The sequence below is a fragment of the Chanodichthys erythropterus genome, chromosome 23 (genome assembly GCF_024489055.1).
Source record: "Chanodichthys erythropterus isolate Z2021 chromosome 23, ASM2448905v1, whole genome shotgun sequence".
NCBI classification, from domain to species: Eukaryota; Metazoa; Chordata; class Actinopteri; order Cypriniformes; family Xenocyprididae; genus Chanodichthys; species Chanodichthys erythropterus.
In genome coordinates, this window is record NC_090243.1 from 17,802,159 (window position 1) to 18,067,389 (window position 265,231).

At 36.3% G+C, this 265,231-nt stretch overlaps 18 protein-coding genes across 33 annotated transcripts; 11 read left to right on the top strand and 7 right to left on the bottom strand.

Moving 5' to 3' along the window:
* The first annotated feature begins 35,007 nt into the window (after window positions 1-35,007).
* On the top strand, window positions 35,008-57,937 carry si:ch211-183d21.1 (uncharacterized). The gene is made up of 13 exons (XM_067378201.1): window positions 35,008-35,214; window positions 38,447-39,310; window positions 42,449-42,629; window positions 42,711-42,850; window positions 43,004-43,251; window positions 44,281-44,583; window positions 46,140-46,422; window positions 49,481-49,661; window positions 49,765-49,898; window positions 53,000-53,077; window positions 53,168-53,317; window positions 53,441-53,537; window positions 55,026-57,937. The coding sequence occupies exons 2-13, from the start codon at window positions 38,467-38,469 to the stop codon at window positions 55,087-55,089; spliced, it is 2,703 nt and encodes a 900-aa protein (XP_067234302.1). The 5' UTR covers window positions 35,008-35,214; window positions 38,447-38,466; the 3' UTR covers window positions 55,090-57,937.
* Window positions 57,938-58,134: 197 nt separating this feature from the next.
* nlrc3 (NLR family, CARD domain containing 3) lies at window positions 58,135-72,544 on the top strand. Of its 2 annotated transcripts, XM_067378045.1 has the most exons (19): window positions 58,135-58,572; window positions 63,843-64,018; window positions 65,272-65,532; window positions 65,612-67,403; window positions 67,531-67,617; window positions 67,850-67,933; window positions 68,344-68,427; window positions 69,273-69,356; window positions 69,430-69,513; window positions 69,605-69,688; window positions 69,773-69,856; window positions 69,945-70,028; window positions 70,162-70,245; window positions 70,416-70,499; window positions 70,573-70,656; window positions 70,746-70,829; window positions 71,605-71,688; window positions 72,093-72,176; window positions 72,409-72,544. In XM_067378045.1, the coding sequence occupies exons 2-19, from the start codon at window positions 63,925-63,927 to the stop codon at window positions 72,497-72,499; spliced, it is 3,417 nt and encodes a 1,138-aa protein (XP_067234146.1). In that variant the 5' UTR covers window positions 58,135-58,572; window positions 63,843-63,924; the 3' UTR covers window positions 72,500-72,544. The 2 variants fall into 2 exon arrangements, with proteins under 2 accessions (XP_067234146.1, XP_067234145.1); XM_067378044.1 differs by lacking the exon at window positions 72,409-72,544 and having other exon boundaries at window positions 72,093-72,306.
* A 378-nt stretch (window positions 72,545-72,922) lies between these two features.
* Window positions 72,923-78,676, bottom strand: cluap1 (clusterin associated protein 1). Of its 3 annotated transcripts, none has more exons than XM_067378046.1 (13): window positions 78,621-78,676; window positions 78,178-78,238; window positions 77,878-77,989; window positions 77,623-77,707; window positions 77,269-77,448; window positions 77,000-77,179; window positions 75,717-75,850; window positions 75,450-75,591; window positions 74,977-75,049; window positions 74,791-74,901; window positions 74,634-74,686; window positions 74,064-74,123; window positions 72,923-73,119 (listed from the first exon to the last, which is right to left on the bottom strand). In XM_067378046.1, the coding sequence occupies exons 2-13, from the start codon at window positions 78,197-78,199 to the stop codon at window positions 72,931-72,933; spliced, it is 1,341 nt and encodes a 446-aa protein (XP_067234147.1). In that variant the 5' UTR covers window positions 78,200-78,238; window positions 78,621-78,676; the 3' UTR covers window positions 72,923-72,930. The 3 variants fall into 3 exon arrangements, with proteins under 3 accessions (XP_067234147.1, XP_067234148.1, XP_067234149.1); XM_067378047.1 differs by lacking the exon at window positions 78,621-78,676 and adding an exon at window positions 78,501-78,581; XM_067378048.1 differs by lacking the exon at window positions 74,064-74,123.
* Window positions 78,677-79,217: 541 nt separating this feature from the next.
* wdr90 (WD repeat domain 90) lies at window positions 79,218-97,895 on the top strand. The gene is made up of 42 exons (XM_067377594.1): window positions 79,218-79,463; window positions 80,167-80,261; window positions 80,383-80,559; window positions 80,681-80,819; window positions 80,920-81,090; window positions 81,229-81,355; window positions 81,958-82,025; window positions 82,108-82,229; window positions 82,331-82,546; window positions 82,734-82,799; window positions 82,957-83,025; window positions 83,428-83,538; window positions 84,545-84,690; window positions 84,769-84,826; window positions 84,909-85,027; window positions 85,238-85,399; window positions 85,511-85,641; window positions 86,129-86,245; window positions 86,332-86,567; window positions 86,686-86,828; window positions 87,095-87,225; window positions 87,415-87,545; window positions 88,173-88,334; window positions 88,411-88,539; window positions 88,621-88,751; window positions 88,862-88,896; window positions 90,008-90,130; window positions 90,200-90,438; window positions 90,579-90,681; window positions 90,825-90,946; window positions 91,084-91,240; window positions 91,323-91,516; window positions 91,618-91,786; window positions 91,898-92,027; window positions 92,700-92,868; window positions 93,001-93,123; window positions 93,679-93,859; window positions 93,944-94,074; window positions 96,771-96,914; window positions 97,065-97,184; window positions 97,269-97,353; window positions 97,440-97,895. The coding sequence occupies exons 1-42, from the start codon at window positions 79,451-79,453 to the stop codon at window positions 97,595-97,597; spliced, it is 5,553 nt and encodes a 1,850-aa protein (XP_067233695.1). The 5' UTR covers window positions 79,218-79,450; the 3' UTR covers window positions 97,598-97,895.
* A 659-nt stretch (window positions 97,896-98,554) lies between these two features.
* On the top strand, window positions 98,555-114,321 carry rhot2 (ras homolog family member T2). Its single transcript, XM_067377211.1, has 19 exons — window positions 98,555-98,702; window positions 101,774-101,832; window positions 101,911-101,992; window positions 102,068-102,111; window positions 102,464-102,517; window positions 102,612-102,664; window positions 102,743-102,851; window positions 103,582-103,683; window positions 103,768-103,866; window positions 106,014-106,122; window positions 106,221-106,341; window positions 106,421-106,505; window positions 106,599-106,744; window positions 108,206-108,306; window positions 108,397-108,527; window positions 110,708-110,788; window positions 110,864-110,986; window positions 111,668-111,867; window positions 112,760-114,321. The coding sequence occupies exons 1-19, from the start codon at window positions 98,666-98,668 to the stop codon at window positions 112,875-112,877; spliced, it is 1,854 nt and encodes a 617-aa protein (XP_067233312.1). The 5' UTR covers window positions 98,555-98,665; the 3' UTR covers window positions 112,878-114,321.
* A 3,343-nt stretch (window positions 114,322-117,664) lies between these two features.
* On the bottom strand, window positions 117,665-119,035 carry h1-0 (H1.0 linker histone). The gene is made up of 2 exons (XM_067377891.1): window positions 118,890-119,035; window positions 117,665-118,772 (listed from the first exon to the last, which is right to left on the bottom strand). The coding sequence occupies exon 2, from the start codon at window positions 118,762-118,764 to the stop codon at window positions 118,165-118,167; it is 600 nt and encodes a 199-aa protein (XP_067233992.1). The 5' UTR covers window positions 118,765-118,772; window positions 118,890-119,035; the 3' UTR covers window positions 117,665-118,164.
* Window positions 119,036-120,882: 1,847 nt separating this feature from the next.
* rhbdl1 (rhomboid, veinlet-like 1 (Drosophila)) lies at window positions 120,883-151,393 on the top strand. 4 transcript variants are annotated; one of them, XM_067378359.1, is made up of 9 exons: window positions 120,883-120,910; window positions 121,080-121,167; window positions 136,177-136,335; window positions 140,155-140,379; window positions 141,504-141,652; window positions 145,756-145,868; window positions 148,366-148,466; window positions 149,471-149,531; window positions 151,122-151,393. In XM_067378359.1, the coding sequence occupies exons 2-9, from the start codon at window positions 121,117-121,119 to the stop codon at window positions 151,391-151,393; spliced, it is 1,131 nt and encodes a 376-aa protein (XP_067234460.1). In that variant the 5' UTR covers window positions 120,883-120,910; window positions 121,080-121,116. The 4 variants fall into 4 exon arrangements, with proteins under 4 accessions (XP_067234460.1, XP_067234463.1, XP_067234461.1 ...); XM_067378362.1 differs by lacking the exon at window positions 140,155-140,379; XM_067378360.1 differs by lacking the exons at window positions 120,883-120,910; window positions 121,080-121,167 and adding an exon at window positions 124,905-125,229.
* Window positions 151,394-158,874: 7,481 nt separating this feature from the next.
* On the bottom strand, window positions 158,875-161,453 carry zgc:112496 (uncharacterized protein LOC541336 homolog). The gene is made up of 6 exons (XM_067378645.1): window positions 161,321-161,453; window positions 161,098-161,239; window positions 159,804-159,897; window positions 159,467-159,626; window positions 159,233-159,385; window positions 158,875-159,164 (listed from the first exon to the last, which is right to left on the bottom strand). The coding sequence occupies exons 2-6, from the start codon at window positions 161,235-161,237 to the stop codon at window positions 158,965-158,967; spliced, it is 747 nt and encodes a 248-aa protein (XP_067234746.1). The 5' UTR covers window positions 161,238-161,239; window positions 161,321-161,453; the 3' UTR covers window positions 158,875-158,964.
* A 28-nt stretch (window positions 161,454-161,481) lies between these two features.
* On the top strand, window positions 161,482-176,511 carry wdr24 (WD repeat domain 24). 4 transcript variants are annotated; one of them, XM_067377908.1, is made up of 14 exons: window positions 161,482-161,532; window positions 161,994-162,117; window positions 163,188-163,236; window positions 163,398-163,505; window positions 168,102-168,462; window positions 168,725-168,902; window positions 170,148-170,572; window positions 170,646-170,911; window positions 172,469-172,578; window positions 172,672-172,772; window positions 174,074-174,178; window positions 174,257-174,594; window positions 174,869-175,053; window positions 176,037-176,511. In XM_067377908.1, exons 4-14 carry the CDS (start codon window positions 163,404-163,406, stop codon window positions 176,203-176,205), a joined length of 2,340 nt encoding a protein of 779 aa, XP_067234009.1. In that variant the 5' UTR covers window positions 161,482-161,532; window positions 161,994-162,117; window positions 163,188-163,236; window positions 163,398-163,403; the 3' UTR covers window positions 176,206-176,511. The 4 variants fall into 4 exon arrangements, with proteins under 4 accessions (XP_067234009.1, XP_067234010.1, XP_067234011.1 ...); XM_067377909.1 differs by having other exon boundaries at window positions 174,260-174,594; XM_067377910.1 differs by having other exon boundaries at window positions 170,661-170,911.
* Window positions 176,512-180,206: 3,695 nt separating this feature from the next.
* anks3 (ankyrin repeat and sterile alpha motif domain containing 3) lies at window positions 180,207-190,584 on the bottom strand. Of its 3 annotated transcripts, none has more exons than XR_010893785.1 (16): window positions 190,480-190,584; window positions 189,945-190,141; window positions 188,054-188,252; window positions 187,819-187,940; window positions 186,907-186,988; window positions 186,445-186,562; window positions 186,226-186,363; window positions 184,164-184,289; window positions 183,959-184,071; window positions 183,736-183,876; window positions 183,508-183,632; window positions 182,915-183,056; window positions 182,024-182,271; window positions 181,345-181,404; window positions 181,175-181,270; window positions 180,207-180,711 (listed from the first exon to the last, which is right to left on the bottom strand). XR_010893785.1 is itself a non-coding variant. In XM_067378086.1 (16 exons), the coding sequence occupies exons 2-15, from the start codon at window positions 190,121-190,123 to the stop codon at window positions 181,188-181,190; spliced, it is 1,851 nt and encodes a 616-aa protein (XP_067234187.1). In that variant the 5' UTR covers window positions 190,124-190,141; window positions 190,480-190,584; the 3' UTR covers window positions 180,207-180,711; window positions 181,175-181,187. The 3 variants fall into 3 exon arrangements, 2 of the variants coding, with proteins under 2 accessions (XP_067234187.1, XP_067234188.1); XM_067378086.1 differs by having other exon boundaries at window positions 182,024-182,246; XM_067378087.1 differs by having other exon boundaries at window positions 182,024-182,246; window positions 189,945-190,129; window positions 190,480-190,567.
* Window positions 190,585-191,141: 557 nt separating this feature from the next.
* Window positions 191,142-195,804, bottom strand: c23h8orf33 (chromosome 23 C8orf33 homolog). 3 transcript variants are annotated; one of them, XM_067377378.1, is made up of 6 exons: window positions 195,612-195,804; window positions 195,181-195,247; window positions 194,807-195,021; window positions 193,033-193,123; window positions 192,525-192,671; window positions 191,142-191,548 (listed from the first exon to the last, which is right to left on the bottom strand). In XM_067377378.1, exons 2-6 carry the CDS (start codon window positions 195,203-195,205, stop codon window positions 191,325-191,327), a joined length of 702 nt encoding a protein of 233 aa, XP_067233479.1. In that variant the 5' UTR covers window positions 195,206-195,247; window positions 195,612-195,804; the 3' UTR covers window positions 191,142-191,324. The 3 variants fall into 3 exon arrangements, with proteins under 3 accessions (XP_067233479.1, XP_067233476.1, XP_067233477.1); XM_067377375.1 differs by having other exon boundaries at window positions 195,181-195,282; window positions 195,612-195,803; XM_067377376.1 differs by lacking the exon at window positions 195,612-195,804 and adding an exon at window positions 195,363-195,391.
* A 32-nt stretch (window positions 195,805-195,836) lies between these two features.
* Window positions 195,837-198,257, top strand: h3f3d (H3 histone, family 3D). Its single transcript, XM_067377379.1, has 4 exons — window positions 195,837-195,972; window positions 196,940-197,086; window positions 197,581-197,734; window positions 198,053-198,257. The coding sequence occupies exons 2-4, from the start codon at window positions 196,959-196,961 to the stop codon at window positions 198,179-198,181; spliced, it is 411 nt and encodes a 136-aa protein (XP_067233480.1). The 5' UTR covers window positions 195,837-195,972; window positions 196,940-196,958; the 3' UTR covers window positions 198,182-198,257.
* A 1,235-nt stretch (window positions 198,258-199,492) lies between these two features.
* uqcc4 (ubiquinol-cytochrome c reductase complex assembly factor 4) lies at window positions 199,493-200,553 on the bottom strand. The gene is made up of 2 exons (XM_067378566.1): window positions 200,422-200,553; window positions 199,493-200,132 (listed from the first exon to the last, which is right to left on the bottom strand). Exons 1-2 carry the CDS (start codon window positions 200,499-200,501, stop codon window positions 199,787-199,789), a joined length of 426 nt encoding a protein of 141 aa, XP_067234667.1. The 5' UTR covers window positions 200,502-200,553; the 3' UTR covers window positions 199,493-199,786.
* A 272-nt stretch (window positions 200,554-200,825) lies between these two features.
* On the top strand, window positions 200,826-212,451 carry LOC137013561 (uncharacterized protein C7orf50 homolog). Its single transcript, XM_067377402.1, has 9 exons — window positions 200,826-200,900; window positions 202,273-202,435; window positions 202,589-202,717; window positions 202,837-202,908; window positions 205,704-205,820; window positions 206,066-206,167; window positions 211,490-211,710; window positions 211,811-211,892; window positions 212,102-212,451. Exons 2-9 carry the CDS (start codon window positions 202,286-202,288, stop codon window positions 212,288-212,290), a joined length of 1,062 nt encoding a protein of 353 aa, XP_067233503.1. The 5' UTR covers window positions 200,826-200,900; window positions 202,273-202,285; the 3' UTR covers window positions 212,291-212,451.
* Window positions 206,666-211,469, bottom strand: LOC137013560 (G-protein coupled estrogen receptor 1-like). The gene has a single exon (XM_067377401.1). The coding sequence runs from the start codon at window positions 208,041-208,043 to the stop codon at window positions 206,889-206,891; it is 1,155 nt and encodes a 384-aa protein (XP_067233502.1). The 5' UTR covers window positions 208,044-211,469; the 3' UTR covers window positions 206,666-206,888.
* Window positions 212,452-213,679: 1,228 nt separating the features above from the next.
* Window positions 213,680-218,175, top strand: decr2 (2,4-dienoyl CoA reductase 2, peroxisomal). 3 transcript variants are annotated; one of them, XM_067378104.1, is made up of 10 exons: window positions 213,680-213,806; window positions 213,947-214,054; window positions 215,158-215,226; window positions 215,492-215,543; window positions 215,636-215,771; window positions 216,132-216,256; window positions 216,368-216,461; window positions 216,919-217,023; window positions 217,105-217,360; window positions 217,591-218,175. In XM_067378104.1, the coding sequence occupies exons 2-9, from the start codon at window positions 213,954-213,956 to the stop codon at window positions 217,323-217,325; spliced, it is 903 nt and encodes a 300-aa protein (XP_067234205.1). In that variant the 5' UTR covers window positions 213,680-213,806; window positions 213,947-213,953; the 3' UTR covers window positions 217,326-217,360; window positions 217,591-218,175. The 3 variants fall into 3 exon arrangements, with proteins under 3 accessions (XP_067234205.1, XP_067234204.1, XP_067234203.1); XM_067378103.1 differs by having other exon boundaries at window positions 217,105-217,345; XM_067378102.1 differs by having other exon boundaries at window positions 217,105-217,293.
* A 494-nt stretch (window positions 218,176-218,669) lies between these two features.
* On the top strand, window positions 218,670-252,535 carry rab11fip3 (RAB11 family interacting protein 3 (class II)). The gene is made up of 13 exons (XM_067377279.1): window positions 218,670-222,668; window positions 226,861-226,954; window positions 231,282-231,355; window positions 234,525-234,694; window positions 239,393-239,611; window positions 243,886-243,921; window positions 244,078-244,165; window positions 245,452-245,696; window positions 247,163-247,244; window positions 247,482-247,619; window positions 247,701-247,856; window positions 250,316-250,456; window positions 250,578-252,535. Exons 1-13 carry the CDS (start codon window positions 220,005-220,007, stop codon window positions 250,689-250,691), a joined length of 4,221 nt encoding a protein of 1,406 aa, XP_067233380.1. The 5' UTR covers window positions 218,670-220,004; the 3' UTR covers window positions 250,692-252,535.
* Window positions 252,536-254,341: 1,806 nt separating this feature from the next.
* On the top strand, window positions 254,342-263,513 carry telo2 (TEL2, telomere maintenance 2, homolog (S. cerevisiae)). Its single transcript, XM_067377841.1, has 20 exons — window positions 254,342-254,851; window positions 254,947-255,227; window positions 257,049-257,117; window positions 257,234-257,381; window positions 257,474-257,576; window positions 258,266-258,334; window positions 258,892-259,033; window positions 259,164-259,300; window positions 259,401-259,495; window positions 260,063-260,149; window positions 260,241-260,329; window positions 260,620-260,711; window positions 260,799-260,915; window positions 260,996-261,067; window positions 261,492-261,656; window positions 261,738-261,826; window positions 261,926-262,025; window positions 262,823-262,887; window positions 262,963-263,078; window positions 263,153-263,513. The coding sequence occupies exons 1-20, from the start codon at window positions 254,556-254,558 to the stop codon at window positions 263,263-263,265; spliced, it is 2,445 nt and encodes an 814-aa protein (XP_067233942.1). The 5' UTR covers window positions 254,342-254,555; the 3' UTR covers window positions 263,266-263,513.
* Window positions 263,514-265,231: the final 1,718 nt, after the last annotated feature.

Here is a 265,231-nt window from a genome sequence, read left to right on the forward strand (position 1 = left end):
CATGTCTTTCTTTCTTACGGAGCCCCTAAAGGGACATGGGAAGGAAAAAAATATTTCATCGCAAGTTTTGCGTTCCCCCGTGAAACTTTGCCTTCGCTCGAAAAACTTTCGTGTTTGCGAGCGAACGCAAAGTTTCTCGGGGGAACGCAAAACATTTGGAAAAGAACGCAAAAGCATCGAAATATACATTTTCCTCTAATCTCATATTTTTTTCTCTTCCCATATTATATCCCTTTAGGGGCTCTGTACTTTCTTGCGTGGAACACGAATGAAGAAATACTGCGCAATGCTCCATAACGGGTACTGTAGTTGTTAAGATCCTGAAATGACATCAAAGTACCATATTCTGAGTCCTCTATAGCCATATGATAGATTTATGTGAAGAAAAGTCATTGTTATCCAAAAATTTTATTGATGCATATTTTTGCTTCAAATATTGTGCATCTTCACTGTCAGAAAGAATGTGCAAAAATCATACCTTTAACTTGTCACTGAGGCAGTAGCTGTAAAGGTGTATATTAGTGCATATTACTTTTCTAAGGTACTAATATACCCCTTTTAGGAGTAGATAAGGTACAAAGATGTCCCTTTGAGGAAACTGCCCCAGTGACAAGCTGTTGTACCCCTAAAGGTATGATTTTTGCACACATTGCTCCTGGTCATTGACATCAAATTTGATGCATACTGTATTTGAATTCAATAATATTTGAGAGTTACTGCATGCAGGAAACACTTTCAACTCACATTTTAATCTGTTTCTTGCTCAAAGCTGATCAAAGTGTGGCTTTACCAGGCTTAGAATATAGTGTATAGACTTCTTTTGTAGTGCTTTTTTGTCCTTGAAGCCAGAGTTATTTTAGTATAATTGATATACTATTTTTGTTATATTTTGAATTTTATTTGAATTTTAGGGGGAGTTTTAATCATTTTTATTTTTTTTAAAAATTTGTCTATAGTTTTAGACTTTTAATTTTTAGTTTTAGATATTTCAGGACTTTAAACGAATATTGAGAAATGCAACTAGTTTTTTAAATATTTTATTTTAGTTTTGTCATTACTCTCGGATAGATTGGATATGGCAGTTTTAATGTATTTGGTCTTGGTGGAATAGATCTGCTACGTTGCTGCTGTTGCAGAGCAAGTACCTAGACTTGCTACTGCCAATGCATTCACAGACTTGTGAACATGTAAGACATGCTGCTGCTGCACATATAACATACATGAAATAACCCCCATAGCAGATCTATACAGGTTTCTGAAAGCGTGCTGCAGACTGCTAACAGCAACACTACCAGTATTTGAATGTTGATCCGCAGCTCATTGGTCTCTGATGCAACAGCAACCCAATCAGCTACAGTATGTAGATAGCGATGTGATCGCTACCAAATTGAGTTGAGTCTGCACCATCTAGAGTTTCATGACAGAACTAGGTATTTAATGTTTATTTTATTTCTATTAATGGTTTTAGTTTTAGTTAAGGATAATAACCCTGCTTGGAGCTTTTTAATGGAATCAATTATCTGGTAATGACATGATGGAGAGTGAATGATCTTGGGTGAACTAAACCTTTAATATAATGTGGCTTCTAGGGTTGCACGATTAATTGGAATAAAACCAAAATCACATATATTTCCTATTTTGTTAAATATTTTTATTTAGTAATAATAATAATAATAATAAAAAATATTATTTTATAGCCATTAAAATATAATTACAAAATTTTGGGCCAAATTGTGCAGCCCAAAAAAAAAAAAGCACTGCAAATTTGAAATTAAATTTCTTTACTCGAATTGTGCAGCCCTAGTGGCTTCCATATTTCTATAGGATCTTAAAGGGATAGTTCACACTAAAAATGTCCCGCTCGCACTTGACCATATAATGGCAGTGAATAGCGACCAGCATCAAGCTTTTAAAGATGATGCAAAAGTATCACAGAAGGATACCATGCAACACTTGCCAAATATTCCAAGTGTTCTGGGGTTATACGATAGGGTTTAGTAAAAAACAAACCAAAATTTAAAGGTGCCCTAGAATTAAAAATAGAATTTATCTTGGCATAGTTAAATAAAAGGGGGTTCAGTACATGGAAAAGACATACAGTGAGTCTCAAACTCAATTGTTTCCTCCTTCTTATATAAATCTCATTTGTTTAAAAGACCTCCGAAGAACAGGTGAATCTCAACATAACACCAACTGTTACGTAACAGTCGAGATCATTAATATGTATGCCCCCAATATTTGCATATGCCAGTCCATGTTCAAGGCATTACACAAGCCAGTATTAACGTCTGGATCTGAGCACAGCTGAATCATCAGACTAGGTAAGCAAGCAAGAACAATAGCAAAAAACGGCAGATGGAGCAATAATAACTGACATGATCCATGATAACATGATATTTTTAGTGATATTTGTAAATTGTCTTTCTAAATGTTTCGTTAGCATGTTGCTAATGTACTGTTAAATGTGGTTAAAGTTACCATTGTTTCTTACTGTATTCACGGAGACAAGACTGTCATTATTTTCATTTTTAAACACTTGCAGTCTGTATAATTCATAAACACTTCTTCATTCTTTATAAATCTCTCCAACAGTGTGTAATGTTAGCTTTAGCCACGGAGCACTATCAAACTCATTCAGAATCAAATGTAAACATCCAAATAAATACTATACTTACATGCTGCATGACGAACACTTAGTAAAGAACAATTTTGAGGGTTATATTAGCTGTGTGAACTTTGTTCATGCTGTTAAAGGCAAGCGCAAGCTCCGGGGGCGGGGAGCGTGAGCATTAAAGGGGCCGCAGCCTAAATCTGCGCATATTTAATGATGCACCAAAATAGGCAGTTAAAAAAATTAATTAAAAAAAATCTATGGGGTATTTTGAGCTGAAACTTCACAGACACATTCAGGGGACACTTAAGACTTATATTACATCTTTTAAAAAGACATTTTAAACACCTTTAATGTGTTATTTAATGAAAATCCTGACCTTGTCCGTTGTTCTTCTGTGCTCAGTTAATGAGACTCTATTAGTGCCGCAGTTCACTACGACTTGCCCAGAAATCAAGATTAATAATAACACAACATGAAATACAATCCATGTACTTTCTTCTCTTGGATTTATTAATCTGTTTTGTTCGTCACAACAAAAAGTTATCGTGTTCAAATCTGTGAACTGTCATTCTGACTGTTATCAGTCCAGAGATATTCAACTCCGTGAAGAAAGTACAAGGATACTTTTTTGGGATTTCTAGGCATTCTATTTCATGTTGCATATTTATTAATCTTGATTTCTCACAACATGTGTGCTTTTCTGGGCGAGTTAATGAATAGCGCCTCACGAAAGCGCACGTTGTGCAGTCCAGCACAGAAGACCAATGATCATGGTCAGGATTTTTGTTAAATAATACATTAGTTTTCATTTTGTTTTTCACTAAACCCTGTCGTTTACCCCCAGAACACTTGAAATATATGGCACGTGTCGCATAGGATCATTCTGTGATACTTTTGCATCTTCTTTAAAAACTTAATGCTGGTCGCCATTCACTACCATTATTTTGACTTTTTTTTTTTTTTATTCTCCTTTTGTGGACCATAAAAGAAAGAAAGGCATACAGCATTATAACAACAGCGGGGTGAGTAAACAATGACTTAATTTTCATTTTAGGGTGAACTATCACTTTAACTTTTCTATAGTGCACTGAACCTCAGCAAACAGGGAAGTTCACTGAAGATACTGAACGCCATCTTTTCTTTGTGGAGGCTAATCATCATGTGACTTTCAAACCAGCCTATGACAGAATCATACATGTGCACCAATAGAAGAATAAGATATATTTTATACTGGATTTTTTTAGTTCTAAGAGACAACTGGATGATCCACGATGACCCAGAGGCTGCCTAGATGAACTTCCCCATAGACACAGGACTTCTTAATCAGTCTTCAAAGCTTCCTCTGCGGAGTTTAAGAGTAAAGGCACAGTCTCCATGGATCACAGGGATTTTATTATGTCTCTTTGTATTTGATGTGCATTCAAACACCTTTCTATGAGATTTTTGAAGAAACGCATCAGGAGTAGTGATCATCTGAGACCCGTCTTCTGTGTTCTCGTATAATGGGTCAATTAGGTAAGCAAAACCTCAAGGGATCATTCAAGAACACGAGAGCATCTGCTCCCTAGAACATTGTGACTGTGTTTTGTCAGGTAGTGCTAATTTGTAGCTTCTTTTGTATCAGAGAACAAACGATCGATTAACTTCTACAGAGACTCTTTTTAGTCTTAAATTAAAGTGTATGTTTACATAGGATGCATTAGATATTGATTTAGGTGGTATAGAGCAGTTAATGTTAATGTTTGAGGTATTTTATCATCAAAAACAAACTCAAAAACAGATGAAAAGAATATGACACTTACTCTGAAGGAGTTCTCTGTTGTGGCTAGATTGAGATGGTAGCAATCATAAAACAGTTTAATGGTGATGGATTTTGCTCTTTTTTATAGGACTGTTTCCTGGTAATAAGGGTTCAAATGACCTTAGAATATCGACCTACAATAGTTGGTGTTTTTTATTTAAAAAAGAGTAAATCTATATATATAAAACTAGATGTTATTTAGCTGCTGTAAGGATTGTCATACAGTCGTAGATTGTTCTGAATGATAAACAGCTAATTAAACAGATTAAATGCACAGTAAATTGGCTCTACCTGTTTTTGTTGTTGTTGTTTTTTTGTTGTGCAATCAGTCACAGTTTAAAACTACACCAACACAACAGAAACATGGAAGTTCATGATTTAATAAATGCATCATGCATGGTTGCAAGTTAAAAATGATCATTTATTGATTTTATTAAAGCTTAAGTTGCAAACATAATTTTGATGGGTTGTGTTGACAATGTTGATCAAAACATGAACTTAATATTGTGCTTAATTTAAACAGAAAATTCTGCATTTTTGATTTGACATTAATGAAATTATCTTGATAACTGAAATTGGGCAGTGGATTTCTAGTTCCCAGCATGCTTTGTATAGGAGTGGATAAGGAGAGTAAATGTTGAAATTAAGTGTTGTGTGTTTTTTAGTAAATGGAAAGATCTGATAATTTAAAAGAGTTAACGTTACGTTACCATTGTACCAAATTAGTTGAAACAGCTTAATTTTTTGAGTAATCAACTTAAACTATTTAAATTCCTCTAACTCAATGTACTTTGTTGGTTGAACAATTTCATTAGAAGTTGTCAAAACTCAAAAAGACTGATGCAAACTGTTGCATTAACATTTTTTAAAGTATATCTAACTCTAAACAATATGCCTGTTGAAACTAAATAATGGCTTTACAAATAAAGATTGTTTAATTCAACCATTTATTCACTTCAGATAGCATAACATTAGGTTTTGAGGTTTAAGGTGGAAATTATTTATGGTATTATTATTTATTTTATTTTATGTTTTACCTGCATTGACTGTTATTTTTCCATCTGTATCCTTTAGTCCTAATGAAGTGATGTTGTAATGAACATCTGTCAAAAATAAGGAAGGTTGCATAAGGGTAGCAAATGGTTTTCTTAATAGGTTTTATTTTGTGGCTTTCTATTATGCAATATTACAGTAAACGTTGTGTAGTGTAGAATAAGTGTAACATTACAGGTAGATTATGTAAATGTTCTCAACACTGTAATTCACAATGTATTTTTACACATTTAGAGATATTGTAAACATATGCAACTTCATAGTGAGGTATTTACAGCATTTACACCATTACAGAAAGGTCATGTAAATAAATATTTAAACAATCAGAGTGAGGTAATGTGAATCTCTACAGTGTTACAGTAAGGTACTGTAAATATTTACAGTAATTTGGGGCTTTGATCCATTCAAATCAGTATTCTTTGATCATTATCATTCTACCAGCCAATCAACAAAACTAACAAAGACACAATTGTTCAGTGCATACTGTAGACATAAATACTTTAAACCGGATCAATAGCATCGTTCACCCGTCCCTTATTAACATTCCCTGACATTTCACCCTGTCTGTCTTGATATGTGCATGCATGTCTTTATCACTAAAGAAATGCACAGAAGTCTTTCATGCATATAGATGATCTTTTAAAGGTGGTTTGTGTGTAATCATCCGACAAGCGTCACACATCATTAAAGATGCGAGATATGTGGATAACTGACTCTTTTGCTCTCTCTCTGGCCTTTTCTCCCCGTTACTTAATTCAGCTTTTTATCCTACTTTGCTTTGCATCATCTTTCATTGCTTATGTGAAGGTCATTAAAACTAGGTCTCTCTCTCTCGTTTTGTGTGTGTGTGATTTAAAACACTAATGAGTTGTTTTAGAGAGTAAAAGAATAAATGCACAATTAGACTGAGTGGAACTAGAAAACTAAGTAGACAGTAGACGCTACCAGCAGTGTGTGTGTGTGTGTGTGTGTGTGTGTGTGTGTGTGTGTGTGTGTGTGATGCCGGTAATGCCTGGGAGCTCATTAAGTTGTGGTGATAAGGGGTGTTCAGATTCAGTCACAAGGGAGTTCAAGAGAAAAAAGAATGAGGAAGAAAAGTGAAGCGAATAAAAAGAGGACAAAATGCAGATAAGGGTATAGAGGACCTCGTTCCGAATCCTTCAAATATCCCTCACTAATGAAATGCATGCAAATGGGGAATAAAGCAGCAGGGAATTTTTCTTCTCTCTGGGGGGTTTTCTAGAACTAGTGAGAACAATTTTCCATGTATGTTTTGTCAGTTTAAACTATTTTGTCCTGAAGATGTCCATTGTAATCCAGAACATTTTTCTGTTCTAAAATAGGATTTATTTATATATTTAACAGTAAGCAATGTATAAAAACATAAATAAAAATAAAAATATAGAGGCATATTTCCAAAAAGAATAAATAAAAATATATGCATGATAAAGCATCAAATAGATTGCATAGTATGAGACATTTAAGCAAATATAAAGAATCAAGAAATTTGTTCTTGCGTATAAAATATTTATACTGCAAAATAAAAAAGTGAACACGTTTACCAGCATTTTTATTGAAAAGTGAAAAGAAAAAAACAAACATATAAGGGGTGTTTTCTATCATGACGTTGTAAAACTGTAGCTGAGAAGTCTGTATCTGTCTGTCCTGAACTCAGTGTGAATTCACAGTTTGGCATTTTAATTCCTTATTAAACTGCTGAATATGAAAGTTTAATGCTTGTATGAATCAGGTTAATCAAAGTCAAGGGCATACTGTCATTTCTCATTCAGTTCACCTGAGGAAACAATATTGATTGGTTGCAAATGATCTTTTGGTTCTTACACGTAAACATAAACAGACGTGCAACCTTTCTGTGACCTTTCTGAAGTTTTTCTTCTTTTGGTCTTCATCACTCACAGCTATATTTGAGTGGATAATTAACTTTTCAACCCAACACAGACATACACAACGACTCATTATGCAGCTTAATCAAAGTAATTAAAATTCTGCTGATGATTTCTGCTCAAGTTGAATCCACTAGAGACCAAAGCGACACACGCATGCACACAAACACACTCATGATAATGGGAAAGTTGTTTGCTTTAGAAGAAATAAACAATGAATTGATTGTTGGCACGTAATATAGCAAGAGTACAGAGCTATAAAATTAATGTTCAAAAACACTGGGTTAAAAACAACTCAATTTGGGTTGTTTTCATCCCAAGTGCTGGGTAAATATATCTCTGTATTAAAAAAATGTATTTAGCTACCACTTGTAGTACACTTGAACCCATAGTGTACTACAAGTGGTAACTAAATACATTTTTTAAATACAGAGATAGTACATTAAAAGCTCATTTTAGTTACACAGTTGAGTACACTTAGATGTTTTTAAGATTATCTCAAGAAGTACTAAAAAACAGTTTTTTTGTATATTAAGTACAAAATTAGTGTGTGAAAATACAGCACTTTAAGTACATTATGGATGTGTACTTTTTTCACCTGGAAGAATCTGGGTAACACAAAAACTACCCAAACACTGGGTTGTTACATCTTTCCAGGATCTGGGTAAAACAAAAACTACCCAAACACTGGGTTGTTACGTCTGTCCAGGATCTGGGTAACACGAAAACTACCCAAACACTGGGTTGTTACGTCTGACCCAGGAGCTGGTTAACACAAAAACTACTCAAACACTGGGTTGTTACGTTTGACCCAGGATCTGGGTAACACAAAAAGTACCCAAACACTGGGTTGTTACATCTGATCAGGATCTGGGTAACACGAAAACTACCCAAACACTGGGTTGTTACGTCTGACCCAGGAGCTGGTTAACACAAAAACTACCCAAACACTGGCTTGTTACGTTTGACCCAGGATCTGGGTAACACAAAAAGTACCCAAACACTGGGTTGTTACATCTGTCCAGGATCTGGATAACACAAAAACTACCCAAACACTGGGTTGTTATATCTGTCCAGGATCTGGGTAACACAAAAACTACCCAAACACTGGGTTGTTACATCTGTCCAGGATCTGGATAACACAAAAACTACCCAAACACTGGGTTGTTACATCTGTCCAGGATCTGGATAACACAAAAACTACCCAAACACTGGGTTGTTACATCTGTCCAGGATCTGGGTAACACAAAAACTACCCAAACACTGGGTTGTTACGTCTGTCCAGGATCTGGATAACACAAAAACTACCCAAACACTGGGTTGTTACATCTGTCCAGGATCTGGGTAACACAAAAACTACCCAAACACTGGGTTGTTACATCTGTCCAGGATCTGGATAACACAAAAACTACCCAAACACTGGGTTCTTACATCTGTCCAGGATCTGGGTAACACAAAAACTACCCAAACACTGGGTTGTTACATCTGTCCAGGATCTGGATAACACAAAAACTACCCAAACACTGGGTTGTTACATCTGTCCAGGATCTGGGTAACACAAAAACTACCCAAACACTGGGTTGTTACATCTGTCCAGGATCTGGATAACACAAAAACTACCCATCCACTGGGTTGTTACATCTTTCCAGGATCTGGGTAAAACAAAAACTACCCAAACACTGGGTTGTTACGTCTGACCCAGGAGCTGGTTAACACAAAAACTACTCATACACTGGGTTGTTACGTTTGACCCAGGATCTGGGTAACACAAAAAGTACCCAAACACTGGGTTGTTACATCTGATCAGGATCTGGGTAACACGAAAACTACCCAAACACTGGGTTGTTACGTCTGACCCAGGAGCTGGTTAACACAAAAACTACCCAAACACTGGGTTGTTACGTTTGACCCAGGATCTGGGTAACACAAAAAGTACCCAAACACTGGGTTGTTACATCTGTCCAGGATCTGGATAACACAAAAACTACCCAAACACTGGGTTGTTACATCTGTCCAGGATCTGGGTAACACAAAAACTACCCAAACACTGGGTTGTTACATCTGTCCAGGATCTGGATAACACAAAAACTACCCAAACACTGGGTTGTTACATCTGTCCAGGATCTGGATAACACAAAAACTACCCAAACACTGGGTTGTTACATCTGTCCAGGATCTGGATAACACAAAAACTACCCAAACACTGGGTTGTTACGTCTGTCCAGGATCTGGGTAACACAAAAACTACCCAAACACTGGGTTGTTACGTCTGATCAGGAGCTGGGTAACACGAAAACTACCCAAACACTGGGTTGTTACGTCTGACCAGGAGCTGGGTAACACGAAAACTACCTAAACACTGGGTTGTTACATCTGATCAGGATCTGGGTAACACGAAAACTACCCAAACACTGGGTTGTTACGTCTGACCCAGGAGCTGGTTAACACAAAAACTACCCAAACACTGGCTTGTTACGTTTGACCCAGGATCTGGGTAACACAAAAAGTACCCAAACACTGGGTTGTTACATCTGTCCAGGATCTGGATAACACAAAAACTACCCAAACACTGGGTTGTTACATCTGTCCAGGATCTGGGTAACACAAAAACTACCCAAACACTGGGTTGTTACATCTGTCCAGGATCTGGATAACACAAAAACTACCCAAACACTGGGTTGTTACATCTGTCCAGGATCTGGATAACACAAAAACTACCCAAACACTGGGTTGTTACATCTGTCCAGGATCTGGATAACACAAAAACTACCCAAACACTGGGTTGTTACATCTGTCCAGGATCTGGATAACACAAAAACTACCCAAACACTGGGTTGTTACATCTGTCCAGGATCTGGGTAACACAAAATCTACCCAAACACTGGGTTGTTACATCTGTCCAGGATCTGGATAACACAAAAACTACCCAAACACTGGGTTGTTACATCTTTCCAGGATCTGGGTAAAACAAAAACTACCCAAACACTGGGTTGTTACGTCTGACCCAGGAGCTGGTTAACACAAAAACTACTCAAACACTGGGTTGTTACGTTTGACCCAGGATCTGGGTAACACAAAAAGTACCCAAACACTGGGTTGTTACATCTGATCAGGATCTGGGTAACATGAAAACTACCCAAACACTGGGTTGTTACGTCTGACCCAGGAGCTGGTTAACACAAAAACTACCCAAACACTGGGTTGTTACGTTTGACCCAGGATCTGGGTAACACAAAAAGTACCCAAACACTGGGTTGTTACATCTGTCCAGGATCTGGATAACACAAAAACTACCCAAACACTGGGTTGTTACATCTGTCCAGGATCTGGGTAACACAAAAACTACCCAAACACTGGGTTGTTACATCTGTCCAGGATCTGGATAACACAAAAACTACCCAAACACTGGGTTGTTACATCTGTCCAGGATCTGGATAACACAAAAACTACCCAAACACTGGGTTGTTACATCTGTCCAGGATCTGGATAACACAAAAACTACCCAAACACTGGGTTGTTACGTCTGTCCAGGATCTGGGTAACACAAAAACTACCCAAACACTGGGTTGTTACGTCTGATCAGGAGCTGGGTAACACGAAAACTACCCAAACACTGGGTTGTTACGTCTGACCAGGAGCTGGGTAACACGAAAACTACCTAAACACTGGGTTGTTACGTCTGACCCAGGAGCTGGTTAACACAAAAACTACCCAAACACTGGGTTGTTACATCTGTCCAGGATCTGGATAACACAAAAACTACCCAAACACTGGGTTGTTACGTCTGTCCAGGATCTGGATAACACAAAAACTACCCAAACACTGGGTTGTTACGTCTGTCCAGGATCTGGGTAACACAAAAACTACCCAAACACTGGGTTGTTACGTCTGTCCAGGATCTGGGTAACACAAAAACTACCCAAACACTGGGTTGTTACGTCTGTCCAGGATCTGGGTAACACAAAAACTACCCAAACATTGGGTTGCTACATCTGTCCAGGATCTGGGTAACACAAAAACTACCCAAACACTGGGTTGTTATGTCTGATCAGGAGCTGGGTAACACGAAAACTACCCAAACACTGGGTTGTTACGTCTGACCCAGGAGCTGGTTAACACAAAAACTACCCAAACACTGGGTTGTTACATCTGTCCAGGATCTGGGTAAAACAAAAACTACCTAAACACTGGGTTGTTACGTTTGACCCAGGATCTGAGTAACAAAAAAAACTACCCAAACACTGGGTTGTTATGTCTGTCCAGGATCTGGGTAACACAAAAACTACCCAAACACTGGGTTGTTACGTCTGTCCAGGATCTGGGTAACACAAAAACTACCCAAACACTGGGTTGTTACGTCTGTCCAGGATCTGGGTAACACAAAAACTACCCAAACACTGGGTTGTTACGTCTGACCCAGGATCTGGGTAAAACAAAAACTACCCAAACACTGGGTTGTTACGTCTGACCCAGGATCTGGGTAACACAAAAACTACCCAAACACTGGGTTGTTACATGTGTCCAGGATCTGGGTAACACAAAAACTACCCAAACACTGGGTTGTTACGTCTGACCCAGGATCTGGGTAACACAAAAACTACCCAAACACTGGGTTGTTACATGTGTCCAGGATCTGGGTAAAACAAAAACTACCCAAACACTGGGTTGTTACGTCTGACCCAGGATCTGGGTAACACAAAAACTACCCAAACACTGGGTTGTTACGTCTGACCCAGGATCTGGGTAACACAAAAACTACCCAAATACTGGGTTGTTACATCTGACCCAGGAGCTGGGTAACACAAAAACTACTCAAACACTGGATTGTTACGTCTGACCCAGGAGCTGGTTAACACAAAAACTACCCAAACACTGGGTTGTTACGTCTGACCCAGGATCTGGGTAACATAAAAACTACCCAAACACTGGGTTGTTACATCTGACCAGGATCTGGGTAACGTAAAAACTACCCAAACACTGGGTTGTTACGTCTGACCCAGGAGCTGGTTAACACAAAAACTACCCAAACACTGGGTTGTTACATCTGTCCAGGATCTGGGTAACACAAACACTACCCAAACACTGGGTTGTTACGTCTGACCCAGGAGCTGGTTTACACAAAAACTACCCAAACACTGGGTTGTTACGTCTGTCCAGGATCTGGGTAACACAAACACTACCCAAACACTGGGTTGTTACGTCTGACCCAGGAGCTGGTTAACACAAAAACTACCCAAACACTGGGTTGTTACGTTTGACCCAGGATCTGGGTAACACAAACACTACCCAAACACTGGGTTGTTACGTCTGACCCAGGATCTGGGTAACACAAAAACTACCCAAACACTGGGTTGTTACATCTGACCCAGGATCTGGTAACACAAAAACTACCCAAACACTGGGTTGTTACGTCTGACCCAGGATCTGGGTAACATAAAAACTACCCAAACACTGGGTTGTTACATCTGACCAGGATCTGGGTAACGTAAAAACTACCCAAACACTGGGTTGTTACATCTGACCAGGATCTGGGTAACGTAAAAACTACCCAAACACTGGGTTGTTACGTCTGACCCAGGAGCTGGTTAACACAAAAACTACTCAAACACTGGGTTGTTACGTTTGACCCAGGATCTGGGTAACACAAAAAGTACCCAAACACTGGGTTGTTACATCTGATCAGGATCTGGGTAACATGAAAACTACCCAAACACTGGGTTGTTACGTCTGACCCAGGAGCTGGTTAACACAAAAACTACCCAAACACTGGGTTGTTACGTTTGACCCAGGATCTGGGTAACACAAAAAGTACCCAAACACTGGGTTGTTACATCTGTCCAGGATCTGGATAACACAAAAACTACCCAAACACTGGGTTGTTACATCTGTCCAGGATCTGGGTAACACAAAAACTACCCAAACACTGGGTTGTTACATCTGTCCAGGATCTGGATAACACAAAAACTACCCAAACACTGGGTTGTTACATCTGTCCAGGATCTGGATAACACAAAAACTACCCAAACACTGGGTTGTTACATCTGTCCAGGATCTGGATAACACAAAAACTACCCAAACACTGGGTTGTTACGTCTGTCCAGGATCTGGGTAACACAAAAACTACCCAAACACTGGGTTGTTACGTCTGATCAGGAGCTGGGTAACACGAAAACTACCCAAACACTGGGTTGTTACGTCTGACCAGGAGCTGGGTAACACGAAAACTACCTAAACACTGGGTTGTTACGTCTGACCCAGGAGCTGGTTAACACAAAAACTACCCAAACACTGGGTTGTTACATCTGTCCAGGATCTGGATAACACAAAAACTACCCAAACACTGGGTTGTTACGTCTGTCCAGGATCTGGATAACACAAAAACTACCCAAACACTGGGTTGTTACGTCTGTCCAGGATCTGGGTAACACAAAAACTACCCAAACACTGGGTTGTTACGTCTGTCCAGGATCTGGGTAACACAAAAACTACCCAAACACTGGGTTGTTACGTCTGTCCAGGATCTGGGTAACACAAAAACTACCCAAACATTGGGTTGCTACATCTGTCCAGGATCTGGGTAACACAAAAACTACCCAAACACTGGGTTGTTATGTCTGATCAGGAGCTGGGTAACACGAAAACTACCCAAACACTGGGTTGTTACGTCTGACCCAGGAGCTGGTTAACACAAAAACTACCCAAACACTGGGTTGTTACATCTGTCCAGGATCTGGGTAAAACAAAAACTACCTAAACACTGGGTTGTTACGTTTGACCCAGGATCTGTGTAACAAAAAAACTACCCAAACACTGGGTTGTTATGTCTGTCCAGGATCTGGGTAACACAAAAACTACCCAAACACTGGGTTGTTACGTCTGTCCAGGATCTGGGTAACACAAAAACTACCCAAACACTGGGTTGTTACGTCTGTCCAGGATCTGGGTAACACAAAAACTACCCAAACACTGGGTTGTTACGTCTGACCCAGGATCTGGGTAAAACAAAAACTACCCAAACACTGGGTTGTTACGTCTGACCCAGGATCTGGGTAACACAAAAACTACCCAAACACTGGGTTGTTACATGTGTCCAGGATCTGGGTAACACAAAAACTACCCAAACACTGGGTTGTTACGTCTGACCCAGGATCTGGGTAACACAAAAACTACCCAAACACTGGGTTGTTACATGTGTCCAGGATCTGGGTAAAACAAAAACTACCCAAACACTGGGTTGTTACGTCTGACCCAGGATCTGGGTAACACAAAAACTACCCAAACACTGGGTTGTTACGTCTGACCCAGGATCTGGGTAACACAAAAACTACCCAAATACTGGGTTGTTACATCTGACCCAGGAGCTGGGTAACACAAAAACTACTCAAACACTGGATTGTTACGTCTGACCCAGGAGCTGGTTAACACAAAAACTACCCAAACACTGGGTTGTTACGTCTGACCCAGGATCTGGGTAACATAAAAACTACCCAAACACTGGGTTGTTACATCTGACCAGGATCTGGGTAACGTAAAAACTACCCAAACACTGGGTTGTTACGTCTGACCCAGGAGCTGGTTAACACAAAAACTACCCAAACACTGGGTTGTTACATCTGTCCAGGATCTGGGTAACACAAACACTACCCAAACACTGGGTTGTTACGTCTGACCCAGGAGCTGGTTAACACAAAAACTACCCAAACACTGGGTTGTTACGTCTGTCCAGGATCTGGGTAACACAAACACTACCCAAACACTGGGTTGTTACGTCTGACCCAGGAGCTGGTTAACACAAAAACTACCCAAACACTGGGTTGTTACGTTTGACCCAGGATCTGGGTAACACAAACACTACCCAAACACTGGGTTGTTACGTCTGACCCAGGATCTGGGTAACACAAAAACTACCCAAACACTGGGTTGTTACATCTGACCCAGGATCTGGTAACACAAAAACTACCCAAACACTGGGTTGTTACGTCTGACCCAGGATCTGGGTAACATAAAAACTACCCAAACACTGGGTTGTTACATCTGACCAGGATCTGGGTAACGTAAAAACTACCCAAACACTGGGTTGTTACATCTGACCAGGATCTGGGTAACGTAAAAACTACCCAAACACTGGGTTGTTACGTCTGACCCAGGAGCTGGTTAACACAAAAACTACCCAAACACTGAAAAACAACCCAAAAAAAAAGACCCAAAAGGCTCAACCCAGGTCTTGGGTAGAACAAATAACCCAAGACTTTTAGTGTACACCATCTCAAGTACATTTGATCCTGGAGGAAAATTATGAGACATTTCTGAGCCCATATTGCGACCTTTGATTGCAAACTCTAAAAAATGCTGGGTTGTTTCAACCCAAATTTGGGTTGAAACAACCCATTATATATTATTATATTACAATATATTATTATATATATACATCACAGTGCAGTATTTTATCACCATGTTTTGTAAGTATGACAATTTGTGAACGGTTAGTTTAATGCAATAAAGCTGACATTTAATATACTCATTTTATTATATGCATACATACAGGCAACCACACACACAAAATCAGGGAGTGAGTCTGAGGCATTTCCATGGCAACAACTGCAGACAACTTCCAGTTTTGGTTCACAGATGCATTTAATAATAATCTCACTTTCCCGTATCTATTCCCTTGCAGATTTTCCCTCATGGTAGACTGAGCAATCCTGTTACTGTCACAGTGAACAGAACCTTTATACACTGCAGATCAAAACACCCTGAAACACAGGGAGAAATATTTCTGTATTTTTAGTTTTGGGTGTTTTCAAAGCATAACAGTTATTATTGCTCATAATATAAATGAGTAGAGAAGAGCTATAATATTTATAAGTGATTAGACGTACAATTTTCACATGGCGGACGATAAAAAAGCTTAAAATATCATTGAATAAGGGACATGAGACACATGTAAAGACAAGACTATAACTGAGCGACCAACCAGAACACCCTAGCAACCACAGAGCAATCCGTATGCCTAAAAATCTTGTTTACTTCTAGATAAAGGGAATAGTTTCGGCTGGCTGAAGAATGCGTAAGCGTTTGTGTGATAAACGTCTGACGGAGACCCTGAGCCAAGCACTTCTGCTTTCCTTTCCCCATTTCTTCTCTCTCTATTTCCTCTTATCTCTGCCTCACTTAGCTTCAGCATTGTTATTCTGCATCCTTTAAGAAACCGAAGCATGGCTATAGTTAGTGAGACCCCAAGGGATGAGAGAGAGAGAGAGAGAGACGGTGAGCACATTTGTTCTGCCTCCTCACACACACAGATTGTCTTTTTTCAAAAATTACATTTTATTAATCTGAAATTGTGTTCTGTCATCAAAGACCTTTTACTTTATCAGGAAACTCTTTTAAATGGCTCTGTATGTGTGGTTCCTAAGTAACGGGGGAAGGGGAAAAAAACAACAAAAAGAAGGAAATAACTGTTATTCGAGGCTGAAGCATCCTGTGTGCTTTAATGGACAGATAGTCTGAAAGTTATGGGATTCAACGTCTTATTTAAACCTGAAGTTTGAAAAAAAAAAATAAATACATGTTAAAATGTACACTGTAAAAAATGACCGTGATTTTAACAGTAAAAGACTGTAAAAATGCTGCGGTGAAAAACTGTCAATTGGTTTACAGAAAGTTTCCGTACTATATACGGTGAATAACTGTAATAGATCTAACGGTACATTTAATGTAATTTTATGGTAAAATACCGTTAAATTCACAGTTTTTGGAAGTGAAAAATAACAATTCATTGTAAAATTTACAGTGAAAAAACGTAAACTGACATTCCCACAATTCCCTGCGTGACACTTCACATTTGATATATTATTGTTGAAATAACTCTTTCTTCTTATTTTTTCTAATCAGTTATGTACATTAGGGTTTTATGTTACATCTAATGTTGTTAAATTAATGTTTATTGCATTTTTAAAATTTCATGCATGTTTCCATGATGGTGTTTAGTGATGAAACTGTGTGCACCTTCTATATGTTAGTGTTGTCCTCCTCAGATTGTGGAAAATCTGCTTGTGATGAACTTTGATTCATCATGTGACTCTCATCACCACTGTGTTTGGTGACTGTCAGTGTATTATAAAGATACAAAACAGATATTAGTACTTCATTAGGTTGGTAAATTAACATTATATCAGTTAATGAAATACCTTATTTTACCGTAAATTTAACAGATTTTTTTTTTACGTTGCTACTGTATTTTTTACGGTAAAGTTCTGGCAACCACAGCTGCCGTTTTTTACCATAAATTGTACTGTGTTTTTTTTTGTACAGTGTAACATTATAATAAATATTTTTGTAGGTGGCCAATCAAATGTAAGTATAGCTCAAACAGTCTTGCCAAAGTCATGGGTTTCAATTCCCAGAGAATGCATGAAGTGATAAAAAACTTACTGTTCAAAAACATTTTTTTTTTTTTTTTTTTAAAGAAATTAATATTTTTATTCAGGGACATCATGCACTTAGTTTTTTTGAGGGCGCACCAGTTTTCACTCTTTCACTCGTTTTCACTCTGTCTGCTTAGTTCCCATTTGCCTGTGTTCATATTAGTCTCCTTGGTTACTCATTAATTCCTTAATTTAGTGCACCTGTGTTCATCCAATTATCTTTGTTTGCTCTTAGTATTAATATGCCTGTGTTTCAGTTCTCATTTGTTACTTCTCATTAACGTATCTGGTTGCAACCAGACAATTAACGCATTTACTGTCGCTATTCCAGAATATTAGATCTATCAGTCCTGCATTGATTCAGTTTTTCACATTTTCTGTAGCTTATAGAAATAGCATATTTAAGCATATAAGCACTGACACCACGAGGCAAACTGCACATTATATCGTGAAGTCCTTCAAACAAGTGTCCTTCATAGTGTACACTGTGTTCAGTCAATCAGTAAAAGTCATTTTAACATAAGGTTACATACCAAGCTCATATACTTGTACTCATACACATGACGTAACTGACAGAATTTTCCATGCACAGGGACACCTGCGGCAGCAGCAGAAACAATGTCAGCCTCAGAGGTGTAGAAATACAAATACACATAAAAATTATTACTTTTTTCATTGGAGTAATAATAAAGAAGCTGTCCTACATTCATTAGTCTTATTGTGTTAATTAAATTAGTATAGGCATCGGTATAGGCGAGTACCAGAAAAAAAATATCGGTACTCGTATTCGGCTCTTAAAAAAATGGTTTTCCTAGTTACAAAATTATGTTTTGTAAAATTTTGGATGGATTCCCCCAACAGCCCACACATGAAAAATCGCATAGACTGTGTGACATACTTTAGTTTAAAAACTAAGAAATTCACCAAAAGAAGACTTTGGGGCACTATTCATTTTGTAGGCTACCTACAATATTCTAAGATTAGAGTAAACACTGAATAGTTGTGATGCATGACAAATGAGCATGTCCGTTAACGTCCTAAATATTTTTTTTTTGTCTTTTAGTGAAGACTAAAACACTGAAGACTGGAGTAATGATGCTGAAAATTCAGCTTTGGTCACAGGAATAAATTACATTTTAAAATATATTACAATAGAATACAATATTTCACAATATTACCATTTTTACTGTATTCTTAATCAAGTCTCGGTGAGCAGAAGAGACTTCTTTCAAAAACATTAAAAAAATCTTACTGACCGACCACAAACTATTGAATGGTGGCGTACCTTCAATGCAAAGCAAGTTGCTTTGGATAAAAGTATCTGCCAAATGCATAAATTACCAAATGGTACAGACAGTCAGGTGTTCTTGCTGCCACTGAAGCTCAAACATGATCATCAGGATTTGTCCAGTAAAGTATCTGTATCTGTAAACACACAAAATACTATAAGACATTCACGTTGATGTTTAACTTTTCACTCATTTATTCCTCAGAACTGAACCCCACTGTATATACATCTCAAATTAACACACACAAGCACAAATTTTGAGTTTTTTTCCCCCAAAAGTGGGTTACCCCAGATATTTGGGTTGTTTTTAGATTGCCCAACCCAAGAGTATGTTCTTCTTCTGAACACATGCTCACTTTATACATGACGTCACTTTATAATCAACACTGATAGTGACATGCAATCTGTGCCCTTCACTGGCTTAAATATGTTCCTGTGCTTCCTCGAAATATTATTTCTTTGCATAAATAACAACCATTAAGTCACATCATGTATACACTCTAAAAAATGCTGGGTTAAAAACAACCCAAGTTGGGTTGAAAATGGACAAACCCAGCAATTGGGTTGTTTTAACCCAGTGGTTGGGTTAAATGTTTGCCCAACGTGCTGGGTAGTTTTATTTAACTCAACTGTTGTATAAAAATTACTGTATTGCTTGCTTAAAATGAACCCAAAATATGCTGGAAATTAACATTTATTAATATGTTTAATAAATGAGCATTTATTAATAAGATAATAAATAATAAACAATAAACATTTATTAAATTGCCTAATAAATGTACACCTTTTGATTATTATTGTTGCCTCTAGTAATTATGTGTCTGATTTTTAATTTCTCACCTATTTTGGGTTCATTTTAAGCCAACCATATAGTCATTTTTAATCAGTAGTTGGGTTAAATAAAACTACCCAGCAGGTTGGGCAAACATTTAACCCAACCACTGGGTTAAAACAACCCAACTTGGGTTGTTTTTAACCAAGCATTTTTTAGAGTGTAGTAGTATATCAACACCATGTCATCATGAAGGTCTCTACATGGCATTTAATTCTGATTTTCATTGATTTTCAAGCAGTGGGTCTGTAAATGTGTTTGGTGTTCGGTGAGCGGGTGTCAATAACAGGTGGTCTGTGAGTCTAGAGCTTTTTTAAGTAATGCATGCATTGCGATCAATATTTTTGCTCTCAAGACGTCACGATTCACTGGCTATATTTCCACTTTAAAAGAAGTGCCTCGGTTAGGCTAAATCATTTTGTTCCTATAAACTGAAAAATGTTTACTTAAATGAACAGTTCACACCAAAACAACAATTCTGTCATCATTTACTCCTCACAAATCCTATATAATTATTTTGTCAGTGGCACATTCATGTTTGTGCACATTTAATGTCACCATGAAATCAAAAGTGACAACTGACAAGTATTTATTATAAATTATTTATCCATGCACAAAATTTTTTTTTTTCATGTGCCCTCATAATCTTTAATCAAAATAACTTCCTCTACCTCTTGCAGCAACACCTCTTCTCTTCTCTGATGACATGTTTACTGGTGCGAGGGCGGGGCCACCTGTCACTCACATGAGATAGACAAAATCAAGCTCCGCCCTTGTTCCAGAAGCTTTCATCAAGAAGTCTGACATCAACCACGGCAAATCCAGGACATTTATAGTGATTTTTTTGTTCAAAATGATGAACTCTTTCTGTGTTCTTTAAAAGGAAGACAAATGTGTTTAGAATGACATGAGGATGAGTAGATGACGACTTAAAATTACATTTGTAAAATAAATTCAACTGTACATTCTTATTTAATTTGCCAGGAGCATCTGAGATTTAAATATACAATCTATAATACTTTTTTCAAACATAATATGTAGGGTAAATAGAGGATATAGTATATATGCATTTCTTAGAACAGAAATTTTGTGCAGGTATGTCTTTTTTTTTTTTGCTAATCAACACTGTTTAGTTTGAATTGCTTCTGAAGTTGAAAATTAGCAATAGAGCCACACCTGACATACCCTTATTTCCTCTGCTCTACTTTTTTATTTCTCTCCCTCTCAGAAGTAAAATAGAACGAGTCTTCCCATGAGCCTTCTGGGCCAGACAGAAGATTTATTACCCGAGCTGGTATCTGAATGATGGATAGAGCAGTAAAGCCTGGTTATTTTAGATGGCAGGATGCCCAGAAGAGGAACAGGTGAACAGGTAAAGTGGCTCTGGCTGGCTGCATCCTGATAAATTTGCACTAGCTGCAAAAGATATAATTAAATCATATGGATTTGTTAATAGTCATCACAAAAAAGTCTGTTTATGTGTCCCAAACCATCATGGTGATGAGACTGCAGTCATGTTTGACTCCTAGTTTCCACGGTAACGTCAGCCCATGCTGCACCTGACCTACATATGTTTCGTATGAACACAAACACCCGAAGACCATCTGCTTACAGGACTGAACACACTGTCACACACTCATGTGTGTACGATACAGTCTCACAGTCTCTCCTTCTGACTAAAAATAGACACAACGACAAGCACATTAAATTTAGCTGTCTGCCCAGACATGTGCCAATTCTGGCACAAAAGCACTGCTTCATGTGTTTTACACAAAGAGAACAACTGTTCAGTTTTATTACATTTACAACCTATCTAGACTTTTATTTATAAAGACTTAGTCAAGTTAGCTTTTGTAAATATATTCATATTTATTTTAAAATATATTTAAAGTTTGATTTTTTAATTTAATATGAATATATTCTAGGTTAGCTTTTTATAATAAGGTATAAATTAGGTGTTTAAAATATATTATTGAAAATGAATATTTTAATGATAGCTTTTAATAATCTATAAATTATTTTTTATTTAATATCAATGTATTTTTAATATATTTAATATTTTTTATATATTATTATATTATTATTATTATTAATATTAATATATTCTAGGTTCGCTTTTAATATTAAGTTAGCTTTTCCATTTAATATTAAAAAAATGAAATAATATGGAATAATATATATTACAAAGATATTATTTAATATTAATTTAATTTGCATGATAGGATTAGCTTTTTGTATAATATCTATAAGTTGTCTGTTCATTTTTTTAATTAAAATTTTATATATATATATATATATATATATATATATATATATATATATATATATATATATATATATATATATATATATATATATATATATATATACAGCTATGGAAAAAATTAAGACCACTTAACATTGATTTCTGAACTTGGAGTGGTCTCTTAATTTTTTCCATAGCTGTATATATATATATATATATATATATATATATATATATATATATATATATATATATATATATATATATATATATATATATATATATATATATATATTAAAGTTATCTATTTATTTATTATTATATATTAATATTAATTTATATAATATTTTACAGTTTTATATTGTTAAATGTTTTTTTTTTTAATTAATTTTAAGTTTTATTGTCATTCTTTTTGTTTTCTTTAAAAATATGATCTGTGAAGCTGCCTTTTAGGTATATGAAAGGTGCTAAAGAGCTAAATAAATTATAACAAGATTACACAGTGCTCTAGAATACTTGTTTCTGATTGGTCAATTGCTATAGCGGTCAAATATCAGCTTTAGTTTGAAATTATATACTGTATATAATAACTGGTCAAAAAATCTTCAAAATAAGTTTTTTTTTAATGCTGTATTGTTGACCAATGGTTTTGAAACGCCACAGAGGTCAGTCAGGGATGCCTCCTATCTCCGAAGCTCTTCAATATCATCTTGCAGAGAATAATGATGTAAGCATGAGAACCACACAGGAACTGTCAGCGCTGATAAGACAAAACGGATGACAATCTGTCCCCAAAGTATTGCAGCACAAATAACCATCCAGAACCAGTGCCTGCACTCCCGGTGTCCCAGTTCAAATATCTTCGCGCTGAGGGATCCAAGCCAGAAATTATGGCCAGGATAGCCCAGACTACAACAGCACTTGTCTGAAGCTAAAATGGAGGGACAAAAACATCAAAGCTCAGACTTATGCATACTCAAGTTATCTCCATCTACCTGCATGCATGTGAAACTGACGGCTGTGCTTGAGAGGAAAATTTAGGCATTGGAAATGAGATGCTTTCAAAAGATTCTGGGCATCAGCTAAAAAGACCATGTGACCAATGAGGACATGTACACCATTATAGGCAGCATGCTGGGCCCTATGAAGAACTCCTGGCAACAGTCATAAGAAGGAAATTGCAGTGCTATGATGCAGTGAGTTCGGTTGAAGGTACAAGAAGGATATATATATTTTTTCTTTTTCATTTTTATGATATCTCAACCATTTCGCATGCATGCATGTACTGAAATACAACTACAGCTGCCTAGTTTACAGAGCGTTTCATGTGTGCGTGCATCACTGCAGCAGTCTGTTATGTGTTACACTTCAGTGATTCAAACATCCTGTCTGCCAGAGTGAGTCAACATCTCATTCACAAATAAATGAACAGATGCTTACATACACACGCTGAGAAACGAGCCAAACACATCCTGAAATACCCTCGGCGGATGCCTCAAAGCCTCTCCATTCAACATGACAACATGACAACACTTTCTTATAATCAGCCTGTCAAACACTCCCCAGGTTTCCTGAGCTTACCTGCAGATTCCATATGGAGAAATAATACTGAGGATTGGAGGAGAGAGAGATATTCCAGCCTAATTCCTCAAACGTAGATCAACAGCCCCATATGGGGCTGCCATCAGGTCTGAAACTGCCATCAAAACCGACTCTGAGAACGTGTGCTAGAGGAAAAGAGAGAACAAATATAAGAGTTAAATGGAGCTCAAACCAATAGTGATATGATCTGTAATCCGAGAAAGATGACAGGACAATAAGATGATTTAACACAGTTGGGTGAATGAAGCGGAAAAACTGGGCCACCTTTATTCTCTCTAAACCACCTTATACTTCCTCTACATCACATCTGATAACATCTCAATATCAGTGAGCAATGCTGCATTTTGTTTTCCCTTTTATTATATTTTTGCCTACCTTTGCACCAGCATGCACCATTGCATGCTGAAAACACCTCATGATACTAATTTTTGGCCTTCTTGATCATCCATACAAAATGTTGTACTGTAAATAAGTAAATATATAATAGAATAAAATGAAGTGATAATTCAAGAATAATTACATTTGTTTGTAATCTGAAATCCAACAGATGACAATGACATTTTTAGCACATTGTAAATGTTGACATATGTTTAAGTGTACAAAATCAGTGTTATTGTTTGTTCACTTTTATATGCAATAGAAAAAAAATAACTAAGCTAACAAAAAGAACATTTCTCTGATGTTCCCATTAAGTTATGAAAATGTTATTTCTGAATGTTCTCTGAAGGTTCAAAATTACAGAAGAGGATTAGGGCAATATTAAAAAAATAAAACCATCTCGAGATTAAACTTGTTAAATTTCGAGAAAAAAGTCGAGATAAAATGTTGAGAATAAACTTGTGAAATTACGAGAAAAAAGTCGTTAAATTACGAGAACAAATTTGTTAATTTAACGACTTTTTTTCCTCGTAATTTAATGACTTTATTCTCAACATTTTATCTCGACCTTTTTCTCGAAATTTAACAAAATTTTTCTCATAATTTAACGAATTTGTTCTCGTAATTTAACGAGTTTTTTCTCGTAATTTAATGAGTTTATTCTCAACATTTTATCTCGACTTTTTTCTCGAAATTTAACGAGTTTTTTCTCGTAATTTAACGAGTTTTTTCTCGTAATTTAACAAGTTTATTCTCGTAATTTAATGAGTTTATTCTCAACATTTTATTTCGACTTTTTTCTCGAAATTTAGCGAGTTTTTTCTCAAAATTTAACAACTTTAATCTCGAGATGGTTTTATTTTTTTATTATTGCTTGGCCCTAATCCTCTTCCGTACAAAATGTTGTAAAAATGTTTTTTTTTTTTTGTTATGCAATCGTTAAAGGGGTCCTTGATTATGATTTCACTTTTTTAACTTTAGTTAGTGTGTAATGTTGCTGTTTGAGCATAAACAACATCTGCAAAGTTATGACACTCAAAGTTCGATGCAAAGAGAGATATTTTCTTTTACAGAAATCGCTTTTTAAGGACTACAACAAATGGCTGCAGGGACTACAATGATCTTATTCCCGGGTTAGTGACATCACAAACCCCAAAATTTACATAAACCCCGCCCCCATGAACACGCAACAAAGGGGGTGAGGCCATGTTGAGCTGCTTTAGAGAAGAGGAAGAGTTGTTGTAGTAGAGTGTTGTTATCATGCCGTCATTTTACAACGGACTGCTTCACAAATGAGGGTCAACTCAACACTGGATTTGCACAAAAGATGAACATGATGGCACATGCTAGTGGATGAGTTGAATCAACTCCACAGCAACTACATGAATTTATCCACTAACCATTCAGAAACGTCCAGTTTCATTCTAAAAGTTGTAACTTCTTCCTGAGTCTCTCCATCAGTGTCAACTCCGGTTTGAACAATGTAAGGCTGAACACCGTTACTGACAATCCTCATTTTGGCTGCGTGAGATTCTCCAGCTTTGTTGTTGTTGAGCTGTTAAAGCTCCGCCCTCTTCTGGAAAGGGGGCCGGGAGCAGCAGCTCATTTGCATTTAAAGGGACACACACAAAAAGTGTTTCTGCTCACACCCAAATAAGGGCAAATTTTACAAGCATAACTTTGAGAGAACCTTGCCAGAATGTTCCCTGTTAGCTGGGTACTTTTAAAACAAATATAGTTTGAAATAATATGCATCCCAAACAACTAAAGATAACTTGTTTATTAAATGATGAACAGATTCAGCAGCTCTACTCCACTTTACAATAACAGTTTGGGTGGCAGTGATAATCACAGGTCACTTCAAATGCATCTGCTCAAAGACCTTAAAAAACCTCAGTGTAAAACACTGTACCACCAAAAACATGGGCTGTTTTTACTTGTGGCAGTGAGTAGGCTGGTTTGGGTGTGATGTGTCTGGCAAAAACAGCTTTTGGCAGTGTCTGTAGAACATGAGGAACCGGCAAGAGCGCAGAAATTATACATAGAACAAGGAAGTGATACATGTACAGACTGTCCAGAGAGACGCAGACAGAACTGAACTGAATTTAGGAAATCTCGTCTCTAGCATATCTGATTCAAATCATCAGCTAATTACTAGAGAGTCTGTGATCAGAAAAGGATGTGTTAAATAAGACACCAAAAATGTGCTGTGGGAGTGTTTAGAATAGCACACTACAAAACTACACTGTAAAACCGAACAGTGAAATTAATTAAATTAAATGAGTTTGTTTCACTCAAATAATAATGAAAGTTCTCTGTACTTAATAGAAAAAAGTTGCATGAACTCAAAATGTCATTGTAGTAAGCTAAACTTAATATGATTGAGTTGAGCAGCAGCAGATTTCTAATTCCCAGCATGCTTTGCGTCAGACCATATAAATAACTGTTGAAATTAAATGTTATTTTGTGTGTTTTTGCACAAGATTAACATATGGAGATATAAGTTAATGTTTAATGTTGTGTTATGTTGGGATTCAGGGGGGTTCTGTTATGTTAGTTTTGTAGGGTTACCACTGTGGTGAAGAGTAGAGCCTGTGGTTAGGTTGAGGATGAGCTGCAAAACATTTAAGACCACATATGTTGTTTGATTACAAATATGCAAGTATGTAATGTCTCTCTGATAGTTATAATAGCATGTGTTATTTGCTACGTAACATTTAACCAAGATCTGAATGTGATGTTTATGTAAATTAACGGTATGTAATTAACATTATGATTAGTTGGGAAAGGGATGCTGGTGACGGGATTGTTAGAGAGAGACACCTGTGCACCACACTGGCCTTGATCCGCTTCCATGGCTCTCAGCCCCGCCCCACTTGTCACAAAAATTTTAAGTTCTACCAACTTTTAAAAAAATGAGTTCGTTTACTTAAAACATTTGAGGAAACTTATTACCTCAAAACATTTGAGTTGTCAGACACAGACGAGGACACAGATGAAGTAAGTGCAACAGTGTTTATTAACAGAGGTTTCAGACACAGGTAAAGAATCTTGACACGTAGAACTGGTGAATGGTATAACAATGTAAACTTTCCTTGGCAGATGATGATGGTGACACAGATGATGACGGAGGACTCAGGACTGGAGATGAAGACGATGAAGACAACAGTAGGTACAATGTTCAGGTAAGACGAGGTCGAGTGACGTGTAGGGATCGGTGCAAGACCAGACAATGAGTGAATGGGACTGGCGTGCTTATATGTGGCTCTGGTGATGATGCACAGGTGTTCAGTATTCCGGTGATTGTGAACGAGTGGGCGTGGCGTAAGTGTCCGTGTCTGAAGGTGCAGGTTGTGTAGCCGTGACAGTACCCCCTCCTCCACGGGCGGCTCCTGACGGCTGGGAATGACGGCGGCGACGGGGTCTACCACGGCTTCGAGGAGCGGGACGGTCGGGATGTTCCTGGTGGAACTCGGTAAGTAGACTGGGGTCAAGGATATCCTGGCGGTTGACCCAGCATCGCTCCTCTGGGCCATAGTTCTCCCAGTCCACTAGGTATTCCAGTTGGGACCCACGTCGCCGCGAGTCAAGGATAGCTCTCACCCGGTAGATGTTGGTGTCTTCATCGATGGCAGGAGGAGGAGGTACGGCATCATCACCAGGCTCTGTGGAAGGAGGAGACAAAGGGTCAGTGAAGGGTTTGAGAAGAGAAACATGGAAGGATGGTGAGATGCGGTACTGTGCTGGGAGTTGGAGACGGTAGGTCACTTCATTCAGCTGCCTCTCGATGGTGAATGGTCCGATGTACCGGGGACTCAGCTTACGGCAAGGCAGCCGGAGGCGGATGTCCCGAGTGGAGAGCCAAACTTGTTGTCCTGGTTGATATTGAGGAGTGGGTCGTCGGCGGGCGTCAGCTTGCTCTTTGTGCCTCCGGACTGCCTGCTGGAGGTGCACGTGAGCGGAGTCCCAGACCCTCTCGCTCTGTCGGAACCAGTGATCTACCGCTGGGATCTCCGAGGGCTCACCCGACCATGGAAACAAGGGAGGTTGGTATCCTAACACACACTGGAACGGGGTGAGCCCTGTGGTGGACTGCTGGAGGGAATTCTGGGCGTATTCGGCCCAGGGCAGATACTGGCTCCAACAGTCCTGGTTACGGTGACAGTAGACTCTCAGGAACCTCCCGATTTCTTGGATTTTCCGCTCAGTCTGGCCGTTGGTCTGAGGGTGGTATCCTGACGAGAGGCTGACGGATACCCCTAGGAGGCGGAAGAATGCGGTCCAGACCCGGGAGATGAACTGTGGTCCGCGGTCAGAAACGATGTCTTCAGGTAAACCGAAGTGGCGGAAGACGTCGTGAAAGAGTGCCTCTGCCGTTTCGAAGGCCGTTGGTAGTCCCTTGAGAGGAATGAGCTTACAGGATTTCGAGAATCTATCCACCACAACGAGTATACAGGTGAATCCTTGAGAGGAAGGCAGATCTGTCATAAAGTCTATTCCAATGTGGGTCCAGGGTCGTTCTGGGATGGGCAGAGGCACAAGCTTTCCCTCAGGCAATCTCCTAGGGGTATCCGCGATGGCACAGACTGAGCAGCCCCTGATGTACCTGGAGATGTCCTGAGGCATGGATGGCCACCAATAATGTTGTTGAAGGAGCGAGAGGGTCCTTCTCCTGCCTGGGTGTCCAGAGCCCGGAGATGAGTGAGCTAAGTCCATGAGGGTGATACGGTGCTGAGGTGGTACGTATATCCTACCCTCTGGACCTCCCGGCGGAGCAGGTTGGAGGAGGTTCTCTTGTTGGATCTGTTGGTTGATGGTCCACTGGATTGGGCTTACGATCATGGCTGGAGGGAGGATAGGCTCTGGAGGTTCAGGATCGGGATCTGCTTGATGAAGACGAGATAGAGCATCGGCACGGTTGTTCTGATCTCCTGGACGGTAGGTGACTTTGAAGTTGAATCTGGTGAAGAATAAGGCCCATCGGGCTTGGCGATGGTTGAGTCTCTTTGCGTCTCGTAAATATTCAAGGTTGCGGTGGTCAGTGATAACTTCGAACGGTTCCTTTGCTCCCTCCAGCCAATGTCGCCACTGCTCCAATGCGAGCTTGATCGCCAGGAGCTCACGATTGCCAATGTCGTAATTCTGCTCCGCCGGGGATAGCTTCTTGGAATAGAAGGCGCATGGATGGAGTCGTGGAGGATCCCCCTGCTGCTGGGACAGTACCGCTCCGACCCCGGTGGAAGAGGCATCTACCTCGACGATGAACTGACGGTTTGGATCGGAATGGACCAGGATCGGAGCGGACTTGAAGGCGAGTTTTAACTGATGGAAGGCGTTCGTGGCCGTGGGGTTCCAGGACAGAGACTTGGGCCGGTTACGGAGAAGAGAGGTGAGTGGTGAACTGAGTATGCTGTAGTTGTTGATGAAACGGCGGTAGAAGTTAGCAAAGCCCAGGAATCTCTGAAGCTCCTTAATGGTGTTGGGTTGTTTCCAGTGAGTGATGGCTTCCACCTTCCCCTGGTCCATCTTCACACCATTGGAATTGATGACATATCCTAGGAACTGGACTGAGGAGGTGTGGAATTCACATTTTTCCCATTTAAGGTAGAGTTTGTGTTCACGGAGCTTCTGGAGGACGAGTTTGACATGGTTCACATGGTCTTCATTACGATGAGAGTAGATGAGGATGTCGTCGATGTATACAATGACGAACTTGTTCAGGTAATCTTGGAAAACTTCATTCATATAATTCTGGAACACAGACGGACTATTGGACAACCCATACGGCATCACCTGATATTCGTAATGCCCGGACGGGGTGATGAACGCTGTCTTCCACTCGTCCCCCTTCCGTATGCGAATCAGGTTGTATGCACTCCTCAAGTCCAGTTTTGAGAAAATGGTGGCTCCACGTAATTGTTCCAAGGCAGCTGGGACCAGAGGAAGGGGATAGCTGAACTTAACTGTCTGTGAATTGAGATGGCGATAGTCAATACACGACCGCAAGCCTCCGTCCTTCTTGGCCACGAAGAAGAAACTCGACGCGGCAGGGGAAGTCGATGGTCGTATGAATTCCTGCTGAAGAGCCTCTTGGACGTACTCCTCCATGGCCTTCTGCTCCGGGATGGACAAGGGGTATACTCTTCCTTTTGGTAACGTGGCCCCAGGCAGGAGGTCGATGGCGCAGTCCCATGGCCGATGAGGTGGAAGTTGAGTTGCCAACCGCTTACTGAAGACATCCTGGAACGCCCGATAAGCTGAGGGAATGGTTACTTGGACTTGGGTTTCTGGACTTTCAACTGAGGTAGATTGGATAAGTAGTGGTGGTTCTCTGGGTGAAGATGATGATTGAAGAACTTTTACAGGTAAGGTGATGCAGTGTTCATGGCAGTTCTTACCCCACTTGAGGATTTCACCAGTTGGCCAATGGATGTGAGGTTGGTGTTGGTTTAACCATGGGCGTCCCAGGATAATGTCAGCGGTTGACTCCTCCAGCACCATAAATGTGATGTCTTCCACATGCAAGTGACCGACGCGAAGGATGAGTGTGGGGGAGAAGTAACGGACATGACCTCGGCCCAGCGGCTTTCCCTGTATGGTCGTAATTTCCAGGTCGACGGGGCTGCGTTGACGTTTGGCATTCAGGAGATTGAGAGTTTGTTGGCTGATGAAGTTCCCCGCCGACCCGGAGTCGAGGAGGGCTTGTACTGAAACAGAAGATTGACCATGTCTTAGGTTCCCCCAGGTTTTAGTTAAGCGTGCTGTTTGAGGTGGTAATTGAATGGTACTCACCGCTGGACGAGGAGGTCGAACTGGACAGGTGGGTAGTTGATGTCCATCTCCCCCACAATACAAACACAACCTTAAGTTGATGCGGCGTTGTCGTTCTGAGGTGGTGAGATGGTATGTATCAACTTGCATGGGTTCAGGTGCTGGAGGGGCGACAGATGGTGAGACGGGCGGAGGATTTACAGAGGGAGCGGTGTGACTGCAAGCAGCGAGTCGTTGGGAAACCCGGATGGATTTTTGGATAAGATTCTCTAACCCCAGGGAATCTTCATATACCACGATCCATTGTTTAACTTCTTCACGTAATCCATGACGAAAAGCGGTGAGGAGAGCGGTTTCATTCCAGCCGCTTATATAAGCGAGGGTGCGGAAGCGCACGGCATATGAACTTAGAGTTTCATTCCTTTCTTGGCGAATGTTGAATAGCTGATCGTGAATGGATAAATCCGCTGTCTGCTGGCCGAAGACTTCCTTTAACTGGGAACAGAATGAGGATACAGAACCAAGGATCGCAGAATTTGCTTCCCATAATGATTGGGCCCATTGCAGGGCTTTACCTGATAATAGGTTAATGATGAACGCCACCCGGCTTCTTTCGGTGGTGAACAGATGAGCATTGGCTTCCAGGAAAAGAGAGCATTGTAGTAGGAACCCGCTGCAATCCTCCGCCGCGCCGCTGTATGTCGCTGGTTTGGCCATGGGACTCGCAGGGGCAGCTGAAGAAGTGAGCGGTGGAGTAGGTGTTGATGATGACGGTGTGGTGGTTGTGGTATTTTGAAGGAGTGAGGACCGTACAGCGTTGACCAGTTCCAGGAAGGGATCCGTGGTGCGGTCCCCGCCTGTGCCTGAAGAGCTCTGCATCAGGTCAGGTCTTCTGTCAGACACAGACGAGGACACAGATGAAGTAAGTGCAACAGTGTTTATTAACAGAGGTTTCAGACACAGGTGAAGACACAGGTAAAGAATCTTGACACGTAGAACTGGTGAATGGTATAACAATGTAAACTTTCCTTGGCAGATGATGATGGTGACACAGATGATGACGGAGGACTCAGGACTGGAGATGAAGACAACAGTAGGTACAATGTTCAGGTAAGACGAGGTCGAGTGACGTGTAGGGATCGGTGCAAGACCAGACAATGAGTGAATGGGACTGGTGTGCTTATATGTGGCTCTGGTGATGATGCACAGGTGTTCAGTATTCACAGGTGTGAACGAGTGGGCGTGGCGTAAGTGTCCGTGTCTGAAGGTGCAGGTTGTGTAGCCGTGACATGAGTATTCTGAACTTATTGGGTTTTACAGTGTACTAGTACTATTTCCCTAACATTTACAGCATGAATACCTGATTGACCTACTGTATTTTCCTAAGTGTGCTGTTTACTCCAATGCGGTCGACTTTTTAATCCTTCTGTTTTTCATATACACAATTAGACAAAATAACGCAATCCACTGAGGTCATATGACAACAGTTTGTCTACTGTTTGCATGCTTAGTTGCATGCATACTGCATCTCACATACTATTTTTCTAAATAGTAGGCAGTATATACTACAGTAAGTGCACAATAAGCAGTATACTAGGATGCCATTCCAAACATAGCTTGAAATGTTCAAAATCGCAGCTGTAGAAGTAGATTTATGCTGTGTCTCATTTCGAAGGCTGCATCCTTCAAAGGTCACTTTTGTCGGACGCTTATGTCATTGAGGTTGCCTCATTTCAGTAAGTAACCATTACATTTACAACAATATTTAAAGGGCTAGTTCACCCAAAAATGAAAATTCTGTCATTTATTACTCACCCTCATGTCGTTCCACACCCGTAAGACCTTTGTTAATTTTCGGAACACAAATTAAGATATTTTTGTTGAAATCCGATGGTTCAGTGAGGGCTGCATAGCCAGCAATGACATCTCCTCTCTCAAGATCCATTAATAAACATATTTAAATCACTTCATGTGAGTAGTACAGTGGTTCAATATTAATATTATAAAGCGACGAGAATATTTTTGGTGCGCCACAAAAACAAAATAACGACTTATTTAGTGATGGGCGATTTCAAAACACTGCTTCATGAAGCTTCAGAGCATAAATGAATCAGCATATCGAATCAGCAGTTCAGAGCGCCAAAGTCACGTGACTTCATCAGTTTGGCAGTTTGACACGCGATCCGAATCATGATTCGATACGCTGATTCATTATGCTCCGATGCTTCATGAAGCAGTGTTTTGAAATCGACCATCACTAAATATGTTTTTTTTTTTTTTTTGGCGCACCAAAAATATCCTCGTCGCTTTATGATATTAATATTGAACCACTGTACTCACATGAACTGATTTAAATATGTTTTTAGTACATTAATGGATCTTGAGAGAGGAAATGTCATTGCTGGCTATGGAGGCCTCACGGAGCTATTGTATTTCAACAAAAATATCTTAATTTGTGTTCCGAAGATGAACACAGGTCTTATGGGTGTGGAACGGCATGAGGGTGAGTAATAAATGACAGAATTTTCATTTTTGGATGAACTAACCCTTTAAGGAGACATCCTTGATGATGTATTCGGCCAACAAATGTGACCTCCAGAGGATGCAGCCTTTGAAATGAGACACAGCCATAGAACATTAAGTCATGCACGTTGCATTGTGATGTACAGTATTCCATGTACAGTGGGGTTCTATATAGAACTCTAGGGTTCTTGAATCAATTTTAAAGAACTCTTCATGCTCAAGAAGTTCTATTTAAGGGGGGATGTCTTAAATGATTGCATAATACTTTCATCTTTAAGAGGCTATTTCAATTTTTGTTTAGTGATAAAGTATGTTTATGAGCTGTTTAATTTGTAAAAATTAATAAAAATTAAAAATTATTTTAAACTAAATTTAAAAATTAAGGTTTTTTCCTGTTCTTTAAAGAATGTGCTTTATTGTGTGTACTACAAAATTTGGTATTCCACGCATTGGAAATTCAGCATACATACTATAACTAGATACTGAGGACAGCATACATACTATACTGCAGTAAGAATAGTATGCTTTTCTGAACACAGAAACAACGTACATTTAATATTGTGGAGACAGCGACCTCTGGTGTTGCAAGTGAGAATTAATGGGTATATATTTGACTATTTGAATCCTTGGAGATTTGAATTTTGAATTTAAATATTCTACCTTAAATTCAGAATGAATTATGGAACAGCGGTGTAAGCCAATAGATGTTTATGCCTTGCAATTCAGTATACAGCAGACTTATAATGTCCATAAAGCCCACTGGTCATATTTTGAAGTGATTCACTCTTAAAAATGGGTCAGGACTTAAAAATTAACATAACATCCTTGAGTCTGTTGTAAGCAACCTTTAATTTTTCATATTGACAAAATGTTGTATTGTGTTGATGTTCTGATAACCTCTTGTGATGATGTCCGTATGCCCCCTTATTTATTTTACTGATAATATTTGTAATCTTTAATTTGCAATAATAATAATAATAATAAAACTTACCATATGGAAGTGCACTGTATGCAAAGATAATGCACATCTTTTTCTTTTCTTATCACAGCCGCAAAGGAATTCTGGGGAGCAGAATTTAGTGATTTAATTAAGTGTCTGTATGATAAAGGTCAACAAAAATGCTGATTAGCTATCATTTCTAGACTGTGAAGATGAAGGAAATTACTCAAGAGCCACATTTGACCTTTAAACATATATCGGGACGTACGAATAACATGAAGAAATTGCAGTTTGGAGAACCGCAGAAATGACGCACGTATCCACCAAAAGTAGCAAAAAATAAATTATGTAGACATGAATGTTCACAATGCGACCTTTTCATAATAAAAAGAGTAAATCTGTTTCAATCTAAATCATTAGCTGAGGAAACATTGTTGTGTTTTTTTCTTGCCAAGTGTGCTCGTGCCATCATCTTTCTTTAAAATAAATGAGACTTGGTTTGATATTTTGCACCTAAGCAATTAGCCTACATTGGTTTTAAAGTAACTTATATGTCTGAACAGTTTTGGTGTATTTCAGAACCCAGGAAATGATGCATCCCCTGTGAAGCAATAAGTGTAGGAAAATCTTTGTTGCAGTGCACACAACGGACAGAGGCATCTTTCTGGGAACCAGGATTTATGTCTCCGGGAATGTGGGTGCACTCATCCAGATTCACCGCCCACACGCGCGTGGAAGTGACCGACCGGATCAAATCGGTTCCTCCACACAGCAAAAGTTGCTGAAACTTCACAAAACACTTTCAAACCCCGTTCTACCGAGCATCAGGCGTCACGGTAAGGCAAGCAACATTTAAACCACACGAGTTGCAATGCGCTTCTTCCCGCTGTAGTTGAACAGATCGAGTCTGCTGGGATTTTAACTTCGCAGTGTTGCGAAATCGAGTGTGTCTTTGTGATGGCGAACTAGCTAGCAACTTTTAAGAACTTTAAATGCATTATTTAATGCTCAGCAGCAACAAACAATGGACTCTGTGTAGATGTTGTGATACTTCTACTTAGATACTTTTGTCTTTATATTCTCCAGTTGCTTCTTCACTGGAGTGTGCAAAAAGTAACTGTCCATTATCATGGTGATCAATCCTTTGAATACATTGAATGCCGTCATGATAGTGCTGTATGTTTTGAATGGCTTATTAGCGCAGTATTCATTATCTTAAAGAGATAGTTCACCCCAAAATTACATTTCTGTTATTAATTACTCAGTCCCGTGTCGTCCTTTTTAATGGTATCTGAGCGATTTCTGTCCCTCCATTGACAGCTATGCAACTACCACTTTGACGCTTCAAAAAGTTCATAAAGAGATCGTAAAACTAATCTATATGAATTGAGCGTTTTAGTCCACATTTTCTGAAGGAACATGATTGCTTTATATGCTGAACAGATTGAATTTAGGCTTTTATTCACGTTTAAACCTTGATCAGCAAACATAAACAGAAGCTCAACCGAATGCGAGAATGAACTAAATTGGATCTTGCATTTCAAGCATACATGCTTTAGCTTCCGTTTACCATATCTGGGGTCCATTCTTTGTACCTCGCTTAATACATCAGAGATGATTTTGCAGATCCAGATCTTTTAATCGTGATAACTGAACTCTGGTTAATTTGGTTTTTCAAGCGAATTAAAATATCTAGATTAAATTATCTGCGATTACTAAGCGTTCATGTGTTCCTCGAAAAGGGCAGATGTATCGATACTTGAAACCACGATCAGATATGCAGCGATTGGCTGGCCGCTGGCGTCAAGATGGAAACGTCATATAATTAAAAAAAGACACCTGACAAAAAACTCAACAAATTTCTGCACCTTTTATAAGAAAACAGCCTAGCAAAAAAAAAAAAAAGAACAGAAAAATTATAATAGATAAATGAAATGTGCACTGTTTTTTTACATGGCTCATTATTTAGGCTATATTCACGATTTCCTATTTGTGCAGGCTTTACATTTTTATTTCAGTGTTGTAATTAGCAATTCATTTATTTTTCTTTAAAGCAGATTGTTACATGACAGCATTAATTAAGTTTCTTAAGGGTCAAGTTATCTGCATCTCCTGTGCTGCATCAAGCCACTCCCATAATAGCGGCACTCTTTATGAAATTTTTGAAGCATCGAAGTGTCAGTTGTATAGTGGACAGACAGAAATCACTCAAATTTCATCAAAAATATCTTCATTTGTGTTCCAAAGAATGAAAGTCTTATGGGTGTGGACGTGAGGGTGGGTAATTACAGGTGATAGAGAGGATTTTTTTAGTCGACTGAGAAACCAAAGACTGTTACTGAGTTTTTGAAATGAGCACATGCGTGCCCCCCCTCCTTCACAGCTCATTTCAAAGGAACGCCTCCCAAAACTCGTGCACGAGTATTGGAACACGAGTGTTTACCACTGGCATTCAGTGTCGTGTTTTTTGGATTCATTATGTCGGACTCACCGCAGGTAACTCATAATCTGCAGTTGTTACTCCTGTTTCCTGACAAAAACACTGCATGCGGCGCCTGTGGAGTGTGGAAAGTTACTGGAGCGCGCAGCCGCACACGTCTCTCACAACGAACATCACGGCAGTGATTGACAAGCCAGAGGGCCAATCGATTGGCTGATGTTTTTAAGGCCCTACCTCGTGCACAGATGATATATATTAATATTACTTTCAGTGCACCTAATAAATAGTCTTTCATCAGTTAGTAAAGACAGTTTCAAGTAATATTGCAAAAATGTATAAAACAAAACATCCTCTTTAGCACCTTTAATGACACAAATTTTCTTTTTTGGGTGAACTAACCCTTTAAAGACAGTATACAGTATGCAGTAATAAACATTTAGTGTGCTTAATTGCTGTTGCATGACCTGACAAACATGAATGATTAATTCAGCCACTCCTGTTGTAACACCTTGTAGCTGGTTGGTTTGGTTTATGGCCTAAAGGAAGACTTAAAAAAATCCCTACAAGAAAAATGAATGGGAAAATATTTCTACAACCAAGGCAGATGAAAATGTTGCAGATGGTCCCTCTCTAAATAGTGTTAAAGTTAATGAGATAATTAAGCAATTAATAAGGCTGTGACTGAAGTCAGTTGTAGTTCTTGTGTTTCTCTTTTCTTCAGTGATTCTGCTTGTTAACAGCAGGTGTTCATCACTAATGAACAACCATTATTTAATTAATTGTTTAATTATCTCATTAACTTTAACTCTGCTTCAGTGTTATTTTAACACTATTTAGAGAGGGACCATATGTACTCTGAGCAGAGTTGATTGAACTCTGGAGATTTTGCTGTGTATAGTCCTTAGAAATGTTTTATATGTTTCCTCTTTTTCAGCCCGGATTGCCCTTTACAGAGTTTCTCAAATGTTTATTGTTGTTTACTACTTGCATGCTATTTCACAAACCATTAAAAAGTGTATATAATGTACTCTGCAATCAATGTTGGTGAAATTAAGTTTTCTGAAAAGTTCAGAGCACTTGCTGCCTTGGTTGACATTTATAAGTGTTACAGGAGCCAGATTTGCTGCTTATTGGAGTCTGTGGTTAAGCTGGTGACTCCTCAGACAGAGACTATTGCGTAAGTGCTTGTGTTTTTTAGGTGCCAGAGTTCACAACAAACTAAAGTTCCTTTACAGCTACTATGAATATGCTACACTTAACAGTTCAACACCCCCAAATGTTGTCATTTATATACTTGTCTGTTCCATATGTAACATTGTCATATGACTTCAGAAGACCTGTATTGTTTAATGGTGCTTGTGCTGGTTTTGAGAGGAATGTTCTTTGTTATGATCTCTTGTGTCATGTCAAATGGATGCAGATAATGAAATATCTTTTTGAAGAGACTTTGGAATTGTTTTAATGTGTTTGTGTGTTTTGATGCATTCCAGTTCATTGGTTGTCCTTAAATTTGCCACTATCGCAACCATTGGAGAAGCAATGTGTCTAGATTTAGTAGAAACGAAACTTAAGATGTTTTGAAAGTGATTGCATTCATTTGGAATGAACCTTCTGTTTTCCTTCCCCAGGTCCAGTTGTTTATTATGATATGGTGAGAGTTTCTAACAGGGCAGCAGCCATGCGTGTGGAGCTAAGTTTGGTGTTTTTGGTCCTAATGTGTGTTTTTAAAGAGACAACCTCATGTTTAATAATCAGCGAGGTGAACTGTGACAATCCCAGACTGGACACTCAGGAATTTGTGGAGCTGTACCATGATGGCACGAATCCCACTTCTCTGGATGGATACACACTTGTGTTCTACAATGGCAAAGGAGACCTCGCCTACAGGGTCATCAATCTGAACGGACACCAGACAGATCAACGAGGCTTCTTCTTAGTTGGCTCCTCTGAACTGACTCCCAGTCCCACCATCGCTCTTCCACCCAACTCCGTTCAGAACGGGCCCGACGCCATCGCGCTCTACGGTCCCAACTGGGTCCCGGTTCCTGAAGGGGGACAAGTTTCAGGAGTGGGGTTGTTGGACGCAGTAGTATACACTTCTCGTAAATCCGCAGAAGGCGCCGATGGCCTCGCGTCAGTTCTGACTCCCGGCTCGGTTCCGTACATAGAGGATGAGGCGGCTCTGGAGGGAGATGAGTCCATTCAGCGCTGCTGGCAGTCGGACAACCTCTGGACGTTTTACACTGGCCCACCCACCCCTGCATGGGTCAATCATTGCCCACCGCCGACCCCTGCAAATGTATGGATTAACGAAGTCGACCTCGGCGGGCCGGACCGCAGAGGTTTTGTGGAACTTGATGTTGGCAAGACAACCGGATCATTTTCTTTGGTGCTTTATGATGTTACCACAGATCTGATTAGCTCGAGTGTGGAGTTCATCGCAAAACAGGCTGGAATGTTTACTGTATCTGTGAATACTTTAACTTTGGCAGGTACAGTTGATTTGATATTTACAGATAAACTTTTTTAAAGACACTTTTCCAAACTAGTGTAATTTAGTATTATTTATATACCGTTATAGTATTTGTTAATAGGCTCATTTTCCAACTCCCCCAGAGTTAAACAGTTGAGTTTTACCGTTTTCGAATCCATTCAGCCAATCTCCGGGTACCACTTTTAGCATAGCTTAGCATAGTTCATTGAATCTGATTAGACCGTTAGCATCTTGCTCAAAAATGACAAAAGAGTTTCAATATTTTTCCTATTTAAAGCTTGACTGTTCTGTAGTTACATTGTGTACTAAGTAGGGCTGTCAAACAATTAATCGCGATTAATCGCATACAAAATAAAAGTTTGCCTGATAGATGTGCAAGTACTGTAATTATTAATTTATATAGTTAAGAGAAATATCTTATTTATGAACAAAATATTTTTATTTATAATATAAATTATATAAAAATATAAATAAATACATATACTTGTAAATATTTCTCAAATATATACATGAATGTGTTTGTATTTATATATACATAATAATTACACACAGTACTCAAACTTTTATTTTGTATGCGATTAATCGCGATTAATCGTTTGACAGCCCTAGTACTAAGACCGACGGAAAATGAAAAGTTGCGATTTTCTAGGCCGTAATAATCAAGGAACGTAATAGTAAACGTAATATGCGTAATATCATTGCGCCTGCTGCACCCATGGTACAGCAGCAAAGTTCCTTGATTATTATGCCGGAATGAGAGTATAGTTCCTAGCCATATCGGCCTAGAAAATCGCAACTTCGTGACCCAGAGATCGGCTGAATGGATTCGAAAACGGTAAAACTCAACTGTTTAACTCTTGGGGAGTTGGAAAATTAGCCTATTTTCAAAAAAAGTGGAGTGTTCCTTTAAGATTTGGAATGGTATATTTTATCAAGCTCAGGCATTATCAGTTTTCATTTTAAGTTTTGTTTTAAATGTTAGTAATTTTATGCCATTTTTAATTATTTATTATTATTATTATTATTTATCATTTCATTTATTTTAACCCTTAAATGCATGACGCATGTTTCGCCAATCATTCTTACATATTCGGGTCTTTATCGACCCGGATCTATATCTAACACGGAAGGATCTCTACCTGTCGCGATAATGTAAAACTCCTCTGATATTAGAGTAACAATTACAGAAGAATAAAATAAAGCATATTTGTTACCTTTTGGAGCTTGAAAGGGCTCCGTTTGAGCAGATGTTTTATGCCATCATCACTGTCCTCGTCAGAGCTCATTTCCCAGTAAATTCAGTTTTATGTTTGAGGTCTTGAATATAAGCCTATTCATGATCTCAAACGTATTCTCAAAACGATATAATTTTCAACATCTTCAAAATCAATATTTCGATTGCTAACAGCTTCACCAGATTCATCCTGTAACAGTTACAGTCATATTTGATTGCGTTCAGTACTTGCTCTGCAGTAAATCGCTGAGCCATTTCATGTTTTTTTTATTTCGTTCTCTGCCTGAATGAGTCATCAATTCAGCATTGTGTATCAGACATTGCCACCTTGTGGAATAAAGGTGAATTGCACTTATTCCATCGTCTAAAATTGTGGAGAAAAAAATATACGTACACTCATACACACCTCGGGTCGTTAGCGACCCTATACAATTTTTACAAAAAATGAATACAAAAATAGGCATTCTTTTATAATTTTATGACTTTTTTTCTTGTTATATTCTTTATAATAAATTGATTGAGGAATACCAAGAAAGTTGATGTCTAACTTTAAAAATTAACGAGGAGGAGGGTAGTAAATGACGTCCCGGGTCATTAAAGACTTGAGGTATGCATTTACGGGTTAAAGTCCCCCCGTGGTGAAAATCAATTCTTTAATGTTATCAAAATGTCTATGTGGTGTTTTAATATGCTTTAAGACAAACTATGTGCAAATTCATATGTCAACACCATTTCTGAGAATTTTCTCTTTAATGTCTCTTTTTATCTAAAGAGTTTCAAAAACGTGGTTTGAAATCGCTGGTGTTTCTTATGTCACAAACTACCTTTTAACTAATCATGTCAACATGCCTGCGGGCTTTAGCATATCATTAACTATGACCACTCTGAAGCCATCCCGGTATATTTTTCTGTTGATATGAAAAATAGCAATAGTATAGCAAGTATACGATGTACATTACGATGTTATGATAAACTATTAGCTTTTCCACGCTGATGTTCTGAGTTGTTCAAAGCATTTGTAAAGTTTGTAAAAAGCGATACCATGTGTAGCGTTTACCTCAGTAAGTTGACCGTGTGGATCTCTGAGCTGAGTGGAGTGGAGGCGGGGCTAATTAGCATATTCATTGATCCGCGTAAATTAAGCAAGGGTGTAGAGTTGCATTCAAGCTATTTTAAGGCATGAAGAATTTTTTTTCACAGGAAAAAACTTTTAAATATGTAATTTTGGTGATCAAATATTAAGTTTTAAGGGATAAATAAATAACTGACTATAGGGGGACTTTTTTTTTTTTGTAATTTTAGTACTTCAGCTTTTATTTTACCTGATGCAACATTTCAAAGTTCTATTATATTTCACTTTATTTCATTTATTGAAAAAGTTTAACAATAACAGTACTATTTCAAACAATTTAGTGTTGTTTATTGTCTCATGTTGTTGGGTAAATCTCAGTAATGTCCAGATCACATATCACCTCTGATTCAAAAGGAAAAAAATTGAATTATATTTTGCATAAAGAGAATGAAACGCAGCCTATTTGTTAGATTTTTTAACTAATTTTAAAGGATGTGTTTTGCGTATCTAAATTCTCATTAATGTAATGTGATGGGGGAAGGGAAACAAAATGAATGAAAATAATCCTGATAAAATTATTATTTTCGTATTAAGCAGAATAGAGAAGCAAATACTTCAAACAATAATTATTATTATTTAAGTTTTCTCATTATAGTACGCTACTGAGCATGTAATTTTCAATGTCATGAAAATAAGGCATAATAATGGTCTTTAATGTATCTTTAATCAAAAAACGAATTTACTTTTTATCTTTCAATTTACTGATGAAACATGCATCTCACAAACACTTTCTTCCAACTAAATAAATTATGTAATATTTGACCTTTCAGTGCCACAAAGTGCAGCATTGGCGTTATATAAAGGCCCAGTGTCAGACTTCCCTAAGGACGGCCCCCTCAGCCACGAACAGCCAATCGATGCCTTTGTTTATGGTGACTCTTCACACATGCCCAGTGAGAACCTCACAGAGACACTCATACCCGGGAGAAAACCCTTCATACTCACAGAAAGGTGATCAGCACATGCGATACAATGCATTATTGTGCCGTTTGTGTATTATAGTATAGGTTTATCCATATTTGTATGCTGCAGTTTTCAGACAGCAGGTGTTCGTGCCAGTCGGTGTGGTGTTACAGAATGGACAAGAGATCCGGGACTGTTTGTAACAAGGCCCCGGAGTCCCGGAAAACCCAATGACTGCGTTTGGTTTCAGTCCTGCCCTCTTAACATCAGTAGGTCTTGATTTCATGTAGCAAAACAAAACCATATTTATTACAACTTTCTTTCTCTTCCATGTTAAATACACATTTTTAGGATTCCCCATGATGCACATTAATGAACTGTTTCCTGCTGCCATGTTTTTAAGTTCTGCCTTGTTGTTTCAGCCTCTTCTACGGCGGCAGGACCCAGCTATCCCGCCATTCATAGCGATATGGATTTCCTGCTTAATGAAATCAATACTGACTGTATAGGAGGAGCCGAGGATGAGGAGTTTATAGAGTTGTGGCATCCCTCTGGCTTCCGTATGTCGCTGGATTTCATCTGGCTGGTGATGATCAATGGACAGAATGGAATGGTGTACTATGAACTGGAGCTGAACGGATATTTCACAGATGATGACGGATACTTCCTGGTAAGCAGCTGCATACTTTGACACTTGCATTGTGGAACAATGAGTCATGGTCGAATTCCATTTAGTAGTATGTGTCTGCTATGAAATAATAGGCGTTTATGTACACTATCATTCAAAATATAGGGTCTTAAAGGGTCCTTGATTATGATTTCACATTTTTAACATTAGTTAGTGTGTAATGTTGCTGTTTGAACATAAACAACATCTGCAAAGATACAACACTCAAAGTTCAATGCAAAGGGAGAAAAGACTTTTCTGTTTAAGGACTACAACAAACGGCTGGTAGGGACTACAACCAGCTTCTTCCGGGGTTAGTGATATCACTAACCCTCAAATTTACATAAACTCCGCCCCCGTGAACACACAACAAAGGAAGTGAGGCCATGTTGGGCTGCTTTAGCGAAGAGGAAGAGTTGTTGTAGTAGAGTGTTGTTGTCATGCCGTCATTTTACGTCGGACTGCTTCACAAACGAGGGTCAACTCAACGCTGGATTTGCACAAAAGATGAACATGACGGCAAATGCTAGTGGATGAGTTGAATCAACTCCACATCAACTACATAAATTTATCCACTAACCGTTCAGAAACATCTAAAAGTTGTAACTTCTTCCTGAGTCTCTCCATCAGTGTCGACTCCGGTTTGAACAATGTAAGGCTGAACACCGTTACTGACAATCCTCATTTTGGCTGCGTGAGATTCTCCAGCTTGTGTTGGTGAGCTGTTGGTGAGCTGTTAAAGCTCCGCCCTCTTCTGGAAAGGGGGCGGGGAGCAGCAGCTCATTTGCATTTAAAGGGACACACACAAAAACGGCATGTTTTTGCTCACACCCAAATAGGGGCAAATTTGATAAGTTATAATAAATGATCTGTGGGGGATTTTGAGCTAAAACTTCACAAACACATTCTGGAGACACCAGAGACTTATATTACATCTTGTAAAAGGCATTATTGTACCCCTTTAAATTTTAGCTAGAATCAACAAACATAAAGTAACAGCTTTTAAAATCTTTCTAAAATCTGTTCTTCCAGATTGGCAGTTCTAAGGTCAGCCCTGACATTAGAATGCAACCGAACACTATTCAGAATGGACCAGATGCCATAGTGTTATATCGCAGCAAGTCTCCGCCCTCTCAGGAGGGTCAGAATATTCCCAGAAGCGGTTTGCTGGATGCAGTAGTTTACCGCACTCGTGGATCTGATAAAAAGGTTTCGGAGCTAACGGAAGCGCTGACACCAAGACAGCTCCCTCTGCTGGAGGACATCAACGCGCTACCCGGCGATGAGACCCTCACTCGATGTGGAACCAAGAGACTCGACCTCAATGCTTTCAGGGTGAGATCTAGTGTTTCTCTACATGTAAGCTTCATGATGAGTTCTCAGAGAAACTTACTTGATCTCATTTGTACCACTGTCTTGGTACTTCAGGCAGAATTTTAAATTCAAGTGCAAAGCGTTTAGTAGAAGTCATTCCCCTTAGAACTGCTGCATTTTATTTTATGATTTGTTTATTTAATTGTTTTTTTTTTATTTCACATTACTTTTACTTTTTTATTTCATTTACTTTATTTTTTTTTACTTTGTTACTTTTATTTATTTATTTTTTTTAATTTCATTACTTTACTTTTACTTTATTTTTTTTTTATTTTTTTTTCACTTTACTTTATTTCATTTGACCTAATTTTACTTTTACTTTATTTTATTTAACTTTACTTTGACTTTATTTAATTTCACTTTTACTTTTTCACTTTACTTTTACTTATTTTATTTTATTTAACTTTACTTTTTATTTTTTCACTTTACTTTTTTTAATTTTTATTTTACTTCACTTTAATTTATTTTGCTTGATTTTACTTGATTTTATTTCACTTTACTTTATTTTATTTAACATTACTTTACTTTTATTTTATTTCACTTTAATTTTATTAATACTATTTTATTTTAAAAATGTGTAAAGTGATAAAATAGCTTTTATTTTTTTATTTTTTAGGGCTGTCAAACGATTAATCGCGATTAATCGCATACAAAATAAAAGTTTGAGTTTGCCTAATATATGTGGGTGTACTGTGTGTAATTATTATGTATATATAAATACAAACACATTCATGTATATATTTGAGAAATATTTACAAGTATATGTATTTATTTATATTTGTATATAATTTATATTATAAATAAATACAAAATATTTTGTACATAAATAACATATGTCTCTTAAATATATACATTAATTTGTGTCTATTTATAGATACATAATAATTACACACAGTACACTCACATATATTATGCAAACTCAAGCTTTTATTTTGTATGCGATTAATCGCGATTAATCATTTGACAGCCCTAAATTTTTTTTTTTTTTTTAATGTATTAAATAAAAAAAAAGCCAAAAAATACATCATTTTATTAATTTATTAGTTTACAGAAAAGTTGTAGTAAAACAAACATACGGGTACAGTAAAGAGCAAAACAACTGCCAGGAAAAGAGAGAATTAATAATAATATTATTATTATTATTATTATTATTATTATTAATAATTTTCTTTTCCATTTTGAGTAAAAAATTAAGCATTTTTCCGGCAGTCTAATTATATAATAAAGTTGAAATGTTTAAATTGACAGGCGATAGAGGATGAGTGCATTGCAGTTTTTAATCTGCACATTTTACAAAATGTAGTTGGTCATCTAGGCACTGAATGGATGCATAGCATTTAATTACTGTGCACACAATACATTCCAAATGTATGTAGTATGTCATTCCAAACAGGAAGCTATGAATAGATGCCTAAGTAAGTAGCCTATCAGAATGTATTTTGCGATAACAACCAGATGACACTGCTGTTATAGGATTTGATGTGCTGGACCCGTATTAACCCTCCATGTGTCCACAGGTCGCTTCTCCCACACCAAGGAAGCAGAATAACTGTCCCCCGAAACCCACGATACCTCCACCTCCTGAGGGGTTTGTCATCAATGAACTTAGCTTGACAAACTGCACAGGAGTCCAATCAATGATATATTGTTTATTTGTGGAGCTGATTGGCCCTCCGCTGACTTCACTGAATGGATTTGTCGTGGTATTTTTTGGGGAAGACACTAAAGCAGTGAGTGTCCCGCTCACTGGCAGCACGAGAGAAAACGGGCTCTATGTCCTCGAGAATATCACTAGTGCAGGTGGGTGAGTTTGATTTGGAAATGTCTTCTTTGTCAGGCACATGTTTTGTACAAGTAGACTGATGTGTGCTGATATAAAGCCAAAGATCATTTCAACTTAGGCCACTGAAACGTATTTTTCCCATTCTTTTTCTCCATTGACATTTCTGCGAATTCTTCATTAAAGACTGAATAACAGCTCTGAGCTGAATCACAAAATATTACATACTTAGCGTTAACCCTCTGGAGTCTGAGGCTGATTTGGGGCCTGGAGAACTTTTGACATGCCCTGACATTTGTGCTTTTTTCAGTTGTTCATAAACATATTAATGGAAAAAGTGTCATTACACTGTATTCAGCACAAACTAGGCTACAATAATATGTGAGGAACATGTATGTACATGTTTGTGTTTTTGAAGGAATAACATTTATGCGTGGTTGTTGAAAAAACAAAAAACTTAAGTCACTGAAATAAGGCCAAAAAAAGTATAATAAATCGGTGTTCATAAGACTTTAGGGTATTGGAGGTTGTAGACTAGAGTTTTTGCTTCAAAATTATGTAAAAATTATGCTGCCTACTCCTTCATATAAAACAATATATTGATTTAGTTTTTGTAAGACACTTTTTGCCAAGAAACACAGTATGCAAGGAGGCGTGAATCACCACTGAAAATGGGCCATTCTCACCTGAGAAGACAAAAGAATTGGATAGTAATGAGCTGAAATGACTTGCATATTAATGAGGCATTTCAGTCAGGTAGGCTGTGAAAAAAAACCTTCTGTGATGTCTCAAGCTCATTATGATATATGAAACATACAGAAAAATATTATTACAATATAAAGTAATGGTTTTATATTATACTTTAAAATATAATGTATTTCTGTGATGCAAAGAGTCTGAATATAGGCTTTTAGTTTAAAAGCATGCACATTTGGAGAAATATTGGATTCTCATATGCTTATGTCAATTTTCTATACAGAGGAGTTATTTTTATTTAATATTCACTGTCATTACTATGAGCGCTGGTGTTTTCAATTCATCCTTGAAGTCGGAGGGCGCTCTGTGCATTTTAGTCCACAAATTCATCTAAAAGAAGAAGAGGCTATTCCATGAATGGAGTTTCCAATACATACAGCAGCAGGAGGGCGCTAAAGAAACAAAAACTCATCTAAACTTCATCTGTAGAAGACAAGTAAACAGGAAGTAACTGCATGTCTTCTAGAGATCGCTAACCATGACTTTTACATCCAGATAAACACTTTTCAAGACAATAAATACACGATTGAGATAATAAATGCATGTATTGACTGAATTAGCGTCTGAATAGCGCTGGCTCCGTGGGCGTGGCCGCATTAGCGGATAATGAGCTGAATCACGGATTTCTGACATGGCTCTCTTTTCATACAGATTACATAAACAAAGAAGGTTTGTTTTCGATTTGACTTACATGATTTAAAACCTGACATCTTAACGTTTTTTTAGACATAAGTGTAATTTTTTTGTCATTAGTATTCACTAAGTTACAGTTCATTTTCTGAGAACTATCAGATTGGAGTTCGTTCAGAGGGAGACGAGAAATCACGCATCATGTTAGTTTTCTTTATTTTACAAAAAGCACAAAATTCTGTTTTTACTCTGAGTGTACACAAATGAAAGAAGATATTCCACAGATTAAAATGGTGTATAACTCTTAATTGTATGTGCAACATTGACGGAGTATTTTGAGTCTCTTTCACACTGATAAGAAAAAAACCACGGTGGTATCGCCGGCGATACCGTCAGACCTCAGAGTGTTAAAAAGCTTATTTTTCGGTTATCTGGAAGTGACGCACGGTGACGCGCTGCCAAGATGGCGACGGCCGGCTCCACCCAAAATGCTCTTCAGAAACTACTTGTGACATCACGGACACTATATCCATGTTTTATCCAGTCTATGGGTAAAACACAGTGCTCATCACTGATACTTTCAAAGTGGAGGAGGGGCGGGACAAATACCACACCGACCAATCATCCTACTTGTACAACGACTGAACAACACTGGAGAAGTTAATATTGATGGTTACTACATTTTTATATTCAGTAATATTCATCAAAATGAGATGGGCTACTAGTAAAATGTTACTGCCATATTCCAAATCCAAAGCATCTCAGATGGAAAAAGGCTGCGCCTCCAAAGCACTCTCAAGCGCCACCATCTGGCCATTTTCAGAAGAGCGCCTGGCATTTTTTTCAGCTGGCTAAAAATGCTTTGGTGGATGCACTTTTTTTTCAAATATTTATTATTAGGCATATGACCTCTCTTTTGCATTTATGTAATATACTAGAGAAGGGAATCCAGAAGCGTTCCTGGACAAGTAATTTGAGCATCTGTAATTCATAGGTGGGGATTATGTTAATTTTAAATAAGCGTGCATGCGCACCCTATTTATCATGATTGGAAATCATTAATATACACACATTTAACTATCAAATCTGATGTTAACGAAGCATTTGTGAATCAGGAGGAGAGTTTTCGGGAAGGTCTAATTTAAGTGCAAATTACTCTATTTTCTGATTTTATTTACGAAAGTTTCATGAATCAATGAGGCCCAGTGATTGTATGTATAAAATGATATTTTAGTTTATTGTTAAATATTCTGTTATAAATAAAACAAGTGTTTTGGGAATGTAATCAGAACAACTCTGTTACATCTGCAGGATTGTGAGCAAAGCAATTTAATTCTGTTTTATCTTTTAAAGTCATTTTATCATTTTATTTAGATTTTTTTAATTGTATTCTATTTTATTTTGCATTTAATGTGTGCTATGTTTAGAATGGGATGCTAGTGTGCTACTGTGTCTTTATTTACTGGGAATTCGACTAATAAACATTATTTTTTTTGGTTTGTTTACAAAATTGAAGCATATCCTCAACCTCAAATAAAATAAACAAACAAATAAAATGTTCAGTGGAGAAAATGAATGGGATTGTTACTTCTGTCTGTTGTTCTCTATACACAACCAGTGATTATTAGACAGCAGAATAATTCCAGAAAGTAAAATGAATTTTTTTGCTCATGGATCTTTGTGTTTGTGCAGCTTACGGTTTGCCAGAGCTGGGTCAACTGGGTGCAGTGCTGTTGTCTTTTGAGCCATCAGGATCAGGTGTTTATGGGAACAACTCGCGCAAATTAGACTGGATAGTTTTATCCGACGACCCGGAATTAGAAAGAGCTCTCCAGCACAACGTAACACGCTTCCCAGAAGACCTACTGTTCGGGTTTGTTTGGGATCTTTTGTATTTGTATCCAGTCTATTATTGGAATCAGCCATTTTTGTACGCTGTTTTCATGCTATGTGTGCCTGTGTTTCTGTGCGATTAGTTCTTTCTCTCGATGTGCATCAGACGGGCCTGATCTCTGGATCTCATCCCAGCCCAGTCCAGGCCTCCAGAACCTCTGCCCGAGTCCCGCCTTCTCCAGCTCTGTGGATCTGTGCCTGCAGAGAAAATCAGGAAGTATGTTTTTTAAAAGGAATGGTTCATCCAAAAGAAATGACCCAGAAAACATTGGCATTTACTCACACTCATGTCATTCTAAGTGCTGTTTGCTCACTTTTTTCTGTGGAATACACCGGTTAAAGAGTTAGTTCCCCCAAAAATGAAAATTCTTTCATTAATTACTCACCCTCATGTCGTCCCACACCAGTAAGACCTTCATTCATATTCAGAAAACAAAATTAGATATTTTTGATAAAATCTGATGGCTCAGTGAGGCCTGCATTGACAGCAACTACTATAGTGGTTCAACCTTAAAGGTGCCATAGAATGGAAATTTGAATTTACCTCGGCACAGTTGAATAACAAGAGTTCAGTACATGGAAATGACATACAGTGAGTCTTAAACTCCATTGTTTCCTCCTTCATATATAAATCTCATTTGTTTAAAAGACCTCCGAAGAACAGGCGAATCTCAACATAACACCATCTGTTACGTAACAGTCGGGATCATTAATATGTACGCCCCCAATATTTGCATATGCCAGCCCATGTTCAAAGCATTATACAAGGGCAGCCAGTATTAACGTCTGGATCTGTGCACAGCTGAATCATCAGACTAGGTAAGCAAGCAAGAACAATAGCGAAAAATGGCAGATGGAGCAATAATGATCCATGATAGAATGATATTTTTAGTGATATTTGTAAATGTTTTGTTAGCATGTTGCTAATGTACTGTTAAATGTGGTTAAAGTTACCATTGTTTCTTACTGTATTCACGGAGACAAGAGCCGTCGCTATTTTCATTATTAAACACTTACAGTCTGTATAATTCATAAACACAACTTCATTCTTTATAAATCTCTCCAACAGTGTGTAATGTTAGCTTTAGCCACGGAGCACTATCAAACTCATTCAGAATCAAATGTAAACATCCAAATAAATACTATACTCACATGACCCAATGCATGCATGCAGTATGCATGTCGAACATCTTGATCCATTTTGAGGGTTATATTAGCTGTGTGAACTTTGTTTATGCTATATATTAGAGTTGAGAGCTCGGGGGCAGGGAGCGCGAAGATTTAAAGGGGTCGCAGCCTGAATCACCGCATATTTAATGATGGCCCAAAATAGGCAGTTAAAAAAATTAATAAAAAAAAATCTATGGGGTATTTTGAGCTGAAACTTCACAGACACATTCAGGGGACACCTTAGACTTGTATTACATCTTGTGAAAAAACGTTCGATGGCACATTTAATGTTATGAAGCGACAAGAATACTTTTTGTGCGCCAAAAAAACCCCCCAAACAAAATAACGACTTTATTTAACAATATCTAGTGATGTGCGATTTCAAAACACTGCTTCATGAAGCTTTACGAATCTTTTGTTTCGAATTAGTGGTTCGGATCACGTATCAAACTGCCACAGTCATGTGAACTATTGAACTTTTGAAACACTTACGACATAACGAAGCCTCGTTTACTGAAATCACGTGATTTTGGCACATCAAACCACTGATTCGAAACAAACGATTCGTACAGCTTCGAAGCTTCATGAAGCAGTGTTTTGTGATCGTTCATCACTAGATATTGTTGAATAAAGTCTTTATTTAGTTTTTTTGGCGCACAAAAAGTATTCTCATCACTTCATAACATTAAGGATGAACCACTGTAGTCACATGACCTGATTTAAATATGTCTTTAGTAGCTTTCTGGACATTGAAAGAGTTAAGTATCTTGCTGTGAATGCAGGCCTCACTGAGCCATCGGATTTTATCAAAAATATCTTAATTTGTGTTCCAAAGATGAATGAAGGTCTTACGACATGAGGGTGAGTAATTAATGACAGAATTTTCATTTTTGGGTGAACTTACCCTTTAAATCTGCTAAAATACTAAAAATATTCAGGTTCTGTTGAAAACCCGGAATGCATAACACATTTTTATAACATGACAGCATTGAACTCAAATTATCACACAGAAAAATGGGGAAGTTTAAAGTGTTAAAGATTTAAAGATCAAATGCCAGCATTTATGGAGCTTAAAATTTAAAGATTTTTTTCTAATGTTAGCCAGAAGCATCTATCTATTATTTTGGTTTGTGATGCTCTGAAATATCAGTTCGGTTGTTGAATTATGCGTGTCAAAATCCCACGGTGCATGCACAAACATGTTGAACACACCCAGAGAATAAAAACTGCTGGTATGACAGGTGACTCTGAGAACACGAAAGAGTTTAGATGTTTAGTTTGAGATGACTTATCCCTTATTGTCCTCCAAGAAAGTTAAAGTTTTCCCACGGCCCTTGAAAAACCGGAAACATTTCAAACGTTGATTTCTATGTCTGTAAAAGTCATCCAAAAAAATACATCAAGTCACATATTAATGGAAATTGTCAATGTTTTGGAAATTAATTAATAGAAATTAATATTCTGTTTAGAAATGATGCATTAAATTGATCAAAAGTGACAGTAGAGAAGACACATTTATTTTATAAATTTTATTTCAAATAAATGCTGTTCTGTTGAAATTTCTATTCATCAAAGATGAGAAAAAGTTAATAGATATTAATAATAAATGTTTTTTTTGAGCAGCAAATCAACATAGAATGATTTCTGAAGGATCATGTGACATTGAAGACTGGAATAATGATGCTGAAAATTCAGCTTTGCATCACAAGAATAAATTACATTTAAAATTATATTAAAATAGAAAACAGCTATTTTAAACTGTAATAATATTTCACAATATTACTGTTTTTTTCTGTATTTTTAATAAATAAATGCAGCCTTGGTGAGCAGAGGAGACTTCCAACCCCAAATTTGTAAATGGTAGTGTGTGTATTTTTCCTGCTATGCTCCGTTCTTTGTATTTCTTCAACTAGAAATCACTTTAAGTGTTTTAAGAAAATGCTCACCTGTTCATCACAAATGACTGGAAAAGTCATGGAAAAATCATGGAAATTAATTGGTCAGACAGTATGAAAACACTGAGGTTTTCAGTTCATATTAAAATTGACCTTTTCATTTAAAAAAGAAACATTTGATCTCTCATAATATGATCTGTTTTAAATTTAATATTTAGTTTCTCATTTCCTCTTCTTCATCTGTCTCTCTCAGATTGTGACCAGAAGGAATTTTCTAACTTGTTAGAGGATTTTTGTGAGTGTGGGATGATTGAAAGCTTGCATGTTAAAGGTAAGACACAATAAAACACATTCATGGTGTTAAAATGTATCTGAATTTACCTGATAATGACAGTTTTTTCCTGTCTTTACCCCATTTTAGGTGTGAATGTGTCCTGCGAGGCTGATAAATTGTACGCACAGGGGACTGTTCTTGCTATTTCTGACCAACAGAGGGCGCAAATCACTGAACAACTGAAGAACAACAAGAAGTTCTCGTGTCCAGCTGCACCAGAGCGACAGGTTCATGGAGGTACAGGACACACACACACATGACCACACGGATGTTAATGCCAGATAACTGCTAGATTTTGCTGTTATGGGAGTCCAGGGTTTATACTGGCCTAAAGAAGTAACCATCCATTTGTATATCCAGAGGGGTCATCGGTCGCACTGCAGGTCGGGCTTGTGATCACAGCGCTTCTGCTGTTCGCCCTGGGTGCTGCACTGTTTGTCTTCTTGTACAAAAAAAGGTGAGGACAGATCAGTTTGTGTGTATTTATATATATATATATATATATATATAAAATATACATACATATACACACACACACACACACACACACACACACACACATACATATATATATATATATATATATATATATATATATATATATATATATATATATACATGTATATATGTGTGTGTGTCTGTGTGTGTGTGTGTGTGTGTGTGTTTTGCATGAAGGTCTGTATAGTGATCGTTAAAAGGGGTGTCAATTGATTCATTTATAAAAAATAAATAAAGCCAATAAAAAACAGGCCAATTAAAATGTATTATAAATGTTATTAAAATGATTTGACAATTTAAATAATATTGATTTAAAGTAGTTTAATATTAAATATTTGTATTTGTGCCAAATAAAAATGAATTAATGTCAATATACTGTTTAAAACATTTAAAAGCGTATATTGATATTAATTCAATTTATTAATTGGTAACAATAAAAAAGTATTTCATATTTTAAAAAATAATAATTAAAAGTAGTTAATTTTTTTTTTATTATATATAATATAATCATATATAATTATTAAAATTTTGCATTATAGGCCAATTAATATATATTATAAATTTAAATGATATCAAAATAAAGCTTAAAAGTAGTTCAACTTTTAATTTTCAAGTATTCATTAATTTTTATTTATGGCAATTACTATATAATTACTATCAATATGCTGTTTAAAACATTTTAATTTATTAATTGGTATAAATAAAAAGTATTTGATATTTTTAAATAAAATAAAAAATTGAACAACTTTTGAATTTAAAAGTAGTTAAACTTTTTTAATTTAAACATACAATAATTTAATCATATATAATACATTTTTGAGTACTGATTAATTTTTACTCATTGCAATTAATACATTTCATTAATATCAAATGAATTTAAAAGCATTTATCTTTTTCTATTTTATTTTTAAATATTAAATCATCTTACCTATGCAAATTAATAAATATAATTCATATCAGTATACAATTTAAAAGTAGTATGACTTTAATTTTTAAATATTAAATATATTTTATTTATTCTGATTGATGCATTGAACTTGAAACTTTTCATTCAACTTTAATTTTTAATATTTATTAATTACATTAATTGACCATGTCTCACTTAACACAAAAAAATCCTTAAAAAACATATACTTTGAAAAATTCCATATTTAGGAATGATTTAAGATGATTAACACAGTAAAGCCACAACATTCTTTTAAGTACCTTGGAGTACCAAGATAAATACTATGGTACCCTAAATATGATAATCTAAATATGATAAGTACCAATTCATATGATAGGATATTGCCTTCTTTTGTAAGGATAAATTCATTTCCAGTTTTTGTTGTGTGATTGTCCCATTTGCTTACCTTCAGCATTTGAAAAAAAAAAAAAAGTGATATGATGTTAAAACATGTTTCACCTCATTATGTGTGCTTGTTTTTGTGTGGTGATGTTTTCGCAGGCGTCCTGCTGACTACCTCTCCATGCAGATGAGCGAACAGGCCGAGGCGCCACTCGAACTTTAGTGTGTTTTCGTGAGTGTGGATGAAGTTTTGTTTGCTGCTTGTTGTTGTTTTTTATAAAGATGAATGTCTTTTTACTATAGATGAATGCAGGCTCACAGTTTTATCAAAATCTCACATGCTTTGATTATGCAATGTTGATTTTCTCAAGATTTTATTAAAGTGTTCAGGATGTTTAATTTCTTCAGTTTTTTATCAAATGTTTCAAAAACATGCTTTTATTGAATTCAGGTGTATTTTTGATTGTGTATTTTTGATTTTATATTGTGAATTTGAAGTTCGGAAAAAAAGTCAGAATTACAAGAGAAAAAAACGTCAGAATTGCAAGATATAAATTTGCAATTGCAGAAAAAGTCAATTGTGAGGAAAAAACAAAGTCATAATTGTAAGGGGAAAAATCATAATGGGGGGGGAATTAAAAGGGAGCGGGAAAGTCAGAATTACGAGGAAAAAATGTCAGAATTGTGAGATATAAACTTGTAATTGCGGAAAAAGTCAATTGCGAGAAAAAAAATTTGAATTGCGAGGAAAAAACGTCAGAATTGTGAGATAACTTGTAATTGCGGAAAAAGTCATAATTACAAGGGAAAAACGTCATAATTGTGAGATATAAATTCGCAATTGCGGAAAAAGTCAGAATTGCGAGGAAAAAAGTCAGAATTGTAAGAAAAAAATTAGAATTGTGAGATAAAACTCGCAATTGCGGAAAAAGTCAGTTGCGAGGAAAAAAGTAAGAATTGCGAGGAAAAAAGTAGAATTGTGAGGAAAAACCTAAGAATTGTGAGTTAAAAACTCGTAATTGCAGAAAAAGTCAATTGTGAGGAAAAAACAAAGTCATAAGTGTGAGGGGGAGAGTCAGAATTATGAGGAAAAAACGTCAGAATTGTGAGATATAAATTCGCAATTGTGGAAAAAGTCAGAATTGCGAGAAAAAAAGTCTGAATTGTAAGAAAAATATTAGAATTGCGAGGAAAAAATGTTAGAATTGTGAGATATAAATTCGCAATTGCGAAATTATTGCAAGGAATTGTGAGGACAAAAATTCAGAATTGCGAGGGAAAAAAAGTCAGAATACGCAAATAAAGACGTCAGAATTGCGAGAAATAAACTAGCAATTGCGGAAAAAGTCAGAGTTGGGAAGAAAAAAAATTAGAATTGCGAGGAAAAAATGGCAGAATTGTGAGATATAAACTTGTAATTGCAGAAAAAGTCAGAATTGCGAGGAAAAAAGTCTGAATTGCAAGATATAAATTCGCAATTGCGAAATTATTGTGAGGGAAAAAAGTCAGAATACGCAAGGAAAGACGTCAGAATTGCGAGAAAATAAACTCGCAATTGTGGAAAAAGTCAGTTGTGAGGAAAAAAGTAAATTGCGAGGAAAAAACATCAGAATTGTGAGGATAAAACTCATAATTGCGGAAAAAGTCAATTGCAAGGAAAAAACAAAGTCATAATTGTAAGGGGGAAAGTCAGAATTGCGATAAATATACTCGCAATTGCGGAAAAAGTCAGAGTTGCGAGGAAAAAAGTCAGAATTGCGAGGAAAAAAACTTAGAATTGCAAGGAAAAAATGTCCGAATGAGATATAAACTCATAATTGCAAAAAAAGTCAGAATTGCGAGATATAAACTCACAATTGTGAGAAAGTCAGAATTGCAAGGATAAAAGAGAATTACAAGATATAAACTTGCAATTGTAAAAAGATTTGCAAGTTTACATCTCGCAATTCTGACTTTATAACTTGAAGTTGCGATTTATATCATGCAATTATGAGAAAAAAAGTCAGAATTGTGAGATAAAAAAGTTGCAGTTATCTTTTTCCTTTATTTTTTATTTTGTGGCGGAAACGAGCTTCCATAAGCATTTGACGCCGTGCCACTGCTAAAGTCCGGCCATTTGTGACTGCAAGTTTGTGTACGTGCCTAAAGAATTGTTCCTTCTTAATGAGTCGTTCTTCAAACGTTGTGTCTGTCTCATGTGTTTACATCTTTTCTTTTTATTGTTCTGCAAAGCGTTTTCAGTTGTTCTCAGGGTCATCAGATCAGTGTTTGTGCATATTTGACCACAGAAGCATTGTGTCGAACTAATGTGCCGTTACATTAAGACGGAGCAAAAACTGTCCAGCTTGTTACTTACAGTACACACTGTTCTCTCCGTCCATTTTCAGTCTCATTAGTTATATTGCCTGGTAATTAGATATCAGACTGTTCTTTCACATAAATCTCATTCTAGGACTGGCAGTGCTCATGGCACTAAATTTTAAGGCTCTTTTGAGGCCTAAACAGAGCAGAAAATACAGGAAATAAACGGTCAGTTAAGTATAATAATGATTACTAGTGTAGAATTGCAGTGTGTTCCATTATGTTGGTCTTTTTTTGCATTTTGCAGTGTCTACTCAAAACTAAAACTTTTACATTCTCACTAGTTCCTTGTTGGGCTTTTTTTTTTTTTTTGTAATTGATTTATTCTTTCATCATTGATTTTTTTTGATGATCAGTCTTGTGTACATTTGTCAGAGGAAATTTTTGTCAATGGAAACAATCACAATAAATGTCTTTTTGTTAATATCGGCTGTGCATGAAGTCATTGTCTCTTATAACACTTCAGATGTTTGGGGTTTGTAAGATTTTTAATTGTTTTTTTTTTTTGTTTTTTTTAAAGAAGTTTATTCTGCTCACCAATAAGGGTGTTTATTTGATTTAAAAATACAGTAGTATTGTGAAATATTATTACAATTTACAATAACTGTTTTCTATTGGAATATATTTGAAAATGTAATTTATTTCTGTGATGCAAAGCTGAATTTTCAGCATCATTACTCCAGTCTTCAGTGTCACATGATCTAAATAAAACCGTGTCAGGTTTGAATTGTCTCGCTGTCTGTCTTTTCTCTTCCTGTTCTTTAAACGACACTTCCTGTCCTGTCTGTATCGGATGCATCATCTTAAGTCACAATCCCCAATATACTTGCCTACATTGACTTTGCATAGTTTTTTTTCTGTTTTGCATAAGATTTTTTTTCTTTGACCTTAGTGTTTCTGTTATTAACTTCACACAGCTGTACTCATGTGTGAATGTGTGTTTTTGTTTCTGAACATTTGCACAGTCCAGTGCTTTATGTAGAGCAAGCGTGTGTGTGTGTGTGTATTTGTATGCGGTTTTGTGCACACAATGACAGCATGTCAGACGATGCTACACGTCAAAAGTGCATCTGTGGCCTGCTGCACAGGAAGAGAAGGAGGTGCGACAGGAAGGATAGAAAGAGAGGGAAAGAAAAAGACAGACGTTGCGTGACAGAGACACTCAAACAGAGAAAAGTGTCGAATGGAAGATGAAGATGAGGTCTGTGAGAAGTAGGGTAGAGATGAGCGGAGGTTAGCAGACGGCAGTGAAACTTTCTGTACTCAAAAACACTCCTGCTGCTGCTGTTGTTGTGTGTTTGGAGCCTCCAAATCTGAAGAACAACAAGACTGGACTGAATCAACAGTGAGTGTTCAGTTTCCTCAATGTAGCTGGCTGTCTGAATGTTGTGAATAACGATAACAGCATCTATCTGTCTTTCTGTCTGCCTATCATTCTATCTATCTGTCTGTCTGACTCATATATTTATATATATATTGGTTCCAAATTTGTATCAATTTTACGGGTAGTCCACTGTATGAAGAATTTTTGGGTATAATATGTCACATTTTACTTTATTTTGCTATCCTCACTCACATAAATGAACTATAGCGTCCTGCACCCACTAGTAAAAATATATCAAATATGTCTGCTTATTATCAGTATTCTATATTACAGTTTTTCTCTGTCGCTTTTTGGCTCAATTTGTCTCTCTCAAAACAACATGTTCAGGTCTCTGAACAATTAGAATTTTGAATTTCTTATTGATTTAAGCAAATTGCACGTGTTTTGGCACATGCATGCAAAAGCATTAGTACATTGTCTACAATTTGCACAATAACTAAATGCTCATGGCTTGTTGATCAAAACTGAATAGTGAAATTGTCAAACTCTTCACAACTTCTAAACATTCTTTCGTCGTCTGAGCCTTTGCGTGCTAAATGATCCGTTCAGTGATCAAAATCTATCAGACATGCATATACTGTATATTCCATAAATATCTGAATGGGATGTTTGTAATCTGCTGGCAAATGACTTGCCATTTTAATGAATAGGAATAACAATCTTACCAATCAACCAATCAAATTTGGAGGCATGCACTGTATATGGAGTTTGCTGACAGCACAATCACTAGCATTTGTAAATATGGAAGAGCGTCTAAACCCTAAACACTACGTAGTACTAAATTAATGAATTTGTGTTATTCAGTACATTTATTTTTGTAGAAATGTGTTACACGCAAACTAAAAATACACTGTTGCTTTTTTAGTGGAAGAGATATGTAATAAATGGTGGTGGTGGTGGTGTTAGAGGAAGACATGAGTGTGTAAAAATGATTCATAAATACTACAGTATTACAGTATTGACTTTTCCTAGTAAATCTTTCTTATACTGTTGAAATCTGTATATAAAAAGCTTAGTGTGATACACAAGCGCATTCAGCGCGACAAAACTGACATTCTTGTATATAGAAAGCAGTCAGGGTCAACAAAACAGTTGAACAAACATGAAATTTGTATATATAGCCTAACAAATATTTCCAGGGTGAAAAAACATCTAAAATTTTTAACCAGTGTGGCTCACACGATGACAAACACACTTTTTATTTTGGTTGCATTTGCCAATTTACTGACACAATAGCTAGGTTACAATAGCAAGTCCCTCTGTAGTCAACATTTTTTTCCTTTAAAGGTGCCATCAAACAAGATGGCACCTTGTTTTTTTAAAAGATGTAATATAAGTCTAAGGTGTCTCCTGAATGTGTCTGTGAAGTTTCAGCTCAAAATACCCCATAGATTTTTTTAAATTAATTTTTTAAACTGCCTATTTTGGGGCATAACTAGAAATGCGCTGATTCAGGGCTGCTGCCCCTTTAAATCGCGTGCTCCCCGCCCCCTCCCGAGCTCTCGACTCTATATACATTGCATAAACAAAGTTTACACAGCTAATATAACCCTCAAAATTGATAATGCATCGGATTATGTGAGTATTGTATTTATTTGGACGTTTACATTTGATTCTGAAAGAATTTGAGGCTGTGATCCGTGGCTAATGGCTAATGCTACACTGTTGGAGAAATTTATAAAGAATGAAGTTGTGTTTATGCATTATACAGACTGCAAGTGTTTAATAATGAAAATAACGACAGCTTTTGTCTCCGTGAATACAGTAAGAAACGATGGTAACTTTAACCACATTTAACAGTACATTAGCAACATGCTAACGAAACATTTAGAAAGACAGTTTACAAATATCACTGAAAATATCATGATATCATGGATCATGTCAGTTATTATTGCTCCATCTGACATTTTTCGCTATTGTTCTTGCTTGCTTACCTAGTCTGATGATTCAGCTGTGCACATCCAGACGTCCTGCCCTTGTCTAATGCCTCGATCATGGGCTGGCATATGCAAATATTGGGGGCGTACATATTAATGATCCCGACTGTTACGTAACAGTCTGTGTTATGTTGAGATTCGCCTGTTCTTCTGAGGACTTTTAAACAAATGAGATTTATATAAGAAGGAGGAAACAATGGAGTTTGAGACTCACTGTATGTCATTTCCATGTACTGAACTCTTGTTATGTAACTATGCCAAGATAAATTCAATTTTTAATTCTAGGGCACCTTTAAAACTCATCTTTGATCACCAAAATGACAGTTTTTTTTCCTCTGAAAAATATCTTCATGCCTTAAAATAGCTTGAATGTAACCCTACTCTCTTGCTTCATTTATTATACGCGGATCTATGAATATGCTAATTAGCCCCGCCTCCACTCACTCGCGCGAGATATCCACTCGGTCAACTTACTGAGGTAAACGCTGCACAATGGTATCGCTCTTTACAGCGTCGGACACATAATGGTAATTAATATGATTAGTCTTTTGCTTGACTTTGTTATCAAACTGTTAAAAATGTGTTGCTAATGCACGACTTCCTTGCTTCAGAGCGTCGTAGTTAATTACATGCTAAAGCCCGCCAGCACGTTGACGTGATTGGTTGCAAGGTAGTTTGTGAAGTAGTTTGTGATTTCAAACCTATATTTCAAACCATAGACTGTAAATAATATATATATATATATATATATATATATATATATATATATATATATATATATATATATTTTAAACTGTCGTTTTTCACTGCAGTTTTAAAGAGAAAATCGTCATCAATGGTGTTGGCTTATGAATTTGCACATGGTTTGTCTTAAATCATATTAAAAACACCACATTGACATATAAACAACATTAAATACCTGATTTTCGCCACAGGGGGACTTTAAATGTAGTTAATACATTTTGCAGACATGCAATAGAGCTCTAACATGGTAATTAATATTACTAATGTAAAATCAGTTTCTTTGTGCATTTTAAAGAATAATGCTGTTGTTTTAGGTACTGCCTGTGCACAACTCACCACCATGATTGTTATAGGGTATTCTGTGTGGTTTCTAGGCTATTTAGATGGTTGCTAGGGTCTCTAGATTTAAAAGTAACTGATATTTTAGACTGAGGAAGCTCTAATTACCATGGTGTATATTTGTAAGGGCCTGATGTGTGATCACTTACCTGTTATGTTACATGATTGGTGGATGCCATACCATCTGATTTCCTTGTTGGTTATTGTTAAATTTGAATTTTGCCCTTTGTTTGCATTGAATGAGTCTCTGTGCACCTGTAATCTCTCAGCCCTGATGAAGACCTGTGTGCTTAAAACACTTTGGCAAAATAAACAGGACTATTTTTTGCTGATTTGCTGGTATTTATTGTTCCAAAAATACTTTTGCTTTTTCCTTCCACACACTTTGTTGATTCTGTGAAGCTCCACCAGAACAGAATATTTGTAAGGGTTCAGCTAATACTAAAAACCCAACTGTGGGAAAAATTATTCTTGCTATATATTTTATTAGAATGTCACTAAGGAAGTTACATACTGATGTGAGAAGACGTTTAGGCCAGTTTACACTTTGAGTGAAAGTGTTACACGGACACAAACACTGCTCATCTGTAACTAACTGCGCATTTCATACATCTTAATGAACTGATTAAGACATTTATAATATTACAACCATTTCTATTTCTTTTGAACTTTGTATTCATAAATGTATCCTGAAAACAACAATGTATCTCAGTTTCCACAATAATATGAAGCAGCTCAACTGTTTTCAACATTGATAATAATCAGAAATGTTTCTTGAGCAGCAAATCAGCATATTAGAATGATTTCTGAAGGATCATGTGACACTGAAGACTGGAGTAATGATGCTGAAAATTCAGCTTTGATCACAGGAATAAATTACATTTCACAATATATTCAAATATAAAACAGTTATTATAAATTGAAATAATATTTCACAATATTACTGTTTTTACTGTATGACACCTTGAACATTTAATTCATTAATACAGTTTATTTACTATAATTAAAAAAATGGTAATAAAATATGACAAGATCAAGAGAGTTAAACTGTGTCAGAAAAAAATTAATCCTAATGATGTCAGATAACACTGAAGCAAAACATGGTCAGGTCAAAGTGTCTGAATAATTTTTGGTTCCAAAATTTGTATCAATTTCCACTGTATGAAGAATGTTTGGGTATAATATGTCACAGTTTATTTTGCTATCCTCACTTACATAAATGAACTATAGTGTCCTGCACCCACTAGTAAAAATATATCAAAAATATCAAAAATGTCTGAATAATTTTTGGTTTGACTGTATATATATATATACACACACACACACACACACATATAGATAGACACACATATATATACACATACATATATATATATATATATATATATATATATATATATATATATACACACACACACACATATATATATATATATATATTCTCCTTTAACTGGACTTAATTTCAAGGTCTGTTTAATAGGAAGCCACATTATTGATAGATATGACTGATGTATTTGATCATCACTTGCTTCTTCAAACTTGCTGCTAACTCTTCTAAATCTATAGGCTACTTGATCTCAATCGTGAGGTTTTCAGTTTGTTCTTCAGGGGTTTCGGCATGAACCTCAGCAGCTGCTGCAGAACGTCTGAAGCAAACGTTCTGCTGACTTCGCCGTTTCTTTCTGCTGTTGTGTGTCTGTCGTAGAAGGTCATGGTTACAGTTTCTACCTCACCTGAACTCCTGTTTGTGTATTTTTTGTTTTCTTATTTTGAGGTCACATGCTATGCAGATTGTTTTGTTAATAGAAATATATCTTATTGTGGCATACAATTTTCAGTTTTCTTAACTCTACGGGCTTCAAACCTGCGCCTCACATCTGTCTCGGACAGATGTCGTGCTGTAGCCATAGTAACACAGTGTTTTGTTGATGCATGTGGGTAATGAGGTTCAGACTTGGTTTCCACTGAACTGATATTTGCTGGAAATGAACACCCCTGTTACTTTATTGGTACTATAACATCACTCTAGTGTTAGAAATGACAAAATATACATCTAAGAAAATGTGATCAATGTCTGATCAATGTGTGAAATGTGTGATCAATGTTTGTGCAAATCTTGCATCCACAATGCCACACTGCTGACCGCATCCATCCGATCGTTGTGCGTTGTGTCTGTGTGCTGCTGATTTTTGCATGGTCTGTCTGTTACAGGGGAATGGATCCTACTGAATCACGCTGAGGGTCTGATTCCCACAAACACCTGGACACGCGTTCCTTTTAGCGCTCTGCTGGGATGGCTAGACATGACCATATCCCATGGCAGGAGTACTGCTACCTGGATCTGAAGTCCAATGCTCAAAAACAAGAGACTAGCAAAAGGATGGAAGGTAAAGATAGAGAGCCCACAATCATATCATATTTCATTTATATTCAACATTTTATATATAAATAGGTTTAGATATTAGCATAAATGTTTTTTATTGCATTTTTTGTTACATTCTTACAATCAGTATTTGATATTTATCACCAAATACTGTACAGTTTCTGTCTATATTTACCATTTAGATGACTTTTCCCATCATTTAGCACCAACTTGGAATAGATTATGGCAAAGACTCTTTTAAGAGTTAATTAGTTGCATTTTCTGCTTGTACACAAGCAACTTTAGCAGATCTGTGTGTCAAAAAAAAACTTTACTTTTTATGTAATATTTTTATATTTATCATATATTTGCATCTATAAATATATTTGTATTTAATATTTGTATCAATTTTTTATATATAATGAAGTAACATAAATTTATAATACTGACAATGTCTCAGTTATCAACCATTAATATTAAATATTAAAATATACATGTGCATAAAACATGTATTTTTGTTTTTAATGTTGTAATATTTTTATATATATGTATTTGTAAATATGTTTGTATTTATTATTTTTGATTAAAAAAGTAGTACAGATTTTAATACTGACAATTTTTTTTTGAATAAGCCATATCAGCTATAAATATTAAATATTAAAATGTATACATTTTAAAAAATATATATATTAAAATATTAACAATAAGGTGACAATTTGTTAACATTGCTTAACATAAACTAACATTGAAAAATACTTCTAAAACATTTATTAATCTTAGTTGTCAAATTTCAGCATTTACTAATGCACTATTAAAATCAAAAGTTATATCTATTAATATTATTTAATGAACTTGAGCTAATAATGAAGAGTTATATTTTTATTAACTAATGTTAAGATGAATAAATACTGTAACAAATGTATTGCTCTAATGCATTAACTAATGAGACCTTATTGTAAAGCTTAGTTGGGGACACTTGACATTTGACTTGACATTTGATATTCAACAGTGCTTTGATCTGCCTGCATTGACACTATCCTTTAAAAGCTGCTGTGCAGCCAAAATAATGTACCAGTTATCAATGTAGTGCTGCTTTGACACAATCTACATTGTAAAAAGTGCTATATAAATAAAGGTAACTTGACTTGACTAAAGTGTTACTGAACTAATTATCAGTGCTAAACAAAAAATCAGTATCTGTGCATCCCTATTTCTAAAAACGTATGCTACATGTTCTTTGTGTATGAATGTTTGTGTGTGTGTGTGTTTGTTCCTCAGATTCTGGGTGGTTACGCAGACACCAGGTGTTGTTGCAAAGGTTCTTATCCTCCTCCATTTTGGTAAATGTGGTCCATCACATGAGAAAATCAGACCTGCTCAGTGCACAGGAGGTGGGGCACATCCAGGAAATGGGGTCTTTGAAGGATAAAGTGCATGTATTGGTGGAGTTCCTGTCTGTCACTGATCCACATGGCGCCGCCCTTCAGGCTTATCTTCAAAGTTCACACCTGACTGAGTACAACCTTATAACCGTACATGGTATGCGTGATTTTATTTGTTATTTTAAAATACTTTTTCTATCCCTGAGTTCCTTACGTCTCCCTCTTTCTCTCCACAGACTCTGTCGTTCGACCACATAAAGACGCTCTCCTTCAGCGACTCAAAGATGATGACAATTCGTTCGCGCAAGCCGGCGGTAACTCGCACGGTTCCGCTTTTCTCCTTATAGAGAGTGTATCTGACCTACAGCAGCGAGAACACGACCTCGTACAGGTGTCAGTCAACAGAGGGGCGGGGCCTCTTCACGGTCGAGCACTGGGATTGGACAAGCTTATTGCGCCGTTGACGAGGGTTAGCACCGCCCCACGTGTGACACTGACAGTGGGCGTGGCTGGCAGCGGGAAGACCCGAATGGTCCACCGTTTCATCCGACTTTGGTGCAGCGGACAGATCTATCCAGAGCTGAGTCTTGCGATTCCCATTGCATGCTGGGAATTGAGCAGTTTCGATCGGTTATCGGTCGAGCGCTTGCTGCGGTTGTTCGTTCCCTATGATAACGTGGACGTAATTATCTCTAATGAGTCCTGCAAAGTATTGCTCATTTTGGATGGATTGGAAGAATTTCGCCAATCACTGGATTTCTCAGATGCCCCGCCCACTAGCGACCCTCGTCGCGAAATACCAGTGTCGGACCTCATTACGAATATTGTACGAGGTAACCTTTTGCCAGGGGCAACGCTCTGGCTTTTGTCAAGGCCTGGCATTGGGGCGAAAGTTCCGGCGGGATTGGTCGATCGTGTGACCGAAGCCCCGCCTTTTTCGCGAACGCAAATAAAGGATTATATTAATCATTGTATTACGAACACGTTAGATGAGTACTCATTATCGCAAGAGAGCTCATCGTCTCAAACGTACATGCCTGAGGATGTCTCCTCCCAAGTGTGGACTTACCTGAATTCTCAGAAACCGTTGCTTATTTTGTCTTCCGTCCCCGCGGTTTGCCACATTATCATAACTACGATGTCGCGCCTTTTAAAGCTGGAGTCGGATTCAACGCCCCTCCCCCGGACTCTAACAGAAGTCTACGCCCACTACTGTTGGCCACACCTCTCTGGATCAGACCCGGCCAGTGGCGGCATCAGGAAGTCGCTGAGCACTCTAGGTCGTCTTGCGTTTTATAGCCTCTTACGGCGACGGCATACATTCAGCGAGGCCGAATTGCGAACTTACGGTGTCGACGTACCACCTCAGGTCGGGACTCTCGGACACCGCATCCTCCAGCGCAAGCAAAGCTGGTCATCCGATAGCGTCGTGTGGCAGTTCACACACACGTCTGTGCAGGAATACCTGGGAGCTCTTTTTTACTACGTTTCGTCAAGGCGTGGGATGTTCGATCTGTTCTCCGAAAGTAGTGTTTCGTGGCCCCGAATCGGCTTCCACAGCCACTACCGCGCTGCGCTGCAGAAAACCAACCAATCGGACGCCGCCACGCAAGGCAACCTCGACCTCTTCATGCGCTTCCTGTCAGGGCTGCTGTCTCCGGCGGTCACCGCTTTGCTAGGTGGTCCTCTGGGCGTTTCCCGCGAGGAGCAGGTGAACCACCGCACCGCGGCGACGACTTTGCTTCAGAATACGGTGACGGGGACAGGAGGCGACGCCGTAAGCATGCGCAGCGTCACAATGGTGACGTGTTTGGCGGAGCTGCAACAAGGGGAGTGGCTACGCTCAGTAGAGGAGGATCTCATGAACTGCGGCCTGCGGGGAAAGCTGAAGGGCGGAGTTTGTTCTGTGCTAGCTTACTTGTTGCAAGTATCAGATGCATGTACAGAAGAAACGCAACTGTCGAATTGTCTAGACTCCTCCTCCCTGAAGAGGCTCCTCCCACAGCTGCTGTACTGCAGTAATCTGAGGTAAAGCATGTATGTTTATACATATATTCTTAGGTGTTTGTAAAGAAAAGCCCCTTAACACACTTTGAGTGTGGAATAAACTAATATTTTTCCACATCTTGTATGTACTTTTAACTATGGATTGCAGAATGGAAAACAATGAATTTAAGGAAGGCGCCATGGAGCTGTTGGGAAGTCTGCTGAGTGCTAAAGAGTGCCATATTCAGATACTCAGGTACCAGTGTTATTTTTTAGTATCATTAATTCACAATTATAGTTTTATGTTTACAGTTTCATTTTAGTTTATTTTGTTGTGTTTTTTTATTTTTATTTCAAGTAACAAAAAGTTTTTTTTAATGGTTTTAATTTTAGTTTTAGTTAGTGATAATAACCCTGTGAGGTACACACACACATAAATCCTATTACAGTCTTTAACGTGTTTAACTCACTTTCTCTCTCTTTTCTAGTCTGGCTGACAACTTAATCAGCAGTAAAGGAGTTAAACCACTCAGTCGGGCTCTACTCGTCAACCGAACCCTCACAGCCCTGGAGTCAGTAACTTTATTATGAAATATTACCTTTTTTGTATTTGTATATTGTATTTTTATACATTGTATTGTGTTTTTGGTAACACTTTATTTTAATGGTACCTTTTGAACATTCTGTTGACTATAAGTAACTTTGTAACTACATGTCAACTTATTCTAACTCTAACCCTACCAGTCTACTAATACTCTACTACTACTCTAATAAGAGTTAGTTGACATGTAGGTGCAATGTTACTTCTAGCCAACAGAATGTGTTAAAGGGACCATCAAAATAAAGTGAAACCATGTTTTCGATGTTGTATTTTGAGCTGGTCATTGAATATTATGTATGAATACTGTGCCCTTGATCCTTATAAGCTGAATCAACTGGGGAAATTAAGGGTGTTAAATAAGATAGATCTTGTTTCTTTTAGCCTCCGTGGCAACAACATCGGCGCCAAGGGAGCAAAGACGTTGTGCGAGGCACTAAAAATGAACCAGGTCCTCGTGTCAGTCAAGTGAGTTCTAATAAACCATTATAGAATTGTGACAGCTGTAATTTATAATATAATATAATATAATATAATATAATATAATATAATATAATATAATATAATATAATATAATATAATATAATATAATATAATATAATATGATATAATATAATATAATATAATATAATATAATATAATATAACTAGTGCTGTCAAATTGATTAATCACGATTAATCGCATCTAACATAAAAGTTTGTATATATGTGTGTGTGTATATGTATATATATATATATATATATATATATACTCACACATATTATAAATTTACATACTTTTAAGTTAAATGCAATTAATCACGATTAATCGATTTGACAGCACTAAATATATAATATAATTAGTGCTGTCAAATTGATTAATCATGATTAATCGCATCTAACATAAAAGTTTGAATATATGTGTGTGTGTATATGTGTATATATATACTCACACATATATATTTACATACTTTTAAGTTAAATGCGATTAGTCACAATTAATTGATTTGACAGCACTAAATATAATATAATATAATTAGTGCTGTCAAATTGATTATAAATAAATATAATTGTTACAGCTATATTTTTATATTATAATATTTATAATAAATAAAATTAATTTGTTCATATTATTTATAAAATAAAATACATTATTTTAAAATATATATATATGTTAGATATATATATATTTTAGATTTTTAAAAAATCTTAAAAAAATGTAATCTTAAACTTTAAGTCCTACAGTTTTTAATTTGTATATGCTTGTGTGCACATATGCGGGCATGTGTGTGTTTGTGACTGGATGTGTGTGCATGTGTGTGTTGATTCATGTAGTTTGCAGAGTAACCACATAGAGGATGAAGGTGCTCGTGCGCTGGCAGAGGTTCTTCAATCAAACCGAAAGCTCACCACATTGAAGTGAGTCTGTGTTTCAGTGTGTGTTTGTGTGCTTTAACAGAGCGTCATAAACACAAATCTTCATGCATTGCAGTCTTCAGAAGAACGGCATCGGACCAGAAGGTGTGAAAAAAATCGCAGACGCCCTCACAAAGAATCAAACTCTTCAGGATCTCAAGTAAGATTCTGCTCAAAGTCTGATTGAGTGATTGACAGATAGATGAAACTCTACATTGTGAATAATTCTGTGTGTGTGAATGTTTCTACAGTGTATCCAGCAATCATCTGGGTGATTTGGGAACCGTGGCTCTGGCTCAAGCGCTTATGGTCAACCACGTTCTCCACACGCTCAGGTAAAACACACTCAATCGGCAAGTTCCTTACAATCCACTGCAGACGCACCTTGCTGAATGAATGTGTCTCTCTTCCTGGTTTAGTCTTCAGAGTAACTCTGTGAGTGATAGAGGCATTAAAGCTCTCTCTCACGCTCTTCAGTCAAACCGAGGACTCAGCTGTCTGAAGTATGTCAATACAAGCCCATTTCAAACACCACAGTATTATGTTCTGGCTAAGATTTAATGCTATTTTTGTGTATATATTTGGTGGTAGTCTAAGGGAGAATTCAATAGGAGTTTCTGGTGCCAAAGACATCGCCAAAGCCTTAAAAGTCAACACTTGTCTTAAAGAGCTTGAGTAAGTACACACAAAATACATGTTTAATTATATATATATATATATATATATATATATATATATATATGTGTGTGTGTGTGTGTGTGTGTGTTAGCTCACTTCTTCTAATCATTTATCTGTGTTTGTGTTTAAGTCTGACCGCTAATCTTCTTCATGATGAGGGGGTGACGGCCATCGCTGAAGCCATGAGGGTCAACAGAGCGATCACCTCCTTACAGTGAGTTAAAGAAACTGAATTTAAGACAATAGAGACAAACTAATGAGAAGCTCAAAGATGAACTTTGTTACTGGCAGTCAGGAAATGATATAATCTAGATCAGGATGTGATGTCATCTGTGTTAGGATGTGAAGTCATGCTGTATGTGTGTGTGTGTGTGTGTGTTTCAGTCTCCAGTGGAACTTCATGAAGGCTGGAGCAGCTAAAGCTTTAGCACAGTCTCTCATGAGCAACACCTGCATCCAGCTGCTGGAGTAAGACTGTCTATTCTACATCCTCATGCATGTCTCAGGTTTATAGAGTGTATGATGAATGTTTTCCTCTCAGTCTGCAGGAGAACGCTCTCGGTGATAATGGCGTCATTGCTCTGGCCTGTGCTCTGAGGTCAAACTCTTCTCTCAGTGTGCTCTAGTGAGTCTCATTTCAGCTCTCTTCATATTTCATGGTTGTTTGGTAAAGCTTGTTGTGTCTGACGTTGTGTGTGTGTGTGTGTTTTGTAGTCTTCAGGGTGTATCAGCAGGTAAATCAGGGGCCGTTGCACTAGCCAACGCTCTGGTGGTCAATGAAACTCTTCATACACTAGAGTAAGTCTTCATTTTTACGTAAAAAAAATCCATCTATCCGTCCATCTGTCTGTTTATCTGTCTGTCCATCTATTTATTCATCTGTTTATCCATCCATCCATCCATCCATCGCTCCATTCATCTGTCAGTCCTTCCATCCATCCATCTGTCCATCCACCCATTGGTCCTTCCATCCATCCATCTGTACATCCATCCATCTATCCGTCAGTCCATCTATTCACCTGTCAGTCTTTCCATCCATCCAATCACCCATCCGTCGGTCCTTCCATCCATCCATCGGTCCTTCCATCCATCCATCCATCCATCCATCCTTCAATCCTTCCATCCATCCATCGGTCCTTTTATCCATCCATTCGTCCATTTGTCCATCTGTCGGACCTTCCATCCATCCGTCCATCCATTGGTCCTTCCATCCTTCCATTTGTTGGTCCATCCATCCGTTGGTCCATCCATCCAACCATCCATCATCTGTTGGTCCATCCATCCATCCATCCATCTATCTATAGTTCTGTTAGTCCATCTATCATCCATCCATCCGTCCTTCCATCTGTCTATCTATCTATTGTTCTGTTAGTCCATCCATCCATCCATCTATCCGTCCGTCCACTTGTCCATCCGTCGGTCCTTCCATCCATCTGTCCTTCCATCTATCCATCGGTCCTTCAATCCTTCCATCCATCCATCTATCCATCCATCTGTCTATCTATTGTTCTGTTAGTCCTTCCTTCCATCTATTTATCCATCTATTCATCCAATATTTTTGTTGTTGTTTTAGTCTGCGTGGCAACTCCATTGGGATGGAAGGAGCGAAGGCATTTTCCAGCGCTCTGAAGAACAACAGGAGTTTGAGAAGTCTGAAGTATGTCCACAGGATTCTTTGATCATTTATCTGAAATAGAAATCTTTTCTAACATTCTAAGTATTTTACTGACACTTCTGACCAATTTAATGCATCGTGCTGAATAAAAGTATTTCGTTAGCCTCATAGCATAATTGCCCAGATCATATTTCAAAGGCAGATATCACAATTTGGCCAAAAAATTACTTAGGCAATTATGCTATGAGGCTAACAATTTGTTTCTTAAACATTAAAACAAGTGCAAATAAATATTGGCACGTGAAATAAACTAGCATGTAAAAAAAAAAAATTTAATGCTGAAAATCTTAGCATGAGAAGATGCTTGTGAGTAACAAGAGTAGATTGTATTTCTACACCCAAACAGAACATGAACATTGAAATAGTGTATTTGCACGTGTTTGTAGTCTACAGGAGAATTCTCTGGGGATGGACGGAGCGATCTTCATCGCGACTGCGCTGAGAGGAAACCATCAGCTCACCTACATCAAGTCAGTCTGTGTGTCTGTCTGTTTGGGTTTATGTGTGAACCGCCATCTGTGTCTGAGAGGTTCAACCACAGGGTGTCACGATAGCATGGCACGTGTGATAGTATTTTGCAGTGTGTGAGGCTGTGAATCTGAAGACTGATCATTTATAATCTGCAGCGAATGGCACATTTCATGGCACGTGATTGTTCCTGTGCGAGATTTGGCTGTGATGTGTTATGTTTTTCTGTTTCAGTCTCCAGGGTAACGGCATCGGGGAATCGGGGGCAAAGGTCGTATCGGATGCCATCAAAGCTGGTGCACCAGATTGTGTGGTGGATATCTAGCACACACGTACAAATGAATATGTTAAAACAAAGATGTTTATGTAGTCTTATTCATGTAAATATTTTTGTATTAATAAGTTTATGTATTAAAGTTGTGTAATAATAAATGTTTATTTTATATAACAGTACTGACAGAGATGTTGCCTTAATAAAACACACAATACAACAATTTTGTTAAACTATCACTCAGATGAATCCAAATAACTGGCAATTGAACAGGCAGCTACACTTGAATACAAACATATTCATATATTGGAAATTAAATTTTGGTATTTACATATATTTACTTTTTCCATGTCATGTAAATTATCACATTCAGTTTGATGCAGCAATTTACATTGAACTGATTCATGAAAAGTTCAAATAAATTCAAGAAGTTCCACTGAACGTGTTTTTCCATGTTAGCGTAATAATGTCATTTAAGTTGTCTGTTAAAAATCATTATCACTCTCCTCAAGGATTTGTGGGTGCAGTGACCGCTTTGACCGTCCAGGTTTGGCAGAGGAGCCCTCCAGACTGTCATTATCTTCATCCAGATCCTCGTTTTCCTCTTCCTCTTCATCTTCGTCTTCCTCACCATCTTCATCATCATCGTCTACGTCAATCTCGCTATCCTCTGACTGCAAACCAAAGCACATTGTGAATTATAAAACAGAAGACGCACACACAGCGGTCAGTGGATGGTCACTGGAACGAGGCTCAATCAATATCCCTAATTCAGAATTATTAGAATTAGTAATTATAAGAACATCCAGGAGTTCACACTCACACACAAATATGCCAATTTTGTTATTAACTAAAAAAAATATCGATTTTGTTAATTTAAATAAAGCTATTTTTATAAAATATAAATATTAAATGAAAAACGTAAACTTTGACCAAAATATTAATAAATACTATAAAGGCCTAATATATAAATACTATAAAGAATGATATCTATAACAATAAATATATTGCCATCCACACCAGCGCACATCATTCTGTTTATAAGCACATGCTGCATTTTTGTCATCTGCCGCTTTAAATGCATGAGCTATATAAAAAAAAAAAGTATGAACGGGACACACTACGGTCTCGTGGACTTAACGGACATGCACACGCACATGTGGCAGCCATTGTTAGTCCAAAAGTGCATAGAAGTGTGCCATTTGGGATTCAGCCACGCAGAACTCCTCATTCTGAACAACTTTGCCTCTAAAACCGCCTCTGTCCACCTACTCGTTTGTTAAATATTGGAGATTTCAAAAACCAACTTTGGCGAACTAGTCCTAGGTGTCTGGCTCAACCTCGATAACTGTTTTTAGCTTTTAAAACTATATATTTTCTATGGTAAATTGCCTGTATTGGCTGCAAATGGTCCTTTCCATCTATGATTAAGTTGGTAACAGGCTTACTAATTAAAACATAATACCTTTTTACACATGTGCTTAAAGGCCTTAAAGCGATTGAACCCTGATAAATGCTGCTCGCAGATATATTTGTTATAGTTATCGTCCTTGTATATAAAAATCCACGTCCTAGTATATAAATAACACACACTCACACACACACACACACACACCACCTTTCTTCTCTTTTGCTTCCGGCTGCTGCCGGATAGACGAGTTCGTTCCTTTACGCTGGGCTTGAAGAACGAGTGCAGAGGAAGAGAAAGAGAGATGGAGTGAAAACAGAGTGAATGAAATGAGAGCTGGTGGCATATACAGTGAGAAAAGAAAATGAAAGAACGATCACTGTAGAGAAGTTGTGTAAGATCATGGAGGAAAAACAGGGAAATGGGAAGGAAATAGAAGAGCTTGACCACGATTGGCTAAATAATCTGACAAACTCGGAAGAATATAACAGAATAAATGAGGAAAAGTTGGTTCATTGTTGTTATTGTTAACTAAAACTACAAATACTAAAAATCATTTTCAATTAAAAACTTAGAAATGTTGCCTTGGCAACTAACTGAAATAAGTTGAAATTCTTTAATTACTAAACTAAATTAAAATTAAAACTAATAAAATAAATACAATAATAAAAGTAAAAAGTATAAAATAATTAAAAATATTAATAAATATTTTAAATAATGCTAAATAACATTGTTTCGGTCGGTATGATGTATTATGTATGTGAATGTGTGTGTTTTCACCTCTTCACTGTCTTCTCCCCTCATACTGCCAATGAATCGAGCGCCACCTCGACCTGCAGACATCAAAAACACACAAACACAAATCAAGTCCGATCAGATATATGTGTGAGTGGGGCAGCGGATTATGTGGGGCTCAATGCTGAAGTTCTTCCATCACCTGATATCTGGGCGTGTCGTGCGGGGTGCGCTCTGGGCTGCTGTCCGTCATCTATGTCGCTGTCAGATCCTTCATCCTCGGGTATGTCCACATCTGAGTCTTCATCTTTTGCTACAGAGGAAGAGAACCCGTGAGATCTCTGACAGAGCTCAAATGTGTGTGTGTGTTTGAGTGTGTGTGACCCACCTCCACTCCTCATGAGTCTCTTCTCCTCCTCTTTTAATTTGTTTTGTCTCATTTTCATTGTCATTTCTGCTTCCTGGAAGAAAAAGGCAAAATGATTCTTCAGGGAAACATCAACATAGACTAGTTAAAGTGAATTACTGAGGTGAATTTGGGTGAAATATAACAGGAAGTCTTTGGTCACATTCGACAGTCACATATGACATGTCCCCGGTCACATTCATATGTAAATTTCGTGAGCTTATTTTGTCCATTCAATTGAAATATCTTAATAAGCTCATAAATTTACCTGCTCATAGACCCTCCCTTCGAAGTAATCAGGACAGAAGTGGTTAAAAGTGGTCAAAAGAGACTGTTTAAAACACCAGGTGTAAACGGGAATGTGTCTTCCTTGTCTACTCGTGATCCGATCGACCAAAATGCATCTTAATACCAGGTGTAAACAGTGCCAGAGAGAAGATAAGATGCATTTGTACCTCGAAGCGTTCCTGCTCGGCTCTGTGATAGTCGTCTAGCTGCTGCTCCAGGAAGCTGAGGTTACGGAATTTCTCCACATACGTCTGGTACTGTTTCTGCAAGTCCTCCTCGATCTTCTCGTATTCATCCATAAAAGCTGGACTACATATTCAAACACAGTGTCAGAGAGTGTTTTAATGCATTTAAGTACTAAAATAACTAAAACCTAATAAAAATTTTATAAACATATTTTAAAAAACTAATAAAAATGACAAAAACAAGTTTACCGAACGCTCTGTAGAGTTTGCAAACGCTTCTGGTTTCTCTCCAGGTCCTGTTTCTTCTTCTCAATTTTGGCCTCCAGACTGGCCTCATCTGATGATACGTTATTGAGCAGATCCTTCGTCATTTGGATGCTCTCCTGAACACAGACAAACAAACACACATTCAGTACAGATGCCATTAAGACCCCAAAATAACACCACAATATTCTCCAAAGACGTTCTCCTGTTCTTTTGAGTGGTAAATAATTCAAGTGCGCTACTCACTGAATGCCCTAAAATCAGACTTTTCAAGAACTGACCTGAAAGAGAAAGTGATTTTGAGTTCTTGTAGCCCTCTAGAGACTTGCATAACAAACCTTTAAATAACATTTATGCAACATTTATGGATGATTTTCCTAGTACAGGCATTTTGAAATGATATAAAAATTAAAAAAAAAAAAATCTAAAGCATATAAAAATCAAGATGTAAAGTTTTATAATATTTGTTATTTAATTAATTCCCTCAACAACTGTCATTTTTATTTAAAGTCCAGAATTCCAACGTTCTTGGAAAACCTGGATATATGATGGAATTTTATGTGATTTCTGTTCATGGAAAAGCCATGGAAATTAATACAATTTTATAGGCATTTTCATAATTGTTATATGTCAAGCTGTAAAATATTTTATTGGGTACAAATTGTGATTTGCGACTAAAAAACAAACAAACGTAATCACAAATGAACAGAAAATTGGTGTCAAAGTGTAAACCCTGAAGAACTTTCAGTTATTGAAACTTCTGGAATTATTATTTATTTATAATTATTTTAATATATTGCTACTCCTAGTTTACAAATATAAAGCTTTGTCATTATAACCGAAGTACCACAAATATCTTGGAGGACCTGTGTATATTTGTAGCAATAGCCAACGATACATTGTGTGGGTCAAATTATCGATTTTTCTTTTTATGCCAAAAATCATTAGGATATTAAGTAAAGATCATGTTCCATGAAGATATTTTGTAAATTTCCTACAGTAAATATATCAAAAATGTATTTTTGTGAGTGGATATACATTGCAAAGGACTTCATTTGGACGACGTTAAAGGCTATTTTCTCAGTATTTAGATTTTTTTGCACCATCTTATTCCAGATTTTCAAATAGTAGTATCTCAAACCATAAATCAATGGAAAGCTTATTTATTATCTATTTCAAAATATTGACCCTTATGACTGGTTTTGTGGTCAAGAGTCACATATCATGAAAAACAGGACCTTGTGAACCTGTGAGGATCCGTGTTTTACCGTAACGTCTTTGACGGCCGCTCTCAAGGCTCTCTCTGTCTCAGTGACCTCCAGCGGTCGGGCTATTGCAGCCGTCCTGCTCTCTCTCAGGTCCTCTTCGTGCCCCAGCAGGTCAAACAGAGCTGCTCCCTTTGCTGTAATTTCAGATCCCAGCTGACGAGCCACCTTTAAATCAGCTATCTGCACACACACAAAAACAAAACATCCAAAAATACAATGCAAGTGATTGATTTTGATAAACTCTGCTCGTGTTAGAATTTATGAATTACCTTTGACCCCAGATCAAACTTGAACTTGCTGTTTTCGTCATTGTTCTGGTCACCACTGGCGTTCTCTTTGGTTTTCATGGCATTATAGAGGATGCTGGTGATTTTCAGCATCTCTTTCACAGCGTAACCATCTGCCTGATATAGACGCTTGAGATTCAGCTTCACATGAGCCTTGGTGGCCTAGAGAAACACACAGAGAACATGCAGTGAATTCAGCACTTACTGTACTTTGATAGCTCATGCCTACATCAGAAATAGGAAATAAGTCTACAAATACTGTGAAATATCACGTATTTTGTTAGAAAAAAGCCTAAGTGAGCAGATATGATGAGTATTAACAATAATATAGTTTACCATGAATTGGGCCACAGCTTTGATGAAAAACACCCTGTCTGACTCGGTCTCAACATCACTGGGAATTTCCATCTGAGGTTCATATCTAGGGGAATTAATGCATATAATTAATGAATATTTTTTATAACATTTAATATGACTTTAAACATAACTCAGATTTTTAAAATGCAGTTCTCTCAGCTATTTAACACATTTAGCTCTGAATTTAATTTAAACTTTCATGGTGTCTCTCTGCCAGTCTCTCACATGCATTACCTCTTGACGAGCCAGATGAGAATTTCAGCTACTAAAGGAAAGTTTGGAGATCTGAAGTTTTCCATGGAGATGAGACGAGGATAGCCGAGCGCTCGCATCATCTCTGTAAAATCTACATATCCAAATCATAACATAAATAATCAACAAATATTCATAATACACTCCTTTCAGGAATGCATCAGGGTAAGATTACTTTATACTGAAAGAGTATCTAATTACAAAACATCCCTTCAGTTCTGTTTTATGACCACAAACTGACACTTGTTTCTTATGCAAATATTACAGCAGAGGTTCTCTTACTTCTCAGATCTCTAAAAGACATGATTGCTGTCTTTTAATCCAGTTAACACAAGACTGAAACCTAGAAGACAAGAAGAAAAATGACACTAAAATCCACTTTCCACTTTAATTGTTAATGTACACATAGTTAAGACTTCAAATCTCATTTAAAGATTTTATATATATATATATATATATATATATATATATATATATATATATATATATATATATATATACATACATGAGAGATAATTTTTGAATAACTTGTTGTTGAGGGGAAAATATACTAATTTCAACAGGCAGATAACAGCAGTTAAGCTAGCTTTATAGTTGCGTTTTACCTTCCCTCTCAAATTCATGTCCAAATGCTGCCAATCGACAATTAAAACAAAACTGTTACCGTTTTAGTCATCAATTATGTCAAATAAGAGTAATAATTAGCATAAAAGCGGAATTCTTGCCTTTGCATAAGCGTCTGTTGCTGTGTTCGTCACTATGGCATCCAAACGGACCTATGGGAACCCAATAAGGACAAACTATTACAAACGGGAAACGCGTTTTCTGACGATGCTCATCTGAAAACTATTTTCAAAGTAGAAATCAAAGTAGAACCATTTACGTCTGATATATCATAATAATAATAATGATCTCAACAATTATCTGATGGAATGTACAATATAATCAATAACTAAGTTTAAATTTTTTTAAATGATTTTTTAGATTATAATATATAAAAATATACAAACAATATCTAGAAATGTACAATACAACTATTAATTCACAAAATTATAAATGTTAAAAAGCAAAAAATAGTTCTCTTTGCAGTATTATTTCATTTTTTTTTTTTCGTATGTTCTGTGACTTTTAGGGAAAAAGTACACAATTACGCCTACACATTTTGTATATGTACATTAAATTTTCCCATTATTATTAAAATATGCTTATAAATAAAATAAAAATATATTTAACGGTTTTGGGCATGATGACGTAAGCCTTACGTCATGCCGTTCGAACGCGTCGCGGCGGTCTCTGCAGCGCGAGCAGAGAGCGGTTCATCCGCAACAAAACAAACTCGCAGACCTGCTTTTTACAGTCTATGTGCAAAACCCTCATAACGTGTACAGAATCTAAAGTTAATATCTGTACGGCGATGAACTACGGTTCTGTGATGGCTAAAACCTTTCTGGATATGTAGGAAATGGAAGTGAATTGATTTTTTTTTCGTACTTTTGGAGCTAACTGTTACAGTTTGTTAGCTGTCAACAGGTGAATCAGATCTGTGAAGTAAACAATGTCTTCCAGAGGTAAGAATACATTACCCATTAAATCACTTCACTAACTGAGTAATGAGCACCTGAAATGGACCTGGACTGAGTTATTTTTTATTTAAAAGACGGAGGATACAGTATAGCACAATATACAGTACAGCAGAGCACAATAACCAATGCAATATAGTACAATTTGAAATATACAGTGCAGTAAAGTGCACATTATATACTATAGACCAGGGGTTTTTAATCCTTTAGATGCCATGGACACTCTAAAATAACCACCCTCATCCTAAAATTTTAAAACCAGCTATATTTTCATGTGTAAAGATCCAGTTTATATTGTAAAAATGTGTAAAATATGTGTAAAATATTATTAGGAAAATATTTTGTTAATATTTTTTCTACTCTCTGCATTACTGTACTGTTAGGATTTGGTACTTTATTATTATTATTATTATTATTATTATTATTTTAAAATATTTTATTAATTTATTATTTTAATTAATGCATTTATTTTATTAAAATTTATCTAATTTTAATCAATTTTTTCATTATTTATTTATTTATTTATTTATTTATTTAATTTTTTTAACACTGTTTTTCCCTCTAAACTTTTCAATGGAGCCCCTCGCATTCCCTTCTTGTGGTCCCCAGTTTGAAAACTCCCACTTACAATGCTTTTAACAGCACACTTGCAGTGTGAAGTGCAGCTAAATAAACTGAATCTCTTCATCAGCTCTGTGGCAGCAGCCGTATGTGAACATCTTCAAACACATGAAGATTGAAGAATGGAAGAAAGTCACCAAAGAGGGAGACGTCACCACATACATGGTAGGAGGTTTGTTCCTTTCTCGTAATACTATAACATGATGTTGTTGCTGCACAGGATTATCATTGGAATTCAATATATGTTGTTTGTATGTATTTGTAATGCTGTATTATTTATTGTTAGGACAAGAACCTGAAATGTTCTGTGTTCCGGATCCGTGGCTCCGTACCGGCCAATAACTACATCCTGCTTCCCAAAACCAGCAGCCAGTCTCTGGGTCTCACCGGTCGGTTCCTCTACCTGCTGTTCAGACCCAGCCCAAACAAACACTTCATCGTGCACCTGGACATCACTGTTGAGGTGAAAGTGCAGTTTTATATGCATAACTGTTTAATGATACTGACTTTCATGTTTTCAGTTTTAGTTTTATTAACAATAACTGTCCTGTATATAACTCTATGTTGCTTTGTTCATCATGCAGGAGGGTCAGGTGATCCGTGTCTCGTTCTCTAACATGTTCAAAGAGTTCAAGTCCACGGCGACATGGCTGCAGTTTCCTTTTCTGTGTGGAGCCGCACACGGTTCAGTGTATGAGAATACAGCCAGTACTGCTAAACGAGGTAGACCTTCATTGTTTTAATATCCTCTCACACTTGCCGGTTTTTATTATGTTTTCTACACGCAGCAAGCGTTTTTTTGGTGATAACTGATGCATTTCAGGTTTAGTGGGCCAAGCACCGCCGAGCACAAGGTGGACGTGCTTGACGATGGACCTCCGTTACGTGCTCTCGGTTTATCTAAACAGAACACACAGTCACCTTAAGAGCATCAAACTCTGTGCCAATATGTCCGTTAAAAACATCATCACCAGTGACCTGCTGTTTGACCCAGGTACATTTTGACTTTGTTCCTGTTACGGTTGCAGGTTGTTAATTGTATAAAATATAATGTCAATCTTGTGAAGGGTCTTGGAACAGTGCTGTGTAAATGAAATTTATTATTATTATGCAATGATCTTGTTTTTTGTAGGTCTGTCATTCTCTGAGTTCAGGCAATCTGGTGTGATGTTGCCAGATGGCACTGCCCCGATGCCCAGAGAAATGTGCTTCCCTGTGCCCAAAGGACAGAGCTGGCATAACTTATATGATTATATAAGGTGAGTGCCACTACTTTGAAAGTGCCCAGTTCTTGTTAAATGGACACCTTACTTAAAGAAATAGGTGGTCCATATAGTCATCGTTGATTATGAAAATGATACTATGTTTACATGCACATCAAATTCAATTTAAAGGATTAGTTAACTATCAAATGAAAATTAGCCCTAAGCTTTATTCACCCTCAATCCATCCTAGGTGTATATGACTTTCTTGTTTCTGACACAATCGTAGATATATTAATAAATATCCTGATGCATCCAAGCTTTATAATGGCATTATGCGTTAGCAAACGAGTATGAGCTGAAGAAAGTGTCTCCATTCACATCCATCCATCATAAACATACTCCATACGACTCTGGAAGGTTAATAAAGCAAAACTATATATTCAGGTTGCAGCCAATTATTGTGAATACAATGTTTATATGCATAAAATCATCTGTATATTCCTGAATCAGTGTTATTTTAGTATAACTGTTTACTATTATATTATAATATTTATTAATACTTTGAATTATCTTTTAATGTTAGTTTAAGTCTTAGTAATTTTGTGATGTGCTTTTGTAATTTTTATTATCAGCTTTTTCTTGTGTGTGATTGACAGATTTCCCTCAGATGGAACAAAGTTACCATTTGATTCCATACAGAAAGGATCCAGCAGTGCAGCTAAAAGTGAGTCTTCAGCATGCAAACATGCACAATCGCACACAACAATGTACATTTTATCTGATGAAACCATGTGGTCACTCTGCAGAAGTCTCGACTGAAAAGAGCCCTCAAAGAGAAGAGAGTCGCATCGTAAGCCTCAGTAAACCTGTTCAAGACAGAGTCTCCCTCATGCAGCAGATCACCACCCCCAAATCTGCACGAGTGTTTGTGTGTGAACTTCAGTTGACCTTCATTCCAGTGCAACTAATGTTGACATACGCAGGCCCTAATGGCTACTTTCTCCCTTTCTCTCCTTTCTCTCTGTGTAGAGCACTAAGCAGCGTTCGGTGATCCAGAAAACGAGTCTGCCCGAACTGATTTATACACCCTCTGGAGGCTCAGAGAGCCCGGGGTCACCAGGTCAAATGTCGCAGGCAGGTGAAGAGGTCACAGTAGTGTGTGCTGATGATGCTGGAGTACACGTATATGCCCGCTGCGAGGATGACGTCTACACCCACATCACAGACAGTGAGGAGGAAATCACAGTAAGTACTGTAGATCCAACAGTGACAAGCTAAGAAAACAACTGGGTCTTACTTTGAGTCAACATTAAATTTACTTTCATAATAAATGTTCCTGTGCACTTTCATCAATGCATGTTATTGTAAATTAAATACTTTCTTTTTAAAAGCAATAATAATGTGAATAAACCAATCTGAATGTTTTTCTTAGGTCATTAATGCAGCATCTCCTCGACCTGTCTCTCTGTCTTCTAAACAACCAGTGAAGCGGCCACAGGTTAACCGCTCATAAACACATTTATTTATCTCCAGGACAACACAGACTAACAGAGCATAAATGCATGCTGAAGATAAAGAGATTTACATTTTTAAAGGCTATGCATTGCTCTTTTTGTGTGCAATGGTCATTTGGAGGGTTTCTGTATATGTTTCAGAAGTTGTATCCTGACCCCATTCTGAAGCTGAACAGAATTATTGGCTTCGGAGGAGCTACAATGAGATGTGTGAGTGAAAATACACACACACACACACACTAGAGGTGTAAAAATGCATAATCTGGCAGTGAAAATTAAATGCATTGATTACAGAATTTAATAATTGTTTATAATTTCTTTAATAATAACCCTCTATTCTAGTAGGTTTATTCTAGCCAACTGAATGTGATTCTTTGAAGACACAGGAAATACACATCTATCTGACCTGAATCAATCTAGAACATTCTGCAATGACCTAGATAACTGCTAATCTTCACAGACAAATCCAAAACACAGTCCTTGAGTCTGTGAATGTGAAACCTAGTGTCTGCTACATATTTTTGAAAAGTGATTTCATGATTAATTGTTTCAGAATCATGAATATCATGTGGTACACTATATGTGCTTTCTTTCAAATTGTCCCTCTCTCAGGCTGTATGGAGCTCAGATGGGGAGGAAGTTGTGTATCCCTGTCATGCCATTATCATCAGCATGACTGTTTCCTCTGGACAACAGAGATTCTTCATCGGACACACAGATAAGGTCTTTCTCACTCACACACACTTAAATATTTTTTGTTACACTGATTTTATCATGGTTTAGTGGTGTTATGCATGATGTAAAGTCCCTTAATCATGGTACAAACACTGTAACCCACAGCTTTTGGAGTGGCTTATTGCGTTTATAAAAGTTACAATAGCAATATGATAAAAGACACCTATGATTAATATGATTAATAGTTTTAATATTTCTAATCTAATAAAAATTAAATTTAAAATGTAAAAAATAAGTTAAATTCATTAAATTGTATGCATATATTATTATTAATATTATTAATCATAATAATTAAGATAATAATGCATAACATTAGATTTTATTATACATGATATTATATAGTAATAATAGTATTAATGATACATACATAAATATATCACATGCAAAGAATATTTTATTTAATATAATTTAAATAACAAAGAATAATAATTATTATTATTATGCTAAGCAAGGTAGCAACTTGTCACATTAGTATAGAGTCTGATGTTCACAGTCAGGGCTTGACAATACTCATTTTCTACAGAATAGATACACAATACCAGCTGCGCTTTCTCCCTCTCTCATCTCTCCAACAGCGAGTTGACACACAAACCCGCCTCCCCTCACTCACTCTTTCATTTGCTCTGGATGAATATTGTTGGTGTTACAGGGTTTGAATTTTGGCATGGGATTGCGCGTATTGCGCATACTTTTACTCATTCCCACAGATTTTGTGCTCACACCCAAAGTGCGCCACATAAAGCTGCCTCTCAGTACTAAATTCAGTTATTTTTCGCTGCTTATTGCACTTAAATAGTCAAATGCACACAAAATAATGTCTTGAGTATTCACATAAACACAGTCAGTCATGTTTTAAGTGAATGTAAACAGTTGAGAAAGAAAATGCATGTGTAACAGTATAATGGATCTGTGCGTCAGGTCTTAAAGTGACAGCATTGACAGTTTGGTTAGCTGGCCTTGATTTTCCTGTCGATGTGTTCCTCTTAATTGTCAGGTCTCAGCTCTGGCGTTAAATGCCAGTTCTACTGTGTTGGCATCGGCTCAGATGGGCGCAAACAGTCTGATTCGTCTCTGGAGCTACAGCGGAGGAGTGTGTCAAACCATTATTCCCACACACACACATGCTCTGAATCTGCTAAGGTACACCAAACACACATATACAACACAATGGCAGCTGGATTTCTCAAGGTCCATCAGGTGATGTTGTTGTTGTTTTAGTTTCTCTCAGAGCGGAGGAGTGCTGTGTGGCGTAGGGAAAGACAGTCACAACAAAACTGTGAGTGTTTTGCATGTGAAGAACTATATTATTTGGAGAGTGTAGTGTATATTTATATTAATTATTTGATTTGCTTGTGTAGACGGTGATCCTTTGGAACACTCTGCGTGTGGCAGAAGGAGGTGTGGTTCCAGTCTTAGCTAAAGCACACACAGACGTGGACATCCAGATGATGAAGATAGCCTTCTTTGATGACACACGGTGTGCATACACACTTGTATTAAAATTACAGGCAATCTAAACCTGTTTGAGGTTTAATGTGGAGTAGGATTTTGTTTTGATGCAAATTCATGTACAATATGATCAATATCATTAACAGGGTTACTTGCTAATGTTATTAACCTCAATTCTACCTCTGTTTTTAATCATATTGGCAGATTATAAGTGTATATTTTGTGTTTGTTTGTGCAGTATGGTGTCGTGTGGTTTAGGTAACGTGCGACTGTGGCGTGTACGTGGTGGTTCTCTACGCTCTTGTCCTGTGGATCTTGGACAGTATCACAATCTGGAGTTTACTGACCTCGGCTTTGAGCAGGGACACACTCAGGACCGTCCTGTGGATGATCGCACGCTGTGAGACATGACAAATGACTAATAAACTATTTAAATAAGCGTAATTACTGTAGCATACAGACATTAATTGTCATTTGATCTTGATCTCATCATGTTTTGTGATTGGAGCAGGTTTGTCAGCAGTAGGAGTGGTCACATCCTAGAGATCGACTATGTTGCCGTGGGGATAAAAAACATAAGGAGGCTCCTCCCAGCTCAGGAAAGCCACGCCCACCAAAGGGAGAAACAGACCTTTAGCACAGGTGAACATTTTGTGAGCGACACAAGTCTGATTATGGCTCATATCTTTCCTGATTACGTTTCTACCCGTTTGTTTCTTTCCTCCTCAATGTTCTTGGGTCTTAAAAAACGTTATTTCATTCTGTTCTGTCTAATGGTTGGTCTTTTTAGACACCTCACATTTTGATTTGATCTGATTTAGAATGTTAAAAGGGAATTCAAAACAATTCTTAATTCATCCCAGTTCTTCTAAATTAAATTAAATTAAATTAAATTAAATTAAATTAAATTAAATTAAATTAAATTAAATTAAATTAAATTAAATTAAATTAAATTAAATTAAAAAAGAATTAAATTAAATAAAAAAAAATAAAATATTTAAAATATTTAAATTTAATTATTATTTAATTAGCAATTAATTTAATTACTTTTTATTTATTTAAATATATTTATTTATTTATGTATGTATTATTTGAATATATTGACTGTATTATAAATATGTGTTTTCAGGTGCCGGTATTGCAGTGAACAGCATCAGTGTGTGTGCTGAGTTCTGTGTGACCGGTTCAGAGGATGGATTCATGCGTCTGTGGCCTCTTGACTTCTCGTCAGTTTTTTTAGAGGCAGGTCCGTACTCCCGTCAATCACTCTCCCAATTATAATCTTGCTTACAACTAGCTCGATGAATTACTGAGATTTTGGTGTGTTTACAGAGCATGAGGGGCCTGTCAGTTTGGTGTGTGTGTCCTCAGACGGCTCGAGAGTTCTAGCGGCCACGACCGCAGGGAATCTTGGGTACCTAGATGTTGGTAGCCGTGGTTACCGTACGTTGATGAGGTCACACACAGGGAGTGTTTTGGGCTTCAGTGTGGATGGAGTTAGACGGCGTGTTACCACCTTGTCCAGAGACAGCACCGTACGGGTTTGGGACATGGACACCATGCAACAGGTGATTAATCATCAGTTTATCATTAAAGCTTTTGCATACTGTTGGCCATGCATAGACACCAGACATGCGCTGATATTACCTTGAAGCTAATATACTGGGCCTCTAATTCATCTTGCAGCTCTATGACTTTGTCTCTGATGATGATGAAAGTCCTTGTTCAGTTGCGTTCCATCCCAGCATGCCTCTCTTCGCCTGTGGATCGAGCTCTGGAACCGTCAGAGTGTTTGATATTCAAACGTCGAGCTTAATCGCCCAACACAGGTACATACACACACACCTGTGTAAAGTCGTTAGTTTTGTTTTGTTTTTGCACAAAAAAAGTATTCTTGTCGATTCATAACATTAAGGTTGAACCACTGTAGTCACATGGACTATTTTAACGATGTCTTTAGTACCTTTTTGGGTACTGTTAATTAAATCTGAAGATGAACGAAGGTCTTATGGGTGTGGAACGACATGAGGGTGAGTAATGAGAGAAATTTCATTTTTTGGTGAACTAACTCTTTAACGTGTGTGTGTGTTTGCAGGCAACACTCTGGATCAGTTGATTCTGTGATATATTCTCCCGATGGTCAGTGTCTGTTTAGTGCTGGCGCTCTTGGATACTTGGTATTCTACAACTCTTCTCAAAAGGACCATCATGTGGCCCGTGTTCTGGGTGAGTAAATGGTTGCTCTAACAGCACAATGTGTGATGTATGATGTGTGACAGTTCCTCTTCACAGCACATTCAGATGAACTCCGCTTTTTCTGTGTTTATTTGTAGACATGCTTTTCAGGAGAACTGAAATATCTGAAGAACTGTGTGAAAGTGGCATTCTGAATTATTGATATTTTTTCAATAATAGGTAATGTAGTTGCACGGGGTGTGAATCGTGGCCCGGATACGTTGGCCGTGAGCTCTGACAGCCGCTGTCTAGCGCTGGTCGGACCAACCGAATACATCGTCACAATTATGGAAGCACAGTCACTTAATGAGGTACATCAAAACCATAATGTTTGCCAGAGCTGTGATGCAGTGGATTTATGGACATGCTTGACATGTGAGAGCATTTGGATCACAACTTCTACGCTCCACTTTCTTAAAATGAAAATTAAAAAATGAATGAATAAATACGTTTTCAAAATTTCCATCAATTAAATCTCATTGAATCTGGGACATAATCAAAATCTCACATTTTTGTATTGTGTATTTGTATTGTTTATTTTTTTTCTTTAATTTACTGTTTCAAATGATGATTTATGATGTGATTTTAGTATTTATACGTTATTATATAATTTATTAATATTTTAAATTAGCTTTTTAGTCATAATTTTAATATTCGCTTAAATTTCAATAATTCTTTTAGGTGCTTTTGTCAGTCTTATTAGTTTTTTATTTTAATTTTTATTTAGCATGAAATTTTTTTTTATTTTTTTTTTTTTTTTAGTTTTAGTAATTTTATTATTTAAACTTACTTCAGTTTCTTATTTTTTAAATATTTTTCAGTTTGTTTTTCATCTAATATTTATATTTCAGTTAACAAATGCTATTTTTAATAGTTAACAATTACAACATCATGACATACTGTACATGTTAAATAGCATTTGTTTTTGTGTGTCACAGTTGCTCCGGGTTGATGTAAGCATTCTGGATGTAGAGAGCACAACGCTGGACTCTGCGCTGAATGTGTGTTTCTCCCCCACGTCACTGTCACACCTGCTCGTCACCACCTCAGCCAATAAGATCCTCTGGATTGACACACACACTGGACAACTGCTCAGACAGGTGAAAGACTGAAGGGTGAATACATTCTGAGAACATCAAGTATCACATATTAGAATCATTATTAATGTAATTACAGGTGTCTGAGGTGCATAAGAATCAGTGTGTGTCTCTGGCTGTCAGTGAAGATGGCCGTTATTTGCTGACGGCCGGTCAGAACTCTCTGAAGGTGTGGGATTATGACATGCAACTGGATGTCAATTCACAGGTATGTTTGTTTGAGTGCTGGATTTGATGATGTACAGAGTACAGACTTTAAATAAGATCACTGTATTCATTTCTCCTTCAGGTGTTCATCGGTCACTCTGAGCCCATCAGACAGGTGAGGTTCACGCCTGATCAGATGGGGGTGGTCACTGTAGGGGACGCCCTCTTCTTTTGGGATTTCCTGGCACCCCCGCAAGAGATTTCAGACGGCAGGTAAGACCTTTTTTTCATAATACTGTGCATGGTTTTAATACTGTACATTGTTTTAATTTCCTTTTTAGTTATTTGTTAGAAGTAACTAGGATTTTTTCTCTTCCTACCAGGTCTCAGGCTATAGAGGTCTCCCCTCATAAATCAGGTATGATAAGCTTATGTATGTGTATATATATATATATATATATATATATATATATATATATATATATATATATATATATATATATATATATATATATATATATGAAGAGTTTGGTTCCAAAACACGATAAACGCCATTTAAAAAAAAATGAATTTCCGCCAAAATCAGTATTGTATCTGGTCAGTATTGAAAAGTCATTTGTTAATTTTGCACAAAATGCGATACCCATCGTGTTATTCTGTAATGTTTTCTCCCTTTCTTTCCAAAACGCGACAAACGCCAGTCTCCTTTTTCTGCAGAACGCGATATATCCGCTCTCAACCAATCACAGCGCACCATTCCATGCACTGTAAACATTGAAGGCTTTGTAAAAAGCCATTTTTAATACCAATGTACTCGGCAAGTGTGTTTATTTAACCGTGCGGTGGCGCCAGATACTCTTTAATCGGTAATAACAAATAATTTATAACATTAACAATATGTCCCATTTAATTCATTTTGGGAGCGACGGCTGAATGTATTTTTAGTAAAATGTCTGTATATAAGATAAATATTGGCAAAGTTTAGACTCAACTTACTTTGTTGTGTATTTTCAATTTGAAAAATAACTTTTATATTCATGGATTAATTGCATTTTGAAAAAAAAAAGTCATGGATTTATTGCATTTTGGGAAAAAAAAAATAATACGTTTTTATATTAAACTTTTTAAAATCAAAATATAGATTTGATTTAATGTTTTTATAACCAAAAGATGCTATGTGAAAGTCTGAAACAGAAAATAGTGGTTTTCATCTTGCCACTTTCTTGGTAAAGAAAATGCCTTTTTACTCAAATTAATCAAAATGGAGTTATTGCGTTTTGGAACCAAACTCTTCATATATATATATATATATATATATATATATATATATATATATATATATATATATATATATATATATATATATATATATATATATATATATATATAATATAGCTTATGTGTACAATATCGGCAGCTTGATTCAAATTAATACTTAATACTAAGGCAGTTGGTTTATTGCTATTTTTTAAAGTTTTACTATTTAGGTTTAAGTGTATGATGATCCTTAATAAGCTCCTATTGTTCAGCACATAGTTGGGTGGAGCTAACTGGAGCTGAGCTGTCCAATGAGAGTCCCCGAGAGGCATTATTTCAGCCCTCCTCGCCACCTGTTATGAATTTTCTTCCCAGTGAGAGGAAGGACAGTGAAGGTATGTGTTCATGAGCATTTGTCCTCATTCATGTGTCAGTGTTACATCTCAGATGCTTTTCTCCTCTAGGTTTCCTGTGTGATTCTACAGCTGAACTGCAGTTCAGTCCCACAGCAGGCCACACCCACTCCCCTCCCCCTAAACACGCCTCCTTCCTGAGAGTGACAGAATGGGTGAAGAATGAGGACACGCCCACACTCCCAGCCAGTCAATCAAGGACGGAGAAAACACGAGATGGTCACACGCCAATCCGTCCAGACTGTTATAAACACTTCACTCCACGTTTTAAGACTTCTGTGCTAGATCAGGTGTATATTTTTGATCAATTATTCAATAATATGTTTATTGTTCATTTTTAACATTTAAACCAAAACACAATTCAAACTCTTTTGTATACTATCTCTTTTGTACCACTTTCTTTTCTCCACAACAATCATTTGCTTTTTAGACTGTAGTAGCTCCGCCCTCAGGACAGGCGGGGCTGAGTCTAAAGGCTGTGATTGGCTATAATGGCAATGGGCGTGGCAATATGGTCTGGAATCCAGACACAGGTAAATACTAACCAAGTATAACCTCTTTTATGATGTCTATCACATAAAATTCATGTGCACGTTAGTGGTGGTGCTTATGTGTGTCCTTTCTCAGTGTGTATGTACACACAATTTTAACTTCGCTACATCTTGTGTGTTTGCAGGTTTATTTGTGTACTCCTGTGGGTGTATTGTCGTCGTTGAGGATCTTCACACAGGCTCACAGAGACAGTGGTTCGGTCACACAGAGGAGATCTCAACGCTTGCCGTCACCCATGATGCACAGGTACCACACACACATGATTTAGTATATACTACAAATATATAAATCACACACTCTTCCTCTGTTTCCACCACTTGGTAATGATTGTTAGCAAAATTTAAGAGCCTCAGAATGAATCCTCTGTCTGATTTTCTCGGCAGATGGTTGCATCTGTGTCAGGGGGCGGAGCTTCACACAGCAGCCTCATCTGCATATGGAACGTGTCAGATGGTTCCTGTAGAAACCGCCTCTCCTATCACAAGGGGGCGGTGCAGAGCCTTACGTTTTCCAGGGATGACATGTACCTCCTCTCAATTGGTCAGTGTTTAATATTTTGCATTATAAATCTTGTGTCTTTATAATGAATAATTTGTATTGATGCAGTATGATATGCTCTTAGGTGATTTTTCGGAGCCGGTGGTGGCGCTGTGGAGCACTCGATCATTTGAGCTGCTCTGTACCGTTCAGATATCCGTCCCGCTGCATGATGCTTCCTTCTGCCCGTTTACTGCTAACGAGCTGACGCTCATCGGCAGCAGTGCTGTTGTTTTTACTCAAATACGAACACACGATAACAAAACTTCAGAACTTCAGGTACGTACAGACACAGTTTGCATGAAAAGAATCTTTCTGCAATGCATGCATACACAGTTGCAAAGAAGAAAGTTGATAAATCTGCTTTCCTTCTCCTGCAGGTGCAGAAAGTGGGCTTACCAGATGCAGTAGGGCAGGCAGAGGTGACATCTCTGTGCTATAACACTCGCCGTATCCTGTACACGGGCACAAACAGCGGCCACGTGTGTGTGTGGGACTGTAACACACAGCGCTGCTTTGTGACCTGGGAAGCAGATGGAGGAGAGATAGGTGTGTGTGTGTGAGGAATGTGTTGATCACATTTATGATTTGGGTCATTGAGAAACAGTATTATAACCAAGAATTAATCATAAATAAGTGTTTTTGTGTGCATTTGTGTAGGTGTGCTAGTTTGCCATGGGAATAAGCTGGTCACAGGGAGTAACACCAAAAAATTGAGACTGTGGTCTGTAGCTTCAATCCAGAATCTCAGTAACCCAAATAACAAGAGCAGGGCAGGACAGGATGATGGGTAAACATGCAAACACTCACTTTATCTCTTTCAACAATGCATTAGATTCATTGAAAGTTAAACTCTTTCTCTATATTCTGTTCAAAAGTTTGGGGTCTGTAAGATTTTTAAAATGTTTTTGAAAGAAGATTCATCAAAGCTGCATTTATTTGGTCAAAAATACAGTAAAATAGCAATATTGTTACATATTATTACAATTTATAATAACTGCTTTTTATTGTAATATATTTTAAAATTTAATTTACTCTGTGATCAAAGCTGAATTTTGAGCATCATTACTCCAGTCTTCAGTGTCACATGATCCTTCAGAAATCAATCTAATATACTGATTTGAAGCTCAAGAAACAATTATTATTATTATCAATGTTGAAAACAGTTTCTTCATGTTTTTGTGAAAATCATCTTTTGTAACATTATAAATGCCTTTATTGTCACATCTGATGAATTCAATGCGTCTTTGCTGAATAAAACTATTAATTTCTTAAAAAAAAAATCTTACTGACCCCCAATCTTTTAAATGGTAATGTATGTTACATATGGAAGCCATTTCCACCTCACTAGTGCAAAATGAAAATAATTGTGAGGTGAAGTTTAAACTGTGATGTAAAGTAGAAAAATGTTGTTACCTTCACTTTGTAAAAAACGATTAAGAGCTTGTTTTGAACCTTGAAGAGCTCAGGTGCAGCTTGAACAAGAACTGCTGTTGGACGGGACAGTGGTCAGTGCAGCGTTTGATGATGCCATGGACATGGGGATTGTGGGTACTACTGCAGGAACTTTGTGGTACATCAACTGGGCTGACAGCACCAGTATACGTCTGATCAGCGGTCATAAGAGCAAGGTACATTTTATCCCTGCCGATCTAATTAGGTCTAATTTTAGCTGTGAAGTTCATCCATAGCAAAACCTTCCAGAAACGAAGTTGAATCCGACACGATTCTAAAAGCAGCTGCTTCTACCCAAACTACCCCAGGTGAACGGTGTGGTTTGTAGTCCAGATGAGAAGCATTTTGTCACGTGTGGGCAGGACGGCAGTGTGAGAGTTTGGGCGCTGCAGAGCCACGAGCTGCTGGTGCAGTTTCAGGTGCTGAATCAGGTAAGAATAAACACACTAATGCTATACATGGGCAGGACGGCACAGTTTAAAGTTAATTTACAAAACACTTTAACAAACTTCTTGTTTGCTGAGGCAGATGCCTTGTGTCTGGGATGACAACAGTCCTTCATAGTAGCCAATCATCTGAGCACATTATTCGGTCACATGACTTTTTATTCATGTGACAGACATTAAATTGAATATTACAAAAGATTTATATTTCAAATAAATGCTGTTTTTTTTGTTTTTTTGTTTTTTTTTTACAAGAATCCTGCAATAAAACTCTTGGTTTCCAGGAAAATCTGAAGCAGCACAACTGTTTTCAACATTAATAACAATAAGAAATGTTTCATGAGCAGCAAATCATCATATTAGAATGATTTCTGAAGGATCATGTGACACTGAAGACTGGAGTAATGATGCTGAAAATACAGCTTTGATCACAGGAATAAATGACAACTTAAAAAAAAATATTACTGTAGAAAACAGCTCTTTTTCATTGCAGTTCGTTATTGTTTAATTGTGTTTGTGTGTGGTGATTTCTCTGTATTGCAGAGCTGTGAGTGTGTGTGTTGGACTCCTCCGAGGGGTGTGTTTGAGCCCAGCGGCCGCACGTGGGTCGCAGGCGGTTACAGCGACGGTACCGTGAGGATCTTCAATCTGGAGTCGGCCGAAATGGAGCTGAAACTACAACCTCAGCCTGTGTCTGTGTGTGCGTTGCAGTACTCACACTACGGTGAGAGAGAGAGTGTGAGACCCAGTTTTCTGTGTCTGATCGTCTGTGTGTTTGTTCACTATATGCATGTGTGTGTATGTGTAGGTCATGTGCTGTTGTCTGGTGGTCGTGATGGTCTCATTACCGTCAGCATTCCCGTCACTGGAGTCACTGTACGCACCATCAGTGACCACAAAGGGGCGCCTATAACTACAGTGCAGTGCACCAGCAAACAGGTTTGTGCATGTGTGTGTGTGTGTGTGTGTCCTTTATGGAGTCAAATTAATGCCTTAAAGTTTTGCACAAAAATAAAGTTTTGCAAAACACAAAAAAGAATTGAGCAATAAAAAAATGTTTTGCAAACAAAAATAAAGAATTGCAAAGGAAAAATAAAGTATTGAGCGGAAAAAATACGTTTTGCAAACAAAAATAATAAATTGCAAAATAAAATAAAGTAGTGCAAAAATAAAAATATAATCAATTACAAAAATCAATGACAGCTGTAATCCTATTTTATCTTTGCCACATATTTTTCATGCTCAAACCTACTAAATCATTTGCAACGCTCATTTTATTCTGCGTTTCAGTCAAGCGTGCGCTCACGACACCCGTTTTCTTTTGCGCTGCACTTTTCTGTGCGGATCTCTTTATGGCACTGGTTTGACGTGGGGGTGGAGTCAAGAAACGGGGGCACGCCCCCGCGAAATGCATTGAAGGGGAACGTAATCGGCGACAGGTGAAATAATTCTTTGACTTGGTGAAAAATAATGAATGGTTTGTTTTTGTTGGTTTGTTTAGCATATGTTGTCGCCGATTACGACCCCCTCCAATGCATTTCTTATAGTAATATGACCCGTTTCGCTCTGTCTCACTGCCTGTATCCACTTTTGTGCCCTTAAACATTCGTTTTTTGGGGTCGACAGCTTATAAAAACTTATTTCTGGGTTTTTTAGCTTGTTAGCTGTACACCTTGTCACACAACACCTTTTAGGCATTGTTCTGTTTTTTGTAATGTGTCAGAAAAGACAAGAAGGCAGCCTGGAGACGGTTGGATTGTTTTTCCCCCGGTGGGCGTGGTTTTCAGATTATAATAAATGCGCTCTGTCTCTATGCTTGCCTGCGTCTCAATGTGCATACTATCCATCCTAAATAGTATGTGACACTAGTACTATTCAATACTATTTAGGGCGGATAGGGTGGATAGTATGCACATTGGGATGCAGGACTTGATCTGTTCTGTTCCGATCTGCGTCTCCTGCCGATGACGTGTTTCGCGGAGGCGTGCCCCCGTTTCTTGACTCCACCCCCACGTCAAACCAGTGCCATAAAGAGAACCGCACAGAAAAGTGCAGCGCAAAAGAAAACCAGTATCGTGAGCGCACGCTTGACTGAAACGCAGAATAAAATGAGCGTTGCAAATGATTTAGTAGGTTTGAGCATGAAAAATATGTGGCAAAGATAAAATAGGATTACAGCTGTCATTGATTTTTGTAATTGATTATATTTTTATTTTTGCACTTCATTATTTTATTTTGCAATTTATTATTTTTGTTTGCAAAACTTATTTTTTTCTGCTCAATACTTTATTTTTCCTTTGCAATTCTTTATTTTTGTTTGCAAAACATTTTTTTATTGCTCAATTCTTTTTTTTGTTTTGCAAAACTTTATTTTTGTGCAAAACTTTAAGGCATTAATTTGACTCCATAGTCCTTGTTTTTCTGTTTTGTAAGGCAAATGACTCAACATTGTGTATGATGTGGAACTGTGGGCCATATTCAAAAAGTATTTGGACACTTAAATCACACTAAAAATTCATGAATTTTATTCAGACATTAAGATCTCAAACATGAAGAATAAAAGTGAATGTTAGTGAAGAGAAAAGATCCTGCAGCATTTGAGACACAAAGATACATCTATTCAATGACATTGTTACAATTTAAATGTTACTCAAGTGTCCAGATACTTATGTGTTTCAGAGTGACTTTGTTCTTTTACATGTGAGCAGCTCATATGGTATAACATCTGAAAATGAAAAAATGACAGCCACAAAAAGTATTGTACAGTTGTACTGAAAAATAAAGTAAAAACATATATAATAGTAAATTAATAAAATAAAAAATAATAAATTGATATTTTTTTATTTTACAGTGAAATATTACAATAGTAAAATGTATTTTTTAATGTAATATCTTCTATTATTTTCTAATGAAAATAAATTGTTGTTATTGCAATAATAATAATAATAATTATTATTATTATTATTATAATAACAAAATAACAATACTTTCTTCTTATTATTATAATTATTAAAAATAATAAGTTAATAATAATAAAAAATTAAAACATTAAAAAAAATATTTTTTGTAATATTTTTGTATTTTACAGTGAAATATTACGTTTTATTTAATATTTTCTATTATTTTCTAATAAAAATTATTATTATAAAATAACAATACTTTCTTCTTATTATTTTTATAGTTATTATGTTTTATTAAAGAAAATATTAAACAAAACAAGAAATTTTACCATTGAAATATTTCACTGTAAAATAAAATTATTTAAGAAAAAAATGATATAATAATTATAATGATTTGTATTATTCTAAATATAATTAGAATTTATTTTTTTCATTATTATTGATACTATTATTACTTTACTAATAATAATTATTATTATTATTAGTCATATTAATTTATAATCTCAAAATTTTGGGTCAAATTGTACAGCCCTACAAACTTGCCCAGCCAAATTTGTAGCTTTTTTAATCACATTTTTACAATTGCACAATTGCAAAAAATCACAATTCAATTTTTTTCTCAAATCATGCAACCCTACTGCTGAGTGATTTAATGTGTGTGTGTGTGTGTGTGTGTGTGTGTGTGTGTGTGTGTGTGTGTGTGTGTGTGTGCGCGCTAATATAAATGTCTAATAGTATAAGGAGTTTGGTCTGGAGGGAAATGAGCTCTGGTTGGCCGTGAGCGCAGACAGGCGTGTCAGCATCTGGGCTGCTGATTGGACGAAGGATAAATGTGAGCTGCTTGATTGGCTGACATTCCCAGCACCCAGCCCACCAGAGGTGATTGACACACTTCATTAAACATATAAATATGTCCTGAACTTGTTCATATATTATGTACTTTGTCTCATTGAGCTGCTCTGATCATTACTATTATGGTTGAAAAGTCTTAAGAAGTAACGTTTGATACAACTTTGTCTTTTTAATCAGGATGTTCTTGCATTACCACCCAGTCTGGCCGCGTTCAGCCCCAGTGAGAGAGGAGTGGTGGTTTACACCGGCTACGCTGTGGAAAAGGAGATCATCTTTTACTGTCTTTACAAAAAACAGGTACTCAAACACAGATGGACTGACATTAAATGACACATTTACTCACTCTCGGCCTCGGCTTAATGTGTATTTTTTGTTTTACAGGTTTTGAGGACGATCTCTCTGGCTGATTGGGCACTGTGTCTCAGTCTGTGTTCAACTGGAAGGCTGCTCGCTGTCGGATCAAACCGTTAGTGTGCCCGTGCCATCTTACAACATAACAGCAAAGTGTTTGAGAGCTATACAGTCATCTAACGGTGATCTCTTGTGTTTCAGAGCACGCCCTGAAGCTGATTCATACCTCCAGCGGTCGTTTTCAGGATTTCTCATCTCATAGTGACTCGGTTCAGGTGTGCAGCTTCAGCTGGTCTGGATCTCAGCTCTTCACTGCTGCTCATAATGAGCTCTTGCTGTGGTCTGTGCACGGCTTATAATGTTAGGAGAACACTAATGCTACTGTTGGATGTTCATCCGTGGGGTTTAATCATTTGATCCCTCACCGTTTGGATTGCAGTAGTCATATTTTGCTTTTCTGTTCAGTAGAAATGTTGATGTATTGATGTAGCAGAGCAGTTTTGCCATGTTTTGCATCCAGTTAACATGACTTGAACTTTTATTAATGGCAGTTTTTGTAATCTTTTCATTTTTTTTAAATCAATTTTAATATTTCTTATATTGTTTCAAAATATTTTGCTTGTTAGAAATACTCTGAAATTGTCATGCACTTTGTTCCTCAGAAATAAAATTCTTAAAAAATCTGAAATACTCATGTTTGCATTAAATAAAGCCATTGATACAAAGTTACAGTAAAACAGAACCTGATTTTAACACATAACTTTTATTATTATGTTCTTAACGAACATTATATAATTCTTCACAGACCTTTGGCTCATGTGAATTAAAATATGAATATAATATAGCTGTTTTTCAAGCGCTTTTTATTTATTTGAAAAATAAATTTTTAAATGAATAAGTTTTGAATATTTTAATATAATGCAGTATTTTATGAATTATTAATGTTTTAATTCTTTTAATTGAATTATAAATTATTTTCCATAAATCACTACCAATATGGACATATATATGTATGTGTGTGTGTATATTTGTATGTAGAAATACATACAAATATATATATACCTATATATATATATATATATATATATATATATATATATATATATAAGGTTTTTATTCTAATCCCTATTAAATTATTAATTCCGAGTCAACAAAGTTCAGTTAATATAATTAAATATTATTATAAGGTATGACACTGTATAATGTACTCAGAAATAATGATACTAAATAAGTTGAAGTAAAAAGATGGAGGAAACGCACAGTAGAGGGCGCTCCATTTGGGCTCCAACCGGAAGTCAGTAGCGGTGCCAGTTTCTTTGGCTGGAATGGGGCTAGTCAGAAACTAGCACTGAGCTTTGAATTGAATTTGAAGTTTTTGGGAAAGATAGACGCAGCTTGTTGGAGAGTTCAATAGAGAGTGGAGTGAAATGAAACGCGATGTCCGGATACTGCTGTTGGGGGAACGTAAGATGTTATTTTGTTTTTTAAATATCAAGGGAAGTAAATGTGACAGTTTAATGAAAGTTAGCATGATTAGAGAGCGCTAACCCTCAACCTTGAGCTGCTGCAGAAATGATCGGAAGTAAACACACTGCATTCTTGAATTATTACTTAATTTAGTGCTTTAATATTTGGTTTAATCTGTTGTTTGCCATCATGCAAAATAAAAACACACGATAATGAACTTTAATAACAAGTGAGCAAGTTGTTCACAGGCTAATGACAGTTCAGTCAAACTCTAGAAATTTAATTAGTCGCAATATATTGATTAATCAAACACCTACATATGTGTTTTATTTGGTAGATATTTGCATGTGATAGATATTCATATATATGCATGCATTTTGAAAAACTCCACATTAATGTATTGGGCTGTCTTGATTTGTTTTGAATAGTTTTGCTCATTTTTGTTATTAATTAAACCTCTTGATTTTAGTTAGAATGACTAAATCTGCTCATTAATTCTTCGGTGAGTGATTGATAATGTTGTTGACATGGTAACTATCAAGGTGTGGAGATCCTCCTGCACGTGTGACACAATGCACGTATTCCTAGAGAGACTTCAACCTGGATCATATGCTGGAGATTTACACTACCGGGTGTTTTTACAGTCAAAATTCTGCTCACCAAGGCTACATTTATTTGATCAGAAATACAGAAAAATATTGTGAAATATTATTAAAATTTAAAATAGCCGTTATCTGTTTTAATATATATATTAAAATATAATTTATTCCTGTGAATTTTCAGCATCATTACTCCAGTCTTCAGTGTCACATGATCCTTCAGAAATCATTCTAATATGATGATTTTTATTATTAATGCTGAAAACAAAATATTAAACAACAAAATATTTCAACATTGATAATAAGAAATGTGTGTGTGTGTGTGTGTGTGTGTGTATATATATATATATATATATATATATATATACACTCTAATATATATATATATATATATATATATATATATATATATATATATATATACTCTAATATATTCCGATTTTATTTTTTATTCTGTGTCAGAAACAAGCTTCCATAATGATACAGCCTATATATATATATATATATATATATAAGTGTCATTTATTTGCTTTATTTCAGCATTAGTGTTATATTTATTCCAGTCCTGCTTGGCTCAAATCATGTTTTTTTTAGTAGTATGTCTTATCTGACTTTATCAGCTTAAGGTGATCAAAAGTAGGAACAACTGGTTATGTTGGAGCATACGTGTGTAAAGGGATAGTTCACCCAAAAATTAAATTATCCCATGATTTACTCACCCTCAAGCCATCCTAGGCGTATATGTCTTTATTCTTTCAGTTGGAGTTATATTAAAACATATCCTGGCTCTTCCAAGCTTTATAATGGGAGTGAATGATGCTCGAGATTTTGAACTTGAAGCCCAAAAAAGCACATCATCATCATAAAAGTAATCCATACGACTCCAGGGGGTTAATAAAGGCCTTCTGAGGTGAAGCGATGGGTTTTTGTGAGAAAAATTTCCATATTTAAAACTTTAAAACTGGCTTCCAGCAACAGCTGTTCACGCTTAATCAGTGATTATTCAATTCAATTCAATTCACATTTATTTGTATAGCGCTTTTCACAATACATATCGTTTCAAAGCAGCTTTACAGAGAATGCAAGTCAGCATTACAATTTAAAGAATGCAGTTGGCTAATAATGTAATAATTTAGGCATTATAATAGATTACAGTTTATAAAGTTTTAAAAATGGAATAAAACCAATAACTTTGCTTCAGAAGGCCTTTATTAACCCACTGGATTCGTATTACTTTTGTTATAGATGGATGCACTTTTTGGAGCTTCAAAAACTCAAACACTATTCAATGCAATTACAAAGTGTCAGGATATTATTAAAGGGTTAGTTCACCCAAAATGAAAATAATGTCATTTATTACTCACCCTCATGCCGTTCCACACCCATAAGACCTTTGCTCATCTTCAGAACACAAATTAAGATATTTTTGATGAAATCCGATGGCTCAGTGAGGCCTGCATAGGGATCAATGACATTTCCTCTCTCAAGATCCATTAATGTACTAAAAACATTTAAATCAGTTCATGTGAGTTCAGTGGTTCAATATTAATATTATAAAGCGACAAGAATATTTTTGGTGCACCAAAAAAACTAAATAACAACTTATTTAGTGATGGCTGATTTCAAAACACAGATTCAGGAAGCTTTGGAGCGTTATGAATCTTTTGTGTTGAATCATGATTCAGATCGTGTGTCAAACCGCCAAACTGCTGAAATCACGTGACTTTGGCACTCCAAACCGCTGATTCATAACACTCCGAAGCTTCCTGAAGCAGTGTTTTGAAATCGGCCATCACTATATAAGTCTTTTTTTTTTTTGGCGCACCAAAAATATTCTCGTGGCTTTATAATATTAATATTGAACCACTGTACTCACATGAACTGATTTAAATATGTTTTTAGTACATTAATGGATCTTGAGAGAGGAAATGTCATTGCTGGCTATGGAGGCCTCACTGAACCATCGGATTTCAACAAAAATATCTTAATTTGTGTTCCGAAGATTAATGAAGGTCTTACGGGTGTGAAACGACATGAGGGTGAGTAATTAATGACAGAATTTTCATTTTTGGGTGAACTAACCCTTTAAATATACCTCCTATTGTGTTCATCTGAAAGAAGAAAGTCATATACACCTAGCATGGCTTGAGGGTGAGTAAATAATAATTTAAATTTTTGGGTGAACTATTCCTTAAAAAGCAACATTTATAAAGTTTGACAGTGGCTTCAATTTGAACTCAAAACATGTCGGATGTGCTGCCTGACTGATCCAGCACTGATGAAGGAGTGGAAAAACAATAGTATAAAACTGGAAATCAAACTAAAGTCACACTGATTTGCAAAGGAAATCACCGCACAAGAGCTTGCGATTGTGGTGTAGCAATAGATCATGTGACATTTCACAAATCTAGAGTTAAATGAGCATCTATTCTGGGAATAAATATTATTCCATCCTTTGTCATCCCACAGCCAAAGTGGGAAAGACCTCTCTCATCATGTCTCTGGTCGGAGAGGAGTTTCCTGAGCAGGTGAGTTTACCCATGAGCCTCTCTGGTAGTGTGTTTGACTGGTGCAGTAAGAGGAAGCTGATTTGTTTGTGCCGTCAGGTTCCTCTCCGGGCGGAGGAGATCACCATACCTGCTGACGTCACACCTGAGAAAGTGCCCACACATATAGTCGACTATTCAGGTGTGTGTGTGTGTGTGTTAGATGATACAATATTTGCCCTGTAGCATTTTACTAACACTCAGTGTCTCTCTACAGAAACTGAACAGTCTGATGAAGTGTTGAGGGAGGAAATCGTAAAGGTAAGATGTGTCCTAATTATGTTTGTGTGTTATTTTAAAATGTAATTTATTCCTGTGATCAAAGCTGAATTTTCAGCATCATTACTCCAGTCTTCAGTGTCACATGATCCTTCAGAAATTATGGAATAATGATGCTGAAAATTCAGCTTTGATCACAGAAATGAATTACATTTTAAAATATATTACAATAGAAAAAAGTTATTTTAAATTGTAATAATATTTCACAATATTACTGTTTTTACTGTATTTGTGACCAAATAAATTCAGCCTTGATGTGCAGAAAAAACATTTAAAAAATCTTAATTATTTCAAACTTATGACTGATATATATATGATTGTTTCTCATTTGTAGGCCAATGTCGTGTGTGTGGTTTATGATGTCACGCAAGAGGAAACCATTGACAAGGTTTTTTTTTTTCTCAGGGTGTCCTTTAACATTAACACTATATTTGTGTCTTTTATTTCCTCTGTACTGATTTTATCCTCGTCTTTTCTCTCAGATCAGGACTAAATGGATTCCGCTGGTCAATGGAGGCGCTGAGAAAGGAAGCAAGTATGTCTCTGATGCCCATGTAAACGCATCTACATTTTTTTGGACTTCCATGAAAAATGTCTCTTTTTGTTGCCGTAGGATTCCCATCATCCTCGTGGGCAACAAGTCTGACTTGCGCTCCGGGAGCTCCATGGAAACCATCTTGCCAATCATGAACCAGTTTTCGGAGATTGAGACCTGTGTAGAGGTTTGAACCACTGACCACTCAAAAAACTCAAACGAATCTTCAACACAAGCACAAAGACATGTTTCACACATATCGACACACACATGAATGTGTTAAAGGGTCGTTTATCACGCTTATTTTAGTGTAGTTTTCCCTGAAGTCAAGGTTTCCTGCATTAGAAAGTCATAATTAAGTTTTCCATGACCTCTCTCTGATACTGAGAACTAAACAAAGCTGTTTCTGCAGCTGTACCTTTTAAGAATTCTATATATGAATGACCTCTGCTGTGATTGGCTGACCTCGAGTATTTGGCTTGTCCTTCAGAATGTTGTTTGCCAAAACATTTATGAACAAGTCATTATTTTTAGAGTTTACTAGGCAACTGGAAAGGACATTTTGCTTTATGAATGTGAATGTTTGTCTACATTGAACTTTAATTTTCATATAATTTTTAGAGGCTGGAGTGCTGTAGCTATGGTTACCAGTCAACTAATGCACCAAAATCCCATTCCAACATATAATCTGCAGCATAGGGTATAGATTAGCATATGCAACCACAATCATGCATTCGAAGGGATAATTCACCCAAAAATTTAAATTCTGTCATCATTTACTCCCCTGTATACATTTTTTTTACACCAAAGAAGAATATTTTTAACCAAGCAGATCTCGCCCCCCATTGACTACCATAGTGGGAAAAAAATACAATATGCGATTATGTATGATTATGATAATGTATTTGTGTCCGTAGTGCTCAGCAAAGAATCTGAAGAATATTTCCGAGCTCTTCTATTACGCCCAGAAGGCCGTTCTACACCCGACTGCTCCGCTCTACGACCCCGAAGACAAACAGGTACACACATACTACTACATCCCTGCATGTTTTTCACCTTGTGAGTACGAATGGCATTATGACGGTTTGTGTGTGTTTGTGTAGCTGAAGCCGCAGTGTGTTCGAGCTCTGAGTCGAATCTTCAGCATCTCTGATCTGGATAATGATCATATTCTCAGTGACACTGAACTCAACTGCTTTCAGGTGAGCTGACAAACATGAATCAACATTCACAACTTCTCAAATGTGGCTCATTTTGGACTGAAATAGATTATGCTAGTGTTGTCAAAAGTACCGACTTCAGTACCAAGTCAGTATGGAAATTTTAAAAATGTGACACTTTGAGCGCTGTTGAGCAGATTCATAAACGCTTCTGATTGGTCATTATGTTCACATGCTCAACAGATATGTCTGTGATTAGCCACAATGGTCAATGCACAGGAGCATACGGAAGTGTTTGAAAGCAGGAGCGTTTTAAAGCAGCCGTCTATCAGCGGACTGGTCCGTCATTGATGTCTATTTACAACATTGATCATTGTATCCAATCACAGACGTATCTGATGAGCGCATGAACACAATGGCCAATCAGAGGTGTTTACAAATCCTCACATTTTTTTTAAATTCCGTACCGACGTCGGTACTTTTGACAACATTAGATTATGCAGCAGAAAATAATGTAAGGCAGGATTTTTATCCATCAGGATTTAAATCAAATATGTGAAGTTCCCTAAATATGTTTTCCCTCGCCTATCAGTCAGCAGAAAAGGTGTTTAAAAGGTACACAAAGTTATTAATTACGTGAAATATTATGAAAAATTATATTTTTTGATTAATATTATATATTTTTCTTTGCAATGATGAATTATGTGCAGTTGATTTGAGACATTAAGAATTTTAAATGTGTTAAAGACAACACTTAATAAAATAAATTTGTTTATTTCAGTGATATTTTAGTATTAATTATATACTGTTATAGTAAAAATTTTTGGATTAACTTTTATTTTTATATTTTTGGCTTTCATTTGAAATTTAGTTTACACTTTAGTAATATTATGTGCTTTTGTCATTTTTTTTTAAATGTCTATTTAGTTTTAATTTATTTTTCAGGTGTAGTTTTAGTAAATTTGGTACTTCAACTTATTTTTTCATTTAGTTGTATCAATTTGCATTTTTAAGTTTTCAAAGTTTTATTTTTCATCTAATATTCAGCTTTTATTTTATTTATATAACAAAAACAATATTTAATCATTTTAGTTAACAATAACACAATATGTGGGAAAAAAAAAAAATATATACATACAGTACAGTACAGTCCAAAAGTTTGGAACCACTAAGATTTTTAATGTTTTTAAAAGAAGTTTTATCTGCTCACCAAGGCTACATTTATTTAATTAAAAATACAGTAAAAACAGTAATATTGTGTAATATTATAACAATTTAAAATAACTGTTTTCTATTTGAATATATTTCACAAAGTAATTTATTCCTGTGATGCAAAGCTGAATTTTCAGCATCGTTACTCCAGTCTTCAGTGTCACATGATCCTTCAGAAATCATTCTAATATGCTGATCTGCTGCTCAAGAAACATTTAATGTGTACAATTGTACAAAATATTTGTGTACAATATTTTTTTTCAGGATTATTTGATGCATAGAAAGTTCAAAAGAACAGTGTTTATCTGAAATCTAATCTTTTGTAACATTATAAATGTCTTTACTGCCACTTTTGATTGATTTAATGCATCCTTGCTGAATAAAAGTATTGATTTCTTTCATTTCTTTTCAAAAATATAAAAATAAAAATTCTTACTGACCTCAAACTTTTGAACGGTAGTGTATAATGCTACAGAAGCTTTGTATTTCAGATAAATGCTGTTCTTTTGAACTTTCTATTCATCAAGGAATCCTGAAAAAAAAAAAACAACAACTGTTTTTTTAACATTGAAAATAATCATAAATGTTTATTGAGCAGCAAATCAGCATATTAGAATGATTTCTGAAGGATCATGTGACACTGAAGACTGGAGTAATGATGCTGAAAATTCAGCTTTGATCACAGGAATAAATTACTTTGTCAAATATATTTAAATAGTACACAGTTATTTTAAATTGTAATAATTTTTCACAATATTACTGTCTTTTACTGTATTTTTAATTAAATAAATGTAGCCTTGGTGAGCAGACGAAACTTCTTTTAAAAACATTAAAAATCTTAGTGGTTCCAAACTTTTGGACTGATATATATATATATATATATATAATTTTTTTTTTTTTTTTTTTTTGCTTTTTCAAACCACCTATGTAGGGTCACAGTGAGTTAATGGAAACCCAATGTTTGTGTGTGTGTGTAGAAATTGTGTTTCGGGAATCCACTGGCTCCTCAGGCTCTTGAAGACGTGAAAACAGTGGTGTGGAAGAACACCAGTGATGGAGTCCAGGACAACGGTCTCACACTCAACGGTAACACACATTACATGTTTATTCATAGTCCTAATGCACACACTCTTGTGTATCTTAATAATAATTTACACACTCTTGCTTTTGTGTGTTTTCCGTAGGTTTCCTGTTCTTGAACACTCTCTTTATCCAGAGAGGACGTCACGAGACCACCTGGACCATCCTGCGTAAATTCGGCTACGATGACACGTTGGAGTTGATGGACGACTACCTCTACCCACCGTACGTCTGTGCATGTGGAAGCTTGCGATTGCATGAACAGAGATCAGTATTTGAGTGACCTGTATGCGTGTGTTGACAGACTGCGAATACCGGTGGGCTGTACGACGGAGTTGAATCATCTGGGTCATCAGTTCCTCCAGAAGCTCTTTGATAAGTATGATGAGGTGAGCGCTCACACTGACGGACCTGATCCTCTAACGAACTTTGCGTGCTTAGAGAGTTTCATTGGCCCGATGATTGTGTGTCTCCTCCTGCAGGATAAGGATTCAGCCCTCTCTCCCGCAGAGCTGAAGAATCTGTTTAGTGTTTTACCCTACATGCCCTGGGGCCCAGCGGTGTACAGTAATGTCCCCCTCACGGACGAGAGCTACATCTCCCAACATGGATACTTCTGCCAGTGGATGTGAGTGAAAGTTCAAACGGCACAATACACATTTAAATGGATCATTTTTCCATTCTATTTTCCATTTTCCATTCTGGGAGTCACTCTTTCATGATTAATTTGTGCCCTCTCCCACAAGAGCTGATGATATTAATAAACATTGAGCCTGTTTGATTTAATTCTGATTCTTTCCTTTAAAATACTCCATCACTGGAAGTACCACTGTGGTGAAATCATATAGTAAATCACCAGACTAAATCAGAGCAACTCTTGTTTTTGTGTTCTTTCGAAAGATTCATTAAAAGGACCTGATTGAAAGAGTCATTTGTTTGTGAATCAGACTACACTAGCTGTGCTGTATGTTTATGATTTCCCAGAAAAAAGAGCCAGTTTGTAAATTAGACTACACTTGTTGCGCTGTTTTGATTCACTAAACAAAAAGTCCATGAGTCATTTGAATCAGTCTACACTTGTGTGTTGTATTGTTTATGATCCTCTAAAAAGAACCAGTTAATAACAATCATTTGTTTGTGAAACAAAGTACACTTAATCTTTATGATTCACTAAAAAGAACCTGTTCTTAAGAGTCATTTGTTCAGGAGTCAGACTACGCTACTTGTGCTGTATGTTTATGATTTCCCAGAAAAAAGAGCCAGTTTGTAAATTAGACTACACTTGTTGCGCTGTTTTGATTCACTAAACAAAAAGTCCATGAGTCATTTGAATCAGACTACACTTGTGTGTTGTATTGTTTATGATTCACTAAAAAGAACCAGTTAATAACAATCATTTGTTTGTGAAACAAAGTACACTTAATCTTTATTATGATTCGCTAAAAAGAACCTGTTCTTAAGAGTCATTTGTTCGGGAGTCAGACTACAGTAGTTATGCTGTATGTTTGTGATTTCCCAGAAAGAACCACTTTGTAAATTAGACTACACTCGTTGCGATGCTTTTATGTTTCACTAAACTATTTTTATGATTCAATAAAAAAATGTTCATGAGAATCAGACTTCATGACTTTCTAAAAAAGAACTTGTTCATAAGAGTCATTTATTTGGGAATCAGTCTAGTTCACTAGTTCCCCTGTGTGTATTTGATCCACTAAAAAGAGCCAATTCATAAGCCATTTGTTTGGGAATTGCTATATTTTATAAACTTTATTAGAACTCAAAAGCAAGATTTGTGTTCATGCCATTCTTGTTTTATCTCTTCACGTTAAATTTGGACTGCAAACTTGGGCAAAATAAATTCAGCAGGAGTGGCGTAAAAAAAAAAATGGTGCAAGAAACAGGCATAGAGGTTGAGTTTAATCCGAAAATTTGTTTCCAGCCCTATATCTAAAATCAGAACATAAAAAGCAGAATTGTATGATTGTATGAAATCATTTCTGTATTATTATTATTATTATTATTATTATTATTAGACATTCCCAGTTCAGTAGTTGTGACTTTAAATTTGATGTTATTGAATAAACTTCAGGTTAAATGCTTATCTGGATGTCCACCGGTGTTTGGAGCATCTGGGATACCTCGGGTATCCGATTCTAATGGAGCGAGAGTCCCAGACCTCCGCCATCACAGGTACTGAGATCCACACACAGACCTGCTCCACATATGTTTGATCAAATGGATACTAAAGAATATTTCTGTCTTTTTCTGTGTGTGTATTAGTAACGAGAGAAAAGGAATTAGACCTGGACAAGAGACAGACTCAGCGGACTGTGTTCCTCTGCAAAGTGATCGGTCCACGTGGAACGGGAAAGACAGACTTTCTTCGAGCTTTTCTGCAGCGAAGCACTGAGGTAAGAATGGCTTGAAAGCAGAACTTTTGTTTGTAATTTCACTTTACAAAATTCTGCTGTCAGATCAGAGCCAATCAGAAAATATTTGATGTTTAAAGGAACACTCCACTTTTTTTGAAAATAGACTCATTTTCCAACTCCCCTAAAACAGTTAAACAGTTGAGTTTTACTGTTTTCGAATCCATTCAGCCGATCTCCGGTTCTGGCGGTACCACTTTTAGCATAGCTTAGCATAGTTCATTGAATCTGATTAGACCGTTAGCATCTCGCTTAAAAATGACCAAAGAGTTTCGATATTTTTCCTATTTAAAACTTGACTCTTCTGTAGTTAAATCGTGAAAATATATCCAAATATTAGGAAAAATATCGAAACTCTTTGGTCATTTTTAAGCGCGATGCTAACAGTCTATGCTAAAAGTGTTACCGCCAGAACCGGAGATCGGCTGAATGGATTCGAAAACGGTAAATCTCAACTGTTTAACTCTAGGGGAGTTGGAAAATGAGCCTATTTTCAAAAAAAGTGGAGTGTTCCTTTAATATATTTTAATGGACCAATGAGATTTCACCGTTGGCATGCATTAAATAAAATATAAATTAAAAAGGTTGCTTTATTATGGATTTTCTACTATTTATCAATCAAATGGTTTTACTTTTTTTTCCCCCCATTGTACAAGAGAAACACATGACAAAGATTTTTACAGTAAATAAAAGAGCATTAATATTAATATGGGTACAAATTAGTAGGGCTGTTCCCGACTAAAGATTTTTCTAGTCGACTAGTAGTCATTCATTTAAGCTATTAGTTGACTAGTTGCACATTTATGAAATTAATTTAATTACATAAATATATACTGTGGGGGTTGCTTTGGAAAATGAGTTTCAGGGCTAAGAAAGAAAATTATATGTAACATTGCTAACATTGTTCTACATTACAGAGAAATACTAAACCATAATAATAGGCCTTATCAAAATCCCTTTAAGACAAGTCATTTCACTCGACGGCCATCTTTGAAACGCCTCTCGGGCATGCAAGTGCAGCTTCTATCTCATTGAATGGGGAAACATCAAATTCTCCAAAGCTGTTTGCCAAGATTTCGATTAAATTTCATATTTGAAATAACCAATGAAATCGGACAACAACTGTCTCATAAATTTTGTTTCTAAACGCTCCAATCATGGCATTTTTCAGGCTGAATCAAGCTAATGTGCAGTCTTAAGTGCGCGTCTCTATAGGAAGTGCATGTCTGACTGTTTCTATAGGAACCGGAGCTTCTAACGACAGCTGCAGATGACTTTACCAATCAGCGATTGGCTCTTATTTAGAAGGCGGGACTTATTCCGCCATATTGTGTGTTGCACTTTCTCTCATTTATAATAATATTATATATATATATATATATATATATATATATATATATATATATATATATATATATATATATATATATATATATATATATATATATATATATATATATATATATATATATAATATATATATATATATATAATATATATATATAAAAGCCTTTGGCCTTATATAAATGAAGCACTTCAGCGCACACATAGAGCTTGCCACAGCAACACTGGCAAAATGAATGATTATGAAGTTGACGATGCTGAGTCTTCATTTCCACAGTATAGTAGATGTGCCTATAAAGAGAAATGCACATTAAATTAAACGTCATGCAGTAAACACAGTACTAATTTAGCTTCCACAATCCACAAGAACACTTAGATATGCTCCTAATAATAGTGAACATTGATCTAGGTCTAACGTTAGAGCGAGCCGCCATGTTAAGTGGCTAATGTTAGTCTAATACTTGCATGTTTCAAATTTCAAGCTATGTTTGAGATCGATGAATGATAAATGATTCAATTTCCTGCCCGACTTAATTACCACATGGGCCAGGCGTGTTAACGATCTGTCCTTTATGGACTGCGTGATTTTTTTTTTTTTTTGGGCTAACTGACTAATTAAAATTTGGTCAACTAAGCCTCTTCTCGTCGACTAACGTTTAATCAATTATTAGTCCTATAGAATAGTATTTGATGTTTTTTCTCTTGCTTTACTTTTTCCACCGTTTATTGTCTGTCTAGGAAATATTTATCTGTTTTGTGATTCCCAGTAGTCTCATTTAGATCTACCAAATATTTACAATGCTGATGATTATTTTCAGAGAAATGACCGCGACCCCGGCCCCCCCTCGATATATGCCGTCAACACAGTCTCAGTAGCCAATCAGGACAAGTACCTCATCGTAAGTGCCGTCCCAAGCTTTTCACATACCCTAGTTTATTGGTTTCCCACCTGACGTGTGTGTTATTTCTTGCAGCTGGAAGAAGTGGACGTGGAAACAGAGTTTCTAAAAGCAGCAGATGCAGCGTGTGATGTGGCGTGTCTCATGTATGATGTCAGCGACCCGGACTCGTTCAACTACTGCGCTAGTATTTATAAGGTAAGAAACTAGATGCTTTAGTTCTGCTCGACACACGCCTCACTCATATTCATTAAATATCAGATCATCCAAATGAATTAATAACCCATAATGACCTTGCACAGCCTGATTTCTGCCAGTGAATAATATATGATGAACTGAGTTTTTCATTTCTCCTGACGCCTGTTTGGCTAACATGCACTTTTAGTTACACTTACTCAAGGAAATCAAGTTACGGCCCATCTTAAGATCTGAATAAGAAGCTGAAATGATCTCTAGGGCCTTAAATTGTGCATTTCACAGAATTTTGTAAAAATTAAATTGCGTAAACTGCTGTTCAAAAGTTTGGGTCAGTAAGATTTTTTTTTAAATAATACTTTTATTTGGCATAAAGGGTTTGTTCACCAGAAAATTTAAATTCTGTCATCATTTACCAAACCTGTAAGAACACAAATAGATATTTTTAAATGAAATCTGAGCAATTTCTGTCCCTCCATTGACAGCTATGCACCTGACACTTTGACACTTCAAAAAGTTCATAAAAAGATCGTAAAACTAATCCATATGTATTGAGCGCTTAATATGATGAACAGATTTAATTTAGGCTTTTAGGTTTTTTATTCTGATTTAAGTGCCATTACAGTTGACAAAATTCAAAACGATGACTCTTGAAATGTGTTTTTTTGCATTATTCCTCTGCAGCAGCACTATATGGACAGCGGGATCCCGTGTGTGGTGGTGGGCTCCAAAGCTGATCTGATAGAAGTCAAACAGCATCATGGGATGAGCCCATCTGAGTTTTGTTACAAGCATCGGCTGCCTTCACCCCTCCATTTCTCCACACTGCTCACACACACTCACACACACATTTACAGCAAGCTTACCTGGGCCGCCATGTACCCGTAAGTACACACGCATCTTTCCATTTATTTTTAAATATATACAATAAGCCAAAAGTGATGTCCGGCATAGGGAAATTGACAGCTTCACCCTTTATTAGAATATTATTAAAAATGCATTAAGCATATTGCGTATTTGTGCTTGGAGTCAATTGATTTATTTGTGATAATAATGTAATGAAACATGCCAAATTGTGCCGACTTTTTGGCCAGGCTGACATACAAAGAAATTATGAATGTATTCAAAAACAAGAGAGAATCAACGAAATATTAATAAATGATTATGTTGCTTTTTTTGGCATAGTAAAATAAGACCTGTAGCTGCAAGTTTACCTTTTTTTTTTTTTGACAAATAATTTTGTCAAATATATACTCTGACCAAGTTTAGTGTTTAGTTCTTCTCTTATATTTAAAATATTATTTATAAATATAAAATATTTTCCTAATTTTAATTGTTTAATCGAACTTGTAGGGTCATTTATTTATTTATTTATATATATATATATATATATATAATTTTTTTTTTTTTTTAATTTTAAATTAAGTTGCTAAATTACACTTAAACTCTTTTCAAATGTTCATGACAATAAAAAGTAATGACTTGCTTCGACTTTGAACCTGCTTTTGTTTTCATGTTGATATCGCCAATCCCTCTTATTCTTATGCCCACATTTCATGATCTATTCAATTCCTGTTGGATAAAATGACCTACCTTTTTCCCATTGAGTATCACATCCCACTCATAAATATTTCTGCTGAGTAAAATGGCTTACAAACATTGCATGTTGACTTCAAAGACTAAAATTAGCCTGCTTGACTGTTTGTGTGTCATCAAGGTCACCAGAAATACTGAGTGTATTTAAATCTCTCTATCTCTGTCACTTCCTGTCTGCAGGCACCTGAATGGATCAGACATGAGCAACACGTCTTTCTGGCTGCGTGTGACTCTGGGCGCCACAATAGCCGCCATGCTGGGCTTCGCTCTGTACAGAGCCTTTAGCCGACATAAATGATGCACACGCACAATACATGCAGATAAACACACACTCCATTTCCTGCGCTCTGTCTTGGCCTTACCGAGTCATTGTGACTTAACAAGGGTCTGAAGCCCTGTTAGTTACAGTGACACAACAGAATTTAGCAGTTTTTTTTTTTCAGCTGGACTCTAAAGTATTACACACATGCTTTGCTTTTACTATGAAAACTTGCCGACCTTACTGTTTGACCTACATCGGTCGACCCCAAGAGACGTTTTTCCAACATGTTTCAAGAGGAACAATATTGAGAAATGATTCAACGGGTTACGTTTTGAATTGTACAGAGATTGTAATGTATTTAAGACCTTGGGAAATCAATATGGATCAAGAATATATTCAATGTGAATGTATTCAAACTCATATTCGGTGTCTGAAGTGTCTATTCAAACACATCTCAGTGTTGGGGTCAATTATTCAGTTTTACCTCAGCCAGTTCAGAAAATGCACTTTAATTTAATTCATTATTCACCCTCTCAGAATATTTGAGAAGCTAAAGTAATTCTGGGTTGAATTTAAGTTGAGCTCTAGTTATATGCTATGGATGTCTACTGAAAATAAGCATTCTGACTCAATTTCACTTGAATTGAACCCCTTTAAAGGAAACAATCAGCTAAATGAAGTGCATCTTCTAAATTGGCTGACATTAAAACGGAATAAATTTCCATTTCATGTTCCTCAGATGGCTGTTTATATGTAAGGACCATGACTGACAAATTATCGTTATTTTTTCTTTTAAGATCCATTTATGATTTTGAAAATAGCTAAACTGGGCCCAAAATCTTGCTTTTCCATTTGCCTGTATTGATTGTAGGGGTGAATGATCTTTGATTTTGTTTAGAATTGCTGTAGGGATGGATGGTGTTAATAAATGTATTTTAAATGATATTTTAAGATGATTAAATGCTCTGATGCTTTGGCCTAGTTCAGAGCCGTCCTATAGATATCCAGTGTCACTACACTCACTTCACCACTGGAATTGCTGGAAATGATCAGAATAGAAGATGACATGGCTGACTGTATTTATAATATTGTCCAAACTGGATTTATCTCAGAACTGTTACTGTTTCATTTCATTCCAAAAAAGGATTTGTTTCAGCCTAAAAACATTTTCTCAGCAATCCAATAACTAGTTTCTGAGCTGAAGGTCTGTCTGTTATTCATGAGTATTTGCATGTGAAGATATTCCTTCAAAAAGACAGAACTGACTGTGGATGCACTGATTCATTGGTTTAATTTTCATCATTTCAATATTTTGTTCAGTATTAATGCCTAGTATTAAATTTAAAACCCCCCTGGCTTGTGTGTCTCGTCGGCCTTGATCTTCCAGCTTCAATATCAAATGAGATGCTTGGAATGAAGCCAGTATGTTCTAATAGAAATATTTTGTAATAAACTAGCATTTTTTTCAGGTGATTTTGTTTACTGTGCTTTATCACATCAGCAGCAATTAGAAAATGGTGCATTTTTCTTGATCACATGACTGAGTCCAAGCAGCTGATTATCATTTGATTTTGTGTCATATCCATTATTCAGCCATTTCATATATTTCTGCAATAGAAATCAACTTTTAGTGCATTAATGTGTCAGGTTTGCAGCAGGCCCTCTTGTATCAGTGAGCCCGTATCTCATTTCTGTTCAGACTCGATACGGGATCATGTTTCAAGAACACTATGCAAAATACATAGAGCAATTGAGAGATTCTTGAGGGGATTTTTGATAGTTGAATTGTTCTCAATTGTTTTTAACATCAAGAATGAAAGATATAATGCATACATTGTACAGTGGTGTCCAAACATCTGAGACTGCTACTGAAAACGTTTGTCTTCACTTTTTATTTTGTTTACAAATTATAATATCCACATAACAGTTTCGGTAACATGTTTAATGACCAAACCTGATGATCATGTTCTGAAAAGCATCTTGAGCTTCAGTGGAAGCAAGAAAATCTGACCATCTATATATATATATATATATATATATATATATATATATATATATATATATATATATATATATATATATATATATATTATAGTGCTGTCAAATTGATTAATCGCATCCAAAATAAAAGTGCATCTAACAAATATATATATATATATATATATATATTATAGTGCGGTCAAATCGATTAATCGCATCCAAAATAAAAGTTTGTGTTCGCATAACATTTGTGCACTGTATATTTATTATGTATATATAAATACACATGCATGTATTTATTTAAGAAATATTTATATATATATATATATATATATATGAAGAGTTTGGTTCCAAAACGCGATAAACGCCATTTTCAAAAAATTTGAGTTTCCGCCAAAATCAGTATTGTATCTGGTCGGTATTGAAAAGTCATTTATTAATTTTGCGCAAAATGCGATATCCGTTGTGTTATTCTGTCATGTTTTCTCCCTTTCTTTCCAAAACGCGACAAACGCCAGTCTCCCTTCTCTGCAGAACGCGATATATCCGCTCAACCAATCACAGCGCACCATTCCATGCACTGTAAACAGTAATGGCGGCGCTCTGAATACACCCCGCATCCTTTATCTACTTTGTACTTTGTGATCAACAAAAACAGAAAAATGAATAATTTCGATGAACATTGCTGAACCTGTGGTGCTTTCTGCGGTGGGGAAGAAACGCAAGCCATCGAAATCATTTACGTGAGGAGATTAAGAAGGCGAGGCACTCGAGTCGGGAGGAGGAAAAATGCCGGCTGTTGCTTGTTTCACGACAGCATCAAACTTCTATCACGCTCCCTAAACTGGACTGTTTATTTTAACCATGCGGTGACGCCAGATACGCCTTGATCGGTAATGACAAACAGAGACATAATTCATTTATAAGATTAACAAGATGACTCGTTGAATTCATTTTGGGAGCGACGAATGAATGTATTTTTAGTCAAATGCATGTACATACGATTAGTATTGACAAAGTTCAGAGGCTGTCATATATGTGAATTAACTTACTTTCAATATGAAAAATAACTTTTATATTGATGGATTAAGTGCATTTTGAAAAAAACAAAAAAACGTGTCATGCATTTATTGCATTTTGGGGAAAAAATAATAAATTTTTATAATAAACCTTTGAAAATCAAAATCTAGATTTGAATTTTTAATGTTTTTATAACCAAAAGATGCTATGTGAAAGTTTGAAACAGAAAAGAGTGGTTTTCATTTTGCCAATTTCTTGGTAAAGAAAACACCTTTTTACTCAAATTAATCAAAATGGATTTATAGCGTTTTGGAACCAAACTCTTCATATATATATATATATATATATATATATATATATATATATATATATATATATATATTATATTATATATAAATATATCTTTACATATTAATATTAATAATGTTAAATTTATACATGCATGTGTGTGTATTTATATATACAATAAATATACACTACACATTTTATGCAAACACAAACTTTTATTTTGGATGCGATTAATCGTGTTAGATGATTAATCGATTTGACGGCACATACTTGGTCCTTTTCCGTTGTACTTTATATGCATAAAAGGAAAGTACATTTATTTTACATCCACTTTTTTAATCACTTTTTGATTTTTGGAGTTTACTTGAATAGTCATGGTGCAGCGTTATAAATGAATGTTTATGTTTTATGAAGATTTTATGATTAAAAGGGTTTAAAGGGTTAGTTCACCCCAAAATTAAAATAATGTCATTTATTACTCACCCTCATGTTGTTCCACAGCCGTAAGACCTTCGTTCATCTTCAGAACACAAATTAAGATATTTTAGTTGTTTTAACGCACCAAAGCTTCCTGAAGCAGTGTTTTGAAATCGGCCATCACTATATAAGTCGTTATTTTTTTTTTTTTTTGGCGCACAAAAAATACTTTCGTCGCTTTATAATATTAACATTGAACCACTGTACACACATGAACTGATTTAAATATGTTTTTAGTACATTAATGGATCTTGAGAGAGGAAATGTCATTGCTCCCTATGCAGGCCTCACTGAGCCATCGGATTTCAACAAAAATATATTAATTTGTGTTCCAAAGATTAACGAAGGTCTTTCGGGTGTGAAACGACATGAGGGTGAGTAATAAATGACATTATTTTCATTTTTGGGTGAACTAACCCTTTAAGTATATCATGCAGAATGATAGTTATTATTTAATCGTTTTTTCATGGCTGTTTTTATTATCTTTATTTTGTGTTTTATACTAAAATGTTTTTGTACATATATATCTATATATATATATATATATATATATATATATATATATATATATATATATATATATTATTTTTAGTTATTTTAGTTTTAGTATTTTAAATAAACACATCAGTGCCTTTAAGAAAAATATGAAGCACTTTAAACTATTTTGTGTGTTCATATTTTAAAGACTTCAAATTTTATAGTATGCTGTGTATCAAACTAAAACTAATGTACTCACTATTATTTTTTTTGTTTGTTTATTTTGAAATTGTTTTCATAGAGATTATATTTTTCGACAATGTATGTCACGCTGCAGGACACGTCATGTCATCTCACCATTTGCATTTACCCCAGCATGACACTGACAGGTTGCAGTTCACAGATGAAACACCGCGGGGGCAGCAGTGAGTCAAAATGCCCCTCTAGACCAAAGATGCGCTTCACCTTTTGCTCTGCGCTGGAGTTTGCGGTCCCTAAAGACCACCATCTCTCACGTGACCAGTGTCATAATACCCGCTCTCCATGTTTCAGCATTAAAACACCACACAAACGACTGAGTCTGAAATGAGAAGTTTATTGATGCACAGTAATGCGAATTACGCGCAATGACAGTATAATACAGACAGCAATGGAGCGAGACTACAACAGTCACAGGTTGATTCTGTACATCGCCATCATATAGGTCACCGTTCTTCATAAAAAGACATTTTATTATTGTTCTTCACAGTCCTAGAATGACCTACGATAAGAATATATCGACATATCTAATTGGCAAATTAATTAGTATGTCTGGATAATAATAATAATAGTGTCCAACACAGTTCAACTTGAAAAAAAAAAAAAAAGTCCAGGAATTTTTTTTTAAATAAATAACGTTAACAGTTTCGCCGTTTCGTCTGGGATCTTCTTTATAGAATCACAAAAAAAGTTTCTGGAGAAACACGCTGTAAAAATGTGGGCGCACAAAGACCTTACAAAAATAACAATATACCAAAAAACATTTGCTTCAAAAAGTTTATTTACACCGAGTTTTGAATGAATTAGTCCGGTCGGTTTAAATTCACTTCTTCTTCCCCGTTTTCCTGGCCGCTGTTTTGGGTTTGGGTTTCGCCGTTTTCACCTTCTTGGCTTTGCTCGCCTTGGCAGGTTTGGCCACCTTCGCCTTCTTGACAACTTTCTTGGCTTTGACAGGCGTTTTCTTCTTCTCCGCCACCTTCTTCACTTTCTTCTCAGCGGCTTTCTTAGTTTTCGCTGGGGATTTCGCCACTTTCTTGGGCTTGGGGGCTTTCTTGGGTTTGGCAGCGGCTTTGGCTGGCTTCTTGACTTTCACGGGTGCTGGTTTGGGTTTCTCTGGCTTCTTGACATCATCAGCTTTGGCCAGTTTGAAGGAGCCCGAAGCCCCGATGCCCTTGGTGTGGCGAAGGAGCCCGCTGGCCACCAAACGCTTCAGGGCGAGTTTGATCTGGGAGTCGGCGTTGTCTCCAACCTTGTAGTGGTTTTTCACGTACTTCTGGATGGACTGACGCGACGCGCCGCTGCGGCTCCGGTCGGCGGCGATGGCAGCTTTGATCATCTCAGAGTATTTGGGATGCGACGTCGCTTTCTTGGAGCTTTTCGCCTTCTTGGGCTTGGATGCGGGGGTAGCTGCCGTCTCAGCCATGGTCGGTCCTGGAGGATTTCAAACAAAAACAAAAACCCAACTGTCAAAAAGTCTGTCACGAAGTTGTCTGAGAGGAAATTCTTGAGCAGCTGCTAAATTACTGATAATTTATCAGATTAAATTACCTCAGTGTCACACCTTGGTCTTTGTTTAGTTTCGAAATTAAATATTTATTCAAATAACCCGCACGAAGTGCCGTTGAAAGTGTGTATATTATTCGCCTAAGTGCGCCTGTACTATATATGAAGCCTCCACGCGGACGTGATTGAGAACACCAACTGCCAGCAGCTGATCAAGCGGGCTTCCATGAAATCTGCGCGGGCTGGTTTGTGTTTCTTCCTCCTCGAACTGAGGCCGAATTCAGCCAGACTCGTTCGGTACCGATCCTCCCAACGCCACGGTCTGAGAGGGGAGGCTTTGGGCTTCACGTTCGTGTGTCGTTTTATCCTGAATTCATTGAGCCATTAACTTTTTTTCCCGGAAAATCAGCTCAAACCGACAAGCGCGGTGATGTATTTTGCAGAATTCACCTAAAATTAGCCCAAAACAACGAAACCGAGTCGGAAAACACCGAATGTATATGAAAGCCCCATCAACACACTGGAGGACAGGGTGGGTTTGATTCATATAAAACGTCTTTTTCGTTTTTAATAAGCTGAAGTAGTTGACGAACTAACACAGTCCGGCCACCGAGTCCGCGTGACGTTTCTCCGATTATTTATTGTTAAACCTTCTATAAATTAAATGTGCGCGAAATAAAGTGGCTCCCATATTGTGGGTCACATTCACACATTTCAAGAGGTGTCGGTGTAATGTATGAGCTATAGATCTAAACGAGTAAAACGTTATAGTATATAAACCAGCAGCTCCTATGCTGGGTGTTCTGAGAGAAGAGCTAGGCTGTTAGGAAAGTTGCCAACGACCCAAAGACCAGCTTTACCGACCAGAACCCACCGGTACCATGGCCAGGTTAAACATATCGATCTGTGTATGCATTCCCGGTGGTTTAACGCGTTCTGGATCCGATTGACATATAAAGACTGTGATCAAAAACTGGATGCTTTAAACGCTCGCGCATTCTTTTGTTATCTCTCTGTTGGCAGGGAAACGCGTATCCCGTCGATTTGTTTTCCCTCATTTTTGCACCCTTCACTTATCAAGTCATCAATTTAGTTCAGGCTGCTATCGGGCTGATGCACAGTTATATTTCTATCGCTCCGGGTTGTTCTGTTATTCACATTTTCAGGCTGGATGGTGTTTCAGTCAGAACGCCATTTTGAATCTCTTCACTTTAAGGGTTTTCTCTTCACATCTACTGTAAACCCGCTTCACAGAACTTTGAATTAGACTACCATATATTTGTGATTAAACTTAAGTTGATAAAGCACGTTAATAACCTTTTTTGTTTTAACTTTGCGCTCAAGTTGGCGATTGAGCGCGTGACGCTTTAACTCTCGCGCGCGCTGGCAGTTTTCTCTCATGAATGACATTCAAATGGAACATTATTTCGTTTTTGATTTTATAATAATATTAATTATTAGTGTCTGATAGTCAGCTGTGGACTCTTGAAGATGCGGTGTCTTTTGTTACACTTGTATTGGATTGTAACAGAATTGCATCATATAGTAGGTATTAAGCACAATGCGCATCTCACACACCTGTGATGACTGTCTCTCACTGTTTCACACATTCCAGTGTGTGTGTGTCTGAGAGAGAGTTTGATACAGGCTAGTACGTAAAGCATCTCTTTGTGACGTAGTGTGACGTTGTGTAAGGTGTCTGCAGGTGTCTAGTGCTGAAAACAGCACCTTCCCTCAGTCTGTGCACACTCAACCCATGTCAGTTAGATAAATATACCTTATAGATAGATAGATGAAGAAAAAGCAGACACAACAAAGCTATATTGCAATATATTAAGGAAATTCCACTCATGCATCATGGGGTTATTTCTAAACAAATCAATTTATGAATCTGTAATTGGGCACATAATGCAATGCATTATTTCTGTCATAATTTCATAAATAATAAAATGCATATTTACATAAAGTTAGCATTTTTGACTGAAAGTAACTGATTTTACTCATTATAGACTGCTGTGATGATGAAACGTGGGAATTGATTTCCGCTGACCTGGACAATGAACTCGGTGAGTTGCATCCAACACATTTTTCCTATTATAATCATATCTTATAATGGCACTAACCTAGTATACTGAACACTGAATACTGTAGTTTCCTCCACATAAGGTCTGAATTATTGTATCTTGCTATTTAATATGCTGTAATTAACATTTTAAACATTTTTTCCCTGTCTAGGCACTGTTGCAGATGAGCACTTACATCACAGCTATGCATGACGTCAGATATAAGGCAGCTGAGTCACTTGCAATACTTGTTTAATACGGTATGGTTTATGCATATCTACATGATAAAAGTGCAAAAAAGTTTTAATATTAAAAATATATGGTTTTGTGCATTATATGTTATGGAATTGCACATAAAGCACAAAAGCATATCAGTTATCAGTCTGTTAAAAGTTAGTTATTAATAGCAGGTAAATACATAAAATTATAGATTGACCTCCAGAATAGTATCTCTAAAAGAAAGCAGTATTATAAAGGACGCAAAGATTTTATAACACACCGGACCCTGCTAACTTAGACAATATAGTGAATTGATCAGGGGAGAAAAGTGATGTTAAGGCTTATTATGGGATAAAAACTTTCTGATCACACTTGTATGTCTTTAAAATGTCCATTAAGAGAAATGTGTGCACACAAGTGTGGAATAAAAGTCTTTGTTTGGTGTATAGAAAATGACTTGCATAAGTTTCACCAGGAGAGGGCAGCACTGCTCTGTGTGAGGCATTTAATACAGGATATTAAAAATAATAATTTTCTATCTTTAGTTTATTTAGTGTTAGTTTACTTACAAAACAACACATCATAAATAGGCATATAAATAAACTAAATGTGGCTCCTGGTTATTTTGCTGATGTACTTTGATTCCACACCTCATAGTCAACGGCTAATGTGATTACTGAAAAATGATACTGATTGATGCTTTCTGGGAAAAACCGATTTCATGGGGTTTTATGCTCATTGATCAAGGTCAGCACTGTCTTATGCTTATATTATGCTCACAGCGTCGAAAGGTCATGAAGTTCATAAACATGAGGCCAGTAATGGATTGGTAGCACACAAGTATCAATACGAATGAATATCATGATTCACAAATGTCTGTCTGAGGACTCGCACTTTAGTTGATGAAGTGTCCGTCAGCGTCATTGATCCACCCTGAGACGCTGTAGTTGGTGTTACTGTAAATCACTGCAACATGCAGGTGGACAGCTCACCCGTCTCAATCACGCCAGACATTTTCATATAATTGATCATGGTCAGAGTATAAACCAAATTCTAGAAGAGACCAAGAAATGGTGAACCCCCAAGATTGTCTTTTATTCCCATGTGATCTGTTAAATCACTAACAATTAGAGCGTGTTATCTTAAACACTTCTGTCTAAGAAGAAAATCTGCATAATCAGTTTAGCTCCAGGTTAAAATCTGTCGTTGTTGGTGATTTCTAAGGCTGGCATCACTACATTGCTCATAATTAGGCTTAGAGATTTGAACAAACCCCTAACAATAAGTGATATATTTTGGTGTGTTGCTCATCCCACACAGTTTGTTACAGAAACCCATATGGAAAAAAGGTATATTTTTTAACCCTTTTTTTTAAAGTATATAAACTATATATTTTTTCAGATTTTTTTTTTTTAATTTTCCAATATATCTGTATTCTTAAATATATGCTAAATATAAAGCTGTAAACTATGGAAGCCCGTTTCTGCCACTTTTATCTCCGAAATTTGTTTATATCTCACAATTTTGACTTTTTTTCTTACAATTGTGAGTTATAAAGTCACAATTCTGAGATATAAACTTCTATAATTGTGAGAGAAAAAAGTCAGAATTGCGAGTAAAAAGTTTCACACAATTGTGAGTTTACATATATATCTCAAAATTGTGAGAAAAAAGTCAGAATTGCGAGGAAAAAAAGTCAGAATTGTGACTTTATATCATGCAATGCGAGTTTATATATCAGAATTCTGACTTTATAAACTCGCAGTTGTGAGAAAAAAAGTCAGAATTCTAAGATAAAAAGTCACAATTACTGTTTTTATTTTTCTATTTAGTGGCAGAAACGGGCTTCCATAGTTACGTAAGAGGATTAGGGCCAAGCAATAATAAAAATATAAAACCATCTCGAGATTAAGGTTGTTAAATTTCGAGAAAAAGGTCGAGATAAAATTTCGAGAACAAACTCATAAAATTTCGAGAAAAAAGTCGAGATAAAATGTTGAGAATAAACTCATTACATTACGAGAAAAAAGTTGTTAAATTACGAGAACAAATATGTTAAATTAAGAGATTTGTTAATTTAATGACTTTATTCTCAACATTTTATCTCGACTTTTTTCTCGAAATTTAACGACTTTAATCTCGAGATGGTTTTATTTTTTTATTATTGCTTGGCCCTAATCCTCTTCCAAACATAGTAAACAGTACAGCTTTAGGAAATATATTTTTCAAATTAAAAATGTATTTAATTTAAACCATAAAATATATATATATATATATATATATATATATATATATATATATATATATATATATATATATATATATATATATATATATATATATATATATACTGTATATACACACACACTTACACATATATAATGTATGAATGACGCATAATAACAATAACAACAATATATATTTTTTATATATATATATTTCTGGTTATTATATATTTTTAAGTTGTTAGATAGTTAATATTATATAAAACGATTAAGTATTATATATATATATATATATATATATATATATTATAAACGATTAAGAATATATATATACAGCTATGGAAAAAATTAATCTCTTAATTTTTTCCATAGCTGTATATACACACACACACACACATATAGCCTATAGTTATATTACAGATATATAAAAAAATGGCCAAAAAATTAAGGATTTACAAAAAAATCGATATTAGATATATATATTTTTGTATATTTTTATATATATTTTAAAAACATTTTTTTTGTTGTTGTATGTAAATGAATAATATCTTAAATCAAATCAGCGCGAGCCTTAAAATCATCAACAAGAGCATATTGTCATACAGTCTTGTCTAAGCACAGCCTGTTTAGCCTCGGGTGAAAATCTGTTGAGATTTTTTACAGGCTTAATGCAAAGAATTATTTTTTTTTTTTACCAGTTTGGCTGCTTCCTAGTCTGAGTTGAGTCAATCTGAAACAAACTGTGCTAAAACTATGACCCAGATATCTAAGAAGAGCAGTATATTCACAGTACCACTACTGTTAACCAGACCAGATCCTCCCCATATGCAATCCTAAAGATTTAAAAAGAATCCCACATTTTTGTACCACTTTAACAATAATAATCCTCTAAAGGGTCAAGAACATTTTGCTGCCATTAACATCTACTAATTACCTTTATTTATTCACACCATCATGAATAACACAGAGGCATTTTGGACTTTAGAGATTCATCTTTACATTTATTAGCACAGTCCTCAGAGATAATAATTAAACCCAAATGACTTCATTAGTGTGTTGCAGTACATATGTGATCACCAGGATATTACAAGCACAAGCAGTGACTGAACAGCCTGAGTGTGTGTTTTAGGGTTTGTAGTATCTGCTGTGTGTGATTAATGTCTGATTTAGGAACCCTGAGTGCGCTTGCGCTGTGTGTGTGTGTGTGTATGTGTGTGTGTGCACTGCAGTGAACGTGTGTTAGTGTGTTTAGTCTCTCTTTAAGACTCCTGCAGGGTAGATGGAGAGCTGCAGCTCTTTGGACACGCCCCCCTCGTCTCTGATTGGCCGCAGCCCGCCGCCTCCTTCCCCTCCTTCATTGGTATTCAACTAGTACAGTCTTTGTGGAGGACAGAGGGGAGAGAGGGCGAGAGGGAAAGATTTACATAGGTAAAGGCGATACGAGCACAACGAGACGGGCGAGCGGAGAGGGACGGAAGGGTAGAGGAAGGAAAGTGGAGGGAAAAAGAGACAGAAAGTGCATTGACCGCTTTTTAGCTGGATGGAAGCGGGTGCAAAAGTGTCATAAAGATCAATGGGTTCTGGATGGTGACTGGGACTTTGGATTTTAACCCAGCTGGGATCAACCAAACCTGGACTGAACCTCACTGGAGAGCGTCCTGCAGAAACACCACTGGCCCTTGCTAGAGTGCTTGCGAGGGGTCTCTCTCCCCACTGGGGAGGTGTGCCGCACAGACGGACGAACGGACCGCCGGCGCGCGTGTGTGTGTACGTGTCTCTGTGTGCGAATTCCCCCTATGTCCTTCTTTTTGTGGCTGTGTGTGCACCAGGGCCCAGTATATGGATAGAAGCTCTCTGTTTCAGCTCATACAAGAGCAGGTAAGCAGCAGCAGGTTGCTATGGTTACTGCATCCTCCTGTGCGTCGATGTGCATGTGTGTGCATGTGTTTCTAGGCCGATATGGAGCGAGATGGACAGTTGGAATGAATGAGTACGGGAGTGTGTGTGAGAGAGAGGTCCTTATGTTCAGTCAGTGGCTGTTACTCTAGTAGTAGTACACTAGACATCAGCGCTGGTACTGAAGATGCTCGACACACGCTTGGTTCTGTATATGCTAATATATGGTAATTACACTTATATGCATGCTCTTATAGGCTTCATTTATTTGATCAAAAATATAGTAATTTTGTGAAATACTGTTACAACTTAAAATTACTATTTTCTATTTGAATGCATAGCTGAATTTTCAGCATCATTACTTTAGTCTTTGGTGTCACATGATCCTTCAGAACATTATACATGTCATTACTGTCACTTTTGAGCAATTTAATGCATCGAAAGCTTTTGAATGGTAGTGTTTGAGTTTCAATATATAAAAAATCCAAGGATGTTACGATGCAGCTTTTTGGGTGTTTGTGACTTTCAAATCAGATCGGGTTAATTCGGTTCAGTTCACTTGAGTTAGTTTGACTCGTTAGCACTTTTAACAGTATAGATTGTTCAGTTCAATTCAGCTCGGTTCCATTTAGATCAGTTATTAAACTTCTTTATTGCTTTTGACAATATTTATTGTTAAAGGGGACCTATAATGCAACTTTTACAAGATGTAATATACTTGAGTTTCAGCTCAAAATACCCCACAGATCATTTATTATAGCTTATAAAATTTGGCCCATTTTGGTGTGAGCAAAAACATGCCATTTTTGTGTGTCCCTTTAAATGCAAATGAGCTGCTGCTCCCGCCCCCTTTCCAGAAGAGGGCGGAGCTTTAACAGCTCAACAGCTGGAGAATCTCACGCAGCCAAAATGAGGATTGTCAGTAACGGTGTTCAAACATTGTTCAAATCGGAGTCGACACTGATGGAGAGACTCAGGAAGAAGTTACAACTTTTAGAATACAGATGGACGTTTCTGAAGGGATAGTGGATACATTTATGTAGTTATTATGGAGTTGACCCTCGTTTGTGAAGCAGTCCGGCATAAAATGACGGCATATCAACAACACTCTACTACAACAACTCTTCCTCTTCTCTAAAGCAGCCCAACATGGCCCCGCCCCCTTTGTTGTGTTCTCGGGGGCGGGGTTTATGTAAATTTTGGGGTTTGTGATGTCACCAAACCGGGAAGAAGCTTGTTGTAGTCCTTAAAAAATGATTTCTGTACAAGAAAATATCTCCCTTTGCATTGAACTTTCAGCATTGTAACTTTGTTGTTTATGCTCACACAGCAACATTACACACTAACTAAAGTTTAAAAAGTGAAATCATAACCAAGGACCCTTTAAATTCAGCTCATTTCAGTTAAATACAATAGATTTTTAACGATAACTGATAAACCTTTAAAGACAGACCTACTGTGTGCTACTATCAATATAATTTGCTTCTATTGAAGCCATTAGCTTGCATTATTTCGACTTAATTTTAAAATAGTCTTATTTAACAGCAGAAATCATTGTGAAAAACTACATTACCCATGATGCTGTACAGAAAATTCCAACAATCAGTCAAAACAAGCAAAATGCACCAAAAGATCTTGTTAGCCCCGCCCACTACCATAAAGCTCTGCAAATGACGTAATCAATTTGCTCTCCCTATGCTTTCAAAATGTATTTATTCCATATTTTGCAATAAATTTGAAATAGATTGTTTATATATATACGTAAATAATCAACATTTTTAAATGTTTATCTTTATATTTCTCCATCGTTTTTAATCTGATTATGCTGTTTGCAATGCTTCATGGGATTCTAGTTTGTTCCCTGACTTAAGCTGTAAAATCTTGTACCTTTTGTATTTTTAAAGCTTTTCGCTTCAAATCAAAGTTTGTAATGTTATGATTCACCTTGCAGCTGATTGTCTTGGTTCATGGCTTATAACGCTTTAAAATAATGCTTATAACGTTTTGAAATCCCTATGGGAGAAATTAATGGAAAAATACTTCCGGAACCAGCGCCACTGAAAAAGTGGGAATGCACTGTTGCAATCTGTCATTTTAATATAGATATTTCAGTACAGTTTCATTGGAGCTTTTAATAACACAGATCGTCTGGATAAGAACAGGAAAAACTCCTTCAGTGAAAGGAAGGAAGCCTTGGTAACTGAGACTCAAAGACCCAAAAATACTCAAAAGAAGTCATCATTGATCAGAAAATAGCAGAGCACTTCAAGAGATTTAGTGCAAGCAACAGACACCAAGAAATACGACTGTGTTTAGTCATGAAATGACAAGATTTGTTTATTGCACATTGTTTTGTTTTATTCTTTTACCACCTGGCAGGTTACAACCAGTTTGTGTGCAAAAAAATGACTTATTTATACCCTCAATCTGACCTGCCAGCTTGCAGAAGGCATTACTCTCTACGTGCAGAAGTAGAAATTCAAGGAGGTCAGAACTTTTCAGTAAGAGCTTTGACGAACAGTTCATCCAGGGTTTGCTGTTTGAACAGCTACATTACAAGGGGATGCGAACATTGAGATGGTCTGGAGTTTTCTTGGCAAAACTAAAACCTGAAAGCTGGCAGTCCTGGCAGCTCACATTGCATGATTTGCACTCAAAATTCATCAGGATTCGAACAACAGCTTGTTTGAATACATATGCATGAGTATATGCTAATTAGTTTCATTTTTGGAGCAAAAGCAGCTCCTCAGACAGAAATTTAAGGTTTTAAGGTGCTTGAATAAAGGTCACGCTTTCTGGTCTTGGTTTATAACTGCTTTGCATTGGTAATTCATCTGCAGTGGTAGTAGTTCAGTGTTCTCAACTGATTATTTCCCAGTCTAAAATAATAAATAACATAAAATAACACTATATATATATATATATATATATATATATATATATATATATATATATTTGTATGTATATATACTATAACTTTTGTTAGATGCGATTAATCACGATTAATCAATTTGACAGCACTATGTTAAAAAAAATATATATATATGTATGTATATATATATCATCTTTTATATATTATTAATTATCTAATAACTATTTAAAAATAAATATAATAATAACTTGATTTTATATATATATATATATATATATATATATATATATATATATATATATATATATATATATATAAATTGAATAGGCCTATTGTTTAAATACAAACCAGAAATATACTGTTATTATTATATTATATATAGTTTAAAGAATTTATGAATTATGCATAATAATTATAATATGTCGAACTGATGTGTGGTTACTATTGTTGCACATAATTAAAGTTAGTGATTTGAACATTCCCCTTATTACAAGTATTAAACAATGATGCGTAAAATCATTCTAAACTATTATAGCAACCACATAGCAACGCCCGGCAACCATCTTAGAATCCTCGTGGCCACTTTATATATCCATTGTTTCTTTCTAAATAATTATTCATATAATAAATGTGTTTTCTCAAACTTCGCTGAGCATGTATGTGAATTGTAAATGCATACTGTATTTTTAAAGCAATAATTTGAGAATGCTGGAAGTTACACTAGGCAATATCAGTGTGTGTGAATGTGTGTGTGTTTGATTTTGTTGTCTAATCTATGCTGATGCTGAGAGATTAGGTTGATTGATGGATAGGGAAGGCAATCATTCAGTCGGAGGGGCAGAATTGATCTTTGCCTTGAGGGGACGAGGGACACACAGTCATCAGTTCAGTGTGTGTGTGTTTGTGTTGGTATAGTGTGGGTGTGTTTCATATGTTTTTACATGTGCCGTGCTTCTGATTTTGCGTGTACAGTAAGCGTGTTCTCAGACGGAAGTGAGGCCTGACTGTTTTGTTGTGTCGAGTGGGTGTGTGTGTGTTAGTGTACATATGGTGTGAGTGTGTTGCAGCTACTGTGTGTGTTTGTGCAAAGGCAAGATGCTTAACCTTTCAGTTTATTATGATTTTTTTTTATTTTCTGCTGTAGGAAGCAGTGCTGAGCTCAGACTATTTCTGGCTCTAATGCACACGCACACAGTTCACACGTGCAAACACACACACACACACACACACACACACACACACTATTCAACGCTCTGTGTGATAAACTGAATTAATAGAAGACAGCTCTAAATTACACAGTGTCTACTCTCACTGACTGGAGTTCAGTGGTGCTTGTGAAGGTAAGCATTGCTATTGCTTATACTGAATTTTAAAGGTTTGTTTAAATCATTAATCTTAAGTATTAAACTTTGAAAATCCCTTGGGTTTCAACCATATCTAGAGACTAGGGATGGGCGATGCCACTTATTTTCTTTTCGTTCTGATAACAAGGACTATTAAGTCAATTTTTTTAATTTATGAGTATAAACGGAGCCACTTAATTTTGTATTTAAAAGCCATCCTTTTTAAAACATTTAATAGGACTTAACTATAATTTATCAGTCTTCTGTTTTTGTTTATCATTTATTAAAAGCAATTACATAACAAGTAATCATTTTCAATCATAATTATAATTAAGCCATAATAATTAATGCAATATGTAGCTTCAGATTTATTTAGTGCAGTATAATAATGACAGATGATGTAGTCATGTGACCAATCTGTGTTATTAAAAGCACCAATGAAACTGAACTGAAATAGAATCAGACAAAAACACAAAGGTACAAGACTACTTAACGGCTTTTGTGAGGGAAAGAACTACAATCCCATGAAGCATTGCAAACAGCATAATCAGATTAAAATGTAAAAATGTTGAATTTTTAACATTCAAATGTTGAATATATTTTAAGTTTATTGCAAAATAGATTGACGTAATTCGCAGTGCTTCATGGGAGTGGGCGGAGCTAAAGAGATCTCCTTGCTGGTTTCGAAAGTCATTTCACTGGGCGACCATCTTTGAAACACCTCTCGGGCATGCAAGTGCAGCTTCTATCTCTTTGAATGGGGAAACATCAAATGCTGTTCGCCAAGATTTCGATTCAATTTCATATTTGAAATCGCTAATGAAATCTGACAACAACTGTAACATAAATTTTGTGTTTCAAATCATGACAAAAAATGGCATTTTAAGGCTGGATCAAGCTAACGAGCATGCGCAGTCCTAAGCGCGTGTCTACAGGAAGTGTGCATCTGACTGTTTCTAGAGGAACCGGAGCTTCTAACGGCTGCTGCAGTGGCACGATGACTTTACCAATCGCCGATTACCAATCTCTTATTTAGAAGGCGGGACTTATTCCGCCATGTTGCGTGTTGCACTTTCTCCCATTCAAAACAATACGAGTGATGCGTCTTGTGTTATTCTATAGTCTTTGTTTCTGCTCTCTGATTGGTGGAACTTTCTGTACAGCATCATGGGTAATGTAGTTTTTCAACATGAATTCTGCTGTTAAACGATTATTTTAAAACTAAGTTGAAATAATGCTTCAACAGAAGCAAATAATATCGATTAACAACCTCGTAGCTCACAGTAGGTCTGTCTTTAAAGATTTATAAGTTATCTTAAAGGGTTAGTTCACCCAAAAATGAAAATAATGTCATTTATTACTCATGTCGTTCCACACCCGTAAGACCTTCGTTCATCTTCAGAACACAAATTAAGATATTTTTGTTGAAATCCAATGGTTCAGTGAGGCCTGCATAGCCAGCAATGACATTTCCTCTCTCAAGATCCATTAATGTACTAAAAACATATTTAAATCAGGTCATGTGAGTACAGTGGTTCAATATTAATATTACAAAGCGACGAGAATATTTTTGGTGCGCCAAAATAACCAAACAACGACTTATATAGTGATTGGCGATTTCAAAACACTGCTTTATTATGAATCTTTTGTGTCGAATAATGATTCAGATCACATGTCAAACCGCAAAACTGCTGAAATCACGTGACTTTGATGCTCCGAACCGCTGATTCGACACACTGATTTATAACGCTCCGATGCTTCCTGAAGCAGTGTTTTGAAATTAGCCATCACTATATAAGTCGTTATTTTGTTTTTTTTTGGTGCACCAAAAATATTCTCGTCGCTTTATAATATTAATATTGAACCACTGTACTCACATGACCTGATTTAAATATGCTTTTAGTACATTAATGGATCTCGAGAGAGGAAATGTCATTGCTGGCTATGCAGGCCTCACTGAACCATCAGATTTCAACAAAAATATCTTAATTTGTGTTCCGAAGATGAACAAAGGTCTTACGGGTGTGGAACGACATGAGGGTGAGTAATAAATGACAGAATTTTCATTTTTGGGTGAACTAGCCCTTTAAAAATAAATTTCCCTATTAGAGAGTGTTTATTTCCGGAACCCAACTGTTGTGCTCTATAGTTGTGCATCCCACACAGCTATTTACCAACACTATTTTGTTCACTTTAACATATTGTTTTTCATATTAAATAAGTTGAAAAGCACATAGATAGCAACCGCCGCATAGCAACACCCTGGCAACCACCCACAACAACGTAGAATCGTGACACCAACGTTTTTCACAGTCAACATTTTGATCAGAAGATGTAAAAATCTTGTTATATTTACGGTGTGTGTGTGTGTGTGCAGTATTTGCTTTGGCACCAGCTGTTCGGTGAGAAAGAGGGCAGTTGACAGTTGGATTGCTGCACCATATTTAGCATTATATTTGCATAAAACAGCAGCAGTTCGTCCTCTAAGACTCTTCCTCCATGAGCAGCTGCATTGATAGAATGAAGAAAAGAACTGTATAGGCCTCGTGTTTCTCAGACGTTCCTCCTGAGAAAAAGACTCCAGTAATGTGTCTCCTCTAGAGTTTCTCAATACATCTTTTCCAGATCAAATGATATGAGTTGCTACAAGATTTCTATTTCAAATTTTCAAACCATGGTATTTGTCAAAGTAATATCATATTTACCGTGGTACCGCGGCCCCAGTGCTGTTTTGTAAGGGTTACAGTGTAAACCTAAGATCATTTGTGATGAGAAAGCTGACATATTTTACTACTAACACCATATCATTGCTCAGATGTTTCTGCGCTCAGCCATATGGTGTGTATTTTCAGAAACCATGGCAACAGTAAGGCTCTTTTTAGCACACTTAGCCGAACGACAGGCTTTGTTCTCGCACATGTAATCAATGAACGGGCCATCAGGTGCTTTCAGGACAGCTCCAGCTCAGAGACGTGACCCCTGATGATTGGCACAGCTGGGAAACAGATGTTGTTCAGCCTTTAGTGATTACTGTGTTCAGATATCATGATATTTACGTGGTAGACGTGTGGTTGTGCTGTGGTTTGTTTTGGCGCTCGTTTGTTGGTGATTTGTGTACATGATCATGTGGTGTGTGAGGTGACAGAACTAGATCAGTCGCTGGCGGTGACACACACACACACACACACACACACACACACACAGTGTCACTCTTTCTCAGGGTGACACATTGGTAATTTGTAACCATGGTGACACGGCAGCGGCTCTCCTCTGTGCTGAATCGCCTCAGTAAATGATTCTTTCACTTCCATCCTTCTCTCCACATGTGTCTGCTGCTCTCATCCCTCCATCCTTCATCCTCCGCTCATTACACAGACCCCTCAGACTCACTCGCTCTCCTTCCTCTTCCTCTTTCTCCAGTCTGTTTCTACATCATTACAGGCAAGATCATTTATTAGTTTATCATTTCTTTCTTTCTTTCTTTCTTTCTTTCTTTCTTTCTTTCTTTCTTTCTTTCTTTCTTTCTTTCTTTCTTTCTTTCTTTCTTTCTTCCCTTTCCTTCCTTCCTGTTCTTTCTTTCTTTTTTTCCCTCCTTCTTTCCTTCTTTCCTTCCTTCCTTCCTATTATTTGTTCTTCCTTCCTTCCTTCCTTCCTTCCTTCCTTCCTTCCTTCCTTCCTTCCTTCCTTCCTTCCTTCCTTCCTTCCTTCCTTCCTTCCTTCCCTCTTGTTCTTTCTTTCTTTCTTTCTTTCTTTCTTTCTTTCTTTCTTTCTTTCTTTCTTTCTTTCTTTCTTTCTTTCTTTCTTTCCTCCCTTATCCTTCCTTCCTTCCTTCCCTTTCCTTCCTTCCTTTCTTCCTTCCTGTTATTTGTTCTTTCTTTCTTTCTTTCTTTCTTTCTTTCTTTCTTTCTTTCTTTCTTTCTTTCTTTCTTTCTTTCTTTCTTTCTTTCTTTCCTCCTTTATCCTTCCTTCCCTTTCCTTCCTTTCTTCCTTCCTGTTATTTGTCTTTTCTTTCTTTCTTTCTTTCTTTCTTTCTTTCTTTCTTTCTTTCTTTCTTTCTTTCTTTCTTTCTTTCTTTCTTTCTTTCTTTCTTTCTTCCTTTATCCTTCCTTCCCTTTCCTTCCTTTCTTCCTGTTATTTGTCCTTTCTTTCTTTCTTTCTTTCTTTCTTTCTTTCTTTCTTTCTTTCTTTCTTTCTTTCTTTCTTTCTTTCTTTCTTTCTTTCTTTCTTTCTTTCTTTCTTCCTTCCTTTATCCTTCCTTCCCTTTCCTTCCTTTCTTCCTGTTATTTGTCCTTTCTTTCTTTCTTTCTTTCTTTCTTTCTTTCTTTCTTTCTTTCTTTCTTTCTTTCTTTCTTCCTTCCTTTATCCTTCCTTCCCTTTCCTTCCTTTCTTCCTGTTATTTGTCCTTTCTTTCTTTCTTTCTTTCTTTCTTTCTTTCTTTCTTTCTTTCTTTCTTTCTTTCTTTCTTTCTTCCCTTTCCTTCCTTCCTGTTCTTTCTTTCTTTTTTTCCCTCCTTCTTTCCTTCTTTCCTTCCTTCCTTCCTTCCTATTATTTGTTCTTCCTTCCTTCCTTCCTTCCTTCCTTCCTTCCTTCCTTCCTTCCTTCCTTCCTTCCTTCCTTCCTTCCTTCCCTCTTGTTCTTTCTTTCTTTCTTTCTTTCTTTCTTTCTTTCTTTCTTTCTTTCTTTCTTTCTTTCTTTCTTTCTTTCTTTCTTTCTTTCCTCCCTTATCCTTCCTTCCTTCCTTCCTTCCTTCCCTTTCCTTCCTTCCTTTCTTCCTTCCTGTTATTTGTTCTTTCTTTCTTTCTTTCTTTCTTTCTTTCTTTCTTTCTTTCTTTCTTTCTTTCTTTCTTTCTTTCCTCCTTTATCCTTCCTTCCCTTTCCTTCCTTTCTTCCTTCCTGTTATTTGTCTTTTCTTTCTTTCTTTCTTTCTTTCTTTCTTTCTTTCTTTCTTTCTTTCTTTCTTTCTTTCTTTCTTTCTTTCTTTCTTTCTTTCTTTCTTCCTTCCTTTATCCTTCCTTCCCTTTCCTTCCTTTCTTCCTGTTATTTGTCCTTTCTTTCTTTCTTTCTTTCTTTCTTTCTTTCTTTCTTTCTTTCTTTCTTTCTTTCTTTCTTTCTTTCTTCCTTTATCCTTCCTTCCCTTTCCTTCCTTTCTTCCTGTTATTTGTCCTTTCTTTCTTTCTTTCTTTCTTTCTTTCTTTCTTTCTTTCTTTCTTTCTTTCTTTCTTTCTTTCTTTCTTTCTTTCTTTCTTTCTTTCTTTCTTTATCCTTCCTTCCTTCCTACCTGTTATTTTCCTTCCTCTTCCCTCCTTTCTTCCTTCCTTCCTTCCTTCCTTCCTTCCTTCCTTCCTTCCTTCCTTCCTTCCTTCCTTCCTTCCTTCCTTCCTTCCTTCCTTCCTTCCTTCCTTCTATTTGTACTTCAGTCCTTCCATCTATCCTTTCTCGCTTCCTGTTATTTGTCCTTCTTTTCTTCCTGTTATTTGTCCTTCCTTCCTTCCTTCCTTCCTTCCTTCCTTCCTTCCTTCCTTCCTTCCTTCCTTCCTTCCTTCCTTCCTTCCTTCCTTCCTTCCTTCCTTCCTTCCTTCCTTCCTTCCTTCTGTTCTTCCTTCTTACTTTCTTCCCTTTATTCCTTTTCTCTTATTTTCATTCATTTCCTTTCTTCCTTTCCTTCTGTCCATAATTGTCTCCCTTCTTTTCATTTCCTCTCATTCAAATTCATTTCCTTTCCTCCCTTTTTCCTTCCCTTTTATGTTTCTATCCCTTTCTTCCTTCCCATTTCCTTCTCTCATTTAATTTTTCTAATTTTCCTTCCTTTCTTTTCTTTCTTTCTTACTTTCCTCATTCCTTCCATCCATTTGTCCATCCTTCCACCCTTTTCTCCCTTCCCTTTCCTTTAATTTTCTCTAATTTCCCTTCCTTCCTCCCCTCCTTCACATCATTTTCTTCCATCATTTTCCTTACATTTCCTAATTTCCTTCCTTCCCTCTCTTTCTTTCTTTCCCTCTCTTTCTTTCTTCCTTTCTCTTTCTATCTTGTTCCATTTCTTCCATTCCTTCCTTTTCCTCTTTTACCCATCTGCCCTCTGAAATTTAAATATAGCATACAGAAGTAATTCAGAGTAAACACAGACAGCAAAAATAGCCGTGTGTGTTCTCCCGGGTTGTCTTTCCTGTTTGGATCTAGTAGGGAAATGCTTCAGGCTGATAGTTACACACAAACTCACACGACAATAGTTACAGAATCTTTGACTGTGTGTGTGTGTGTGTGTGTGTGTGTGTGTGTGTGTGTGTGACAGATGAATTGTGCAGAATGACTATGTTTGAGTCACAACCGCAGTTCCTCGAAACCATGTGTATCTATGTTAAAGAGGTCATATCATGGAAAACAGGATTTTCTCTTTTTCTTGCTCAAACAGTTTGATGCACTATAAAGACATCTTGCTGTTATTCTGTATGTTTATTCATCACAGATTCACTCGCATCAGCTAAATGATTTCATTGCTCACCCACTGGGAGTCATTCCAGTTGTTCTTTAGCGTAATGTTGAATCATACTGTTAAATTTTGATCACATGGTTTTTGTAGAATAAATGAACAAGCAAATGCAAAGCACGTTTATGTTTATTTTGTGTGTTTTGTGTAATAAATGCATGTTACTCCTGAATGTTTACTGTATGTGCATGCATATAAACTAATCATGCGTTCCTTCTCTTTCTGTTCAGCTGGACCCAGAGCAGACTGGTTTTATAGCAGTGGAAAATTTCACCAGTCTAGCTGAGCACCATGAGTTACAGCTGGACCCCAGTAAACTGGAGATGCTGCTGGCGCTGGTACAGAGCAACGAACACGGACACGTCTGCTACCAGGAACTCATAGAACTGGTGAGCCGCATGCATGCAACTTCCAGAAGTCAGTTTTTGATACATCTGCTAAGAGTTGTGTTTACAAGTTACTAGGCATGCACTGCGGACATGGATTTGCGTTCATATGGAGTCATGCAATAGTCACAGATAAACTAGATATCCACAATTGTTCTGCTTTGATTTCTGAGATACAGTACTGTTCAAAAGTTTAAAGTTTTTGGAAAGAAGTCTCTTTGTCTCACCAAGGGTGCATTTAATTAACCAGTACTAGATTAAAACAGTAATGTGAAATATTATTATGATTTAAAGGTTCCCTAGAATAAAAAAATGAATTTACCTTGGCATAGTTGAATAACAAGAGTTCAGTACATGGAAATGACATACATTGAGTTTCAAACTCCATTGTTTCCTCCTTCTTATATAAATCTCATTTGTTTAAAAGACCTCCGAAAAACAGGCGAATCTCAACATAACACCAACTGTTACGTAACAGTCGGGATCATTAATATGTATGACCCCAATATTTGCATATGCCAGCCCATGTTCAAGGCATTACACAAGGGCAAGCAAGAATAACAATAGCGAAAAATGGCAGATGGAGCAATAATAACTGACATGATCCATGATTACATGATATTTTTAGTGATATTTGTAAATTGTCTTTCTAAATGTTTCGTTAGCATGTTGCTAATGTACTGTTAAATGTGGTTAAAGTTACCATCGTTTATTACTGTAATCACGGAGACAAGAGCCATCACTATTTTAATTATTAAACACTTGCGGTCTGTATGATTCATAAACACAACTTCATTCTTTATAAATCTCTCCAACAGTGTAGCATTAGCCGTTAGCCATGGAGCACAGCCTCAAATTCATTCAGAATCAAATGTAAACATCCAAATAAATACTATACTCACATAATCCGAAGCATGCATGCAGTATGCAAGACAGACATCTTGTAAAGATCCATTTGAGGGTTATATTAGCTGTGTGAACTTTGTAAATGCACTGTATTATAGTCGAGAGCTCGGGGGGGCAGGGAGATTTAAAGGGGCCGCAGCCTGAATCGGTGCATAGTTAATGACGCCCCAAAATAGGCAGTTAAAAAAATTAATTTAAAAAAATCTATGGGGTATTTTGAGCTGAAACTTCACAGACACATTTAGGGGACACCTTAGACTTATATTACATCTTGTAAAAACTGGTTCTAGGGCACCTTTAAAATAATTGTTTTCTATTTGAATATATTGTAAAATGTAATTTATTCCTGTGAATTTTCAGCATCATTACTCCAGTCTTCAGTGTCACATGATCCTTCAGAAATCATTCTAATATGATGATTTGCTGCTCAAGAAACTTTTCCAATTATTATCAATGTTAAAAACAGTTGTGCTGCTTCATATTTTTGTGGAAATTTTCAAAATTCTTTGATGACTAGAAAGTTCAAAAGAACAGCATTTATTTGAAATAGAAATATTTTGTAACATTATAAATGTTTTTACTGTCACGTTTGATTAATTTAATCACAAATGTCTTTTTAAAAAATCTTACTGATCCCAAAACTTTGAACTGTAGTGTATATACAGTTTTATTTTTATTTAAAATTTAGTGATCCATTTAACTGTGTTTGTGCAGCCATATAGATTCCTGATGCACAAATATAGAGTGTGACATTTAATTGTCATGTTATTTCAATGAGACCTGGATGAATGCTGTTTGCGTATATATGTGTATTCATGAATGAAAAGCGCTTCCCACAGTCAATAATAGACTGCAGGTCTCAGCTCTGTAATTGCTGTACCTCCACGTGCTTCCTTTACAAATCCAGACGTGTTCCTCTCAGGACCTTGTTCACTCTCTCACTCTTGATACGAGGGGGCGTAAGTGTTTTCACTCTGGCACAGACAGTTGAATCAATTTTGCCGCAGGCTCTTTTAATACACACACACACACACATGACTGCGGTGCTCTGTGTTGACAGTTTTGGTGATCTAGCTAGACTTATTCAGAGATGTGATACGAACCCTCATGTTATCGTGCACAGATGCTTTGCACTTTCTGGACTTCAAGACATACGATGATTTAAAATCATGTTCTACAGGAAGAGAGACTGAGACTGAGGCGGAGAGAAAGCAATGGATTTAAAAGGATTTGGGTGAAGTGTAAATCTGGGGCATGAGGGAGATGAAGGAAACAGGGAAAAGAAAGAAGAGAGTGAGAAATCCTGCATACATAGAGTAATCTGTAAGAAAGTCACAGTTTTAAACTGGTACATGTCTCTGATTGTCTGTGCATGTGCATGTGGCTATTGTGATGTCTGTTAAAGAGTGTATATACACAAAATCACACACAAATACACTGTAAAGAATGTTTATATTTGGAAAACTCATATTAAAATGCTTAATTAACTGTAAGTCATCATATCATGATGAAAAATTATATATTTTAAAAGATAGTACATGTAATAAATATATAATAATGTTGGTCAAATAATGTTTTAGATATAAAATAGTAAATAAATTAATAATTAAGTATTAAAATGTGGCTATTGTGAGGTCTGTTTAAGAATGTATATGCAAAATCACACATAAACACACTAAAAATGTTAGCAATTTTTATATTTGAAAGATTTATATTAAAATACTACATTTAATTGATTAATTGTAAGTCATCATATCATATATATGGTGAAAAATTATATAATTTAAAAGACAGTAAATGTAATAATCAAATATTAGTCAAATAATATTTTAGATATAAAAATATTAAATAAATTGATAATTAAATATTAAAATGTGGCTATTATGAGGTCTGGATATACACAATCACATGCAAATACACCATAAAGAATTGTTATATTTGGAAAACTCATATTAAAACAGTCAATTTAATTGATTAACTGTAAGTCATCATATCATATATGGTGAAAATTATGTATTTTAAAAGAAATTACATGTAATAATATTGGTCAAATAATGTATTAGACATAAAAATAGCAAATAAATTGATTTTAAATATTACAATGTGGCTATTTTGAAGTCTGTTTAAAAGTGTATATACACATAACCACACAAATGCAATGTAAAGAATGTTAGTAATTTTTATATTTGGAAAAGTCATATTAAAATACTTAATTTAATTGATTAACCCAATTGCAAGTCATCATAACATATATGGTGAAAATGTATATATTTTAAAAGAGTACATGAAACAATCATAATATTTTAGATATAAAAATAATACATAAATTAATTAATAGTTATATATTAAAATAAAATTAATAAAAATAATAAATATTATATGAAATAACATTATTAAATGCATGTATTTTATTTTATTTATGTATTATACTTTATGTAGGACGCATTGCCAGAAGTCCTTGAGAGATTCATCAAGTTTTTTTAAATTTTAATTTAAAAATTGTTTTGTTGTTAGTTATGTGTATTAGAGTCTTTAGTTAATGTTTATAGCATTTTTTAGTGCCATGTGTGATTGTGTTTGTTGGTCTATGAATACATTTTGCCCACAGTTGCTGAAAAGGCCATTTTAATAAACTATAACTCATCCTATGGTCTACTGTTGATGCATTTGTGTTATTATGGAGGTTATAAATATATTTATATTTTTTATTGAGCAGATTAGTGTGGTTCAATTCAGTTTAGGTTTTTATATAAACATCATTTAATGATGTGTGATTATAAAGTGTGTAAGATACAGTACAGTCACCCTGAAGTGTGTTGTTACTGTATTTCTACAGCCTTAAACACACAGATGCACATATGTTAAGCAAACCATTCAGCATAAAACTTACACAGCTTCACTCTCTGTCTCTCTCAGCTGAACAGCAAGCGTTCCAGTAGTTTTCGCCGAGCCATTGCAAATGGGCGTCGCACGCTGCAGCGAGAGATCCTATTGGATGAGACGGGGCTGGGCGTGTACAAGCGCTTCGTGCGCTATGTTGCCTATGAGATTCTGCCATGCGAGACGGACCGCCGATGGTACTTCCATCAGAACAGACTTTGCCCACCTCCTGTGTTCATGGCCATCATAACCATTGTACAGGTACACCTCACTGAACTCTTGAGCTGCTATATGGCTCTTTGTACTTTAGGTTGCACTATAGGTTCATCAGCTCATCTCATGTGTATGATAGCAGCGCCAACATTCACTGACAACGCGTAGACAAACAAGAGCAGGTTACTTTTGATATGAAACAAAGTCTCAAATTTTGTAATTTTTGAAGAAATTTAAACAAGAAAAACTGTTTGTGGCTCTTTAATGTGTGGTGACAGATTGCTGTAGCGCATTTTAATTTTTAGCATCAAATAAACATGAACATCAAAAGGAATGTTGTTTGAACCACAGAAAAATGTCAGTACACCATTTTTCAAATTCAAGTCGTTAATCTACTAACTCCCTGCTGACTTGTCAGACAAAATGGATTTGGCGTTATGATTGGTTAGATCTCCTGTCAATCAAACTCCCAGCAAAGTGTCTCATATTTGAAACTCTAAATTATCAACATGACCAAAACTTTGGTGAAAACCTAAAAAAACTAATGTCCTTTTAGTATAAATTAAAAAATGTCCCCCTTCAGGTAGTGATTTTGCTGTGAAAGTAAACGTAATAAAAGCTTTAATATTTTTAGTTATATTTCAAGATGAACACTTACTGGCCTGAAGCAACTTAGGTGTACTTGATTGTTCATACATCTTGTTAAAATGTATGTATCTTTTGAGGAACGTTTATTTGATCTCTCAATCATCTTTGTGTTGCACTGAATTTTATGTTTTGCCGCCACAATAAAAACTACAGAGCTTTGATCATAAAACTAAGCATTTAAATATCATCTTACCAAGATAATATATTTGGGAGATATAGAGTGACAACTGATATTTACATGTATTTTATGTAAATAGTCTCTGTACTGTTATAAAGATCTGATTGATTTACATTACAAGCTATCAGAATTTCATCTTACATTTGGGCCATATAAATATCAGCATATATTTGCTTTTGTTTGTGTTTTCCCTCCTCGATTATGATCTCCATATTCTCCTTTGATACTATATGGGCCATGAAAGCCTAATATATCAAATATGATACTGAAAATATAACACATATACAAACTTTTTTTTAGTATTTTGTCATTATTTTACAGGGTCAGTACTGTTTGTGTGTTTCAGATCATAGTGTTTATGTGTTACGGCGTGATGCTCAATAAATGGGTGTTGCAAACCTACCAGCCGGATTTCATGAAGAGTCCGCTGGTGTATCATCCCGGACACCGTGCACAAATCTGGAGGTTCTTCAGCTACATGTTCATGCATGTTGGGTAAGTAGAGGGATGCCTGATGTTGTGATTGACAGCACCAGATGAACTAGCTTCTCTCACAGTATTGTTTAGTTCTCCATTTATAAATAAATGAGGCTCAGCTGTAGTGCACTCGATTAATTATGCAACTGGAAACTGTTCCTTGAATAAACTGTGTTTATCCATGTTTAGAATCTGTTTATTTGAGCTTTACAAGCTTTAACCCTCATGTTGTGTTCGGGTCAATTTGACCCGAACACCAATTTTCTTTTTCCCGAAAATACTAGTTAATGTTATCGCTTTGGACTGAAACTTAGTGACTTTGTTCCCAAAGGGTATAACTAAATCTCAATATTTTTTTGGACATTTTCTTAATTTTTTGTGGGGGTTTTGTTACCTTGTTACACTCGTGGTGTTCCCGGTCAAAAATGACCGGCCCATAAAAAATAGCTTATAAATCACTCATTATACCATATTTTCACCCAATCTTGGATTCAATCTTTTTGTCAACTTGTTCTCTTTCAATTAGGACTGGTTTTATATTTCTGTTTGCATCTGATTAATCGTGGGCCTCATTTATCTGAGAGTAGGCATCTAATTTTTTGAGTAAATTTTTTAAAATTTTTGAATAATTTTGGAAATATTAAATAAAATCTGAAGAAAATTGGTATTGTTGATCACACTAGTCTACTCTAATGTTTCACCAGGAATTTTGTTTTGAAACTTTTGTTTTGTAAAAAATATGGCACATAGTCACACTTGTGGTGTTCCCGGTCAAAAATGACCGGCCTATAAAAAATAGCTTATAAATCACTCATTATACCATATTTTCACCCAATCTTGGATTCAATCTTTTTATCAGCTTGTTCTCTTTCAATTAGGACTGGTTTTATATTTCTGTTTGCATCTGATTAATCATGGGCCTCATTTATCTGAGAGTAGGCATGGTCAAAAATGGTCACAATGGCCGACCATTGAAAGTGAATGGGAGAGACTGAAAATAACAGAACAATTTAGTTTTCAGGAGCATGTTCATTATTTTCATGTACATATATGAGCATATGTGCTTGCAAACATCGAGCCCTTGGACCTGTGCATGTATCGATACATTTATACACACGCTACCCAGACACACACACGTTAAAACATACAAACTTTTTTGAGTATTACACACATTCTTTTCCACAGAGAGAAATTTGATCCTACCCTAACCTGCATCTAATATACATTTATCCATCTGACATTACCACACACACACACACACACACACACACACACACACACACACACACACACACACAAACACAAACTGGCCGTGACTGCAGTGACCCGGCTTCAAAAGAAGAAGGATTTGCTTTATAATTAAAATTTCCTGATAATTCACTCACCCCATGTCTTTCTTTCTTCAGTTGAAAGGAAAATAAGGTTGAGGAAAACTTTGCAGGATTTTTCTCCATATTGTGGACTTCACTGGAGTACAACGGGTAACTTCTTCATGAGTTTGACAACACATGTGCTGCAAAAGTTCACAACGCAACAAAATACAAAAACACGCTGCAAAAAGTTCACAACGCAACCAAATACAGAAATGCGCTGCAAAAATTCACAACGCAACCAAATACAAAAACATGCTGCATAAGTTCACAACGCAACCAAACACAGAAACGCGCTGCAAAAGTTCACAACGCAACCAAATACAAAAACATGCTGCAAAAGTTCACAACGCAACCAAACACAGAAATGCGCTGCAAAAATTCACAACGCAACCAAATACAAAAACATGCTGCATAAGTTCACAACGCAACCAAATACAGAAACGCGCTGCAAAAGTTCACAACGCAACCAAATACAAAAACGCGCTGCAAAAGTTCACAACGCAACCAAATACAGAAACGCGCTGCAAAAGTTCACAACGCAACCAAATGCAGAAACGCGCTGCAAAAGTTCACAACGCAACCAAATACAAAAACGCGCTGCAAAAGTTCACAACGCAACCAAATACAAAAACGCGCTGCAAAAGTTCACAACGCAACCAAATACAGAAACGCGCTGAAAAAGTTCACAACGCAACCAAACACAGAAACGCGCTGCAAAAGTTCACAACGCAACCAAACACAGAAACGCGCTGCAAAAGTTCACAACGCAACCAAATACAAAAACGCGCTGCAAAAGTTCACAACGCAACCAAATACAAAAACGCGCTGCAAAAGTTCACAACGCAACCAAATACAGAAACGCGCTGAAAAAGTTCACAACGCAACCAAACACAGAAACGCGCTGCAAAAGTTCACAACGCAACCAAACACAGAAACGCGCTGAAAAAGTTCACAACGCAACCAAATACAAAAACGCGCTGCAAAAATTCACAACGCAACCAAATACAAAAACGCGCTGCAAAAGTTCACAACGCAACCAAATACAAAAACGAGCTGCAAAAGTTTACATGCACAGGTCCAAGGGCTCGATGTTTGCAAGCACGTATGCTCATATGTGTACATGAAAATAATGAACATGCTCCTGAAAACTAAATTGTTCTGTTATTTTCAATCTCTCCCATTCACTTTCAATGGTCGGCCATTGTGACCATTTTGACCATGCCTACTCTCAGATAAATGAGGCCCACGATTAATCAGATGCAAACAGGATATAAAACCAGTCCTAATTGAAAGAGAACAAGTTGACAAAAAGATTGAATCCAAGATTGGGTAAAAATATGTTATAATGAGTGATTTATAAGCTATTTTTTATAGGCCGGTCATTTTTGACCGGGAACACCACAAGTGTGACTATGTGCCATATTTTTTACAAAACAAAAGTTTCAAAACAAAATTCCTGGTGAAACATTAGAGTAGACTAGTGTGATCAACAGTAGCCATTTTTTTCATATTTTTTTTTTAATATTTCCAAATTTACTCATAAATTATTTGTTTTTTACTCAAAAAATGAGATGCCTACTCTCAGATAAATGAGGCCCATGATTAATCAGATGCAAACAGAAATATAAAACCAGTCCTAATTGAAAGAGAACAAGTTGACAAAAAGATTGAATCCAAGATTGGGTGAAAATATGGTATAATGAGTGATTTATAAGCTATTTTTTATAGGCTGGTCATTTTTGACCGGGAACACCACAAGTGTGACTATGTGCCATATTTTTTTACAAAACAAAAGTTTCAAAACAAAATTCCTGGTGAAACATTAGAGTAGACTAGTGTGATCAACAATACCAATTTTCTTCAGATTTTATTTAATATTTCCAAAATTATTCAAAAATTTAAAAAAAATTACTAAAAAAATGAAATGCCTACTCTCAAATAAATGAGGCCTATGATTATTCAGATCCAAATCAAAATATAAAACCAGTCCTAATTGAAAGAGAACTTGTTGACAAAAAGATTGAATCCAAGATTGGGTGAAAATATGGTATAATGAGTGATTTATATGCTTTTTTTTTATGGGCCGGTCATTTTTGACCGGGAACATCACATGTGTTATAGGGTTTTGAACACAACCTGAGGGTTAAAGTCAACAAGCATGTTCCTGGTCTTATTGCGCATGCATGTTTAAACTGTGCACTTTATTTTAAAGACAACTTAAAAAAATTCTCCTCTCCTCCAATCATCTGTCATATTGAGATACTTTTTACCATGCAATCAATTCCTAATGGATTAAATTAGGTCCCACCCACATTTTTCTCTAAGAATATCCTTTTTTACTAAGAAATACAAAAGTAAACTGTGAACCCTATTTTGCATCTAGCTAGCGTTAATGCAAGCGACATATTGTAGAGCGTTCAGTATGTTTATCTATCATAGAATTATCCTGAGCATGATAAGCAGAGAGGTTTCATCACAAATCTCTCTTTTAATGAATAAAAATGACACTTGTTGTAATAGATGTGAAGTGCTTCATCTGATTACTCAACAGGTTTACTTCTGTCAGGGATGCCACAGGAACTCCATGTCGCATTTGAGAAAGGTTAAGCTCTTTAAAGATGAGAGACAAAAGTTTGTCTTTGTTCTAAGGCTGATGAGAGTTTCAGTGTTCCTCAGTCTAAATTTAGCCGTACAGACCTGCAGCCACACCTGATGTTTCATGTTCTGGATGTGTGTGTGTGTGTGCAGGTTAGAGCAGTTGGGTTTCAACGCTCTTCTCCAGCTGATGATTGGAGTTCCTCTGGAGATGGTTCATGGGATCCTGAGGATCAGTCTGCTGTATATGGCAGGAGTCGTCGCTGGTGAGTTAGTGTGTGTGTGTGTGTCCGCATAAGTCTTGCTGCCCTTGCATTGTGACAAGTTCACCAAGAGAATGTGCTCATATTTATGATGGACATGTCACCAGTAGGCAATGACCTAATCAATAATCTCTGAATTATTCACACACACACACACGCACACACACACACACACACACACACACACACACACACACACACACACACACACACACACACACACACACACACACACACACACACACACACACACACACACACACACACACACACACACACACCCCATCTCTCTCTCTTGTCACATACACACTAAAGGAGCAAATATACTATGGAGGCTGTATGTAGTGTAATAGAATAGATTTACATTTTAATGCTAGTATATATATATATATATATATATATATATATATATATATATATATATATACACTTTGCTAAATAAAATTCTATTAAATTAAAATGTTATTATTAACCTGTTTATATATGTGTATAATATATACATATAATTTTTATGTGTATAAATGCATGTTATATTGGAGATATACAGGTAATATACAGTGCTGTTTAATTTGGTTCCTGGAGAGCCGTGTTCTGCTGAATTCAGAGCCCAATCAAACACAGTTTTTAACACAGTTTTTCAAACACTGTAATTAAGTAATCCTGAAGACCTTGATTAGCTGGTTCAGGTTTGTTTAATTAGAGTCAGAGCAAAACCTTGCAGGACGTTGAGCTCCAGTCCAGGAACAGATTTGAATAGCCGTGATATGGAATAACATAACTATAGCAAATGAGATGAACACTAAAATGCTGAAATTTAATATACACTTATATCTTATTTACTCAAAATTCACTACATATGCCAAATCATCACTACCTACAACACACATTATGTTGCAGCGTCTATGTTTTGACAAACTGTATGAGCAAGTGTCCATGTTGAGCACAGAATTAAAGGAAGGAAAAAATAGAGTAGAACAGATAAGAGAAAATGAGAAGAGTCTATATGTGGGAAAGAGATAAAAAGACAAGAAAAACATGAGAAATGGAGTGAGAGGGTGGAGGATGTGCGAGGAAAAAGAGTTTCAAGAAACTGAACATAAAAAAAGAGAAGAATGATGAAGACGGTGGTAGAGTTAGAGTGCTGAGCGCAGCACAGCTCAGTGTGTAGACGCACGGTATAGACACACACACACACACACACACACAAGATATGCCAATATTCAATTATCGCACCCGTTTTGCATGCATGTTCGCTTTCCAATGAAGTTTTAGTTTAGAGTGCAGAATTAGCTTTATTGGGTGTGTTTTATTCCTCTGTGGGTTTGAATGTTTGGTATTGAATTAGTCGTCTTCGAGGTGGGCTCTTTTCACTTGGGCTAGTAAGAAACCACCTAACAACCACCTAGAACAACCTAGCAACCACATCGCAATGTACTATATCCACCCTAGCAGCAAGTTTTGCATCGGCAATTCAACTAATTTTCCTCATAACATGTCAAAATGTAGTTTTTTATAGTGCATGTTCAGTCTGCAGCACAGAGCAGCTCAGTGTCCTGTAATTACATGGCAACTATTAATTACCTTTATTACATTCATTAAATGGGTCAACAACAGTGATGCCAGTAATACAGAAATACAGGTCAGTAGGGGTTTATTATATATATATATATATATATATATATATATATATATATATATATATATATATATATATATATATATATATATATATATTAATTTTGGTATTTGGTAAAAATTATAATTTTTAATATAATAAAAATTGTATATTTTTATATAAAAAAAAATGAACAAAATAAATCATGACTCCTGACCTGTATGTAAATTCCATAATTTAGAATGAATTTTTATTAAATGTATTAAATTAAATAAATTTATTCAATTATTACATTAAAAATACATTTTTTTAATTAAATTATTTTATTACATTTTACAATATGAAAAAATATTAAATGTAACTTTTTTTTTTACAAAAATACAATTCTCAATAAATTCAAATGTAGTTTATATATATATATATATATATATATATATATATATATTTAATTATTTAAATTAAAGACAAGTAATACAGTAAGACACTCTATTTACCATCAAATAATCCTTAAAAATAGGTGTGCGTCACTAGTGTACAGGAGGGACCCCCTTATGTCATTCTGAACCACTTATATTAAGATTAAATTTACCTATCAGGGGAAATTTTTCTTGATAGAAGTCGCATGAAAGCAACAAACATACAGCGAGTACAAAGACTTTATAATATCGCACTCAAAGGTATTTATACAGAATCACAATCGCCGGAAACAATGTATCAGACTTTAGAATTTCAAGTGTATCGATTTACATGATGTCATAGTTCTTCATGAATTCACTGCTGGTTGTCACATGCTTGGTGGGGGGATTTGCAGGGCAAAATATGACGAATAATCCCAGTGTTTGTCATTAGTGAAGCCTAAACTTGCTGCTTTGCGTGTTTCCTCAGGTTCGCTGACGGTGTCCATCACGGATATGCGAGCTCCAGTGGTGGGCGGGTCCGGCGGGGTCTATGCACTTTGCTCAGCACATCTCGCCAATGTTGTCATGGTAACCTAAACTAACTGCTGCCATGGCGACTTCTGTCAGAATGAATGAAAAGGAGAAATTGGGCAGAGGAATAGAGACACGGAGAGGGATAAATCTCAACGGATGCTTTATATCGCAGCTTCCCTAAAGATCAAAGAGTCTCTAATCACTCGCACATAGACAGATACAAACAGGCCTCAGAGAGTCCTAAAGTCTCTTTAGCGTCTGCTGTGTGCTGATGGATGCGTCTAAACTCTTCCTCTTATGGGAATATAAGTGCCTTTGCTTTTGTGTGAGTGAAATTTAAGGAATGTTCTGGATTCAGTACAGGTTGAGCTCTGTGATTCAATCATTTCAGTTTGTTCCTCAAGCAAAAAACAGAAGATTTAGAAGCTTTACAGCTCAAATAACACAGTTTTAACAAATTCAGCATGAAATCAAAATGGACTTATACATGTTTCTGGTCTTATTGAAAAGGGTTCATCAGTGCATGTGTAGCCAAATAGCTGTTGCTATTGAAAATATCATATTATGAAAGGAAAATGGGTTGCAAATGGCAATCAGTGTTATTTATTTTAGTATTATTTTAATACTATTATAGTATTTTGAATTTAGCTTTTTTTATATTTTCAGTTTTCATTGTAATTTTAGTTTAGGAGACAGTAGGTTATGTGCTTTTGCCATTTTTATTATCATTCTTTTTTAAATATTTCTATTTAGCTTTATTTTATTTAAGTTTTAGTAAATGTAGTACTTTATTTCAGTTAGTTCCCAAGGCAACATTTCTAATTTTTGCTTTTAATTTTTAAAAAAAAATTTTTTATTTCATTTACCAAATTGTTTTAGTTAACAATAATATTTTTTTTAGTTTAGTGTTTTAGTTAACCATAACAACACTGATGGCAATTCACAATAGCTTCACATTTTTGCTTTTAAAAAAGACGTTCGGCATACAGTACATCATGCATCATGACGACTTTAAAGTCTTTGTAATACTTTTTAACACATATGTGTTTGTGTTTCAGAACTGGGCCGGTATGAAGTGTCCATACAAGTTGCTGCGGATGATTCTTGCACTTGTTTGCAGTACGTAATTTTAATTCACAAAATTTGTACTAAATAAGCAACATCTGAGAAGAACAGATTGAACTTTTTTTGTTCCTTTTATGACTTGCCTTTCAGTTTTATAGCTTTTTTTTAAAGGGAAGACTGGCATATTGCATGCTGTTTGAGTATACACTAAATTCTGCATACTATTTAAAAACATTATGCTATGGCCGAATTCACAATAGCATACTAGCAAGTTACTGTGTCCTGTTGTTTATTATTTCCTATATTCAAAATGGAAGACTAGAATATTGCATACTATGCAGTATACACTATATACACTATATGCACTAAACACTGCAACCGGTTTGTAAAAAATTGGCTACACTAAATTCTGCATACTATTTAAAATAGGCTATGACTGATTTCACAATAGCATAAAAGGATTTGTGTACTATTGTTTTTTTATTTGCTGTATTCATAATGGAACACTAGTGTATTGTATTGCATACTATTTAGTATGCACAAAATACTGCGTACCTTTTGTAAAAATTGGCTATGGCTGAATTCACAATAGAATACTAGCAAATTAGGATGTACAAATTAGGATTATTTTTTCTATAATGACCTATAATCGCAATGGAAAACTAGCATAGTACGTACTATGCAGTATACACTAAATACTGCATACTGTATTTTTAAAAATAGGCTATGGTTGAATTCACAATAGCATATTAGCAAATTAGGATGTACAAATTAGGATTATTTTTTCTGTAATTACCTATATTCGCAATGGAAAACTAGCATATTACATACTATGCAGTATACACTAAATACTGCATACTGTTTTTTTTAATAGTCTATGCCTGAATTCACAATAGCATAATAGCAAGTTACTGTGTACTATTGCTTTTTTTTAATTTACTATATTCATAATGGAAGACTAGTGTATTGCATACTATTTATTATGCACTAAACACTGCAATCCATGGCTATGGCTGAATTCACAATAGCATACTAGCAAATTAGGATGCACTATTGTTTTTTTCTGTAATTACCTATATTCACAATGAAAAACTAGCATATTACATACTATGCAGTATACACTAAATACTGCATACTGTATTTTTAAAAATAGGCTATGGCTGAATTCATAATAGCATAATAGCAAGTTACTGTATACTGTTGTTTTTTATTTTCAATATTCGCAATGGAAGACTAGAATATTGCATACTATGCAGTATACACTAAATACTGCATACTATTTAAAAAAAATAGTAATATATGAATGCATTGCAATGGTAATCATTTCAAATAGTAGTATACTACATAATCACATGATCTAATTGCATATATTTTTAGTAACTGAGCAGCGAATCAGCATATTAGAATGATTTCTGATGGATCATGTGACAATGAAGACTGGAGACATTTTTCAAATAGAAAACAGTTATTTTAAATTGTAATAATATTTAATAATATTACTGTTTGTTGTGCATTTTTGATTAATTAAATGCCGCCTTAGTGAGCATAAGAGAACAATCTTTATTATTCCAAGTGTTTGACTGGTAGTGTAAGTAGTATGGTAGTATGCTATTCCAAACATCTGCCAATCTCTGTCTTTCACAGTGAGTTCTGAGGTGGGCCGTGCCGTATGGTTGCGTTTTTCGCCGCCCCTCCCCTCTTCCGGACCGCAGCCCAGTTTCATGGCTCATCTGTCGGGCGCAGTGGTGGGCATCAGCATGGGGCTGCTGATCTTGCGGAGCTATGAGGAATCTCTGCATAAACAGTGCTCCTGGTGGGTCCTCATCTTCTCCTTCATCACCTTCCTCCTCTTCGCCATCTTCTGGAACATTTTCGCTTACGAGCTGCTCGGGGTACAGATCCCACCCCCTCCCTGATGACGCGCCCCCTGGTGGGTGCAGAAAGCCACGCCCCCTGTCTGATACAGGCCCGACCTCAATCTACTCCGCTCGACCAGCAGTGGAGAAAAGGATGTAAAAATACGGAAGGAAGGATTTCTGCGGCGTGAAATGAGAAACGCATACTCACATTCCATACAGAAGCAGTGAACATAAACAGCGTGGTATTTTTAATGAACACTCTGAGGCAGCTCAAGGGTCCGGCGAGCTTATTTGAACAGAAACATGCACACAAACACCCACACACATACACTCACGTACATCAGATTTGTTTTTCTCTCTTTGTGTGAATTTCAGCCCAAGGCTCATTCATGATGCCTTTCTGTATTGTTTTGATTTGACAGCCTCATCCAAGTCTGTTATGCATTACAGATACCATCCGTAGTAGATGAAACGCCGTCACTTGAACCAGGAATCTCGCTGACTAAAAACAAAGCCTTACGCTTGAAGACACGGCAAAGTCCTCACTGAGGTAGGGGGTTGATGTTTGTTGTTGGATAATTATGGATTGTATATCTCTTGCTTTACTTTGTTCCTCAGCTGTACACACACACTTGTAGACACTACATCCAAGAGGACAGAAACATTAGCTCTGTCCCAAATCATAGTGGGCTGGCGACTTAGGCAGCATGTTATACGTGTGCATTATGTTGCCTTCTAAGATAACCTCTTTTTGCCAAATATGAACGTAGCATTCTGTGTCAGAGAAAGTAGCCACAGTATGTATTGCAACAAGCTCCAAAAAGTACATAGTACCATTCAAAAGCTTGGGGTCAGTAAGAGTTTTAAAGGGGGCTTATAACCCCTTTCACAAGATAAAATATCAGTCTCTGGTGTCTCCAGAATGTGTCTGTGAAGTTTCAGCTCAAAATACCCCACAGATCATTTATTATAGCTTGTCTAATTTGCCCTTATTTGGGTGTGAGCAAAAAGCAAAAATTGTAATTGCAGATGTTGTTTATGCTCAAACAGCAACATTACACACTAACTAATGTTAAAAAAGTGTTTTCTGCTCACCAAGGCTGTATTTATTTGATCAAAAACACAGTAAAAACAGTGAAATATTATTATAATTTAAAATAAGTTTCTTTCCAAAAAAACAAAAAAACAATCTTACTGACCTCAAACTTTTGAACTACTTAAAAATGAACTATTCTACTTAATATTTGTATTTTTATGCATATTAGAGTATTGTTTTATTAGCTTTAGAAGGCAGCTACCTATGCTGGCAGTAAACAGCAAGGGAGCTCACTAAGTTTTGGAACAGAGTGAATATCTGACCCTTCAAAATATTTCTAGTGAACACACAAACTGAAGCCAGCGAGTGAGCTTACAAGACAATATGTCTGTGCCACACGGTAATGATTACTTCAGTTATTGCTGTGCAGACTGCAGTTGTTATGGTAACTGCCATAACTTGATTAAAGATGCTTCAACATAGAAACGGATGCCGCGACCACCGGTACCGTATGTTTTACAACTCCTGCCTACATTTTCAGTGAGGGTCGTCTTAATAATAATGATGCTTATGACTGTATTTATATGAGTATTTAGTTTTAAAATAGAAAAATACAACCCACAATCCTTATGTTTTCATGACAAGACTGCAAAAGATGAGAAAAGAGTAATTTATGACCCTTAACACTAAGACAAAGCAAATAATGACAAAATTCATTAGTGCCAAGTTACCATTCGCTAAGCTGCTAAAAGACAATTAAAGGGAATGAATTAAATTGCTAAAGGAAAGATTGCTGTGTTCTGAGTTGATTTCTTTTCATTTTCGAAAAGCTTGACCGTGTGTCTATTTATTGTTGTGGATTTTTATGCCATAGTCCTATATTTATATTTATTCTGAGTGGCTGTCGTCGTTGGATTGTGGCGTGTGTAAAGATGGTCTTAAACTAATGATGCAAACCTCGAAATGAAATGCATTTACAAGGAATCCCCCACAGAAAGTGCTGGAAGATACAAAGCAAAGAAAATTAACAATACAAAATGTTTAATTAATGAAGTCTCATTTGTTCTGCTGTGCCCAAAGGTCATGGTTATGTAACATAACACATTAATAATACTTTTGAGGGAACAAGTGAGTCATTTGAATATTTTAAAGTCAGCATGAAACTGCACTCACAACCCATTTACTGCCATAATGGGACATATTTGCAAGTGAAAATGATAATCGAAAGGGATTTCATCAGAAAAGGATGGTGATTTCAGTAGTAATACATTAAATAATGTCAATTTTGGTTTCAAGTTGACTTCAAATGTTCTTATCCAGCATGCAAGAGTCGCATCAGAGTGAAATTGTTCCTGTAATATCTACCTGGCTGGCACTTTTAGACAGGTGAAAAATGAAAAGCCGATGAATATTTATTAGATACGCATATATAAACAGTGAGAAAGAGAGACAGAAATGTTATGAAAAAGCTAAGAGCTGTATTGGGACATGTGATGGAAGAAAATGAGGTGAGAAAGACGGGGCAAATAGCTGATAAAATGAAGGAAAATTGAGAGAAAGCAGCGAAATGATGGATGTATTATTTTTGAACACTCATCAAATGGATGCTGGAAGTGTGTGTGTGTGTGTGTGTGTTAAACCTGCTTTAATGTGCTGTATGACCATTGCTGGTTTTCAGACTGTTACAAGCACACATTCTGTGGTCTGTGTGTGTCTTTTATGAGTGTGGGAAACACTGACCATGGTCTAAAACAGTTGGGTTTGTGTTCAAAGTGGAATACTAGCATACTGAATTCATACTTTGCAGTTTATATTGTATCCTGCCTACTAATTTTTAAGAATATTTTTTGAAACTATGCATTTTCGACTTAAACGTTTCATACAGGGCCTAAAATTAACACTTGCCAAGTGCCGAATGCAAGTAAAAATCAGCATTGGTGGGTAAAATGCCTAATGTCAATTGCTAGTTGGTGTTTTTGTTTTGAAAAATGCGAGACGTGCAGTGGAATGGGGAAAAACGCAAAGTCTCGAGATGCGATTTTAAAAGTTGAACTGATTTTAGCTTGTGCTCCACTTATTTAAAAGACACGAGCGCAATGTTCATACACCTCCATCTAGCGCGTTTACATGGAAAAACAATGAATAAGTATCGCATTGGAATGGAAAAAATGGATTCGGTGTGAACGGCCCCTTACAATGCAATATTGTGAGAACAGGAACGTAAACAAAGGAACGTAAACAAACAGACACGAAAGGGAACTCAATTAGTTACGCGCACGCTGCAGTTTGACATTTTCTGTGCGCAAACATCTGAAGCACATTCCCAGAAAGCTGCATCCCAGACAGCGTGCAAATACTGAATTGAGCTCTTTTTCACATCTTCTTGTACTTGAACGGACAGATTCTAGTGCGTTTACATGGAAAAACAATGCAATATTGTGAGAACAGGAATGTAAACAAATGTGAACGTTGCTCGAGACAGTTGATGGGCCAGCGCTGCATCGTCACAAAAGTTTAAGCTTTGCCAATTTGAATATTCAAGCACAAGAAGATATGAAAGGGAACTCAATTAGTTACTCGCACGCTGTGGTTTGAAGTTTTCTGTGCACAGTAGGTGTGTAACGGTACACAAAAATGATGGTACGTACCTCGGTTTTGAAGTCCCGGTTCGGTACAGCAGGGTGAGAAAACAAAAAAAAATCTCTTTTTTTATTAAACAATGTTTTACTGAACTGTGTTTCTGTCTTTATATTTATTCAATTATAATTAAAATTTTCTTAAGGATAAAAAAAAATCTATCTCTGCTAATGCTTTAAACTATTAGGAAGAACTTACTTGCACATTACTTTAATATTAAAGATTACGATTAACAACAGAGCCCAAATTATTGAATTTAGTTGCTACACTTTTATATATAATCATCAACACTCAAATAATAATAAAAAAATGTATGCTTTGTAAGCAAGTAGATTACACATTAAGGCAGTTTTTGCATCAACTTCTGTTTCTCCAATTCGTTGTTGAAATATAATCATTTATACAGTGGCTGTCATAACTTGTTTTGATGACGGATTTATTTAGGCCTTACATTAACATTACATTAACAGGTTAGGTTAAATATAATTCAAATATAGGCTAATATAGTGTATATATTTAGTGAAACAGTTCATTTCTGGCTTTTCTGAGGTAAATGTAATACAACGTGACTTATTGTTTTATTGACATCTTTCCGCGGTTGAAACACTGAGTGAGCGATTTACACGAGACTGAAAGTATTGAAACTAACATTGAAAGTAACAAAACACAGAACTTATTGCGATTATTGGTGGTTAATGCTGGTTAGAAGTGATTAGGCTAAAAAGCATTACTGTGCGCGCCCCCTTCTGGATTGGAGTATGGATCGCATGTGACTGACTGTATTCGTCGTCTAACTGCCTGAACCGAACCGTGACGTCCGTACCGTGGCGGTTCAGCACGAATACATATACCATTACACCCCTAGTGCGCAAACATCCAAAGTGCGCACCCAGAAAGCCGCATCTCAGCGCGCAAATACTGAATTGAGCTCTCTTTCACGTCTTCTTGCACTTGAATGGACAGAAAAATTGTCCAAAAAAATCAGCAAGTATCTGAGTATACATATAGTCAGTTATGTAAACAGTTGAGAAAGAAAAAGCATGTGTATCAGTATGTTGGATCTGTGCATTAGCTCTTAAAGTGACAGCACCCTAATATTCCTGCTGCTGTCTGTGTTTTTAATGTTAATCAAACAACAAAAGACAAAGAAAAATCACCAATTGCTCTAGACTGACTAATTTATTTAACTTTAATAAGGATTAATCTTAAAAAAATCGGAATTGGGTCGTTTCAGCCTGCAGTGTGAATGTAGCCTAAGATGTGTGGTAAAAAGTTAATTTTTAGGCCCTGGTTTCATACATGTGTAGCCTCTAAAAGGACATGGTGATGGGAAAAAATATATTTCAATGCTTTTGCATTCCCCAGAGAAACTTTGCATTCGCTCGCACACCTTTTGAGTTCTTTGCGAGCGAACACAAGGTTTCTTGGGGAAACGCAAAACTTTTAATTTCAGATTTGCTTCAATCTCCAAAAATGTTTTTAATAGTTTTAGTTAACAATGTTTCAGGCTAGCTGAATTCAGAACTGCATACTAGCGTACTACTATTTCTGCCATAGAAAGATGTGGTAAATGTAGTAAGAGTAGTAACGCTAGTATACGTAAAGTCAAGCACAGTGCATCATGGGATAGTTTTACATATAGTGTGCTGTTTATACTACAACAGATATGTCATCCATGTATGCCATTCACACTGAACATTTGCATATTGTGCACAGTATGCATGCTGCAAAAATAGTATGGGTAGTATGGTAGTATGCCAATCTGAACATACTCTTAGTAAAGAAGTGTACTCAATCAATCCTCTTGAAACTGGGAACAAACTTATTTAGCAAGGACCTCCCCCTTATTCCCGCCCACATTACGTCCCAGCCAGTAGCTGCTCTCGAATCTCATGCTTGACATCAGTAGCACAGATCATGGTGTCATGAGTTTATTTTCTCCATGATGTTGTAGGTGTTGCTTTGAGATCATCGCTGCATCTGTGTTGCCGCCACAACTGTAGTCCTACTAAGAATTGTAGTCCATTTACAGACTTCAAAATGGTGCCAAAATACAAGAGATGACGACTCTTGCAGTAAAATTTTCTGTTTACATAAAAAGATGTTAAAACTGAAAATATAATATAAGGCTAATAGTTTTCTCTGGGTAAGTTGAAGATAAAAAAGAAATGTAAATACTGATAGTTTCTATCAAATTCTTTATCATTTCATGATGTATTGTACTTCTGAAATATTGGGACCTGAGGCAATTTGTTTTTTGTAGTTTTATTTTGTATGGTTTTGTGTTTGCTTTCATTTCTCAGCTGTATGAAATAAAGAACATACTGTGAGAAACGTCTGCGTGTGTTTGTGTGCCAACAATAAAACACTTTCCACTGATGCAGTATAAAGTGCTTGAAACTCCTCTTGAACTTAAAGGCGCTAAAGAGGATGTTTTGTTTTATACATTTTTGCAATATTACTTGAAACTGTCTTTACTAACTGATAAAAGACTATTTATTAGGTGCACTGAAAGGAATAATATTAATATACATCATCTGTGCACGAGGTAGGGCCTTAAAAACATCAGCCAATTGTTTACGCAATCATTGCGTAAACGATTGGCCCTCTGGCTTGTCAATCACTGCAGTGACGTTCGTTGTGAGAGACGAGCGCGGCTGCGCGCTCCAGTAACTTTCCACACTCCACAGGCGCCGCATACAATGTTTTTGTCAGGAGACAGGAGTAACAACTGCAGATTATGAGTTACCTGCGGTGAGTCCGACATAATGAATCCACTAACACGACACAGCGAATGCCGGTGGTAAACACTTGTGTTCCAATACTCGTGCATGAGTTTTGGGAGGCGTTCACTCGAAATGAGCTGTGAAGGAGAGGGGTTGTTCTTACGCATGCGCTCATTTCAAAAACTCACCAACAGTCTGGTTTCTCAGTCGACGAAAAGATCCTCTTTAGCACCTTTAACCTTTTTTAAACAAATTGTCAGTGTAAGGAGGTACTAAACCATCAGAAATGGTTTGGTCACCTCAAACTAAATATTATATATGTGGATTTATTTTGTTTATTTTACGTGTGGTTTGCAAATTTTGAAACTTAATATTTTCTCATAAATTAAAGAAAATATTTTTAAATTAAATGTATTTTTTAATATATATTTTTTAATTATTGTCTTTGAGATATATATATATATATATATATATATATATATATATATATATATATATATATATATATATATATGTATATATATATTATATTTATATAAACATTATTAGTCTCAGAAATTAAGACAAATGTTTTTTTAAATTATATTTATATATTTTTAAATGACTGTATTTAATACTTTTTACACATTTTTTATATATATATATATATATATATATATATATATTATTAGTTTCAGAAATTACAAATATATATTTTTAAAATTATTGTATTATTTTATATATATATAAACATTTTTAATTTGTTATATACATTTTAATTGTAATTATATATATAAAAAAACCCTATTATTGGTCTTAGAAATTACAAATATATATAAAATATATATTTTTATCAATTTTAAATATATATAAAATATTACAATTTAAAGTAACTGTTTTCTATTATTTTTAAGTGTTATTTATTCCTGATGCAAAGCTGGATTTTCAGAAATCATTCTAATATGCTAAAAACTCAAGCTTTGCCATCACAGAAATAAATGACATTTGAAATTGAAATAGAAGCCTTATTTTAAATGGTGTATGTATATACAGTACAACAAAGTATCTTTCAGGCCATTAAGTTTTACAAAGTTTTTATTGCTTTATTAAAACATCTATACATAAACAATAACAGAAGAGAAACTGTAAAATGTTGTCCCTCAAAAAAAAAAAGGAATATAGCAAAGGAATATATTGACAATATTGCATGTCAACACTACGGCAAATGCAGAGAAGTGCACAAACTGACTTTAAGATCGTGTAATCTTCAGTCTCTTCGAGGGTTTTTCATCAGCTGTCTTCCTCTTCTCTGGCTTCTTATTGGTCACTGTATGTGTTGCATCCTTCAGATTGAATTCCTGTATTAAAGAGGGCTGAATCTGATTGGCCACCGCCCATGCCCATAAACATTGCTCCACCCTGTGAGGAGTCCAGTCCTGCTGGCCGTCCACTGAGACAGGAAATAAATTATATAGTAAGATCCTAATAAAAAATATTAAAGCTTAACGTGTGTCCTACCTTTATTAAGCTGGGATGATTTATGCAGCATTTTCTGGAGGAAAAGTGCATAATGTTTGGCCGTGTACTCGACCGGTCTGAGCTCGGCGATGCTCTCCACAGCTTCATCAGCCATGAAGGCCACTTCACCTGGAGCTCCGGCTGCCAACACGGCTGACAGAGACAGTTTGATGTGGTTTAAACATGTATTATTGCAGTTATTGCATGCATGCTTGATTTGATAGGTGTGTGTACCTGATGCCGTTGCTGGCCCGACTCCTTTGAGTTTGCACAGCTCTGTAATTGCCGCCTGGACATCGGGCAACAAACCGAATGCTTTGCTGGTTGAGCTCTGAACCGCCTCCTCGCTGTTCGAGCCAATGAGCTGCTGCAGACGTGGCCTGAACTTCCCTTTCTGAGAGGAAGCAGCCCTCATCATCATCAATTATCAAAAAGAGCAATGCACATTGTGTGTGAACTGATGCCATAAGAGTGAACGTCACTGCGTGCAACCAATGAGCCACTTGCCTATTTCCGGCATCATGTTTCTTGCTAATTACGTAGAGTGTGAATCTATTTCTATTGTGCTTACAGTCAGTTTCCACTCCATGATCTTGACGAGCTCAGCATGTGTGAGGAAACGCTGGGATCGAGCCGAGATCGCTGCGGGCAGCTCCTCCTGAAACCTGGAAAAGACAGACAATGGCCTTAAGATTTCCTGCAACTGCATTATATTGTGATGCAAATACAATAATTAACATAAAAAAGACATTTTAGATGTGTATTTCTGAAAGTCTTTTTTTTTCTAGTGAAGCTGCATATAAGGTGTCAAATTGCATGTTAGCTGGTAATTATGATGAGTAGGCAAACATTATGAATTAAAATGATCAAGATAAAATTAATACAAATATTTTAAATTATAATTTAACAATATTTTAAATTCCTATAATTTATTGTTTATTTTAAATGTAAATATTTGAGTAATTTATATTTGTAAATAATATGATTATTAATACATAAATTAATATTCAATTATATTCTGATGCAAAAACAAAAATAAACATAAAAAGACATTTCAGGTGTTTATTTTTGTAGTTGTTCACATGACCTTTTAAATGTAGAGTTAATACTAGAGAAGCCTTATTTAAGGTTGACAAACTGCATGTTAATTGATAATTATGATAAGGAAAAAATTATGAATTCAAATAAAATTATCACAATATTTTATAATCTATATAATTTAAATTTTATTTTATATAATTTATTATTTTAAATGTATATATTTTTGTCATTTATGTTTGTAATTAATATGATTATGAATATATAATATATATATATTAAATTTTTGAAAAACTGTCATTAGTTTCTCATAAATTAAAGAATATATATATATATATATAAAATATAAAATGTATTTAAAATTATATATAATTTATTTTTTATTAATTTTTATTATTAAAGTAATAGTAAGTGTATATAATATATATATAAACACAATATTAAAGTATATATATAATATATTTTTTTAAATTATATATATATATATATAAATTATTTACAAGTTTTTATTGTTTTTGTAAATTATATATATATATATATATATATATATATAAATTATTTACAAGTTTTTATATTTTTAATTATTTATATATATATATATATATATATATATTATATTATACACACACACATACAATACATAATTACAATTTAAAATAACTTTTCTATTATTTTAAAATGTTCTAGTATATCATACTAGTATTTAGTATAATATAATTAGTAAATAATAAAGATTATTAATTAAATAAATTATTATGCAATTCTATTTTGATGCAAATAATGAACATAAAAATACATTTTAGCTGTGTGTTTGTAAGAACTCAAACCATTTGTCCAGTTGCAAGAGCTTTCCAGAAGTCTTGCCCTTTACAGCTGATTTTGCTTCAATCACAGTCCAGTATTTTCCATGAATCCCTCTCCATACAGCTGGATCTTCACAGCCAAACAGACTCCCGTCCACAGACATGACTGAGAGAGAAAGATTATTCAGTTTGTAACATTCACTGCAGATCTCAAACAAGCAAGCCAAATAACAGCACATTATCATACCAGGATGTGTTATGATATACAGTCCGTTGTGTGAACTTTTAAAGGCGTTTTAACAAATTATGCAGCTCTTTTCTAGTCTCCTGCAGTCTGACACACTAGAGCAGCTTGACTGAACCAGCGCGCGCCATGCGACGGGAGGTGACGTCAGCGACAAACGTAAACAATAATTCTACATCCGCTTCTCTTGAACGGACACATTTGTTTTTAAAAGGGTAAGTTTTGCGCGGTTATTTCATCAATATCTAAACTTATACTACAGTTGAACATTCATGTTCGGAAACATGATAAGCTGAATTATGAACTCGCGCGGCAGCAGTTATTACTGCTATACTGAGGTGTTTCTGAAGCTGTGTGACACTTTTGTTGTGTACGAGCTCTAAAGGACTCATATTTATCACATTCCACGCATAATACAGCTGTAAAATAATAAAAAGGTTTCATTTTTATAACCTCGAAGCTCCAGTCGGCCAGTATGAATGGTGATTATGAATAGTTCAAATCCTTATTATATCAATTAAATAAAATACAGAAAAAAGGGTTTTATAAACTCGTATAAAATCACCTCAACATCTCACTTGAGTTTTACTACTAATATGATTTCTAAAATTGCGTTGAACTTGTATTAATGTAGCTTCTCTGTCAGTGATTTTGCTGCTATGTTTCTGTTCTGCAGGTCGGTGTGTAATTTCATATCAAGATGTTGCACGCGCTCGCGTGGATGTGTGCGTGATGTCACGCACTTACTGTCACGTGAGGTGGATTTTTTCGTCTTGAGCTGAACTTGACAAACACAGACGGTGAGATAAAAACCCTGAATTTAAAGGATTAGTTCACTTTCAAATTAAAATTTCCTGATAATTTTTTCACCCCCATGTCATCCAAGATGTTCATGTCTTTCTTTCTTCAGTCGAAAAGAAATGAAGGTTTTTGATGAAAACATTCCAGGATTTTTCTCCATATAGTGGACTTCAATGGACTCCAAACAGTTGAAGGTCAAAATTACAGTTTCAGTGCAGCTTCAAAGTGTTCTACACGATCCCAGACGAGAAATAAGAGTCTTATCTAGAGAAATCATCGCTCATTTTCTGAAAAAAAAAAACTAAACTAAAATTATATACGTTTTAACCATAAATGCTCATCTTGGACTAGCTCTCTTCTTCTTCTCTATTAGAATTGCGGCAGTGTAGACACTGCTAAGTGTATAACTGCCCTCCACAGGTCAAAGTTTGAACTAATCGTTATATACTTGCCCTAGCATATTGTCAATGACAAATTAGTTCAGATTTTGACCTGAGGAGGGCAGTAATACAGAAGTAATAATAAGAAGAGAGCTCGTTCAAGATGAGCATTTATGGTTTAAAATGTATAAAATTTAAATTTTTTCTTTAGAAAATGAGCAATGGTTTCTCTAGATTAGACCCTTATTCCTCATCTGGTATCGTTTAAAGCCCTTTGAAGCTGCACTGAAACTGTAATTTTGACCTTCAACCGTCTGGAGTCCATTGAAGTCCACTATAAGGAGAAAAATCCTGGAATGTTTTCATCAAAAACCTTCATTTCTTTTCGACTGAAGAAAGAAAGACATGAACATCTTGGATGACATGGGGGTGAGTAAATTATCAGGAAATTTTAATTTGAAAGTGAACTAATCCTTTAAATAATAACATCAATAATACCTTAGATGTTTGTCATTTTACCACCACAAATCATTTCTAGAATAATAAAACAAACAAAAAAAAAATCGAATGATCTACTTATAGAAATATGATCTTTAAAGAATAGTTTAATCATTCATGTATATTTGTTTTTGAAATAATAAATACAGTGATGAAATGTGTTTGATGTTTCTGGCCTCATTTTCCCAAAGGTCCCAAAGGTTGGAGGTTTTTTGAAGTGTTTTTCTCAACACACAAAGCGTAAGTGTGAACTGCTTACTTTATTCATGCATGTTTAAATGTATAAGATGAGATAAATGCACCTCCAACCATGAGATGTTCGTGTTATGAATCTGTCCTCCACCTGCTGGCCAGAGAAGGAACTGCATCTCTCTCATCTCCTGTTTCTCTGTATTCTGCAGCTTGAGATGGAGAAGATGACCAAGGTCAGCGCCATCAGTGGCCGTACCATGTTTTGCCACCTGGATGCTCCTGCCAACGCCATCAGCGTGTGTCGGGATGCTACGCAGGTATTGTATTTTTTGTGGTTTTTAAATGTAGCCCATTTCAAAGAGAAGCACTGAATTAAAAAAATATATATATTTGAAACAGTTTTAAATTGCTATTAAATTTCACAAATAATTACAAAGAAACAACAAGTAACACATTGAATTAAATGTGAAATTTTGAAGTAGAAGATATAGTTAATAATATAGTTAATTGCATTAGTTAACATTAACTAACATCATAGCATTTATTTATATGGAAGTAAATTAATGCCAAATGTTTTTGAAATAAAAAGCTTGTTGAATTGCTCTAACTGAAAAAAAAAAATGCATTACATTAGCTGTACTTGCATTTAGATGCACTGTATTTTTAAGGCTTGCATTTTTATGGGATGAAATTCAACACAGTCGTATATTTAAGCTGTGAATATTTCAATTAAAAATATTTCACACACATTTTCATTATTAAAAATTAAATAATTCATATTCACATTTCAAATTTCACTTCCAAGATATTTATTCTGTTTAAAAATACAACCTATAAAATTCGACTAGCAATTTTCAGTCCATTTTATTTCACTTTACAAATTCGCTTCCACAAATTCAGTGGCTCAAATTCGGCAGAAAATTCAACATTTCACATCCGGGAACTGCAGGAAGAGCAGTAGAGTGCCGATGCATCATCTCTATCTGCTGTTGGTCTTCTTCACCAGCAGGTGCCGCTAGCGGCTGTTTAAGACGAGATCACGGCTAGTAAGTCATCATTCATTCATAAAAACGGATTTACAGAATTAGAGCAAGCGGTAAGTGAATGTGTGATGATTATCAGGGCCAGTATAAATGCAGAAAAGCTGATAAAGACACAAAAGCTGCATTTATGTTTAATTCAGTGTATTTACGCTTACTTTCCCAGTGTAGCTACAGCTTTCTCTCCAGTGAACAAGATAACGTTATTGCCCGATGCTGGTGTACAGATCAAACGTTAAATCTGAGATAGACATATATTTTTCTCTGTTGTTTAGTTTCCTTAACTTTATATCGCAGCGCTGTGTTGTAAAACTAGGGCTTCCCTCATCCGTCATAGCTGCCATCAGGACATATAAAACTCTTAACACAGCTTAATGGACTCGTACAGTGATATAAAAGACCAAACTCGCACCTCATTTGTGATGTAGGTTAGACTATATAGGCTCCAAGAAAGCAGATACTGGCATTAAGTTGATTTGACGCTGAACGTTTGATTATGATATTCGCAAATTTAGGGACCGTCTCTAAAGTTACGACATTCTGTATTCACGTTTCTACCTTCTACCAAACTCTTGTAGACACACATGAACATATACATATTCAAACACACCCCACTCAAAGTACATGCATATATACTATTTCTTTTTTTTTTTTTTTTTTTTTACACGTTCATCACACAATTTTTTTTTTACTTTGTTCATTTTTTATTTTACCTGATCATAGATTATCCTGCTTATACAAATTTTAAATTAAATTTAGAAATAAAATTAACTAAGTAGAACTAATTGTGTGATGAATGTGTAAAAAAAAAAGAAAAAGTATATGTGCATGTACTTTGAGTTGAGTGTGTTTGAATATGTGTGTGTGTGTGTGTGTGTGTGTGTGTGTGTGTGTGTGTGTGTGTGTGTGTGTGTGTGTGTGAGAGAGAGAGAGAGAGAGAGAAGGGTGCATCACTCTTCGACCTGGCACCTATAGATGAACACTTCACAGGTAGTTTTGGTGATTGTAAATCATTCTCATCAAATGTTATTGAGCTTCTAATTATCCAATACAGTAGTGAAATACATAGCAATCTTTACATATTACTTGACAGATTATTTGGAAACACTTTACAGTAAGGTTCATAATGTATTAACTAATGTGAACTATCCATGAGCAACACATTTGTTGTTGTATTTGTTAATCTTTGTTAACGTTAATAAAAATACAGCAGTTCATTGTTCATGTTACTTCACTGTGCATTAACTAAAGTTGACAAATACAACTCTTGATTTTAATAATGTATTAGTAAATGCTGGAATTAACATTAACAAAGATTAGTAAGTGCTGTAGAAGTGCAGTTCATTGTTCGTTCATATCAACTATTTAATATAAAGTGTTACCTTTTATTTTAATAAACATCAAAAATCTAAAAGGTTTGCATTATACCTGACACCTAGATGAACAATTTACAGTTGGTTTTGTGACTAAGTCATTCTCTTTAAATGCTATTGAAGGTAGAAACGTGAATATATAATGTTGTAACTTTAGAGACAGTCCCTAAATTTGCGAATATCATAATCAAACGTTCAGCGTCAAATCAACTTTATGCCAGTATCTGCTTTCTTGGAGCCTATATAGTCTAACCTACATCACAAATGAGGTGCGAGTTTGGTCTTTTATATCACTGTACGAGTCCATTAAGCTGTGTTAAGAGTTTATATGTCCTGATGGCAGCTATGACGGATGAGGGAAGCCCTAGTATTACAACACAGCGCTGCGATATAAAGTTAAGGAAACTAAACAACAGAGAGAAATATATGTCTATCTCAGATTTAACGTTTGATCTATACACCAGCATCGGGCAATAACGTTATCTTGTTCACTGGAGAGAAAGCTGTAGCTACACTGGGAAAGTAAGCGTAAATACACTGAATTAAACATAAATGCAGTTTTTGTGTCTTTATCAGCTTTTCTGCATTTATTCTGTCCCTAATAATCATCACACATTCACTTACCGCTTGCTCCATTTCTGTAAATCTGTTTTTATGAATGAATGATGACTTACTAGCCGTGATCTCGTCTTAAACAGCCGCTAGCGGCACCTGCTGGTGAAGAAGACCAACAGCAGATAGAGATGATGCATCGGCACTCTACTGCTCTTCCTGCAGTTCCCGGATGTGAAATGTTGAATTTTCTGCCGAATTTGAGCCACTGAATTTGTGGAAGCGAATTTGTAAAGCGAAATAAAATGGACTGAAAATTGCTAGTTGAATTTTATAGGTTGTATTTTTAAACAGAATGAATATTTTGGAAGTGAAATCTAAAAGGTGAATATGAATTATTGAATTTTTAATAATGAAAATGTGTGTGAAATATTTTTAATTGAAATATTCACAGCCTAAATATACGACCATGTTGAATTTCAGCCCATAAAAATGCAAGCCATAAAAATACAGTGCATCTAAATGCAAGTACAGCTAATGTAATGCATATTTTTTTCAAATAGTGCAATTCAACAAGCTTTTTATTTCAAAAACATTTGGCATTATTTTACTTCCATATATTTATCTTAGATAATGTTCATTTCAACATTTACTAACACATTATTAAAATCATAAGTTGTATCTGTTAATATTATTTAATGGACTTGAGCTATCAATGAACTCAAAATGAATGTTAAGTTAATAAAGATTAATAATACTGTAACAATTATATTGCTTATTGTTAGTTAATGCATTAACTAATGTTAAGTAATGGGACCTTATTGTAAAAGGTTACCTATTTATTTATTTATTTATTTATTTATTTTTTAATGTGTATATTGTAGTAATTTGTATTTGTAATTTATATTGTTATTAATATGTCAATTAATATTCAATCTTTCAATCAATAATTAATTATTCAATAATTAATTGTCAATAATAAAAATTACTATTTTTGTATATTATAGTAATTTGTATTTATAAATGATATTGTTATATGTAAATTAATATTCAATCTGTCAATCAATAATTAATTATTGAATAATTAATTGTCAATAATAAAAATTCATATTTAAAATACATTTTTTCCATATCGTAGTAATTTATATTGTTATTAATATGTAAATTAATATTCAATCTGTCAATCAGTAATTAAGTATCCAATAATTAATTGTCAATAATAAATAGTAATATTTAAAATAAATTTTTTTGTACATCGAAGTAATTTGTATTTGTAATATTTACTGTTATTAATATGTAAATTAATATTCAGTCTTTCAATCAATAATTAATTATATAATTAATTGTCAAAAATAAAAAATAATATTTAAAATACTATTTTTGTAAATCATAGTAATTTGTATTTGTAATTTTTATTGTTAATAATATGTAAATCAATATTCAGTCTGTCAATCAATAATTAATTATATAATTAATTGTCAACAATAAAAATTAATATTTAAAATACTATTTTTGTATATCTTAGTCATTTGTATTTGTAATTTATATTGTTATCAATATGTAAATTAATATTCAATCTGTCAATCAATAATTAATTGTCAATAATAAAAATTCATATTTAAATACTACTTTTTGGTAATGTCATTAGATATTCAATTCAATTCACATTTATTTGTATAGCGCTTTTCACAAAATATATAGTTTCAAAGCAGCTTTACAGAAAATGCATGTTTCTGCATTACAATTTAGAGTGATCTGTTATCAGAGGTGACTGTTTCCAAGTAATCTCCATATGTCAGAAATGCAGATAATGCAAATCATGCAGTCATCTAACATCATGTATTCATTTAGGCAGAAACAATGATCTCATTAAAGCAATTAATACAAGTAATATGGTAAATATAAAGAAAATATAGATAGAGTTAACTTGTGATGGATCATGTTTCAGGTGGTGGTTGCTGGGCGAAATATCTTCAAGATATATGGTCTGGAGGAAGACGGTTTCGTGGAGCGTCTGAACCTGCGCGTGGGACGCAAACCCTCGCTGAACTTCAGCTGTGCGGACGTCATGTGGCATCAGATGGAGGAGAACCTGCTGGCCACCGCCGCCACTAACGGAGCCGTTGTGACGTGGAACCTGGCGCGGCCGTGCCGTAACAAACAGGAGCAGTTGTTCACAGAGCACAAGCGCACGGTCAACAAGGTCTGTTTTCACCCTACTGAGGTGAACATGCTGCTGTCCGGCTCTCAGGACGGATTCATGAAGTGTTTTGACCTGCGAAAGAAGGAAAGCGTCAGCACATTTTCTGGTATTTACAATCTTGTGTGCAGATGAGCATCTCTGACTTTTCTGCAACATCTGCATAAGCTGAAGTATGTACATTTAAAAGTAATAACTCACCCAAAAAATGACATTAAAAATCCACAAAAAAACATCTGAGGAGCTATTTTCAATGCACTTTAATTTAAGAAGCAAATCTGGAGCTTCTTAGACACTAAATAGATTCATATTTGATGCTTCAGATATGGAAGCTGTACACAATCAATGTGAACATCAGTCTGTTTTTGCAGGTCAGTCTGAGAGCGTGAGAGATGTGCAGTTCAGTATGAAGGATTACTTCACGTTTGCGGCCTCGTTCGAGAATGGAAACGTGCAGCTGTGGGACATCCGCAGACCCGACCGTTACGAGAGGATGTTCACCGCGCACACTGGCCCCGTCTTCTGCTGTGACTGGCACCCTGAGGACAGGTGTGTGCACACTTAACAAAACTAATCGTAATAATAGTACATATAGTACAATAATAGTACAATAGTAAAATTATGAATAATGAAATATGAAACTTACAAATCTAAAAAATTAAATAAAAAAGAAATAGTAAAAATAATAATAGTAAAATTCTAAATAATGACTTAAGAAACTTAAAAGTGAAAAATTAAAAATGGAAAGATAAAAGGAGAAGGAAATGGTAATAATGATAATAATTATTATAATAATTATAATAGTAAAAGTCTAAATAATGATGTAAAGTTCATAAGTGCACATTTAAAAAGGGAAGAAAAAATAAGAAGGAAATAATAACAATAATTCTTACTTAAAAAATTGAAAGAATGATGATAATTATTCTTACTGTTATTATTATAAAATTCGAAAAAATGAAATAAGAAAATTAAAAAAGGATGATAAAATAAGAAGGAAATAATAACAATAATAAAATTCTTAAACTTAAAAAAATTTAAGAATAATAATAATAATAATTATTATTATTACTACTATTATTATTATTAAAAAAATCTAAATAATAAAACTTAAACTTAAAAAAGTAAAAATTAAAAAAGGAAGATAAAATAAAAGGAAATAGTAACAATAATAATAGTAAAATTCTAAATAATGACTTAATAAACTTAATAAAAGTGAACATTTTGAAAAGGAAGATAAAATAAGGAAATAATAATAATGATAATAATTATTATTATAATAATTATATTAGTAAAATTCTAAATAATGACTTAAAAAAGGAAGAGGAATGAGAAGGAAATAATAATAAAAATAATAATAATAATAGTAAAGTTCTAATGTATGACTTAAGAAACTTAAAATTAAAATACAAAAAGAAGATAAAATAATAATAGTAATACAATTATAAATAATGACTAAAGAAACTTAAAAAAGTGAAAATGTAAAAAAAAAAAAAAAAAAAAGGAGGATAAAATGAGAAGGAAATAATACTATTACTTATAATAATAGTAGTTTTCCAAATAATGACTTAAGAAACTTTTTCAAAAAAGTGAAAATAGTACAAAAAGAAAGACAAAATAAGAAGTAAACAATAGTCATAATAGTAAAATTCTAAACAATTTGTTAGAAACTTAAAATATCTCATCTTAGCTAACTTGTGTGATGTTTTGTCTAATTTCAGTTGGTAAAAGGTTACACATTAACTTCAACCTCTTTGGCTCTATTGTGTATATATAAGTCTTGTCTGTCTCTTGTAGGGGTTGGCTCGCCACAGGCGGACGTGACAAGATGGTGAAAGTCTGGGACATGTCGACCAATCGCGTGAAGGAGATCTACTGCGTTCAGACCATTGCGTCGGTGGCCAGAGTGAAGTGGCGTCCGGAGCGGCGCTATCACCTGGCCACCTGCTCCATGATGGTGGACCACAACATCTACGTGTGGGACGTCCGCCGGCCGTTCATCCCCTTCGCCACATTCGAGGACCACAAAGACGTGACCACGGGAATCGTGTGGCGGCAACAGCATGACCCATACTTTCTTCTGTCGGGGTCCAAGGACAGCACTCTGTACCAGCACATGTTTAAAGACGCCAGCAGGCCCGTCGACCGCGCCAACCCTGAAGGACTCTGTTTCGGGTTGTTCGGCGACTTGGCGTTTGCTGCTAAAGAGAGTCTGATGACCGGTGAGTGACCCAGATAAAGTCTAAAATGTTTATCGACATTGATTTCTTATCAGAATATTGTCTTTCTTAATAGCTCCCCCTTCTGTAGGGGACGTGGGGCGTAAAACCTACCCAGGCGGCGATCGGCGGTACCCCATCTTCTTCTTCAAGAAGCCCGATGTGACGGCTCAGTTTGCGCAGGTGTCCAGCGCGCTCAGTGTGTTTGAGAGTGAAGCGGGCAGCAGCGTCGGCATGGACTGGTTCATTAGCACCGCGCAGAGTTACTTGCTTAGCGGGAAACCCTTCGCCGAGCTCTGTGAGCACAACGCTCAGGTCGCCAAGAAACTCAACAGACTGCAGGTACTTGTTTTGTCCGCTAAAGCACTTTGATTTAAAATATTAAAGAGGACCTATAATGCCCCTTTTCACAAGATGTAATATAAGTCTCTGGTGTCTCCAGAATGTGTCTGTGAAGTTTCAGCTCAAAATACTCCACAGATCATTTATTATAGCTTGTCAAATTTGCCCCTATTTGGGTGTGAGCAAAAACACGCCGTTTTTGTGTGTGTCCCTTTAAATGCAAATGAGCTGCTGCTCCCACCCCCTTTCCAGAAGAGGGCGGAGCTTTAACAGCTCAACAACAACAAAGCTGGAGAATCTCACGCAGCCAAAATGAGGATTGTCAGTAACGGTGTTCAGCCTTACATTGTTCAAACCGGAGTCGACACTGATGGAGAGACTCAGGAAGAAGTTACAACTTTTAGACGTTTTTGAATCATGGTTAGCGGATACATTTATGTAGTTGCTGTGGAGTTGATTCAACTCATCCACTAGCATGTGCCGTCATGTTCATCTTTTGTGCAAATCCAGCGCTGAATTGATCCTCGTTTGTGAAGCAGTCCGACGTAAAATGACGGCATGATGATAACAACACTCTACTACAACAACTCTTCCTCTTCTCTAAAGCAGCTCAACATGGCCTCAACCCCTTTGTTGTGTGTTCTCGGGGGTGGGGTTTATGTAAATTTTGGGGGTTTTGATGTCACCAACCCAGGAAGAAGCTTGTTGTAGTCCCTACCAGCTGTTTGTTGTAGTCCTTAAACAGCGAGTTCTTTAAAAGAAAATATCTCCCTTTGCATTGAACTTTGAGCGTTGTAACTTTGCAGATGTTGTTTATGCTCAAACAGCAACATTACACACTAACTAAAGTTAAAAAACTGAAATCATAATCAAGGACCCCTTTAACTTGAAGTCCTCCCTGAGATTTTACATGTATATTGGAATAATTTACACTTATATTGTAACACATTCACATGTTCATGGTCCTCTGGTGTTGGTTTTCTTTTTTATATTTTGTAAACTTTATTTAGGTTTCTGAAGGCATTACGATACAAACCGAAATAAGTGGTAACAAACAAAATAATGTAAAAATTGTCAAAGATAAATATCCCTGATACGTAAAATACTAGAAGGTTTGGCATCTCAAAAGATGTCATCAAGAAGACATAAAGAAAAATAGATAAACTAAGTAAAAAATATATTTAAAAGATTACTTAAAAAAAGTTATGAAAATCTGATACAGTGCATTATTTTCCTAAATAAATCAAACTTGTCATTGTTGATACATCGTAATATGTATTATGTTCTCCAGTTCTGGTTTTCTGATGTCACATGACATGCAGATAAGCAAATAAAACATCTCTGTATCATTTTTATTTAATTTCATTTTTATTATTTTAGTGATAATTTTTTATTTTAAAAAGTAAAATTAAACATATTTACAAATTAAAAATTATTTATTTATTTGAATAAAATTTACATTTTTAATTATTAGCTTTTCATCAATTCACAAACCCCTTCATAAACCCTTTTAGAAGACTGTTATTGAGTTTTGATTTGTGTTTGTGTGCTATACAGGAATCGACCACATGGACGATGCTGCGAATTATGTTTTCCGAGCCAGCTAATCCGTCCTTGTCAACCAATCACAATCTGAATAAGTCAGGAAACCTTCCGCTCGTCAACAGGTACTGATATTATTATCCAATGTGATTTTTCATTTCTGAATCCCAACCTCAGCATTGCTCAGTTCTGTCTTTTATCTGCATCCTGTACTGTAGCTTCAGTATGAAGGAGATGAGCGCTGCTCTCAATGAGAGAAACAAAGAAAACAGACAAGACAACATACACAGCCTGGAGACCAACCTCAACAACAATGACGGTGAGACAGAAAACTGCAACGTGTTTGTTGATGTTTCACCAAGATACAGTCAGTTGGATTGTGTTTACAGTGTAAGCATTGTGTTTGCTCTCAGAACTTTTGCATTTCCCCAAGAAACTTTGCTTTTGTTCACAAAATGTTGTGATTCCCAGAGAAACTTTGTGTTTACCCAAGAAATGTTGTATATGCTTGCAAAACTTTTGTGTTTCCCCGAGAAACATTGCCTTCACTCCCAAAACCTTTGCATTTCCTGAGAAACTTTGTGTTCATTCCCAAGACTTTTGCTTTTCTGAGAAACTTTTCAATCATTTGTAAGACCTTTGCGTTTCCTGGGAAACTTTGCGTTCATTCCCAAAACCTTTGCTTTCCCGAGAAACTTTGTTCACTCGCAAGACTTTTGTGTTTCCTGGGAAACTTAGCGTTCGTTACAAAAACCTTTGCTTTTCCTGAGAAACGTTGCGTTCGTTCCCAAAACCTTTGCTTTTTCCGAGAAACTTTGCGTTCACTCACAAGACCTTAGCGTTTCCCAGGAAACTTAGCATTCGTTACAAAAACCTTTGCTTTTCCCAAGAAACTTTGCGTTCACTCACAAGACCTTAGCATTTCCCAGGAAACTTAGTGTTCATTACAAAAACCTTTGCATTTTCCAAGAAACTTTGCATTTACTCGCAATGAACTCAAAAGTTTTGTGAGCAAGTGCAAAGTTTTGAGCGAATGTTTTCAAATGTGAAAAGCTTTGAAATATATTTTTCTATATATTTATTTCTATTTTTCAAATCTTTCCATCACCATGTCCTTTTTATAAAAAAGAAACGTAAATTATTAAAATCTTAAAACTCGATGGGCATTTTTATGATGAATAGACTTACGTCGTTCCAAACATACATGATTGTCATTGAGTAACATCTTAAATTTCATTCTGTTCTTCTAGAAAAGCAATCATATGACTTCAGGAGACTTACGCTCCTGGTCACTATATGTTTGCATTGTATTGAAAAGAGCAACTTGAACATTCTTCTAAACATGTTCCAGAGAAGACAAAAAGTCACACAGGTTGGGAATGACCTGTAAATCATGACAGAATTGTCTTTTTTTTGGTGAACCAACCCTTTAAACACCTCAGGGTTAATGGCTTGGCTCGGGGGCTCAGTTATTATAGCGATGAATTTTGATTCTAGTAATTATGGTTCACTCCTCCAGTGTCTCCACGGCCTCTTCAGCTGTCAGCCCAGAGTTTTAACTGCCAGGAAAACCTTACAAACACTTAAACAGTGGATAAAGATCTCTGTTTCTGTGTGCAGAGAACGAGGAGACGGAGGGCAGCGAGGGTCAGGCGGAGTATCTGTTTGGAGACGCTGAACTTGATGATGATGATCTCTACAGCATGGAACACGACAACCAGGCAGGTTAGTCGACACCTCCAACACATCTCACATGTCTGTCATATATAAATAGAAAAAAACTTAAGATTTCGGTCTGTCCAGCAGAGGAGCCTGAGTACCTGCTCCCTCAGGAGGCGTTCCCGTTACGGCACGAGATCATGGACCATCCCTCGGCCCCGGAGCCGGTGCAGGAGAAGCCAGAGTCGCCCCACGTGAGCGGCAGCGAGGCCGAGAGCACATGCCTGACTCCCATGGAGTCCATCAGTCTCATTTCAGTCTCGCAGCTGCTTTTCTCGCCCCACCTGCCGCCCAAGTTCTTCTGCCCCATTGTGAAGGAGATGCTGTGTTACTACGCCGAGCAGGGCGACGTGCAGATGGCCGTGTCCGTGCTGATCGTGCTGGGCGATCGCATCCGTAAGGAGATCGATGAACTCACGCAGGTGAGGCAGAGCGTGTGTGTAAGAACTGCTTTATTGCACATCACTCTGAAATGCTTCACTCTGATTGGTCAGTTGTGAGATTCTGAGGTCAGTTATTCCCTGATAATGACCCTTGTCAATAGCAACGCTGTATAATGACTGCTCATCCGGGTATTCGAGGCCTGTGCTTCTTTCATGTCTTTTGTATCACACAGTATGCGTTTTTCAATTCCACTGCGCTATTTCTCATTGTTTTTCTATGCAAACGCACTAGACAGGCATGTTTGTTTTTCAGGAACACTGGTATATGTCCTACATCGACCTGCTGCAGCGGTTTGAGTTGTGGAACGTCAGCAACGAAGTGATCAAACTGAGCACGTGCGGCGCCATCATGTGTCTAAATCAAGCGTCCACCACTTTACACATCAACTGCAGCAACTGCAAGCGACCAATGAGCAACAAAGGCTGGATCTGTGACAGGTACGACCTCCAAGCAATGACTTTTATCTTGTCTTTCAAAATCATTCAGTTCAAGTTCAGTTTTTTTTTTATCTAATGCACCCTAATGCATATATATATATATATATATATATATATATATATATATATATATATATATATAATAAAAATTCTAAAGAAAAAAAACTAAATTATTAAAATTTAAAACAGAAAATATAAAAATAAAATGTAATTCAAAATATTAACAAAAACTCTAATAGTATATTAATGATACTAAAATGACTGGGTTTTCAGTGTAGTTTAAAAATGCATTATTAATAAATTAAATGAAAATTTTATATTACAATAAAATTACATTTAAGTTGTAATTATACATTATTACAAGTATATTTATTTAGTTATTATATTATTTCATTATATAGAAATAAATGTGTATATATATATATATATATATATATATATAATGATTTTATTTAACAAATATATATATATATATATATATATATATATATATATATATATATATTACAATATATTACAATATATTAATATATTACAAAGTGTATATATATATAGATAGATAGATATATAGATACACAGAAAGACTAGATAGATAGATAGATAGATAGATAGATAGATAGATAGATAGATAGATAGATATACACACACTTTGTAATATATTACACACATACTTTGGGTCCACATTAATATATAAATAAAATTAATATATTTTATTTTAAATTATAATAATAAATAAATGTATGTTATAATTATAAATTATTATTATTATAACAGTGAATAAATTATTATAATTTACTATTATATCATTTGTTAATTAATTTTATTTAATGTATTATAAATTAATAAAAATAATTAAATTATACTTTAAAATATTTTGGAAAATCATTTGGAAAAATTGTAAGAAATTCCCCATATATAATATATATAAATATATATAAATATATATATATATATATAATTGTGTGTATTGTATCCCTCCATAGGTGCCACCAGTGTGCGAGTGTGTGTGCGGTTTGCCATCACGTGGTCAAAGGCTTGTTTGTGTGGTGTCAAGGCTGCAGTCACGGAGGACACCTGGAACATGTGATGGAGTGGCTGAAACAGTCGAAACACTGTCCGGCCGGCTGTGGACACCTGTGTGAATACACCTGACACCAAACACACCTGGTCAAACTCTGGACGCTCTCTAAGCAGAGGACCAATCAGGCTGCTACTTATTACTATAACTAATGATCTGATGATAATCAAACTTGTAGAAGGGAATCTGTACACTCGAATGTGTGCTAAAACAATCAGCAAGCTTTTTTTTTAGTTTTTGGAGATTTGTTTTATAAATACAATCTAATGTATGTAATTGAATTACACTCAAGATGCCCTTGGTTTTGGGAATATGATTCATTTACGTTGAAAATACTCTGGAAAATGTTGTAAATCAGATTATTTAATAAGAATCAATAAAGCCAGTCTTTGCTAGACATCTGTCTGAGTCTGTGATCATGAACACACCAAAAAACTTTAAAAGTGACTTTCTTTGGAAGAATTTGATCTAAATGTTAGCTGATTATATAAAAAGTTTCTTTATTCTTTCTGTATCATCACTGTGTGTCATCACTGTTTCGAAACATTTCAAAATTTCAAAAAATTTCAATGGTTCACCGGTAGAGGGCGATGATAAAGTGAACCCATGAATCATGCAGATTCACTGAGAACAATTGAACAAGTGTCTAGGGCTTTACCCTATGGTTTTACCTGATCTCCAATCAGTTTTATACATTTGTAGATGTTTTAATTAGACAGTAGAATAATGGTAGTTATTAAGAGCTCTTATTGACCTGTTTAGCTTGAGCCATGGAACAGAGAAACAACCCTTGAAAATTGATAAAAGAACACATGTTATACAGACACTATATATTTAATCTTATTAGATGATTAGTTAATTGCATTTGATTGATTTTACTTTCAATAAAACTTTTGCAATACATTTGTAAAAGGGTATTTTTAATGCATGTCTGGCCTGAGTTTTTTGCATTTGCACTAAGGAGTCCACTAGGGGTCACCGTGGAGACGGGTGTCAGATTGTTTCGAAGCCTCGACACATCACGGCACATTTGCCTCAACTGCTTCAGTCACGAAGCCTCGATCTGCCCATCACTATGTTTCGAGTGAATAGCTAGTGGAATCGATCTAATCTAACAGTGAATTTAGCTGGCAAAGTCAATGTAGCAGAATAAAAACAACGCCTAGTCCTTTTCACTGCAACTTCAAAGGAAGCAAGTTGTCGAAACTAACGCTGGATACCTGAGGTAATGTTATGTTACACTGTTTTGCTAGCCTGGCATAATGATCTCATCGTTACTTACCATTTATTCCGAGGGTATACTATGACTGAGTTAAAACAGCCCAAACTAATTTTAATATAATAAGTCAAGGGTCAAGAGCTCAACTAAAACAAACACTCATCTCCACGATGGTGGCTTAAAAATTGTGATTTTTCTCCTTTGGGGATTCTGCGTGTTAGTCTATATCGAATGTCTAGAAGACGTCAAAAAAAGACGTCATAAAAACTCATTCTGGCCCCTCAGTGGACGTCTTTTCAACCTGAGACAAGACCTCAAAAAGACGTCTTCTGGACGTAATTTGCTCAGTGGGTATTTTCAAGGTCAAGTTTATTTATATAGCCCTTTAAAACAGCATAAATGCTGACCAAAGTGCTGCACAATATACCAAACAAAACATCCTCATACAATACAATTGAAACAGTAATAATAAAATATAAAAAAACAAAACAAATAAAAGTAATAAAATTAAGACAGGAACATCATGCAATATAAAACAATATTTAAGACTAAAAAATGTATATCAAATTACACATATGCCTGAGAAAAAAAGTATGTTTTGAGAGAAGATTTAAATGTAGAAAGAGTAGGGGAAAGTCTAATAGACACAGGTAGGGAATTCCAGAGCTTAATACCATGAACTGAGAAAGCTCTGTCACCTTTGGATTTAAGTCGGGATTTTGGAACATTTAATATCATCTGGGTGGAAGATCTGAGTGTTCTCACTGGGGAATACGAATGGATAAGTTCTGAAATATAAGAAGGGGCAAGACCATGAATTGATTTGAATACAAATACTAAAACATTAAAATCAACTCTGAAACGAACGGGTAGCCAATGAAGTGATGACAGCACAGGTGCAATATGTTCTCTCTTTTTTGTCCCTGTTAAAAAACGAGCCGCAGCATTCTGTACCAGTTGTAATCGCGAAAGCGAGGACTGATTTATTCCAGCATATAGAGCATTGCAATAATCCAGCCTGGTTGAAATAAACGCATGAATAATGATTTTTGAATATTTGAATTTTTGAATATTTTTCAGTTTGCGAAGTCCCCTAAGCTGCAGAAAACTGGCTCTAACTACAGAGTTGATTTGTTTATCAAATTTGAACTCAGGGTCAAGGGTAACTCCCAGATTTTTAACTTTATCACGAATGTTATCTTGAAGGGGGCCTAGGGTAGAACTTATGTTATTTAAAAGGTGTGAAGGGCCAAACAACATAACATCAGTCTTCTTCTGATTTAATTGAAGGAAATTATTGTCCATCCAAACCTTAATGTCCTCTAAACAAGCTAGCAGAGAGGAAACTGAATCAGTACCTGATTTTAATGGAAAATAGAGTTGAGTGTCATCGGCATAAATGTGATATGAAACCTTATGGGACTCAAAAATGAAACGAAGAGGGAGTAAGTATAAGGAAAATCAGATTGGACCAAGAATTGAGCCCTGGGGCACCACACAAGTGACAGGAACTGAGCTTGATGAAAATTCTCCAATTTCCACCAAAAAATTCCTGTTTGCGAGATATGATGCAAACCAATCTAGTGCACCATCACGAATGCCAACCTCAAGGTCTAATCTCTTTAACAGGATACGATGATCCACAGTATCTTTTAGTGTCCAAATACAGGACTGGCGTCCACTCCTCAGATGTTTAGTGTCTGTTTAGGCTCAAGTAAGTGTCTTCTCTTTAATTATGTTCTTCCAAACAGTTTGATGCTCATGCAAAGACTATGCAATATGTCTTACAGATTTAAAAACTTTATTTCCAGACCTTAAAAGACTTGATTTATGTACATTTAATGTGACATAATTACACAACAGACTTTGTTTTCATAATTGAGAAATGTTGACAAGCTGATTTACATAAAAAAGATCATATAAAATTGATATTTTTACACATTTTATGATTTTTATAATATAAAACTGACAGTAGCTCCAAAAAATAAGACCATAAACCTGGATGTGCAGCTTAGGTCACAAATGGCCTTATTCATGAAACACCAGCAGAATGAATTTCTATGTACATTTTTGTATTTGAACTGAATATGGCAGGTTTTGGCAAACAAGGCCCGATAAGTGGATTTAGAGCATATATAGGATTTAAAGGGTTCACCCAAAAATGAAAATTCTGTCATTTATTACTTACCCTCATGTCGTTTCACACCCGTAAGACCTTCATTCATCTTCGGAACACAAATTAAGATATTTTAGTTGAAATCCGATGGCTCCGTGAGGCCTCCATAGGGAGCAATGTCACTTCCTCTATCAAGATCCATTAATGTACTAAAAACACATTTAAATCAGTTCATGTGAGTACAGCGGCTCAATATTAATGTTATAAAGCGACGAGAATACTTTTGGTGCGGCAAAAAAACAAAATAACGACTTATTTAGTGATGGGCGATTTCAAAACACTGCTTCAGGAAGCTTCGGAGCATAAATGAATCAGTGTATTGAATCATGAATTGGATCGTGGGTCAAACCGCCAAACTGCTGATTCGATACACAGATTCATTTATGCTCCGAAGCTTCCTGAAGCAGTGTTTTGAAATCGGCCATCACATTTATAAGCTTTTTTTGCCGCACCAAAAGTATTCTCGTCACTTTATAATATTAATATTGAGCCACTGTACTCACATGAACTGATTTAAATGTGTTTTTAGTACCTTTATGGATCTTGAGAGAGAGGAAGTGACATTACTCCCTATGGAGGCCTCACGGAGCTATCGGATTTCAACTAAAATATCTTAATTTGTGTTCCGAAGATTAACAAAGGTCTTATGGGTGTGAAACGACATGAGGGTGAGTAATAAATGACAGAATTTTCATTTTTGGGTGAACTAACCCTTTAAGATAATAAGAGTACAGATATCTGAGGTTTGACTTATGAAAAAAAGACTTATAAGTCTTTAAATAGACATAAAACAAATCTAATCAGAGGTTTGATTGGTTGTACAGCAATAAAGAGTATCTGTGCTTGCAGTGTCCACACATGTATTTCTGTGTTGTACACACTGAATTCCTGACAGGCAGTTCAAATTCTCCAGCTCCGCCCTGTCCGACACAGCTCTGTCTGCGATTGGTCAGTTCTCATGATGCAGTCATGTACCATGTGACTTGAGCACAGGTGAGAGATTCTCTTCACCTGCTTGTCATGTTTGGCCACCCTGCCATCAACTTTGCTCCTCGTTCGGCCCGTCATCGCCATCCAAACTCATGTCATACTGGACCGACACGAGATCTCCTCTCTGGCTCATCCCTGCAGCCGTTTTTGTGTTCAGGGTGGTTTCTCACCCTCCGTCATTAAAAAGCGAGTGTCCTGCAAGGATAAACAGATCAATTAGATATCAGAAATCAGTAAGATGTTTTTAAAAGAAGTCTCTTCTGCTCACAAAGGCTGCATTTATTTGATCAAAAACACAGTAAAAACAGTAATATTGTGAAATATTATTACAATCTAAAAGAACCTAGTTTCCTATTTGAATATATTGTAAAATGTAATTTATTCCTGTGATGTAAAGCTGAATTTTCAGCATCGTTACTCCAGTCTTCAGTGTCACATGATCCTTCAGAAATCATTCTAATATTCAAATTTGCAGTGCAAGAAACATTTATTATTCTTATCAATGTTGAAAACCGTTTCTTGTTGAAAACCCTTTCTGTAATCTGTTTTGAATACTGTCAAAACAGTTTGTGTACACAAAGAGACTTCCATTGTTTTACTTCATAGAAATGTTTATGTACACATAATGAGGCTTTGTGTGTGTGTGAGAGAAACCGACCCATTGACAGCCACTAGGATTCTTCCCAGTTGTGCGAGCTTTTCTCTGAAGTGCTCAGATGCTGGAGACTGTGAAGGACTTCCTTCAGACTGTCAGCTGGACAGAGACGCACAATATGAATTCACACGTCCATGAGAAGGAAGCATTATACACACACGCAGAAGTCTTACCGAGCTCCGCCATATGAGCGTCCATGTTAGACAGCAGCTGAGAGCACGTGAACCCGTCGCCTAAAAGCACACAAACATCACAGCGGCTGTTAATATAACCGAGGTCTGACAGATCAACACATCAAAATACTTCTGTTATACTGTTTTAATCCACAGCTCAACAGTTTGTGCACAAAAAATACCAATCTAATCACTATAGAAAAACTGATTTATAGTGATCAAGGACCAAGCATGAGATTCATATCTTAAGTGATAATATTTGCTTCTGTGGTTTGGAGCTAATATTTGGAGCTCTAATTTATTATTATATATTTATTTTTTATAGGCAAATACACCAATGATGTTTTTCCCTTTTTTTAAATTTGCAAAATAATTAACTAAAAAAAAAGTTTCAAGAAAAATTCTTGCAGGCAATTACAAAATATATCAATGTATATTAATAATAATAATAATAAAAAAAGGTTTTGACAAAATTGTAAGTAATTTCGCATGCAAATATTTTTTAGTTGGTGTGATTTCAATGACATTTTTATAATATATTTGTGTTTACATTGCATTATTTGCAATGCATTCAGGGAATGAATTAGAGAATTTCCTCCTGTACATAGATTTATAGTTTAAATCTTTTTCAGATTTTTTGCATTTTATGCAAATCAAATCATTGGCAGGTTCTGCACACCTTTCCCCGCCGCTCGACCGTCTTCCTGCGTGAGCTGTGTGTGCGCGTTGCGTAGAGCGTGTAGTTTTCCGCTCAGCGTCTGAACGCGTTTGGTGTTCTCCTGCAGCTCTGCCTGAACACTCTTCCACGCCATCTTCTCCTCCATCAGACATCCCTCCATCACGGCACGCAGCTCCTTCTCCTGAGACACCTGAGCCTGTAGAGACTCCACCTCCACACAACGCTACACACACACACACATTTATAAGCTGAAACAGGAAGTAAAGAAATGCTTAGAAGAACCACACAATAACTACAGCAAACTTGCAGTTATCATGTGGTAAATTTATTGCAATGTTTGCCACAAATTGTTGCCAGAACAGCGTGTTTTACAACTTCAATTTTATACATGGCAACCTTTGATCTCAAAGTGTTTTAATGGACACATTTTATAGCATGCTGTTTGTTTTATTGTGACCTGTTACACAACTAAATGAATATAAAGTACAGATTTTATTAGTTTAAAGGCAGTTAAAACCTTATGAACAATATGGATATAACAAGAAGCGACCTGAATTAACAATTATAACATTACTTTGTGAAATAGGTTTAGAAGGTCAACAAATGCACTACAAGACAGAAGCTTGTCATTCTGCGTACATTCAAAGACACTCGTGTTTGACATTTTTTTTAACACACTTTTGATGTTAGTGTTATTAAATAATAGCAAACTAGGTGCAAATTACAAGATGATTCTAATTCTGTTTTATATATATATATATATATATATATATATATATATACACACACACACATTTTAATATATATATATATATATATATATATATATATATATATATATACTATTTTTAGTTATAGTTAGCAATAACAGTGGATCAAGTGAATCAGTACCTTATGAAGCTGAATGGCCATTTCTTGCATCTCAGCCTCCAGTTGGTCGGCGTACGCCTGCTCTAACGCATCACTGGGTGGCCGGGCGTTACTATGCCAACGGGCTATTGCTGATGTCATCTTCCTCTTAGGACCAAATAGACTGAAGAGAAAAGCACAACTAGTAAAGTACAATAAAATAAAATAAAATTGATTTTTAATACAATAAAATTACATTTAATAAAATTAAATGAGATACATTTTAGTACATTGCAATGCATTTTTAATAACGTTAAAAAAGGGATGCATTTTAATACAATAAAGTAAGTTATAATGTTTTAATACAATTAAATAAATCAGATACAATTTTAATCAAATTATTTTTAATTAAATGAAAAATACAAAATTAAATAAAATCAAACACATTTTAATACATTAAAAAATCAATAGTGAAGTTCAATCTATCAGATTAATTTCCATCCATCCATTCTCTAAACCGTCCCATGTAGGATCATGGGGATACTGGAGCCTATTTCAGCATCTCAGGATAAAATAAAATAATAAATAAATTAAATAAAAATAAAGGGATGCGGAATCTGTGAAGAGAGACTCACGTGATGCCAACTTCCTTGAGGTCGTTCTCGGTAAGTGTGAGGAAGATTCTCAGGTCAATGTCTTGCTCTTCCAGCAGGGGGAGGTACTTACTGAACCCGATCTGCTCCAGAAACTCTGCCAGATCCTGTGACACATACACACACTTTACTCGTGCGTCTGAGGTCAGGAACACATCGCTATATGACACCAACATGGAAGAGACTAGAAGAATATGCAAACACACACACCTTGGGTCCAGTGTATGAAGGAGGAGGTCCAGAGGAAGACGGCGCCTCACGGTAACCTGTGCTGTTATAAGGACTCCTGCCTTTGGAATGCTGGAGCTTGTTGGATCGACGTGGACAACTCCTCTTTGCTTGATCCGAATCCTGCAAACATGAATGAGACATTAGGTGAAAGGTTTGCCTGAGATGTTTGTTGTGAGCTACAGTGATGCATGATGGTTTGGACCTCATTGCTTTCCAGCGACGCCTCCCTGCTGAGTCCGAGGAGATGAGACAAACCTTCACTGCTGCTGCTGCTGCTCCTCATGGTGGGCATGTCATTATCGAAGAACAGCTCATCTACATACACAATGGAAACAGAATCGCATTATATCACATAGTTTTAGTGGATGCATCGGTGAGAATGATTGACATCTTGCTGAACAGCTCACCTCTACTGCTATTGCTCTGGCCGTCGAGCTCATTGATGGGGGAAGTGACATCACGATTGCAGATTCCCTCGCTCTGATCACCAACGCCCTGGAAGGTCATGTATCCGGGTGGAGCTGCGGGAACCTCTGCAATGAAAGAACATTTATAAAGTACGGAGCCCCACGTGGACGATTTACTATTTCTTTCCTTTGATTGCTAAGGCACGCTGACGATTTACTATTTCTTTCCTTTGATTTGCTAAATCGTGCAGACAATTTACTATTTCGTTCCCTCAATTTGCTAAATCGCGCAGACGATTTACTATTTCTTTCCTTTGATTTGCTAAATCGTGCAGACAATTTACTATTTCGTTCCCTCAATTTGCTAAATCGCGCAGACAATTTACTGTTTCTTTCCTTTGATTTGCTAAATTGCGCAGACGATTTACTATTTCTTTCCTTTGATTGCTAAGGCGCGCTGACGATTTACCATTTCGTTCCATCAATTTGCTAATTCGCGCAGACGATTTACTATTTCTTTCCTTTGATTTGCTAAATCGCGCAGACAATTTACTATTTCTTTCCTTTGATTTGCTAAATCGTGCAGATAATTTACCATTTCGTTCCCTCAATTTGCTAAATCGCGCAGACAATTTACTATTTCGTTCCCTCAATTTGCTAAATTGCGCAGACAATTTACTATTTCTTTCCTTTGATTTGCTAAATCGCGCAGACAATTTACTATTTCTTTCCTTTGATTTGCTAAATTGCGCAGACGATTTACTATTTCTTTCCTTTGATTTGCTAAATCGTGCAGACAATTTACTATTTCGTTCCCTCAATTTGCTAAATTTCGCAGACGATTTACTATTTCTTTCCTTTGATTTGCTAAATCGCGCAGACAATTTACTATTTCTTTCCTTTGATTGCTAAGGCGCGCTGACGATTTACCATTTCGTTCCATCAATTTGCTAAATCGCGCAGACGATTTACTATTTCTTTCCTTTGATTTGCTAAATCGCGCAGACGATTTACTATTTCTTTGATTTGTTGTCGTGCAGACGATTTACTATTTAGTTCCCTCGATTTATAAATCATGTGCAGGATTTACTATTTTGTTCCCTCAATTTGCTAAATCGTGCATACAATTTACTATTTCTTTCATTTGATTTGCTAAATCGCGCAGACAATTTACTATTTCTTTCCTTTGATTTGCTAAGTCGCACAGACGATTTACTATTTTGTTCCCTCAATTTGCTAAATCGCGCAGACAATTTACTATTTCTTTCCTTTGATTTGCTAAGTCGCACTGACGATTTACCATTTTGTTCCCTCAATTTTCTAAATCGCGCAGACGATTTACTATATCTTTGCTTTAATTTGTTGTCGCGCTGACGGTTTACTATTTAGTTCCCTCGATTTATAACTCATGTGCAGGATTTACTATTTCATTCCCTCGATTTTCTAAATCGCGCAGACAATTTACTATTTTGTTCCCTCGATTTTCTAAATCGCGCAGACAATTTACTATTTCTTTCCTTTGATTGCTAAGGCGCGCAGACGATTTACTATTTCTTTCCTTTGATTTGCTAAATCGCGCAGACGATTTACTATTTCTTTGATTTGATGTCGCACTGACAATTTACTATTTAGTTCCCTCGATTTATAAATCATGTGCAGGATTTACTATTTCATTCCCTTGATTTGCTAAATCATGCAGACAATTTACTATTTCGTTCCCTCGATTTATAAATCGAGGGAACAAATTAGTAAATTGTGTACACGATTTAGCCTACTATTTTTTTCCTGCATGTCATGTGCGTGGCTCCGTACAAAAGTTTGCAGTGACACTGAAGACTGGAGTAATGATGCTGAAATTCAGCTTTGATCACAGAAATAAATTACATTTGAACAAAAATAGAAAACTATTATTTTACATTTTAATAATATTTCACAATATTACAGTTTTTACTGTAATTTTGATTAAATAAATGCAGCCTTGGTGAGCAGAAGAGACTTCTTTCAAAAACAAAAAAATATTACAGACCCCAAACTTTTGCACACATCTATATCGTGCGAGTACCTTGTTTAGAGCCGACTCTGAAGCGAGCAATAGCTTGAGGGCCATCGTGAATGCTGGGTCCTCTGGTTCTAGTGCGAGCTGAACGGACTCTAGGGCTCGAACTTTCTTCTTCAGAGGAGCTCAACTCCTCATACAGAGCTACACAGAGAGATAAGTTGTGTTATTCTCTGCATGTATGATAAAAAAGGAAAATTACAAATGCTGAGGTGTGTGACAGACATGATTTGGCTCTCATAACGTGCATGTCGATGAGGCTGGCGATTTTGGTGTGTCCGTACAACATAGCCAGAGCTCTCGCCGTTTCTCCCTTAATGTTCCTCTCCTCCGTTCGTACACCCTGAATCAAACACAGAATCAAAAATACTGAAAACATATGTGCATTTATTATATTAATATTAGGGGTGTAAATATATGCTCTTACATCATTTAGTACAGACTCATAATTGAAGTGTTGTGAGGCATCATGAAAGAAGAAATTAAGTCACAGTTTGATTAGATTTTTTTTTCAGTGTTTTTAACTATGCAAAGAATAATTAGAGAGACAACTCATACTAAAAACAAATTTTACATCTAGAAATAGGTCTTGATTATCAATTTTCCTAATGGATGTTTTCTTTGTCAGATTGATGCACATCCAAAATTATTATAAATAATATAATTTCATAGTAAAGTCACACTTGCATGGTTGAGGAGGTACTGAACGATGATTTCATGGCCGGATGCTGCAGCTTCCATGAGCGGCGTAAATCCTGACAGCGGCTCTCTGTGAGGACAGAGGTCAAAGATTTAATGATTCTCAAAAAGGACATGTGTTTACTGAGAGTTATGAATTGTTAATGTATGAACTGTAAGTGTTTGGCATGGTAATGGGTATGACATTGTTGATGTGTTTGGTATTGGCAGAATAGATCTGCTACATACACGACACGCTGCTGTGAGCAAGTAACCCTTAGCAGATCTATACAGGTGGAGCTGGGGAAGGTGAAGGGTTTCTGAAAGTGCACTACAACTGCTATAGCAAATGCTGACCAAATATTTGATGGTTGAGCAGCGAGCTCATTGACTACTGATACAGGAGGAACAAATCCTCCTGCGCCATCTAGAGTTTCATGACAGAACTTTGTATTGTTGTAAATGCAGCAAATCAGCATATTACAATGATTTGTGAAGGGTCATGTGACAATGAAGACTGGAGAAATGATGCTGAAAATTTAGCTTTGCATCACAAAAGTTAAATTTTAAAATATATTCAATAATATTTCACAATAATTCTGTTTTTACTGTATTTTTTGATCAAATAAATGTCGTCTTGGTGAGCAAAAGAGACTTCTTTCAAAACATTAACAAATCTAAATTATTCCAAGCTTTTGACAGCCAGTGTCGGATAATTTCGCAAATAAAAAATACTTTGCATTTTTAATCCAATTTGGTGTAAAAATGACTAAATCTTTCAGCTGGCTTTAGAAGAAAAAAAAAAAGGTCAAGATATATACTGATAATATATGATAATTCTTGATATATATCAAGAATGTTTGAGAAGGACATTATATTTGCTTGTAGGTTTATATATTAATGAATGCAAATGTTACTCACTTGACATTTGCATTGGCGTGATTCTCTAATAAGAATTTGACCATCTGCTGATGTCCAGTAGCCGTGCTGTGCAACAAAGCCGTCCATCCACGCACATCCTTACATTCGAGCTGCGCTCCTTGCTGTACAGAGAGAAAGTTTCATCCAGTATTGTACATTGAATGCTGAGTCTTTTGAGAAAGAAACTGCATAATTCAATCAACAACATTTCTTAAATTCTTAACGTGAATCTCACCTGCAGAAGGAAGTAGGCGATGCTCTCGTTACCACAGCTGGCGGCGAGCATCAGGGGAGTGAGTCCTTTAGACGTGGTGGTGTTGACGCTGACGCCTGTCTCCAGCAGCAGGTTAGCGATGCTATCGTGACCGATATACGCAGCGTACATCAGAGGAGTCCAACCACCAATGTTCTTCCCATCCAAATCCACGTCTCCCCTGAAATAACATTTGGATTATAGAAAGTGGGGATCTTCTAAATAATTTTTTTGTTGCATTTGGTAATGTTTGGTAAATGAGTCATCAGGTATCAGAAAACCTTATTAGGGCAAATTTTAAAGTGTGGTTTCTGAGACATGATAACAGTGCATTGTTTGTGTGCATACTGTATAGATTCTGAATAACAGCTGTATGTTGTATGTTAGTATTAACATTAATGTCAACATTCTAGGATCAATTTTTTAGGTTTAATTTAGTTTTTTTACAACCATAAATGATCTGAGAACCAAAACTGTTTCTTTAATATCTATTTCAGTTAAATTCGGCATGAAATGGAAGCTGTGATAGTCTTTTCTTCACTATTTAGACATATATCTATGGAATCTTGTTTCCGTCATGGAATAAAAAATTTTAAAAGATAATTGCGACTTTTTTCCCCTCACATTTGTGACTTTACATCTCGCAATTCTGACTTTTTTCTCTCGCAATTGTGAGATTATATCGTGCAATTGACCCTTCGCCGGGAGTTTGATTGACAAGCGATCTAACCAATCATATCACCGAATCCGCCATTTTGTCCAACAAAGCAGTCAGGAGTTTAACCTCAGTGGACTTGATCTTGAAAAATGGTGTGTACTGACGTCTTTCTACGTATGAAACAACATTCCTTCTGATGTTCATTCATGTTTATTTGATGCTATAAATGAACTAGTAGGAAGAGCGATCTGTCACAACACATTAAAGAGCCACAAAACGGTTTTTATTGTTAAATTATTCAATTTGAAAGCTGGGACTTTGTCTAATATCATAATTAGCCTGCTCTGTCAATGTGTTGTCAGTATCCTCTTTGCTCCACAATGTGTTTTTCACTGTGTGTGGCGTGACAGCGCCATGACTTGTCGAACAAAGCATCAGTAACTAAAGGGGGTGGGTCTTTGCGAAAGGGTCAATTCTGACTTCTTTTCTCAGAATTGTGATATAAACTCGAAATTGTGAGTTATAAAGTCAAATTCTGAGTTTATATCTCAAAATTCTGAGAAAATAAGTCAATTGCGAGAAAAAAAAAATCAGAATTGAGAGATTAAAAAGTCGAAATTACCTTTTTAATTTTTATTCATTGGCAGAAACAAGCTATATCCGAATGAAAAGGCTTCTCGAATGAAAAAAAATGTAGGGCGGGGCTTGATTTTGTCAGTGGGGAATTGACTGGATGGCTGTGGTTTGCTATTGGTGGATCTCATGTGAGTGACAGGTTGCCCCGCCCTCGCGCCAGTAAACACGTCATGCTGCAAGAGGGAGGGGAACTTATTTGATTAAATATTACGAGGGCACATGATTTACCAAAATAATGCGATGTGCACTGATAAGTCATTAATAATAAATACTGCAATATTGCATAAAAAGAATAGTCACTTTTGATTTCATGGTAACTTTAAAATATGGTAACAGTGGACTTATCTATTATGCATTGTTTGTATGCACTGTATAGATTATTAATAACAGCCTAATGTAAGTATTAACAGTAATATCAACGTTTTATCTTTTACAACCAAAAACTAACGTTCACGGAACGTTCTTAGAATCAGATCTATTTCTTTTAAATCTATTATTTCTTCATGCACACTGGACTAAAACATGTCAAACACGGTTAGATGGGTCACATGCATGACCAGCAAACGTATTCCATCTTACCTGCGGATGCATTCGGCCACCACATCATACTGTCCGATAGAGCAGGCGGTGTGAAGATCCAGCGGCACGTTCAGCTCCTCCGGGCCGATCAGAGCGTCTCCACCGTCCGCCAGCCACACGGACAGACTCGCGCCTAACTGATCCGACTCACTGCTGGCCTCGTCGCTCAGTTCAGACATCCTCCTCTGCAAATGAGGCTTTATATTTACAGTATATGTATATATGTTATTATTTATTGTATCTCTCTCCAAATAATTTGCAGCTTATTTAGTGCAACTATATTCCGTTATCTGGTCTCAGACATTTAAAGGGCTTTTGTCCGTGCATCAATTCAGCTCATGCAGTTATGCTATCTCATACTCATATCCATAATAATAGTATGTTTATAGCATGTTTATGACGCTGAAAGTTAGTTACAAAAGGTTAATCCCAACTTTAAATATGGAAATGTCTTTTTTTTTTTTACAACAGTTAAAGTCATAAACGCATAACTCAGCAATTAAGTAAAGCACCCGACTACTAAAAGCTTACAAACCTTGAAATAATTCAAACTTTGCAATTCAAAGTTTTGTTCAGAAATCGCAACAGCAGCGGCAACTCAAAGGAAGTTTTGTGTTTCAGCCGGGGAGTGTTGTTGAATATGTCGTAGGGGGCAATCAGGGATTTGTAGTCTTTGGTTTGTTTCCCATAATACAGTATGAACGTCAAGTGCGCAATGTAGAACTACATATCCCATGATGCTCTGCTCCAGCACTGATATGTTACGTGCCTGACGACTTCAAACAGCAACATGTTTGTTAATAAACTGTAAAATAAAACATAAAAGTAAAGGTTTGTTTTTTAGGAAAAGCGTTGACTTAATAATTCACTTAAATTAATTGAGAAATAAGCTTTTAACTTATTAATAAACATTTCTAATGTAAGTTTTAAATACGTTGCTATAGCATCGCTTACATTACATCGTCAACACCATAGACATTATAATAAACAATGTTAATAACAAATAAATAACAATTAATAATAATTATTATGTCTATGGTCAACACGCTGCCTACGATATAACAGTATTTGTTAAAGAAAAAAGGTGTATATATATATATATATATATATATATATATATATATATATATATATATATATATATAAACATTATATAATATATATAAAAAAATAAAAAAGTAAGCAAAGCTTTGGTTGTATTCACTTTAATTGCATTTTTTTCTATGACAGGAACAAAATTTGAAATATGATCATCAATATTGTATTCTTAATGAAATGCATAAAGAATTTTACAGCAAAATTATGCAATAGAAGTACATAATACTTGACCACATGTCTACTTAAGGCACAGATCCTGCTGGTTGATGTTAATGTGTACAGTCACAAATTGAAGTTGAAGCAAAACTCTTCATGTGTTTTAGTGAAAACAAAAGGTTTTGTGTCGTCATCAGTCTGTGTGTGTTCATTTGTCTCCCGGGGCCCTTGCAGAGTGTGTGTCTCTTGAGATTTATCGGTTTTGTCTGTGGGTGGTGTGTTCCTCTCAGCTCGACGGTGGAACACTGGTTTGCACTCAGAGACAGTGGTGACCCGGGCAGAGGTCATTGCTATGGAGACAGAGACGGCAATTTTATTTCATACTGTCAGAATATAAGGCGTCAGGGGTTTTGAGGGGGCCACAAGGGAGTGCAAGGGGTCAGTGAATAAGTTTAGGGAAAGAAACAGTGGAAAAAGTGGAAAATTTAATAAAAAATAAATAAATAAATAAATAAAAATTAATTTAAAAATACATTTAAAATAAATGAAAAATGATTAAAATAAATAAAAAATGCCATTCCATCTGCTATGGCTATGTTCATGTGAGAGCCAGGTTTAAAATAAATATTTTCCATTTTATATATATATATATATATATAAATATATATATATAAAGGAAAATATTTATTATATATATATATATAAGTTGGGTCTTTATACATGAAAATATATGGGTCCTGTACACAAAAATATAGAGTGCAACAGTGCCCGCCCCCTTTTTTAGTGGAAATATTTTCTTACTCATTTTCCCCATAGAGTTATAAGTCATGAAACATGCCAATCAGCTTTGATTTCAAGCAATATATTTTAAGTTTATTGCAAAATATGCATATACATACAGTATATACAAAGTATTTTGAGAGTGTAGTGAGTTTGACTCAATTACATTATTCGCAGTGCTTCATGGGAGTGGGCGGAGCTAAAGATTATAGCTATTGTTGATTGGTGTAATTTTCTGTACAGCATCATGGGTAATGTCGTTTTGCACCAGGAATTCCACTGTTAAACACGATTATTTTTAAATAAAAGGCTGAAATAATGCAAGCTAATGGCTTCAGTAGAAGCAAATATCATCGATTAACAACCTTGTAGCTCAAAGTAGGTCTGTCTTTAAAGGTATATTATTATTATTATATCCTTAAGGAGAAAATGAATGGAGTTTTTACTTCCGGAACCCGACTGCTGCACACTATTTTGGGCTCCATTTGTGGCATGTAAAAGATTGAAAACCCCTGTTGTAAATCACACAAAAAAAAGATGCCTTACTTGATTGTATGAGTTTGAACTGTCTGGCTTTTTCCTCTTCCATCTTCTTCCTGTAGTCTCCTGAGACCGCTCGCATTACCTGCCTCTTCTTCACCAAGGGAGCTTTGGAGCTGCGTAAAGTCTTTAGAGCACTTCTTGCTTCTTCCCCTAAACATAGACGTATAGCCATGTCAAAATTTCCGCACGATTTTACCTTGTAAAAAGCGTTCACATCCTCGTAGACGTGTAAGATGGGAATTTTCTGAGAGCTCCTACTTCTACCATGTGACCGCTGTACCACCTGACTGCTGCAGATTCATTTAGATGTTGATAGTGGTGCCATAGGAATGTATAATTCCCAGTCTGAGGACGCGAACATCTCAGAGTAGAACATCACATGTTGTCATGTCGATATTACAGTAATTACAGCAAGGCGTAAATGCAGCACAAGTATAGAGAGAAGTCCAGTTTGTCCAGAGTTTGTGTAAACTATATATACAGATTGTAATTGTTGTGTTGTCACACTCACTTTGTTTGCTGGATGATTTTTGAGTTCTCAGGCCCAGCTCGAGCTGTTCAATGCACCAGTCCAGCTCTCGGTTCAGCTGCTCATCAGGAGTCTAACACACACGGTTGTTGAGTCAACTCATTTATTTGTCTTTGCCACAACTTATACATGCAAACACAATGATTAATAATGTATATATGAAGTATATGTAATAGGGGTGTAACGGTACACGTATTTTTACCGAACCGTTTCGGTACAGGGCCTTCGGTGCAGTTCACGTGTGTACCGAAGCATTGCAACATAGCCTAACCACCAATAATCGCAATAAGATCTGTGTTTTGTTACTTTCAATAAGAGTGTCATCCTACCAATTCGGTCCACAAAATCATGAAATTCAAACAGAAAATGTCATTTTGACCCTCTTTGATGTGGCATGACAGATCACTGTACATGCGCCTTAGTTCAACCGGCAGCGCGATCATCTCTTCCTCTTTAATACTAGTTACAGAATAAACATGAATGAACATCTGAAGGTATGTTGAAAGATACAGTACAACTTACTGAAACGGTCATATCTCTTGTAATCTCTCAATCAGTGTTTCAATGATGGAAAGACATCAATGAAAGCTTGTTGTAAACAGTATGTCATGTAGCATTTACCTCAGAAAAGCCATTCAGTGTCCAAAGTTTGTTAGTTCGCTAGAGAAATGAACTCTTTTGATTAATATATGCACTGTATTAGCCAATATATTCACTTCACCTTTTAGTGATGTCTTTATTATTTAAAGGGTTAGTTCACCCAAAACTCACCCTCATGCCGTTCCACACCCGTGAGACCTTCGTTCATCTTTGAAACACAAATTAAGATATTTTTGTTGAAATCCTAATATTTTTGGTGCACCAAAAAAACAAAATAATGACTTATATAGTGATGGCCGATTTCAAAACACTGCTTCATGAAGCTTCGAAGCGTTATGAATCAGTGTATCGAATCATGATTCGGATCGCATGTTAAACTGCCAAACTGCTGAAATCACGTGACTTTGGTGATCCGAACCACTGATTCGACACAAAAGATTCATAACGCTCCGAAGCTTCCTGAAGCAGTGTTTTGAAATCAGCCATCACTATATAAGTCGTTTTTTGGCGTACCAAAAATATTCTCTCCAATTTATAATATTAATATTGAACCACTGTACTCACATGAACTGATTTAAATATGTTTTTAGTAGCTTTATGGATCTTGAGAGAGGAAATGTCGTTGCTGGCTATGCAGGCCTCACGGAGCCATCGGATTTCAACAAAAATATCTTAATTTGTGTTCTGAAAATGAACGAAGGTCATGAAAATGACAGCCACTGTGTAGAAACAATTATATTTCAACAACGAATTGGAGTAAAAACATTTAGAAGTTAATGCAAACACTGCCTTATATGCAGCTTACATGTTTGCATACAATTTTATTAGAGCGTTGATTATTTTATCTAAAAATAAAAAGCAATTGAATTTAGGCTAATAGTTTGGGCTCAGTTGTTAACCTTTAATATTATAGTAGCATAATGTTCAAGTAAGGGCTCCATACATAGTTTATAGCATTAGCAAAGATCATTTTATTATCTTTAAGAAACTTTGTTGTAATTTAATATATTTAAAGACAAAAAAACAATTTGTTCACCAATTTAAAAGCAATTTAATGTTTAGTTTTCTCCCCACCTGCTGTACCGAAAACCGTACCGAACCGTGACTATACAGTCCTTGTGTACATGCTCAATTGTAAAAGTATTCATGTGCTTACTAATTCTGTGGTCTCTTGTTTGGATGTTTCCTCAGCTGTGCTTTTAATCCCTTTCTGCTGAGTGTCTTTCTTCTTCTTCTTCTTCTTGATGTTTTTAGCATTGGTGGGAGCCTCAGAGTTTTGGGCAGCTGTTTTGGGGTGCAGAACTGTGTCAGTTTCTGCCTCTTCACTCTGACCATCCGTGCTTTTCTCATTTCCCAGCATTCTGGGAGTTCCTGGAAAGCATCAACAAATTGAGAGCATTCATCTGGATGTTACTAATCCATAATTAAATTAAATATAAAAAGTCTGCAAAATTATTATATTATAAGTATATTATTACGCGTAACGTTATATTCCCTACAATCCTAGAATGGTGTGTAGGGAAATCTTACCTGCTCCAGTTGATTCCTCTGTCATACCTGGAGTTTTAATCTTCTGAAAACCAAATACGCGCGTAGTCTGTACAAAAACGATCACATGTCAAGTGTGCAGCACTTAAGAAAAAAACAAAAATCAAACAGAAATGTGAGAGTCAGTTATGTGTATGATTTTTATATGTACAAATTTTAACTACTCATGTGTGAACATCCTATATCTCTGTGCACCGATCAAAGGGTTCCGCCGATAACAAATATGCCACACTAAAGGTTCCTACTGCAGCTTATTATAATTTACCCTCCGTAAGCAATGATAAAACACAAAGAATGCACTAAAAAAAGTTGTATTTTGTTTCTTCATTGTTTTCAGTGCAACGATTGTTGCAATAATGTAGTATAAATAATATTTTGTATTAGCTACTATTAAAAGGAACCGTTGTTCTTACACGACGGTTATGTAATCGACACCAAACAGATTCAGGACCGTTCAGGACTTGAAATGGAAAGATTTTTAACACCGATGTTTCACAAAGATTGCTAATAAAACAGTCATGAAGCCAGTTAACCGTTTAAACAAAGTGATTCAACGGTAGAAACCGAGCGGCTTTAACAATTACATCAAAACCGCGCTATAACTATTATAAATACTAAAGAAGGGTAAAGTATGCCCCCCCTCGCTTCTCCAGCCAATGACATGCGAGATGGGCGGGGCTTAACGCGCGCACTGTATAAATGTAGGGCCGCTCGCTTTGCGCGTGACCGACGTTCCTTGTTTTGGGTTTGGCGGATTAACCGAAACAGAAAATCGTAAGTATCTTTAACGGTTGGTTTTAAACTAACAAATACTCATTATATCGTGTATTTAACACAAAAATATCGTATTTATAAAACATTTTAGAGCAGGCCATTTTTCAGTCTGTTCTCGGTGTTTGAATTCGCAAACGGCGGGTTTTTTAGATCCTTTTTGTCGCGGTAGCAACAAGCTAAGCTAACGAGCGTGAGTTCATATTTACTTTATCTCAGAAGTTCTTTCGCTATTTTGAAACGTTAACTACTTGTTTTTAGTACGTAATCTGCCAATACGCGACGTTTTTTTCTTTATACACTTTCATATGGAGTTATTGAACTGACGGTGTAGACAAAGAAAAGGCTGTAATTGGTGTTCTTGGGCGCCATGTTACACATAAAGGCAGAAACGTGTCTGTGTCTCATCCTGAGATGGTGGACTTCACTACTGCATGAATCAGAGCTTTCTAAATCTCATTTTGCCGGTTGTTTATCATCCATTTTGCAATAATTGAAGCGGACATGGCGTATTTGTAGTACTAGTTGCTGAATGGTTGAGTGAAACCGACTAACGTTACCGTTAAAGGTTTTCGCCTTCAGGCTCTGTGTGTGTGTGTTGAATGGGACTCTATGTGTGTGTGTGACCCAGTGTCCCACTGCGAGTAGTTCAGCTGATTGTTTCCCCACAACTACACTTGTTTCTACTTGCTTATTTATCCAAGTAACTCCGAATGTAACTCATTAAAACCGTACGTTTATAGAATTACACTTTCAAGTACACGTTTATTTTTGATCACCTAAAATGGCGCCAGCAAGTTGTACATTAGTAACCAGGATATTACTAATTCGCCTTTTCAAAACATTAAATGTGTAACTGCGTGACTTTATTATGGGCGGGACTGAAACTGGAGTTTTGTTGTTGATTACGTCATGGCATGCGGAATTCCCCGCGGCTGATGTGTTATTATCTGCTCTTGTCTCTGTTTAGACTGCTTCATTAGAGTGCCATGGCACGTACCAAACAGACTGCACGTAAATCCACTGGTGGTAAAGCCCCCAGGAAGCAGCTGGCCACCAAGGCGGCCAGGAAGAGTGCGCCGTCTACAGGTGGAGTCAAGAAGCCCCACAGATACCGGTGAGAAACACACACGCTGTGTATATATGCTTGTATGTATGTGTGTATATATAACGTGTGCATTAGAGTATATGCATGTACAGTTAATTTTGTATTTTACTTTTTTAAATTTACTTTTTACTATAGGTATACATCCATGCATGTATATACACATGCATACATTGTTGTTTGTTTGCATGTATACATGTGAACGCATATAATTTTTTACATGCATGAGACAATTTTGATTATATATAAATAAAATGCATGCAAATGAGCTTTTTATATATATACCATATTTATTAATATATACACATACATATCACATATGCATTTTATTTATATATTATATATAAAACTTGTATGTGCATGTATTTGCATGCATTTTATTTTTTTTAATTTTAAAATATGTTAGTAAATATCTTAAAATTGTGTAACATTTAGTACTTTTGCATTTTGTCCGAATAGCAACTAAATGCATTGTTCTGCTTTTTTTTTTTTTTTTTTTTTTCCAGTCCAGGAACTGTGGCTCTTCGTGAGATCCGTCGGTACCAGAAGTCCACAGAGTTGCTGATCCGCAAACTTCCGTTCCAGCGTCTGGTTCGTGAGATTGCTCAGGATTTCAAGACCGACTTGCGTTTCCAGAGTGCTGCCATTGGTGCCTTGCAGGTGTGTTTGCTAGTTGTGGATTTTGTATAGCTCTACCTAAACCCCCCCCCCCCCCCCCCCCCATTGTCCACAAAATTTCATGGCCCCCTCCACTCACTGTTTCTACCCAAAATATTTTAGAGCTTGGCATAACAAATTTATATTTGTTGTACTTAGAAATATTTAGATTTTTAGTAGTTTTAGCTCATGTTAATGCTTGTTTTGTCTTTTAAATAGTCATTTTGATGCCCCCTAGTGGTCTCTGGCCTCCAGAACCATGGTTTCAGTCATGATTTATTTTTTTGGTCTCCCCTAATGATTTTTCTCTCTGAATTGTAGGAGGCAAGCGAAGCATATCTGGTGGGTCTGTTTGAGGACACCAACTTGTGCGCCATCCACGCCAAACGTGTCACCATCATGCCCAAAGACATCCAGTTGGCCCGTCGAATCCGTGGAGAGCGTGCTTAAACTTTACCATTTACTCAACTTTTTTTTTTTTTTTTTGTGTGTGAAGGAATATATGAGGGAGGGGTTTGTTGTGTGGGGGGGTTGGGAGGGTGGGGCATTGGGGTTCTTACACTCTTGACTATAAATGCCTGTGTAGTTTAAGTTTATTTTTTTGTATTTTTTGGTAGTTGCGGTAGGGGAGGGGGTATCTTGTGGTTTAAGCTGATAGTAGGGGGGGCAGCGTCAGAACATTCCGGGAGCTCCTCAGGGTTTTAAAGTTTGTATTTTAGACTTTCATATACCTCTGCCTAGTCTGCATGCTTCATGATGAATTAGAATGTGTCCATTTTATTTCTATCGTTATTATATTGGGTTTCTCTTCTATTGTGGCCATTTGGTTGTAAATAAACTTTCCACTACCTCAATCTTGTTGCTGCTCATTTTTTGCCTTCAGTTTGGTTTCACATGAAGTGTGTATTTATATATGATTGTGTATATGTATATATAATCATGACTACAACCAGCTTCTTCCTAGGTTTGTGACATCGCAAACCCTAAAATTGACAAAAACCCCACCCCCGAGAACACACAACAAAGGCGGTGAGGCCATGTTGGGCTGCTTTAGAGAAGAGGAAGAGTTGTAGAGTGTTGACATTCCATTTTACACCGGACTCACAAACAAGGATCAATTCAACACTGGATTTGCACAAAAGATGAACATGACGGCACATGCTAGTGGATGAGTTGAATCAACTCCACAGCAACTACATCAATTTATCCACTAACCGTTCAGAAACGTCTAAAAGTTGTAACTTCTTCCTGAGTCTCTCCATCAGTGTCGACTCCAGTTTGAACAATGTAAGGCTGAACACTGTTACTGACATTTTGTCTGCGTGAGATTCTCCAGCTTTGTTGTTGAGTTGTTAAAGCTCCACCCTCTTCTGGAAAGGGGGCGGGGAGCAGCAGCTCATTTGCATTTAAAGGGACACACACAAAAGTGTGTTTTTGCTCAAACCCAAATAGAGGCAAATTTGACAAGCTGTAATGATCTGTGGGGTATTTTGAGCTGAAACTTCAGACACATACTGGAGACACCAGAGACTTATATTACATCTTGTGAAAATGGCATAATAGGTTCCCTTTAAAATGCTCTAGGTCCTGAAAATGCTACATTGTTGGCCAAGTAAATAACAGCCCCTCATCATGACTATGTTGTCAATGTATTTTAAATAGGTTTAAAGTCATGTTTTAGTTAAAAATTTAAATTGAATGTCATATAAATTAAAAACCAATTGCTAAAATTAGTTTAAATACAGTTTATTATACAGATGTTCTCAATGTTAACTTTCAGTGTGTTCAATAATGGGTTTCCTGATATTATTTGTAAATCAGCAGTCGCAACAATTCAGAAGTTTCTCCATTATGCTTACAATTCTTAAATGTCACTGACTTTTCAATATAAACCTAACCACAGATGATAAAGTTCCCTACACCAGAGTGTCTGGACGGTCAGTTTGATATTTCAACAAATTTGATTTCCGACTCCGTTTGGAGAAAGCATTTTTACTTCTGAAGGCATCATTAATGATAAATATACATCACAAATGGAAAATGTCTCTTAAGCCACTATGATGGTTTGCTTTTGACTTCCTCCTGTTCTTCATCAGACAGCAGTCCTGGTAAATGTTCATACAGGTTTTTCTCCAGAGACTCATCCAACTCTGTCTCTTTCCTGAACGCGCACCAGAGGAGGAAGGCCACTCCAAAGAGGCTGATGGGTAGAACTTTCCACCAGGGACGCTCATAGTTGCTGCCCAGCGAACGGTCCACATTCCAGGTTCGGTGACTGGCTTTGCTGGTTGAGAACTTGATGGGCTTGGATACTGCTTTATCATCATCATCATCATCAGGAGGTTTTCTGGACTTTGCACAAAGCTGTGATGTTATAGACAGCATCCTTGTGGCACATGGTCTATAATAAACACACATTACATTTAAACATCTGCTTAAATATCATAAACAACATAACATTTTTGTAAAAAAAAAAATGATGTAACACTGAATGAAACTCTAGCCAAGGTCAGCTGACAATTTAAGAGATTAAAGAGTGTTTAACGAAATCTGTTCAAGAAATATATTTCAATGATCAACAAAAATGTCTCAATTAATTATTAAAGGTTTGTCACAAATTGGCTACTCAAACCCTATTGAGTTGAATGACGGTTACTTAATAATATATACAAGAATAAACATTCACTTGCCTTAAATTCACAGTCCTTCGGCTTGTAAAAACATTGTGACCTAAAGAAAGTCGCGATAAATGAAAGCAGACTTTTGACATCTTAAAGGCTTCTTCACTCTCAGGTCATGTAACGTGCGCTACTGTAAACTCTGCCCGGGAGGAAACTACAATTAACTGAAATGTAGTTCCGCTTTGATCTTTAGACGTTTTTAAGATAATAGTTTGTCTGATAACTTCAAGTATATTCTAGGTTTGTACATCGTAATATAAATATATAATCGTTAAAGTGTATTCTAAAAAAGTGTAAAGTGTATTCTAAGATTACGTGACAGAGAATTTAAGAACTACATAACCCAGAGTTCCGAGTATCAACCAATCAGAGATGCAGATTTTGCATAGCCGCAGTAACGTCATCAAACGTGGTCTAGATTCCGTTTTCATGGCGCTGCCCGTTCACACGTGAATCTGAGAAAGCACTGGAATATTTTTGTTTGGCTTGTGAGTAAACTTAACACGCAATTATTATTTACTCGATCAACTTGTAAATTGGTTTATGTATGTTGGCTGATTTAAAGTGCATTGTATACATTTATATTTGAATGAGTTAAAAACCGCATCTAAGGCTGCATTTATTTGAACATACAGTAAAAATGTGAAATATTATTACAATTTAAAATACTTTAAATAAATTTAAAATGTAATTAATTCCTGTGATTTTCAGCATCATTACTCCAGTCTTCAGTGTCACATGATCCTTCAGAAATCATTCTAATATGATGATTTGATGTTCAAGAAACATTTATTATTATTATCAATGTTGGAAACAGTTGTGCTGCTTCATATTTTTGTGGAAACTGTGATACTTTTTTTTCAGGATTATTTGATGAATAGTAAGTTCAAATGAACAGCATTTATGTTAAATAGAAAGCTTTTGTAACATTATTTAAAGGATTAGTTCACTTTCAAATTAAAATTTCCTGATAATTTACTCACCCCATGTCATCCAACATGTCCATGTCCTTCTTTCTTCAGTCGAAAAGAAATTAAGTTTTTTGATGAAAACATTCCAGGATTTTTCTCCTTACAGTCGACTTCAATGGCCTCCAAATGGTTGAAGGTCAAAATTACACTTTCAATGCAGCTTCAAAGCGTTCTACACGATCCCAGATGAGAAAAAAGGGTCTTTTCTAGAGAAACCATCGGCCATTTTCTAAAAAAATCTTTCTTTTTTTTTTTTAGATATTTAGATTCTCAGATTCTACTCTATTAGAATTGCGGCAGTGTAGACGCTGCTAAGTGTATTACTGCCCTCCACAGGTCAAAGTTTGAACTAATTGTTATATACTTGCACTAGCATATTGTCTGTGACAATTTAATTCAAACTTTGACCTGTGGAGGGCAGTAATACACTTAGCAGTGTCTACACTGCCGGAATTCAAATAGAGAAGAAGAAGAGAGCTAGTTCAAGATGAGCATTTATGGTTAAAACGTATAAAATTAAAAAAAAAAATAAAATAGAAAATGACCAATGGTTTCTCTAGATAAGACCCTTATTCCTCATCTGGGATCGTGTAGAACACTATGAAGCTGCACTGAAACTGTAATTTTGACCTTCAACCGTTTGGAGTCCATTGAACTCCACTATATGGAGAAAAATCCTGGAATGTTTTCATCAAAAACCTTAATTTCTTTTCGACTGAAGAAAGAAAGACATGAACATCTTGGATGACATGGGGGTGAGTAAATTATCAGGAAATTTTCATTTGAAAGTGAACTAATCCTTTAAGTCACTTTTGCTCAATTTATACACTTTTGTACAGCAGTATGTATTGTAATCAAATCCAAACTAATGCTATTCTATTCCACTCAGATCTTTTGCCACAATGAAGAGTCAAGCTCTTGTACCTCAATCTGATTCTCTCAAGAAAAAGAAAGTCAAACACAATGTAGTTGAAATCACATGTGTACAAGATGAGAGAAAAGAGGAGATGAATGGCAAGAAGAAAAAGAAGAAGAGCGAGGCTGATGATGAGGTGTGTGGTAATAATAGTACTTTATGATTTGGCTGATGTCAGATAATAATATATAGATCCCCATATCAAATGATCTTGAGCTTTCAGCAGAGACCAGAAGATGAATTGTGTTTCATAATGTGTATAAGTTTGATTTGTGTTTGTAATTCTCAGGTGTGTGAACATACAGAAAACATATCAGAGGAGAATACACAGATGATTCAGTCTGCTGACACAAACACCCATGAGGAAAACACTGAGATACACAAACATAAGAAGAAGAAGAAGAAAAGGAAAGCTGAGGTAGCTGACGATTATTTTTCTCATAAATATATGATTGTTTAAATTAATGTAAGAAGTTTACTCTGCATTTAATATTTTACACTCATGCCAATATTTATTTGTTTTTTTGGAAATTAAAGGAGCTTGAAACAAGTACACACTTAAATGGAGATCAAGAAGAGAATACACACAAGAAGAAAAAGAAGTCTGAAGTGAGTGAAAGTATTTTCTTTTTTAAAGTACTGCATATGAATATACACGGTTTATCTGCAAGACAAAATGTAGAAACTAAAATCCATCTATTTGAGGTAAAATCACCATATAGTTTGTGTATATTAGAGCTGCATATTCTGAATAAATTGAGAATCACGATTTAGTTTTTGTTTAAAATAGAGATCACGATTTTGAAAAGACAACTATACAAAATATAATGTAGTTTACTAGAGGTTCTGACAAAATGTGAATTGCTGGAATCTATTTAAAACATATTTAGTTAGAATGTTTTTTTAAATCGGTGAGTGAATGATTCAATGACTCACTCATAAAGACCACTTGTTTCAGTGATGAAACAGTGTTGTGAATGATTCAATGACTCACTCATAAAGACCACTTGTTTCAGTGGTGAAACAGTGTTGTGAATGATTCATTGACTCATAAAGACCACTTGTTTCAGTGATGAAACAGTGTTGTGAATGATTCAATGACTCACTCATAAAGACTACTTGTTTCAGTGAAGAAACAGTGTTGTGAATGATTCATTGACTCATAAAGACTACTTGTTTCAGTGAAGAAACAGTGTTGTGAATGATTCATTGACTCATAAAGACCACTTGTTTCAGTGACGAAACAGTGTTGTGAATGATTCAATGACTCATTCATAAAGACCACTTGTTTCAGTGAAGAAACAGTGTTGTGGATGATTCAATGACTCACTCATAAAGACCACTTATTTCAGTGAAGAAACAGTGTTGTGAGTGATTCATTGACTCATAAAGACTACTTGTTTCAGTGATGAAACGGTGTTGTGAATGATTCAATGACTCATTCATAAAGACCACTTATTTCAGTGAAGAAACAGTGTTGTGAATGATTCAATGACTCACTCATAAAGACTACTTGTTTCAGTGATGAAACGGTGTTGTGAATGATTCAATGACTCACTCATAAAGACCACTTATTTCAGTGAAGAAACAGTGTTGTGAATGATTCATTGACTCATAAAGACCACTTGTTTCAGTGATGAAACAGTGTTGTGGATGATTCAATGACTCACTCATAAAGACCACTTGTTTCAGTGAAGAAACAGTGTTGTGAATGATTCATTGACTCATAAAGACCACTTGTTTCAGTGATGAAACAGTGTTGTGGATGATTCAATGACTCACTCATAAAGACCACTTATTTCAGTGAAGAAACAGTGTTGTGAATGATTCATTGACTCATAAAGACTACTTGTTTCAGTGATGAAACAGTGTTGTGTATGATTCATTGACTCATAAAGACTACTTGTTTCAGTGATGAAACAGTGTTGTGAATGATTCATTGACTCATAAAGACTACTTGTTTCAGTGGTGAAACAGTGTTGTGAATGATTCAATGACTCACTCATAAAGACCACTTATTTCAGTGAAGAAACAGTGTTGTGAATGATTCATTGACTCATAAAGACCACTTGTTTCAGTGATGAAACAGTGTTGTGGATGATTCAATGACTCACTCATAAAGACCACTTATTTCAGTGAAGAAACAGTGTTGTGAATGATTCATTGACTTATAAAGACTACTTGTTTCAGTGATGAAACAGTGTTGTGAATGATTCATTGACTCATAAAGACTACTTGTTTCAGTGAAGAAACAGTGTTGTGAATGATTCATTGACTCATAAAGACTACTTGTTTCAGTGGTGAAACAGTGTTGTGAATGATTCATTGACTCATAAAGACTACTTGTTTCAGTGGTGAAACAGTGTTGTGAATGATTCATTGACTCATAAAGACTACTTGTTTCAGTGAAGAAACAGTGTTGTGAATGATTCATTGACTCATAAAGACTACTTGTTTCAGTGGTGAAACAGTGTTGTGAATGATTCAATGACTCACTCGTAAAGACCACTTATTTCAGTGAAGAAACAGTGTTGTGTATGATTCATTGACTCATAAAGACTACTTGTTTCAGTGATGAAACAGTGTTGTGAATGATTCATTGACTCATAAAGACTACTTGTTTCAGTGGTGAAACAGTGTTGTGAATGATTCAATGACTCACTCGTAAAGACCACTTATTTCAGTGAAGAAACAGTGTTGTGAATGATTCAATGACTCACTCATAAAGACTACTTGTTTCAGTGATGAATAGGTGTTGTGAATGATTCAGTGAGTCACTCATAAAGACCACTTGTTTCAGTGAAGAAACAGTGTTGTGAATGATTCAATGACTCACTCATAAAGACCATTTATTTCAGTGAAGAAACAGTGTTGTGAATGATTCAATGACTCACTCATAAAGACCATTTATTTCAGTGAAGAAACAGTGTTGTGAATGATTCAATGACTCATAAAGACTACTTGTTTCAGTGATGAAACAGTGTTGTGAATGATTCAATGACTCATAAAGACTACTTGTTTCAGTGATGAAACAGTGTTGTGAATGATTCAATGACTCATTCATAAAGACAACTTGTTTCAGTGAAGAAACAGTGTTTTGAATGATTCAATGACTCACTCATAAAGACTTGTGATGAAACAGTGTTTTTTGAACAAATCTCCTGAATGATTCAGTGACAAATTTATATATATTTTAAGTCTCTTGTTGAAATTGTTACAATCTTTGTGTGTAGCGTCATGTTTTCAAAAGGTGATTTGCTTTATTTTCATCGCTACCGTAGACATCAGTGTTTATATACAAGCTATAAACTTGTCAAAGGTTTAATAGACATGCATATATATATATATATATATATATATATATATATATATATATATAAATGATCTGTCTTGTGTGTTTTCAGGTATGTGTTCCTGTAGAAAATACTACAGAGGAACCGCAGGATACTGAACAGCTGGAGGACATGCACAAGCAGGATGATCACACAAAGAAGAAGAAGAAGAAGAAAAGAAAACACAAGGTGATGAGAAATACTCTGCTTTTTTATTTTATGTTTGTCAAAGTTTTGGAATGATGGTCAATGCTGTCAAGAGAGTTGATGCTGAATCCTTGTGCTGTAAAATGCATGAATCTCTTTATTATAACAGAACACATAAACATTTTCTAGTCCACTGTAATTAATTTGGATTGCTGTTAGAGAGCTTATATATTAGATATGATTTTATTTGAATGCTGTGAATATATATTTTAATTTTGAATTTGCAGGATTCTGAAGCTGCTGTTCCTGAATCAGATCCAGTGACGCCACAGGAAGAAGAAACAAACACACATGCTGCTAAAGAGAGAGCAGAGAAAAGTACAGCTGAGGTGAGTACAGTTTAAAGTAGTTATTTATGAAATGATCCTCAACTCCCACAGTATTGTGTACTGTATTATTATTATTATTATTACCATATGGGGTAACATTTGTCTCATGAACTATGAGCAATATGTTTTTAGTGTTGGTTAACCTTCGCAAATATTACTTAATAAAAATACAGTTCATTGTCTGATCATGGTTAACAGATACAATGTTTCATTTTAAAAATGTGTCATTAAATGTAGACATTACCATTAATGACAATTTAAAAAAAAACAGTTTTTAAAAGAAGTCTCTTCTGCTCACCAAGGCAATTATTTGATCAAAATACAGTAAAAACTGTAATATTGCAAAATATTTTAATTTTATTAAAATGTAATTTATTCCTCTGATCAAAGTTGAATTTTCAGTCTTCAGTGTCACATGATCCTTCAAATATTATTGTAATATGCTGCTCAAGAAACATTTCTGATTATTTTATTAATATTGAAAAGTTTGTGCTGCTTCATTTTTTTTGTGGAAACCATACATTTTTTTAGGATTATTTGATGTAAAGAAAGATCAAAAGATTAGCATTTATTTGAAATAGAAATCTTTTTGTTTTTACTGTCATATTTGGTCAATTTTTAGGCATTCTTGCCTAATATATTATTTTTTATTATTTAAAAAGATTTTACAAAGACTTTTTACAATGAACACTTGTCCTGTGTCATTACAACATGACTATGTTTATCCCACTCTGTCACACACACACTCTCGACCCTCCTCGCCGCTCCTGAGGTCACACTCTTCCTCCTCCTCATTCTCATGCGAGCAGGAATGGTGCACGTTTGTGCAAGCGACGCACGGACAGGGTGGGGTCGCGCTTGCGTTCTGCATGCATGTATGCAGGCAGTGCACGTGGTGCGCAACAAACACTTGCAGTTTCTGTCTGAAGGTGTTTCCCAGCAGGCTGTAGACGAGCGGGTTCAGGCAGCTGTTGGCGCAGGCCGCCAAGGTCACCACGTGTCCCGTCAGTGGGTAGCGCTGCCACAACGTGTGGTTTCCGCGTCGCCGTGAGGCCTCTGTGTCGCCTCTCAAGAGATGCACACTGATGAAGACGTTCTCCGGAAGCCAGCACACAAAAAACACACTCACGGCCGCAATTATCATGCGCAAGGCTTTGGTTCGCTGCAGCCTTTCGGAGCGCAGCAGCACGCGTGCGATCAGGGTGTAGCAGACGCCCATCACGCAAAAAGGCAGGGCGAATCCTAGCGTCACCTCCAGCCATTGCACCTCGGCCACACCCGCAAAACAGAAGCCACGCCCCCAGCCGTGATACGCGTGCGCAGTAGCGAATGGAATCAGTGTGCACAGGGTGGCCGCCGCCCAAATGGTCGCGCAAGCCCTATAGGCGACGCGCGAACGCTGTTGGACGGAAATGTTTTTAGGTAGCGCACGCGTGCTGAGGCCGGTCAGCGCAAGGCAGCGGTCCAGACTCATCCAGGTGAGCGAAAACACGCTGCTGTACATGTTGACCTGCAGGAAGATGGCCATGCAGGAGCACAGCACTGCGTCGTCGTAGTAGTGCGCGCTCAGATTGAACACCTCGATTAGCGAGTCCAGCACCAGCACCAGGTCGGCCAGAGCCAAATTAGTGAAGTATAGATCAGGGGTGCTCATCCGCTGACGAGGGTCGAAGTTCACCAGCAGTATCAGGATGTTACCCACAAGGCCGAGCGGGAAGAGCAGGATGGTGTAGATGCAGGAGAGGAGAAGATTTATGGCGTAGGTGTCCAGGAAGGTGGAGTTCGATTCGTTGACCGAGGGCAGGGACTGATTTGGATGGATGGTGGGGTCAAAAGTCATGGGATCTTCCATCATCTTCCCCTCTATCACTTCCATTGTCACATAGTGAGGAAATATACCGGAGTTTTCTGCATTTTTTTTTTTTTTCTCCTTTTCAAGTACTAAAATGCACAAAGACACATGCAAATTGATGTTAAACTACTAATCTTGATGCATGTTCCAAAATTTGTGTATTTAAAGAGATAGTTCACATGTTCCATGATTTATTCACCCTCAAGCCATCCTAGGTGTATATGACTATCTTCTTTCAGACGAACACAGAGTTATATTAAAAAAATATCCTGGCTCTTCCAAGCTTGATTATGGTAGTGAAGGGGGGTTGAGATTTTGAAGCCCAAAAAAGTGCATCCATCCATCATAAAAATGGCTCCAGCGGGTTGATAAAGGCCTTCTGAAGCGAAGCAATGTGTTTTTGTAAGAAAAATATCCATATTTAAAACTTTATAATCTATAATTGGCTTCCTGTAATGGCCGTACGTGAGTCTAGTTCAGGTGGAAGAGTGACCCCTGACCCAACTCATGACGTAGTATAGTGATGTCAAAAGTGCTGACTTTGATACCAAGTTTATGAATTCATTGAACAGCGCTCAAAGCTTCATTTTTTTTTAATTTAATTTTTTAAAAGCTTTCATTTTTTTAAATTTCAGTACAGATTTAGTACCGAAGTCGGTACTTTTGACAACACTAACATGTATTTATGAACACGGAAGCTCAGAGGATAGAGCAAAACTAAACACAGGTTACAAATTAGAAGTCTAAAACAAGAATTTTTAAAGAGAAATATCAGAGGATTTTGATAGGAGAGCTTGAGTTTGAGTTTGTTGCCGCCCAGCCCTATTTGTTTGAACCGCGAGAGATATCTAAGCTTACGCTACTCCTACATCCTACGGGCCCTATTCTAACGATCTAAGCACATGGTCTAATGCGCACAGCGCAAGTGCACTTAGGGCGTGTCCGTATCCACTTTTGCTAGTTAAACCGGGAAAAATGGTCGGTACACCCGGCGCGTGGTCTAGAAGGGCTGTCCCCATTCTCTTAATGAGTGATGGGTGTGTTTTGGGCGTAACGTGCAATAAACCAAAAAGAGTCTCATTTCCCATTCCCTTTAAAAGCCAATTGCACTTGCGCCATGGCGGATTCGCTATTTAGATGGCAGAATTTGAAAGCGGAAAAACTGAACACTTCTCTAGTGAGGAAACGGATTGGACCATCTACGGGATTCCACCAAAGCGTTTTTATCTTTATGCACACATTAATAATCTTTTTACATTGTAATCCTTTTATTTCTAGTATTTGGTATGTTGGTGTGCTGCTGCGCTTCCCTCTGTGTGTGTAATAAGCAGCGCATGCGTGCCTATAGGTGCATATTACTAACGCGCCCTAAAAAAATATTGCAACATTGACTTAGGTTTCAGTTGGTCAATGGCGCGATCTATTTCAGTTCCCTCAAAATAGCAACACACCAACAATGCACCTGAACACACCTCGTTTTCAGACAAGCATGCCCATGTGCGAACAGAAGGGTGCAAATGCATTTGCTATTTAAACAACGTGGCACAGGACATGAAAATGATAACTGTGTTGGGCCGAAACGAGCAAAAAACACTTGCGTTGAGCCTGCCAGTGATTATGGTTTATAAAGTTTTAGATATGGATATTTTTCTTACAAAAACCCAGCGCTTTGCTTCAGATGGTCTTTATTAACCCCATGGAGAAGTATAGATTACTTTTATGATGGATGGATGTGCTTTTTTGGGCTTTAAAATCACTCCCATTATAAAGCTTGGAAGAGCCAGGATATTTTCTCCGATTTTGTTTGTCTGAAAGAAGATACACCTAGGATGGCTTGAGAGTGAGTAAATCATGGGATAAGTTTAATTTCTGGTTGAACTTTCCCTTTACGTTGCAGTCACATTTACCGTTGCTCGGCGAGTTGACAGTGAACGATACTTCCACAGAATTTATTAATAATTTGTTAATGTTAATTTCTACATTTACCAATGAATTTTTAAACAAAAAATTGTAATAAAAGTATTAGTTGCAGTCACGGTAAACGTTCCTTGGCGAAATCCAGTTATTCCAATAGGAATATGCTCGATTGGGAGTTTCGCATGAGGGCGAAAAATTTTCCCATGCAGATTTCGCACATTTTCAAGTTGGTCACTTGAATTTTTAGTGCTGACCAACAAAAAGCTGCTTGGTTTGAAACTTGATCGCTTTATACATCGCTACACTATTTACACTAAACAATGGATTTGCCTGCAGAATTTCACTAATGTGAATTATGCAGATTTTGTTTATTTTCACTAGTAATCAGCTGATCGTTTGAAATGAAACTGTCAAAATAATGATCTTACCGTGTGTATTGTATTATTGTCTTTTATCCATGTTTATTAAGCTGTCCTTCTGGTTTGTTCTTGTATGCATGTATATATCCTTTAAGGTCATGAAGAAATAAATGTAGAAGTCTAACATTTGTTTTTATTAGTTTCTTTCTCTGTTCTTCTCCCGAAGGAGCAGACGTCTCTCCTGCTGAATTCTTGCTGTCTCATGTACAAATACGTAAATACAGGAGGGCCAGGTTATGCCAAACAGACATGTACAATGGCCGCCTTTGTTTACCCCAAACAATATGGTAGATAAATGCTCGATTAGCTCCCCTGAAGATATAGAGCTGCATAGTGAAGGAGAACTTGTGTATTTGTGTGTGATGATGGGCAAATTCTTCAAGTGTTGTTACCCCAAACCAGAAAAATTTATTATTATCATTATTATTTTTTTTATATATATATATATATTTATTACTGTGTTGGTTATTTTTGTTTTCCAATTATTTTGTACAAGATTTTGTACAAGATTAAAATAATGTTTAGTGACACTTTCAAACTTTGAAAAAATAAATAAATAAAAATTTAACCAAAACAACACACTAAAATAAAATAAGTAAAAGTGATAAAATTACTAAACTAAAATCAAAATAAATTATAGCTAAATAGAATTTTTTTTTTTAAAAGCTAGTAAAAAATGACAAAAGCACTTAACAAAATTACTAAAAATGAAACTAAAATTAAAATGAAACTGAAAATATTAAAAAATACTATAATAGTGTATAAATAATAATAAAATAATACTGGTGCTTCTGTCTTAAACATGACTATTATCTGCTTTATGAATAAATGTTTTGTAAATGGTATTTGAATATGATAATCATTTCCAAATTGTTTTTCAATTTAAGCATGAAAAATGGATTTCTGATGAAATTAAGCAGTTCTATAAACCTAAATGCATTTTTGTTTGTTCTTTATCATGATTAAATTAAAAATGTTGGGGTCGGTAAGATATATTTTTAAAGAAATTAAAACTTACATTCAGCGATGACACATTATATTGATCAAAAGTGTCAGTAAAGACATTTATAATGTTAAGAAATAGTGTTCTATTAATCAATGAATCCCGAACAACACGTGATTTTTCTGTCTCAGAGTTCTGGAGATGTGTGTGAACCGTCTGGAGTGGAGGATGGAAAAGGCTCCGATGGAGAGGAAGAACTGAGTCCTGAGGAGAAACGAGTGCTGGAGAGGAAGGTGAAGAAGATTCTGAAAAAGGAGGAGAAGAAGAAGCTGAAGGAAGAAGGCAAATACACAAAACCGGAGAAGAGCAAGTCAAGCGTTAAAGAGAAGCAGGCGCTGGAGTACCTCACATGGTAGGACACAAACATCACTATTTTCATACATGTAAATGTTTCCTTATTCTACCAGAGATTGTTAAACATGGTTTTAACTGATTTATTTTATGTTTGTTAGCTGGTCTGAGAAACGAGAAGAGTGGAAGTTTAATAAAAACAGTCAAACCTGGTTACTGCATCACATGTTTGACAGCGTGAAGGTATAAGAAACATCACAATCATCTCTACCGCTTTCCACTTTACACATTTTTACATTAATAAAACTAATATCTTTTGTGTTTTAAAGGGATTGTATTATTTTTTTGTGTATGTGGCAAAAAAATTTCCTTTTTTACACTGTCAGTTTGAAACCCCTCTCTCTCTCTAGACTTTTGTTTATTTGCTTCATCTGCATTTCTCTCTATCTCAGGTGTCTGACGATCATTTTGAGGTGTTGTTATCGTATCTTGATGGTCTACGTGGAACGGCACGAGACTCAACACTACAGAAAGCTGAAGCGATTGTGCGTTGGGAAGGACAAGGAGAAGAGGCAGATGCAGATGCAGCAGATGCTGAAAAGAGGAAACTGAGAGCCAAGCAGGTCGTCCAGATGCTGTGATGGACCCGATCATTAAACAAAATATCAAAATTAACTGTTTTCTGTGTATGAATCTGTCATTTATACATGTTCACCCATTCAAATGAGCAGACTTAAAGGATTAGTTCACTTTCAAATTAAAATTTCCTGAAAATTTACTCATGTCATCCAAGATGTTCATGTCTCTTTCTTCAGTCGAAAAGAAATTAAAGTTTTTGATGAAAACATTCCAGGATTATTCTCCATATAGTGGACTTCAATGGACTCCAAGCGGTTGAAGGTCAAAATTACAGTTTCAGTGCAGCTTCAAAGTGTTCTACACGATCCCAGATGAGGAATAAGAGTCTTATCTAGAGAAATCATCGCTCATTTTCTAAAAAAATTTGAATTGTATAAGTTTTAACCATAAATGCTCATCTTGAACTAGCTCTCTTCTTCTTCTCTATTTGAATTCCGGCAGTGTAGACTTTACTAAGTGCATTACTGCCCTCCACAGGTCAAAGTTTGAACTAAATTGTCACAGACAATATGCTAGTGCAAGTATATAACAATTAGTTCAAACTTTGACCTGTGGAGGGCAGTAATACACTTAGCAGTGTCTACACTGCCGCAATTCTAATAGAGAAGAAGAAGAGAGCTAGTCCAAGATGAGCATTTATGGTTAAAACTTATATAATTTAATTTTTTTTTAGAAAATGAGCGATGGTTTCTCTAGATAAGACCCTTATTCCTCGTCTGGTATGGTTTAAAGACCTTTGAAGCTGCACTGAAACTGTAATTTTGACCTTTAACCATTTGGAGTCAATTGAAGTCCACTATAAAGGAGAAAAATCCTGAAATGTTTTCATCAAAAACCTTAATTTCATTTCGACTGAAGAAAGAAAGAAATGAACATCTTGGATGACATGGGGGTGAGTAAATTATCAGGAAATTTTCATTTGAAAGTGAACTAATCCTATAATGTCTCAGCTTGTAAATATGTACAATAAGACTTAACATGAAATAAAATGATTACTGTGGTTTTTACCTGTAGCTTGTTGTTTTTGTTGTTGTTTGTCATATTTTAAGATGTATTAAGGTTGATCTTCCCTCTGTCTAACGTTTTTTTAGTACTTCACAGACAAAAAAAGTATCATAAAAGGTCCATGGTAGGCCTACCACATTAATATTATTCTGCCTTATGTAAATACCATGGTAAACCAATGTGCTAATCATTCTGATGCTATCAGTGCTTTTATGAGGAACGTGCGCTATGTTTGTCGTTCAGGGGAGCATTTATGGTTATTTACTGTGTACAAATATAAACAATTTTTCTCATAACGTTAAAATAATACATAACTTTTACACTCGGCCTAACGGCTGCCGCTAGTAACAATGACCTACATTTCCCATAATGCCGTACGTTGTCACGTTCGTTTGACGTCACACGCATCTCGCCAGGTACAGAAGTCCATCGTGCAGAATGAAAACAACTGTTGCATAAACTTCATTAATAACTTGGGAGCTGATCGCATGTGCAAACGGATCCACATTTTGGGTAATGTAACTCTGAACTTTATTTCACGCGTTGTTGTGTACTTTTAGTAGATGTGGATTTTTCGTAGTTCAGCTGTTATTTGTAGTATGAACAAAAGATGAGTTTTTACATGGTTTTTGGTGCTTTTTGTGGTTATTTAGAAGAATCATGGCAGAGAAACCTCAGCTGGTCAATAATTCACCAGAGGACATCGAGACTGATGAGTGTATGAGCTCCTACACACACATCTACAGCCCTAATCTGCTCATGTAAGCTCAATAAACACCTTTGAGTTTTAATTTTTGCATTGGAAGTCTCTACACTGCTCAGAGACTTTCTGTGCATATAAATATCTGTGCATATAAGTATCATTATAAAAATGATTTTTTTTATATATATACATATATATATATATACACAGTACCAGTAAAAAGTTTGGAAAAATTACTATTTTTAATGTTTTGAATGAAGTCTCTTGTTTATTAAGGCTGCATTTATTTCATAATAAATACAGAAAAAAACAATAATATTGTGAAATATTATTACAATTTAAAATTTTGATTTTCTATTTTAATATACTTTAAAATATAATTTATTTCTGTGATGCAAAGCTGAATTTTCAGCATCATTACTCCAGTCTTCAGTGTCACATGATCCTTCAGAAATCATTCTGATATGATGATTTGATAAAAAATATAATTTTATAACCTGTGATACTTTTTCAGGATTCTTTGATGGATAAAAAGTTAAAAAGAACAGCATTCATTCAAAATATAATTTTTTTCTAACAATATAATTTTATATAACTTTTTATCAATTTAACACATCCGTGCTGAATAAAAGTATTAATTTATTTCAAAAAAAAAGAAAGAAAAAAAAAGACTGACCCCAAACTTTTGAACAGTAGTGTATATTGTTACAAAAGATTTCTATTTTAAATAAATGCTGATATTTTTTAACTTTTTATTCATCAAAGAATCCTGAAAAAATATCACAGGTTATAAAATTATATTAAGCAGCACAACTGTTTCCAACATTGATAATAAATCAGCATATTAGAATGATTTCTGAAGGATCATGTGACACTGAAGACTGGAGTAATGATGCTGAAAATTCAGCTTTGATCACAGGAATTAATTATATTTTAAAGTATATTTAAGTAGAAAACCATAATTTTAAATTGTAATAATATTTCACAATATCATTGTTTTTTCTGTATTCATAATGAAATAAATGCAGCCTTAATGAGCATAAGAGACTTCATTCAAAAACATTAAAAATAGTAATGTTTCCAAACTTTTGACTGGTAGTGTGTGTATATATATATATATATTTTACTTTTTATAATAATACTTAATGTGTGTGTTTGCAGTGATCAGGTGGCCTTTATAACCGGCGGAGGTTCAGGTATTGGATTCAGAATAGCAGAAGTTCTGATGCGGTGAGTTGTCAGTGATTTTTTTTCCCCACCGTAGTTTCTCACTGTCAACACTTTGTCTATGACCGAACCTTTTAATCTAACACATTTTTAATCATGACTTAACATTTATATATTGATTTTTAACCTTTGTGACCTTCGGTAACATAGTCTTCTCAAGCCTGCATCTTTAAATTCATCTGAATATGTTTTCTGATGTTCTTGCAAAAGTCATTTGAAGCGTATTTTTTTTACTTTTTTTCTCTTCCTCCTATAACAATTCACTCAGGCATGGTTGTGACACGGTCATTGCCAGCAGAAATCTGGAGAAACTCTCTGAGGTACTGTCTCAACAAATCTCAATAATTACTCTTTCTTTGATAAAGAGAAATTCATCTTTTTGTGTGTATGTTTGTGTGTGTGTTTATTTTAGGCAGCGAAGAAGTTAACCAGCACTACAGGCAGGCGATGTTTGCCGATAGCAATGGATGTGCGTCAACCAGAGACGATTTCTGCTGCCATGGATGAAACACTGAAGACATTTGGGCGTGTTGACATACTTATTAACAGTAAGGATTAAGTTTGAAGTTGCCAGAGGTCAAACACAGTGCTTTAACAATAAAAATAATTATATAATGCCCCAAACATAGTGTATTACCAAAGAGATCTTGAGATAGATATCAACCAGCTAACAACCTCTGACCAAGTTTCACTTTATCAGTCTCTAATGTGATTACATAATATACGAGCGCATATACTTTTGTACGTAGTTAGGCCGTCTACTAGTACTCTTACATCAGCTCTCCTTTTCCAGGAAAATTACATTTATCCATTATTGTATCCTTAAATATAGTACTCGGGATAATTATATACATACATATGTTATATTTATGTACGTTTGGTGGTTTATATATTTTTTTCTTTCTCAGATGCTGCAGGTAATTTCTTGTGCCCTGCTACATCGTTGTCATTTAACGCTTTCAAGACAGTAATGGAGATCGACACCATGGGAACTTTCAACACTAGTAAAGTGGTCTATGACAAATGGTTCAAGGTAAAGATTTTTATTACCAAAATATATTAAATCTTTTTTTTTTTTTCTCACATGTGATCAGTGATTTATAGTCAGTGTCTCATAGTTTGTGGCTTTATTTTTCTCTCTCAGGATCATGGCGGCTCCATTGTCAACATTTCGGCCACACTGGGGTACAGAGGTCAGGCTCTACAGGTGCATGCTGGGTCAGCAAAGGCTGCAAATGGTCAGTGCTCTTTCTGGTTGATGTTTTGGAATAAATGTCTGTTTGACTGCTTTATATAGTCATATGATTGCTTTTATAAATGTTAGAATATAAAGTATTTAAAGGAGTAACAGTGTTACACAACAAATAAAAACAAAAACATGCATAAGACAATATAGTATGCAGATCAATAAATCAAGCTAGTATGAAGGGTCACTTTGGATAAAAATGTAAATAAAATAACACCATATTACGGCATGAAAATAGCATGAAATCAACATTGCCCCCTTTTATCTGTTTATTTTATTTCATGTTGCTGGTCTTATGTGAATGATTGATTCATACATGCATATATTTTTTATCATTTTTTTGACCCCATCATGACACTTCATGCTGACTGTTAAAGGATATTAGATGTTCTATAGGCTGAAAAATGATAAAATAATGACTAATTATCTGCATATGTATGTGTTTGTAGATGCCATGACAAGGCACTTGGCGGTCGAGTGGGGCCCGAGTGGTGTGAGGGTGAACACAGTGGCCCCAGGGCCCATCTCTGGCACAGAGGGATACCGTAGACTGGGTAAGAGCAATTATGTGTGAAGCCAAATTCGAGTGTGCCTATTTCTTTTTCACTTTCAATTTTATCCTCTTCTTCTTTCAGGTGGTTCACATGCCGAGACAGCAGGGGCTTTCCGCAGCATCCCGTTGCAAAGAGCCGGCAATAAGACAGAGATTGCACATGCGGTTCTTTTCCTGGCCAGCCGCGCTGCTTCATACGTCACTGGAACGATACTGGTCGCCGATGGAGGGGCGTGGCTCACCTCGGCCAATGACGTGGAGCGGCTGCTTGGTATTATCTCATCTCGCTCTGCAAAACTATGAACAGACAGCACCGCACACAGGTGTGTGTGCGTGAGGTAGAAGATGCGTGTTTGCTAGATAAAAGGATCTCAAGTAATTCATAAAAATCTTTTTATATAATTATGCTAATTATTAGAAGGCTCGAACGCACTTATGAGAATTATTTTTCCAAATATGTGATCTGGTGAGCAAAACAATCACATTTATCTGCCACTGTGTGATTGACTGTGGGTAATATCTTGGTATATAAGATCTCATCGTAACTTCTCTTCCCTTGTGTTTCTAGGTTTTTGGTCGGCGGAGAAAAGAAAGGATAAATAGCACGGCTGAAGAGGATGAAATAACGGTTGATCAGGCCAACATCTGTGTGATGATAATTGTTGAAGCTCACAAAACATGTTCAGATTATTTTCACCCCCAAAAACCAAAGTAATAAGAAATTGTATTAAAATGAAGCACATTTCCACCCCAAATTTAATTTTCATAATGTTCTGTTATACTTTTTGAGTTGTTTTTCTCATTCTTATCATTAGATTTTAAGCATAAATTAATGTCAGTACAAAAAAAATAATCGTTTTAATCATTATTCCCCCCCTTCCTTTATGGTAATGAGAAAATAGACGGCAGTTCATGCAAATATATTTTCTATTTTCTTCTGATTTTGAGGTGAAATATGAAAGATGTGTTTTTGACTGAACTTTAAGTCATATAGTTTATAGATCCTGCTGAACTGTGCATTTTCATTACATAGCAGTTGTCAGATATTTCATGTTTAACCATGTATTAGCATTATTCAAAATGTCTATTTTACTCCTGGTAAGCATTACGTACATTAGTTTTTTTTTTATTTTCAGCTACAATACATTGTGTAAAAAAGGTAAATATTGTATTCTTATATACATAAGTTTTCATAATAAATCTTTTATAATGCTACTTTTTCGGTGTTTGTTATTAGCAGTTACGTCTTTGTTTGGACACACGGGGGCGCAAGAAAACCACACTACATAACTGAAGATAACACTGTTTGGTTAACAAATAAGCTTTTCTTATAAGTAGACGATTATCTAATTTAATTCTGGCAAACTCTCTCGATTATGTTAGCCACTATTTTACCTTGTTTTTGATAAAAAATTATGACAGAGTCGTCAGTTATCAGAAGCGCGGGAATGTGTCATTCAAAAATAAATGCCGTTATAAATCTACATTCCATCATCACCATCGCAACCAAACGCACAGATAACTGCGCGCGGAATGGATTCTTGACGCCTGTGGTTTAAAGCTGTAGACTGCGGCGCCGGCGCTGCGCATGCGTGTTGCTGACGTCGGTTTGTGTGCCTGTGTACATGCGAGTGTGTATGTGTGAGTGAGACAGCAGAGGTTGTGTGTTGCTGCTGATGAGAGAGACATTTAACTGAAACATCATTCGTCGACTGAAAAACAAGACCTCACGAGCTCATCTTAGATCTCGGATTTCAGATTAACGGATAAATCACCGCCGAAGGATTTGAGGGATTATCGGTGGTCTCGAGCTGATTTTATCCCCGCTAACAGGCTAATAACAAGCGCAGGTGGATGACTCGCGAGACTCGACCTGGATGTTGGCCTGTTTTTTAAAAGGATAAACTGAAGAATAAATCAACCAGCTGCAAAACAAATTAAGGGATAAAATCGGCTCTGAGGGGGGAAAAGAAACAATTCAAGGGTCTTCTTTTATTCAAGATGGAAAATAAAATGAGAGGGGGTCGTTTGGGCCAGCTAGTCGGCCATTGAGTTTACCTCCGATGTGGAGGATGCTGATGCTAACTGCGCTAGATCTGTCTATCATTTAAGGGTTTTACATTTATTTTTCAATCTGATAACACAATGACAGCTGCTTAAACAACAATGTGCTGTATTAACATATAAAAAATTGCTGATATGTTAAGCTTTATTCTCTCAGACTGTGAGACAATCTGGTTTATCTGAGTAAAATGATTGAACACACTGCCTCATAATAAGATTAACTGTTTAAAGATTGTTATACATTATAACTAGACTTTAATGCTTAAATGGAAGTGTCAAGCCTGTTAGTGTACCATTAATGTAACCTTATAAATGATTTGCTTGTGAGGCAGGCGGTTTTTTAACATTGGGAAGGTGAAGGCTAACAAAATCAATTCAAGTTTAATTTGGATATGCAGTGTGATATTTGCAAGCTCTCTATTTTATGTAATTTCATGTATTCTCTTACACGTATACATATTCTGAGATTGTATTTTTCATTAAGAGATTTTTATGGGCAGCAATCTTCAGTACTGCAGTAATCCTCTTATTATGTGTTGATTGGGATGTGGATCAACAAGCTTTGAGAAGTCTTATATTAAATGGATTAGATGTGAATTTGAATGCAGAACAGGGAAACTGAGCCAACACTTTTTTAAAGGAGAGGTTTGCATATCGGAAAAATATCTCAGCCCACATGGAGCTGTGTTACGGCAGTGAAACATTATCCTTGTGTCTGCGAAAGTAAACAGTAGTTGATCATTTACAGGGAAGTGGACGCTTACGCATGGGTCTCGACAAGGATATTTCATTTGGTGCGTATGCTGGAAGAGGTCACCAATTACTTTTGAATTCCGAACATTACCTTGTGGGATCATAACAAAGGATTGGAATTTCTGGAATATTTCCAATTGTCAGAGGAGAGAACTCTTCTTTTCAATGGAGCAAGTTCTCTCCAGCCCTCAGGGGTGTTCTGAGTGGGAGGTGAGTGGGAAAGCTGACTGGGAATCCGAACAGAATCCCCTTGGATTTCTCCTTATGGATAAAGATAACAGTGCTGTTGGTGATTCTACTAATGAAATTTTTCAGGAGAACGCCATAAACCTTGATGACTTATTTTGGGCTTCTCAGTATTCCGGGCAGACGTATTCCTGGGAAAATGGTCTGGATTGCGTCTATCCCGAATGGAAGACTCAGCCTCCTCCTTCCCAAGATCTCAAAGGAGAGGGTTCTCCTGGAAGTTCGGAAATTGTGGAAGGAGATCTCATCAGTTTTAATTCTAGATCTACTAGTCCTACGTTCTCAAACGTACCCATGCAGAATCAAAACAACTTTTACAATCATCCTGAACAGGTGCCTGATATCTTGCAACCGGTGAAGATTACTGCCACTTTAAACCCTCTAGATGTGTACACAGGTGAGTTGGTTATTAATGACCCCACCATTCAGACTGACAAAACACTATTACAAGAAGATCACCTCAAGCTTGAGGACACACATTTAACAAACTGTGACTTCAGCCATAATTCCCTAGTGGAAAGAACATTTGCGAATGAAGACAGCCAGATCTTGCTTCCTCACGGGACTCTGGAATCTGAAGGTTTGTTGACTGTTTCTCCCGTGGAGGTCTCATGTATGGATACAAACTCAAATCCCAATCCTTCAATTATTTGTCAGACATCTCAACACATCTACCTCCCATCATCAGCCCTTGCCCATGAGCCCATCCCTTCGATGACCTGTTCAGAACCACCTGGCTCGCCACATCCCAGAACTAGTGCACCCCTTCAAATGGATGAGGTAGAGATGTTGTTACCCGAGCTGCTGGCTGGAGGTCTATACTCTGAACAGGAGAGTAGTAAGCCCTCAGCTAGTAACGAGACCCATGACGATGATCTTCAGAGCCAAGAGACAACAGGCGCTAACATAGAAACAACACAACTATCCTCTGAAGCAGAGACCACCTGTAGGAGTCCGTTAGGTGAGTCTAAACTTTGTGAAGAAATGTTGCATGATTTATCCACAGAATGCACATTTGGTGAACAATTGGAAACGGTTGGTGAAGAGATAAGAGAAGAGGCTGTACCCAGCGGTGCAACTGATAACGTTATTTCTGAAGCTAAAACAGAACTCGCACCATTTGCTTTTATAGATTTACAAGCAGAAGATCCTTCAACTGATAGCCTGCTTGACAAAGACAGACAAGAGTCCACATTAGCCTTACCGGTCTGCACACCTGAGCATAATGCCTTACTTGAGCTCTCACCAGAAGATGACATCTTACCTGAGGACCACAGCCAGCCCACACACTCAACTGAGGCTGAAGCCTTATCTGAGGTGCCCCATGATGGAGATGGAAACCTTATTCCTGTTGCCATGTTTGAGATCTTGACAGACAGCGTCTCTTGTGAAGCTGTGCCATCTTTAGACAATGTAATTGCACCTGTGATAGGTGCCTTTGAGATCACAGAACAGGAAAAATGTGATGCACACTCACCTGATTTTGAATCTGATGCACCCACACTTGAATTTCAGGATGATATAGCAAATGTAGAAACGGGCAACCCAGACAATGACCTTGAGGCAATGTGTGCAGATGATACAACCACAACAGAAGAACCACTCTCAGATTTGCATCAAAATCAAGAGGCAACCAGTCTGAAAAGCAAGTCGGACAACTTGCAAAATGATGATTTAAATCTTAATAGCAGTAAATCTGACAACAATCAAGAACTGAATGCAACAAGAGAAGCATGTCAGGAACTAATCAATGCTCAACAAAAAGAGAGTGCACTTTTGGAAATTTTCACACTTGTGGACCAACTGAATGACTCTTTTACTCCAAGATCAAGTGCAATTGTAATAGATACACCTGGAGAAAATGTAACCGCTCAACATGACAGTCATAAAATACCACTGAAAGTCAAAGAGAAACTTCAAAGTATGTCTTTACAGGGAGGGGAGAGGTCGGATTGCAGAATGTCAACTCAGAATCAAGTCATTCCTCATTGTGCCAGTAATCCTGATTCTTTAGAGTCCACTCCCTTTACCTGTACATTTGAGCAGCTTACCGTGACAGGTGGACTTGTGGGGCCGGATCTTACAGACAACACAGAAACTCCCAGCCAATTATGTGAAGCTACAGGAGAGGGAGAGGCGGGGTTTACTGCTCAGTTTACACATCAGGAGGATTTCCATCAGCTGACACCAACACCAATAGACCTGGCACAAGAGCAACAAGTGAGCTCAGTTGCCCCCAGCTCTCCTCTCTTGCATAGAAATGTCTTTCCCTGTGGAGCCAGCCTGGATGGGGAGGCCTACCTGACCTTGATGGAAAACAATCCTGATACTCCCAACATTCCCAAACATGCAGAAATGACTCTGGATTTGTGCAAGGCCTCAGACTCTCTGCCGACCAAATCGCTTCATGACCAGAGGGTCCCGGTGGATTTGATAAACGTGCCTATAGTTTCCACAACAGCCCATAGAAGCGAGGAGCAGTCGGCTCTCCGAGCAGTTTTCCAGGCTTTGGATCAGGACGGAGATGGATTTGTCCATATTGAGGAGTTTATCGAGTTTGCAAAAGCATATGGAGCTGAACAGGTCAGTTTTTGGTGCATCTATGTCTATATCTATTTGTGTGAGCTTGTAGGGGGATAAATGGTGGGTGGGGGTGTAAATGTTATAAAAAAGCTTTATGATTACAGGACAGTGTGTGTCTTCCCTTGGGTCCCAAGTGAAACTTGATCATGGTGACACCCAAGAACTGCTCTTTTATTATTCAAACCCTCAAAGAGTCAGAATACCAATCTAGTCCTGTATCTCTCACTCTTTCTCTCATGTTTATTCTATTTTAACTATCAGCTATTTTGCATAAGTTTTAAACTATACAAGTGTTAATGCACTTTTCTGTGACTTGTAATAATCACTCAAACTTCATACCAAAGCTTTGCAACTTTTGAGGTATTGTTGTTTCCCCTTATTTATGTTTAATTACATTGTGACGTTTAGTTATTGCTATATCTTAACTTGAACGTAAACTTTTTAGAGGAATATTCCATGTTCAATACAAGTTAAGCTCAACTGACAATATTTTGATTTGCCCAATGTTTTCTTAATTAAAAAAAAAGCAAAAGATGAGGTTACGATAAATGGAAATTTTAAAAGCAGAATTATTAATCTCTTTTTTTTCATTATTATTTCTTTTAAAAGTTGTCTATTATTTGAGGTTTCAAACATTTTAAATCATAATTTTTATAGACATTTTATTAGATTGTTTTGTCATGATGACAAAGTTGTACAATTGGGTCTTACTGCATATAAATGGTTTGCAAGGTTTTTATTTTATTTTTATTTTTGCACTAAAATCATGTTAAAACTCATATTTTTCATGGCTATACTATTGAAAGGGATAGTTCACCCAAAAATGAAAATTGTCATTACTTACTCACCCTCAAGAGGTTTCAAATCTGTATGAGTTTCTTCTGTTGAGCACAAAAAATAAACATTCAAGCTTGATAAAAATGCACATTTTAGAAGAAAATTTCAGATGCCACTTAGAGGCTTTTGCATCTGAAGTCTTCGTATTTTAGAGAATGTGGGTAACCAGACAGTTGATGGCCCCCATTGACTTCCATAGTATTTTTTTTTTTTTTTTTTCTACTATGAAAGTCAATAGGTGCCATCAACTGTTTGATTACCAACATTCTTTAAAATATCTTCTTTTGTGTTCAGTGGAAGAAAGAAACTCATACAGGTTTGGAACAACATGAGGGAGAGTATATTTTAGGGTGAACTATCCCTTGAAACTGAGTATTGTAACATTTACTATTTGGCCCCATTCACTTCCATTGTAAGTGTCTCAATTTTTTCTTATTTTACAGAAAAAGAGGAGTTGTGGCAGTTATTTTTTGTGATTATCAATATTAAGTCACACATTTCTGTCGATTGAGCTTAATTTGTACTAAAACAGGAATATTCCATTAAGGTAGCTGAGTAGAAAAACTGAGTATGGATGTTACGTTATTGACACCTAAACTGAAGGTTAATCAAAAATGGCTAATGTATGAATTGGTTTGCATTTGTGATGAGTTGATCCAACAAAATTTGATGTTCTTTACTGTTTGTTAATGATGTTAATGTTTATAGATTAGTGTAATGTTATGTACATGTCTGTGCACTGTATTTGGCAGGTCAGTAGATGAGTGATGCTGGATATGAGTAGATGAGTGATATTCAGGAGGAGGATGCTTTTCATTTTTTAACTGCTTTTAAGACATATAACATCAAGCCCTCAACATCAATAACATATACCAATTTCACATTCCCTCTGTGGTTATTTTGCCATTTAAATGAGAATATAGATTTGTGTTTCCTGTTAACTCCTGATCCCCCGGACACGTGCCATTGTGTGTTTAAGAGAGGATGGATTTGATGCCGGAAGTCTGGATCTTTTGTGACTGTTAAAACTGCTGATCCGATCAGCTGAAAGGTTAAACGCCAGATGAATGATAGGGAGGGGTGCACGTACAAATGCACGCTTTTATTTGTCTTTTCGTCATTGTTGTTTATCTTTTCTCAAATGCACCTTGCGGTGTACACAGTTAAAGTTACATACTTCTTTCTTTTTGCATTTGTTTCTCAGGTAAAATGCGCTTGTGACCGTGTGACACAACAGATTTAATTTCCCTGTTATGTGAAAAGCATCACACATTTGCAACAGTAAGCAAGTTTGCGTGTTTTTATAAGTTAGTTTATGGTTTCAGCTAGGAAATTGCAAGCCATGCTTCATCCTAGCCTCGAGGGTCATTCCTTTGTCTGCGTGACTGTGATTGAACTCAAATTTCTATAGGTTTCTTCTCGTGATTCGAGTGTGCAATATAAGAGCTTGCTCAGCTGGTTTGCTCACTGAGTTTATGACTGAAGAGGTGGAGAGAGACGGAAGACAGAAACTGATATGATATTAAAAAAATGTGATTGGATATTTATATTTTGAATTTTGTCTCAGATATGTTTTTATTACACACTGGAGAGTGATTGTGTGTCTGTGCTTGTCTTTCACTATTATGTCGTTTCCATGTCGTTTTATCTTTTAAGATACGGTTGCTATGGGATTGCATGATGTTAGATGCAAATTCTTACCCGGAAGTAGCATTTTCCAGGAAGGAACCGTATTTGGCATCAGGTTACAGCGCAGAAATGTCCATATGTGTGACTCAGTGCATATCTATGAGAATGTAAGAAAGTTACAGCAATTCATCTGAGCTGAACCTCTCATGTGACTGACTGGTGACTCACTGGTTTTCACACCTTGATTTGAGATGCTGGGGTTAAATCAGCTTCTCAGCTGACTCACATTACACTTACTCATTACCTAAAGCAATCACTTGATTAATTAAAAGAATATTTGATTTTACAGGTAATAAAATACCAGGAGTAATCTTTAAATGATTGCTTGCATGGTAGATTGATAAACTGCTAAAATATATTATACAGCTCTCTGGAATGCTTGATTCTGATTTGTGATGTCTAATAGTTTGCGAACGAATCTTTCTTTTTTTTTAGTGAACTGGTTGAAGTTAATAAATACTCAGTTGTTTCGGACGTGCCTGACAGTCACTCCAACTCGAAATGAGCCAATATCATCCAGGAGTATATGATCCTCTAATGCAGATTTTTGCAGCTCATTCAGTACTCCAGTTAGTCCAACAGTTTCCTACATGGTCAATTAAACTCAAATCAGTGTTTTACCGTTTGTGTTTGTGTGTTTGAGAAGTAGACGTGTAATTTGGTGCCTTTAGGGCTAAAATATCACACAGACAATCAGAGTTAAATATTTAGCCAACAGTTTCATGTTTTGATTTCTCAGTCGGAGGTGTTTCAGTGTGTTTGGTGTTTTTCTTCACTTGTGTTCTTTGAGAACTTTGATTTTAGAATTCACGACTGTCAGTTCTGCTGTTGCCAGGTTACCGACTGTGTGCAATTGTGTCTGTTCACTGGAGTGTAGCTTGTGTGTGTGTGTGTGTGTGTGTGTGTGTGTGTGTGTGTGTGTGTGTGTGTGTGTGTGTGTGTGTGTGTGTGTGTGTGTGTGTGTGTGTGTGTGTGTGTGTGTGTGTGTGAGAGAGAGAGAGGGAATGTGTGTTTTGTTAGGGATGTTAACAAAACAGACTAGGGATGGACAGACTTTTGTCTGTTGTATTTATCCTTAAGTTACAAAAGATATTCAAGTAATGTTTTGTTCCTAAATAGTTAGGATGCACCGATATGAAAGTTTTGGCCAATACCGATAACCGATAATTCTTTATATTTCAAAGCAGATAACCGATATATTGGCCGATAAATTTTTTTATAAAATTGTTGAGAGCCTGATTATAAAAACAAAATCTTACCATTAAAAGCCATGTCCCAAGCACACAATTATAATGTTCTCATTATAACAATACATAGCTTATATGATAGACTTGTTCTCGATAATATGGCATCGGCCGATACATATCCAATGTTATCGTTATCGGCCCTATAAGAAAATTTGGCCGATATTAAAGCCGATATGTTGCCGATGATTGATATATCATGTATCCCTACTAAATAGAAGGTTAGATGTATAAGAAAAATACTAAAATGAGCCCATGTCACTTTAACTGAATCACACAGTCTCTTATTCTAACTTCGCATTTTTTGATTCTTTATCTTGTGGGTGAATCAATATATGTGTGTTTTGTTGTCAATAAATGTATGATAACATACTTATCTTTGCTCTGTTTGCATAGGTTGAATAGTTTGTTTGTGGTTTCAGGTGAAGGATCTGACGCGGTTCTTGGATCCCAGCGGTCTGGGTGTGATCAGTTTTGAGGATTTCCACAGAGGCATCAGTGCAATCAGCAATGAAGGTACAGCAGCACACAAACACACTCATGTTTTAAATCACGCTGGGGGTTTCCATTAACATCTGCTGTTCTTAATTACAGATTAATTATATAATATACTAACCCAAACCCTTAAATATAACTTTTGTCATTTTCAGAACAGAATAAAAATATATTTTAATCTCTTTATGCAGCATTCTTTCATTATGAGCACATCTCCAAAATAATTTTTTTAAATATTTGGCCAGGAAATTCATCATCAGTTTTGTCCTCAAAACAATAGCCATGTCAGAAAAACAAACATCTTGTTTTCTTCATGACTGAGTGATAATCTGACACTTATTTGGTAACGATTTTTCCTGATGGACAGAGTTTCATGAAAACATCTCCTGAAATACTGTCTAGAAAAACACAGTGCAAAATAATGAGTCAGAGCATCTGTGAATTGCTCACAGTGAATCACGCCGCTGAATTGGGAATTTTGAATTTCTTTTAAAGGAAAGAGTCTCACTTAGATAAAGTACTTGCTGATAAACAAGATCCACAGAGGAGCATTAAAATGACTGATATATTAAGAGTTATAGCTAGATTAAGCATTCAAATAAAAATTAAACCATACCAACATATACAACAAAAGTCTTAAATGCATGATCATCCTCAGATGTCTGCTGCCATAGTTTTCTTGAAGACACCTGGATTAGACACCTGCTAGACACAGATGCTTTACATATATGAATCTACTCTAAACCTTCACAATAGTTTGTTGGGTTCCATTAAAGGTGCTAAAGAGGATGTTTTGTTTTATAAATGTTTGTAATATTACTTGAAACTGTCTTTACTAACTGATAAAACACTATTTATTAGGTGTACTGAAAGGAATAATATTAATATATAACATCTGTGCACGAGGTAGGGCCTTAAAAACATCAGCGATCATCGTGTAAACGATTGGCCCTCTGGCTTGTCAATCACTGCTAGGCATGTGACGTTATCAAATTTTTATGTTGCGATTAATTGATGAAGCTTTTATCACGGTATACGGTATTATCACAATACTAAAATAAGTTGCAAAACAATTTTTGTCATAGTTTAACAGGTTTAAGAACTCTTTTTGTAATAAATCAAAAACATCTCTGAAATTTTCAAACAGATTAAAATGCAAAAGAATCAGGCTATAAAGAACAACAGATAACACTTTACTCTATGTAATACATTAACTAAGACTGAGCAATAGCTACATTTGTTACAGAAAGTGTTATTTTTTGTTAATGTTAGTTTAGAAACACAACTGATCATTGTTAGTTTTATCTCAGGTCCATTAAATAAGTTATTTTGATTTTATTAATGTTATTAAACAGTAACTAAGAAATTAACATTAATATATAATAATAATTAATACTTTATAAGTATTTTTATTGTCAGTTTAGTGATAATGAATTAACATGTTAACTAATGAAGCTGCATGTTTTCAAAGTTTTACTGAACAATAACTAATAATCAGAACATTTCTAATCATTAGAGCATGTTGTAGTCCAGATTAAAATATAAAAATGTTTAGGTTTGAAAATAAATATCCTTTTAAGTCTTTTTTAAGTATTCAGTATTTGGTTCTGTGATGAACAACACTGAGATTACAAAAAAATGAATGGCTGTTTGAAGCATTTTAAAAACTTCACTAGCGCAGTTACTTTGTTTGGTTTCCGTGGTTTTCCGCTGCACGCTGCTGTTCCATCAGCGCCCTCTGCTGTCAGAGAGTGAACGCGCACTTTCATTCAGCGCGTCTCCTTCACTGGTTCCGCCATGTGCTTCTCGTGCACTTTGGGATTGTTTTCATCTGAGCGCGTGTCCTTTTGACGCAGAATACAGCGGTGTTGTGCATTTTATATGATTGATGGGTTAGTTGCCTTATAAAAAATTAATAATTGGTAATAAATTATTATTTACGGTATTCTGAAGTGCCCACGATTACAATATCGTGCATATTCATTATCGCGATTTATCGCATTACTGAGTATCGGCACAAGTCTAACCACTGCCGTGACGTTCCTTGTGAAAGACGTGCGCGGATTGGCCCCCTGGCTTGTCAATCACTGCCATGATGTTCCTTGTGAGAGACGAGCGCGCGCGCTCCAGTAACTTTCCACACTCCACAGGCGCCGCATGCAATGTTTTTGTCAGGAGACAGGAGTAACAACTGCAGATTATGAGTTACCTGCGGTGAGTCCGACATAATGAATCCACTAACACGACACAGCGAATGCCGGTGGTAAAAACTCATGTTCCAATACTTGTGCACGTGTTTTGGGAGGCATTCCCTCGAAATGAGCTTTGAAGGACGGGGGTTGTTCTTACGCATGTGCTCATTTCAAAAACTCACTAACTTTTGGTTTCTCAGTCGACGAAAAGATCCTCTTTAGCACCTTTAACAAGGGCTGTTTCAGAACCTAGCAAACTCTTTCTAGACATTTTTTTGGCATCATCATGTCCCTAAAAGTACTGAAAAGTACTATCTAGGTAGTAGACATAAAAAGCATATATATCAAATATTTAAACATGCTTATTTTACTAAAAATGTGGTCTATGTTAGCTTCTCAATATTTTTCGAATAGAGAGCATATACACTCCCCATCTCTCTTTAATTCGATTATGATGATGATGATAGAATAGTTTAAAGCACTTTGCTTGGGTTTTCTACTGGTATCACTTCAGTAATGAGGATGAGGTCATGTTTCTAATGGCCTGCCGGGCACTCTGTGTTTCACGAGTCAGATTTCGCTCATCATTAATGGATGAGTTACTGGAGCATCTACCCCTCTCTATGCTTGTATGTTTGTACTCAATAGCAGGAAAATCTCTGTGCGGTTACTAGAAATGATGGTTTAGATATTTCCATGGCTGTACATTTCTGAACTCCTGCTTTCATGTGTAAAACAAAAAGTTGCTGTGGCAACAAACTAAATAAACAAGCATCAGTGGTGGCAAAATCACACCACTAGGAGGCTTTACAACTAAACTCAAATTATCTAATCTGGGGTTTGTTTCCCGTACAACAACGTAACTCGCTGCTTAGACACCTTAGTATAATGATTTCACTTTTTAAACTTTAGTTAGTGTGCTGTTTAAGCATAAACAACATCTGCAAAGTTATGAACAATGTAAGGCTGAACACCGTTACTCATTGTGGCTGCGAGAGATTTTCCAGTTTTGTTGTTGTTGAGCTGTTAAAGCTCCGCCCTCTTTTTGGAAGGTGGGTCGGGAGCAGCAGTTCATTTGCATTTAAAGGGACACACACTGTGTTTTTGCTCAGAACCAAATAGAGGCAAATTTGACAAGCTATAATAAATGATCTGTGGGTTATTTTGAGCTGAAACTTCACAGACACATATCTAGGGACACCAGATATTACATCTTGTAAAAGGGGCATTATAGGTGCCCTAAAATCCTTTAGAGATCAAATTAATGTCAGATTATTGCTGTAAATGACGAAAATGGTATCTGAAGACTACTGTTCTTTTTTTGTTCTCCATTGTTATGCTGTATTTACAGATGTTTCATTGAAAGCTCTTTAAAATCAGAGCTTTTATTCTGTTGACAAACTAAAAGACGTAGAATGGAAATTGTATATATTTGGAATGAAACGTATAGAATGTACTCCAAGTTGCCTGCTTATTTTGCTCAAGAGCACAACCTGTTCAAGTCCACGTCATTTTAACAAGAAACTATGCTTCTAACCACAACTAGAGAGCTATAGTTCCAACCACACAAATTTGCGATGCTGTATGCGAATGTTCATTGGAACTGTGGTTTCGGTAAACACTGAATCATTGACCTATGCTGGTAGTGATGGAACTTACAATCATAGTTGGCTATTGATACTTTTAGGAAATGCAGCCCTGGGCCGTGTTGTTAGCTTTCTTCATGGCAACAATCTTAAATTTGGGTAAAAGGGAAATACATTAGGGAAATTTTGTACTTGTGTTTGTATGTAAATGTAACAGTTTTACAGTAGAGGTAAAAAAAAAAAGGGACTCTGAATCCAGACAAAAAATATGCCTGCTTCTATCCAACATCTTGTCATTCATTAATATTTCAGCCTAGAAACAGACTATTACATAAATATAGTTTCCTGGACTCCAGACAGCCCAGTTGCTCAGTGCAACATATTCCATCCATGATGACTGTTTACAATTGAAAGACAATATGAATAAAACATTGCATCTTTAAATCATGGTGATGTCAATCAACCTAATAATATATATATAATATAGTATATACATTTAAACAAACATTGACCGCTGCCATAACTCGAAGTTTTCAAAAGGAAATGCTTTTCTTTGTGTTTCTTAATCAGGTTCTGAGCCAGATCTCTACAAGACTCATTTCAGCGCAGTGGAAGCCAATGGACCTCCAGAGGAATATGACGAGGTAATACACACCAACCTTGTGTTTATTGGGCCCGTTTTCTTCTGCCCTCTTGACATGATAAAAATAATAAATCAGCATTTTAGGACCCCATTACTGCAGAATGGTGGAATCCAGACCAGCACATTCCACAAATTCCCCAAAAGATTGAAAGACCACAGACGAGCTGCTGAGAACATGAGAAGCAGAGCATGTGCATTGTTCTGCCACAGCGCCACCTGCTGGTTTACTTGAGCCGTTTAGTTTTGTTTTTTTTCAACAAGTAGCAAAAACACTATTTTACATTTTATTGCCAGCACAAACTAAGGCAATAATCAAACATGCACTTTGGAAAGATTTGTTAAAGTGAGTCTAGGCGGTTCATGAAACTGTCCCAGCATGACATTTTAGATGTTCTTTTAGTGAAACCTCTAGGTAAATACTGTTGATCAATACTATATTTTCAACTTATTCATGAAAATTAGGGTGTATTGTCCTCTTTTTGCTCATGAGTTTCATTCAAAAATGTGTTTTTGTGAAGGAAAAGAGCAATATATATATACAACTTTTGGAGGGCAGTGTATATTTTATATATATTTTATGTATATTTTATATATATTCTCTAGTAACTCATAGTGTAGTTACTAGAGAATATATATAACTCATAGTGTAGCGTAAATATAAATATTGTTATATTTTAGTCTTGTTTGACTGTAGATTCACTATATTAAATTATGGTTGTCTTAACATGTACCCCTCAATGTTTATGGACCTGTCTATTATAAGCTTGAATTATAATAGAGTTATATCTGCTATATAATGCTAGTATAATTTGCTTGTAAATTCATATATTGAATGATTACAGAAAAACACAAACTCTTTTCCAAATACATATGCGACTCATTATTCCCAGCAATATTTAGCACATATAAATGTGCTACTTTGGAGTCTTGTTTTTTTGCGATTTGACTTTCCCTTTTCTCATTTCGGTCTTCCCGTCACTTCTAATGAAACACACGCACACACACACCTGCGTGTTTTCCTGTGGGTCATGAATGGCTTTGCTGTTTCCATGTTTGCTTTCAAAACACACTGGCCGAGGTGGTTTGTGTAGCACCTCATCCAGAGGAACAAACACACTTACACACACATATGGTTGACAATGTACAGGACAGGCTGGTGATAAATTTTTTTTTTTATCACACACACACACACACACACACACACACACACACACACACACACACACACACACACACACACACACACACACACACACACACACACATGTTTGTTTTTGTGAATTGTGGGGACTTTCCATAGACTTCAATGCATTTTACACTGAACAAACTGTACATTCTATCCCCCTACCCTGCCCCTACCCCTAAACCTAACCCTCACAGGAAACTGTGCAAACTTTTACTTTTTCACAAAAACTCATTCTATATGATTTATAAACCCATTTACATTGTGGGGACCGCTGGCTGGTCCCCACGATGTAGGTGAACTCAGGTTTATATTACATCATGGGGACATTTGGTCCCCACAATGTAATATAAACAAAAGCACACACACACACACACACACACACACACACACACCTGTCATTCATCAGAGCATATGATTGTCGCAGCACATGCTGTCCTGAATAAGTGTTTGTGCATGTTGGGTGTGAAGTGTTAATGTTTTGCTACATGGGAACAGATTGAAATGAATAACAGCAATAGTCTGTCTTAAAACCTGGTGAGGCGTCTAACTAGACATCATTTGCATCATAGGTGCACTAAAATACTAAGTAGGCATCTTACTAGATTTTCAGTCACACATGCACTTAAGTTGTTTAGACGTGTGTTGAGATGTTCTGTTGGCATATGAGGGTAATGTTAAATTAAAAGGGGCGTGGTCAAAGGCACATACTCCACCCATTTCTGGTCCTGGTGCCCTTCAGACTTTGGTCTTCATTTTCCAAAGAAGCAGAGTAGGAGTAATATCTGTCTCTGCTCACTCTATCTGTGTGGTGACTGTGAGAGAGACAGGAAGCATTTGTTAGTTTTGCGGTTAGTTGGTGAACCTGTTTTTCCCGTGTGGCGGTACTCGAGTAGGGAGAATGGTTCTGGGAATGGCCTCTCCTGTTCTAGGAGCTCCTCACGGACTCACACAGGTACGTCAGGCTCTGAGATGCAGGTTTAAGTGGATTTCTGATGGAGTTTGTTCTTTTGGTTAGAAATGATTGACCAACTAAAGGTTTGAGGTTCATTCTTGAACTTAATTTGTAATGTTCATCATAATATCTGGGATGTTAATCCAGTTATTTGGTCATTGTGTATAGTATAAAAAAGGGGGAAAATTAAAATATAAACAGTAGAGCAAGGTCTGATTTTTATTTGTAACATATTTTTTTAAGATAAAAAATGTTTTACAAATCATTAAAAAGGGGGAAAAAGTGATAAAAAGTAGAACAAGGGTACCAATTATACATTCTGTTGAACATTTAGTTTCATAGTTTTCTTTGTTGTTACTGTTGCAAATCTTCCATTATTTGTTCCTAGATCTTTTTTTAAACTTTGTAATGTACCAAAATTACTATTTAGTTACTATTTAGTGTAATGCAGTACATGCATGAAATTAAATAAATATTCACCTTAGACAAGATGCATCTTCAAGGAACATGCAAACTTAGCAAAAAAATAACAGCAATGGTTTGTATGTTTTTAGAGAGTCTTTTAAAGTTTAAATCCTTTGTTTTAGTGCAGTGGATGATTGACAGGTGAGCAGGCGGACCTTCACTGTTATCTGGAAAGCATAGAGACGGATTAGAATTTACACAACAAATGCAATGCGGTCACGTGTTGTCCACCACTTCTGAATGCTTTGGATCACATTGTTCCTTAAACATTTATCACAGACATTATAACCTTCAAGCCTTTGTGTGTTTGCACGATGGTGCTTCTACTAAAAGGAATGGATAAAAATGCAATGCAAAAAGCCTGAAATCTCAGTATGACCTCAAAAATTTTGATTATCCCAAAACCAAATGATCTGAGCTGCTATCCACATTCATTTTATAGATTTATACTCTTAGTGTATGTCAGTTATTGAATCAGTATTTTGGAAAAACCAAGAACACCATTATGTCTCCAACTGCAATTTCGCAGCAATAAAATTTTTCTAATCAGTGTGTGTATGTTTGCAGCAGGCGGAGGTCTCTGACAGTGCTTATCTCGGGTCGGAGAGCGCCTACAGTGAGTGCGAAACCTTCACGGACGAGGACACGACGGCTCTGGTCCATCCAGAACTCCATGAGGACGTGGAAACTGACAGCGGCATTGAAAACACACTCACAGATGGAGACGATCGCAACAGGTAACACGGCTGTCAAATAACATGCACAAAGAGACTAGGTTCATAAATCACTCAAATCCATTACCCATACTTGCAGTGTTGTTATTGTTAAGTAAAAAGTAAATAGAAATAATGTAAATAAAAAATATATATACACACACACACCTGGGCAAAAAAAAGGTCAAAGCCAAAAATGGCAAAATATTTAGTGTATTTTAGTATTTTAATGGTCTTTTTAATCATAAATCACTGGTCAGGAAATTATCAAGAATTGCACAAAAACTGTAGATAAAGTAACTTGCACAGAATAGCCTTCCCCAACTTGCTGACAGCTTTTTACAGAAGAAAAGTCAGTGTTGTTCCACTCAATGTTAATGGCCTCTATATTGTATAAACTATAATAGTATATTCATGCCAAATGGTGACTGTAAACCATGTTGTTTTAGTAACCTTGAATGTATCAGCAATAATCTTACAAAATAAAACAACTTCCTGATACAATTTATCCACTCAGGGCACAGTGTTCTTTACAAAAACACTTATGACGCATACATCGCAAAAACAATTTTTAAAGGTGCCCAAGAATGCTTTTTCACAAGATGCAATATAAGTCTAAGGTGTCCCCTGAATGTGTCTGTGAAGTTTCAGCTCAAAATACCCCATAGATTTTTTTTTATTAATTTTTTTAACTGCCTATTTTGGGGCATCATTAACTATACGCTGATTTTGGCAGCGCGCTGCCCCTTTAATTCGCCTGCTCCCTGCCACACGAGCTCTTGACCATATTACAGTCCATTTACAAAGTTCACACAGCTAATATAACCCTCAAATGGATCTTTACAAGATGTTCGACATGCATGCTGTATGCATGCTTCGAATTATGTGAGTAAAGTATTTATTTTGATGTTTACGTTTGATTCTGTATGAGTTTGAGGCTATGCTCTGTGGCTAACGGCTAATGCTACACTGTTGGAGAGATTTATAAAGAATGAAGTTGTGTTTATGAATTATACAGACTGCCCATGTTTAAAAATGAAAATAGCGACGGCTCTTGTCTCCGTGAATACAGTAAGAAACAATGGTAACTTTAACCACATTTAACAGTACATTAGCAACATGCTAACGAAACATTTAGAAAGACAATTTACAAATATCACTAAAAATATCATGATATCATGGATCATGTCAGTTATTATCGCTCCATCTGCCATTTTTCACTGTTGTTCTTGCTTGCTTACCTAGTCTGATGATTCAGCTGTGCACAGATCCAGACGTTAATACTGCCTTTCCTTGTCTAATGCCTTGAACATGGGCTGGCATATGCAAATATTGGGGTCATACATATTAATGATCCAGACTGTTATGTAACAGTCGATGTTATGTTGAGATCCACGTATTTTCCGGAAGTCTTTTAAACAAATGAGATTTACATAAGAAGGAGGAAACAATGGAGTTTTAAACTCAATGTATGTCTTTTCCATGTACTGAACTCTTGTTATTTAACTATGCCGAGGTAAATTCAAATTTTAATTCTAGGGCACCTTTAATGCCACATAAGTTTTGAGTAAAGGTGAATGGTTATTACATGAAACAAGATATTGACTAAATTATTTTAGTAACACTTTAGTTTAGGGTCCAATTCTCACTATTAACTAGTTGCTTATTAGCATGCATATTATTGACTGTTTATTAGTACTTATAAAGCACATATTAATGCCTTATTCTGCATGACCATATTCTACATCCCATAATCCCACCCAATACCTAAACTTAACAACTACCTTACTAACTATTAATAGAGTTTATTGAGGCAAAAGTCAAAGTTAAAAGTTAGTTAATAGTGAGAATTTGACCCAAATCAAAAGTGTGACCATTATTCTTTTCCTTTTCAATTTTTGACATTTTATTGCATTGCATTTGTCCCAAGATTTGTGCAATACAATTCTGAAGTGCACAGTGTTGTTGTGCCCCAGTTCACATAAGTGAGTCCTGTGTATTTGTGTTTATTCAAGAATCTGCTGACTAGAGTTTCTTATTTCCCAAGAGCCGTTAACTTCAGCTCAGCTGACCGAGGTGTTCCTGTTTCCTGTGTTATCGGTGTCAGTCTTTATTTTCCTGTTTCCCACTTGGAGGAAGTGTGGAGTTTGCTCTTTCTGCTTTCCTGCGGCACAAAGTTTATCCATCTTTCACTCTCTAGGGTCCGTTTCTCTCGCTCTCTTACTTGCTTCTGTCATTGTAAAATATTCTGGCTCTCAGCCCTCGTGTGTTTCTCTTGATTTAGCATTCCTGCCGTGTCAGGGTCACGCTGTCTCGCCAGCGCTGACCTTCCCGAAACTCACATTCAGAGTTGTGGAAAATTCATCATCTAATTTTGTGATAACTTGCAAATTTTTCTCTGGAACTTTGACTTCCTGTCTCTGATGTTTCTGATGTTGTTGTGGTTTGTTCAGATCCCTAAGATTAGCCTTAGTGAACCAAGTTTTGTTTAGTCAGTTTTGTTGTAAGTCCTGAGTAACGTGTTTCATTGTGTTTGAATGTCAACTGGACGACATAAGTTCATGCATATGGAGATTAAACCGATTAAACTGATGCATGTTCTTATAGAGCATGCTAGCAAACACACTGGGTCACCGTTACTGAGCTCTAAATCAGATTATACACACACACACACCGCCACACAGCCGTACGATTTAAGCATATGTAGCTTTGCTGGCACAAGGGATTTTGGCTGTTAATTCAGATTTACCAGGTCACAAACGTCTGGCAGGAATGTCGGCCAGATTGAACTCTGCAGGGAAAACTACATGAAACCTCATATAAAGCTATTTTAGTTTGAGTAAATAGCGTTTAATATCGATCGTGGGAGTTTAGTTTGCTCTGACACGCTGTGTGCCCAGTTGCTCAGAATCGCCAAAGAAAGACCGAATCGCTTTAAGATGCGGTCGCCGTCTTCACGCGTGCTTTGTGTGACCAACCGCAAAGTTACAGTGAAACGAGGGTAAGTCTTTGAGGGATTTATGTGTTTTTGTTATGGAGGGTATACAGCTACAATAGAATAAAAGTTTAATCTGTATCAGTTTTCTTGTTTTCTTGTTTGTATCCTTCAGTCTTAATTTATCCTTTTCTTAAAAGTTTGTGATTTATGAAGGTTTTTTTTATTTTTTTAAAAGTCTCTTCTGCTCACTAAGGATGTATTTATTTAATCAAGAATACAGTAAAGGTATTGTGAAATATTATTACAAATTAAAATAACAGTTTTCTATTTTAATATATTTTAAAATGTCATTTATTATAGTGATTCAAAGCTGAATATTCAGCATCATTACTCCAGTCTTCAGTGTCACATGATCCTTCAGAAATCATTCAAATATGCTGATTTGCTGCTCATGAAACATTAATTATCAATGTTGAAAAGTTTTTTTTTTTCTTCAGGATTCTTTGATGAATAGAATGTTCAAAAGAACAGAATTTATTTGAAATAGAATCTTTTGTAACACTATAAATGTCTCTTTTAACCAATTTAATGCATCCTTGCTGAATAAAAGTATTAATTTCTTTCTTTTAAAAAAAAAAATCAGTCTAAACTATTTAACTGTAATGTAATGTTCGCATTATAAGACATACACTGGGCTGTCTATCAAGAAACCAGTCATCCAATCAGCTGTTAATACACTGGAACTTTGTTTTGTGTCATTTTTCTTCATTAATGTTGAGTATTTACGTAACCTGCTCATGATTACTGTCCTACTTTTAGTCTGTTCACCTTCATGAACACTGAAAACACTGGTGTTGTGCTGTTTTTGTGTGAATTTGTTTAGGCTGTTCGTTCATTTAATCGAACTGGAATTCTTCAGACGTTTTTTTAGGGTTGCCAAGAGATTAAAGTGAATTAGCAGATTATCATATTGTGTCTCGCACACAAAAACACACACGGATGTTTTTAAGGAAGCTTTTCTATTTTTTTTTTTTATATAAGTAAGAATAGAAAAGAGCCGATGTTGAACAGTCAATATATTGAAGTAATAAAGATATTAAAGGCATTATAAATATGATGTGGTGAAGTTTTATGATTTCTCCTTAAGATGCAAGAAAGAAGTAATACTCAATGGTAGTACATATAATAATATGTAACACAATCCTGAAGTAGTACTTATCTTAAAATTTAATAAAAATTAATATCATAGTGGTGAGCACCAAAAATTAAGCAGCAAATCAGCATATTAAAATGATTTCTGAAAGATCATGTGATGCTGAAAATTCAGCTTTGATCACAGGAATAAATTACATTTTAAAATATATTCGAGTTATTTTAAATTGTTGTAATATGACACAATATTACTGTTTTTACTGTATTTCTGATCAAATAAATGCAGCTTTGTTGAGCAGAAGAGACTTCTTTCAAAAACATTTAAAAAGTCTTACTGACCCCAAACATTTAGTTTATATCCATAAGTTTATTTTTATATTATAAGAATGATGTATTCACAAAAAGAAGTGAATATTCCACGTCCAGGCAGAATTCAAGAAAAGCAACCTGTAAATTCATTTTTAGATTTGGCCACAAAACTAAAAAATTATTTTGATTTATTAATTTGCTACGACCTTTCACCATAGTTTGAATTACATAAAAAATACTCCTTATTTAATAATATATATATAAGCCAGGTATTTTTCACAGCGTTTAGATAACGCATTATATTCCATGTGTTTCTGTGATAGGTTCACGTTGGGCTCTGATTTGAATGGCCACACCCTGGTGGCAGTGATTGGAGGAGAGGAGGAGCACTTTGAGGATTTCGGCGAGAGTAACAACACTTCAGACCTGCTGCTGGCCAATCACGAAGAGGGAAGGGCGGTGCCAGATGGGGAGGGAGATGCAGAGCCACTCCCACACTCAGACAGCCCACTGCCCCGCCCACTGATGCTGCTGTCACCTAGGTAACACACAAGAAACACACACAATGGATTATTTAAAGCATAAGAAGCTTCACAAACAACTTGAGTATTATATAGTTTATACACTCCGTATATTTAGAAGACGTATTTATCCTGAGCTAAACTTGGGAAGTATAAACATAGGTACTGGAAATGTTTATCTGGGCTTTACTGAATGAGCACCTTGACTACAGACACAAATAGAAATACACTCTATATCTACTTTCCATACTGAGAGAGAGAAAGTGAGTCAGCAGATGTGTAAGCCGAAAGCCACGTGCATAATGAGACCTTGTAGAGCGACATCCTGACCACAGACGACAAACAGTGTGTGTGATAGACAAAACAAAACATGAGTATGGAGGTTTGTGTGTGTGTTGAGATGTCATGATCCCTCTGAGCAGTGTGTGTGTGTGTGTGTGTGTAGTAAAAGGTAAACTGGCATGATGTAATGCTGGCTGATTCATTATTTCTCTAGTGATCTATTATTATCGGCGGGTAAAGGTCGAGCTGCTGTGGTTATTGTTTTACTGCAGTGCTGGTGTTGTCAGGCGTATACGGTCCAGCACACACACACACACACACACACACACACACACAGAAGAGAGCATGGAAACACAAAACACTTACAAACCTGTTCAAATAATCACACACCGCTCCTGCTGTGTTACTCCTGCACTGTAGTACTCACCTCTCCTCTGCCCTTCACCGACTCAATCGAATGTCCCTCGTTCTCTCCCACCCTCTGCTCATCCTCGTTTTTAACACACACACACTCTCCTCTCCGCATATGTCCTCTCCTCTGCTCATTTTTCCCATCATATCTTCTCCTCTCTCCTCATTTCTCCTCTACTAATTTCTCCCATCATATCTTCTCTCTTCTAAATTCTCATTTTTCCTGTACTTATTTCTCCCAACGCATCTTCTCCTCTTTCCTAATTTCTCCTGTCCTCTCCTCATTTCTCCTCTACTCTTATATCCTATCATATCTTCTACATTCTTCTTCTTTCTCTGCTCATTTTTCCTCATGTATCCTGTACTCTTTTCTCTCATTGTATCTTCTCCACTCTCCTCATTTCTCCTCATTAATCCCTTCTCGTTTCTTTCATATCTTCTATGTTCTCCTCCTTTCTCCTCTCCTCTTTTCTCTTTTACTCATTTCTCCCATCATATCTTCTCCTTTCTCCTAATTTCTCCCGTCATATCTAAATGCTCCAAATTTTTCCTCTACTTATCTCTCCCAACACATCTTCTCCTCTTTCCTAATTTCTCCTGTCCTCTCCTCATTTCTCATCTCCTCATGTATCCTCTACTCATTTCTCCCATCGGATCTTTCGTTCTCTCCTAATTTCTTCTCTCATTTCTCCTCTCCTCTGCTCAAATCTTTTGTACTCGTTTCTCTTGTCATTTCTTCTCCTCTTTTCTCCTCTATTCTGCTCATTTCTCCTTTCCTCTCCTCATTTCTATTCTACTCAATTCTTCTGTCATATCTTCTTCTCTCACTTCATTTCTCCTCTCCTCTATCCATTTGTCCTAATTTCTCCTCTCTTCTACTCATTTGTCCTCTTGTATCCTGTACTTATTTCTCCCATCGTATCTTCCACTCTGTCCTAATTTCTCCTGTCCTCTCCTCATTTCTCCTCTACTCATTTCTCCCATCATATCTTCTACATTCTCCTCCTTTCTCCTCTTCTCTGCTCATTTTTCCTCATGTATCCTGTACTCTTTTCTCTCATTGTATCTTCTCCACTCTCCTCATTTCTCCTCATAATCCCTTCTTATTTCATCATATCTTCTACGTTCTCCTCCTTTCTCCTCTCTTCTGCTCATTTCTCCTTTACTCATTTCTCCCATCATATCTTCTCCTCTCTCCTCATTTTTCCTCTGTTCATTTTTCCCGTCATATTTTCGCTCTTTTAAATTCTCCTAATTTTTCCTCTACTTATCTCTCCCAACACATCTTTTGTCTTTCTTAATTTCTCCTGTCCTCTCCTCATTTCTCATCTCCTCATGTATCCTCTACTCATTTCTCCCTTTTTATCTTCTCCACACTCCTCATTTCTCCTCATTGATCCTCTACTAATTTCTCTCGTCATATCTTCTACGTTCTCCTACTTTCTCCTCTCTTCTTCTCATTTTTCCTCATGTATCCTCTACTCATTTCTCCCCCTGTCTTCTCCTCTCAATTTTCTCTCCTTATTTATCCTCCTTTTTCTCCCATCCATATTCCCTCCTCTCTCTTAATTTCTCCTCTCCTCATTTCTCCTTTCCACTGCTCATTTCTATTCTACTCCTTTCTCCCATCATATCTTCTTCTCTCACTTCATTTCTCCTCTCCTCTACTCATTTCACCTCTTGTATCTTCTCCGCTCTCTTAATTTCTCCTCTCTTCTACCCATTTCTCCTCTACTCATTTCTCCCATTGTATCTCCTCTCCTCTCCTCTCCTCTGGTCTCCTCAGCCCCAGCTCTTTTCCTGCTAGTTTCCAGAGTTTCCTTCAGTCGGAGGCGCTGGAGTTTTTCTGCACTCACTGTCATAAGCAGATCAGTCGTCTGGAGGATCTGTCCACTCGACTGCAGTTACTAGAGATGAATAGGTAACGCGCTCGCAGCATGTGCACGCCTCTCCTGCGTGTGTTGAGTTTGATCACTGTACACATCTTCTGCATGTGCTTCATTAACATGCAGACCTCTGTACAGTCACATGACTCTTGTTGGTTTTGATTTCAAAGCTGTGTTTGTACATTCTGTAGGTGAAGTGTGTGGTGAACATAGATGCTCTGCTGTAGATGCTGTGGTGTGTGTTGTGTTTTGCTGCATGCACAATAGTCTTTTAAGTGTTAATGAAGTAAATATTAACAATATATAATGCAGTCTACATAATACAAATATAAGTAAAAGAGCATTGATAGCTGTATTGTAAGAACTCACAGGTAAGCGACAGTTCACTCAAAATTTACAATTGTCATTATTTGCTCATCCTCATGTCATTCCAAACCAATATGACTTTCTTTTTCTGTACAAAACAAAAACATGTATTTCATGTCCTCTTGTCTTTTCCATAGTATGTAAGCATTCATTGATCAACTGACATTTTTAGAGATTTTAGAGCTATGGTAAAGGGGACATTTTTCAGTAAAATTTTGGTCTGTTTGGCCACACAAGCTATCATATGGCTTGAGAAGACTTGGAATATAGCACAAAAGTTTTAAAAGTTTGGCCTGGATCTGTGTTCACAACTTTCATTGTATAGACAAGAGCAAATCTCCTTTTGTTCCAAGGAAGAAAGTAAAGGCTGGAATACACTATACATCTTCTGCACTGTTTTTTGCCCTGATTTGCAGTCAGGATGATTCAGCGCTAGTTCTCAAAAATCAGAGCCGCCTGCAGATTTCGGGCAGTAGGATTTGACAGATTACACAGAAAATTGTGTATATATAATGGGAACGGATTCTGATTTTTTTTTTAAACTCAGACTTTGATTCCATCCAGTTGTCAGATCAAACATGTTTGATATTTTGTTACACATTTTCAGGCAACGAGGCACGTGTTTTTGTGTGAGTTTGTGTTCAGACCAACTTGAAAGGTCTGAATGATCCTTTGTCATTTAGTGTATGATGTTTTAGTTTTCTCTGTAACCGTTTACAAAGTCGAAAAGTGTATGATGCCTAGTGTTCTGATTTTAAAGTTGTGTCATGTATTCCAGCCTAAAGTCAATCAGGTTTGGAATGGTTTTCATTTATTAGGTGAACTGTACCTTTAAGAACTCAATTGTAATGATCTACTTGGGTTTTGACCTGTCTGATTAAATATTCAATGTTGTTTTTGGGTCTGTTTTTCCATGAAAGAAAATAAGCATTTTCCTAAATTAGGAAACATAACTTCTCCGACTTTAATAAGAGTCCATTTCATGTCAACATATTAGGTGTTTTGTTAATGGAAAATCCTGGATTGTCCTAAACAGCAGTAGGGAACAGTGATGAGGGTCTGTTCAAAGCAGTTCAGACTTGCGCAACAGGAACAGAATCTCCTTTCACGCATCCATGTTACACCTCCATAAAAACAGTGTGTTTATTTCCATGTGCTGTGAGGTCATTACCATTGAAAGAAGGGCATTGATTCAGCCTTCAACCTCCAGAAAGAGCTGACAGCCCAAACTTTAGCACTTCACTGGGTGTTTTTTGACCTGCAGTTCATAGGTCACGGATGAAAGGAGAATTTTTCCCTCTTTCCTGCTCTCTTCCTGACTCATTTCCTGTTTGTTCTCTTTTTTTATAGTTCCAGCAAAAGGATGTCCAGTAAGAAAGCAGCAAGGTGAGATCCTCCCTCTCAATGCACCCAACATCAACATTTTTGGTCAATCAGCATCATGCTACTTGACTAAGTCTATGTCTTGCTGGACAAATTGCAAATTTAGCAGGGAAAATGTTAAAAATGTTGTGTTAAAACAGTGTTTTTGTGTGTTTTTAGACACTTGCAGCAGTCCAACAATCTGGATGTCATGGGAGATCTGACTCAAGACATTTTGGACCTTGCGGATCGTGACATCACAGACAAGGTTCGGAAACAAATATGGATATTTTGCGTTAAACTTGAATCCAATTTGTGTTACATTTGTGACCCTGGTCCAAATGGTGCATTTGATGTGGAATTCTGGTTTTGTGGTTTTAGTTTGTGCTATAAATGAGTTTTGTCATCATATGCCAACTGAACATAGCAAAAGTAAACAAACGTGTTAAAGTGCCCCTAATATGCCATTTTAAAGGTTCACAGTTTTGTTTTGGAGGTCTCCTACAGTAGTTTTATATGGATCCAAGGTCAAAAACACTTCAGTTTTCTCATAATATCCTTTGCAGCTTCAGCTCTTTTCTCACAGTGTTCAATAAAGGATTTAGTCTCTCTAAACCCCTCCTTTCTTAAAGCCTACTTTGCTCTGATTGGTCAGATAGCCTAGTCTGTTGTGATTGGTTACCACTTACGGTACGTGTCGGAAACCAAAAATCCATTAGCATACTTGAATTTCAGCTCCAGATCTTCCTCAACACTTGATACACAATGATACAAACAGCAGGGTTGCCAGGTTTTCACAACAAAACCCACCAAATTGCTACTCAAAACTAGCCCTGTCGCATTTTTTAAGGGGTGTCCTTCGGTAAAAATCTGCATTTTTTGGCAGAGTTCCCCTGGTAAAATTAGCATTCCAGGGGCTAAATATCATGTTATTGGGTTCGATTCAACCCACAGGAACACTGTTAAAGTAGCCCAATTCCACAGGAAAACCACGGACTTGGCATCACTGACGAACAGTAACAATGGCATCGGTTTTACAGTATCAATTTCATCCGTATCAAGTGCAGCGAAGTGGATTTACATTGGTAGTGTAGAAAATGGCGTCTTCCTAACATATCAGCAACACAAACCAAACTCCTCCAGTTTCAGCTACAACTACAATGTTTGAGCGTCAAAGTAGACATTGTTCGCAAGCACCTAATGAAAACCATAGGCTGGCATTATGCAAATGTGTTACAAACCTACATAGGTTCGAGCAGGAAGTAAGACCGCAATTACTGACGACTAATTTCGGGCAGTTCAGAATAATTTTTTTCTTACAATAACTATTGATCTTTGATACTTTGTAGACCTTTTACAATCACAAGCGGCTATATTACACACTACATGAAAGGTAATATCCGAAAAAGCATAATAGAGGCACTTTAATAAAATTTCATGCAAAATTAACATGAGGATTCCATAGATGGAATAGAATAACTGATGGTTTTATAAATGCATGAACAACAGCAGAAGTGATTTGCATGAGGAACAAGCACTGTGTCTGTCCCGCAGGTGTTGCTGTTGGAGAAGCGCGTGTGCGAGCTGGAGAAGGATTCGTTGGAGAGCGAAGAGCAGCATGCGCGCTTGCGGCAGGAGAATCTCACTCTCGTCCACCGTGCAAACGCTCTGGAGGAACAGCTGAAGGAGCAGGAGCTGCGCTCAGAGGAGAATTTACTCGCATATACCCGTAAACACAGAGATGCACTGAACAAACTCCAGCGAGAGAGAGACCTGGAGATCGAGAACCTCCAGGCCAGGTGAGTGCGGACAGAATATATCATTCATGATTAATGTAGAGTGGGATTTTGAGCCAACAAGATTTCGCTGTGGGCGGACAACAAAATGTTTTATGCAGTCATGTCTAGTTTGGACAGTTGCTTTATTGCGTCGGACTTGTCGGGTTTCAACAATACATCATTTTTTCTGCTATATTCGCACTTTCCCTGACACAAAAATTATACAATTAAAATGTATTATTATTACTAGTGGTTTAGTAATACTTGACCCAACAGATGTTTTTCTTTGAATTTTGACAAATTTTAATTCATGTTATCCAGCTAGATAATGTTGCCTTTGTTACATATTTAAATCAGCACAATTTGCAACAACAATATTCAATTAAAAAAAAAAAAGCATTGCGAAACACATTAACAAGATCAAGTGAATGCAGAGACTTTTCTAGTTTGGGGACTGCAAGTCTTGAGTTTGCACCGCCTACGTGATTCATCACTGATGCAACATGACACATTTTGAGTGGATCAGGATAAGATTAATCAGCAATTAATAACTTAAATTCTGTTCTGTACCTCATACAAAACTATTATATACCGCCAGAGAGGACTGCGACTGCAACACATCATCATTTGAACTACTTTTGGTAACGCTTTTGACATTTTTGCAATAAATTAATTATTGTGATTCCATTTGTCTGTCTGTTATGTTTGTCTTTATAACTCTACATATTTTAAAGAAGTGGTTATAGGTAGGTTTAGAGGTAAGAGTGGGATTAGAGGATCAAAATATCTTTTTAATTACTAAAAGAGTAATTTTCCTACACATTTCTGTCCATTAGGTTTTATATATTATTTTTATATTCTCTATAAAATGGTCATGTTTGGGTTAGGGGATCTACAATTTATCTATAAAATGGTAAAAGGGCAATTATACAAATATCTTTGACATGAAAGATTTGTAAATATTTTGCTTTTTAGTTGTAAATACCTTTTTGTTTACATTTAAATGTTGTCAGAACGTCCATATTGCACATTTCAGCATCTACCCAAACATACAAAAATTAAAATTTTGCATATTGATACCTACGTACTGTATTAAGAAAGAGAACAGGCTGATTAAGCCCATTTTTTAGAGGCGTAATTTAAAGAACAATCCTCCTGAGGAAGTCATTAGTTCAGGTAACTTCTGTTCAGTTAACTTATAACAGCAGAGAAATATGAAGCCATTATGAAGACACCTAGATGTCTGTGTTATTGTGTCCAGCTCTTCTGTGAGTGGATAATATGTGTCTGCCATCTAGTGGAGAACAGTGGAAATTTGATTGATTTCTCAAAGGAGCTCTGAGATTACTTGGCTCAGAGTTTAATATAATCCGGCTGTGTTAACAGAGACTTTTGTTTTCCCTCACCCATTATTGTTTTCATTGTGCACTCTGCCCAAAAAGAAAATATCATGGTGCATTTTTGTCTGTGTGCCTGTGTGTGTTCAGGTTGCATCAGTTGGATGAGGAGAACAGTGAGCTGAGGTCATGTGTTCCCTGCCTGAGAGCCAACATCGAGAGACTGGAGGAGGTACCCAACAAACACACAGTCTAATACACGTCTGTAGATCACATTCAGACTCTAAAATGACCTTTTTATTACTTCTGCCAAAGACGAGTGAATTAAGAAGTTATTGTCCATTAAACCAATTAAAATTAGTTTGTTTTTTTTTTTAGTTGTTTTTTTTTACATAGTTTTTAAATTAATTTGATGCCAACCCTGCAAAAAAATGTCCAAAAGATCTCTGAGATGGAGTAATTTTTATAGGAAAAGAGGAAACTTCAGGATGAGGTGGAAGATGTCGCAGATCGATTAAATGAAGAAATGGAATCCCGCAGGAAAATGTCTGACAAACTGAGCCATGAACGTCATACGAACCAGAAAGAGAAGGAGTGCACTCAGGGGGTGAGAGGTCTTGTGTTTGTCTTTATAGGTGGAGTCGTGTGTGTGTGTTCGTCTCTGTTAATGGCTTCTCTGCGTGTGTAGTTGATTGAGGACTTGAGAAAGCAGCTGGAACACCTGCAGCTGTTTAAGTTGGAGACTGAAGCGAGAAGAGGCAGATCAGCCAGCACCGGCCTGCAGGAATACAACACTCACATGAGAGAGAACGAACTGGAGCAGGAGATACGCAGACTCAAACAGGTAAAAACACACTCAAACAGGTAATGAAAAACAGATTCTCAAAGAGGTAAAAACACAAACAAGTAAAAAAAGGACTCAAACTGATAAAAACAGATTTAAACAGGTAGTGAAAAACAGATTCTAGCAGGTAAAAACAGCATCCAACAGGTAAAAACACACTCAAACAGGTAAAAAAGACTCAAGCTGGAAAATACAGATTTAAACAGGTAATGAAAAACCGATTAAAATGGGTAAAAACAGCATCAATCAGGTAAAAACACACTCAAACAGGTAAAAAAGTCTCAAACTAATAAATAAAGACTCAAATTGGTAATGAAAAACAGATTCAAACAAGTAAAACCACACTCAAATCGGTAAAAACAGACTCAAACCGGTAAATACAGACATAAACAGGTAATGAAAAACACTCAAACAGGTAAAAAAGTCTCAAACTAGTAAATAAAGACTCAAATTGGTAATGAAAAACAGATTCAAACAAGTAAAACCACACTCAAATCGGTAAAAACAGACTCAAACCGGTAAATACAGACATAAACAGGTAATGAAAAACAATCAAACAGGTAAAAAAGTCTCAAACTAATAAATAAAGACTCAAATTGGTAATGAAAAACAGATTCAAACAAGTAAAACCACACTCAAATCGGTAAAAACAGACTCAAACCGGTAAATACAGACATAAACAGGTAATGAAAAACACTCAAACAGGTAAAAAAGTCTCAAACTAATAAATAAAGACTCAAATTGGTAATGAAAAACAGATTCAAACAAGTAAAACCAGACTCAAATCGGTAAAAAACAGACTCAAACCGATAAATACAGACATAAACAGGTAATGAAAAACATTCAAACAGGTAAAAAAAACTCAAACTGGTAAAAACAGACTCAAACCTGCAAATACAGGCTTAAACAGGTAAATACAGACTTAAACAGGTAATTAAAAATGGATTCAAACAGGTAAAAACGGAATCAATCTAGTAAAAAGCAGACTCAAACACAGGTTTAAACTGGTAAAAAACAGACTCAAACCGGCTATAACAGACTTAAACCAGTAAAAAACACACTTAAACAGGTTAAAACTCAGGTAAAAAAAAAAAACAAAACAAAAGACTCAAACCAATAAAAAATAGGTGAACAGGTCATCACAGGCTTAAAAAGATAAATACAGACTCAAACAGAGGTTTAAACTGGTAAAAAAACAGGCTTAAACAGATAAAAACACACTCAAACAGGTACATACAGACTCAAACAGGTAATGAAAAACGGATTCAAACAGGTAAAAACAGAGTCAAACTGGTAAAAGCAGAATCAATCTAGTAAAAAGCAGACTCAAACACAGGTTTAAACTGTTAAAAAACGGACTCAACTCCGCTATAACAGACTTAAACCGGTAAAAAAAACACACTTAAACAGGTTAAAACTCAGGTAAAAAAAAAACAAAAGACTCAAACAAATCAACTGACTCAAACCAATAAAAAAAACAGACTTGAACAGGTGATCAAGATAAATATGGACTCAAACACAGGTTTAAACTGGTAAAAAACGGGTTTAAACCGGTAAAAACACACTTAAACAGGTAATGAAAAACATTCAAACAGGTAAAAACACTCAAACAGGTAAAAAAAAACGCAAACTGGTAAAAACAGACTCAAACCTGCAAATACAGCCTCAAACAGGTAATGAAAAACGGATTCAAACAGGTAAAAACAGAGTCAAACTGGTAAAAGCAGAATCAATCTAGTAAAAAGCAGACTCAAACACAGGTTTAAACTGTTAAAAAACAGACTCAACTCGGCTATAAGAGACTTAAACCGGTAAAAAACACACTTAAACAGGTTAAAACTCAAGATGGTTATTAAAAAAAAATTAACTGATTCAAAAAAATAAAGAAATTGACTCAAACTGGCTATAACAGGCTTAATCCGGTAAAAAAACACATTTAAACAGGTTAAAACTCAGATAGGTAAAAGAAAAAAAGAAGACTCAAACTGATTAACTTACTCGAAACAATAAAAAACAGACTCAAACTGGTAAACAAGCTCACAAGACTCAAAAACAGTTAAACGCAAAATCAACCTGACTTAAAAACAACAACAACAACAACTAAGTGCTGACTAAAAAAATGTAAACACAGACTCAAAGAACAGAACCATACACGTAAAAATAGACTAAAATGCAAACTTAAACAGAGACTCAAACAGGCCAACACAGACTAAATAAAAGCAGATAAACACTTGACTCAGACTGATAAAACACACCCAAAAGACTCAAACAGATAAAAACAATCTTAAACACTAACTCACATTAGTCAAAACACAAAGAAAAAAAGGTACAGACTGACCCAAGACTCAAACTGGTAGACAAACTCAAAAGACTCAAACATACTAAAATTAGTCAACACAGTCTATATAAAGGCTGACCCAAGACCAGTCTCAGAAACGGGTTTCGTTCTGTCTGTGCAGGATAACCGGAGTCTGAAGGAGCAGAACGACGAGCTCAACGGACAGATCATAAATCTGAGCATCCAGGGAGCAAAAAGCCTTTTTACCGAATCTCTCTCCGAGTCGCTCGCCGCCGAAATCAACAACGTCTCCCGCACTGAGGTCAGTATCACACCATCATGCTTATCTGTGCTTTAAATGTGAACACTTTTTAATATTTAATGTGTGTGTGTGTGTGTGTGTGTGTGTGTGTGTGTGTGTGTGTGTGTGTGTGTGTGCGCAGCTGATGGAGGCCATCCACAAACAGGAGGAAATCAACTTCCGTCTGCAGGACTACATCGACCGCATCATCGTCGCCATCATGGAGTCCAACCCCTCCATCCTGGAGGTCAAATAATCGGCATGACGATGAACCTACCTGATTTATGAACTGAAACAAGAGGCTGGAGAGGATGTGAAGAATACAATCACTATGTTGATCAAATGATTTAATAATCCATAGCACTCTGTGTGTGTGTGTGTGTGTGTCTTTTGGTTCCTGTGACTTCCCGAATTGGGATTGAGGCACCCATTCCCTCTCTCTGTATGTTCATGATTCATAAATTGAATTTCATCAGTGTAAGAAGCTAGTTTAATTTACCAGTATCATTCAGTCACACCGTTAGCCCATGTGAGGGACATTTGCTGACCTGAGGGTTGAGCGTGTGCGAACCATTTAGCTCGTAAACGAGTTTACGCTGAATGTTAGTCGTTTCCACTTCAAACTCTTATTTATTACGATGATGATGCGGAACGCAAAGGATCAAGAGGGACCGATCCCCACCAAGGGAGTTTGCAGTGTTGCATTTTGGGTAATAGGTCCTGCGTGATTTCTCGCTGAGGATATTCATCTGCCGCCTCCTCTCCTGGATTATTTCCCCCAAAATTTTGATTTTCTGTATAAAAGACTCTTTAAAGTTCACTGGAAATGTTCATTGCACTCTGATTTATTTTATTTTAAGGAACTATTGTTTGCTATTTAAATTGTTTAAAAGACAAATAAGGTGACACTGTTTTATCAGTGTTGGCGGGAAAACAAAAGAAGCGACGCTCAAGCACTGAAGGGAAATCGAACCGTTGACGGATATGAAAACCTTTAACGCGGGAAACTGTCTTTTGCTTCATTTCTGCTTTTCAATACTGTCTCTCTGATGAATTTGGATGTAAATATCAATATAGAAAGTTTGTATATTTCGTTCTTGGAATCCTATTTTTATGGACAGCAGGAAATGAGATTCTGTTTCGTTTTGTCTTCCACCTGATTGAACTCTTGAGCTCCATTTTGGATGGACATTCCTCTCATCTCTGACGGTTTGGTTTTCAATTAAAACCGTTTTGGGCGGGAAAAGCCAGTGGAGATTTTTTTAACAAGTTTAAATGAAAGACTTCCTCCGTTACTCTTTTTGGATTGTAGTTAAAGCACGCTGCATTTCACATTGTTTTTTCTTTTCTCTCCGACTGACATGATTCGGTTTTGCGTGAAATCGTCTGATCGGTTCTTCATTCAAGACGATGCTGGAGAACATTTGAGGACGATTCTGCCGTCTTCACACAGTGAGGGCGACCCACTGCTGTCACGTCGGTTACTGTATTTGAACATTAAAGCGCGGAAACCTTGCTTCTGTGAACTTTGGGTACGCGCACGCGTGCGTGCATTTGCAGTTCCTTATAGAGACTATAAGGGAAGATCTGAATCTACTGCTCTTGATCTGTCTGATGTTAAACAGCTGTTGTATATGATTTAAGATATGTCCAAAGACAAAACTTTCACAGCTTAGAAGGAGTTCTGCTTGCCACTTAGACTTTAAAAGACTAATAATAGTTATAAATAGTTGTTAATACAAAAAATATGACTGAAGGACTCCTTGTAATGAAGGATTCAACTGTAAAAAATGTTTACTCTAATTGTTAAGGTGTATAAATGAGAGATATCAGTATTGTCTTCTGTTGAATGTTTTGCTTTCTTTTGAAGATGCCCCTCTAAGATGTATCTTTTACTGTTCGGGGTCTTTCAAATGTATGAAGGTTCAAAGAAAAATGAAGAAATTAGTCTCCAATAAATTAAGTGCAAATAATTTCTTTGTGGACGTTTTGGTGTTTTTAAATGCTTTAGTTGTGTGAGCCGACATACATACACATCAAACAAGAATATGGACTGTATACAACTTAAAGCACATAGACTAGAACATACACCATGTACTTTTTGAATGAGATATTAACAATTTGTGCAAATGAATATATTAAAATAAAATAAGACATTTGAAAAAACTGTTCACTTCAAAGACATTTTCTGACCCTGTAGACTCTGGGCCCATTTATAGCCAGGCACATTGGCACTTGATCAGTTGCTTGCTTTCATAAAAAATCACATGGGTTCTGTTTTATTTAGTCCTATTATATCATATATAAATGCTATAGATGCCCATCATGTAATACATATAGTGCATAGCAGTTAATGGTTTAGTGAACAGTTTTCATTTAGCAACAGAAGACAAAATAGTTGCATGCTTTCATAAAAAAATCACATGGGTTCTGTTTTATTTAGTACAAATTATGCTGATTTTTTAAATTCAGTTTTCACCCCCTGCTCTAAATCTATTGTTTCTTTCTGGAGCTTCAGTTTGCACCTTTTGTAATAGGCTAGTTGTCCTCAGTGTGAAAAGATGGATCTCAAAATCATACAGTCAGTGCTGGAAATTGTTAAAATATGCAAAAGATGCTGAAAAAACAAATATGCAGAACCTGGAGGATTCTTCTGATGAACAGTGGAAGAACAACAGAGTATTTTTTATAAATTCAACTATTATTTGTAATGTGGTCTATATGAAAAAATCTTTTTTAAATGTAAAATATCTTATTCAGGACAGTACTAATTAAAAAATAGCATTAACTTTTTAATGATACCTCTTATTTTGTTGAAATAAAAAAATCATTATTTTGAAGCAGGCTGCTCTTCAGTAGGAAGATCAAATATGCTTTTATAAGGATTAACTTATTGTTGATGAACTTTGCAAATGCAATACATTTTTTATTTTTTTTTTTGGATTTGGCACATTTAAAGGATTAGTTCACTTTCAAATTAAAATTTCCTGATAATTTACTCACCCCCATGTCATCCAAGATGTTCATGTCTTTCTTTCTTCAGTCGAATTGAAATTAAGGTTTTTGATGAAAACATTCCAGGATTATTCTCCTTTTAGTGGACTTCAATGGAGCCCAAACGGTTGAAGGTCAAAATAACAGTTTCAGTGCAGCTTCAAAGCGTTCTACACGATCCCAGACGAGGAATAAGGGTCTTATCTAGAGAAAATATTGCTCATTTTCTAATTTTTTTTTTTTTTAAATGTATACGTTTTAACCATAAATGCTCATCTTGAACTAGCTCTCTTCTTCTTCTCTATTAGAATTCCAGCAGTGTAGACGCTGCTAAGTGTATTACTGCCCTCCTCAGGTCAAAGATTAAACTAACTGTTATATACTTGCACTAGCATATTGTCTATGACAATTTAGTTCTAACTTTGACCTGAGGAGGGCAGTAATACACTTAGCAGCATCTACACTGCTGGAGTTCAAATAGAGAAGAAGAAGAAGAAGAGAGCTAGTTCAAGATGAGCATTTATGGTTAAAACGTATAAAATTTAAAAAAGAAATTAAGAAAATGAGTGATGATTTCTCTAGATAAGTCCCTTATTTCTCGTATGGGATCACTGTAAACTGTAATTTTGACCATCTGGAGGCCATTGAAGTCCACTATATGGAGAAAAATCCTGGAATGTTTTCATCGAAAACCTTAATTTCTTTTCAACTGAAGAAAGAAAGACACAAACATCTTGGATGACACGGGGGTGAGTAAATTATCAGGAAATTTTAATTTGAAAGTGAACTAATCCTTTAAGCAACAGAAGATTAGCATGTCCTGTTGCACCATCTAGTGTACTATTATGGAATAAACGATAGGAACCTTTGTTCTGGCTATGTGTATCTACACGGACACGTATTAGAGCGCAATTACATGGGTTTGTCAACACGACTGATGCTGCGAGTTATTTCATATTTTATTATAACTGAATGACTTTGAAGCTTCAATAAATTACAAACAGGTGGCGCTATATTACTATATTATTATATATTATATATTATATATATCACAGTATTATTTGGCATATTATGTTGTCAAAGTGATGCTGCATTAAACTGAATCTTCAGCCGGTTCCTTGACGTGATGGGATCCGAGGTGCGGCTGCAGGTGGGCTCGTGCTTGAGGACTCTCTCCAGCTCACGAGACTCCGGGGAGATCGTGCACGCGCTGCGCACACTCAGGCACTACCAGGAGGACGGAGAGTTGACGCGCCCACACTACACACACGCGCTTCAGGTGCTGGTGAGCGCGCAGAGCTCACACTGGTTCAACAGGTCACGTGATGATGAGGAGATCAAGAAGCTCTGGGATGAAATCTTCCTCAGGGGTCCACCGGACCAAACACTGCTGCTTCTGCTGGACACCATCAGCTCCACAGGGTATGTGTGTGAGATATCAAGATCTATCCATCTAGTCTGTGATGGACTGGGTTATGTTAATGATGTACTAATGATGTGTTGTGTCTCACACACAGTGAGAGTGCGGGTCTGGAGCGATGCATGTCTGTACTGGAGAAGTTCCTCTCTGCTGGTCGTCTCCAGGTGTTGCTGTGGTCCAGGTGTGAGGGAGGTGGATCCTATTTGGACACTCCCCAGCTAAGAGAGACCATCATCGGACACCTTGCAGCTTTACCCTCCATCACCTCCAACCATCTGCACACAAACACACCTGATGCCTTCCTACCACAGCAGTACTACCCGCTGCTGGCCGCCAGCATACTGGACACGCTGGAGAAGACATGCCACGCTCTCAGAGGTACCACACACACATCAGGGATGAAACACATGTAAATAAAGGAAGCAACGCATACTTTAAAGGGTGAAATGAAAATTCTGTCATTAATTATTCACCATCATGTTGTTCCACACCCGTAAGACCTTCATTCATCTTCAGAACACAAATTAAGATATTTTTGATAAAATCCGATGGCTCAGTGATGCCTGCATTGACAGCAAGATAATCAACACTTTCAGATGGCCAGAAAGCTACTAAAGACATATTTAAATCAGTTCATGTGACTACAGTGGTTCAACCTTATTGTTATGAAGCGACAAGAATAATTTTTGTGGTCCAAAAACTGACTTTATTCAACAATATCTAGTGATGGGCGATTTCAAAACACTGCTTCATGAAGCTTTACGAATCTTTTGTTTCTAATCAGTGGTTCGGAGCGTGTATCAAACTAGCAAAGTCACATGATTTCAGTAAACGAGGCTTCGTTAAAGGTGTAATATGTAATATTTTTGCAGTAAAATATCCAAAAACCACTAGGCCAGTGTTACATATTTTGTTCACTTGAGTACTTACAATATCCCAAAAACAATTTTGATCGTGATAAAATTGCAATTTTAACCAATGCTCCGGGACGTGTGAAGAGTCGCCTGTTAATGGCGTCATACCCGCGTTACCCTCGGTTTCCGTTTTATTTTGTAGAAACCATGAAAACACCAAAGACGCTTTAAAATATTACATGTTTTAATAGACAAGGGAACAACTGTTTGGATATATTTAAAGACAGAAAACTAATTATTGTTATATAGCTCAACACATTTAGTCTTATTGTTTAAATCTAATTTTCTTGATTTTTTTGCGAGTACCATGCTTTACCATGCCTCAGAGAAAAACACTATTTTGTCAAGTAGCTAACATAGTATAATCAGATGCAGCTTTATTTTTAGTAACAGTAATACAGCATTTTCTCCATCATACAATATGTTTTAAAATTAATTGCATGCCATTTATCAACACAAGCCATCCAGCATTTAATATGATATTGTAAAATGGATCTATCTTACTGCAGTGTGTAACAGTGTCTCACAGCAGCCGCTTATAACATCATTTTCAACACTCTCAAATGTATCTAATATGATAAACAGAGCTGCGTTACCTCATACTCATGACTGGAAAAGCGGAAGCAGCACCGGCGACTGTGGCATAATAAAAGTCCCGCTGCCCCCACAATACTTGCTCCTGCTCTGCTTCATATTACAGTAACGTTATTAATCGCATCCATGAGCATGATTTCTTCCCGAATCCTATTCCTATTCTTTTGCATCGTCCGTTGAGGTGAAGACCACATGTCCCAAGATTCCGCGCTCAAACTTGGCGTCATCAAACTACGCCTTTGTTTTGAATAGACCTCTAGCGATCTCTAGTGGACAAAATTATTACATACTGCACCTTTAAGTCATAAGTGTTTTGAAATTTCAGTGGTTCACCACTAGAGGGGCGTGATTTTGGCAGTTTAATACACGCTCCGAACCACTGATTTAAAACAAAACATTCGCAAAGCTTCGAAGCTTCATCTTCATGTTTTATTAAATTATCTTGCTGTCAATAAATGCCTCACTGAGCCATCGGATTTTATCAAAAATATCTTAATTTGTGTTCTGAAGATAAATGAAGGTCTTACGGGACTGGAACGACATGAGGGCGAGTAATAAATGACAGAATTTTCATTTTTGGGTGAACTAACCCTTTGTAGTGAATTTTTGCAACCACGAATGCATATTTTAATGCATATTTGTTGTCCATCTGTCTCATTTTGCCTCACTCATGTGTGTATCTCTGGTATAGAGGGACGGGACTGCTCTCTCGGGTTTGTGGCTCAGGTGTTGGGAAAAGTGTGCATCCAAGGATACAGCTGTAAGTTCCTTTTTTAACTTTTGTAGGTTTGCTGCACTGATTGTAGTGAAACTGATTTATTAATTTTCATAATTCCACTGTATTATATGTCAGTTTTCATGTGCATGTTTTTGTAGCCCAGATTTTTGAACTACTGGTCCCCCGGCTCTCGTCTCTGACCCATGTGGACCCGCTGTGGCAGCGTGTGACGCAGAGACTACTGGAGAACGTTCCAGAAAGATGCACGGAGTGTGTTATCACGGGACTCATGCGCTGCCTCAGCGGGTAAGAGAGCGTGTTTGATACCTGAGAGGAATAATGAATGATCATTGAAGTAGTTATTTGTTAGTCGCCTCTAACTCAAGCGTGTGTTTCAGGGCGACTGCTGCGTCCAGGCTGATGGGAAACCTGGTGGTGACCAATAAGAAAGCTCAGTTTGTTCTCACTCATAAACTGATATTGCAGCAGTACCAGCATGCGGTGAGTGGATTAAATTAGAGATTAAAGATCTCTGACCGCAGAACATATTAATAACAAACAAGAATGCTACCCTTTACAACCTTTACTAAAAAGTAATAGCTTAGTTTTTGGACACTATCATGGTAGTAATATAATCTCATTCTTTAAAGAACTATGTAAATACCATGTATGTGAATATGGTAATTATTCACTACCTACATATTTACAATAAAAAAGCATGGTATTCGTATATCAAAATTTTACTGTTCAAAAGATTGGGGTCGCTAAGATTTTTTATTGTCTCTTCTGCTCACCAAGGCTATATTTGTTTAATCAAAATACTGTAAAAACAGAAATAATTTTTGAATATATTTTAAAATATAATTTATTCCTGTGATCAAAGCTGAATTTTCAGCATCATTACTCCATTCTTCAGTGTCACATGATCCTTCAGAAATCATTCTAATATGCTGATTTGCTGAAATCTTTTGTTACATTATAAATGTCTTTACTGTCACTTTCGATCAATTTAATGCATCCTTGCTGGATAAAAGTATTAAATCTTACTGACCACACTTTTGAACGATAGTGTACATATGCATGAGGTTAATAAGTATGACATTCTTTATTTGCATGACATGGACATCGCACAGAATTAACATCCCTTTTTCCCCTGTCTCTCTTATTCTCTTCATAACCCTTGATCTCAGACTCGGTTGTTAAAGTCTGTTCTTGGATATTTAGCTCTGGATTCAGAGCGCCGGATTCTGCTTAAACAGGTATGATGATCTGCTGTGTTATTTTGAAATAATTGTGAGTCATTTTTGTATGAAATTCAAAAGAAGTTTCATAAAGGATTAGTTCACTTTAAAATGAAAATTACCCCAAGATTTACTCACCCTCAAGCCATCCTAGGTGTTTATGACTTTCTTCTTTCTAATGAACACACGTCAGCTTTCTTCCTAAGTTAAATACGGAAGGCGGTCTGGCGGAAGCTAGATATTTTACTTCATAACTTGTTAAATATGGATATTTTTCTTACACAAATGCATCGCTTCGCTTCAGAAAGGCCTTTATTATCTCCCCGGAGCCGTGTGAAGTACGTTTATGATGGATGGTGACACTTTCTTCAGCTCATACTCGTTGCTCCCGTTCACTGCCATTATAAAGCTCGGATGCGTCAGGATATTTATTAATATAATCAGATTGTGTTCATCAGAAAGAAGAAAGTCATATACACCTAGGATGACTTGAGGGTGAGAAAAGCTTGGGCTAATTTTCATTTGAAAGTGAACTAATCCTATAAGGAGAAGTTATAATTGGTGTGTGTGTGTAGGTCCTTCGGAGTGTGTGTCAGGTGTGGTGTAACAGCAGTGCCGTGAAACACACATCTGTGGAGCAGCAGCTGTACGTCAGTAAAGCGTTACTGCTGTGTGTGGCTTTACTCACCGATTCTGAAATACAAGAACTACGACAAGGTAATGCACACGTGTTTGTAGGTTTCAAATAATCCAAATTATATACAAAAATATTTTTATTTTTAATAGCAGCCCCAGTAGACTTTAAACTGCTCCTTTCTAGTGTGTTATGAGGTTTTCTGTTCAACAGAGATGCTGCAGTGCATGCTGGGAGGTGTCCAGTGTCGTCTAGATAGCAATATTGTGCGTATTCGTCGGATGGGTATGGTCGTGGGCGAATGCCTTAGCTACAAATTAGACACACCTGGATCTCAATTAAAATTCCAGGTGAGACATTTGTACCTTTAAACTCATTCCTTATATGGTTCATAGAGGGAATGAATCATTTGACTGTTTTAATGCTAATTAATCATTTTTTCTGTGTCAGTATGAGCCAGATGAGGAGAGCAGAGAGCTGAAATCATTAATGGAGTCTCCATTTGTTGAGGACAATGAGGAACATCAGCCTGACACCTCCAGCAGGTAAAAAGCGCACACCTAGTATTTTGTTTACCGTATTTTCTGCTATATCAGTCGTATCTGAAATGTGCTGCAACTTATACTCCCCTCACTCCACAACAAATCTTGTTTAACAAATTTAACAGTACTCAGAACAGAAAAATATAAGTATAAAACAAGCATAAATTATAGTGGCATTCATTGGAAACAACATTTATTTTAAAAGGCAAGGCTTAAACAACTTAATTTAAAGACAAACTGAAACTACCACTGTGTGGGAAATACAGATAAACAAATCGACGCAATTAACGTCAAGCATGCGAAACATGCAAAGCACACACATTTGGATTCGCACCGAATGAGAGAGGTATGTGAGCCCAAGTGTGTTTGTCTATGTATGTATTCATATTTAAAGGATTTGTGAGGGGAACTATAATACACGTTTATAGTGTTTATTATGTTTCTAAATGTTTTGTTTTATTTACTGGTATTAAAATGTGACTTATCTGTTGTTGAGGTTTTTTTCTGACAATGCAAGTGCAACTTATTTTTTTGGAAAATACGGTATATGTGACTTTCACTTTGTTCCAGTCTTCAACCAGAGTCCAAAGTTCAGGGTTCAGGAGGTCAGTCAGTGACATCAGAGCCGGGTCACGGGAGTGATTCTGAACTGGACAGGTACATCTACTCTACTCTAAAAACACATGAGAACTGCACCTTTCCTGCTAATAACATTTATCTTGAAACAACATCTCTGTTCTCCTCTAAGTGATGATGATCTGACTCCATATGACATGTCAGCTGATCAGGAGAAAAAGAAATCGGCTCCTCCCCGTTATGTCAGGGACTGTCTGGAAGGTGATCTAAAATCGAAATAATTATTTACATACTATTATTGTCTATTATAGAATTAGCTTTCGTTATATACTTTCAGTTTTAATTTTTTTTAGTTTGATTTTAAGTCATTTTGTTATGTGCTTTTGTCAGATTTATTCATTTTTTATATATATTTATATATTTTATTTGTTATTTTTTATATATATATATATATATAATTTTTTTATTATTATTATTAATTAATGATAATAATAAGCCTGCAATCAAAGAACTGTCCAGGTTATTATATTTGCTGTATGTTTTATTTGCAGCGTTAATGTCGTCAGATGATGCTGACAAGGTTGAACTCAGTCTGCAAGTGTTGGACTCTCTTCTTAGGAAGAACGTGACGGCCACACAAGAGGTCAGAGGTCATCACAACAGACTTTAAATGACTAAAACTCTTGTGTATCTCATTACTCATTGGTTTGTCTGTGTTTATGCGGTATAGGTCAGTGTGCAGTTCAGTAAAGTGCTGCTCCACCTGGAGGACAGGTATAACACACCGTGCTTCCACACGCTCCGGCAAAACGCCATGGTGGCCCTTACAGTTATGGACATAAAACCAGTAAGACATGATACACAGGATTACAGACAGCTCAGCTCTACATATGCATATGGAAGTGACCTGTTTTTCTCTTTCTGTAGGTTGTAGATTATTGGACAACAGAGTTCTACTCTCTCAACTACAGCTTGAGACAGAGACTGGACATCCTGGAGGTCAGACTAATGTCAAAATGAATGCACACAGACAAATGACATGCTTTCATCCTAAAATGCCATATTTATTCATAATTCATATGTTTGCAATGAGAGTTAAATGTTAGATTAGGTTAATAATAATAAATTAAATCAAGAAATGTTTCTTGAGCAGCAAATCAACATAGAATGATTTCTGAAGGATCATGTGACACTGAAGACTGGGGTAATGATACTGAACATTTTATAACTGACACATTGATGTTAATCGACCAACCAAGTGGCCAGTAGCAATAATCTCAAAGTGGTCAAAAAATGACCAATTATTGGTAACTAGTTGGGATAGATTGGTTACAAGATTGTCAACTTTACAGGACTGAACCTGCAACCTTTGTGTTCGCATCCCTGATTCTCCACCACTAAACTAACACCTCTACTATTCCAGGTCCTTGCTCTCTCTGCCCAGGAACTGTCTGAGCCAATCAGGAATAAGCACGCTGGAGCGCAGCCAATCACTGCAGTAACAGCTCTAGAGCAGTGTGATGACATCACACACTGGCGGCAGATTGTGGAAAAACGGATCCAGAGTAAAACCAGACGAATCAGCAAGGTGAGACGGCCTCAGAAATGTGCATATTACACATCAGCTGTGATTTGATGTTTAATAATGTGTTTTGTTTGTTCTTTTCAGGGTGGGACTCAACCCGTCAAAGCTGTTCCCAACCGTTACGCGCCAGTCGCTGGATTTTTCTTCTTCCCGCTGCTCAGGAACTATGACAGGTCTCTTAGTGGTTAAATATTGTGAAGAACTATGCGACCATCATCCAGAATAGTGCTAAATAAATAAGCAATATTGCAATGATTTCATGTCTCTTATAGGCCGCAGGTGACCTTTGACCTTCTGGGGAGTGATCATCTGGTGCTAGGAAGGCTGCTGCACACGCTTGGGCTGCTCATGCACCTGGCTATCAATGCACCTGTAAAAGCATATGCAAACACAATATGCATTACACAATATGTGCACACGTAAACATGCTATTACAATGAATGCAATTATTTCAATGCAAATGGAAGATCAAGAAAATTGCATTGTCGGACGCAGTCTTCCAACATAGTATGCCGTGTTATTACTGCACCTATTGGAAAACGATGTAGATCATTGAGTTGTGCACAGTGCAAATACTGAAGAAATAGTCTGAGCAGCATTATAGAATGCTATTTAAATAAATAAACATAGTCTTAATATATTAGGGCTGGATAATTAATTGAAATAAAGCCAAAATTGCAATTAGATTGGATTTAGAGTAATTATCAAATTGTAAAGGCTGCAACTTAATTAAATCATTATATGCACCGCGTCTTTTTCAGAGTGAAGCGCAAAATAAAGGGGACATGACCTGGTTGAGTTGGTTAGTAGTGTGTTGAAACTTGCAGTTGACAAATCACAACACACTGATCAAGCCGACCAATCAGAGCACATTGTGCTTTTCAGAAGGAGGGGCTTCATAGACACAGGAACTAAACAGAGCGTTACTGACAGACTGGGAAGGGAGGAGCTGCAACAATGGAGAAAATAAGGAAAAATAATGTGGTTTTTGGACATTCGGGCATGAAAACCTGTTCTAGTAGAGCCCAAAAACAGAATCAAGACTTTGAAAAAGGGAATAATATGGCCTCTTTATAACAGGAAAAAGCAATTTGATTGTTGTCCTCAAACTGTGCAGCCCTATTACAAGCGATATGCCCTTCTTATAATCATTGGTGTCTTTTTGTCAGGTTGCGTCTCAAATGGGCAGAGCTCTGCTGGATTTTGTTTGGACCGTGCGCTTCCACACTGACCAGTAAGTTTGTGTTCCAGGATGCATTATTTTACATGCATATACATGTCATCTCATGCTCTCTCTTGCTGTAACTAGGATGGTCAGGAGGGGCGTTATGTTTGCAGTTTGTTCTGTGTTTCTGAGCATGCCTGGTGAGAACTTACTCACAGAACTCGGTGATGACCTGATGGAGACCAGAGCCTGGCTAGCAGGTAGAGAGTGTTTTTATGACTCTTTATATGTGTGAGTATTTGCGTGTTATTGATAAATGTGTTATTGTGTACAGATGTGGCAGAGAATGATTGTGACGCAGACTGCAGGAGTTTGGCGGTACAGAGTTTAATGTTGTTGGACAAAAACCTCAAATCTCAGCTGCAGATTCCAGATATGGAAACATGACGAGTGTATCTCTCTACTTCCGATGCCTCCGATATGTTATCATTCATAGCAAGAATAACAAGACAACACTTTTGCAGAGCAACAATAGAGATGCTGACAATATCACACACTTGTCTAGAGTTGCAAAGATCTGGAAGATTTTATGTCCCTGACCTGATACATTGCTCTTTGGATTTCATGTACTTTGTTTTTGTACTTTATTGTTTTAGTGATTGTAAAATAAAGAACTCATTAGGCACATTAAATACTTCTGCCCTCAAAACAATTTCTTACATTTTGTGCTGTGCTTTTTAGGAAAAATGTCCATGATGGCTTTAAATATGGTAAAACAGAGCTCAGATTACTACACTCATTTCAGATTTGTAGATCAGAACGTCAGATGTTCTTGCTTTCACTATAAGACATTCTCAAATCATGATGGAGCACAATATTATCAGATTTTGTTCTTGGAGCTTTAGTGCTGATAGAAAAAGAATAATAATAATTAGACCATCTGTAATTCTCCTCAAATTTACTCTGGTGATGCCTAACCTTCTCAATTGTATGTACTAGAAAGCATATTTCTCTGAAAGCATTTTAGTCTGTTGTGAACAATAACATACATATAGAAAGTTCTCCAAATCCGACAAGACATTGTAACAGGTTACCGAAATCCGTTACCCCCCCTTTATTTCACATAGAATAGGTTTATTGTTACCCAAATTCACTCTGGTGATGTCTAACCTTCTTTATTTAATATGCTAGAAAGCATTTTGCTCTCATGTGAAAAGCAACAGACGTACAGCAAGGTCACCAAATCTCAACAGGTTACCAAAATCTGTAACCCACTCCTATTCCTTCCCGAATGTGAATTAATTAATTTTTACCCAAATTCATTCTGGTGATGTCTAACCTTCTCTACTTTATAGACTAGAAAGCATTTTAGTCTGATATGAACAGCTACAGATATACAGCAGGGTCACCAAATCCTCCAAGGCAGTGTAACAACTAACCAAAATCTGTTACACACCACTGTTTCTTCCAGAATGGCTTTAATGTTACCCAAATCCACTCTAGTGATATTTAACCTTATCTATTTACTATCCTAAATAGCAATAACATTTAATATCCTAAATAAGCATTATGCTCTGATGTGAAAAGCAAAAAATACAGCAGGGTCACCAAATTCGACAAGACAGCGTAACAGGTTACTGAAATCTGTTACCCCCCTTTATTTAACTTAGAATAGCTTTATTGTTACCCAAATTCACTCTGGTGATGTATAGTCTTCTCTATTTTATATCCTAGAAAGCATTGTGCTACATACAACAGGTCGCCAAATCCGACAAGACAGTGTAACAGGTTACCAAAATCTGTAACTCTACCAAAATCTGTTACCCACTACTATTTCTTCCAGAATAGTTTTAATTTTACCCAAATTTACTCTGGTGATGTCTAACCCTCACCATTTACTATCCTAAAGAGCATTTCGCTCTGATGTGAAAAGCAACAGACATACAGCAGGGTCACCAATCCAACAAGACAGCGTAACAGGTTACCAAAATCTGTTACTCTCCACTATTTCACACAGGATGGCTTTATTGTTACCCAAATTCACTCTGGTGATGTACAATCTTCTCTATTTTATATCCTAAAGAGCATTTTGCTCTGATGTGAAAAGAAACAAACATACAAATCCAACAAGACAGTGTAACAGGTTAACAAAACCTGTAACTCTACCAAAATTTGTTACCCAGTATTATTTCTTCCAGAATGGTTTTAATTTTTACCTAAATTCACTCTGGTGATATTTAACCTTCTCTATTATATATTCTAGAAAGCATTTTGCTCTCTTGTGAAAAGCAACAGACATACAGCAGGGTCACCAAATCCAACAAGACAGCGTAACAGGTTACTGAAATCTGTAACTCTCCACTATTTCACACAGGATGGCTTTATTTGTATGCAAATTCATTTTGGTGATTTC

What these genes read in the sequence shown, in the direction of transcription:
- h1-0 (XM_067377891.1), bottom strand. Translation starts at nt 118,764, where the DNA reads ATGGCTGAGACGGCAGCTACCCCCGCATCCAAGCCCAAGAAGGCGAAA.
- LOC137013560 (XM_067377401.1), bottom strand. Translation starts at nt 208,043, where the DNA reads ATGGAAGTGATAGAGGGGAAGATGATGGAAGATCCCATGACTTTTGAC.
- rhot2 (XM_067377211.1), top strand. Translation starts at nt 98,666, where the DNA reads ATGAAACGCGATGTCCGGATACTGCTGTTGGGGGAAC. An exon ending in GGCGCTGAGAAAGGAAGCAA is followed by an intron (nt 102,665 to 102,742) that starts GTATGTCTCTGA and finishes TTGTTGCCGTAG; the next exon opens with GATTCCCATCATCCTCGTGG. An exon ending in CTGAACTCAACTGCTTTCAG is followed by an intron (nt 103,867 to 106,013) that starts GTGAGCTGACAA and finishes GTGTGTGTGTAG; the next exon opens with AAATTGTGTTTCGGGAATCC.
- c23h8orf33 (XM_067377378.1), bottom strand. Translation starts at nt 195,205, where the DNA reads ATGACAGAGGAATCAACTGGAGCAG. An exon ending in AGAGGAATCAACTGGAGCAG is followed by an intron (nt 195,022 to 195,180) that starts GTAAGATTTCCC and finishes GATGCTTTCCAG; the next exon opens with GAACTCCCAGAATGCTGGGA. An exon ending in GTTCAAACTCATACAATCAA is followed by an intron (nt 191,549 to 192,524) that starts GTAAGGCATCTT and finishes CTGTCTCCATAG; the next exon opens with CAATGACCTCTGCCCGGGTC.
- h3f3d (XM_067377379.1), top strand. Translation starts at nt 196,959, where the DNA reads ATGGCACGTACCAAACAGACTGCACGTAAATCCACTGGTGGTAAAGCC. An exon ending in AAGAAGCCCCACAGATACCG is followed by an intron (nt 197,087 to 197,580) that starts GTGAGAAACACA and finishes TTTTTTTTCCAG; the next exon opens with TCCAGGAACTGTGGCTCTTC. An exon ending in CTGCCATTGGTGCCTTGCAG is followed by an intron (nt 197,735 to 198,052) that starts GTGTGTTTGCTA and finishes TCTGAATTGTAG; the next exon opens with GAGGCAAGCGAAGCATATCT.
- telo2 (XM_067377841.1), top strand. Translation starts at nt 254,556, where the DNA reads ATGGGATCCGAGGTGCGGCTGCAGGTGGGCTCGTGCTTGAGGACTCTC. An exon ending in CTGCTCAGGAACTATGACAG is followed by an intron (nt 261,827 to 261,925) that starts GTCTCTTAGTGG and finishes TGTCTCTTATAG; the next exon opens with GCCGCAGGTGACCTTTGACC. An exon ending in GACCAGAGCCTGGCTAGCAG is followed by an intron (nt 263,079 to 263,152) that starts GTAGAGAGTGTT and finishes TATTGTGTACAG; the next exon opens with ATGTGGCAGAGAATGATTGT.
- uqcc4 (XM_067378566.1), bottom strand. Translation starts at nt 200,501, where the DNA reads ATGTCAAAAGTCTGCTTTCATTTATCGCGACTTTCTTTAGGTCACAAT. An exon ending in CGAAGGACTGTGAATTTAAG is followed by an intron (nt 200,133 to 200,421) that starts GCAAGTGAATGT and finishes TGTTTATTATAG; the next exon opens with ACCATGTGCCACAAGGATGC.
- rhbdl1 (XM_067378359.1), top strand. Translation starts at nt 121,117, where the DNA reads ATGACGTCAGATATAAGGCAGCTGAGTCACTTGCAATACTTGTTTAAT. An exon ending in CCATCATAACCATTGTACAG is followed by an intron (nt 140,380 to 141,503) that starts GTACACCTCACT and finishes TGTGTGTTTCAG; the next exon opens with ATCATAGTGTTTATGTGTTA. An exon ending in TATGGCAGGAGTCGTCGCTG is followed by an intron (nt 145,869 to 148,365) that starts GTGAGTTAGTGT and finishes GTGTTTCCTCAG; the next exon opens with GTTCGCTGACGGTGTCCATC.
- wdr24 (XM_067377908.1), top strand. Translation starts at nt 163,404, where the DNA reads ATGGAGAAGATGACCAAGGTCAGCGCCATCAGTGGCCGTACCATGTTT. An exon ending in TGTGTCGGGATGCTACGCAG is followed by an intron (nt 163,506 to 168,101) that starts GTATTGTATTTT and finishes ATCATGTTTCAG; the next exon opens with GTGGTGGTTGCTGGGCGAAA. An exon ending in TAAAGAGAGTCTGATGACCG is followed by an intron (nt 170,573 to 170,645) that starts GTGAGTGACCCA and finishes CTTTCTTAATAG; the next exon opens with CTCCCCCTTCTGTAGGGGAC.
- decr2 (XM_067378102.1), top strand. Translation starts at nt 213,954, where the DNA reads ATGGCAGAGAAACCTCAGCTGGTCAATAATTCACCAGAGGACATCGAG. An exon ending in ATCTGGAGAAACTCTCTGAG is followed by an intron (nt 215,544 to 215,635) that starts GTACTGTCTCAA and finishes TGTTTATTTTAG; the next exon opens with GCAGCGAAGAAGTTAACCAG. An exon ending in TGTTGACATACTTATTAACA is followed by an intron (nt 215,772 to 216,131) that starts GTAAGGATTAAG and finishes TTTCTTTCTCAG; the next exon opens with ATGCTGCAGGTAATTTCTTG.
- zgc:112496 (XM_067378645.1), bottom strand. Translation starts at nt 161,237, where the DNA reads ATGTCTGTGGACGGGAGTCTGTTTGGCTGTGAAGATCCAGCTGTATGG. An exon ending in TCATGGAGTGGAAACTGACT is followed by an intron (nt 159,627 to 159,803) that starts GTAAGCACAATA and finishes GCTTCCTCTCAG; the next exon opens with AAAGGGAAGTTCAGGCCACG. An exon ending in CGGGCCAGCAACGGCATCAG is followed by an intron (nt 159,386 to 159,466) that starts GTACACACACCT and finishes TGTCTCTGTCAG; the next exon opens with CCGTGTTGGCAGCCGGAGCT.
- anks3 (XM_067378086.1), bottom strand. Translation starts at nt 190,123, where the DNA reads ATGTCTGAACTGAGCGACGAGGCCAGCAGTGAGTCGGATCAGTTAGGC. An exon ending in TCGCCTACTTCCTTCTGCAG is followed by an intron (nt 187,941 to 188,053) that starts GTGAGATTCACG and finishes CTCTCTGTACAG; the next exon opens with CAAGGAGCGCAGCTCGAATG. An exon ending in CACGCCAATGCAAATGTCAA is followed by an intron (nt 186,989 to 187,818) that starts GTGAGTAACATT and finishes CTGTCCTCACAG; the next exon opens with AGAGCCGCTGTCAGGATTTA.
- LOC137013561 (XM_067377402.1), top strand. Translation starts at nt 202,286, where the DNA reads ATGAAGAGTCAAGCTCTTGTACCTCAATCTGATTCTCTCAAGAAAAAG. An exon ending in AGAGCGAGGCTGATGATGAG is followed by an intron (nt 202,436 to 202,588) that starts GTGTGTGGTAAT and finishes TGTAATTCTCAG; the next exon opens with GTGTGTGAACATACAGAAAA. An exon ending in GCGCTGGAGTACCTCACATG is followed by an intron (nt 211,711 to 211,810) that starts GTAGGACACAAA and finishes TATGTTTGTTAG; the next exon opens with CTGGTCTGAGAAACGAGAAG.
- nlrc3 (XM_067378044.1), top strand. Translation starts at nt 63,925, where the DNA reads ATGGCTAGACATGACCATATCCCATGGCAGGAGTACTGCTACCTGGAT. An exon ending in CGAACCCTCACAGCCCTGGA is followed by an intron (nt 67,934 to 68,343) that starts GTCAGTAACTTT and finishes TGTTTCTTTTAG; the next exon opens with CCTCCGTGGCAACAACATCG. An exon ending in AGAGCGATCACCTCCTTACA is followed by an intron (nt 70,246 to 70,415) that starts GTGAGTTAAAGA and finishes TGTGTGTTTCAG; the next exon opens with TCTCCAGTGGAACTTCATGA.
- wdr90 (XM_067377594.1), top strand. An exon ending in AGCTTAATCGCCCAACACAG is followed by an intron (nt 86,829 to 87,094) that starts GTACATACACAC and finishes GTGTGTTTGCAG; the next exon opens with GCAACACTCTGGATCAGTTG. An exon ending in TGCAGTGCACCAGCAAACAG is followed by an intron (nt 94,075 to 96,770) that starts GTTTGTGCATGT and finishes AATGTCTAATAG; the next exon opens with TATAAGGAGTTTGGTCTGGA.
- rab11fip3 (XM_067377279.1), top strand. Translation starts at nt 220,005, where the DNA reads ATGGAGCAAGTTCTCTCCAGCCCTCAGGGGTGTTCTGAGTGGGAGGTG. An exon ending in TCCAGTAAGAAAGCAGCAAG is followed by an intron (nt 243,922 to 244,077) that starts GTGAGATCCTCC and finishes GTGTGTTTTTAG; the next exon opens with ACACTTGCAGCAGTCCAACA. An exon ending in AGATACGCAGACTCAAACAG is followed by an intron (nt 247,857 to 250,315) that starts GTAAAAACACAC and finishes CTGTCTGTGCAG; the next exon opens with GATAACCGGAGTCTGAAGGA.
- si:ch211-183d21.1 (XM_067378201.1), top strand. Translation starts at nt 38,467, where the DNA reads ATGGTGAGAGTTTCTAACAGGGCAGCAGCCATGCGTGTGGAGCTAAGT. An exon ending in CCAGAAGACCTACTGTTCGG is followed by an intron (nt 49,662 to 49,764) that starts GTTTGTTTGGGA and finishes CTGTGCGATTAG; the next exon opens with TTCTTTCTCTCGATGTGCAT. An exon ending in GTCTTCTTGTACAAAAAAAG is followed by an intron (nt 53,538 to 55,025) that starts GTGAGGACAGAT and finishes ATGTTTTCGCAG; the next exon opens with GCGTCCTGCTGACTACCTCT.
- cluap1 (XM_067378046.1), bottom strand. Translation starts at nt 78,199, where the DNA reads ATGTCTTTTAGAGATCTGAGAA. An exon ending in AGTTTGATCTGGGGTCAAAG is followed by an intron (nt 77,180 to 77,268) that starts GTAATTCATAAA and finishes GTGTGTGTGCAG; the next exon opens with ATAGCTGATTTAAAGGTGGC. An exon ending in GGAAGCAAAAGAGAAGAAAG is followed by an intron (nt 73,120 to 74,063) that starts GTGGTGTGTGTG and finishes TTTGGTTTGCAG; the next exon opens with TCAGAGGATAGCGAGATTGA.